The sequence below is a fragment of the Mobula birostris genome, chromosome 3, assembly GCF_030028105.1.
Source record: "Mobula birostris isolate sMobBir1 chromosome 3, sMobBir1.hap1, whole genome shotgun sequence".
Lineage (NCBI taxonomy): Eukaryota > Metazoa > Chordata > Chondrichthyes > Myliobatiformes > Myliobatidae > Mobula > Mobula birostris.
The window spans coordinates 68,594,589-68,882,946 of record NC_092372.1 but is presented as its reverse complement, the minus strand read 5'-3'; the positions used below and the strand labels follow the sequence as shown (position 1 = coordinate 68,882,946).

Here is a 288,358-nt window from a genome sequence, read left to right as displayed (position 1 = left end):
CTTCATACCCATCCCATCCATGTACCTATCCAAATCTCCGTACCGATCGCATCCATTTAATCTCCATACCCATCCCATCCATGTGCCTATCCAAATCTCCGTACCCATCCCATCCATGTACCTATCCAAATCTGTGTACCCATCCCATCCATGTAATCTACGTATCCATCCCATCCATGTACCAATCCAAATCTCCGTACCCATCTCATCCATGTACCCATTCAAAACTCAGTACCCATCCCATCCATGTGCCTATCCAAATCTCCGTACCCATCCCATCCATGCACCTATCCAAATCTCCGTACCCATCCCATCCATGTAATTTCCGTACCCATCCCATCCATGTACCTATCCAGCTCTCCATACCCATCACTTCCACGTACCTATCGAAACCTCCGTACCCATCCCATCCATTTAATATCCGTACCCATCCCATCCATGTGCCTATCCAATTCTCCGTACCCATCCCGTCCATGTACCTATCCAAATCTCCGTACCCATCCCATCCATTTAATCTCCGTACCCATCCCATCCATGTGCCTATCCAAATCTCAGTACCCATCCCTTCCATGTGCCTATCCAAATCCCCGTACCCATCCCATCCATGTACCTATCCGAAACTCCGTACACATCCCATCCATGTAATCTCCGTACCCATTCCATTCATGTACCTATCCAAATCTCCATATCCATCCCATCCATGTACCTATCCAAAACTCCGTACCCATCCCATCCATGTACCTATCCAAAACTCCGTACCCATCCCATCCATGTAATCTCCGCACCCATCCCATCCATGTACCTATCCAAATCTCCGTAAACATCCCATCCATGTACTTATCCAAATCTCCGTACTCATCCCATCCACGTAATCTCCGTACCTATCCCATCAAAGTACCTATCCAAATCTCCGTACCGTTCCCATCCATGTGCCTATCCAAAATTCTGTACCCAACCCATCCATGTACCTATCCAAATATCCGTACCCATCCCATCCATGTGCCAATCCAAATCTCCGTAGCCATCCCATCCATGTAATGTCCTTACCCATCCCATCCATGTGCCTATCCAAATATCTGTACCCGTCCCATCCATGTACTTATCGAAATATCCGTAACCATCCCCTCAATGTAACCTCCGTACCCATCCCATCAAAATAATCTCCGTACACATACCATCCATGTACCTATCCAAATCTCCGTACCCATCCCATCCATTTAATCTCCGTACCTATCCCGTCCATGTACCTATCCAAATCTCCGTACCCATCCCATCCATTTAATCTCCGTACCCATCCCATCCATGTACCTATCCAAATCTCCGTACCGATCCCATCCATGTACCTATCCAAGTCTCCGTACCCATCCCATCCATGTAATCTCCATACCCATCCCATCCATGTACCTATCCAAATCTCGATACCCATCCCATCCATGCAATCTCCGTACCCATCCCATCCATGCAATCTCCGTACCCATTCCACCCATGTACCTATCCAAATCTCCATACCCACCTCATCCATATACCCATCGAAATCTCCGTACCCATCCCATCCATGTACCTATCCAAATCTCGATACCCATCCCATCCATGCAATCTCCGTACCCATCCCATCCATGCAATCTCCGTACCCATTCCACCCATGTACCTATCCAAATCTCCATACCCACCTCATCCATATACCCATCGAAATCTCCGTACCCATACCATCCATGTACCTATCCTAATCTCCGTACCCATCCTATCCATGTACCTATCCACATCTCCGTACCCATCCCATCCATGTAATCTCCGTACCTGTCCCATCAATGTACCTATCCGAATGTCTGTACCCCCTCCCATCCATGTAATCTCCGTACACATCCCATCCACGTACCTATCCAAATCTCCGTACCCATCCCATCCGTATAATCTCCGTACCCATCCCATCCATGTACCTATCCACATCTCCATTCCCATCCCGTCCATTTACTTTTCCAAATCTCTGTACCCATCCCATCCATGTGCCTATCCAAATCTCCGTACCCATCCCATCCATTTACCTATCCAAATCTCCGTACCCATCCCATCCATGTTTCTATCCAAATCTCCGTACCCATCCAATCCATGTAATCTCCGTACCCATCCCATCGATGTGCCTATCCAAATTGCCGTACCCATACCATCCATGTACCCATCCAAATCTCCGTACCCATCCCATCCATGTAATCGCCGTACCGATCCATCCATGTACCAATCCAAGTCTCCGTACACATCTCAATCATGTAACCATTCAAAACTCCGTACCCATCCCTTCCATGTGCCTATCCAAATCTCCGTACCCATCCCATCCATGTACCTATCCAAATCTCCATACCCATCCCATCCATGTATCTATCCAAATCTCCATACCCATTCCATACATGTACCCATCCAAACCTCCGTACCCAACCGATCCATGTACCTATCCAAATCTGCATACCCATCCCATCCATGTACCTATCCAAATCTCCGTACCGATCGCATCCATTTAATCTCCATACCCATCCCATCCATGTGCCTATCCAAATCTCCGTACCCATCCCATCCATGTACCTATCCAAATCTGTGTACCCATCCCATCCATGTAATCTACGTACCCATCCCATCCATGTACCAATCCAAATCTCCGTACCCATCTCATCCATGTACCCATTCAAAACTCAGTACCCATCCCATCCATGTGCCTATCCAAATCTCCGTACCCATCCCATCCATGTACCTATCCAAATCTCCGTACCCATCCCATCCATGTAATCTCCGTCCCCATCCCATCCATGTGCCTATCCAAATCTCAGTACCCATCCCTTCCATGTGCCTAGCCAAATCCCCGTACCCATCCCATCCATGTACCTATCCGAAACTCCGTACACATCCCATCCATGTAATCTCCGTACCCATTCCATTCATGTACCTATCCAAATCTCCATACCCATCCCATCCATGTACCTATCCAAAACTCCGTACCCATCCCATCCATGTACCTATCCAAAACTCCGTACCCATCCCATCCATGTAATCTCCGCACCCATCCCATCCATGTACCTATCCAAATCTCCGTAAACATCCCATCCATGTACTTATCCAAATCTCCGTACTCATCCCATCCACGTAATCTCCGTACCTATCCCATCAATGTACCTATCCAAATCTCCGTACCGTTCCCATCCATGTGCCTATCCAAAATTCTGTACCCAACCCATCCATGTACCTATCCAAATCTCCGTACCCATCCCATCCATGTGCCTATCCAAATATCCGTACCCATCCCATCCAGGTACCTATCCAAATCTCCATACCCATCCTATCCATGTGCCTATCCAAATCTCTGTACCCAACCCATGCATGTACCTATCCAAATCTCCATACCCATCCCATCCATGTACCAATCCAAATCTCCGTAGCCATCCCATCCATGTAATCTCCTTACCCATCCCATCCATGTGCCTATCCAAATCTCTGTACCCGTCCCATCCATGTACTTATCGAAATATCCGTACCCATCCCACCAATGTAACCTCCGTACCCATCCCATCAATGTAATCTCCGTACACATACCATCCATGTACCTATCCAAATCTCCGTACCCATCCCATCCATGTACCTATCCAAATCTCCGTACCCATCCCATCCATGTAATCTCCGTACCCATCCCATCCATGTGCCTATCCAAATCTCCGTACTTGTCCCATCCATGTACCTATCGAAATCTCCGTACCGATTCCATCCATGTAATCTCCGTACCCATCCATTCCATGTACCCATCCAAATCTCCGTACCAATCCCATCCATGTCCCTATCCAAATCTCCATGTCCATCCCATCCATTTACCTATCCAAATCTCCATACCCAGCCCATCGATGTGCCTATCCAAATCTCGGTACCCATCCCATCCATGTACCTATCCAAATCTGCATACCCATCCCGTCCATGTACATATCCAAATCTCCGTACCCATCTGATTCATGTGCCTATCCAAATCTCCGTACCCATCCAATCCATGTACCTATCCAAAACTCCGTACCCATCCCATCCATGTACTCTCCGTACCCATCCCATTCATGTACCTATCCAAATCCCAATACCCATCCCATCCATGTAATCTCCGTACCCATCCCATCCATGTACCTATCCAAATCTCTGTACCCATCCCATCCATGTACCTATCCAAATCTCCGTACCCATCTATCCATGTAATCTCCGTACCTATCCCATCAGTGTACCTATCCAAATCTCCGTACCCTTCCCATCCATGTGCCTATCCAAATCTCTGTACCCAACCCATCCATGTACCTATCCAAATCTCCGTACCCATCCCATCCATGTACATATCCAAATCTCCGTACCCATCCCTTCCATGTAATCTCTGTACCCATCCCATCCATGTACCTATCCAAATCTCCGTATCCGTCCCATCCATGTACCTATCGAAATCTCCGTACCCATCCCATCCATGTAGTCTCCGTACCCATCCCATCCATTTAATCTGCGTACCCATCCCATCCATGTACCTATCCAAATCTCCGTACCCATCCCATCCATGTAATCTGCGTACTCATCCCATCCATGTACCTATCCAAGTCTGCATACCCATCCCGTCCATGTACATATCCAAATCTCCGTACCCATCCCATCCATGTACCTATCCAAAACTCCGTACCCATCCAATCCATGTAATTTCCGTACCCATCCCATTCATGTACCTATCCAAATCCCAATACCCATCCCATCCATTTAATCTCCGTACCCATCCCATTCATGTACCTATCCAAAACTCCGTACCCATCCCATCCATGTAATCTCCGTAACCATCCCATCCATGTACCTATCCAAATCTCTGTACCCATCCCATCCATGTACCTATTCAAATCTCCGTACCCATCTATCCATGTAATCTCCGTACCTATCCCATCAGTGCACCTATCCACATCTCCGTACCCTTCCCATCCATGTGCCTATCCAAATCTCTGTACCCAACCCATCCATGTACCTATCCAAATCTCCGTACCCATCCCATCCATATGCCTATCCAAATCTCCGTACCCGTCCCATCCATGTACCTATCGAAATCTCCGTACCCATCCCATGCATGTACCTATCCAAGTCTCCGTACCCATCCCATCCATGTAATCTCCACACCCATCCTATCCATGTACCTATCCAAATCTCGATACCCATCCCATCCATGTACCTATCCAAAAGTGCATACCCATCCCATCCATGTAATTTCCGTACCAATCCCATCCATGCACCGATCCACATCTCCATTCCCATCCCGTCCATTTACTTTTCCAAATCTCTGTACCCATCCCATCCATGTGCCTATCCAAATCTCCGTACGCATCCAATCCATGTACCTATCCAAAACACCGTACACATCCCATCCATGTAATCTCCGTACCCATCCCATCCATGTACCTATCCAAATCTCCGTACCAATCCCATCCATGTAATCTCTGTACCTATCGCATCAATGTACCTATCCAAATCTCCGTACCCATCCCATCCATGTAATCACCGTATCCAACCCATCCATCTGCCTCTCCAAATCTCCGTACCCATCCCATCCATGTACGCAACCAAATCTCCGTAGCCAACGCATCCATGTACCTATCCAAATCTCCATACCCATCCCATCCATGTAATCTCCGTACCCATCCCATCCATGTACCCATGCAAAACTCCGTACCCATCCCATCCATGTGCCTATCCAAATCTCCGTACCCATCCCATCCATGTACCTATCCAAATCTCCGCACCCATACCATCCATGTAATATCCGTACCCATCCCATCCAAGTACCCATCCAAATCTTTATACCCATTCCATACATGCACCCATACAAATCTCCGTACCCAACCGGTCCATGTACCTATCCAAATCTCCATACCCATCCCATCCATGTACCTATCCAAATCTCCGTACCGATCGCATCCATGTGCCTATCCAAATCTCCGTACCCATCCCATCCATGTACCTATCCAATCTCCGTACCCATCCCATCGATGTAATCTACGTACCCATCCGATCCATGTGCCTATCCAAATCTCCGTACCCATCCCATCCATATACCTATCCAAATCTGTGTACCCATCCCATCCATGTAATCTACGTATCCATCCCATCCATGTACCAATCCAAATCTCCGTACCCATCTCATCCATGTACCCATTCAAAACTCAGTACCCATCCCATCCATGTGCCTATCCAAATCTCCGTACCCATCCCATCCATGTACCTATCCAAAACACCGTACACATCCCATCCATGTAATTTCCGTACCCATCCCATCCATGTACCTATCCAACTCTCCATACCCATCACTTCCATGTACCTATCGAAACCTCCGTACCCATCCCATCCATTTAATCTCCGTACCCATCCCATCCATGTGCCTATCCAAATCTCCGTACCCATCCCATCCATTTAATCTCCGTACCCATCCCATCCATGTGCCTATCCAAATCTCAGTACCCATCCCATCCATGTACCTATCCGAAACTCCGTACCCATCCCATCCATGTAATCTCCGCACCCATCCCATTCATGTACCTAGCCAAATCTCCGTAAACATCCCATCCATGTACCTATCCAAATCTCCGTACTCATCCCATCCACGTAATCTCCGTACCTATCCCATCAATGTACCTATCCAAATCTCCGTACCGTTCCCATCCATGTGCCTATCCAAAATTCTGTACCCAACCCATCCATGCACCTATCCAAATCTCCGTACCCATCCCATCCATGTGCCTATCCAAATATCCGTACCCATCCCATCCAGGTACCTATCCAAATCTCCATACCCATCCTATCCATGTGCCTATCCAAATCTCAGTACCCAACCCATGCATGTACCTAACCAAATCTCCAAACCCATCCCATCCATGTACCAATCCAAATCTCCGTAGCCATCCCATCCATGTAATCTCCTTACCCATCCCATCCATGTGCCTATCCAAATCTCTGTACCCGTCCCATCCATATACTTATCGAAATATCCGTACCCATCCCATCAATGTAACCTCCGTACCCATCCCATCAATGTAATCTCCGTACACATACCATCCATGTACCTATCCAAATCTCCGTACCCATCCCATCCATGTACCTATCCAAGTCTCCGTACCCATCCCATCCATGTAATCTCTGTACCCATCCCATCCATGTACCTATCCAAATCTCTGTACCCATCCCATCCATGTGCCTATCCAAATCTCCGTACCCATCCGAACCATGTACCTATCCAAATCTCCATACCCATCCCATCCATGTGCCTATCCAAATCGCTGTACCCATCCCATCCATGTGCCTATCCAAATCTCGGTACTTGTCCCATCCATGTACCTATCGAAATCTCCGTACCGATTCCATCCATGTAAACTCCGTACCCATCCCATCCATTTACCCATCCAAATCTCCGTACCAATCCCATCCATGTACCTATCCAAATCTCCATATCCATCCCATCCATTTACCTATCCAAATCTCCATACCCAGCCCATCGATGCGCCTATGCAAATCTCCGTACCCATCCCATCCATGAACCTATCCAAATCTCCGAACCCAGCGCATCCATGTAACCTCCGTACCCATCCCCTCCATGTACCTATCCAAATCTCCGTACCCATCTCATCCATGTGCCTATCCAAATCTGCGTACCCTTCCCATCCATGTACCTATCCAAATCTCCGTGCCCATCCCATCCATGTAATCTCCGTACCCATCCCATCCATGTACCTATCCAGCTCTCCGTACCCATCTGATCCATGTACCCAGCCAAAACTTCGTACCCATCCCATCCATGTGCCTATCCAAATCTCCGTATCTATCTCATCCATGTACCTATTGAAATCTCCGTACCCATCCCATCCATGTAATCTGCGTACTCATCCCTTCCATGTACCTATCCAAATCTGCATACCCATCCCGTCCATGTACATATCCAAATCTCCGTACCCATCTGATTCATGTGCCTATCCAAATCTCCGTGCCCATCCAATCCATGCACCTATCCAAAACTCCGTACCCATCCCATCCATGTAATCTCCGTACCCATCCCATTCATGTACCTATCCAACTCCCAATACCAACCCATCCATGTAATCTCCGTACCCATCCCATTCATGTACCTATCCAAAACTCCGTACCCATCCCATCCATGTAATCTCCGCACCCATCCCATCCATGTACCTATCCAAATCTCTGTACCCATCCCATCCATGTACCTATCCAAATCTCCGTACCCATCTATCCATGTAATCTCCGTACCTATCCCATCAGTGTACCTATCCAAATCTCCGTACCCTTCCCATCCATGTGCCTATCCAAATCTCTGTACCCAAACCATCCATGTACCTATCCAAATCTCCGTACCCATCCCATCCATGTACATATCCAAATCTCCGTACCCATCCCTTCCATGTAATCTCTGTACCCATCCCATCCATGTGCCTATCCAAATCTCCGTACCCGTCCCATCCATGTACCTATCGAAATCTCCGTACCCATCCCTTCCATTTAATCTCCGTACCCATCCCATCCATGTACCTATCCAAATCCCAATACCCATCCCATCCATGTAATCTCCGTACCCATCCCATTCATGTACCTATCCAAAACTCCGTACCCATCCCATCCATGTAATCTCCGTAACCATCCCATCCATGTACCTATCCAAATCTCTGTACCCATCCCATCCATGTACCTATTCAAATCTCCGTACCCATTTATCCATGTAATCTCCGTACCTATCCCATCAGTGTACCTATCCACATCTCCGTACCCTTCCCATCCATGTGCCTATCCAAATCTCTGTACCCAACCCATCCATGTACCTATCCAAATCTCCGTACCCATCCCATCCATATGCCTATCCAAATCTCCGTACCCGTCCCATCCATGTACCTATCGAAATCTCCGTACCCATCCCATCCATGTAGTCTCCGTACCCATCCCATCCATTTAATCTCCGTACCCATCCCATCCATGTACCTATCCAAATCTCCGTACTGATCCCATCCATGTACCTATCCAAGTCTCCGTACCCATCCCATCCATGTAATCTCCGTACCCATCCCATCCATGTACCTATCCAAATCTCGATACCCATCCCATCCATGTACCTATCCAAAAGTGCATACCCATCCCATCCATGTAATTTCCGTACCAATCCCATCCATGCACCGATCCACATCTCTACTCCAATCCCGTCCATTTACTTTTCCAAATCTCTGTACCCATCCCATCCATGTGCCTATCCAAATCTCCGTACCCATCCAATCCATGTACCTATCCAAAACACCGTACACATCCCATCCATGTAATCTCCGTACCCATCCCATCCATGTACCTATTGAAATCTCCATACCCATCCCATCCATGTACCTATCCAAATCTCCGTACCCATCCCATCCATGTAATCTCCGTACCCATCCCATCCATGTACCTATTGAAATCTCCATACCCATCCCATCCATGTACCTATCCAAATCTCCGTACCCATCCCATCCATGTAATCTCCGTACCCATCCCATCCATGTACCCATGCAAATCTCCGTACCCATCTCATCCATGCACCCATTCAAAACTCCGTACCCATCCCATCCATGTGCCTATCCAAATCTCCGTACCCATCCCATCCATGTACCTATCCAAATCTCCGCACCCATACCATCCATGTAATATCCGTACCCATCCCATCCAAGTACCCATCCAAATCTCCATACCCATTCCATACATGCACCCATACAAATCTCCGTACCCAACCGGTCCATGTACCTATCCAAATCTCCGTACCGATCGCATCCATTTAATCTCCATACCCATCCCATCCATGTGCCTATCCAAATCTCCGTACACATCCCATCCATGTAATCTCCGTACCCATTCCATTCATGTACCTATCCAAATCTCCATACCCATCCCATCCATGTACCTATCCAAAACTCCGTACCCATCCCATCCATGTACCTATCCAAAACTCCGTACCCATCCCATCCATGTAATCTCCGCGCCCATCCCATCCATGTACCTATCCAAATCTCCGTAAACATCCCATCCATGTACTTATCCAAATCTCCGTACTCATCCCATCCACGTAATCTCCGTACCTATCCCATCAATGTACCTATCCAAATCTCCGTACCGTTCCCATCCATGTGCCTATCCAAAATTCTGTACCCAACCCATCCATGTACCTATCCAAATCTCCGTACCCATCCCATCCATGTGCCTATCCAAATATCCGTACCCATCCCATCCAGGTACCTATCCAAATCTCCATACCCATCCTATCCATGTGCCTATCCAAATCTCTGTACCCAACCCATGCATGTACCTATCCAAATCTCCATACCCATCCCATCCATGTACCAATCCAAATCTCCGTAGCCATCCCATCCATGTAATCTCCTTACCCATCCCATCCATGTGCCTATCCAAATCTCTGTACCCGTCCCATCCATGTACTTATCGAAATATCCGTACCCATCCCACCAATGTAACCTCCGTACCCATCCCATCAATGTAATCTCCGTACACATACCATCCATGTACCTATCCAAATCTCCGTACCCATCCCATCCATGTACCTATCCAAATCTCCGTACCCATCCCATCCATGTAATCTCCGTACCCATCCCATCCATGTGCCTATCCAAATCTCCGTACTTGTCCCATCCATGTCCCTATCCAAATCTCCATGTCCATCCCATCCATTTACCTATCCAAATCTCCATACCCAGCCCATCGATGTGCCTATCCAAATCTCGGTACCCATCCCATCCATGTACCTATCCAAATCTGCATACCCATCCCGTCCATGTACATATCCAAATCTCCGTACCCATCTGATTCATGTGCCTATCCAAATCTCCGTACCCATCCAATCCATGTACCTATCCAAAACTCCGTACCCATCCCATCCATGTACTCTCCGTACCCATCCCATTCATGTACCTATCCAAATCCCAATACCCATCCCATCCATGTAATCTCCGTACCCATCCCATCCATGTACCTATCCAAATCTCTGTACCCATCCCATCCATGTACCTATCCAAATCTCCGTACCCATCTATCCATGTAATCTCCGTACCTATCCCATCAGTGTACCTATCCAAATCTCCGTACCCTTCCCATCCATGTGCCTATCCAAATCTCTGTACCCAACCCATCCATGTACCTATCCAAATCTCCGTACCCATCCCATCCATGTACATATCCAAATCTCCGTACCCATCCCTTCCATGTAATCTCTGTACCCATCCCATCCATGTACCTATCCAAATCTCCGTATCCGTCCCATCCATGTACCTATCGAAATCTCCGTACCCATCCCATCCATGTAGTCTCCGTACCCATCCCATCCATTTAATCTGCGTACCCATCCCATCCATGTACCTATCCAAATCTCCGTACCCATCCCATCCATGTAATCTGCGTACTCATCCCATCCATGTACCTATCCAAGTCTGCATACCCATCCCGTCCATGTACATATCCAAATCTCCGTACCCATCCCATCCATGTACCTATCCAAAACTCCGTACCCATCCAATCCATGTAATTTCCGTACCCATCCCATTCATGTACCTATCCAAATCCCAATACCCATCCCATCCATTTAATCTCCGTACCCATCCCATTCATGTACCTATCCAAAACTCCGTACCCATCCCATCCATGTAATCTCCGTAACCATCCCATCCATGTACCTATCCAAATCTCTGTACCCATCCCATCCATGTACCTATTCAAATCTCCGTACCCATCTATCCATGTAATCTCCGTACCTATCCCATCAGTGCACCTACCCACATCTCCGTACCCTTCCCATCCATGTGCCTATCCAAATCTCTGTACCCAACCCATCCATGTACCTATCCAAATCTCCGTACCCATCCCATCCATATGCCTATCCAAATCTCCGTACCCGTCCCATCCATGTACCTATCGAAATCTCCGTACCCATCCCATGCATGTACCTATCCAAGTCTCCGTACCCATCCCATCCATGTAATCTCCGCACCCATCCTATCCATGTACCTATCCAAATCTCGATACCCATCCCATCCATGTACCTATCCAAAAGTGCATACCCATCCCATCCATGTAATTTCCGTACCAATCCCATCCATGCACCGATCCACATCTCCATTCCCATCCCGTCCATTTACTTTTCCAAATCTCTGTACCCATCCCATCCATGTGCCTATCCAAATCTCCGTACGTATCCAATCCATGTACCTATCCAAAACACCGTACACATCCCATCCATGTAATCTCCGTACCCATCCCATCCATGTACCTATCCAAATCTCCGTACCAATCCCATCCATGTAATCTCTGTACCTATCGCATCAATGTACCTATCCAAATCTCCGTACCCATCCCATCCATGTAATCACCGTATCCAACCCATCCATCTGCCTCTCCAAATCTCCGTACCCATCCCATCCATGTACGCAACCAAATCTCCGTAGCCAACGCATCCATGTACCTATCCAAATCTCCGTACCCATCCCATCCATGTAATCTCCGTACCCATCCCATCCATGTACCCATGCAAAACTCCGTACCCATCCCATACATGTGCCTATCCAAATCTCCGTACCCATCCCATCCATGTACCTATCCAAATCTCCGCACCCATACCATCCATGTAATATCCGTACCCATCCCATCCAAGTACCCATCCAAATCTTTATACCCATTCCATACATGCACCCATACAAATCTCCGTACCCAACCGGTCCATGTACCTATCCAAATCTCCATACCCATCCCATCCATGTACCTATCCAAATCTCCGTACCGATCGCATCCATTTAATCTCCATACCCTTCCCATCCATGTGCCTATCCAAAACTCCGTACCCATCCCATCCATGTAATCTCCGCACCCATCCCATCCATGTACCTATCCAAATCTCCGTAAACATCCCATCCATGTACTTATCCAAATCTCCGTACTCATCCCATCCACGTAATCTCCGTACCTATCCCATCAATGTACCTATCCAAATCTCCGTACCGTTCCCATCCATGTGCCTATCCAAAATTCTGTACCCAACCCATCCATGTACCTATCCAAATCTCCGTACCCATCCCATCCATGTGCCTATCCAAATATCCGTACCCATCCCATCCAGGTACCTATCCAAATCTCCATACCCATCCTATCCATGTGCCTATCCAAATCTCTGTACCCAACCCATGCATGTACCTATCCAAATCTCAATACCCATCCCATCCATGTACCAATCCAAATCTCCGTAGCCATCCCATCCATGTAATCTCCTTACCCATCCCATCCATGTGCCTATCCAAATCTCTGTACCCGTCCCATCCATGTACTTATCGAAATATCCGTACCCATCCCACCAATGTAACCTCCGTACCCATCCCATCAATGTAATCTCCGTACACATACCATCCATGTGCCTATCCAAATCTCCGTACCCATCCCATCCATGTACCTATCCAAATCTCCGTACCCATCCCATCCATGTAATCTCCGTACCCATCCCATCCATGTGCCTATCCAAATCTCCGTACTTGTCCCATCCATGTACCTATCGAAATCTCCGTACCGATTCCATCCATGTAATCTCCGTACCCATCCATTCCATGTACCCATCCAAATCTCCGTACCAATCCCATCCATGTCCCTATCCAAATCTCCATGTCCATCCCATCCATTTACCTATCCAAATCTCCATACCCAGCCCATCGATGTGCCTATCCAAATCTCGGTACCCATCCCATCCATGTACCTATCCAAATCTGCATACCCATCCCGTCCATGTACATATCCAAATCTCCGTACCCATCTGATTCATGTGCCTATCCAAATCTCCGTACCCATCCAATCCATGTACCTATCCAAAACTCCGTACCCATCCCATCCATGTACTCTCCGTACCCATCCCATTCATGTACCTATCCAAATCCCAATACCCATCCCATCCATGTAATCTCCGTACCCATCCCATCCATGTACCTATCCAAATCTCTGTACCCATCCCATCCATGTACCTATCCAAATCTCCGTACCCATCTATCCATGTAATCTCCGTACCTATCCCATCAGTGTACCTATCCAAATCTCCGTACCCTTCCCATCCATGTGCCTATCCAAATCTCTGTACCCAACCCATCCATGTACCTATCCAAATCTCCGTACCCATCCCATCCATGTACATATCCAAATCTCCGTACCCATCCCTTCCATGTAATCTCTGTACCCATCCCATCCATGTACCTATCCAAATCTCCGTATCCGTCCCATCCATGTACCTATCGAAATCTCCGTACCCATCCCATCCATGTAGTCTCCGTACCCATCCCATCCATTTAATCTGCGTACCCATCCCATCCATGTACCTATCCAAATCTCCGTACCCATCCCATCCATGTAATCTGCGTACTCATCCCATCCATGTACCTATCCAAGTCTGCATACCCATCCCGTCCATGTACATATCCAAATCTCCGTACCCATCCCATCCATGTACCTATCCAAAACTCCGTACCCATCCAATCCATGTAATTTCCGTACCCATCCCATTCATGTACCTATCCAAATCCCAATACCCATCCCATCCATTTAATCTCCGTACCCATCCCATTCATGTACCTATCCAAAACTCCGTACCCATCCCATCCATGTAATCTCCGTAACCATCCCATCCATGTACCTATCCAAATCTCTGTACCCATCCCATCCATGTACCTATTCAAATCTCCGTACCCATCTATCCATGTAATCTCCGTACCTATCCCATCAGTGCACCTATCCACATCTCCGTACCCTTCCCATCCATGTGCCTATCCAAATCTCTGTACCCAACCCATCCATGTACCTATCCAAATCTCCGTACCCATCCCATCCATATGCCTATCCAAATCTCCGTACCCGTCCCATCCATGTACCTATCGAAATCTCCGTACCCATCCCATGCATGTACCTATCCAAGTCTCCGTACCCATCCCATCCATGTAATCTCCGCACCCATCCTATCCATGTACCTATCCAAATCTCGATACCCATCCCATCCATGTACCTATCCAAAAGTGCATACCCATCCCATCCATGTAATTTCCGTACCAATCCCATCCATGCACCGATCCACATCTCCATTCCCATCCCGTCCATTTACTTTTCCAAATCTCTGTACCCATCCCATCCATGTGCCTATCCAAATCTCCGTACGCATCCAATCCATGTACCTAACCAAAACACCGTACACATCCCATCCATGTAATCTCCGTACCCATCCCATCCATGTACCTATCCAAATCTCCGTACCAATCCCATCCATGTAATCTCTGTACCTATCGCATCAATGTACCTATCCAAATCTCCGTACCCATCCCATCCATGTAATCACCGTATCCAACCCATCCATCTGCCTCTCCAAATCTCCGTACCCATCCCATCCATGTACGCAACCAAATCTCCGTAGCCAACGCATCCATGTACCTATCCAAATCTCCGTACCCATCCCATCCATGTAATCTCCGTACCCATCCCATCCATGTACCCATGCAAAACTCCGTACCCATCCCATACATGTGCCTATCCAAATCTCCGTACCCATCCCATCCATGTACCTATCCAAATCTCCGCACCCATACCATCCATGTAATATCCGTACCCATCCCATCCAAGTACCCATCCAAATCTTTATACCCATTCCATACATGCACCCATACAAATCTCCGTACCCAACCGGTCCATGTACCTATCCAAATCTCCATACCCATCCCATCCATGTACCTATCCAAATCTCCGTACCGATCGCATCCATTTAATCTCCATACCCATCCCATCCATGTGCCTATCCAAATCTCCGTACCCATCCCATCCATGTAATCTACGTATCCATCCCATCCATGTACCAATCCAAATCTCCGTACCCATCTCATCCATGTACCCATTCAAAACTCAGTACCCATCCCATCCATGTGCCTATCCAAAACACCGTACACATCCCATCCATGTAATTTCCGTACCCATCCCATCCATGTACCTATCCAACTCTCCATACCCATCACTTCCATGTAGCTATCGAAACCTCCGTACCCATCCCATCCATTTAATCTCCGTACCCATCCCATCCATGTGCCTATCCAATTCTCCGGACCCATCCCGTCCATGTACCTATCCAAATCTCCGTACCCATCCCATCCATTTAATCTCCGTACCCATCCCATCGATGTGCCGATCCAAATCTCAGTACCTATCCCTTCCATGTGCCTATCGAAATCCCCGTACCCATCCCATCCATGTACCTATCCGAAACTCCGTACACATCCGATCCATGTAATCTCCGTACCCATTCCATTCATGTACCTATCCAAATCTCCGTAAACATCCCATCCATGTACCTATCCAAAACTCCGTACCCATCCCATCCATGTAATCTCCGCACCCATCCCATTCATGTACCTATCCAAATCTCCATACCCATCCCATCCATGTGCCTATCCAAATCGCTGTACCCATCCCATCCATGTACCTATCCGAAACTCCGTACACATCCCATCCATGTAATCTCCGTACCCATTCCATTCATGTACCTATCCAAATCTCCATACCCATCCCATCCATGTACCTATCCAAAACTCCGTACCCATCCCATCCATGTACCTATCCAAAACTCCGTACCCATCCCATCCATGTAATCTCCGCACCCATCCCATTCATGTACCTAGCCAAATCTCCGTAAACATCCCATCCATGTACCTATCCAAATCTCCGTACTCATCCCATCCACGTAATCTCCGTACCTATCCCATCAATGTACCTATCCAAATCTCCGTACCGTTCCCATCCATGTGCCTATCCAAAATTCTGTACCCAACCCATCCATGCACCTATCCAAATCTCCGTACCCATCCCATCCATGTGCCTATCCAAATATCCGTACCCATCCCATCCAGGTACCTATCCAAATCTCCATACCCATCCTATCCATGTGCCTATCCAAATCTCAGTACCCAACCCATGCATGTACCTAACCAAATCTCCAAACCCATCCCATCCATGTACCAATCCAAATCTCCGTAGCCATCCCATCCATGTAATCTCCTTACCCATCCCATCCATGTGCCTATCCAAATCTCTGTACCCGTCCCATCCATATACTTATCGAAATATCCGTACCCATCCCATCAATGTAACCTCCGTACCCATCCCATCAATGTAATCTCCGTACACATACCATCCATGTACCTATCCAAATCTCCGTACCCATCCCATCCATGTACCTATCCAAGTCTCCGTACCCATCCCATCCATGTAATCTCTGTACCCATCCCATCCATGTACCTATCCAAATCTCTGTACCCATCCCATCCATGTGCCTATCCAAATCTCCGTACCCATCCGAACCATGTACCTATCCAAATCTCCATACCCATCCCATCCATGTGCCTATCCAAATCGCTGTACCCATCCCATCCATGTGCCTATCCAAATCTCGGTACTTGTCCCATCCATGTACCTATCGAAATCTCCGTACCGATTCCATCCATGTAAACTCCGTACCCATCCCATCCATTTACCCATCCAAATCTCCGTACCAATCCCATCCATGTACCTATCCAAATCTCCATATCCATCCCATCCATTTACCTATCCAAATCTCCATACCCAGCCCATCGATGCGCCTATGCAAATCTCCGTACCCATCCCATCCATGAACCTATCCAAATCTCCGAACCCAGCGCATCCATGTAACCTCCGTACCCATCCCCTCCATGTACCTATCCAAATCTCCGTACCCATCTCATCCATGTGCCTATCCAAATCTGCGTACCCTTCCCATCCATGTACCTATCCAAATCTCCGTGCCCATCCCATCCATGTAATCTCCGTACCCATCCCATCCATGTACCTATCCAGCTCTCCGTACCCATCTGATCCATGTACCCAGCCAAAACTTCGTACCCATCCCATCCATGTGCCTATCCAAATCTCCGTATCTATCTCATCCATGTACCTATTGAAATCTCCGTACCCATCCCATCCATGTAATCTGCGTACTCATCCCTTCCATGTACCTATCCAAATCTGCATACCCATCCCGTCCATGTACATATCCAAATCTCCGTACCCATCTGATTCATGTGCCTATCCAAATCTCCGTGCCCATCCAATCCATGCACCTATCCAAAACTCCGTACCCATCCCATCCATGTAATCTCCGTACCCATCCCATTCATGTACCTATCCAACTCCCAATACCAACCCATCCATGTAATCTCCGTACCCATCCCATTCATGTACCTATCCAAAACTCCGTACCCATCCCATCCATGTAATCTCCGCACCCATCCCATCCATGTACCTATCCAAATCTCTGTACCCATCCCATCCATGTACCTATCCAAATCTCCGTACCCATCTATCCATGTAATCTCCGTACCTATCCCATCAGTGTACCTATCCAAATCTCCGTACCCTTCCCATCCATGTGCCTATCCAAATCTCTGTACCCAAACCATCCATGTACCTATCCAAATCTCCGTACCCATCCCATCCATGTACATATCCAAATCTCCGTACCCATCCCTTCCATGTAATCTCTGTACCCATCCCATCCATGTGCCTATCCAAATCTCCGTACCCGTCCCATCCATGTACCTATCGAAATCTCCGTACCCATCCCTTCCATTTAATCTCCGTACCCATCCCATCCATGTACCTATCCAAATCCCAATACCCATCCCATCCATGTAATCTCCGTACCCATCCCATTCATGTACCTATCCAAAACTCCGTACCCATCCCATCCATGTAATCTCCGTAACCATCCCATCCATGTACCTATCCAAATCTCTGTACCCATCCCATCCATGTACCTATTCAAATCTCCGTACCCATTTATCCATGTAATCTCCGTACCTATCCCATCAGTGTACCTATCCACATCTCCGTACCCTTCCCATCCATGTGCCTATCCAAATCTCTGTACCCAACCCATCCATGTACCTATCCAAATCTCCGTACCCATCCCATCCATATGCCTATCCAAATCTCCGTACCCGTCCCATCCATGTACCTATCGAAATCTCCGTACCCATCCCATCCATGTAGTCTCCGTACCCATCCCATCCATTTAATCTCCGTACCCATCCCATCCATGTACCTATCCAAATCTCCGTACTGATCCCATCTATGTACCTATCCAAGTCTCCGTACCCATCCCATCCCTGTAATCTCCGTACCCATCCCATCCATGTACCTATCCAAATCTCGATACCCATCCCATCCATGTACCTATCCAAAAGTGCATACCCATCCCATCCATGTAATTTCCGTACCAATCCCATCCATGCACCGATCCACATCTCCATTCCAATCCCGTCCATTTACTTTTCCAAATCTCTGTACCCATCCCATCCATGTGCCTATCCAAATCTCCGTACCCATCCAATCCATGTACCTATCCAAAACACCGTACACATCCCATCCATGTAATCTCCGTACCCATCCCATTCATGTACCTATCCAAATCTCCGTACCAATCCCATCCATGTAATCTCTGTACCTATCGCATCAATGTACCTATCCAAATCTCCGTACCCATCCCATCCATGTAATCACCGTATCCAACCCATCCATCTGCCTATCCAAATCTCCGTACCCATCCCATCCATGTACGCAACCAAATCTCCATACCCAACGCATCCATGTACCTATCCAAATCTCCGTACCCATCCCATCCATGTAATCTCCGTACCCATCCCATCCATGTACCCATGCAAATCTCCGTACCCATCTCATCCATGCACCCATTCAAAGCTCCGTACCCATCCCATCCATGTGCCTATCCAAATCTCCGTACCCATCCCATCCATGTACCTATCCAAATCTCCGCACCCATACCATCCATGTAATATCCGTACCCATCCCATCCAAGTACCCATCCAAATCTCCATACCCATTCCATACATGCACCCATACAAATCTCCGTACCCAACCGGTCCATGTACCTATCCAAATCTCCGTACCGATCGCATCCATTTAATCTCCATACCCATCCCATCCATGTGCCTATCCAAATCTCCGTACCCATCCCATCCATGTACCTATCGAAACCTCCGTACCCATCCCATCCATTTAATCTCCGTACCCATCCCATCCATGTGCCTATCCAATTCTCCGTACCCATCCCGTCCATGTACCTATCCAAATCTCCGTACCCATCCCATCCATTTAATCTCCGTACCCATCCCATCCATGTACCTATCCGAAACTCCGTACCCATCCCATCCATGTACCTATCCAAAACTCCGTACCCATCCCATCCATGTAATCTCCGCACCCATCCCATCCATGTACCTATCCAAATCTCCGTAAACATCCCATCCATGTACCTATCCAAATCTCCGTACCCATCCCATCCATGTGCCTATCCAAAATTCTGTACCCAACCCATCCATGTAGCTATCCAAATCTCCGTACCCATCCCATCCATGTGCCTATCCAAATATCCGTACCCATCCCATCCAGGTACCTATCCAAATCTCCATACCCATCCTATCCATGTACCTATCCAAATCTCCATACCCATCCCATCCATGTACCAATCCAAATCTCCGTAGCCATCCCATCCATGTAATCTCCTTACCCATCCCATCCATGTGCCTATCCAAATCTCTGTACCCGTCCCATCCATGTACTTATCGAAATATCCGTACCCATCCCATCAATGTAACCTCCGTACCCATCCCATCCATGTAATCTCTGTACACATACCATCCATGTACCTATCCAAATCTCCGTACCCATCCCATCCATGTGCCTATCCAAATCTCCGAACCCATCCGAACCATGTACCTATCCAAATCTCCATACCCATCCCATCCATGTGCCTATCCAAATCGCTGTACCCATCCCATCCATGTGCCTATCCAAATCTCGGTACTTGTCCCATCCATGTACCTATCGAAATCTCCGTTCCGATTCCATCCATGTAATCTCCGTACCCATCCCATCCATGTACCCATCCAAATCTCCGTACCAATCCCATCCATGTACCTATCCAAATCTCCATATCCATCCCATCCATTTACCTATCCAAATCTCCATACCCAGCCCATCGATGCGCCTTTCCAAATCTCCGTACCCATCCCATCCATGAACCTATCCAAATCTCCGAACCCAGCGCATCCATATAATCTCCGTACCCATCCCCTCCATGTACCTATCCAAATCTCCGTACCCATCTCATCCATGTACCCATCCAAAACTCCGTACCCATCCCATCCATGTGCCTATCCAAATCTGCGTACCCTTCCCATCCATGTACCTATCCAAATCTCCGTGCCCATCCCATCCATGTAATCTCCGTACCCATCCCATCCATGTACCTATCCAGTTCTCCGTACCCATCTGATCCATGTACCCAGCCAAAACTTCGTACCCATCCCATCCATGTGCCTATCCAAATCTCCGTATCTATCTCATCCATGTACCTATTGAAATCTCTGTACCCATCCCATCCATGTAATCTGCGTACTCATCCCTTCCATGTACCTATCGAAATCTGCATACCCATCCCGTCCATGTACATATCCACATCTCCGTACCCATCTGATTCATGTGCCTATCCAAATCTCCGTGCCCATCCAATCCATGCACCTATCCAAAATTCCGTACCCATCCCATCCATGTAATCTCCGTACCCATCCCATTCATGTAGCTATCCAAATCCCAATACCCATCCCATCCATGTAATCTCCGTACCCATCCCATTCATGTACCTATCCAAAACTCCGTACCCATCCCATCCATGTAATCTCCGTACCCATCCCATCCATGTACCTATCCAAATCCCAATACCCATCCCATCCATGTAATCTCCGTACCCATCCCATTCATCTACCTATCCAAAACTCCGTACCCATCCCATCCATGTAATCTCCGTACCCATCCCATCCATGTACCTATCCAAATCTCTGTACCCATCCCATCCATGTACCTATCCAGATCTCCATACGCATCTATCCATGTAATCTCCGTACCTATCCCATCCATGTGCCTATCCAAATCTCTGTACCCAAACCATCCATGTACCTATCCAAATCTCCGTACCCATCCCATCCATGTACATATCCAAATCTCCGTACCCATCCCTTCCATGTAATCTCTGTACCCATCCCATCCATGTACCTATCGAAATCTCCGTACCCATCCCATCCATTTAATCTCCATACCCATCCCATCCATGTACCTATCCAAATCTCCGTACCCATCCCATCCATGTAATCTGCGTACTCATCCCATCCATGTACCTATCCAAATCTGCATACCCATCCCGTCCATGTACATATCCAAATCTCCGTACCCATCCCATCCATGTACCTATCCAAAACTCTGTACCCATCCAATCCATGTAATCTCCGTACCCATCCCATTCATGTACCTATCCAAATCCCAATACCCATCCCATCCATTTAATCTCCGTACCCATCCCATTCATGAACCTATCCAAAACTCCGTTCCCATCCCATCCATGTAATCTCCGTACCCAGCCCATACATGTACCTATCCAAATCTCTGTACCCATCCCATCCATGTACCTATCCAAATCTCCGTACCCATCTATCCATGTAATCTCCGTACCTATCCCATCAGTGTACCTATCCAAATCTCCGTACCCTTCCCATCCATGTGCCTATCCAAATCTCTGTACCCAACCCATCCATGTACCTATCCAAATCTCCGTACCCATCCCATCCATATGCCTATCCAAATCTCAGTACCCATCCCTTCCATGTAATCTCTGTACCCATCCCATCCATGTGCCTATCCAAATCTCCGTACCCATCCCATCCATGTACCTATCGAAATCTCTGTACCCATCCCATCCATGTAGTCTCCGTACCCATCCCATCCATTTAATCTCCGTACCCATCCCATCCATGTACCTATCCAAATCTCCGTACCGATCCCATCCATGTACCTATCCAAGTCTCCGTACCCATCCCATCCATGTAATCTCCGTACCCATCCCATCCGTGTACCTATCCAAATCTCCATACCCATCCCATCCATGTGCCTATCCAAATCTCCATACCCATCCCATCCACGTACCTAACCAAATCTCCACACCCATCCCATCCATGTGCCTATCCAAATCTCCGTACCCATTCCATCCATGTACGCAACCTAATCTCCGTACCCAACCCATCCATGTACCTATCCAAATCTCCATACCCATCCCATCCATGTGCCTATCCAAATTTCCGTACCCATCCCATCCACGTACCTATCCAACTCTCCATACCCATCCCATTCATGTGCCTATCCAAAGCTCCGTACCCATCCCATCCATGTACGCATCCAAATCTCCGTACCCAAACCATCCATGTACCCATCCAAATCTCCATACCCATCCCATACATGTACCTATCCAAATCTCTTTACCCATCCCATCCATGTAATCTCCGTACCCATCCCCTCAATGTGCCTATCCAAATCTCCATACCCGTTCCATCAATGTACCTATCCAAATCTCCGTACCAATCCCATACATGTAATCTCCGTACCCATCCTATCCATGTACCTATCCAAATCTCCGTTCCCATCCCATCCATGTACCTATCTAAATCTCCATAGCCTTCCCATCCATGCACCTATCCAAATCTTTGTCCCCATCCAATGCATCTGCCTATCCAAATCTCCATACGCATCCCATCCATGTACCTATTCAAATCTCCATTCCCATCCCATTCATGTGCCTATCCAAATCTCCATACCCATTTCATCCATGTACCCATCCAAATCTCCGTACCACTCCCATCCATGTTCCTATCCAAATCTCCATACCCAACCCATCCATGTACCTATCCAAATCTCCGTACCCATCCCATCCATGTAATCTCCGTACCCATCCCATCCATGTACCCATCCAAATCTCCGTACCCATCTCATCCATGTACCCATTCAAAACTCCGTACCCATCCCATCCATGTGCCTATCCAAATCTGCGTACCCATCCCATCCATGTAATCTGCGTACTCATCCCATCCATGTACCTATCCAAATCTGCATACCCATCCCGTCCATGTACATATCCAAATCTCCGTACCCATCCCATCCATGTACCTATCCAAAACTCCGTACCCATCCAATCCATGTAATCTCCGTACCCATCCCATTCATGTACCTATCCAAATCCCAATACCCATCCCATCCATTTAATCTCCGTACCCATCCCATTCATGAACCTATCCAAAACTCCGTACCCATCCCATCCATGTAATCTCCGTACCCAGCCCATCCATGTACCTATCCAAATCTCTGTACCCATCCCATCCATGTACCTATCCAAATCTCCGTACCCATCTATCCATGTAATCTCCGTACCTATCCCATCAGTGTACCTATCCAAATCTCCGTACCCTTCCCATCCATGTGCCTATCCAAATCTCTGTACCCAACCCATCCATGTACCTATCCAAATCTCCGTACCCATCCCATCCATATGCCTATCCAAATCTCAGTACCCATCCCATCCATGTACCTATCCAAATCTCCGTACCCATCCCTTCCATGTAATCTCTGTACCCATCCCATCCATGTGCCTATCCAAATCTCCGTACCCATCCCATCCATGTACCTATCGAAATCTCTGTACCCATCCCATCCATGTAGTCTCCGTACCCATCCCATCCATTTAATCTCCGTACCCATCCCATCCATGTACCTATCCAAATCTCCGTACCGATCCCATCCATGTACCTATCCAAGTCTCCGTACCCATCCCATCCACGTAATCTCCGTACCCATCCCATCCGTGTACCTATCCAAATCTCCATACCCATCCCATTCATGTAATCTCCGTACCCATCCCATGCATGTACCCATCCAAATCTACATACACATCCCAGCCATGTACCTATCCAGATCTCCGTACCCATCCGATCCATCTACTTATCCAAATCTCCGTATCCCTCCCATCCATGTAATCTCCGTACCTATACCATCCATGTACCTATCCAAATCTCAGTACACATTCATCCATGTGCCTGTCCAAATCTCCATACCCATTCCATCCATGTGCCTATCCAAATCTCCGTACCCATTCAATCCATGTACCCTTCCAAATCTCCGTACCCTTCGCATCCATGTACCTATCGAAATCTCCATACCCATCCCACCCATATACCTATCCAAATCTCTTTACCGATCCCATCCATGTAATCTCCATACCCATCCCATCCATATACCCATCCAAATCTCCGTACCCAACCCATCCATGTACCTATCAAAATCTTCATTCCCTTCCCATCCATGTACCTATCCAAATCTCTGTACCCATCCCATCCATGTAATCTCCGTACCCATCCCATCAATGTGCCTATCCAAATCTCCGTACCCGTTCCATCAATGTACCTATCTAAATCTCCGTACCAATCCCATACATGTAATCTCCGTACCCATCCCATCCATGTACCTATCCAAATCTCCGTACCCATCCCATCCATGTGCCTATCTAAATCTCCATAGCCTTCCCATCCATGTACGTATCCAAATCTCCATACCCATCCCATCCATGTAGCTTTCCAAATCTCCATTCCCATCCCATTCATGTGCCTATCCAAATCTCCATACCAATTTCATCCATGTACCCATCCAAATCTCCGTACCACTCCCATCCATGTTCCTATCCAAATCTCCATACCCATTTCATCCATATACCTATCCAAATCTCAGTACCCATCCCATCCATGTAATATCCGCACCCATCCCATCCATGTACCCATACAAATCTCCATACCCATTCCATACATGTACCCATACAAATCTCCGTACCCAACCAGTCCATGTAGCTATCCAAATCTCCATACCCATCCCATCCATATACCTATCCAAATCTCCGAACCGATCGCATCCATTTAATCTGCGTACCCATGTCATCCATGTGCCTATCCAAATCTCCGTACCCATCCCATCCATGTACCTATCCAAATCTGTGTACCCATCCCATCTATGAAATCTCCGTACCTATCCCATAAATGTACCTATCCAAATCTCTGTACCCTTCCCATCCATGTGCCTATGCAATATTCTGTACCCAACCCATCCATGTACCTATCCAAATCTCCGTACCCATCCCATCCATGTGCCTATCCAAATATCCGTACCCATCCCATCCAGGTACCTATCCAAATCTCCATACCCATCCCATCCATGTACCTATCCAAATCTCCGTAGCCATCCCATCCATGTAATCTCCTTACCCATCCCATCCATGTACCTATCCAAATCTCCATACCCATCCCATCCATGTACCTATCCAAATCTCCATACCCATCCCATCCATGTACCTATCCAAATCTCCGTAACATCCGATTAATATAATCTCCGTACCCAGCCCAACCATGTGCCTATCCAGATCTCCGTACCCATCTCATCCATGTACCTATACAAATCTCCGTACCCAGCGCATCCATGTAATCTCCGTACCCATCCCCTCCATGTCCCTATCCAAATCTCCGTACCCATCTCATCCATGTACCCATCCAAATCTCCATACCCATCCCATCCATGTACCTATCCAAATCTCCGTAACATCCGATTAATATAATCTCCGTACCCAGCCCAACCATGTGCCTATCCAGATCTCCGTACCCATCTCATCCATGTACCTATACAAATCTCCGTACCCAGCGCATCCATGTAATCTCCGTACCCATCCCCTCCATGTCCCTATCCAAATCTCCGTACCCATCTCATCCATGTACCCATCCAAAACTCCGTACCCATCCCATCCATGTGCCTATCCAAATCTACGTACCTTTCCCATCCATGTACCTATCCAAATCTCCGTACCCATCCCATCCATGTAATCTCCATACCCATCCCATTCATGTAATCTCCGTACCCATCCCATGCATGTACCCATCCAAATCTCCAAACACATCCCATCCATGTACCTATCCAGATCTCCGTACCCATCCGATCCATCTACTTATCCAAATCTCCGTATCCCTCCCATCCATGTAATCTCCGTACCTATACCATCCGTGTACCTATCCAAATCTCAGTACCCATTCATCCATGTGCCTGTCCAAATCTCCATACCCATTCCAGCCATGTGCCTATCCAAATCTCCGTACCCATTCAATCCATGTACCCTTCCACATCTCCGTACCCTTCGCATCCATGTACCTATCGAAATCTCCATACCCATCCCATCCATATACCCATCCAAATCTCCGTACCCATCCCATCCATATGCCTATCCAAATCTCAGTACCCATCCCTTCCATGTAATCTCTGTACCCATCCCATCCATGTGCCTATCCAAATCTCCGTACCCATCCCATCCATGTACCTATCGAAATCTCTGTACCCATCCCATCCATGTAGTCTCCGTACCCATCCCATCCATTTAATCTCCGTACCCATCCCATCCATGTACCTATCCAAATCTCCGTACCGATCCCATCCATGTACCTATCCAAGTCTCCGTACCCATCCCATCCATGTAATCTCCGTACCCATCCCATCCGTGTACCTATCCAAATCTCCATACCCATCCCATCCATGTGCCTATCCAAATCTCCATACCCATCCCATCCACGTACCTAACCAAATCTCCACACCCATCCCATCCATGTGCCTATCCAAATCTCCGTACCCATTCCATCCATGTACGCAACCTAATCTCCGTACCCAACCCATCCATGTACCTATCCAAATCTCCATACCCATCCCATCCATGTGCCTATCCAAATTTCCGTACCCATCCCATCCACGTACCTATCCAACTCTCCATACCCATCCCATTCATGTGCCTATCCAAAGCTCCGTACCCATCCCATCCATGTACGCATCCAAATCTCCATACCCATCCCATCCATGTACCTATCCAAATCTCTTTACCCATCCCATCCATGTAATCTCCGTACCCATCCCCTCAATGTGCCTATCCAAATCTCCATACCCGTTCCATCAATGTACCTATCCAAATCTCCGTACCAATCCCATACATGTAATCTCCGTACCCATCCTATCCATGTACCTATCCAAATCTCCGTTCCCATCCCATCCATGTACCTATCTAAATCTCCATAGCCTTCCCATCCATGCACCTATCCAAATCTTTGTCCCCATCCAATGCATCTGCCTATCCAAATCTCCATACGCATCCCATCCATGTACCTATTCAAATCTCCATTCCCATCCCATTCATGTGCCTATCCAAATCTCCATACCCATTTCATCCATGTACCCATCCAAATCTCCGTACCACTCCCATCCATGTTCCTATCCAAATCTCCATACCCAACCCATCCATGTACCTATCCAAATCTCCGTACCCATCCCATCCATGTAATCTCCGTACCCATCCCATCCATGTACCCATCCAAATCTCCGTACCCATCTCATCCATGTACCCATTCAAAACTCCGTACCCATCCCATCCATGTGCCTATCCAAATCTGCGTACTCATCCCATCCATGTACCTATCCAAATCTGCATACCCATCCCGTCCATGTACATATCCAAATCTCCGTACCCATCCCATCCATGTACCTATCCAAAACTCCGTACCCATCCAATCCATGTAATCTCCGTACCCATCCCATTCATGTACCTATCCAAATCCCAATACCCATCCCATCCATTTAATCTCCGTACCCATCCCATTCATGAACCTATCCAAAACTCCGTACCCATCCCATCCATGTAATCTCCGTACCCAGCCCATCCATGTACCTATCCAAATCTCTGTACCCATCCCATCCATGTACCTATCCAAATCTCCGTACCCATCTATCCATGTAATCTCCGTACCTATCCCATCAGTGTACCTATCCAAATCTCCGTACCCTTCCCATCCATGTGCCTATCCAAATCTCTGTACCCAACCCATCCATGTACCTATCCAAATCTCCGTACCCATCCCATCCATATGCCTATCCAAATCTCAGTACCCATCCCATCCATGTACCTATCCAAATCTCCGTACCCATCCCTTCCATGTAATCTCTGTACCCATCCCATCCATGTGCCTATCCAAATCTCCGTACCCATCCCATCCATGTACCTATCGAAATCTCTGTACCCATCCCATCCATGTAGTCTCCGTACCCATCCCATCCATTTAATCTCCGTACCCATCCCATCCATGTACCTATCCAAATCTCCGTACCGATCCCATCCATGTACCTATCCAAGTCTCCGTACCCATCCCATCCACGTAATCTCCGTACCCATCCCATCCGTGTACCTATCCAAATCTCCATACCCATCCCATTCATGTAATCTCCGTACCCATCCCATGCATGTACCCATCCAAATCTACATACACATCCCAGCCATGTACCTATCCAGATCTCCGTACCCATCCGATCCATCTACTTATCCAAATCTCCGTATCCCTCCCATCCATGTAATCTCCGTACCTATACCATCCATGTACCTATCCAAATCTCAGTACACATTCATCCATGTGCCTGTCCAAATCTCCATACCCATTCCATCCATGTGCCTATCCAAATCTCCGTACGCATTCAATCCATGTACCCTTCCAAATCTCCGTACCCTTCGCATCCATGTACCTATCGAAATCTCCATACCCATCCCATCCATATACCCATCCAAATCTCCGTACCCAACCCATCCATGTACCTATCAAAATCTTCATTCCCTTCCCATCCATGTACCTATCCAAATCTCTGTACCCATCCCATCCATGTAATCTCCGTACCCATCCCATCAATGTGCCTATCCAAATCTCCGTACCCGTTCCATCAATGTACCTATCTAAATCTCCGTACCAATCCCATACATGTAATCTCCGTACCCATCCCATCCATGTACCTATCCAAATCTCCGTACCCATCCCATCCATGTGCCTATCTAAATCTCCATAGCCTTCCCATCCATGTACGTATCCAAATCTCCATACCCATCCCATCCATGTAGCTTTCCAAATCTCCATTCCCATCCCATTCATGTGCCTATCCAAATCTCCATACCAATTTCATCCATGTACCCATCCAAATCTCCGTACCACTCCCATCCATGTTCCTATCCAAATCTCCATACCCATTTCATCCATATACCTATCCAAATCTCAGTACCCATCCCATCCATGTAATATCCGCACCCATCCCATCCATGTACCCATACAAATCTCCATACCCATTCCATACATGTACCCATACAAATCTCCGTACCCAACCAGTCCATGTAGCTATCCAAATCTCCATACCCATCCCATCCATATACCTATCCAAATCTCCGAACCGATCGCATCCATTTAATCTGCGTACCCATGTCATCCATGTGCCTATCCAAATCTCCGTACCCATCCCATCCATGTACCTATCCAAATCTCTGTACCCTTCCCATCCATGTGCCTATCCAAATCTCCGTAACCATCCCATCCATGTGCCTATCCAAATATCCGTACCCATCCCATCCAGGTACCTATCCAAATCTCCATACCCATCCCATCCATGTACCTATCCAAATCTCCGTAGCCATCCCATCCATGTAATCTCCTTACCCATCCCATCCATGTACCTATCCAAATCTCCATACCCATCCCATCCATGTACCTATCCAAATCTCCATACCCATCCCATCCATGTACCTATCCAAATCTCCGTAACATCCGATTAATATAATCTCCGTACCCAGCCCAACCATGTGCCTATCCAGATCTCCGTACCCATCTCATCCATGTACCTATACAAATCTCCGTACCCAGCGCATCCATGTAATCTCCGTACCCATCCCCTCCATGTCCCTATCCAAATCTCCGTACCCATCTCATCCATGTACCCATCCAAATCTCCATACCCATCCCATCCATGTACCTATCCAAATCTCCGTAACATCCGATTAATATAATCTCCGTACCCAGCCCAACCATGTGCCTATCCAGATCTCCGTACCCATCTCATCCATGTACCTATACAAATCTCCGTACCCAGCGCATCCATGTAATCTCCGTACCCATCCCCTCCATGTCCCTATCCAAATCTCCGTACCCATCTCATCCATGTACCCATCCAAAACTCCGTACCCATCCCATCCATGTGCCTATCCAAATCTACGTACCTTTCCCATCCATGTACCTATCCAAATCTCCGTACCCATCCCATCCATGTAATCTCCATACCCATCCCATTCATGTAATCTCCGTACCCATCCCATGCATGTACCCATCCAAATCTCCAAACACATCCCATCCATGTACCTATCCAGATCTCCGTACCCATCCGATCCATCTACTTATCCAAATCTCCGTATCCCTCCCATCCATGTAATCTCCGTACCTATACCATCCATGTGCCTATGCAAAATTCTGTACCCAACCCATCCATGTACCTATCCAAATCTCCATACCAATCCCATCCATGTGCCTATCCAAATATCCGTAGCCATCCCATCCAGGTACCTATCCAAATCTCCATACCCATCCTATCCATGTGCCTATCCAAATCTCTGTACCCAACCCATGCATGTCCCTATCCAAATCTCCATACCCATCCCATCCATGTACCTATCCAAGTCTCCGTAGCCATCCCATCCATGTAATCTCCTTACCCATCCCATCCATGTACCTATCCAAATCTCCATACCCATCCCATCCATGTACCTATCCAAATCTCCGTAAGATCCGATTAATATAATCTCCGTACCCAGCCCAACCATGTGCCTATCCAGATCTCCGTACCCATCTCATCCATGTACCTATACAAATCTCCGTACCCAGCGCATCCATGTAATCTCCGTACCCATCCCCTCCATGTCCCTATCCAAATCTCCGTACCCATCTCATCCATGTACCCATCCAAAACTCCGTACCCATCCCATCCATGTGCCTATCCAAATCTACGTACCCTTCCCATCCATGTACCTATCCAAATCTCCGTACCCATCCCATCTATGTAATCTCCATACCCATCCCGTCCATGTACCTATCCAAATCTCCATACCCATCCCGTCCATGTACCTATCCAAATGTCCTTACCCATCCAATCCATGTGCCTATCCAAATCTCCGTACCCATCCCATCCATGTAGCTGTCCAAAACCCCGTACCCATCCCATCCATGTAATCTCTATACCCATCCCATCCATGTGCCTATCCAAATCTCCGTGCCCGTCCCATCCATGTACCTATCCAAATCTCCGTACCCATCCCATCCATGTAATCTCCATACCCATCCCATTCATCTAATCTCCGTACCCATCCCATCCATGTACCCATCCAAATCTCCGTACACATCCCATCCATGTACCTATCCAAATCTCCGTACCCATCCGATCCATGTACTTATCCAAATCTCCGTACCCCTCCCATCCATGTAATCTCCGTACCTATCCCATCCGTGTAGCTATCCAAATCTCAGTACCCATTCATCCATGTGCCTGTCCAAATCTCCATGCCCATTCCATCCATGTGCCTATCCAAATCTCCGTACCCATTCAATCCATGTACCCTTCCAAATCTCCGTACCCTTCCCATCCATGTACCTATCGAAATCTCCATACCCATCCCATCCATATACCTATCCAAATCTCTTTACCGATCCCATCCATGTAATCTCCGTACTCATCCCATCCATGTGCCTATCCAAATCTCCGTACCCGTCTCATCCATGTACCTATCCAAATCTCCGTACCCATCCCATCCATGTATGTATCCAAATCTCCGTACCCATCTCATCCATGTACCCATCCAAAACTCCTTACTTATCCCATCCATGTGGCTATTGAAATCTCCGTACCCATCCCATCCATGTACCTATCCAAATCTCCGCACCCATCCCATCCATGTAATCTCCGTACCCATCGCATCGATGTACCTATCCAAATCTGCATACCCATCCCGTCCATGTGCCTATCCAAATCTCCATACCCATCCCATTCATGTGCCTATCCAAATCTCCGTAACCATTCCATCCATGTACCCATCCAAATCTCCGTACCCATCTGATGTATGTACCTATCCAAATGTCGATACCCATCCCATCCATGTAATCTCGTACCCATCGCGTCCATGTAATCTCCATACCCATCCCATCCATGTACCCATCGAAATCTCCGTACCCATCCCATCCATGTAGCTATCCAAAGCTCCGTACCCATCCCATCCATGTACCTATCTAAATCTCCATAGCCTTCCCATCCATGTACGTATCCAAATCTCCATACCCATCCCATCCATGTGCCTATCAAAATCTCCGTACCCATCCCAGCCATGCACCTATCCAAATCTTTGTACCCATCCAATCCATCTGCCTATCCAAATCTCCATATGCATCCCATCCATGTACCTATCCAAATCTCCATTCCCATCCCATTCATGTGCCTATCCAAATCTCCATACCCATTTCATCCATGTACCCATCCAAATCTCCGTACCACTCCCATCCATGTTCCTATCCAAATCTCCATACCCATCCCATCCATGTACATATCCAAATCTCAGTACCCATCCCATCCATGTAATCTCCGTACCAATCCCATCCATGTACCCATCCAAATCTCCGTACCCATCTCATCCATGTACCCATTCAAAACTCCGTACCCATCCCATCCATGTGCCTATCCAAATCTCCGTACCCATCCCATCCATGTACTTATCCAAATCTCCGTACCCATACCATCCATGTAATATCCGTACCCATCCCATCCATGTACCCATACAAATCTCCATACCCATTCCATACATGTACCCATACAAATCTCCGTACCCAACCGGTCCATGTACCTATCCAAATCTCCATACCCATCCCATCCATATACCTATCCAAATCTCCGTACCGATCGCATCCATTTAATCTCCGTACCCATGTCATCCATGTGCCTATCCAAATCTCCGTACCCATCCCATCCATGTACCTATCCAAATCTGTGTACCCATCCCATCCATGTGCCTATCCAAATCTCCGTACCTATCCCATAAATGTGCCTATCCAAATCTCTGTACCCTTCCCATCCATGTGCCTATGCAATATTCTGTACCCAACCCATCCATGTACCTATCCAAATCTCCGTACCCATCCCATCCATGTGCCTATCCAAATATCCGTACCCATCCCATCCAGGTATCTATCCAACTCTCCATACCCATCCTATCCATGTGCCTATCCAAATCTCTGTACCCAACCCATGCATGTCCCTATCCAAATCTCCATACCCATCCCATCCATGTACCTATCCAAGTCTCCGTAGCCATCCCATCCATGTAATCTCCTTACCCATCCCATCCATGTACCTATCCAAATCTCCATACCCATCCCATCCATGTACCTATCCAAATCTCCGTAAGATCCGATTAATATAATCTCCGTACCCAGCCCAACCATGTGCCTATCCAGATCTCCGTACCCATCTCATCCATGTACCTATACAAATCTCCGTACCCAGCGCATCCATGTAATCTCCGTACCCATCCCCTCCATGTCCCTATCCAAATCTCCGTACCCATCTCATCCATGTACCCATCCAAAACTCCGTACCCATCCCATCCATGTGCCTATCCAAATCTACGTACCCTTCCCATCCATGTACCTATCCAAATCTCCGTACCCATCCCATCCATGTAATCTCCATACCCATCCCGTCCATGTACCTATCCAAATCTCCATACCCATCCCGTCCATGTACCTATCCAAATGTCCTTACCCATCCAATCCATGTGCCTATCCAAATCTCCGTACCCATCCCATCCATGTAGCTGTCCAAAACCCCGTACCCATCCCATCCATGTAATCTCTATACCCATCCCATCCATGTGCCTATCCAAATCTCCGTGCCCGTCCCATCCATGTACCTATCCAAATCTCCGTACCCATCCCATCCATGTAATCTCCATACCCATCCCATTCATCTAATCTCCGTACCCATCCCATCCATGTACCCATCCAAATCTCCGTACACATCCCATCCATGTACCTATCCAAATCTCCGTACCCATCCGATCCATGTACTTATCCAAATCTCCGTACCCCTCCCATCCATGTAATCTCCGTACCTATCCCATCCGTGTAGCTATCCAAATCTCAGTACCCATTCATCCATGTGCCTGTCCAAATCTCCATGCCCATTCCATCCATGTGCCTATCCAAATCTCCGTACCCATTCAATCCATGTACCCTTCCAAATCTCCGTACCCTTCCCATCCATGTACCTATCGAAATCTCCATACCCATCCCACCCATATACCTATCCAAATCTCTTTACCGATCCCATCCATGTAATCTCCGTACTCATCCCATCCATGTGCCTATCCAAATCTCCGTACCCGTCTCATCCATGTACCTATCCAAATCTCCGTACCCATCCCATCCATGTATGTATCCAAATCTCCGTACCCATCTCATCCATGTACCCATCCAAAACTCCTTACTTATCCCATCCATGTGGCTATTGAAATCTCCGTACCCATCCCATCCATGTACCTATCCAAATCTCCGCACCCATCCCATCCATGTAATCTCCGTACCCATCGCATCGATGTACCTATCCAAATCTGCATACCCATCCCGTCCATGTACCTATCCAAATCTCCGTACCCATCCCATCCATGTGCCTATCCAAATCTCCGTACCCATCCCGTCCATGTGCCTATCCAAATCTCCGTAACCATCCCATCCATCTACCTGTCTAAATCTCCATACCCATTCCATCCATGTGCCTATCCAAATCTCCGTACCCATCCCATCCATGTACTTATCCAAATCTCCGTACCCATACCATCCATGTAATATCCGTACCCATCCCATCCATGTACCCATACAAATCTCCATACCCATTCCATACATGTACCCATACAAATCTCCGTACCCAACCGGTCCATGTACATATCCAAATCTCCATACCCATCCCATCCATGTACCTATCCAAATCTCCGTAACATCCGATTAATATAATCTCCGTACCCAGCCCAACCATGTGCCTATCCAGATCTCCGTACCCATCTCATCCATGTACCTATCCAAATCTCCGTACCCAGCGCATCCATGTAATCTCCGTACCCATCCCCTCCATGTCCCTATCCAAATCTCCGTACCCATCCCATCCATGTAATCTCCGTCCCCATCCCATCCATGTAACCATCCAAATCTCCGTACTCATCCCATCCATGTGCCTATCCAAATCTCCGTGCCCGTCCCATCCATGTACCTATCCAAATCTCCGTACCCATCCCATCCATGTAATCTCCATACCCATCCCATTCATGTAATCTCCGTACCCATCCCATGCATGTACCCATCCAAATCTACATACATATACCATCCATGTACCTATCCAAATCTCAGTACACATTCATCCATGTGCCTGTCCAAATCTCCATACCCATTCCATCCATGTGCCTATCCAAATCTCCGTACCCATTCAATCCATGTACCCTTCCAAATCTCCGTACCCTTCGCATCCATGTACCTATCGAAATCTCCATACCCATCCCATCCATATACCCATCCAAATCTCCGTACCCAACCCATCCATGTACCTATCAAAATCTTCATTCCCTTCCCATCCATGTACCTATCCAAATCTCTGTACCCATCCCATCCATGTAATCTCCGTACCCATCCCATCAATGTGCCTATCCAAATCTCCGTACCCGTTCCATCAATGTACCTATCTAAATCTCCGTACCAATCCCATACATGTAATCTCCGTACCCATCCCATCCATGTACCTATCCAAATCTCCGTACCCATCCCATCCATGTACCTATCTACATCTCCATAGCCTTCCCATCCATGTACGTATCCAAATCTCCATACCCATCCCATCCATGTACCTATCCAAATCTCCATTCCCATCCCATTCATGTGCCTATCCAAATCTCCATACCCATTTCATCCATGTACCCATCCAAATCTCCGTACCACTCCCATCCATGTTCCTATCCAAATCTCCATACCCGTTTCATCCATATACCTATCCAAATCTCAGTACCCATCCCATCCATGTAATATCCGCACCCATCCCATCCATGTACCCATACAAATCTCCATACCCATTCCATACATGTACCCATACAAATCTCCGTACCCAACCGGTCCATGTAGCTATCCAAATCTCCATACCCATCCCATCCATATACCTATCCAAATCTCCGAACCGATCGCATCCATTTAATCTCCGTACCCATGTCATCCATGTGCCTATCCAAATCTCCGTACCCATCCCATCCATGTACCTATCCAAATCTCCGTACCCATCCCATCCATGTAATCTCCGTACCTATCCCATAAATGTACCTATCCAAATCTCTGTACCCTTCCCATCCATGTGCCTATGCAAAATTCTGTACCCAACCCATCCATGTACCTATCCAAATCTCCGTACCCATCCCATCCATGTGCCTATCCAAATATCCGTACCCATCCCATCCAGGTACCTATCCAAATCTCCATACCCATCCCATCCATGTACCTATCCAAATCTCCGTAACATCCGATTAATATAATCTCCGTACCCAGCCCAACCATGTGCCTATCCAGATCTCCGTACCCATCTCTTCCATGTACCTATACAAATCTCCGTACCCAGCGCATCCATGTAATCTCCGTACCCATCCCCTCCATGTCCCTATCCAAATCTCCGTACCCATCTCATCCATGTACCCATCCAAATCTCCATACCCATCCCATCCATGTACCTATCCAAATCTCCGTAACATCCGATTAATATAATCTCCGTACCCAGCCCAACCATGTGCCTATCCAGATCTCCGTACCCATCTCATCCATGTACCTATACAAATCTCCGTACCCAGCGCATCCATGTACCCATCCAAAACTCCGTACCCATCCCATCCATGTGCCTATCCAAATCTACGTACCCTTCCCATCCATGTACCTATCCAAATCTCCGTACCCATCCCATCCATGTAATCTCCATACCCATCCCATTCATGTAATCTCCGTACCCATCCCATGCATGTACCCATCCAAATCTCCAAACACATCCCATCCATGTACCTATCCAGATCTCCGTACCCATCCGATCCATCTACTTATCCAAATCTCCGTATCCCTCCCATCCATGTAATCTCCGTACCTATACCATCCGTGTACCTATCCAAATCTCAGTACCCATTCATCCATGTGCCTGTCCAAATCTCCATACCCATTCCAGCCATGTGCCTATCCAAATCTCCGTACCCATTCAATCCATGTACCCTTCCAAATCTCCGTACCCTTCGCATCCATGTACCTATCGAAATCTCCATACCCATCCCATCCATATACCCATCCAAATCTCCGTACCCAACCCATCCATGTACCTATCAAAATCTTCATTCCCTTCCCATCCATGTACCTATCCAAATCTCTGTACCCATCCCATCCATGTAATCTCCGTACCCATCCCATCCATGTACCTATCCAAATCTCCGTACCCATCCCAGCCATGCACCTATCCAAATCGTTGTACCCATCCAATCCATCTGCCTATCCAAATCTCCATACGCATCCCATCCATGTACCTATCCAAATCTCCATTCCCATCCCATTCATGTGCCTATCCAAATCTCCATACCCATTTCATCCATGTACCCATCCAAATCTCCGTACCACTCCCATCCATGTTCCTATCCAAATCTCCATACCCATTTCATCCATATACCTATCCAAATCTCAGTACCCATCCCATCCATGTAATCTCCGTACCCATCCCTTCCATGTACCCATCCAAATCTCCGTACCCATCTCATCCATGTACCCATTCAAAACTCCGTACCCATCCCATCCATGTACTTATCCAAATCTCCGTACCCATACCATCCATGTAATTACCGCACCCATCCCATCCATGTACCCATACAAATCTCCATACCCATTCCATACATGTACCCATACAAATCTCCGTACCCAACCGGTCCATGTACCTATCCAAATCTCCATACCCATCCCATCCATATACCTATCCAAATCTCCGTACCGATCGCATCCATTTAATCTCCGTACCCATGTCATCCATGTGCCTATCCAAATCTCCGTACCCATCCCATCCATGTACTTATCCAAATCTCCGTACCCATACCATCCATGTAATTACCGCACCCATCCCATCCATGTACCCATACAAATCTCCATACCCATTCCATACATGTACCCATACAAATCTCCGTACCCAACCGGTCCATGTACCTATCCAAATCTCCATACCCATCCCATCCATGTACCTATCCAAATCTGTGTACCCATCCCATCCATGAAATCTCCGTACCTATCCCATAAATGTACCTATCCAAATCTCCGTACCGTTCCCATCCATGTGCCTATCCAAATCTCCATACCCATCCCATCCATGTGCCTATCCAAATATCCGTACCCATCCCATCCAGGTACCTATCCAAATCTCCATACCCATCCTATCCATGTGCCTATCCAAATCTCTGTACCCAACCCATGCATGTCCCTATCCAAATCTCCATACCCATCCCATCCATGTACCTATCCAAATCTCCGTAGCCATCCCATCCATGTAATCTCCTTACCCATCCCATCCATGTACCTATCCAAATCTCCATACCCATCCCATCCATGTACCTATCCAAATCTCCGTAAGATCCGATTAATATAATCTCCGTACCCAGCCCAACCATGTGCCTATCCAGATCTCCGTACCCATCTCATCCATGTACCTATACAAATCTCCGTACCCAGCGCATCCATGTAATCTCCGTACCCATCCCCTCCATGTCCCTATCCAAATCTCCGTACCCATCTCATCCATGTACCCATCCAAAACTCCGTACCCATCCCATCCATGTGCCTATCCAAATCTACGTACCCTTCCCATCCATGTACCTATCCAAATCTCCGTACCCATCCCATCCATGTAATCTCCATACCCATCCCGTCCATGTACCTATCCAAATCTCCATACCCATCCCGTCCATGTACCTATCCAAATGTCCTTACCCATCCAATCCATGTGCCTATCCAAATCTCCGTACCCATCCCATCCATGTAGCTGTCCAAAACCCCGTACCCATCCCATCCATGTAATCTCCTTACCCATCCATATCCATGTACCTATCCAAATCTCCGTACCCATCCCATCCATGTACCTATCCAAATCTCCGTACCCATTCCATCCATGTACCTATCCAAATCTCCGTACCCATCCCATCCATGTACCTATAGAAATCTCCTACCCATCCCATGCAAGTAATCTCCGTACCCATCCCAACCATGTACCTACCCAAATCTCCATACACATAACGTCCATGTACCTATCCAAATCTCCGTTATCATCCCATCCATGTGCCTATCCAGATGTCCGTACCCATCCCATCCATGTACCTATCCAAATCTGCGTACCCAGCCCATCCATGTAATCTCCGTACCCATCCCATCCATGTACCTATCCAAATCTCCATACCCATCCCGTCCATGTACCTATCCAAATCTCCTTACCCATCCCATCCATGTAATCTCCATACCCATTCCATTCATGTAATCTCCGTACCCATGCCATCCATGTACCCATCCAAATCTCCGTACACATCCCATCTATGTAGCTATCCAAATCTCCGTACCCATCCGATCCATCTACTTATCCAAATCTCCGTATCCTTCCCATCCATGTAATCTCCGTACCTATCCCATCCGTGTACCTATCCAAATCTCAGTACCCATTCATTCATGTGCCTGTCCAAATCTCCATACCCATTCCATCCATGTGCCTTTCCCATCCAAATACCCATCCCATCCATGTGCCCATCCAAATCTCCGTACCCATTCAATCCATGTACCCTTCCAAATCTCCGTACCCTTCCCATCCATGTACCTATCGAAATCTCCATACCCATCCCATCCATATACCCATCCAAATTTCCGTACCCAACCCATCCATGTACCTATCCAAATCTCCATTCCCATCCCATCCATGTGCCTATCCAATCTCCGTACCCATCCCATCCATGGAATCTCCGTACCCATCCCATCCATGTACCTATCCAAATCTCCGTACTCATCTCATCCATGTACCCATCCAAAACTCTGTACCGATCCCATCCATGTGCTTATCCAAACCTCCATACGCATCCCATCCTGTAATCTCCGTACCCATCCCATCCACGTACCTATCCAAATCTCCATACCCATCCCGTCCATGTACCGATCCAAATCTCCGTACCCATCCCATCCATGTAAACTCCGTACCCATCCCATCCATGTAATCTCCGTACCCATCCCATCCATTTACCTATCCAATTTTCCGTTCCCATCCCATGCATGTACTTATCCAAATCTTCGTACCCATCCCATCCATGTAATCTCCGTACCTATCCCATCCATGTACCTATCCAAATCTCCGTACTCCTCCCATCCATGTACCTATCCAAATCTCCATACCCATCTCATCCGTATACCCATCCAAATTTCCGTACCCATCCCATCCATGTATCTATCCAAATCTCCGTACCCATCCCATCCATGTACCTATCCAAATCTCCGTACACATCTTATCCATGTACCCATCTAAATCTCTGTACCCATCCCATCCATGTGCCTATCCAAATCTCCGTACCTGTCCAATCCATGTACCAATCCAAAACTCCGTGCCAATCCCATCCATGTAACCTCCATACCCATCCCATCCATGTGCCTAACCAAATCTCCGTACCCATTCCATCCATGTACCCATCCAAATCTCCGTACCCATCCCATCCATGTACCTATCCAAATCTCCGTACCCATCCCATCCATGTACCTGTCCAAATCTCCATACCCATCTCATCCGTATACCCATCCAAATTTCCGTACCCATCCCATCCATGTATCTATCCAAATCTCCGTACCCATCCCATCCATGTACCTATCCAAATCTCCGTACACATCTTATCCATGTACCCATCTAAATCTCTGTACCCATCCCATCCATGTGCCTATCCAAATCTCCGTACCTGTCCAATCCATGTACCTTTCCAAAACTCCGTACCCATCCCATCCATGTAATCTCCGTACCCATCCCATCCATGTACCTACCGAAATCTCCATACCCATCCCATCCATGTACCTATCCAAATCTCCGTACCCATCCCATCCATGTAATCTCCGTCCCGATCCCATCCATGTAACCATCCAAATCTCCGTACCCATCCCATCCATCTACCTATCGAAATCTCTATACCCATCCCATCCATGTGCCTATCCAAATCTCCGTGCCCGTCCCATCCATGTACCTATCCAAATCTCCGTACACATCCCATCCATGTAATCTCCATACCCATCCCATTCATGTAATCTCTGTACCCATCCCATCCATGTACCCATCCAAATCTCCGTACACATCCCATCCATGTACCTATCCAAATCTCCGTACCCATCCGATCCATGTACTTATCCAAATCTCCGTACCCCTCCCATCCATGTAATCTCTGTACCTATCCCATCCCTGTAGCTATCCAAATCTCAGTACCCATTCATCCATGTGCCTGTCCAAATCTCCATACCCATTCCATCCATGTGCCTATCCAAATCTCCGTACCCATTCAATCCATGTACCCTTCCAAATCTCCGTACCCTTCCCATCCATGTACCTATCGAAATCTCCATACCCATCCCATCCATATACCTATCCAAATCTCTTTACCGATCCCATCCATGTAATCTCCGTACTCATCCCATCCATGTGCCTATCCAAATCTCCGTACCCGTCTCATCCATGTACCTATCCAAATCTCCGTACCCATCCCATCCATGTACGTATCCAAATCTCCGTACCCATCTCATCCATGTACCCATCCAAAACTCCTTACTTATCCCATCCATTTGGCTATTGAAATCTCCGTACCCATCCCATCCATGTACCTATCCAAATCTCCGCACCCATCCCATCCATGTAATCTCCGTACCCATCGCATCGATGTACCTATCCAAATCTGCATACCCATCCCGTCCATGTACCTATCCAATTCTCCGTACCCATCCCATCCATGTGCCTATCCAAATCTCCGTACCCATCCCGTCCATGTGCCTATCCAAATCTCCGTAACCGTCCCATCCATGTACCTGTCTAAATCTCCATACCCATTCCATCCATGTGCCTATCCAAATCTCCGTACCCATTCAATCCATGTACCCTTCCAAATCTCCGTACCCTTCCCATCCATGTACCTATCGAAATCTCCATACCCATCCCATCCATATACCTATCCAAATCTCCGTACCGATCCCATCCATGTAATCTCCGTACTGATCCCATCCATGTGCCTATCCAAATCTCCGTACCCGTCTCATCCATGTACCTATCCAAATCTCCGTACCCATCCCATCCATGTACCTATCCAAATCTCCATACCCATTCCTTCCATGTGCCTATGCAAATCTCCGTACCCATCCCCTCCATGTACCTATCCAAATCTCCATACCCATCCCATCTATGTGCCTATGGAAATCTCCGTACCCATCCCATCCATGTACCCATCCAAATCTCTGTACCCATCCCATCCATGTGCCTATCCAAATGTCCGTACCCTTCCCATCCATGTACCTATCCAAAACTCCGTACCCGTCCCGTCCATGTAATCTCCGTACCCATCCCATCCATGTACCTATCCAAATCTCCATACCCATCCCATCCATGTGCCTATCCAAATTTCTCTTAAATGTTGAAATGGAACCTGTATGCACCACTCCTGTTGGCAGTTCATTCCACACTCTCACCACCCTCTGAGTGAAGTAGTTTTCCCCCCCCATGTTCTCTTAAGCATTCAATCTTTCACTCTTAACCCTCGACTTTTAGTTCTCGTCTCACCCAATCTCAGTGGAAGAAGCCTGCCTGCAGTTACCCTATCTATAGCATTCATAATCTCCCCACATTCTTCGTCGCTCTAGGGAATCATGCTTTCCTTATAGCTCAGGTGTTCATGTCCTGGAAACATCCTTCTAAATTTTATCTGCACTTTTCAATCTTATTGACATCTTTCCTATAGTTAAGTGACCAAACTGCACATAATACTCCAAATTAGACTTCACCAACATCTTACACAGCTGCAACATAACAACCCAACTCCAGTGCTTTGATTTATGAAGGCCATTGTGCCAGAAGTTTTCTTTATGACCTTATCTATCTGTGGTGCCACTTTCAAGGAATTATGGATCTGTATTCCCAGATCCCCTGTTCTACTGCACTCCTCAGTGCCCTACCTCTCACCATGTAAGCCCCACTCTCATTTGTCCTCCCAAAGTGCACCATCTCACACTTGTTTGCATTAAATTCCAACTGCCAAATTTTAGCCCATTTTACCAGCTGGTCCAGATCCTGCTTCAAGCTATAATAGTCTTCCTCACTGTCCATTATATTACCAATCTCCAAGTCCTCTACAAATTTGCACATCCGTTTACCACATTATCATCCAGGTCGTTGACCTAGATGACAAACAACAATGAACCCAGCACTGATCCCTGGGGCACACCACTAATCACAGGCCTCCTGTCAGAGAGGCAACCATCTACTCCCATGAAGCCAATGTCTGGTCCAATTTGCTACCTGATCTTGAATGCCAAGTGACTAACCCTTCTTGACCAACCTCCCATGCAGGACCTTGTTAAAGACCTCACTAAAGTCAACGTAGACAATATCCACTGTCTTGCCTTCATCACCTTTCCTGGTAACTTCCTTACACAAAGCATGTTGACCATCCTTAATCAGTCCCTGCCTGTCCAAAAATGTATATATCCTTAGAGTACCTTCCAATCACGCACCCACTTCTACTGTTAGGATCACCAGCCTACAACTTCCAGCTCATTCTTCGAGCCCTTCTTAAACAACATAACATTAGCTATCCCAGCGTCCTCCAGCACCTCACCCATTTTTTAATTATCCCTGCTGAGGCCCCTGCAATTTCTGCACTAGCCTCCCACAAGTTCTTAGGGAACACCTTGTCACCTCTGGGGATTTATCCATCCACCCTAATTTGCCTCAAGGCAGCAAACACCTAAACATATTGCGCCATGGCAGGACTAGTACAGAGAATGGTAGGGTCCTGGGGAATGCTGTAGAACAGAATGACCCAGGAATACAGGTGCATAATTTGTTGAAAGTGGCACCTCAGGTAGATAGAGCAGTGAAGAAGGTTTTCAGCATCGGTCAGAGCATTGAGTAGAGGAGTTGGGAAATTTTGTTGCAATTCTATAAGGCATTGGTGAGGCTATGCTTGAAATATTGTGTACAGTTTTAGTCACCCTGCTATAGGGAAGATGTTGTTAGACTGGAAAGAGTGCAGAGAAGGATGCGGCCTGGGCTTCGGGGCCTGCGTTGCAAGGAGAGGTTGTATAGACTAGGACCTCATTCCCTGGCATGTACAAAATGGAGGGGGTGCCCTAATGGAGGTATAAACAGTAAGATCATGAATGGCATAGACAGGACGAAAGCACAGTGTTTTTTCCCCCCAGGGAGAGATGGTTAAAAACGAAAGGTCATGGGCTTAAGATCAGAGGTGAGAGATTCAAAGGGGACATTTGGGCCAGCTTCTTTATGCAACTGGTACTGCGTATTTAGAATGATTGGCTAGAAATAGTGGCTCTTGTGGACACATTAACTACATTTAAAAGCTATCCAGGTAAGTACATTGAAAGGCGAGGTTTAGATAGACATGGTCCAAATGTTGGCAGATGGGATTAGTTTACTGGGCATCACAATCAGCATGGGTGAGTTGGGATGAGGACCTGTTTCTATGCTGCATGACTATGACTCGAAATAGTAACTGCTTACATAAAGTATGACATTGCATCAGGTCTGATTCACTGAGTAGCATTTCACCATAACCAATGGGTTATGAATAAGGAAAGGGTTATGGGTTCAGATGAATTATGAATTAGGAAAGAGGCTGAAGAGGAGAACTTCCAGGGTAGTAATCTCTGAATATTGTTAGTGTCACGCACTAGACAGGGCAAGAATAGAATGCTAGTACAAGTGAATGACTGGCTGAGAAACCGGTACAGTGGGCAAGGTTTCAGGTTCTTGGATTATTGGAGTCTCTTCTGGGGCATGGATGACCTTTTTAACCTGGTGCTCTGGTTCCCAACCCTACCAAACTTGTTTTAATCTTCCTGAGTAGCTCTAGCGAACCTCCTGGACAGGATATTGGCTCTCCTGCAGTTTTTGCAGTCTGTCCCTCATGTGGGACTTCAACTTCCCTAATGTAAACTGTGACCTTCTTAATGCAAGAGGTTTAGGTGGAGCAGAATTTGTTAGGTGCATTCATGAGGTTTCTTAAATCAATATGTAGATAGTCTTACAAGAGGAAGGGCTGTACTGGACCTAGTGTTGGGTAACTAGCCTGGCCAGGTGAATTTCAGGGGGTGAGCAGTTAGGGAACAGTGACCACAGCTTCTTATGATTTAAAATAGCTATAGTTAAGGATAAGTACTGACCTTGTGAGAGAGTATTAAATTGGAGCAGGAGCATTAGGCAGAATTTGGGAAGAGTTAATTGGGAACAGCTGTTTTTGGGAGAGTCTACAGCTGATGTGCAGAGGGTGTTTAAAGACAAATGGCACAGAGTACAGGACAGGGATGTTCCAGTCAGAAGGAAGGACAAGGTTGACAAGGTAAAAGAACCTTGGATGTTGAGAGAGGTGATGAATTTAATCAAGAAGAAAAAGAACTTGAATCTTAGGAAGCTAGAATCATTCAGAGCCCTTGAGGGTTATAAAGAAATCAGAAAAGAATTCAAGAGGGGAATTAGGAAAGCTGTGAGGAGCTATGAAAAGTTCTTGGCAAGTGGAGTTAAAGAGAATCCCAAGGTATCCTATACATACATCAGGAGCAAAGTGATAACTAGGGAGAGGGTAATCAAGGATAAAGGGATGAACATTTGCTTGGATGCAGAAGATATGGGTGAGGCCCTTAATACTTTACGTAAGTATTGACTAAGAAGAAGGACGTGGAAGTAAAAGGGATTGGTGCTGAGTGTATTAATATCCTAGGGTATTTCAAGGTAAAGGAGGAAGTAGTGTCAGTCTCTTAAAGAACATAAAGATGGATAGATCCCTAGAGCTTGATGGGATATACCCTAGGCTACTGAGAGAGGCAAGAAATTGCTAGAGCCTCGATCAATATCATCATGTCCTCTCTAGCCACAGGTGACTAGCGAAGAGCTAATGTTGTCCCATTATTCAAGAAGGAAACCAAGTATAATATATATAAGAGCCTGAAGCTCCTTAACAATATAAGAACCCATGGTATTACAGGAAATATACTAGCATGGACAGAAGATTGGCTGACTGCCATAATGGGAATAAAGGAGACATCTTCAGGTTGGCTACAGGCGACTAGTGGTGTTCCGCAGGGGTCAGTAACAGGACCACTTATATGTCAATGATTTAGATGAAAGAACTGATAGCTTTGTGGCCAAGTTTGCAGATGATACAAGGATAGGTGGAGGGTCGGGTAGTGTTGAAGAAGCAGGGGGCTTGCAGGAGGGCTTGGATAGATCGGGAAAATGGGTAAAGAAGTGGCAGATGGAATATAGTGTAGGGAAGTGTATGACAATACATTTTGGTAGAAGAAATAAAGGCATGGACTATTTTCTAAATTAGCAAGAAAATCAGTTTTTTAAAAAAAAAAGCAGAGGTGCAAAAGGACTTGGGAGTCCTTGTGCAGAATTCCATAAAGGTTAACTTGCAGGTCGAGTCATTGGTAAGGAAGGCAAATGCAATGCCAACATTCATTTCAAGATGACTAGGATACAAGAATAAGGACGTGATGCTGGGGCTTTACAAGGCATTGGCCAGACTCCATTTGGAGCATAGTTAGCAGTTTCTGGCCTCTTAGCTAAGAAAAGATGTGGTAGCATTGGAGAGGGTGCAGAGCAGGTTCAGGAGAATAATTTTGGGAATGAAAGGGTTAACGTATGAGGAGTGTTTGATGGGTCCGGGCTGATGCTTGCTGGAGTTTCTCATTGAAACCTATCAAATATTGAGAGGCCTAGATGGAGTGGATGTTTCCTGTAGTGGGTGAGTCAAGAACCAGAGGTCACAGCATCAGAATAGAGGGGACACCCATTTAGAACGGGGATGATAATAAATGTCTTTAGCCAGAGAATGGTGAGTCTGTGGAATTCATTGCCATGGATAGCTGTGGAGGCCAAGTCGTTGAGTATATTTAAAGCAGTGGTTGATAGGTCCTTGGTTAGTCAGGGCATCAAATATTATGGGGAGGAGGCAGGAGGATGGGGTAGAGGGGGATAATAGATCAGCCATGTTGGAATGGCAGAACAGAATCGATAGGCTGAGTGGCTTAATGTTGCTTCTTTATTTTATGGCAGTCCATAAAACTGATAATATTGATTATGGATCATAATCAATAAATCTATAGAATAATAATCATAGCTGAATGAATCAGTCAAGCAATCAATAACAATCAATTATCAAATAAGTGAATTCATGTTTCTTCAGATTTTTAATTTATTTTTAATTTTTTCTTTCTGTCTGTGGACATCTGGATGGTGAAGATGCATACATCAGGATGCTCTTCATTAACTACAGCTCTGTATTCAATACTATCATCCCCTCAAAACTAATCAATAAGCTCCAAGACCTAGGCTGCAATACCTACTTGTGCAACTGGATCCTCAATTTCCTCACTTGTAGACCCCAGTCAGCTTGGATTGGCAACCTCTCCTTCACGATCTCCATCAGCACAGGTGCACTGCAAGGCTGTGTGCTTAGTCCCCTGCTCTACTTGGTTTATACTTATAACTCTGAGGCTAAGCACAGCTCCAGTGCGAGATTTAAGTTTGCCAATGACACCACTGTTGCTGGTCAAATCATGGGTGGTGACTGAAAATCTGGCTGAATGGTGCCTCATCAACAACTTCTTACCCAATGTCAGTGAAACCAAAGAGTTGATTATCGACTGCGGGAGGAGGAAATCAGAGGTCCATGGACCAGTCCTCATTGGGGCATCCAAGGTGGAGAGGATCAGCAACTTTAACTTCCTCGGCATTATCATTTCAGAGGATCTGCCCTGAGTCCAGCATATAATTGCCATTACAAAGAAAGCACCACAGTGCCTTTCTTTCTTAGAAGCTTGCAAAAAATTGGCATGTCATGTAAAACTTTGACAAATTTCTATAGGTGTGCAGTGAAGAGTTGCATCATGGCCTGGAATGGGAAACGCCAATGCCCTTAAATGGAAAAGCCTACAAAAAGTAATGGATACAGCCCAGTCCATCACAGGTAAAGCTCTTTCCACCACTGAGCACATCTACAAGGAATACTGTCGCAGGAAAGTAGCATCCATCATCAAGGACCTCCACCATCTCAGACGCGGTCTCTTCTCGCTATTGCCATCAAGCAAGAGGTACAGGACTCTCAGGACCCACACCACCAGGTTCAGGAACAGTTTTTACCTCTCAACTATCAGTTTCTTAACCCAGAGGGGATAAACTTCATTTGCCCCCACCACTGAACTGTTCTCACGACCGATGGACTCACTTTCAAGGACTCTTCATCTCATGTTCTCGGATATTTGTTTATTTAATTATTTATATGTTATTCTGTTGCAAATAAAAAAAAACATTTCTTGTCTTTTGCACATTGGTTGCTAGTCCATCTTTGTTGAATGCGGCTTTTCACTGATTTTATTGTATTTCTTTCTATTTACTGTGAATGCCCACAAGAAAATAAATTTCAGGGTAGTATTTGGTGACATATACAGCATGTACTTTGATAAATTTAATTTGAACTTTGATCCCCTCAATTTATTCTTTCTTCCCTTCTTTCTCTCTTTATTACACCTTTTTCTTTATCAGATTTGATACTGAACTCTTCCACTCTTAACTTGCACTTCCTTGTTTTTTAAATCTTTAATTTCAGAATTCTTCAATCTGATTGGTTAGGGAGGTACTATTTCTTGACCTGTTCACACAGATCCCAGCTGCCCAGCAGAGGACACTACCCAATTTTCATATTGCACTTCCCAGCAACATCAGGAGGAATTTTATTGCCAACATTAAGTAGCCATGGACAAGTCTAACTAAAAGTAGTATCCTTTGTTGCTATGTTACAAGCATTTTTTGGGGCATTCTGTTCATATTAAATTTCAAGAACAACAACAATGTAATTTAAGAGTACAAATAGTATGAATGGCATTTATGTCAGTACAAAATGTGTTGGAGCTGGGTTTTAGTAATTTGGATACAATGACCAGGTCGATTTGTTGTTGGCAGTGGTGCTGTAAAGTAAACAAACTATATATGACTGAAACTGCACAGAAACTCAATAATGGCAAAGAACCAAACGTGGAAGTTGTTCTGTTTCAAGGAAATACTTGAGAAAAGAAGATTACTTTGGCATGAAGCTTTGTAGTCATAACAACCTCTGACTTCAGCTATTTCTTAACCAATCCAGATTCAGCAAGGTCATCTAGACAACAGTTTTGTTTCAATTGCACTATTCATGCTAACAGTTGCAGAATGACTAAGGCATATTTGAAACCATGTGACAAGTTAATCATTAATAAAGCCATTTTTAACCTCTGAACCCTATAACCGAGAGGGGGGAGAAACAACTTGGTGTACAAAGGGGATGTAGATTTTGTAAAAGAAAGACGTGTTGCTTTTTTTTATTGATTTGTTACATTGTTTATTAGCTATCTATCATGTTAAGAATGAGAGAAAATGATTAGATTTTATTGCATATGCTGATTAGAACTAGAATAACTATTAGATGATCAGCAGTAACTGTACCATGTAGTGATGGTACCTCAGCTATACCTCCATTACCATGCATGAGGATATTCTACCACTGGGGGGCCTAACTTGTTTTGTGCCAAAAAGACAGCTTTTGACCACTTCTTGTAAGAAACTTAACTTTCCTTGGTGGCTAATTAAACTGAGGTGCTTTACACACAGTTGTGCCTTCATAAATCAAAGTATTGAATACAGAAGTTGGGATGTTATGTTGAAGCTGTTGGTGAGGCCTAATTTGGAGGACCTGAGTTGTAGGTAAAGGTTGAGTAGATTAGGACTTTACTCTCTAGAGTACAGAAGAATGAAGGGATATTTAGAGGTATACAAAATTATGAGTATAGATAGGGCAAATGTAAGCGGGCTTTTTCCTCTGAGGCTCAGTGAGACTAGAACTACAAGTCATGGGTTAAGGGTGAAAGGTGAAAATTTTAAGAGGAACACGAGGAGGAACAATCCAAGCACTGACTATATTGGGCTAAAGTTTAACTATTTCCTTTTGACACCCAGAAGTATTGTTACTCCACCTGCAAAATCCTGCTTAGAGGGTGGGTTGGTTAACTCATGATCAAAAACCTAACTGGATCAGTCACTGACATAATGATGCAGCTAGAAGAATTGCTGCCTCAGTCACTGTGACACAGGTTCATTTTTGACCTTCTGTATTGCCCGTGTGGAGCTGGCACATGCTTCCCAAGATGCCACGTGTTGACTCCAGATATTCTGGTTTCCAACCACATGCCAAAGATGCAGGGGTTGGCAGGTTAAATGGTTACTGTAATTTGCCCTGATTGTGTAGGTAAGCAGTAGAATCTGGAAGGTTGAAAGGAGAACAAGAGAGGATGAGTACAAATAGGTAAGATCATAAGACATGGGGGCAGGATTAGGCCATATGGCTCATCAGGTTTACTCTACCATTCCATCATGGCGGATTTATTATTCCTCGCCCCCCCCCCCCATCCCATTCTCCTGCCTCCTCTATGACCTTTGACACCCTTACTAATTAAGTACTCATCAACCTCTGGTTTAAATATACCTGATAACTTGGCCTCTATTGACATGTGTGGCAATGAATTCCTCAACTAACCCCCTCTGGCTAAAGAAATTCCTCTTCACTCTGTTCTAAAGGAATGTCCTTCTGTCCTAAGGCTATGCCCTCTGGTCCTAGACTATAGGAAACATCCCTTGAAAGGCGTTGATAGTGGATGTGCAATGTTCAATAGGTTACACTGAGGTCCCCCATCGTTTTTCTAAACTCCAGTGTGTAAAGGCCCACAGCCATCACATGTTCCTCATACGTTAACCTTTTCATTCCTGGGACCATTCTTACTCACCTCCCCTTTCTCAGATAACAGGCCTAAAACTACTCACAATACTGCAAATGTGGTCTGACCAATGGCTTAAAGCCTTAGCATTACATCCCAGTTTTTGTATTCTAGTCTTCTCGAAATTGATGCTAACATTGCATTTGCCTTCCCTACCACCAACTCTACTTATAAGTTAATCTCTAAGGAATCCTGCACAAGGACTCCAAAGTCCCTTTGTACCTCTAATTTCTGAATGTTCTCCCCATTTGGAAAATAGTTTATGCCTTTATTCTTTCTACCAAAGTGCATGACCATACACTTCCCTGCACTATATTCCACCTGCCACTTTGCCCAAACTCCCAATCCATCCAGGCCCTTCTGCAAACTTCCTGCTTCCCCAACACTACCTGTCCCTCCACCTGTCTTTAGATTGCCTGCAAACCTGGCCACAAAGCCATCAACTCCATCATCCAAATCACTGACATATAATGTAAAAAGCAGTCTCAACACAGACCCCTGCAGAACACCACTGGTGATTGGCAGCCAAAGAGAAAAGGTTCTCTTTATTCCCACTCTTTGCCTCCTGCCAGTCAACCAGTCTTCTATCCATGCTCGTAAATTTCCTGAAACTGTATGTGCTCATATCTTGTTTAGCAGCCTCATGTGGGACACCTTGTCAAAGGCCTTCTGAAAATCCAAGTAAACAACATCCACTGACTCTTCCTTTGTCTATCCTGCCTGTTATTTCCTAGAATTCCAATATTTATTAGGCAAGAATTTCCTTTAATGCTGGATGCTTGGCACAGACTAGATCAGCTTTTGCACTGTGTGACACTGCATTCTATGGTATGACTCAGTGGTTGACCAACTGACCCTCCAGTGCCTTACCAGTCACAAGGTGGGAGTTTAAATAAAACCCTCTATCCAAGACATAGTTCAGAAAGGTCGACGCATTCCTCCATTACTTAACCCCTTTACTCTCTCCACCATAGCTGAAAGTGACTGCAGTGTTTACTGTCTACAAGATGCCTTGCATCAACTTTAAGGCTTCCTAAATCCATGAGTGCTATAACCGAACAGAATGGGAAGTAGGCACGGTGGAATATTTTGAAATTCCCCATGCGTTCTTGAGTTGATTATGTATACTTCATTTCCTTGTCACTGTTTGAACCATAGACATTGAGCTAACAGCAACTTCAACACATCCATCGCAACAGCAGGATAAAGAAACGCAGCAGTTTTTTCCCCAAAGGCAAATGAGGATGTTAAACAAATACTTGCTTTTATGGTGACACCTACATATCATGTAAAAATAGTTTTAAAAGTTGATATAGTTAAAATCTGAAAAGTGGTTTTGAGATTTGCTACTTTTCCCCAGTGAACTTTGTTTTTATTATATTTTCTGAACAGGCTACAAATACAAATTCAATCATCACTTAAGAATGATTTGCAATTTACTATTTAAACAGTGAAACCACTGTCTTTTAATTTTTCATAAACATTACCTCCCTTATGTAGAAACTAATTTAAGCAACTGACTAATACTGCTAGAAAATTTAGCATATTTCAACATCTGAACAGATCAGTTTAATAAAGCCAATGACCATTGTGTAGATTGGAAGAAACTTTGCAGTTCATTGTGAATGGTTAGATATCTGGATAGTAGAAGAAATCTGGTTGTCAAAATACCTTGTACTCATTAAAGAAAGGAATATGAATCTCTAAAAAGCTTTAATAAATATTATTCTTGTGGCCTTTTTTGTCATTTCAACACAAAGAATTCTTGCCTACTTGAAGGATTTTACTACCAGAGACACCGTGTGAATGATTGGATGGACATCCTGGATTTAACTCACTCTTGCTTCATCAGGAGGTAGAAGTTCATTGCCACAGTAAGGTATGCAAAGGCAGTGATACAACTAATGTATTCCCAAACTAGAGTGCCTATGATTAGGCCTCACTGATGAACACCAGCAACTGCATCACCTGTCAGTTCTCCACACGCAGCTTGCCTTTTCCTGGTTTCAATCTTGCACCATTTGCTTCGCTGACAGCAGTTCTCCAGCAAGCATCAAGAAGGTGGAGAACTGAAAGGAAGGAGTGACCCTGTCAAAAACATTTCTTTAGCAAAAAAAGATATTTGTCCACAAATGGAACTAGACAACTTTTTATGGATATACCAGAGACATTTCTGGATGCAAATTGAGAACTACATTGTCCATATTATAATGATTCAAAGATGACTAGAGTTAAAATCCATTAAAGGCTAGTTCGTATCCTGGAATGTTGTGATAAGTGAAAACTGAATGCTTGTTTCCTGTCTACAAACTAACGCCTGCAAGTTTTTGGACATGTTGGTAGGCACCATCTCATCCAAGATTTTTGTCCCCAAATAAATCCCAGACAGGGACCAGGGCTACTAATTTTGCTGTTTCCACATAACCACTCACTTGAAGCTTGCTACCGTTGTGCCCATTGGCATGCCTACTGAAAGCTGGCAGGCAAGCTTAAGCAATGATGATTGAGGGAATCATCTTGAAAGTCAGTTAAGTGCTCATACATTCATCAGCAAACAAATCCAGTGTCTTCCAGTCAGCCAGAAGTCCCAGAACACGAATCCCATAAGTGGAGGAGATACTGTGCAGGCATGTCTTAAGGTAACTTCATCCATGGATCACATATTTAGTGGTACTGGATTTGGCTCAAACTTCATTATGAAAAATCAATCTATATGCCAAACTTTCAATCGTTTATTTTCTAAGAATAAGAGTACATGAAAACTTAACTAATTCTAATGATTTTTATGATCTTCATAATTAAAACAAATTACTGCCAAATTCTGATTTTACAAAAGGAATGTTTGTGGTAACAGCTCAAACATTTTAATCTCATCTTTTCCCATCGTATTCCACCTCTCCTTCTAGGGGCAACAAATGTCTAAGAGAATTCTGAAATCAATAGAGAATCTATTTAATTGCCGAAATCTATATTACAAAAGAACCAAGCCAAACCAAAACAGGGTTCATAATGCTTTATTGACTACTGCTTTAGAATATAAATGCAACAGACTAAGCTTAAGCTTTTAAAACACAAGGTAAATAGAAAACAGTTTAAACACCTAATGGTAATGCTTTTGTTTGCTAATAAGGCACATTAGTTTTAAAAGACTTGTCTATATATACCTTGTTCTTTTATATGCACCAGACCAACATTTTGAACTAAGAAATGCTGTTTGAATAAAATGGCTGCAAGAAAGTGGCATGTCTGGATCCCAACTTAGCCTTTTACAGGGCCCCTGCCAAAAGCTGTCACTCAATTCTTTGGCCTTGTAAGATCACTGTTGGGTCCTTGTTTGTGCAGACCAAAAACAAAAGAGCAAATAAAAAATACATTTAAGCTTTTACTACTTGACACAGTTACTTGAAACCCTTTGTTTTTCTTCCAAAGTACTCTCCCACTTCTAATTGGGTCTTGAATGCATCTTGAAAGTTAAATATTCCTTTTAAATACATCTACATTCTTTTCACTGGGCTATTAGGAACTATTCAGTCAAATAAAAGTATTTTGGAATAAAACAAATCACAAGATCTGACCACAGCCCCCTCTTTTTTAAGTTAATATACATTTTCAAAACAGAACAACTTTCTTTGTACTTTGATTAGTGGTCTTACCCAATATTTCTTCTAAGAACAAGGCACTTCAACTAAAAGAGGCATTTTCTAGCAGCAGTATCTATTTTGTTGGCAACATTATTAAATCTTGATTTTAAACACTATACCTAAAAGCCTGCAGAAAATGTGACTGAAGAATTTGACATATTAAATCCATGATGGTAAGTTGGGCAGCAGTAAGAATATATTAGCCTGGTAAAAGTTTTCTTGATACTTGGGTAATATTTTAATAAGCAATAATTTATAATTTTAATTTGGGGCACGAGGCTACATGAAAAAGAAAATGTTGCTCAGATCTTAAAAATTCCCTTGACATTCAACAGCATCATTGAAGATAGCCACTAAGAAAGGGAGTGTTTGCTTACTGTTGGAGTGTTGAAGGGAAGCTTCCTCACCCTGCGTATTTGAAATTGTTCAACTTTAATCTTATGTTTCAAGTCTAACCAAAAGGGGACATTTTTTGCCTCTTTAATCGTCCTATTAGTGCAGATGAAAATAGACTCTTCCAAGTTGATGCCTTGCTTAGTTCTTACCAGATCTAACATGCTAAAGTGAATATCATAGACACAACATTAGGAATTAGAATTACAGAAGTAGTGAACTGGACTCCACTTTAAAAAGTTATGCCAAGGAACAACAATGCTGTGGCATAGGGGTGCATATTCCAGTGTATAATAATTCATGAATTATAAAAAGTGGCATTTCTGGTGAGACTAAGAATGGCAAGAACAGTGACTTGTACTAAGAAATGGAAAATTAAACGTGACCTCCGAATATTGAGATTTTGCTTTATAAAAAATAAAGATACCTCATTTGGTTTTAAGCGAGAGGCACAAGATTGCTTAATTAGCTTTTGGGTTTAAACCATTGAGGCAGTGTTGACAAATGCAACAGCTGCCTTTCTTATCTCAATTTACTTAAGGTACTCTGAGTGAGAAGGTAATGCGGAATGTGAAGCATTAAAACCGAACAGTCTATAATGTGGCTCTCAATAGTAATTAGTGTTTCTGGGAGATTATCAATATGTACTTACGGTGCATGACAGCTTTTATTCTAGAAGCAGTTGAAAGTGTGAAGAGGCAAATCTGTTGTTGTTTTTAAAAAAAAACCCATAATAATCTACATAATTTTAACCAAATAACTTTTCCCCAGGTCAAAAAACAATGAACGTAGCTCAACTGCATATTATTAATCATCAACAGTTTCCTTTGGTCGGCCCAAAGAGTATGGTCACATTATGCAGGTTTTAGTGAATATCACAACATGTTTTAATATGACTTTTTTTTATATAAAAGTCTCTTTTACAGGCCACTGAAACACTGCAAAAAATACATTTAGTTCCTACCATAATAATAAAAGATTTCTTTTGCTTCTTCAACAGCATTGAAAGAAATTGGTAAAACTCTGTGGCAAACCACATACCATGTGTTGCTGCACCATAAAAGACTTCTGCTCATAAACTTATATTAAAACATAATATGTACACACTCACACATATATCTAATTTGTTACATAACCAAAATACATTAGTACCCATAACTACTTTATCACCACAGATCAGCTATAAATTTTCTTTAACATGATAAGAAGTTATTATAATAGAACTTCATGCTGACAAGGCTTATTTCATTCCTTGTCCTAACAAAAACTCAGCATTTCGGCTGAGCTTAGAGCAAAAACAAAAAGACCATTGCAAAAGATACTTAAGCCTTGCTTCCACTAGGTTGAGCATTCATCTGAACGGTTATCTTCTACTTACTGTCCTGTGTACGTACTTAAATGACTATCCAGCATCAAAAAGTCTTATCCTACTATTGTGGATATTTATTTCCCTTGCTTTTCTTCCTCCTTTAAAATAATGCACACCTTGCCTCAAGAGACAAACATAATTCTAGATACTTTCCTCCTCAGCCGTCCCATCTAAATCTGAATACCTAATCCCGTGATGGTCAGCACTGCAAATACTCAGTGAAGCTGGTGAAATTCAGTCCCTGAAAGAGCCCAAATTATGAAAGCAAATGAAAGCAACATTCTGGCTTTGTGCTCAACAATCCAAATTTTTTAATATTGTAGTTCCTAGATCAATTGTACCCAATGTACTAAGAAAAGAAAATGGTGCTGCTCACTAAAGGAACAACTCAAGTCTTTTTTAAATAGCACTGTGCACAATTCTTGGCCACAACAGGCCTCTGCTAGGATATATATCGTGTATGTTGATTACTACATTTATAAAGATCTACAGATATGTGATTCAATTAAGGCTGAGTTTTTCTTGAAGGCACCAACAGGATAAATAACTGGAGTGAACAAATCACACAAAACCTCATAGTATAGTGTGTAAAAACCCATACCTACATGTATTAACCTTTAGTTTCTAATTATCCACACTCAAAGAGTTCAAACCTTATGGACGGAAGATTTTATATTTACTTAAGACAAGACAATTTCAAATAAAGTGTTTTCATAGGATGCATAGAATGGTTTCTACTGAAAGGTTCTTAACCCTCAAAAAACATTTAAAACACTTTCAAAATTTAGTAACAAATAAGATTTAAAAAAAACGTTTCGGTCTTTCACATAGTTTTTGGTACGAAGTTTAAGTCTCAAATTAGAATCTTTCACAATGAACCATGTTGGCTTTTTTCTTCATAAATACCAGTGTATTCCTTCACTATTATAAAGTCTTTGTTTATAAAATCCTAATAGGTTTGGTAGAAATCGTGTAAAGGAACTTGAAAGGTGGCTGCAGGGAATGCCTGTGGTACATAAGTCGCATATCCTCCATAAGCTGCTACTGCTGCAGCAGTGGCTGCGTTCTTTTGCAGTGTTGCCATGGTAGCAGCAGAAGCAGGAGCTGCAATTGGAACGTAACTTGCCCCATAGAAACCAGTGGCGGGAATTCGTTGAATGTTGGAAGCCATTGCATACACCGGAGTTATCGGGCGAGTCTGCAAAGAAAGAAAACATTAAGGCATTGCAACAATTAAATCAGTCACAATTTAAAATTGTGGATAACAAATTGTGGCTAGACCAAACTCAGTATTTCTGGAGTAGTTAGATTCTAATATAAAAAGATAAAATACTGAAGTTCTAAATCCGAAACAAAAAAAAGGAAAATGCTAGCCAGTTAGGCAATATTTGGGGCAGACAGAGGCTGCCCAGCCTACTCAGTATTCCAGCTTTTTAAATAATTTATTTTTAATTCTAAAATTATCTGTGCTTCAACATGTAAATTATTGCTTTATGCAATAATATTTTTCCCAATCTGATTTTCTCCTGTCCTAATTTATCTCGTAGTACTGTTCCCAGAAAGCTGACCAACTTTGACTTCTTATCCAAACAATCAGCATCAGTGGGCCAGATCAAGATAGTCATGGCCAGTCCAGCCTTGTTATTTGTCTAAAGTAAGGGCCACTGACACCAATCAGAAGTAGGAATCCTGTAGTGATAGTTCCCATTCTTAGCCCACCAATCATTCTAGGGTGACTATTTATGGCTAATCAAATCATATCCAATTACTAAAAAGGAGAACATAACTGCAATTATTGCAGAGAAAATAAAGATTAACATTTCACTCTTACAAGGAAAAATAACTTTTTTTTAAACCTGAAAAGGTGGAGGAGTGGAAACTGATGGAATGATGGGTGCTCCATTCGGATCAGTCTGGACAGCAATAGGATTAAGAACGTGCTCCACTGGGTGCATTTTGTTTTCTTCCATTAACTTGGTGCCTGGAGCTGCCTGAAACACTGGATATTGGGTTCCAATGGAAGGAATGGCCACTGAAATCAGATAAAATACCAATTTTAATTAAAATTACTGGTTATAATATTACTATAACACATGAAAAGATTAAATACAACTTCATGGCATACAATTCAGAAAACTGATTTTTAAAAGAATACAGTGAAATTTTAATAGCATACAGAATATTCAAAAACTTAAAAAGTTGGATGGAAATAAAATTCATTTCAAATTTGGGCAGCAATAGATAGTTTTCCCTTCATTTACATCACAATTCACCACCACGTCATAATTGATCATTGTTTACAATAGAATCACAAGGTATTATTGGGAAACTTTCAATTGTTTAATTTCTTCTGGCTGCAGTTACTCACATGTATGGGTCCAGGGAGATGTTTCCCAAGATTAGTGGGGGGATAAAAAGTGGTCATGCAAGAAGTAGCAGAGATGTTGCAGGCATAATGGAAAATGATTCAACATGTACAATAGCTGAAAAGAGGGAATGGTCAAGTTTGAAATGATCAAAGTTAATCCCACAGAAGCCTAGTGGTGTGGCAGGAAGAGATAAAATGGTCAAGATGATTTTGCACCATCAACCGCAGTGCTTTACAACAGCTTACAATTTTATAGCCACTTTTTAGTAGCGATAAGGAGATTTTCTAGAAGGACGTGGGATCAGACTCCCATAGCTATTATGACTCAAATGCACTTTTAGCACATGGTTTACCTACCCTCCAGGTAGATTAATGAACCATTTTGGATACTGTTCTGCTTCTCAGGGGAACACAACAAGAGCAAAATCTGTGCACCATGGGTGGCTCAGCTGAACAGAAGAGGAAGAAAGAATGGGAGAGCTATAATGATTGGGGATTCAAATGTTAAGGGGGACAAATAGTATTTCTGCAACCACAAAATATGACTCCAAGATGTACCTTGCCTTGTTATTACAAGAAATAAAGACATCACAAAGTGGCTGTAGGAAATTCCAGAAGTTTAATAGGGATAGAGTAGGGAAGGAGAAGAGCTAACAGTCATTGTACATATCAGTACAATATCTGGGTAAAAAGATCAAAATCCTGCAAACAGACTCTAGGGAGATGAAAATTAAATGGATGACCTCAAAAAGTAGTAATCCCAGAATGATGGTGGAAAAAGCTGAAAGAGAAGGATAGAAAAGGCCAAGTGGCACAAGGGATGGTATAAGGAGCTGGAAGTTGGATTCCCAAGGCATTGGGGCTGGTGCTGTGGAAGGATCCATACAAGCTGGTTAGACCCAGCTGAGGCCAGGACTGATATCCTTGTGGGGGAATGCTGGGGAGAAATTAGAGTGGTCTGGTAGGGGGATGGGTATCCAAGCGGGTAGTGGAGAAGATGGGGGGGGGGGGAATAGAAATGATACAGAAAAGTAGAAAGAAAAAGCAGGGATTGAGGAGGAAATAGAATGAAAGTAAGGTAATGCAAGGAAAAGCGGTTAAAAGAGCTCCATAAATAAATGCATTGAACAAAGATCAGTGAAGTAAAAGCACAATGGAAAAGAACAGGTTGGATTTAACAGCCATTATGGAGACATGGCTACAAAGATATCAAGCTGGGAAAAATATTCATGGGAATTTGACTTTTAAGAGTATGTGTGAAGGCAAAAATGATGGGACCCTCTGCTAATAGATGAGTCGATACAGTAGTAAGACGTAGATTTCAATTGGACAAAGGCAAAACAAACAGCAAGAGAAAGGTGTACAGGCTCCCACACTGTTATTGAAAGGGATATTGATCTAGGGACTGAGAAAAAAGAATGGCAATGTTTTATTTGAAATGAAGTGATGAAACATTGGGACCAATTCTCTTTAGTATATGTAATCCGTTAGAGTTAACAATATAAAACTTGTTATATAAATATAGGGAATATTGGTAGATGTGATGTTGACTAAAAGACTCCAGAAAACATCATGAAACATAATACAGGGGGATACATTTTAGGATGAAAATTAAGAGTCAGCAAACTCTATATGGAAAGTAATAAAACTAAAAAGGACCAGAAAAGGAAAAAAAACTTACAAGTTTGTAGATTTTTTAAAGAGTAGAGTACAAAGACAAGCTAACTGAACAAGAAAGAGGGAAGAACATTCCCTGTGCTGATAATAAGGTCACAGAATGCTCTCACATGAGGAAAGGGTACTTTGTAAGACTTAAAGTTTCTATTAATAGGCATGGCTTTGACTTTGCCCATTATTGCTGAAAGTTTCCATAATTTCCCCAATATGCAGAATTTCCCCAACATTCCCAGTGTACTGAAATAGACTAAGAGCCCATTGGGTCTAAATAGGATAAAGTAGTTAAGATTACGAGATCCACTGAGGTGCATTCAAAAATATGATGTATTTTAAGGAGATAAATGGGGAACAATGAAATGACTTCATGGGTCAACAAGCTTGGTAATTAGAGGATGCATTCCAGAAAGACTTGAGCAGACTGCACACTGGAGTTTTAGTAGATTTTTCTTTTCCACCCGGGGGCTAATAAAACAAGCGTTGCTCTACCAGAAGCAGTTGTTGAAACAAAATACAGAATCACATTTAAAAGAAAAGTGAATGCTTAAAAAAAAGGATTAAGCAGCTTGGAGTACCTAATTTTTTTTTTAAAAAAAAGCTAAAACAGTGAATACTTTAAGTCTAGTAGCATAGCTAGCACGCCAGATCACTTTGATCTGGGTTATAAAGATCTGTCATGCTAAGAAGTCACTATTTCTTCCATGTTTACGGACATCATGTTATCATTTTAAGTTATTTGCTTTGGTGCAGTTATGGAACATTATCAATCCAATCTACAACTACAATCTATGGTAATGTTAAAACTTCAGTAGCATTACCAGTTTGTAACCCAAATCTCTGGTAAGTATATAAAACAATTCATGGTAAGCTATTCATAACCTCATGTAATGCATATCATTGGTGGCCATGAGATTCCTTGATAAAATAAATGACTTGAAATCCATGGGACTTCAATAGTGACATAAAAATTGCTAGCTTTTCACTGTTAATTGGGATTATACATTATCCTAGAGCAGCAGTTCCCAACCTTTCATATGCCATGGACCCCCATCATTAACCAAAGGGCCCCATGGACCACAGCTTGGGAACACCTGCCCTAGAGGAATATCTTAAAATCCTAAAATATCGGCTATTTATTTCCACTTTTGTCTCTCCAACTGTTAAGGTAAATGTTTAGCAAAACATTTCCTTTACTAACCTGCACCAGGTTTCATAGCGACTGGACTGACTGTGGCCAGATCTAAGCTGGGTATCAGTTCATACGCTTTGTCCTGTTGCTTGGCCTTCCCTTCATGATATCTGCTGTAAATACCTCTGCCTGCAGAATATCCGCCCAGGTACGATCCCCGAGGTCCCGCTGCTCTGTTGCCAGCTGCCCCTCTACCTCTTCCACGCACAGCGCCTGCTTTAAAAAAAAAGAACCAATTTTAAAAGATACATTCAAAGACAGCATTTCATCGGCAGATTCCAGAAGGTATGTGCACAGGCGATTATTTGCAAGTGTGTCATAATTGGTGTTTTTGATTTAAAACAACATAGTAACAGATTACGGACATATTTTGAACACAAGTATTCTCCATCTGTATAGCAACAACATAGCAAAATATCCCAAGATACTTTGCAAAAGATTAGCAAATGAAATTTGATGCTGATTCATGACAGACATTCAGGGAGACACCCAGAAGCTTGGTTAAAAGGAGAAAAGATATAGAGGCAATATGGTTTCAGAACATAATTCCGAAGTTGAGGGATTGAAAAACTGAAGGCAAAGTTACATAGAAACATAGAAACATAGAAAATAGGTGCAGGAGTAGGCCATTCGGCCCTTCGAGCCTGCAACGCCATTTATAATGATCGTGGCTGATCATCCAACTCAGAACCCCGCCCCAGCATTCCCTCCATACCCCCTGACCCCCGTAGCTACAAGGGCCATATCTAACTCAATGAGAGATTACTGGTGGTGGAAACTGATACAATAGGTTCTTTTAAGAGCCTCTTAGATAGATACATGGAGCTTAGAAAAATAGAAGGCTTACCAATGAGAGATTACCGGTGGTGGAAACTGATACGATAGGGTCTTTTAAGAGCCTCTTAGATAGATACATGGAGCTTAGAAAGATAGAGGGCTCTGTGCTAAGGAAATTCTAGGCAGCTTCTAGAGTAGGTTACATGGTTGGCACAACATTGTGGGCTGAAGGGCCTGTAATGTGCTGTAGATTTCCAAGTTCCATGTTCTATTAAGTCGGTGGATAAGGACCCAGATCTTAAATACAGTTTTATAGGAGCAATACAGGACTGGAAGATATTACACAGCCATAGGGAAAGATTTTTTTAAAAAGTGAGGAATTTTCAAATAATTGTTTTAATAGTAAGCCAGCCAGTCAGACGAGTACTGAACTGTCAAAGCAAAAGGCTAACTGAAGTAGATAATGGTTCCACCACCCATTTGAGGCAGCAATGAAGTCTGCATCTGTTATGGAAGTGGAAATAGCCAGTCTTAATGAGACCTTGGATATACAATTCAAAGCTTATCCTGAACCCAACTATGGCACCAGGATTACCAGCACTCTTATTCAGTTTTGATGGGAGAAAGTTGGTCTGTGGCTAAGAAATGGAATTTGTAATTTTAAATGCAAACAAAACCTCAACCGGGGTAGATTGAGAACTTCTGATCTACTCAATTAAGTTGTAAAAGTTCCTATTTTAATCATAGTAAGTGTTCGATAAGCAGTCTGACAATTTAGAGAGTGTGATAGCACAACAGACGTAACTGCAATTCACAGCTGGGTGTTACTAGCTCACATCTGAGAATTGACATTTATGTTGATATTACGATGCAGCAAGTACAATTGATAAACAATAAGTAGGGACTGGGGAAGCACCAGATACAAATAGGGAAATTAGTTTGAGTTCTTGTACTAAAACTGAATGAATTAAAACAAATAGAAGTGGACTAGTCCCAGGCAACAGCGTTGCACAACCTTGGGCAAAGACCTAGCAGCTGAAAATTTACCATTTGTAATGATGAGTTAGGACCATTTCATGCTCCTGGTTTAAAATTAATATTTATGCTAAAATACCACAGACTATATTAAACTAAGTTGTTTTCAATGAAGTACCTCAAATTAGTTTGAAAGTTACTGTCACTTGTAATAACTCAGCAGGCCAGACAGCATCTATGGAAAAAAGTACAGTCGACGTTTCAGGCTGAAACCCTTTGGCAGGACGGGAGAAAAAAAGGCTGAGCAGTAGATTTGAAAGATGTCAGGAGGGGAGGGAGAAATGCCAGGCGATTGGTGAAACTTGGAGTGGGAGGGATGAAGCAAAGTGCTAGGAAGTTGATTGGTGAAAGAGACAGAAGGCCATGGAAGAAAAAAGAAAGTGGAGGGTAGGGGGAGCACCAGGTGGAGGTGATGAGCGGGCAAGAAGATAACATGAGGGGGCAGGGAGATGAAAAATGGTGAGGGGGAGTGGGGTGGAGGCGTTACTGTAAGTTTGAGAAATCAATGCTCATCCCATCAGGTTGGAGGCTACCAAAACGGAATACAAGGTGTTGTTCCCCCAACCTAAGTGTGGCCTGATCCCGACAGCAGAGGAGGCCATGGATGAACATATCGGAATGGGAATGGGAAGTGGAATTAAAATGGGTGGCCACTGGGAGATCCTGCTTGTTCTGGCGGACAAAGCGTAGATGTTTGGTGAAGTGGTCTCACTGATATACAAGAGGCTACATTGGGAGCACCGAACACAGTATATGATGCCAACAGACACATGGGTGAAGTGCTGCCTCACCTGGAAGGACAGTTTGGGGCCCTGAATGGTAGTGAGGGAGGTGGCATAGGGGCGGGTGAAGCACGTGTTCCACTTGCAAGGATAAGTGCCAGGAGGGAGATCAGTGGGGAGGGATGAATGGACAAGGGAGTCACATAGGGAACGACCCCTGCGGAAAGCAGAAAGTGGGGAGGGAAAGATGTGTCCAGGAGGGAGATCAGTGGGGAAGGACGAATGGCATCTACAAGTGACAAACGAGAAAATCTGCAGATGCTGGAAATCCGAGCAACACACACAAAATGCTGGAGGAGCTCAGCAGGCCAGGCAGCATCTTTGGAAAAAAGTACAGCCGACATTTCAGGCCGAAACTCTTCAGCATGAAAGTAACTAGAGGAGCTGAAATAGAATTTAACAACTGAGACATTTACTCTACCTGCAGTAGAATGCATTTAAAAACATGCTTCCTTACCTGCCAAGTTCCTACAGTATTTTGTGTGTGATGCTTAAAATACTGCAATTTAATATTCAATAAGATAAACAGGGCAAATTTTTCACCATCACACATGTCCTTGGCAATGACAAGATTGTGGCTTTGGTTAATGTTCCCATTGAAAATGGGACTTACAAATGTTTATTGCCATTTTGTAGGTTTTTTTTTATAAAAGAGGCGAAATTTTGATGGTAAAAAAAACATATTGATGTTGCATTAGTTATATATTGTCCTTTAATGCACATCCTTAAATAAGGACATCCTTCAATGAATGTCCTTAAATCAACCACGGAAATTCGTCTCAAAGCACATTTTAGTATGTCAGTGATAACTGCACGGGCATGGCTTTGTTCTCTCTGATTGACCTTAATGTCTGACATTGTAAAACTCAAGTTGTCCTTGCCATAGACACATTTTAAATGTGTAATTTACATTTGGTCCAGAACAGAAGTTTATTTGATGCTTTCTTTGGCTATTTAACTAATAGATTTTTTTGTAACAATGCTTGAGAATCTGGAGCATTATTACAATGTTTCCTTGTTAACTAAGACTTCAAGTATTCACTAATTGTTCAGGGCAATTAGGAATCATTTGTAATTTTCAATCTGATTAAAATGTTGACTTCTTTCCCCCATTTTAATGCTGCAATATTTATCGACACCCAAGAACCTGAATAACAACAGATTTATATACTTATTTTTAAATTATCTAATTAAACTCTGGAAGGTAAAGATAAATTAATTTCTTTTGCTGGTTTAAATACACATTTCAGTAAACTGAGATGAAACGGTTTAAAGTTGCTTAACGCCATCTCCTCCTTGCTGGTTTGTCAAATGCAACTTCTTGTAAAGGTTCCTTGCCCTCTCCCAAAGCTTAGTCTTTATGCTCTTGAATCCATCTTGTAGAATGCATTTGACATTCCTGATCAACTGAAACCTGCACTATACAGCAATCTAAAACCAAAAATCCCTCCCAAGTGTTCAAGTTTGGGAGACTCAACATGGTTTGTAGAAATGTGTCTATGGACAACTGGTCCCTTGATGATAAAGGAAAATCTCACCCATATTAGGCAATTCTTCAGAAACAGGGAAGCATCTATGATGGAGTGGTGAGATAAATAAGTGGATGATGGTGAGAAGAAGAAAGAAAAGGAGAAAATTGAACAGCGCAGGAAATACTGAAAATGAACTTTGAAGAGGTAGTGGAAGGAACTAGCTGTTGTAATCACATCGGGGCCAATGATACAAGAAAGTACCAATACATGAGGAGCAGATAAATAACTAAATTGAGAGAACTTTGAGTGTAACTCTAATTATTAAAACAAGGCACCATGCATATTGGCATTTGAATAATCAGATCAGGAAAGTAAATATGGTTAGATTTGTGTCATAAAGTGATTCCACTTCATGTTTTGTAACTTCAAACATTAAATTATTCAAAGAAAGACACAGGAGTCCAAAAAGAGGGTCTAACTGAGTTTTACTTTAAGCAAGGTGCCCACATATCATGTGGTAGCGTGATGACATATGCATGTAACATATTTTTACAAACAACTTAATTATTTAAACAATGTATATATATATATATATAATATACACACACACGATTACTCAAATATAACTGAAATATTAAATACATAACTCTCCTCCCTGCTTAGTTATAAACTCCAACTTAACAGCAAATGTATCTCAACTATATACACCGTATTATATAATACAACTACTATATATAGACATCCACAGCATTGTGTGTGTATGTATATATATATTTTTTTAAATTGTCCTATTCAGGCCGAAAGATTTAATCACTGGACGATTTCTACTTTTGTGGGTTAATGTCTTTCCTGACTGGGTGGGGGGGGGGGGTAGAAAAAAAAATCACTGTTTGTAGTTGTGAAATAATCTCAGGTTCTGGGACCTCCTTCGTGGTGGTTGTAGGAGTTGAATCAGACTGCAGGAAATGGTTCTGATAGCAATAGCCATCTTCTTCTTCTTCTAGGCTGTGCTTCTTAATCCTGGGAAGATGCATTTAGTTCACTGGAATATTCTCTTTCTATTGCTCCTTTATGATTTGATCTGTCCTCTAGGTTTCTGCATCCACAATATCTGACAAATCCTTTTTCTTCATATCCCCATTGACTCCTCTCTTTTTGGCCTTCCATTTATCTAGCTGGGCACTGGTCTTTGCATCTACTTTTACAAGCAGTTTTTAAAAAAATTTTCCACTTGAAGTCCATGCAATAACCTTAATGCATACAGTAGATTCTGGCCCTTTATACTCAAAGCTGGATGTTTGCAACTTTCCCGAAGCTCCTTGAACAATCTTCCAGCTTAAAACCAAGCCATATTTCGCAAGTAATTGTATGATTAACATATCAGAAGGTGGTTTCTCAGATATGTTGCCTATGAACACAGTTGTAGTTCGACGATTGCTTTAGTCACTCGCACATTTCCTCTGAGCAGTATGGCCCTTGGTCCAATACACTTTCGAAGTAGAGGCAGAGAGGTTGGCACCAACACCTGTTTGTCCTCTGTTGGTCAACAGTTCATGGTGTTTAGCATGGAGACAATCGTGGCATCATCCAGCATCTTTTCTGAATTCACAGGGCTGTGGCATGCAGATTATGGATGGATCTCCAATCAAGTTGTAGTTGTCTCAGTCAGTCACAATCCCACAATGCCAATCCTCCTGTTTCTACCACATACAGGCTCAATGTGACTCGTTTGTTGCCTTTCACTTTCACAGATGTCATTCAATAGGAGTCATCTTTTCTCCAGTACAAGTTCTAGTTGGATATCTCCAGGCTTCAGTTTATTATCTTTGAAATTCCATTCAAACTTATTTTGTGGGATGATTGAAACAGCTGAACCAGTGTCCAATGCCATTTTAATTAATTTGCCGTTCGCTTCTGGTGCAAGCCGTACAGCTGGTCTATCGTTAGTTTTCACATTGTAAATCTCAAGGGTACTCACTCCTGCATCAGTCTCATCATTATTAGATTTTTCACCAACAGTATGCAGATTAATGGTCTTTTTGAAACTTCAACCGACTTTTCAGCTTTTTCTCTTCTCTGTGCAATTTTTACTTTTACCTACCCAACATGCTCTTTGTATGTGTCTTACTCTGTTGCATTTTCTGCAAGTTTCATCTTTAAACCTGCATTTGTTTGGTGAATGTGAACCCCTGACACAACAGTAACAATTTACTCAGCGAGGCCAGTTTCTGTTTAGATGTTGCAATTTTGTTCACACTCACTTTCATTCCTGATTGCAGCTCAATTGTGTCTGTCTTCAGTTTCCCTTGAAACAGCAATTTCAACTGCTCTTTTAAATTGTGCTTCAGTTACAACCAGCTTTTGAAGGTTTTCTTGCAAGATTCCACCAACTAAATGATCTCTTTGTGCATCATTAAGATCATTACCGATCTGAGAATGCTCAATCTTTTCAATTCAGCCGTGTAAGCCGAAATGGACTCTCCTTTTTGATCCGACTTATGAAATCTAAATTGTTCAGCAGTCAGCAATGGTTTTGGTTTTAAATGTTCCTGCATTACTTTGATGATACCCTGAAAGCTCATTTCTGATTGTTTGTTTGGAGCAGTCAAACCTCAAAGCAAACAGTGTACCTTTAAACCCAAACCACTTCACAAAATTGGCAGTTGCTTCTCATGGACTATTTAATTTGCTTCAAAATACTGTTCCAATAGCTCAGTATACACGAGCCAATGTGTAATCAAACCCAATCTTTCCGATGTAACCAGCTTTTTCTGTTTTCTTTAAAATCATCACCCGGTACTCACTCTATCAACTCTGAACTTTTCCGTTTACAGCCTGTATTTTTACTTGACCATCTCCACATGCTGGGCTGCATATTTTACTCACCATTCCTTGCCGCATTTTTTCCCCATTCAAACATCAAAATATAATACATATTTCTCAAGTGATTTCTCAAAATATCACTTAAATATTAGGTGCACAGCACTCTGCATGGGAAATTAGCAGCAAGTGAAAGGAGGGCACAGATTGCATCTCAGCCAGTGAGATCAAAGGCACTGATATGTTAAAGGGTTGTAGAAAGCACCAAGTAAGTGAAAAGCATTGTGCTAATATGACAAAAACCAAAAATGACAAAAATGTTACTGCACTGGGACAAATTACCCAGTTGCCTTTCCACAAGTCAATTCCAAGGAAAGGAAACAAGGATTTAATTTATAAAAACATAACAAACAAAAAATAAAGAGTCAAAAACAACACAAGATAAACTCAAAGTAGAGGAAAGATCCCGGAAGCAGTAAAATAGTAATTGAAACAAACATGTTGAAAAGTACTACAGGTCAAAACTCTCTAATCCAGCACACTTGGGACCTGTCATGTTAGGGTTCCATGAAGTTTCTGTAAGTTGGGATCACTGATGGTGAGAATGCGAAATTTGCACTTGTAGGTTAATTAGTGACTGATTAGTATAGATCTTAGTTAACTTTAGATCTTAGAATTTGTGGATTAGTACAGGTCTACAGTAGATTCTAAACATGCTAGACTGCAGGAATTGCCATACCATAGAATGTCAGGCTAAGAGTTTTAAATATTTCAGTAAAAGTTTGGCAAAAAAAAAACACTACAGTGGAAATTGCATCCATTTCTGAAAACATTTTTCCACTACCTTCATTAAAATTTATTTGCAAATCACTGAGCAGAATCTCCCCTAAACCTGCGCAATTAGGTTTTAAAATTTACCTTTCAAACCAGAACCTTGGAAATAGGTTGCAAGAGCTACATTGTCATGGATCTAGTTTACTATCCCATCACCTTACCCTTCGGCCCCAGTATTTACTTTTGCTGGGTGTGGAAGACCAGACAAGCTGTCCATCACCAATCATGCCTCTCATCTACCTCATCTAGCAATGGCCCAGCGAAGTGGACTGGGCTCCTGAGCAGCAAGTGGATCACAGGTTTATCCTGAAGCTCCACTACCACGATTTTATCTGAGATACTTTAAAAATATTCAAATAAATTAAAAATATTAAAACACTACTTTCACTTTTATTTGCAAAAGTTAAAATCATTGGTTCCAAAGGAAACTGCCAGCCAGTACAATTTGGCTTAACAGATGATGAAAAATGATACAAATTTTAAAGAGTGGTTCAAAGGAGCAGAGTCAACTGTACTTTATTTTATGGGATTTATGAATAGATCTGAATTTACTGCTCAAGAAGGGAGGGCTCCTAAGTGAACCAAAGCCCTTCTGGTAAAATTATTTCTAGTGAAGTGCAATTTACGTTTTTGAAAATAATTTTCTACAATATCCAGAATTATTGTATAGTTGACTTTGAACAGGATAGTTGGCAGCTTGGGAACCATAGAAAGGGTGCAGAGGAGATTTACAAGGATGTTGCCTGGATTGGGGAGCATGCCTTGTGGGAATAGGTTGAGTGAACTCGGCCTTTTCTCCTTGGAGCGACGGAGGATGAGAGGTGACCTGAAAGAGGTGTTCAAGATAATGAGAGGCATTGATCGTGTGGATAGTCAGAGGCTTTTCCCAGGGCTGAAATGGCTAGCACAAGAGGCCATAGTTTTAAGGTTCTTGGAAGTAGGTACAGAGGAGATGTTAGGGGTAAAAATTTTTCTTAATATAAATGCAGAGTGGTGGGTGTGTGGAATGGGCTGCTGGCGGCAGTGGTGGAGGCAGAAACAATAGGATCTTTTAAAAGACTCCTGGATGGCTACATGGAGCTTAGAAAAATAGAGGGCTATGGGTAAAGGCCAGGTAGTTCTAAGGTAGGGACATGTTCGGCACAGCTTTGTGGGCCAAAGAGCTTGTATTGAGCTGTGTGTTTCCTATGTTTCTATATCTCTGACCTTAAAAGTAAAATCAAAGTCTTTGAAAACATTCCTGTTTCCTTTTGCTGAAAAAGTTTCCTCTTAAAAACTTTTAAGGACAATTAGAGATTCCTATTAGTAAAAAGGAAGTCCAAACACTCATCCATGATATTCAACAACAGTACTACAAAGTCCCTACCATCAATATCCTGTGAGTTCTCTCTGACCAGTAACTTAATAGGACCAGTCCTATAAATAAATACTGAAAACCTCCGTAGGGAATTAGACCTGAAATATTATCAGTTTATCATTCCATGGTCATCTTTCCAGCATTTTCCATCTTTGCTTTGGATTTACAGCATCTGTAGGACACACAGACACACCTGAAGCTGAGAAAACCTACTGAGCCATCAATGAAAGTAATCAGCTGGCAGCTCTTCACTTCAGCAATCCACTCACCATCCACCACCATGTCCCATATGGACCATATCTACAAGTACAGCTGCAGCTTTACAAGGTTTCATCAACAGCACTAGCCAAACCAGTGAGGAACAACAGCTCAAAGAAAAATCACTACATCCAACATCCTTTCCAATGTCTAGGATAATATTGAATGAAAATAGCATCTTCAGTCAGGACTCCCTACCTAACTAAATTATGGGAGCACTTTCATCACAACTGCAGCAGTTCAAGAAGACAGTGTGCCACAATATTCAAGGGATATTAGAAATGGATGACTAAGAATCCCACAATATTTTGATTGTGGGTTATTTTAAGCACAGGTATATTTTAAACTGCTGCAGGTGCCGAACTAATGCAGAAATAATTTGCACCGAGCTGAAAATTTCAAATTCTATTTCACAATTTGCTCAGATGTTAGAGGAGATTTCACTTCAACAACTGTGCAACTGAACCCAAAACTCCTGGTATTGAACCATGGGTATAGAAACAGTTTCAGTAACAAAAATGTCTGATACAAGAAATAAGGGGCCAAGAACAGACGGTTATCTCTGTTTTCTGTATGTTAAACCACAAATCATTAGTCATAAAGCAAGTGGCTTGTAGGACAATTTCAGCTTAAAGGGTTACAGAGACTTGATAACAAAAATGTTACTGTGGGATGAGCATTCCAGGGCACGAGATCAAAGAACAGGAAAGCTGAAAGGTGGTAACACAAAATAAAATACAATTACCAGTGTACAAATGAATGGCTTTCAACAAGGGTAACAGACAGTTCCAGTACGAGTGTGATAGAGTACCTCTACTTGCCTGGATGAATGGAGCTCAAGCAGCACAACGTTCTTACAGCAAGTGGCAGTCCACTTGATAGGCATTCTCTCCACAGCCATTCACGTACTCCACCACCGACACAGTGGCAGCAGTTTGTGCGGTCTGTAGGATGCACCGCAACAACTCACCAGGACTCCTTGGACGGCACCTACCAAACCCCCAATCTCCGCAAGCTAGAAGGACGAGGGCAGCCAAAGCACGGGAGCACCAGCAACTGCAAGTTGTCCTCCAAGCCGCACACTAGCCTGACCTGTGGAAATATTTCACCATCACCGGGTCAAATCCCGGAACTCCTCCTAACAGCAGGTATCACCCATATCTCAGAGATTCAGCTCACCACCACTTCATCAAGAACATCCAGGGATGGGAAATTAAACATTGGCTCAGCAAGTGAAGCCCACATCCATTCAATGAAAATACGAAAGAAAATATCAAAGGTATTGTGGTGGATCATAAACACAGGGATCAGAGAAACAAACAGCAAAATGCTTCTAATTATATTATCTTTAAACATAGATTGGAACAGGCAGAACCAATCAAGATGGAAAGACAATTTTTATACAAGTGTTCAAGTCAGTCTTCTGGGATATGTGTTTTAGAATTGATACAATTTAGGGATGCTAATGTTAACAAGAGGTGGTTAACAATCTGCCTGTAAGGAAACATTTTACAAATAGCACCCAGAACAGGTGACTTTTCTTTATTCTCTCAGGCATGGTGAGTTTGAGAGGATAACAGAAGGTCACAAACTAATGTTTTACAATAAAAAGTAATCTTCAGTATAATCACAGACACAAGAGATTCCGCAGATGCTGGGAATCCAGAGTAACGCTATCTCACATGCAAAGTGGCAATTCCGGTCCAAACTTGAATCAGCGAAGGCTGCTCAACAGCTGTGGCAAGGCTTGGATGCCATCACCTCCAACAAAGTGAACTAAGCGACATAGGTGACGACAAGACTTCGCCATAGATGAGCTCAATGTCTTTTACACTTGTTTTGACCATCAAAACATGAGGGAACCTTCACAAACTCCCACACCTCCCGATGACCCGGTGATTTCAGTCTTTGATGTCGACATGACAGCATCCTTTAGGAAGGTAAACCCACCAAAAGCATGCAGCTCAGATGGGGCGCCTGGCCAAGTACCAAAGACCTGTGCTGATCAGTTGGTTGGAGAGTTTACCAACCCTTAACCTTGTGCTTCAGCTGTCTGAGGCTTCAATTATACTGGTGCTCCAGAAGAACATGGTAGCCTGCCTCAGTAACTATTACCTAGTAACACTTACATGCACTTTGAGAAGTTGATGAAACATCAACTCCTGCCTGAGAAGTGACTTAGATCTCCTCCAATCTGCCTACAATCACAACTGGTCAACAGCAGATGCCATTTCAAACCTGGAACATCTAGATAGCAAAGGTGTATACATCAGGATGCTCTTCATTAACTACAGCTTGACATTCAATACTATTGTCTCCTCAAATCTAATCAATAAGTTTGAAGATTTTGGCCTCAATACCTCCTTGTGTAACTGGATCCTCCATTTCCTCACTTGCAGACCCCAGCCAGTTCAGATTAGCAACAACATCTCCACAATCTCCATCAGCACAGGTGTACCATAAGGCTGTGTGCTTAGCTCCTGCTCTACTTGCTTCATATGCTTATGATTGTGAGGCTAAACACAGCTCCAATGCCATTATTTTAAGTTTGCTGATGGCACCACTACTGGTGGCCAAATCAAAGGTGGGGATGGATCAGCGCATAGGAGGGAGACTGAAAATCTGGCTGAGTGGTGCCACAACAACTACCTCTGACAATGTCAGCAAGAACAATGAACTCATTATTGACTTCAGGAGGAAACCTTAGGTCCATGAGCCAGTCTTTACTGGGGCAGTCAGAGGTGGAGAGGATCAGCAACTTTAAATTATCATTTCAGAGGATCCGTCCTGGGTCCAGCATGCAAGTGTCATTACAAAGGAAGCAGGGCAGTGCCTCTACTTTCTCAGAAGCTTGCAAAGATTGGCACGTCATCGAAAACTTTGACAAACTTCTGTAGATGTGTGTTTGCATCACAGCCCGGTATGGAAACACCAATGCCCTTGAGAGGAAAAACCTACAAAAAGTAGTGGATACAGCCCAGTCCAACATGGGTAAAGCCCTCCCACCATTGAGCACATCTACATAGAGTGCAGTCACAGAGAAGCAGCATTCATCATCAATAATCTCCACCATCCAGACCATTCCCTCTTCACACTACTGTCATCAGGAGGGAGATACAGGAGCTTCAGGACCCACACCACCAGGTTCAAGAACAGTTGTTACCCCTCAACTATCAGGCTTTTGAACAAAAGGGGATAATCTCACTCACCCTAACACTGAACTGATCCCACAACCTATGAACTCTCTTTCATGTTCTCAATATTTATTGCTCATTTTATTTTTCTTTTTGTATTTACACAGTTTGATGTCTTTTGCACATTGATAGTATCTCTGTCCTGTTGGGTACAGTCTTTCATTGATTCTATTATATTTCTTGTAATTACTGTGAATGCCAGGTCAGGTGGTATCTATAGAAATGAATAAACAGTCAACGTTTCAGGCTGAGACCCTTCATTAAGATACAAGATTTCATTACACACAATACAAATCAGACAACTTTGTTACCAGAACCAAAAGCAGAAAAAAAAGAGTAAAAATCCAGTATATATCCATTGAAAAAACGAAAATTCCATTGGTGTGGTTTAGTAACCATTGTCAACAAATAAGGCAATAACTAACTTCAAGCCAAAAGGACTAATAAAATTGTAAGGTAAAGATCAGTTCCTGTGGTCTACAAGCACAAATTGATACAAGAACAATATTAAGAGATACAAAATAATAATATGAAAATAACTTCAAAAATGCAACCAAAGCTAATAATAAAAATTTGCAACTGTTAAGAGAACAATGAAGTGGAATGGAAGCAAGTCCATTAAGTACAGAGGCATGGTATGATGTGATAGAAAATAAGGAAATGGTAGACATTAGAAAGAAAACAAAATGTTTGCTCTACTGAAAGATTTATGATAGGAACTTAAAGTGTATTCAAAAAACTCCATTGTAAAGAGAATTTGAGAAAATAATTATGAATGACACTGTCACACAATTCTAATAAGATAGTTTAAAATTAGAAGAGAAAATTAAATACACATTTCCATAACACATTTTAAACATTCAGATCCAAAACAATGCCCTTTAGAAACACCACTGAGATAACAAAATCTACTTGGGAATTCAGAGGTGTATTTTCATTAGTTCAATAGAGCCCAGTTTTCTTGACAACAAAAATATAGTCCTCCATTTTCATTTTTAGTAACTGGGAGAAAAAGAAATCTGCAGTTGCTGCAGAACTGCAATTACAAAACTACTGAGATCACAGGCTGAATATTTTGTGCAAGTGATTCACTTGGTAACTCACTCAAAGCCTGTACTATACACAGAACTCTTCAAGAAAATGAGTACCGAATACTAATCAGGACAAGGCAGCCTGCTTGACTGGCAATGTATTCAGTCACTTGAAATAATTATTCCCTCAGCCATTGGTGCACAGTTCCATCTCCTCCAAGACAGGACACACTGCCGTCCTGGTGCATGACTGATAAGAGTGAACGAATGCCTGAATTTGGGGGGTGGAGTCTGCTAATCAGAAACGGCAATAACTTTACCAGGGATCCTGCCAAACACACAGCTTCTCACACCTTGAAGGACAAGGACAGCAACTCTACCGTCTCCAGGACAGGCATCATGAATTCTTCCCCTTTCCCCAAAGATCACTGCATTCATCACATGTCCACCAATGGCTCAAAAGACAGCTCACCACTACCGAAGCAAGAACAGACACGGATGGGCAATAAATTCTAGTCTTCATAGCAACACCTATGGTTGTGAAGGAAAATAAAACACACATACAGAAGCAACATCCTTTGTAAAATATTGAAATGTCTTCAGATCTTAGCATTTTACTGACCTTTGGCAAAATATTCTCTGTTGGGACCAATCAAAGTGTTGTAGGGATACCCATAGTAAGCTAGTGTGTAGGGATCACAGGAGTATACGATGTTTGCTTGAGGGGATTCTGTTGGTCCACCTTTTGCTGCCTTCTGGTAACGATTATACTGCTCTTTGTCTACAGGCTTGGCGAGGGTCACCTCAATGTGGGAACCTTCAAGTTCAGTTCCATTCAGTTTCTCCATGGCATGAACAGCATCATCCCTTGTGGTAAAATGAACGAAAGCATAATCACGAATTTTCTTCACTCGTTCTACACATCCAGGGTTGAACTGGCTAAACACTTTTTTTATTGTGTCTTCCATGGTTTCAATCATCAGATTTCTCACGTACAGAATTTTTACAGTTTCCATCACATCTTCATCGACGTCAATCTCTGGCTCAGCCCAGTCAACAGCGATCTGATGACCCCACAGCTGGATTCTTCCAGGCATCAGCTTTCTCCGCGCCATGGCAGCAGCTCGGTGGCTTTCATACTCGACAAACGCAAATCCTCTGTTTTTCATCTTGTCAGCTGCACTGGCATAGACAATCACATCTAACACGCCTTCTGTTACTTTAGAAATCTCTTCTAAAATCTCTTCTCTTTTTTTCATTTTCGGAATGCCCCCAATGAAAAGTCTGCAGTTGTCCACACTGCTGCAAACACCAAGCAACCTTCCCGGACGAATCTCGTAATTATTGAGCTCCCTGACTGCTCTTTTGGCCTCGTGCTTGGCTGTGAACATGACAAAGGCATAGCCACGATTTTTGCCATCAAAGTCCATCATCAACCGCATTTCATACATTCGCCCCACCGACTCAAAAATGGGAACCAGCTCATCTTCATAAACATCACGAGGAATTTTCCCAATAAAAACCTCGCAGCCACGTGGAGGAGGATGTCCTTCCCATCCTGGAGGAGGGCCACCGTATTTACGTTGGCCATTCTCTTGGACCATCGTGTAGCCAGTACGTTCGATTAGTGCAAGAAGAGTAGACTCATTAGGGGCGCCGGCAACCCCTTCAATGGCTTTAGTTGAAGACGTGTTACAGGAATCTGTGCTCATCATGGTATTGGAATCTTCAGCTGTCATTCTGTCTAAACCATTCAAATTGTGCTCAGACCTGAAAAGGGAAGAGAGGAAACTTCAGTTGGCTTTGTGACATTGAATAAAAAACCTGCCCTTGTAAAGCAGCTCCAGCAACCTCAAAGTCTCAATGAGGTCACTGCTGAAATGCAGAGGAATGTAGCAACCAATTAGTCAGAATTAAAGTGATATATACAGCAACTTAATGGTGAGAGCAAATACGTAGTGGAATTGGACTAGTTGCTTAGCTCTTCCTACATGGTAACTTGCTTTATTGATTTTAGAAATTACCACACTCTACCTGTTTTTCTTTCAGGCACTGTCAGCACAATGATATTTTTAAAATAGCATGTGCATGTCTCTGTATCAAAATAAAGTGAAGAGAAACATTCTCAGCTAAAGGAGGCGAATGCTGTGTTTGCATTTCACCTTTCTGAAATTTTAAGTGGCCTAATACAACACTGGCCCTCAGCCAATGAGCAACCATAACAGGAAGAGGACATAAATGCTTTGTGCTGTGCTCTGTTAAGGGAACAAGTGCAGTGATGCAAAATGTCTGTGGAACATAATGTGGCATAACTTCTGATTAAATCTGGACAGAGAAGAAATTTTGATTTTGATGTATCAATTAGGCAGAGGAGATCGGCTTCTCATTTTGCAGTGTCTGATTTACATATACACTAACTTCTGTGGATGAAAATAAGAGGCAGCGTTGATCTATGTCACCCTTTATCTATATGGCAATAAAACATGAAAACATACTTCAACACTTTCAAACTGAGCTTTGTGCTACTCCGATGAGCATGCTGATATTCTGACCGAATAGTTATTTCATTGAAAATACAAGAAATTATTGGCATTACTTTATCAATAAGGGATTATGCAATCAGCAATGAAGGTATGGACTTTATTGATCAGTGCAAGTAAAAGGTAACCCAAAAGAATTAGTATGTCCTGTGCATCACTTCCCTCTATCCTAATATGACTTTGAATCTGGTGGAATCTGTGAGATCAGCGGCATCAAGCAGTAAATAAAATGATGCTGACCGGCCCAGCAGACTAATTCTCACAGATCTCAAAGCACATATTATAATTTTAATGTTACTTTAAAAAAATGGAAAAGAGATGAAGACAAAGAATTAATGTGGAAGCTGAAATATCAAATATCAAACACTGGCTGAGATATTTACTGACATGGACCTGTTACCCTCAGCTAAGTCTTCACTGAATTTGCCTCAGCCAAATCCAATAGGTCAACCTTGCCAGTTCAGGGGGTTTTAAAATCAAGCAGCAAGGGACTGGGAGGTAGGAAGGGCCTCAAACATTATAATGGGAAAATGTGGCTGGGCTGGAACACGCAGTGTGTAATACTCAAGGTCTTTGACAGAAAGCAAAATTACTATTTCCACCCGTCAACATTTTTAAATACATCTGTCTCTGACATTACAAAACACTTAAAGACTTAAAAGTGAAATAGTAAAAAGCATAAATTGAAAACAGAAAACTATAATCAACTAAAATACATACATTATTATTAAACAGGGCTCAAGTTAATTAAAAGGAATTTGCTTTGTCTTTCTTTATAGCAATCTTACAATCTTCATTGAAATCAGTGGGGTCCCATGTTTAATGGCAGGTCTAATAAGCCACAGGATCTATGAACACACTCTCTAACATACACAGAAAGTAACTTGCTTGTTCATTGGAGCGCCAAAACATAATGGTGCCCACACTGAGAAATGCCAGCAATTTGGTGTGGAACTACCACCAGTTCTCAGCAAAATGTCAGTTTTTTAATAATCGTGGATTTTTAAGTGTAAAGAAACTGACACAAAGTTGCTCAGCAAGAATTATGATTAATGACACTGTCAAAACCTCAACTACACCTTTTGGTGGTTTTATAACAAGTTGTTAAAACATATCAAATCACTAACTGTGCATAGATGCAGGGCATTAACTACAACTTCTCGATTACTGTATTTAATTGCAAATGTGGGTATGTGAAGCTGAGGCCAGCTTTAATTAGATTCCAACTGCTGATAGATTTGTCACCATTACAGCGCCAATGTCATCTGAGGAGTTTGGCCATTTTAAACCTTGTCTGTAATATGACGCAAACTTGGTTTTAAAAGTGGGAAGTACCAATGCTAAGGAGAGGTGTGCCCTTCTAAAGAAATAAAATCCTTGTGATATTTTGGATGGAAGGTCAAACAAAACACAGAAAATGTGTTAAAGTGATGAGTATTATGTAGTTCAGAAGTAAACACTTGTGTTCTCAGTTACCCAAATCAAATTATTTGTTTAAAGCAAATACTTTATTCTCTATGCATATACAGCCAATATAGTTCCCTATAATTAGTTCAATGCACTGGTGGTTTTAAAGCCTTTATGAATTAAACTATAGCTGAAAGCCACACAATCCATATTGCATTAGCAACACTGGAAACCAACAGGAAACCTTGATAGTTTGTTTTGTATGCTGAGCAATCTGGCTTGAAACTCAGGAGGCTGAATAACACCAAATTTGATATGTCAACTACTTACTACACTGATGTTTAATGCAGTGTCAAAAGATTAAAAGCAAACTTTATCATACAGGCAAATTAAAGGCTCTATGGGCACTGAGTTGCATATACAGTACATTTTTCAGATCTGTATGTTTTCTACTTTACTTAATATAAAGCACATATCTTGTCCTACAGAGTTTGGGGGGTGGGGGGGGAGGGGCGGAAGTGAGATGTGTTGTTGGGATGGAGTAACACTGTGTTCTTGAAGCATACACAATAGCTCACAAAAGAAATTATGGAGAAGAACAGTTTTAATAATTTTTCTGTGCAGTACATGAGCTTTTCAGTCACATGCTTATAGCTAACCAGAGATCAGTAATACAGCTCTGTAAAACAAATGCATACTGCAGTTCATATAGAAAAATAGATGAACTGTAACAAATAATATTGCTGTCAAGAAATCCACTCTGTACTTAACTATACTTGGCCAGCTATTAATGTTTACCCTAGAAACTCTGCATTGGTGAAGACAGTATTGATTTAAGAGTGACAATGATGGGAGAAGTGAGAGAATCTTCTGATTTAAAAAACTTGAAGGTTTTCAGATAATATGAGCACATGACTGCATCTTCCACTGCTCAATATAAATGATTGCTGATTGCCCAGCTGTTTGCTGGACTTCACGGTATTTGGGAATTTTCAAGTCATGTGGCTGACAAGCATTCCAGCAAATGAATCTCAATAATAAGTAGCTCCAATTTTATAAGTAACACACAAGCCTAAGTTTTCACAATATAGATAGTTAAGCTATCTCAGCTATATTAATTACAGTGGAGAAAATCTTGAAAATATGAATAGAATGAAAGAAAACAAATACCATCAGCAGCCAAGATCAGTTGCTTAGATTTATGAGAGGTGATTCATAAAAATCAAATACCTATTAATAGATGAGCATACATCACCATCTCCTTATGCGATGCAGCCTGCCAGTTTAGAACTGGCACCATTACATAGAGGTAGATGGAACCTATCAAAACATGATACGTACTGGGGAGCCTGAATGCCCTTTATGCTGGAAAGGGGTTTCTTATAGTTTTAAAACACATTAAAAAGGTGACATACTATAGATACAACTAATACATATAGGATATTATCATCTAACACCTGGTTCTTTATATACACATACCAATGTATTAACAATGAGTTATTGCAACACTATTGATTATATTAAGTCACAAGTGTTAACACATGTGCAATTTCAATGCAATCAAAAATTTCCTCTCACAAACCTAGCTCCACACTCTGCCAATTGCCCTTTCTAAACCCTTCCAGCCATTCATTGTTCACCTGCTCAAAGTTGGTCTCCCAATTCTCATAACTTTTCACACAGTAACTCCTAGCATAAAGCTGCATCAAAATTTAACCTCAGAGGACTTAACCTCCATTTGGCAATTAGAATCTCATTCACTGATGTCATGTGGTTGGATACCATGTGATTAAATGTCATGTGATGGGAACATCACATGATTAAGCCTTCAAGAATATCTCCAACTTAAGCTGGCAAGGACTAAATGACTATATATCTGTAGGTTCAATTTTGTTTGCATTATATAAAGGGCACCTTTCATACATCACTGTATTCTATCCTTCTGTTTATGAATAAATAGCATAAGGTGTATCAAATAAATTTTTCTTAAATATTACCCTCAAAGTTGGAAAACATACTATTTGTCAATTGCATCCTATTTCCATTTTTACAAAAACTTATGCAGACAAGGGGAATGTTTTAAACCCCCATACTAGGTAATTGGCAGCCAAATGAAGGTTAGGATTGAGTGATCATTTGATTGGGATTGACATAATGGTAAAATAGTCTCCTCTACATTGTACATTTCTTCAAAGTACAAGTCACCCAATGAAACATCTGTCAATACACCAGATGGGCGTGAATAAAGTTCTTTCCCTTATTTGTTCAAAGTCTGAAATAATTTAGGTGAAGTACTTCACACAGTTTTGAAATCCTGTAGATCTTAAAGCTTTTAAGATTCTGACCTAGTGGATTGACTTCTAAATCTGAATTTTTTTCTTGTACAAGAGGTACATTGATCAAGTTATGGAATCCTCTATTTACACAAGGCCAATCAGTGAACGTTGGTGGTTACTTTAATCACTGAAATCTTATGAAATGACAACGTCTGTGTTCCCACATCCGAAATCTCTGATTAGTGATCAGATTTGTGGGTTGAAACTCTTCAGCTCAATTCTGCTCTACTCAATTTGTCGTGTTCTGAGAGGCCTAATAGCAGATAACCCAATGCAAGCTCCTGTTGAATTCTGGGATTTTGAATAGTTTAGATAAACATCTACCAAGGTAGCACAGTTATTAAATTCACAAAACAGCTGATGTGCAAAGTCTTTGGACGAAAAAATTCTGACAGAGACAAAGATTGAAAAATGGGTTTAATTGCCATCTACTGTTGACCCAAGGGCGTCCTACAACACTTTACAATACTTTGGAAGAGTACTCACTATTACAACATACACTTTTACAACTTACCACGGCGATTTTCCTGTCAGAAGCTAAATAACAGCACTTGTGGCTGACATTAAAAAATGTATGCTCAAGAATGGAATGCTCTCTGTGGTATGGGTTTCAAGTTTCTGATGCAGTCTGTTGTCACACCTAGTTTTAAGAGATCAGTAGCAGCAGTATGGCTATCAAGCAAGCTGAGAAACAATGTTGCAATTTCAAGACAGTGAACAAATAAAAAAAACTTATGTAATTTAAAAAAATATTTTTCAAACATAAAATGATAGGAATACACAAATAGGATTAAAATACAAGATAGAAAGTTAAAATGTATGGAATTTTGAAATATGAAATTAAATAATTAAAACTGGAAAAGTTGTTGAGCAAATGTTGTTGACCCATGGTTTAGGCCAAAATTAAAAACTCATGTTTCACTTTTTTTTTTGGTCAACATCTAAAATTCTTAACAGATCACTGATTTTGTCCGATTAGCCTGGAGAAGAAAACAGTACATCTCTGCATATTTTGGATTTCTGTTTCTAATGCTCATGTGCAGACTTCAGAAGTTTCTTTCTGACTTTATGTCATTGGGGTGACAGCAGCCCAGCTTTTACTTCAAACTTCAAATCCTAGTCTACTTGCAAATGAACCATTTATTAAGCACACAGATGATAGTCAAGTTTTCTTATTTGGACATTGATTCACAAATCAGAGTGCATAAAAAAAAATCAACATTTGTGGTAACAGGGGGTAAAAAGGCTTGTCAAAATTCCTAGTCTTTTTCTGATACTTTAGGACATAGAACAGTACAGCACAGTACAGGCCCTTCAGCCCACAATGTTGTGCTGACCCTTAAACCCTGCCTCCCATATAACCCCCCACCTTAAATTCCTCCATATACCTGTCTAGTAGTCTCTTAAATTACACTAGAGTATCTGCCTCCACCACTGACTCAGGCAGTGCATTCCACGCAACAACCACTCTGAGTCAAAGAACCTTCCTCTAATATCTCCTTTGAACTTCCCACCGCTTACCTTAAAGCCATATCCTCTTGTATTGAGCAGTGGTGCCCTGGGGAAGAGGTGCTGGCTGTCCACTCTATCTATTCTTCTTAATATCTTGTATACCTCTATCATGTCTCCTCTCATCCTCCTTCTCTCCAGAGAGTAAAGCCCTAGCTCCCTTAATCTCTGATCATAATGCATACTCTCTAAACCAGGCAGCATCCTGGTAGATCTCCTCTGTACCCTTTCCAATGCTTCCACATCCTTCCTATACTGAGGCGACCAGAACTGGACACAGTACTCCAAGTGTGGCCTAACCAGAGTTTTATAGAGCTGCATCATTACCTCGCGACTCTTAAACTCTATCCCTCGACTTATGAAAGCTAATACGCCATAAGCTTTCTTAACTACCCTATCTACCTGTGAGGCAACTTTCAAGGATCTGTGAACATGTACCCCCAGATCCCTCTGCTCCTCCACACTTCCAAGTATCCTGCCATTTATTTTGTACCCTGCCTTGGAGTTCGTCCTTCCAAAGTGTACCACCTCACATTTCTCCGGGTTGAATTCCATCTGCCACTTCTCAGCCCACTTCTGCATCCTATCAATGTGGCGCTGCAATCTTCAACAATCCTCTACACTATCCACAACACCACCAACCTGTGTGTTGTCTGCAAACTTGCGAACCCACCCTTCTACCCCCCACATCCAGGTCACTAATAAAAATCACGAAAAGTAGAGGTCCCAGAACCGATCCTTGTGGGACACCACTAGTCACAACCCCCCAATCCGAATGTACTCCCTCCACCACGACCCTCTGCCTTCTGCAGGCAAGCCAATTCTGAATCTACCTGGCCAAACTTCCCTGGATCCCATACCTTCTGAATTTCTGAATAAGCCTACTGTGTAGAATCTTGTCAAATGCCTTACTAAAATCCATGTAGATCACATTCACTGCATTACCCTCATCTATATGCCTGGTCACCTCCTCAAAGAACTCTATCAGGCTTGTTAGACATGATCTGCCCTTCACAAAGCCATGCTGACTGTCCCTGATCAGACCATGATTCTCTAAATGCCCATAGCTCCTATCTGTAAGAATCTTTTCCAATAGCTTTCCTACCACAGACGTAAGGCTTACTGGTCTATAATTACCTGAACTATCCCTACTACCTTTTTTGAACAAGGGGACAACATTCACCTCCCTCCAATCCTCAGGTACCATTCCCGAGATCATAAAGATCCTAGGTAGAGGCTCAGCAATCTCTTCCCTCACCTCGTGGAGCAGCCTGGGGAATATTCCGTAAGGCCCCGGGGACTTATCCGTCCTAATGTATTTTAACAACTTCAACACCTCCTCTTCCTTAATGTCAACATGCTCCAGAACATCAACCTCACTCATATTGTCCTCACTGTCATCAAGTTCCCTCTCATTGGTGAATACCGAAGAGAAGTATTCATTGAGGACCTCGTTCACTTCCACAGCCTCCAGGCACATCTTCCGACCTTTATCTCTAATCGGTCCTACCTTCACTCCTGTCATCCTTTTCTTCTTCACATAATTGAAGAATACCTTGGGGTCTTCCTTTACCCTACTGGCCAAGGCCTTCTCATGCCCCCTTCTTGCTCTTCTCAGCCCCTTCTTGAGCTCCTTTCTTGCTACCCTATATTCCTCAATAGACCTATCTGATCCTTGCTTCTTAAACCTCATGTATGCTGCCTACTTCCACCTGACTAGATTTTCCACCTCACTTGTCACCCATTGTTCCTTCACCCTACCATTCCTTATCTTCCTCACCGGGACAAATTTATCCCTAACACCCTGCAAGAGATCCCTAAACATCGACCACATGTCCATAGTACATTTCCCTGCAAAAACATCAACCCAAACCACACCCGCAAGTTCTAGCCTTATAGCCTCATAACTTGCCCTTCCCCAGTTAAAAATTTTCCTGTCCTCTCTGATTCTATCCTTTTCCATGATAATGCTAAAGGCCAGGGAGCAGTGGTCACTGTCCCCCAGATGCTCACCCACTGAGAGATCTGTGACCTGACCCAGTTCATTACCTAATACTAGATCTAGTATGGCATTTCCCCTAGTCGGCCTGTCAACATACTGTGACAGGAATCCGTCCTGGACACACTAACAAACTCTGCCCCATCTAAACCCTTGGAACTAATCAGGTGCCAATCAATATTAGGGAAGTTAAAGTCACCCATGATAACAACCCTCTTATTTTTGCACCTTTCCAAAATCTGCCTCCCAATCTGCTCCTCGGTATCTCTGCTGCTACCAGGGGGCCTATAGAATACCCCCAATAGAGTAACTGCTCCCTTCCTGTTCCTTTATGATACGAAAAAGTATATTAATCAAAACTGATGAATATTATTACATACTGAGTTACATCCAGACCATGATTCTCTAAATGCCCAGAGATCCTATCTCTAAGAATCTTTTCCAACAGCTTTCCCACCACAGACATAAGGCTCACTGGTCTATAATTACCCAGACTATCCCTACTACCTTTTTGAACAATGGGACAACATTCGCTTCGCTCCAGTCCTCCGGTATCATTCCCGTGGACAACGAGGACATAAAGATCCTAGCCAGAGGCTCAGCAATCTCTTCCCTCACCTTGTGGAGTAGCCTGGGGAATATTCCGTCAGACCTGGGGGACCTATCCGTCCAAATGTATTTTAACAACTCCAACGCCTCCTCTCCCTTAATATCAACATGCTCCAGAACATCAACCTCACTCATATTGTCCTCACCATCATCAAGTTCTCTCTCATTGGTGAATACCGAAGAGAAGTATTCATTGAGGACCTCGCTCACTTCCACAGCCTCCAGACACATCTTCCCACATTTATCTCTAATCGGTCCTATCTTCAACCCTGTCATCCTTTTGTTCTTCACATAATTGAAGAATACGTTGGGGTTTTCCTTTACCCTATTCACCAAGGCCTTCTCATGCCCCCTTCTTATCAGTTAAAAGAGTGAAAAATAGGCCTGTGTTAAAAGTGGGTTACTTGTCCATAACATCAGACTCTCAGCAAACTCACATCACTGTCTTGCATTTAGCACATAAAAATCATGTAAGCTTTCACAATTCAAAGGACTAAAACTCTCATGATAAAGTATACCAACATTCCCCACTGTTTTAGTATGTTTGATTCACTCAATCTCTCCTTAATCAGGGAGTGGAGGTTTATTTACATTTACGGTTCCACAATGAATGCCCCTTAATTGACTTAACATTAGTCCTGTCACTTCATTTTACCTGACAGTGATACTTTGGGTTCCTTTCTTTGGAGCAGCAGAGGCTGAGGGGAGATTGGGTTAATGTTTATAAGATTATGAGAGGCATAAATAGGGTGGACAGACAGCATCTTTTTCCCTAATACCAGAGTGCATGTATTTACAGTGACGGGGGGTAATTTCAAAGGAGATGCGAGGGGCAATTTTTTTTTTCTACACAGAGAGTACTGGGTACCTGAAATGTGCTGCCTGGTAGAGGCAGATACATTGGGAATTTTTAAAAGACATTTAGATAGGCACATGAACATGAGGGAAATGAAATGATGTGGACATTACGTACGCAAAAGAGATTAGTTCAGTTGGCCATTTGATTAATAATAGTTTATTTGGTTTGGTACAACATGGTGGACCAAAAGGCCTGTTTTTGTGCTGTACTGTTCTATGTTCTATGTTGTATAATTGAAAGGCACTGATTAGCAGCTATTGGAGTGGTGCTCCTTAACCCAGACTACCTGTAAGCATCACTGTGGAGATCAACTAGAAGATGCAAAAAAAATCTTGCAATTTTTTTTGCAAGATATTACCATTACCTTTTAACCTGTTTAATTATTTCACTATTAAAATGAACATTGGTTATGAAACAAATAAATCTCAAAATCCCATTGAGATTTTCAGTTTCCTGCTGTTAAGTTAGTGGGAGATTAGTGGAGGCTCTGGGATAATATCATGTGTATGCAGTTCTACTGACTCACACCAAAATCACAACACAAAGTTGTGATAAGCCATCTGGGAATTTGGGATCACTCTTTTATCCGTAAAACAGGAATTAAACATTATTATAAAGGTCTCCTTTGGAAGTGAAGCTTTATCAACTTCACATTAAAACAAAGGAAGTTCAAACAACAGTCAGTGTGTACCAGTCACTATTGGTTTTGTTTCCAATAAAAGGGAAAAAAAATATTTTAAATTGTAACTCAGGCAATGCACATGACTCCAAGGGTCAAATACATAATCAGCTTATTAAGGGGGTACAGTATAAAACACCTCACAACCTTACCATTTTCTGCTTGCAGAATTGTGTAAGAAAGGATATTGACAAGAATGATTTGGTCAGGAAATAAGTCATAATTGCACTGAAAATGCTGTTCTCTCTCCATGCAGTATAGTGGTGGGTAGTGTACGTGAGGCTTGGCAGGGGTGATGGCAATCAAGATGAAAAATTATCCAAAATCTGTGCATATAGTGAAGTTTCCTGGTACTTTCACTTGCACTCTTGAATATTAAAGGACACATGCCCTCCAAATTGGGTGTACTTGAGTTAATAGGAAAGAGTGTTTTCCATACAGCAGCCCAATTACCAGAATGATTGTGCAACACATCTATTCCCTGCACATTTCTACCCTTAGTAATTTGCTTTAATAAAAATCTGTGGCATGGATTTTGAATGATCTGTGTATTATTTATTATAATTGGTTCACTTATCTCGATAACCCAGTGAACTCTTAAGGAGCAAAGATTAGGAAGATCCAAAACTCTGATCCATGCGGAATTAACAACAGCAATATAGTATCAACAACATCCTGTGTTTCTACAACAGTAAAATATCCAAAGACGCTTCACAGCATTTGTTACAAACATAATTTCATCCTGAGCCCATTGGAGATAGTAGGCAGGTGACTAAAAAGTTCGGTTTGAAGGAGCATCCCGAGGTGAAGTCGAGAAGTATTGAGGTTGAAGGAGGGAATTCTATAGCTGAGGACCCTGACAACTGAAGGCACAGCCTCCAATGGTGGAGAGATTAAAATCAGGGATGATCAAGTGTTCAGAGCTGGAGGAAAGAGCAGAAAGGGTTCAGGTGTACCATGGACTATTTGGGCCAAATGTCCTATATCTGCTCCAATTATCCTGCGTGACTCAATAGCAGAGTTAAGTAATCTCTTTCTTGGTTGCTCATGGAAATACATTACGGAAATTTGTGTCCAATAGCACAATTTAAGAATAAAATCTGGCCATCATCAAGGCTCATGTGTGAATAATGGCTGTTTTTGTTTAATGAGGAGATAGTGGAGGGTCACACCAGAGAAAGTGCATCTTCAGGTGAAGCAAAGCAAGTAGAATGATAGCAAGCTTTAATAAGACAAATGTAGTTTTTTTAAAAAAATGTATTTAGGTTCTGTAGGAGTTCATTTTAAGGGGAAAACACTGCATGCAAGTGCCCTGGGACACAAATTTTCCATCTACAGTGAGCAGAATTCGCCATCACATTAGTCTTTCTTATTTACAGGAAAATTCAAATAATGTTTTCATTAAGTTTTAAGTGATGAATGGTATCCCTTACATCCATATATAAACTGCACTGTTCCTATTTCTGCAGGAACATTATTAAGTGCCCTTAATGTTACAGTTCAAAGTACAGGAAATGTTGTAGATGTAACACTTTGACAGAACTGCTGAATTAGAAGTGATGATGGATTACTTGAGTAAATGGTATTTGCTGCATTAGAAAATTGAAAAGCACACAATTCATGGTTGATAGTTAAACTTCTGCAAGCTTTAGTCATCAACCACCTTCTAAAAAGCTTGATTTACAACTACTACCAATGTTGGAAAGAATATATATTTCAATATCCTGCTGGGATATTTCAGTTTGTCTTTTATCTGTTATATGTTGATGTTCATGAGGAGAATATTATATTCTTTACCGAAATCTGAGTTTCCAGTCCCTTTCCCAAAGTGATTTACTAACACCTGTTTGTAATTTCATTCAATTAAAAGTTTTAATAAATTAGAAGAGATTAATTACTCCAATTTCCTTAGTGTGTGTGTTATAGAAAGCCAGTATGAAAAGGGAAATAATAAATTTGGTACAGAACTAAAATTAAAGAAAAACATTAATTTGGTATTGTCTTGAATGACATTATATCTTAGAGCCCCTAAACATAGGTCTCTAAAGTAAAAAGCTTAGTGAGGGGAAATGCTGAATGTTAGATATGGCTGAGGTAGTATCCAAAGAGTCTTTGCAATACTGTCAGCTGTACCTCAAAGGAAAATAGATATTCCATAATTATTCAAAAATCTAAAATAGTTGTCTTTAAACTGAACTCTCAGAATAGGTCATTCCTGCCTTACCAGGGATTGTACCACTTGGGGATACAGAAGTCCTTTAAACATTGGTAGGTTATTGAAAGGTTATGCGGCTACAGGCTAGGACATAAAAGGAAGTGAACATGAGAATTATGAAATTGAGCAGGCAACAGGACTGGTCCACAAGATTAAGTCAAATGGGATCCATTGTGAGTTGGTAAACTGGATACAAAATTGGCTTGGTCATAAATGACATATGGTAGTGGTGCAGGGGTGCTTCTCAGTGTTGTTTTGCAAGGATCTGTGCTGAAGTGTCTGTTGTTTGTCATGTCCATAAATGGTCTGATGTATGTATATCTGGTCTGATTAGTAGGTGTGCAGATGACATCAAAACTGGAGTTGTGGATAGTGAGGAAATTTGTTAAAGGATATAACTGGAAATTTGGTGGAGTCATTGCAGATAAAGTTTCAAAAGAAGCACGAGGTGTTGCAATTTGAGAAGTCATATAGATGAGGGAAGCATACAGCAATTGGCAAGACCCGCTGGTATATTGCTCTAGTGATCTTGAGGTACAAGTCCACAGCTCCTTGAAAGGGCCATGTAAGTGGGTAGGGTCATTTTAAAGAAAGGCTTATTGCCTTTGATTGCCTTCCTTGGTTGGGCCATTCAGTATAAAAGTTGGGAAGTCACATTTGGGTTATTGTCACCATATGAGAGAAGAGATATGGAGGCTTTGGAGAAGGTGCAGGAGAGGTTCACTGCAATGTTGCCTGGAATGGAATGTATTAGCTATAGAGAGAGGATGTACAAATTTAAATTATTTTCTCTGGAGTATCAAAGCTGAGGGGCAACCTGATAGAACTATTTACAATCATGTATGTCACAGATAAGGTATATACTGTGTTTGTCCCAGCAAGTCAGGCAGCATCTGTGCAGGAGAATAAACAGTTGACTGAATGGGACTGGACAGGAAGCGGGTAGAAGCTAAACTAAAAAGATGAGGGAAAGAGTACAAGCTGGCAGGTGATAGGTAAGACCAGGTGAGGGGGAAATGGTAGGTGGGTGAGGGAGGAGGGATGAAGTAAGAAGCTGGGCAATGATAATTGGAAGAGGTAAAGGATTGAAGAAGAACCTCATAAGAGAGGATAGTGGACTATGAAATAAAAGGATGGAGGAGAGTAACCAAAGGGAGATAACGGGCAGGTGAGAAGAGAAAGGGTGCGGGTAACCAGAAATGGGGATGGAAAGAGAGAGAAGGAGGACAGGTAATTAACAAAAGTTAGAGAAATTGATGTTCATGCCATCACCTATCTTACCTAATTGTACTCCTTCCCCACCCCCACTTTCTTAATCTGTCTTCTTCCCACTTTCATACCAGTGCTAATGAAAGGTTTTGGCCCAAAACATCAAATGTTTATTCCCCTCCATAGGTGCTACCTGACTTGCAGAGTCCCTCCAGAATTTTGTGCGTGCTTCTCAAGATTTCCAGCATCTGCAGAATCTTGTGTCTTGTCCCAGGGTGGGAGAACTGGAGAGCATCGGTTTAGTGTGAGACGGGAAAATTTTAAATGAGATGAGATATGTGAGGCAAGTCTTTTTTTTAAACATGGAGAATGGTACTTGCCTGAAACGCATGACCAGGGGGAGGAGATGGAAGCAGGTAGGATATCAGAGTTTGGACTGACATATGAATAGACAGGGAGATATAGGGATAATGACAAAGTGCAGGCAGATGGTATTGGTTAGATTAGTTAGACAGGGCTTAACAAATGGAAATTGTACGCTGTGAGAGTCAGGTTGGGCAAGCCATCTGATAACATGGAGACAATGAAGAGTTGAGCCAGGTGCTCAAGAGGGATATTAGTGATACACTATAGAATCCAATGAAATAAATTTTGAAAATTTCACTAAGGAATGGCATGCAGAGGAAGAAATGATCAGGACCAGAAGCGAAGAACAGCACCTCATTTTCTGCCTGGGTAGGATACTGCATTAATACTGAGTTCTCTATTTTCGGCTAATGTACTCCCTTTCTGTCTCTTTCTCTCTCCTTCTGACCTACCTGGGTCCTCCTGCACACACTCTTTGCAACCCCCCCACCCCGCAGTAAACCCAATTAACCCTAACCTAATCACAGGACAAGTTGCAATGATCAATTAACCTACTGCTATGTCTTTGAACTGTGAAAGGAAACTGGAGCACCTGTGAAAACCCCACGCGTTCCACGGGGAGAACATATTTACCAGGGTGGTACCAGATATAAGAAAGACGTACCTTAAAATTGTGAAGAGTCTAGACAAGCTAGAATTATTCCCCTTACAACAGACAAGTTTAAGGTGCAATTTAATAAAAGTATTTAAATGAAAAGCAGCAGAGAGACAGAATTAGAACCAGGCCCAGAGAAACAGTTTCCAATGGAAGGAATGACAGTAAATAATGAACTCAAATTTAATATAAATGTCAAAAAGAGCAAGGTGGAATACAAGGAAATTGCAATGACATGGAGATTGCCACTTGCATAACTATAACCCTAACCCGTACATCTTATATGAGAGGAAACCCATGCTGTCATGGGGAGAACATACAAACTCCTTAAAGACAGTGGTGGGAGTTGAACCCCAAATTACTGGCGATTACTGGTGCTGTTAAATGTTGTATTAACCACTAAATTGCCAGACTAAATATCAGCAGTTATGTATTTCTTGTAGAGGCCATATATCTAATTCTTGCATATGATCAACATTTTTTGGATGTGTTTGGGATACATTCACAATTATGTTTTGGCAATGTTGAACAATTATTAAACTTTTAGTTAGATGTCACACACCTAAAAGAGCTAGTAACTCTTTTCAGTGACAGTTGACCTCAATCTAATAAGTGCCTAGCACCAAGGAAACCTGAGGCAACATCAGGTTACTGATTAACCAGTGGTACCACTGTCTGACTTGCACTAATCAAAGTCTTCTATTGCTGAAAGCCCTAATCTGGAGAAAATGATGCAACAGTTATATCTATAAATACTGTTGTATCTGCACAGTAGAGATACAAATGAAACAACTTGTACCTAACCCCTGATCTTTGGAGCAGCTCTAGCCCTTTGGAACTCTGGAAATAAATGAAAAATTAGGCAATCAGATTTACTACTGGGTAAAAATGCTCATGATGTCTTGGTGAAGTTAATAATTTAAAGGATAAAATGAACAGAATGGTCTCAAGGACCTAACTTTATTAAATAATAATACCACATTAACCGTTTTGTTTTCTTCATCCATAAAATATTAAGAGTGACAAGTTAGCTTCACATTTTTACATGAATTTAGTATTCACCTTGAACTGGAGATTTTGAATAAAGAAACCACTTGATTACAGAAAATATAAAGAATATTATAAATAAAACTCACTGTAAACACTATCGAAACATTTTCTTACACAGTACCTATACTGTATGTGTGGTCTATGTGGTGTGTGTCACTATTGGTTCTGTGTTTTGTGCCTCGGTCCCAGAGAAACACAGTTTCATTTGGCTGTATTCATGTGTATGGTCAAATAACAATTAAACTTGAACTGGAACTTGCACTTGACCTTGAATATTCTCAAACTATGTTTTGAAAAATTACATGTTATAATATACTGAACATCAAGAAGGCTGACATTTGCTCAGCATTAAAACTTAACTCAAAAAGAACAGTGCTTAGTTGCTGCTTGACTTGCTGAGTTGCTCCAGCATTTTGTGCGAGTTGTAATTAGTAATACTAACGTAGTTTCAGTTATCTCCAAAAGTCTAGATCTGTACAATTCAATCCCACCCACATAAAATTAGTGAATCAGCAGATTTATTTAGATTATGGACACCAGACCTTTTGGTCAAACACATTAAAAATCCAAGGAAAAACAAACAAAATAAATGTGGACAAATTTTCCTGCTTATTTTCACTGAAAGTCAGAGAACAGCAACAAACTTCAACTTGCTCAAAATGTTCTTTACATAAAAGACTGAATCATTATTAACCTTGGGAGAATATGACATTGAAGGAAAATGATTACTGTAAATAAACTAACAGCAAAGCTTTCACTTCATTTACCTCAAAAGGTTACATTAGTAAAGAGAAAGTCTGCTGTACCTTTACTTTTCGCGGGGTTAACTGGGTTACCACTAATGTCTCAGCCAAAGAACAGCTCTTCGTCGAGATTACAAGAACTGTTCAACTCTATTGTACTGTTCTTGTGCCTATTTATTGTCCCCAGTTACTTAAATTCCTGAGAAGTCATTCGCTGAGGACAACTGAAAAAAAAAAGTTAGTGGGTGGGGCAGGCTTCAAACTACAGTGAACTACCTGCTGCCTAAATTTATTTGAAAGTTGGTGGTAGCCCAAATTTTTAACTAATGGATATCAGAACACATCAAATCAAACCTTGAGGAATGAGAAAGAGAAATGAAATTTTGACGTTTTCACAACTATATAATTTTTTTAGAATCAATTTAACAAAGGAATTGACCAGGGAGAAACTTAATCATATGCAAACAAACTCTCCCTAATATACACAAAGCAAGCCAACAGTTTGGAAGAATCCAATAGGAAGGAATTTTAAAAGATGTGATTCTTATCATTAATAAATATTATTGGTATCCTCATCTACTTAAAACTTGCTTTTCTACCTTCATTTCTGTATCAGTGCACCCTGCTGTGAAATGAATACATCTTCCTGTGTCGTCCCAAATTGAGAAGCTACAATGCTGCGGCAAAAACCTCTTTTGCAGAATCAATGGGTTCATTTCTGTGTAGCTCCACGAACAAAAGTTAGAAAGAAAACAAATTGTTCCCATTTGTAAACTGAATGCAGTGGTGGGTAGGAATGGCAAAAGAATGATTTATGAGTCAAAGCAGTTTGTACATAGTGACAGTAAACCAGATTGCAGGAGCACTTAGGTAAAGCAAATAACACACCTTTTTAGGGAACCAAGAGCTGAATCAGGTCCAAGATGTCCCTACGTATTGATTGAGATACAGTTCACAATGCCCCTACAGTTCAATGGGTCGCAAAGAACTAAATAAGCTGGAAAACCATTCACTGTTATTGCTTCCAGGCTTAAACAAATACGGTACTTATAAACCAAGTTGGTTACAATTTAGACTGGTTTGGGGAACTCTGCACTGTCATATGGAACAATAATTAATTATCGTGCTGAACCAAGCTTTTATTTATAATCATGTTGTAACTATTAATCTAATAATAGATTAATAGCTCTAACTGGGAATAAAAGGGAGACAGAGTAAGCAAGCTGAGACTACTTGGTAAATTGTTTTGAATGGTTCGCCGAAGTGGTATGTGCCTTATCTGGTCTGGATGCTGAAGGGGTCAGTCTTGCTGGCTCTGATCATTCTGGATTCCTGCAGAATGGTCTGAGTAGTAACTGCCAAATGTCTTGAATCTACAGTTAATGAAAGAAAAGCTGTCTGCCCATATGCCATTGGTATAGGACAACAACCTTCCCATGAAAGCAATACATTTTAGGAGTCTGGACAATGAATCCTTGAGATAGCCACAATTCTTTAAAAGAAGCAACCAGTTTAAGCTGAGATGTAAACCCTCCCTATACACAGTAACTGGGAGGATGGCCTTGAAAGCTGCAGCTGGAGAGCCGAGGTAAAACAAATCTCCCTGCAGTCTGCCAGATGCTCTGCAACAAACCCAATATTGAGCTTCGATGCTTGAACACGGCTGATGTAGATCCAGGTGCTCAAGGTCTTGCCAGCATTGGGCTCACATTCTGGAGCCTATTCAACATTAGGTCCAACAACCAGGTTGCTATGCCCAGAAGAGGAAACACACAGGGTCTAGCACCGGGGAAAGAGTCAATCCTTTATTCTAGGCCCAAGTTTATATTCAGGTCCACATCCACCTGTATACTCTGGTGACTGTTACTACTGAGCAAGGGTCTGTCACACTGGAGTAGCCCTGATGGCTTCAAGTCTCTTGCCTGCCCAAAATGCAATTTCAGAACTCCATAAAGTGTTGTTACAGACACATTGGGCTGTAAGATTCTTTGCGATCTCACCCTTGGGTCCTCCTCTCATTGCTGTTGGACAAAGGTACACAACGGTGAACTTGAGAGGTTCCTAGATTGAGCTGAGTCAGTGAGAGATGTCGGTGAGTGAGTGAGGGAGGAAGTGTTTCTAATTACACACACCCTGGAGATTGCAGTGATTTCACAAAAAATACTAAATTTCAGAGATGAGTCACTGGTAAATCATTTTATATTTTCTGTTTTCCCCTCCAACTTATTTCATTTGGCGTCCATGGTACAGGAGTCAGCACAGCCTGTTGAGCCTCTGCTGCTCTCAGGGTAATCTGTTATACAGTGGAACTCATTGTGGCCCTGCCCACAATAAACTGCAGCCAGAAACCCAGCTCATAAATCGCTCTATCCCAAATCCCACCTGCACACCCTATCCCTTATGGAGTTTCTAACAGCCAATCCCCAAAGATTCCTGAAAGCTTTGACAACTAGCTGAGAAACCCAGTGAACTTTTCAGGTTTTCTCTGATATTCCAAGACACTTAAGACTATTAAAAATTAAGTTAGCAATTAAAATTAATTATCAATACGGAACTTACAAGGTCCCCTTTACTTTCTTAACCATTATCCTAAGTTGCCTATTGAAGACAATGGGATCACAATCCTGATTGAGGTCTAACCAGCCTCAAAATCTGTGTCAGTTTAAATGTTAAAGACTTTTGAGCTATGAGCAAACTGACAAATTCAGTGTTCAATAAATTCAGGATCCTATGTTTAACAACACGTGCATGGAATTTGCTCCTCTTTGAATGAGTAAATGTGGTTCATTATATTCAGCTAGATCCAAGTGATCTTTTCATGAGGTGGAGCCCCTTAGATTAAGAATTCCTTTCAGAATTATTTATACAGTGAGATGGTGGAAAAAAAAGAGTTGGAATCTATGATCCAGATTTTTCACTTTGGAGCCTACATGACACTGGTGTTTGAGAGAATACCGAAAACAAGTTTAGAGCATTGTAATCATGAATTATTTCTGTGGTCACAGAGAACAGTTCTGAGAACATTACATCAAATGCGGAACGCAAAACCTTGGTCAGGTGACTGATCAACAGACTGATTATTTCTGGAAGCTGCTGGTTATTTCTCTAGCAAGCTTATTTCGCATGTTCTTGAAGGTCACACCAGTGTCTCCTTTAGCAATACTGATTAAATTTAACCGAGTGAGGCAGTGTTCTGTAATCTCTTTCAGAATGATCATATTCTCAATGCATTTTTTACTTAACATCAAAGGGACAGATTCTCTGCTTAGAAAACTGGTAAATTCATCTACTATGTTGGGTTAACCTAGTTCATGGACAATGGCCCAAATGAAATTAACTTGAAGAAGTTAACTTGAAATTAACTTGAACTCTGACACTTTTTGTATTGACACATCTGGTTTAAATCAGTCAGCTAAATGCATTTAATTGTGTTTTATTTTTTAACAATTTTTGAAAAGTAATTTTAAAGGTTTTAGAATTTTTGATGCTACCATGGTATTTCCAAACGTTGGCATTCACATATATTTTATTTCATTGGTAGCCATGGCAACCAGTGAGTCTGGAGCCTCACAATCTGCCAAGACCTTTCGAGAAACACAGTCTTAAGTTGCTCTGGACCACGTGTCAAGCTGGAGTCCAGCCTCCCAACTGAAATCTGTTCCCTGGGACCATGTTGAGAGAAAAAGTGTTGCCCAAGGAAGGAAAGTCAGTCCTATTATTTTACCATTGCCATCTCTTAGCAAATATTTAATTATAGTTTAGTACACTGGTGGTACGCACAGTCTTGGCCTAACTCTCAAATGCCTTAGGTCAATGGTAAGGAAATTATTGAAGAAAGTTGAGGAAAATCAGGCTATTCAGACCAGTTAGCCTCTGTCAGCATTTATGTTCCACTTAATTCTTTTGTATTTCAGTGGACTGATTCAGATTCAATCATTTATTATAGGGACATTGAAACACACAGCAAAATGTGTCGATTGTGTCAACAACCAGCACAACCCCAAGTATGTGCTGGGAGCAGCACACAAGTGTTGCCACACATTCCAGTGCCAACATAGCATGCCCACAATGCTCGGCAGAAAAACACAGAAACCATGACAGCAGAACAAGCCCTTTCCTCCCTCCCACCCACTACACTGACATTCCTCCAACCTCAGGACAGGCATGAGGCGACACGTCACCTGTGAGTCAGCTGGGGTGATATACTGTGTCTGGTGCTCCCGATGCGGCCTTCTATATATTGGCGAGATCCGATGCAGACTGGGAGATCATTTCGCTGAACACCTACACTCTGTCTGCCAGAGAAAGCAGGATCTCCCAGTGGCCACACATTTTAATTCCATGTCCCATTCCCATTCTGATATGTCTATCCACGGCCTCCTCTACTGTCAAGATGAAGCCACACTCAGGTTGGAGGAACAACACCTTATATTCCGTCTGGGTAGCCTCCAACCTGATGGCATGAACATTGACTTCTCAAAATTCTGCTAATGCCCCACCTCCCCCTCGTACCCCATCCATTATTTATTTATATACACACATTCTTTTTCTCTCTCTCTCCTTTTTCTCCCTCTGTCCCTCTGACTATACCCCTTGCCCATCCTCTGGGCTTCCCCCCTCCCCCTTTTCTTTCTCCCTAGGCCTCCTGTCCCATGATCCTCTCATATCCCTTTTGTCAATCAACTGTCCAGCTCTTGGCTCCATCCTTCCCCCTCCTGACTTCTCCTATCATTTTGGATCTCCCCCTCCTCCTCCCACTTTCAAGTCTCTTACTAGCTCTTCTTTCAGTTAGTCCTGACGAAGGGTCTGGGCCCAAAACATCGACTGTACCTCTTTCTAGAGATGTTGCCTGGCCTGCTGCGTTCACCAGCAACTTTTATGTGTGTTACAGGCATGAGTAACTGTTTATTCCTTTCTCTCACATACTCTTGTTTAGCATTCTTATATACACCTGTGAAGTATTCAGTTCAACCTCTCCCTGTGGTAATGTGTTCCACATTTTCAACACTCTCTTTGGTGAGAGGAAAAAAAACTCATCCTGAATTTCACTTTGGATTTTGTGTGCCTGTTTTATACTGTTACCTTCTCATTATGATTTTCTACATGTAAAAAAAGTCTGTCAAAACCATTCAAAATTCTAACATCACACACAAAAAGCTGGAAGAACTCAGCAGTTCAGGCAGCATCTATGGAAATGAATCGACAGTCGATGTTTCGGGCTGAGACCCTTAATCAGGACTGCAAAGGAAGGGGGAAGATGTCAGAGTTAGAAGGTTGGGGTACAAGGGGGTAAGGGGGATAAGCTAGAAGGTGATAGGTGAAGCCAGCTGGATGTGAGGGAGAATGAGGAAGAAGCTGGGAGGTGATAGGTGGAAAATACAAAGGGCTGGAGAAGAAGGAATCTGATTGGACAGGAGAATGGACCATGGGAGAAAGGGAAGGAGGAGGGACACTGGGGAGGTGATAGGCCGGTGAGAAAAAGAGGTAAGAGGCCAGAGTGGGGAATAGAGTAAGAAGGAAGAGAGAAGGGAAAAAAATATCAGAAATTTATTTTTATGCCATCAGGCTAGAGGTTACCTAGCTGGAATATGAGATGTTGCTCCTCCAACTTGAGAGTGGTCTTATTGTGGCAGAAGGGGAGGCCATGGACCAGCATGTTGGAACAGGAATGGGGATGGAAAGTAAAATGTTTGGCCATTGGGAAATCCTGCATATTTTGGATGGAGCGAAGGTCACCCAATTTACATTGGGTTTTACCAATGTAGAGGAGGCCGAATTGCAAACACTGGATACAGTAGATGATGCCAAGAGATTCATTGGTGAAGTCCTGCTTCACCTGGAAGGACTGTTTGGGGCCCTAAGTGGAGGTGAGGGGAGGAGGTGAATGGGCAGGTGTAGAATTTCTATCTCTTGAAGAGATAAATGCCAGGAGGAAGATTAGTGGGGAGGAACGAATGGACAAAGGAATCATGGAGAGAGCAATCCCTGCTGAAAGCAGAGAGAGGAGAGGAGGTAAAGATATGGTTGGTGGTAGGATATATTTATTTCTTTCCAGTCCTAATTAAGGGTCTCAGCCCGAAATGTCAACTGTTGATTCATTTCCATAGATGCTGCCTGACCTGCTGAATTCCTGCAGCATTTTGTGTACATTGCTCTGGATTTCCAGCATCTACAGAACCCCTTGTGCTCATAATTCTAACATTTTCTTATTTGTCTAAACTAAAGCTGTAAAGCACTGTGGCTTGAGGAGGATGAATCAAACAAGAACAATTGTTAAAAGCATCTGAGACGATGAGAATAACATACCCAGTGATAACTGTTAATAGAAATTATTTAGAAAGGTAAATTATACACAAAATATGATAAACAACTTAGTCTCCATGTAACCTTTTCCAACCTGCTTGTTCTTTGTCAATGGTAATGATTCACAACATTCATCGTTAACAGAAGCCTTAAAGGTATAATCTGATTCTAGCTGAGCCTATCATATGAATGGAGCTTGTTGCTCTTGTGCTAAAGTTAGAGGGCTATTACATTTGCAGGCGGAAGTCTGAGAGTGTGCTTCTTGAAGGGAAGTCTAGAGATCAACTCTTGCTGCATGTTGGCTGATACCATTGCTATGCAAGTACCACTGGCCACAACACTATTCCAGGAACTAAGATTCAGCTTTTAAGAAGACTTCAGCAAACAAATGATATCACACTATTAGGAGTGAATATAAATGTATGCATACACAAATGAAATTCAAGTCTAGAGACCAAGAATGTTACAGCTCAACTATTTTAAGTGTTAGAGAGCTGAGGCCTTCTTTGTGAATAAATCCTACTCTTGTGAAGATCACCGCACAACCCAAGTGTAGCCTTCAGTGTCAATTTGGTTCAATGGATTGTGCAATTATTGTCAAGCATTCAGACACGCATTTTAATTTATTCCTATCAAAATGACAATGGCTTCATGAAAATATGTTGTGAGAAATAATCTTTATTGCACTCCTATAGTACATTGAAGCATAAATGATAAAGATAGATATCTGTTTATCCTATTGATTTTAAACATGGATTAAGTCTATATTTAGTGGCTCTTCCTTTTCAGCAGTTGCCCAAACCTTATAACAAACTCGTCCTTCATTATTTCAAGTTTAGATTCAATTTTATTTAATATTCCCTGTTAAAAAGATGAGCCATTTGTAGCATTTATCATTTTGTATATTATCGCAATGAATTTCTCCAAGGATGGGTGATGATGGGAAATCATTGTAAAAAAGGTCTAGCACACACACAACATTTAGAATGTAAAATACGAGGGAAGTTGCTGGGAGAGTTATAAGGGAAATAGAGGGAGAGTTGCCTGTGTCTCTCATATTTGTTAGTTTCTCTCTTCCTCAAGGGTACCAATTAAAAGTGATACTTTTCATTCCTGTGATTTTGGTCAGCAGTACATCATGTCCAGACCCCCACTGTGTGATTTCTAATAATAGATACATCAGTTCTACTATTAGAAGTGAGGACACCCAGTGGACCCAGGTAAATGTCATTAACCTGAAAAATGGGAGCAGGTCATTCCATAATTCCAAACTACTCTTTAACAATATCTTTTAGGGAAATTTACCACTTAGATCTCCAGAATGCACAGAGCCGCATTCCGCATGTCACCTTTAACTGAAGGTGCAAAATAATTTTATATGGTTAGATTCATTGACAATATATTAAAAAAAACAAGAAGCGCATTTCAAATGGTAATGGCAACTAATCTGAGCCCATATTTATTTAACAACAAATAGAATTTCTCACTTTGATGTACACTGACCATTTCAATGTTTGGGCTTATGTTTGATTCTTATCAGAGAAACAAGTGTCAATTGTTCTACTGACTAAACCTTATAAAATTTACAATGTAAATAGTCCATTGCAAAATAGCTGAGCTGCTGCACTGTTAGATTATAAACTTCCGTAGGAGTATAATACAATGTAAATTACATGACCTAGCCTTATTACCTTTGTGCATAAAACTTTGTCTTTCTGAATTTAGTCTCCAGAAAGCATTACAAAGGACAAACATCTCTAAACTGCTAAACATTCTGTTCATTTTCATATTTTTATTTGTTCACAGCACGTGGGCATCGCAGGTAATGCCAGAATTTAACGCCAATCCCTAAACATGCCTGAACAGTGAAGACCATTAAAAAGGGCCCCAGCATCACATATAGCATAGATAAAACATGGGCAGAAGACTTCCACCATTGAAGGAAATTAGTGAACCAGACAGGTTTTTGCAACATTCTTTTCCTGGTTACTGTTATTGCTTTATATTTGATTTCAGATTTATTTAATTGCTTGCATTTTAGTTGCAATGGTGAAGTTTGAACTCATATCTTTGTATCTAGTTACTTTGAACTTTGAACCTAACCACTACTCCGCTGTATACTAATTAAGCAATCGTTGTAACCTTTATGACTATATCTTAAACTCTACACTCAAATTGGTTTAATAGTAAAACTGTACAGAACTAGAGAGAGATTATCATGTGGTGAATAACAGTAGGAACCAGGACAGGAGGACAGAAATGCACTAGTACCCGGTCAGAGAATTTGAGATTGAATCTTAATCCTGCTACAAAGAGATTTGTTAAAACACCATGAAATACTAATCACACAAGTGATCTGGTCAGCAAGCGTCATGGGCTTAGAGCATGGAGACATTCAGATTTAACTCATATCAAAGACTATTCTTCAAAATGGAGCATTGACAGCCACCACAGACACAGCAGTAAGGCCTGTGACAATGCCTTCTCTGGCATAAAGCTCTTTTAGTTTCCATGTCAGCTTGTATGCTACCATTGAATCTTTGGCAGTTGTCAACTTGACTCTGTGAACCGGTAGTAAAAATAGATCCTCAGAGCATTGCATTGCTTTAGTACTCAGCCTTCATAAAGTGCGCTGAGACACTCCTTTAGCAAAGTAATTTTCAGCGCCATACTGCTGGCAGGGTCAGACTGGCTGGGCCCGGCTGAGATTCTACTGTCAGTAGACAATCTCTCAGTTTTCCATCTTCCATAGGAAGCAATTTCACAGCAGCACCAGCACGAGCAATTGAGCAGATTGAACAGCAGCCACCAAATGGTTTGCTCAAGGATATTTCTTCTATAGCAAAATGGTGTGCAAATATGAATGGAATTATTCAAATAAATTTCTTGACTGTCTTTAGTCTTTGTAACTGTAGTCAAACTTACATTGTTACATGAGGCTTCAGATGTTGATGGTAAAGACAATAGACAATAGGTGCAGAAGTAGACCATTCGGCCCTTCGAGCCTGCACTGCCATTCTGAGATCATGGCTGATCATCTACTATCAATACCCGGTTCCTGCCTTGTCCCCATAACCCTTGATTCCCCTATCCATAAGATACCTATCTAGCTCCTTCTTGAAAGCATCCAGAGAATTGGCCTCCACTGCCTTCTGAGGCAGAGCGTTCTACACCTCCACAACTCTCTGGGAGAAGTTGTTCCTCCTCAACTCTGTCCTAAATGACCTACCCCTTATTCTTAAACCATGCCCTTTGGTACTGGACTCTCCCAGCATCTGGAACGTATTTCCTGCCTCTATCTTGTCCAATTCCTTAATAATTTTATATGTCTCAATCAGATCCCCCCTCAATCTTCTTAATTCCAGCGTGTACAAGCCCAGTCTCTCTAACCTCTCTGCATAAGACAGTCCGGACATCCCAGGAATTAACCTAGTGAACCTATGCTGCACCTCCTCCACAGCCAGGATGTCCTTCCTTAACCCTGGAGACCAAAACTGCACACAATACTCCAGGTGTGGTCTCACCAGGGCCCTGTACAAATGCAAAAGGATTTCCTTGCTCTTGTACTCAATTCCCTTTGTAATAAAGGCCAACATTCCATTAGCCTTCTTCACTGCCTGCTGCACTTGCTCATTCACCTTCAGAGACTGATGAACAAGTACTCCTAGATCTCTTTGTATTTCTCCCTTATTTAACCCCACACCGTTAAGATAATAATCTGCCTTCCTGTTCTTGCTCTCAAAGTGAATAACCTCACACTTATTCACATTAAACGCCATCTGCCAAGTTTCTGCCCACTCACCCAGCCTATCCAAGTCACCTTGAATTCTCCTAACATCCTCATCACATCTCACACTGCCACCCAGCTTAGTATCATCAGCAAACTTGCTGATGTTATTCACAATGCCTTCCTCTAAATCATTGACGTAAATCGTAAACAGCTGTTGTCCCAATACCGAGCCCTGTGGCACCCCGCTAGTCACCACCTGCCATTCTGAGAAACACCCATTCACTGCTACCCTTTGCTGTCTATCTGCCAACCAGTTTTCTATCCATGTCAACAGATACAAAGATGTCAGGACAACTTTTTTGGGAAGGAAGAGAAGGAGTTGCTTATATGGAATCCATTTACATTAAAGTTGTTTTCTGAAAGCTATGGCCCTAAGGCGGACTAGTGATCAATTCCCCTCTTGCTCTTCTTCTTTATGCTCCCCTTCTTCCACAACATCCGCCTCAAATGGCAAGAAGCTTGTCCTTTGCATAAAAAGACTTGCAGCATGTAATGCAAAATGACAAATGTGTAGGCATTCGAGACAGTGAATTGTAGAGCTCATTTGAAAAAGTCCAGAAAGTGGAACAATTATTCTAGAAATGCGAGATGGTACCAGACTGCAGCAACTCATTGCAAGCTGCTCGCTGCAAATTTATTCATTTCTTTTGTTATATTCATTCCACACTTTTAAATTCTGACATGCTAATTACTAATTTCTTTTCTTGCACTGCACTTTCTCTGCAACTGTAACGCTATATTCTGCATTCTGTAATTGCTTTCCCCTTGTACTGATATACTGATGAGGTGAAATGATCTGTGTGCATGGCAAAACAAAAGTTTTTCATTATACCTTGGCACATGTGACAATAATGAAGCGATTTAATAATTTGACGATTTAGTTGGCCAATGGTGAATTATCCGGCAGCATGACCACTTTGTAAACTGTGGGAAAAAAATCAAGTACAAAGGAAGCCTAAGGTCTCTCCAATGCTCCATGTTTAGGATAGAGAGAATGTTGGTCCTTTTTCAGTATTGGTGAACCACTAACTATGAAACACCATCAATATTACTAGTCGCATCCTGGAATAACCTTGTGACATAATTGCCTTCACCAATCTCCAACATTAGCAATTGGCCTAATAAGATAATCAGGTGCTTTCCTCATCAATTCATAAGTTTAAAATCATACATTTACAGCCCGACGTTAGCCAGAAAAAAAATGTTCATTTTTCTCTAATACACATTATTACATCAAGCCTTAGTCAGGAGCTCCGGTAGTTTACAGAACGCCAATAAGCATTTCCTGGTGAAAAAAGAGAAATCACTCAGATTTGCTCATGTGATAATGGATTTGATTATGTATCCCATTTTCTCTTCTAATGAAATATGTAAGTTTAGGCAGATTGGTGAACATTTTTATCCAGATGCAAAATATTGTTCTTCATTTTGTGATGAGTTTTTCTATTATTTTTGAAGATGCTTTCCCTTCCTTCTCTTTCCATTAGCTGATTGTTATGGCAATGTGGCATGAGCCAATTTCCCTTCTCTCTCTTGGAAAGCAATAACTCCATTGGATATAGCAACTTTTCTGAGTGACATTGTTGCTCTGGGAAACCCAGCATATTATAGCACAGTATCAGAGAAGTAGCAAGTTATCACTACTGATTTATTATAGATTAATACCCTTCAAGAATTACAATAATATAAATAACTCCTAATATATTCATCTATTGATCCTTTCCAAAGTGAATACTGGTGCATATTTCTCTCCCTACCTGAGTAGTAGAAGACACTTGCACAAAGGATTTCTGAAATCTGAATGGTAAAATTTTCAGAATGCAATTTGGACAATACAGTAGTCAAAGCAAAATATAGCTTGCTCAGAATGTGAAACTAGAAAACATACCACAAAATATTAGATGGTAAATCAATGATAAACATAAAAATGACAAAGTTCCAAGTTAATTTGCTCTCTGCTGTCATTTGGCACTTCAAGTATTAGTCAAACCCCTTAAAGCTTCTCTTTCGATGCTTATATGCCCACAACTAATGTAACTGAAATGAACTGCTTGCAGCTTTAAAGACAACACATTATAGAAAATAGTGTTACCATTCCTTGAAACGAGTACAAACCAACTTCATCAACTTTGCTCCAGTCTGCAGACTTTTTAAATATTGATACATTGTATTTGTAAATCAACATGACAAAATAGCAGAAGATGCTTCTTTTTTACTTATTCAATAACATTGTCACATGTTTAGACTCCCACAGAAGGCCTGGCTACTCTGTTGTGGACAACGTGATCAGATCTGACTCAATATGCTGAACTTTGAAGTAATGTATAACCATGACTGCTGATTCAACAATTCTGTTCTCCACTGGGTTGTGTCATGTGAAGTGGATGAATTGTGGGGAACCTTGGGCAAGATTTCCTACCTATTCCTTCAATGGTAGGAACATTCACTGGCTGTGCAGCCCAGACCCTCACTGTTGCCCTTCCAATGGGTGTTGCTGCCTGCTTGAATTATGGAAGCACATTAAATCTCTCGGCTAAGATCTGAAGAAAAATATTAAGAGCAATTGTCTCCATCAAGAGTATCTAAACAGCATCTCAATAAGAGAAAAAAATTGTGGAAATATTCAGGAAACAATGGTAGTGAGAGGCTGCTTCTTATCCTGGAAAGGACCATAGAGTGATGTTTCCCAAATTCCAGTATTAGGACCTTTACATTCATTTATATACCACTTCATAATCTTTGGATCTTATTAAAATTGGAGACATGGAAAACCACGGGGAAAGTAATGACTTAAAGGAGTTATAGACGTGGTAATGGAATAGGCAGGCACATGGCAAGTAAATTTCACATTGAGAAATACATAGTTTCAGACTTTACATGAATAAGAGGCAATGTAATCTAGAAGGCCTAATTACGAAAGAGAAATCTAGGAAATCTAGGATATGTGCATAATTCATTGAAGGTGTCTTGATAGAATGAGAAATTAGTTAAAAAAAGCAAGGGAGCTAAACTTAAGAAGCCCTGTGGATGAGAGAACTACATGAGAAAGGCTTCACAAATGGTGGCATTCTCAGCTGAGAAGCAGGTATTGAAATAGACGGTAGCTAATGTGCCCTCATAGGTGAATAGGTTGCCATTCTCTTTGAACAATCTGACACCATGTACTTGTATGTTCCATTCATTTTGTGTTTTTCTTAAGGCTGATTTATACTTGTGCATGCCAGCTTGCGCCGCAGCCTACGCAAGTGGGCTACGCTGTTGTGAGCATTTATACTTGTGTGTTGGTGTGTCTGCATCGCTGTGCAATTAACCACCAAAACGCTAGTTGGTGATGGGGTTTCTATGCTTCGCGTTGAAACTCAAACTTCAAACAATGGCGACTGAAACTGAAGGAGGGTGAATTTTCTGTGCTTGTCTGGCCACTGAGAGACATGGACAGGGAAATGCATTTCAAATATTTTCGGATGTTAGCAGGTAGATTTGATGATTTAGTTCATTGTCTCCAACCATTTATTTTGCATCAGTGTACGCACAGTATACTCAGAGACTGGCAATCACCATTCGAGCTTTAGCTTCAGGTGGAAGTCAACAGGCTGTAGCAGCTAGCTACAAACTGGCGTCAAGCACAGGGTCCTCCATAATTTCGGAGGTCTGCAAAGCTTCATGTAAAGCATTGCAACCAGCGTTCCTTCCCTGCCCTTCAGTTGCCCAATGGGAAGCCATTGCAGCGTAGGAGGAAATACGATGCCACCAAGCGGACCAATCACAGTTGTTCGGTCTGCGTTGCTGCGACACATAGTTACATTTTGGGAGAGGTGCGCATTACGCTATGGCATAGGGTTGGTGTAGAGTACAGCGTAGGGTACGTGGCTACGCCGTACCTGCAGCGTACATTTGACGCACAAGTATAAATCAGCCTTTACCGATGAATCAGACGGTGCCTCGGTCCATATGCCAGTGGATTGAATGTGAAAATGTACGAGTCAAACTACAATCTTAAGCTTGGACATTGCAAAGGGAATAAGATGCAGAGACAGAAAAATAGAGATATTGACCTGGATTCTCCGATCTATAACAAATGATTGTGTTTACCACTAACACTGAAGAAGTTTGTATGAAAACATTAAGTGTGCTCCAAGTCACGTACTTTCCACCAGGCACAGTGAGGCTCAGAAATGGTGGTGTTCCTTTGTTTTGAGGCTGCCTGCGGGAAGTAAAATCTCAGGGTTGTATACTGCATACATACTTTGATAATAAATGTACTTTGAAATTTATAGATTAGATTAGATTAGATTCAACTTTATTGTCATTGTGCCGAGTACAGATACAAAGCCAATGAAATGCAGTTAGCATCTGACCAGAAATGCAAAGAATAGTGTTATTTACAAAATAACTGTGAATAAAAAGTGCTACAGCACACAAATATAAAAGTACTGAGACAGTACAATACGGATGCAATACTGCTTAGCGCTGTGATGTGAGGTTCAGCAGGGTCACAGTCTCAGGGAAGAAGCTCTCCCTATGCCTGCTGGTGCAGGAGTGGAGGCTCCTATAGCGCCTACCGGACGGGAGGAGAGTAAAAAGTCCATGGTTAGGGTGAGACGCATCCTTGATAATGCTTTTCGCCCTGCCCAGGCAGCATTTATGGTAGATGTTCTCAATGGTGGGCAATTGGGTGCCGATAATCCGCTGGGAAGTTTTCACTCACGCTGGAGTGCTTTGTGAAAAGTAATTGCAAGTTAGAATTGAAAGAAGCAATCTCAGATGCCAATAAGAACCACAGTGGAAAAGAGTCTCAGTACCTTTAAGCTAACAGAAGAATAGAGACCTACAGTGAACAAAATACTTGGGAAGACTTTAGAGGGAATTACTTTTAGAACTTTGTTGGTAATGCACTGACAAATTTTTAAAATTGTTGAATTATGTAAATCATGTGATACTTCATGTTCAGTCAGCTTTTTCTAATGTTCCTTCAATGTACTCAATCCCACAAAGAAACTTGTTCCATTGCAGTTCTTCTTTGCATGTAAAAGTTATGCATTTTTTGTTTGACAGTCATTCGAGTTGACGACACAGATACAATGGAGTAAGGCACACTGTTGCACTTCGTTTGAAAGCAATATTTAAAAATGAACTATGCGGGCACTGTAGATCATGTTATTAAAATGGGATCCTTATTTGAAGAAGATGCTTTAAGTAACCTATCCTTTAATAAAGTAATAAAGGCCATTCCACTTTGGAAGAGCAACATTTGCTTAAATAAAGGAAAGGATTGTAGGAACAACATTCAAAAAATTCAGAACATTCTGGAATCTTGCTGGACCTGTCAGTTTGTTTGTCTTTCTGGTTTAGTGGGTATGTGTATAGATAACACCTGGCTTTTTGTTCTACTCATTTTGCTAAACTTTGTTCAGCCCAAGCATTATATACCAATTGTTTGGAATACCAAATTATGCATCACATCTAAGCTGGTCATTAAAGACTTCTATAGACCTCAAGCATCCGTAAAGCCATATTATCAAAAATACTTAACTATTTGCTCCCAGGACTGAGGATGGTATATTCCTCCTCTAGTTTCATGGTTCTTAGTTGGCTGATGGGGCCGGTGTGGTATCTGCAGACTCTAATAGAGCAGGCGCTATGCGACAGGGTGGATGGATTCTTTGTGATCTGGCGTGCTCTTTTCACCATAGTCACTTGCTTTGCTGAAGTGACTTCAGGTATTTAGTGCTTTCCTGGATTCTCCTCTGTTTCCAGAAATTCCCATGAACTAATGAGGCTGTTGCACTATTTTAAAAAGAGGTTTGCAAAACATCATTGAAGTGTTTTCTCTGTCCTCCAAGTAATCCAATGCCATGAGCTCAGAATAGAGTGTATGCTTCAGAAGTATGGCGTCAGGAATGCATGGATTTAGATAATTTAGCAGAGAGAGCACTGATGCTACTTCTCCAATGCTTTGAACTGTTAGTCCAAGTCATTTAACTACAATACCAGTGTCCAAAATGGTAACCTGCCTTAGTGACTACTGACCACTGGCACTGACATCAATAATAATGAAATGCTTTGAGCAGCTGGTCGTGAACTGCACTAAATCCTGCCTTCCCACTATTTTGGGCACCTACCAGTTTGCATATCTCCTGAATCGGTCCACCGATGACGCAATAGCCTCTGCCCTCTACTCAGCTCTGTCTCACGTGGAGAATGGTGCCTCCCAAGTCAGAATGCTGTTCATTGACTTCATTTTGGCGCTGAATATGATCATTCCTTGGAAAATGGTTAGTAAACTGTCCTTGTTGGGTTTTAACACCTCTCTCTGTAACAGGATATTGGACTTAGACCATAAGACACAGGAGCAGAATTAGGCCATTCAGCCCATTGAGTCTGCTGTCCCATTCCATCATGGCTGATCCTGGATCCACTCAACCCCATACACCTGACCTCTCGTCATAACCCTTGATACCCTGACCAAGCACATAAACTATAAATTTTTGCTTTAAATATACCACAGTCTTGGCCTCCACCACACTATGTGGCAGAGCATTCCATAGATTCACTACTCTCTGCCTAAAAAAATTCCTCCTTACCTCTGTTTTAAAGGGTCACCCCTCAATTCTGAGGCTGTGCCCCCTCTAGTTAAGGATACCCTCACCATAGGAAACATCCTCTCCACAATCACCCTAGCTAGTCTTTTCAACATTCGGTAGGTTTCAGTGAAATCCCGCCGCATTCTTCTAAATTCAGTGAGTACTGGCCCAAAACTGCCAGCGCTCATTATATGTTAACCCCTTCATTCTCCGAATCATTCTTGAGAACCTCCTCTGGACTCTATCCAATGCCAACACATCCTTTCTGAGATATAGGGCCCAAAACTGTTGACAATAGTCCAAGTACAGCCTGAATGGCGTCTTATAAAGCCTCTGCATTATCTCCTTATTTTTATATTCTTTTCCTCTTGACATGAATGCCAACATTGCATTTGCCTTCTTTACTATAGACTCAACCTGTAGGATTCTTGCATGAGGACTTCCAAGTCACTTTGCACCTCTGATGTTTGAATTTTCTCCCCATTAAGGTAATAGACTGAACTTTTGTTCCTTTTACCAAAACGCATTATCATTATATATTCCATCTGCCACTTTTTTGTCCATTCTTCCAATTTCTCTAAGTCCTTCTGCAATCGCATTGCTTTCTCAGCACTACCTACCCCTCCACCTATCTTTGTATCATCTGCAAACTTTGCCACAAATCTATCAATTCCATTATCCAAATCATTGACAAACAATGTGAAAAGTAGTGGTCCCAATACTGACCCCTGAGGAACAGCACTAGTCACTGGAAGCCAAGTAGAAAGGGCCCTCTTTTATTCCCCCTCATTGCCTCCTGCCTGACAGCCATTTCTCTATCCATGCCAGTATCTTTTCTGAAATGTCATGGGATTTTATCTTGTTAAGCAGCCCCATGTGTGGCACCTTATCAATGTCTTCTGAAAAACCAAGTAAATGACATCCACTGACTTTCCTTTGTCCACCCTGCTTGTTACTTCTTCAAAAAAATCTAATAGATTTGTCTGGCAGAATTTCCCTTTATAGGAACAATGCTAATTTTGGCTTGTTTTGTCATTAGTCTCCCAGTACCCTGAAACCTCACCTTTAATAATGGAGTCCAACACTTTTCCAACCACAGAGGTTAGGCTAAATGGTCTATAATTTCCTTTCTTTTGTCTTCCTCCCTTCTTAAAGGGTGGAGTAACATTTGCAATTTTCCAGTCCTCTGGGACCATGCCAGAATGAAGTGATTCTTGAAAGATCATAACCAATGCATCTGCTATCTCTTCAGCAACCTTCTTCAGAACTTTGGGATGTAGTCATCTGGTCCAGGTGACTTATCCACATGAAGGCCTTTGAGTTTGCCTAGCACTGTTTCCTTTGTAATAGCAATGGCACTCACTCCTGCTCCCGGATACTCACAGACCTCTGGCACACTGCTAGTGTCTTCCACAGTGAAGACTGACACAAAGTACTTATTAAGTTCATCCATCATTTCTTTGTTCCCCATTATTATGGCAGGAGCATCATTTTCCAGTGGTCCAATGTCAACTCTCACCTCCCTTTTATTCTTTACATAACTGAAAACATTTTTAGTATCCTGCTGAATATTATTGGCTAGTTTGTCCTCATATTTCATCTTTTCCCTTCTTATGGGTTTTTTTAAAGTTGCCTTTTGTTGGATTTTTAAAACTTTCTGTTCATCCAACTTCCTACTCACTTTTGTTACATTATATATCCTTTCCTTGGCTTTTATGCAGTCCTTAACTTCTCTTGTCAGCCATGGTTGCCTACCCCATCATTTTAGAACTTCTTTTTATGTGGGACATACCTATCCTGTGCTTTGTGAACTATTCCCTGAAACTTCAGCCACCTCTGCTCTGCCGTCATACCTGCCAGTATCCTCCTCCAATCCCCCTGGGCAAGCTCCTCTCTCATGCCTCTGTAATTCCCTGTATTCTATTGCAAAACTAATACATTTGACTTGTGCTTCTCCCTCTCAGATTGCAGTACGAATTCCAATCATATTATGATCACAGCCTCGTAAGGGCCCCTTTACCTTAAGCTCCTGGATAAAATCTGGGTTATTACACTACACCCAATCTATTAGCCTTTCCCTGAGTAAGGTCACCACAAGCTGCTCTAAAAAGCCATCTCATAGGCATTCAACAAATTCCCTCCCTTGGAGGCTTTCTAACACTTCTTGACAGAGAGGCCTCAGAAAATCCTTGCTGGCAGCAACATCTCCAGCTCCATCACGCTGAGCAGCAGCAGCCCCCAGAGTTGCGTGCTTAGCTCACGGCTGTTCGCTCTGCTGACACACGACCGTACTGCTAGATCCAACTACAATCACATCATTACATTTGCTGATGACACAACAGTGATTGTCCTCGTCAGCAACAATGATGAGTCAGCATACAGAGAGGAGGTGGAGTATCTTATGGGCTGGTGTGAACAAAAACAACTTGAATCTCAACATGAATAAGACTGAAGAGATGATTTTGAACTCAAGAAGGTACAAGCTGACCACCCCTACTGAACATCAATGGCTCCTCTGTGGAGAGTGTCAGGATGCACATCACAGATGATCTCACCTGGTCCCTCAACACCATGTCTTTAGTCAAGAAGGCACAGTAATGCCTCTACTACCTGAGAAGACAGAGGCAAACGAGGTTCCACATCCCCATTCTCACCACATTGAGAGTTTCCTGACCAGCTGTATCACCGTCTGGTACAGGAACTGAAAAGCATCTGACCACAAGACCCTGGAATGGATTGTGAGGACAGCTGAAAGAATCATTGGGGTCTTTCTCCACCAACCACCCCCCCCCCACCCATCCAGGGCATACACCAGAAGCTCTGCGTTCGCAGAGCCCTCAGCATTGTCAAGGGCCCCTCTCATTTATCCCACAAGCCCTTTCACCTCCTAATTGCCAGGCAGAAGGTCCCGCAGTATAAGAACAAGGACAGATAGCTTATACTATCCCCCCAAATGCTGTGAGACTTCTGAACACCCTGCTACCACCCACCACACATTATTTATGACAAAGCCAGTAAGAGTATTGCCGTTGTATATTTAACCTTGCAACATACATGCACTTTATGTCACCTTGTACATCTACAGATTACTTTATCTGTCAATATTACTTTATGTGCTGTATGTGATACATGTACTGTGTAAAGGACCTTGGCTTCTGAAGAACATTGGTACATTTAGCTATATACATGTGCACAGTTGTTTGACAATAAACTTGAACTTGAACAACAAATAACTATTATGTTTTGAAGGGAGAGGGATTTGGTAGGCAGGATTCAAGAGGTTCTTTACTTTAAGGGTAAACGTGTGACTAGGAAGAGACCAAGTCCTCTTAGAAGCCATCAGGGCCACCTATGTGTGCAGCTGCAGGAGAAGGGCGAGATTTTTAATGTCTTTTTCTCCTTGGTGTTTATTAAGATAAGGTTAATAAGTAGTAAGGTCTTGAACATATGCATACTGTGAGGAAGAAGGCGTTTGCAGCCTTGGAGTACATTAAGGTAGGGAAATCCCCAAGGCCTGACCAAGTGCATCCCTGGACATTAGGGAATAAATCATGGAGATATCTCCTTCATCGTTATCTACTGGTGACGTTCAAGAAGACTGGAGGATGGCTAATGTTATTCCATTGTTCAAGAAGGACAGTAAGGAGAAGCCAGGGAAGTATAGGCTGGTGAGTCCAACTTCATTTGTAGGGAAGTTACTGGAGGGAATTCTAAGAGACAAGATCTACCATCACTTGGATAATCGAGTCTAAGCAGCATGGATTTATATGTGGGAGGCCATATCTGATGAATATTTTGGAGTTTTTCAAAGAAATAACTAAGGGGATTGATGAGAGTAGGGCAGTGGATGCTCTTTATATGGACTCTAGTAAGGCCATTGACAAGGTCTCACTGATCTGGAAGATTAGGTCACATGGGATTCAGGGGGAGCTAGAAGTGGATTCAGAATTGGTTGAAGGTTATGGTTGAAGTTCACTTCTTTGACTGAAGGCCTGTGACTAATTGGAAGCCCTAAGGGTCAATGCTGGGACCTCTATTTATAATAAATAACATAAATAATTTAATGCCTTGGATATGAATGTACATGGTGAAATTATACTAGACTAGGGGGTTTTGTTGATAATGAAGCAGGTTACAATGAATTGATCTGTTTTGGAGAAGGGCTGAGGAATGACCAATGGATTACAAGTTAGATAAGATTGAGGTGATGCATTTTGAACAGTAAACCATGGTAGACAAGTGTCAAGTGTTGTGGAACAGAGGGATCTGACAGTATAAATGCACAGATTGGATGAAAGCAGCCACGCAAGGAGACAGGTGGTGAAGAAGGTGTTAAGCATGCTAGTGTTTATCATTTAGGGCACTGAGTTTAGGAGTATGGGGGTTACATTGCAGTTATACAAGTTGTTGGTGAAATTGCACCTGGTGCATTGTGTACAGTTTTGGTCACCCTGTTACAGGAAAGGCATTGGCAAGCTGAGGAGATTTATCAGGATGCTGCCTGGACTATAGGGACTCAATTGTAGAAAGTAGTTGGCCACACTGGATCTTTACTTCTGGGAATCAAATAGGATACGGGGTGACCTCATAAGAGCTTATAAAATCATGAGGGGTATGGATAAGGTGCATAGTTAAAGTCTTTCCCCCAGTATTGGGCAGTATCAAAATTAAAAGACACTAATAAGAGGGCATGTAATTAAATGACTCCTGAGAGGTAACATCAGAGAGAATAGAGTACCTGGTATGACCTGCCGGAGCAAGTGGCTGAGGCTGGTACAATGCAGCATTTAAGAGGTAGCTGAACGGGTACATGGAGGGGAGGGGCCTGGAGGTTTATGGGCCGAATGGGAGCAGCAGGGAGGATGCTGTGCTTGGCGTGGATCAGTTGGACCAATCCGTGCGGTATTACTCTACGTCTATGTCTGTACAGATTTGTTTTATAAACATCAATGTAATTAGGGAAGGAGGAGAGGTAATTTTAATGTTTAGGAATGATACCAGGAGGAAGATAGGAGGGAATAAATTTAATCATGAAGTAGAAATGCAATTAATGGTGTTACGGAATAGGTAAAATCATATTGGAACTGCTTCCTAATATGGATCAGGTAGAATAATAGGCACACAGTACAACTCGGTCGTACTATATAGTGTTGACTGAATTTGGAGATCTGTTTCTAGGCAGTGGTCAAGTGACAGGGTGCAGGGGAAAGTGTGTGCGTGAGGGGTGGTAACAAAGAAGGTGATATTCATTCTGTAGACATACTATGCTCGATAGTGCAGAAGATTCAAATGGCTAATTTGTAAACTGAATCTAGACTATATTGAGCATGTAATGTTTATATAATCCAAATATTTTTGACAAGTAATTTGATGAAACGTGTAAAAAACAGATCTAACGAAATAGACTGAAATCTCCCTGCTGTGCAATGGGCAGATCAAAAGACAGCATCTTTCATCTGCACATAGTACTCTTTGGTAGAAATAAAATAGGAAGTTCGTATGCAAATTAGACATTATTCACTATTGCAAACCAATAATCAGCACCTCAGTACCAGGGACGTTTGCCGAGGAGAGTACCATAAGACCATAAGACATAGGAGTAGAAATAGGCCATTCAGCCCATCGAGTCTGCTCTGCCACTTGATCATGGCTGATTGCATATCCCACTCAACCCCATACACCTGCCTTCTCCCCATATCCTTTGATGCCCTGACCGATCAGGAAATGATCAACTTCCACCTTAAATATACACATGTTCTTGGCCTCCACTACAGCCTGTGGCGGAGCATTCCACAGATTTTCTACTCTCTGGCTAAAATTCCTCCTTACCTCTGTCATCCCTCAATTTGAGGCTATGTGCCCTCTAGTTCTGGATACCCTTCACCATAGGAAACATCTTCTCCACATTCACCCTATCTAGTCCTTTCAACATTCGGTAGGTTTCAATGAGATTCCCCACCCCCCCCCCACCCCCCACATTCTTCTAAATTCCAGTGAGTACAGTTGCCAAACGCTCCTCATATGTCAACCCTCATGAACCTCCTCTGAACTCTCTCCAATGACAACACATCCTTTCTGAGATATGGGGCCCAAAACTGTTGATGGTACTCCAAGTGCAGCTTAACTACTGCTCAGCATTATCTCCTTGCTTTTATATCCTATATCCTATTCCCCTTGAAATACACACAGACACACACACACACTTACTTTCCTGCCATCTTGGAACTTTCAACATTAATTACAATTATATGGCACAGATATCAAAGTTTTTAGGCCGTAATACATACTCTGGAGATAACGGAAGGAATACAAAACTAATATGGGGAGAGAGAGCACTGTATCCCTTTTAAACTTTTTCTGCTGACTTATAATTGCTCAAAATATTTTCATCATATCCTGTGAGTTATCTTGCCCATGGCAGTCCTATGGACATCCATTAATGTTCCTTTGGGAATCCTTCACACATAGTATAATATGCTTGGAAAAGGAGGAAGTCATGTTCTGAGATGCCAGACTTTACAATGAGTACTTAGTTCTCATCACCTAGTTGGTTCAGACTTGCATCTACCAATGGAAATGAACAGCGCTTAGATAGTGGAGAAAGAAACTTCTCTTCTATGAAGCAGCTGAGCACCTCTTGGACCTGTGAATGGCCGATTAATCTTAATTTTGGAAGTTTCTTCGGAAGCATTCCGATTATAGCAATTTATATTTCGTGCAGAGCCTTTAAAGCACTTTACAAAAGCATGAAATATGATAAGCAGGTGACAGTTTAAAGGAGAAAAATGAGTAAGTGAGTATTAAAAGTGGACTGAGAGCAGAGAAGCTTTGGGTGGAAGTTCAAAAGTCTTGTAGCTGAAGGCATTTTGACAATGGTGGAGTTGAACAGGGAAGTAATACATACCAACAACAATCACTGGACAGATATTTGCAGACCCTGAAACATAGATACCATACTGTTTGAGGCAACATAGTGAACCATATGCAGTTTTGTGGTTTTTGATACCAGAAAACCTAGGGCTCTAAGGCAGGGGGAAGATAACTTTTATCTGTGGTTTTAAACATGGCTCCATCTCCTGGCTCAAACATTATACTGCTGAGATTTGCAGCAGGTACCATTGAGATAGAAACCACCACTTGCAGAACCAGTTCAAATCACCATTAAGTATGGAGTCAGGTAATCAATTGCACTGTCACCTGCTGCTAACTCCTGACTATGTTTTTCCTGCTACTCTCATGGCTACTTACTCTCAGACCTGGTAAAACCTGAGAATACAAAGAGTTGATGTCTTAGGCATTGAAAAGGCTTCCAGAATTCTCAATATTCTATTGCAACATCAACTTATTATTATTACTTCCTTTAAATATAATTTGCACACACTTTTCTGTTTCACTTCCCTGATAAGATATCACTGAAAAAGGACTAATACAACCACAACTTGTTGTTTTGGTGCATCTCGGGACTATTATCAAAAAGGAAATTTACACAAACCCATTCAGGCAGATGACCAAGTCAAGCTGAAGAGGGAAACTTGATGGAGGAAAGAGAGACTGAGATGTTAAGTAAAGAATTTCATCTTTGTCTGAAAGTGACAGAGCCACCATGGGAGCATAAGTAACAGTTGTGATAATCAGGAGGACTGAGCTAAACATGCACAAGTTTCTGAAGGGTTCTCGAGCTGCCAGGGTTTAGAATGATGGGATAGCTGAATGATGAAGAGATTTCATAATGAGGGTGAGAATTTTAATAAAGTGTTGCAGGAGAAGTATGAAGAGAACAGGGCCAATGGCTATGGGTTGGCAAGTTATTGGCTTTAGTAATCTCAGTTTGAGTTGGAAGAGATTTCTACTCCACAGCATAAGAAATTATGTTCTGACTAGTTCATTAAAATACAAGGGTTGAGAGAGCTGCAACTACTTAGTGGAAATAGGGTTGATAGCTTAGGACATTAAAGCAACACACACAAAATCCTGGAGTAACTCAGTAGGTGAAGCAGCACCTATAGAATGATTAAACAGTTAACTTTTTAGGCCAAGACGCTTCATCAGGACCTGTGTGTTGCTTGGATTTCCAGCATGTGCAGATTTTCTTCTGTTTGTGAACTTAGGACAATATTTGCCTGGAAATGTGAGTTGAGAGATAGGATGAAAAGTGACAGGATAAGAATTAAAGAACATTTAGGTTTGGATATAGAGTTGTAAAATACTTCAATAATCTGGCCTAGTGGAATTGAGAAAGAAGGAAAAGCCAGCTGACTGAAAGACTTCAATCTTTGTGACAAAGGTATTTTGAGTTTCTTGCCTTTGCTGCTGATGAGGTTGGAAGAGATAGGGAGATAGTTAGGAGTGGAGAATAAAAGTCAAGCATACCTTGGAAGTAAAATAGGAATGTTGCTGGGCAACAGCCTAGATGAGGGAGTCTCTTAGTTTTCTAGGTTCCAGAGCAATAGCTGAACAGACTGGAAGCTGCAGAACTGTTATTTCAAGATTCAATATTTAAGATTCAAGATTGTTTAATGTCATTTCCAGTACACAAGTGTAAAGGAGAATAAAATAATTGTTATTTCAGATCCAATGCAGCTCAAAAAACACAATAAGATAAAGAACATAAACACAATAAATATGAATACATAAGATATCTTATACAAATAGATTGAGTGTCTTGTACATAAGGTCACTGAAGGAAATGATGAAATAGTGGTGGTGGGGATGTCGAGGGGTAAATTAGTAGGTGGAGGTGTTGAGCAGCCTATTGATTGGGGAAATAAACTATTTTTGAGTCTCAAACAGGAATACTGCAGATGCTGGAAATTCAAGCAACACACATCAAAGTTGCTAGTGAACGCAGCAGGCCAGGCAGCATCTGTGACTGCACCTCTTCCTACAGATGCTGCCTGGCCTGCTGAGCTCACCAGCAACTTTGATGGGTGTTGCTTATTTTTGAGTGGATGCTACGTAATTTCTGCCATGATTAGAGTGAGACAAACAGTCCATGCGCATGGTGGGTGGGATCCTTCATGATTATCCAGCACCTTTCTGTATATATGACCTTGATGTTGGATGGGAAAGGGCTGGTGATACACTGGGCAGTTTTCACTACCCATCGTAGAGCCTTCCTATCCACCACAGTGCAGTTTCCGTACCAAGCACTGGTGCAGCATGTTATGATGCTGTCTACAGCACATCTGTGGAAGGTCAGGAATATAGATGTCCATAGCCCAGCTCTTTTCAGCCTCTTCAGAAAGTAGAGGCATTGGTGAGCTTTCATGACTGTGTGGGATGTGTTCTGGGACCATGAGAGGTTGTGTGCGATGTGCACTCCCAGGAGTCTGAAACCACTCGCAGTTTCCACTGCTGTGCCATCGATGTAAAGAGGGATGTGAATGGTGCAAGCTTTCTTGAGCTTTCTGAAGCTTTTTCCAATCCTGTTCAGTAGCCTCTCCATATCAAAAGGTGAGGAAACCAGTTTGAATGCTCTCCATGGTATATCTGTAGAAATTTGTGAGCGTCTTTGGTGACATACTAAATCTCCTCAAACTCTATAGCCACTGTCATGCCTTCTTTGTAATTGCACCAATATGTTAGGCCCAGGATAGATCCTCAGAGTTGGCACCCAGAAATGTGACACTTTCACCATGTCCACTTCTGATCCCTCGATGAGGATTAGTGCATGTTCCCTTCCTAAAGTCCACAATCTATTCCTTGACTTTACCAACCTAGAGTGCAAGGTTGTTGCTGTGGCACTACTTGACCAGCCAACCTATCTTGCTCCTGTCCACCTCCTCATTACCATCTGAAGTTTTGCCAACCATAGGTGTGTCATCAGCAAATTTATAGATGGCAGTTGAATTGTGCCCAGCCACACAATTGTGGGCGTAGAAAGAGTAGAGCAGTAGGCAAAGTACGCATCTCTGAGGTGTGCCAGTGTTGATTGTCAGTGAAGAGAAGATGTTATTTCTGATCCACACAGACTGTGGTCTCCCGGTGAAAGTCAAGGATCCAGTTGCAGAGGGATGTACAGAGACCTAGGGTTTGGAGCTTGTTGATTAGGACTGACGGTATGGTTGTGTTGAACACTGAGCTGTAGTCAGTAAATAGCAGCTTGACACAGGTATTACTATCGCCCAGGTGATCCAAGGCCAGGTGGAGAGCCAGTGAGATTGCATCTGCTGTAGACCTATTGTGACGATAGGCAAATCGCAGCAGATCCAGGTCCTTCCTTAGACAGGAGCTGATTCTAGTAATGACCAACCTCCCAAAGCACTTCATCACAGTAGATATGAGTGTCACAGGGTGATGGTCGTTGAAGCAGCTCACCCTAACAAACTGACTTCTATGTTTGTTGGTTTATAACAACATCTCTGCACAACTGTCCTCATTGTTCCAGATTCCATCTTAGGTTAAGTCAGCAAATGGAAACGTGCGGTCTTCTTGACTGTTCTCTTATTTGGTCCATATCGTCATTGTTCTACAATCTGGACTAACCCTTCAGTCTGTGTTATCCTGCCTTATGCTTCCAATCTTAACTATTCGACCCTAATTCTGCCAGTAGTGGTTTCTCATTTGACCAACACACTCCTAACCTTTGGAGCTCCATCTTACTCAAATAATTCTACTTTCATTCCATGAATAAAATTTTAAAACCTGCTCAGTGCAACAAGCACTCCTGGCTCCTTGAACTAGCACCTTTCTCTACATCTATGTGGGTAGTCATTGTATTTTCTTTGTAGTTCAGATGCCGGAGATATCTTAATGATGTGTGTTACAGGTTCTTATTGTTACTAAAACACCTGACATGTTTCATTTATAAATATTGTTTGCTCCTCCCACATGCTGCCATTTTCCTCTTAAGATGCCTCCTCTGTTCCATAGTTCAGTTGCATGATTGCTAACTATCCTTTATTTGTGTGCTCGTCTGTGGTTTCACTCAGTAAAAGTGGAAATATCAAGAACAAACTTGATCACATTCTTGGACAACATCTGGATATTTCTGCAGAATTGATCAAGTATTGCACTAGGTCTGATTTTTGTTAATACACTTTGAAGCCCTGGAACATCTCTGCTGTTCATACTGAGTCAACACAGACCAGAGATCAAATAGAGGCGTACCTGGTCTTTATGACCTAGCTACACAGGAAGCTGCATGCCATCTGTCCTTGATTAAACTGTTGGTGCTTAAGAAGAAATATTTTGATTAACACAAAGCAGCCATGAATTTAGTTCAGAACAGGAAAAGGCAAGAAGCAGCCAAAATGTGCCATAAATATTGCTCATTTCAACATTGCCAGGCCTGTTAAGTCTATACTCCTGGCTGTCATTGGGATAACTCTTGCCAGAATCCTGTTGAAGCCATTGAGAGGAAAACTCTGATGCTGGAATACAGTGCAGTTTGGGGTGAGAGAAGGAATAATGCCCATCTGGAGGTGAGTTTTGCTCAATAAGGTAGGGAGACCCCAGGGAAATAGAGGGCTAGCTTTCCTTTTGCAGTTCAGGAGGGAAACATCTACTCTTTCCAGCACTTTGGAATGACAGAGGGTGAGAGGCTCTTTGATAATGGGAGGCACAGACTGAGTGGACTGCCAGCACCTTTCCTTCAGGGCAGTAGTGACCAATACCAATGTCAGAGGAAGGTGTTTTTACACAAAAAGTGGTGGATGCCTGGAATCCATTGCCAGGATTAGTGGTGGAGACTAATACAATTGGAACATTTAACTTAGGGATTTAAGAAAAATGGAGGATTATAGGCTTTGTAGGAGGGAAGGGTTAGATTGATTGTTGTATTAGGTCAGCACAACATTGTGGGCTGAAGGGCCTGTGCTGTACTGTTCTATATTCAAGGATTGATAGAAGTATCTCTAAGACTTTTGTCTTTAGATTTCTCTTTCCACTGCATTAACTTGACAGGAAAACAACAACTTTCAACAGCTTTCTTCCTTTAAGCCCCACAGTTAAAATGACAGCTAAGCCCAAACAACAAGAACCAAAGTTCAATCCGTGTAGGACAGAAGGTCAAATGTGACTTTAGTGGAAATGCACTCTGGCTGATATTGATCAACTACTTGTCTATCTTTCAGTTAAAATTGTCAACAGAAGCTCCACTGGCATAAGTTTGCTGAGAAACTTCCAGAAAGTGGATTAATGCCAAGAAACTGATGTACTTACGGTAGTTTTTGAAAGAATACGTGACTAAGTGAAACACGTCAGTGGTTGGGTGGGGCTGTCAATGAATATCAACTCCAGGAGTTTCAGTTCGTTAACCTATTTATTGCTTGCAACCAGTTGAACGTGGAATTAATTCTTTTATTTGAAACAAATTAAGCAAATTGTTCTCAATTTCCTTCCCGGAATTTTGTTATGTGCTCTTCACCTGGTTTGTTCTAACACACGTTCTGAGGCTTAACACTGACTGCAGCTAGCTCGTCACTTAGTTGTAACAGACTGCTGGAGTGTGGCTGAGCCATAATGTTCTCACCAAATACATATATTCTGCCTATAATATGTACGTTATATAGTTCTGAGTTCCAGGGAAGATTCCATACCTGAAACAGTTCTAATCATTTTTTTTTAAAAAAAGAGGCTATAAAATGCAAGCCACTTCGGGGTGAGCAAAATGTGGTGATATAAAGGGATCTGTGGGTTGTAGCACACCATGTTAGTTTGCAGGTACAGATGGAATCAGGATGGCAAATAGGATGTTGGCCTTTATTGCCTGGTTTGGAGTATAAAAGTAGAGGAGTTTAGATGCTGTTCTACAGTGTGCTGGTCAGTCTGCTCCTGCAGTATCGGGTACAGTTTTGCTTTCCTTATTTAAAGACAGGTACACGTGCACTGGAGGCAGTGCAGAGAAGGTTCACCGTTGACTTCTGGAACAAAGGAGTTGATATATGAAGAAAGCTTGAGTCAGTTAGGGTCGCGATCCTTGCAGTTTAGATGTACAAGAGGTGATCTTATTAAAACATGCAAGGGGAATTGACAGGGTGGGTGCTGAGAGGATGTTCCCCTCATGGACACAGAGCGACCACTCTCTGCTGAACATCGATGACTCCTCCGTAGAGATCGTTAAGAGCACCAAATTTCTTAGTGTTCACCTGGCAGAGAATCTCACCTGGTCCCTCAACACCAGCTCCATAGCAAAGAAAGCCCAGCAGCGTCTCTACTTTCTGCGAAGGCTGGGAAAAGTCCATCTCCCCCCCCCGCCCCCATCCTCACCACATTCTACAGAGGTTGTATTGAGAGCATCCTGAGCAGCTGCATCACTGACTGGTTCGGAAATTGCACCGTCTCGGATCGCAAGACCCTGCAGCGGATAGTGAGGTCAGCTGAGAAGATCATCAGGGTCTCTCTTCCCGCCATTAGAGACATTTACCCTACACGCTGCACCCGCAAAGCAAACAGCATTATGAAGGACCCCACACACCCCTCATACAAACTCTTCTCCCTCCTGCCATCTGGCAAAAGGTACCGAAGCATTTGGGCTCTCACGACCAGACTATGTAACAGTTTCTTCCCCCAAGCCATCAGACTCCTCAATTCCCAGAACCTGGACTGACACCCACCTACTGCCCTCTACTGTGCCTATTGTCTTGTTTATTATTTATTGTAATGCCTGCACTGTTTTGTGCACTTTATGCAGTCCCAGATAGGTCTGTAGTCTGGTGTCGTTTTTGTGTTGTTTTATGTAGTTCAGTCTAGTTTTTGTATTGCTTCATGTAGCACCATGGTCCTGAAGAACGTTGTCTCATTTTTACTGTGTACTGTACCAGCAGTTATGGTCGAAATGACAATAAAAAGTGACTTGACTTGATGGAGGCATCTTATGTTTTGAAAAAAAATGCAATAACTTACAGATTTTAAAAAACTTCCCTAAAGGAGACTCTTTTATAAAGTGGGGGATGCACAATGTACAATGTGCTATGAAGGGTAATATGATAGTTAATTGAGTTTTGATGATTTTGAGCACTGAACCTACTATTAAGATTAATATTTAGAGTGGCATTGCAAATGGCCTAGGTGCTTAAACGAAGGAGGTGTAGAATGCATTCAGGGTGGCTATATGGGAGTTTGGACAAAAGAGTTCTCAATACTTTATTGCCCTGCCCTCACTCCTATTACAAGTATCAACAAACTTTTGGCAAGTCTTTCAATTTGATTAAATGTAAGGGTTCATATGTGTACATGGGATCAAGCATGTGTACTTCATATGTGCACAAAACCATGTACAATTGCGTGTGTGTACACACACCAGTTTGAATTGGAACTAGTGAACTTTTCAGTGCTCAGGCTGATAATGACTAACTGCAATGAAGATAAAAATGACTTATCACTAACTAGGTTGCATCACAAGAACTGTTCCATAATTCATGTCAAAGTACACTGCCATATAAGTAGCAGAGATTTTCTCTGTGTGCAAGGCACGGTGAAATGAAAAACACTTGTTTACCAGTGTACTACAACATTAGCATTTTATTGCTCCTTAGATAAAATAGAATATTCCAAGGTACAATAATCAAACAATGCATATGGGATTGAAGATATTAGGTTAAAAAGTACTGTCAATTATGTAGATTTTGAGGAAAAAAAGGGAGATTTAGGAAGGGAACTGCACACTTTAGAGCTAAGCAACTGAAGGTGCGGCTGCCGAGAAACAGGGAGGGGCAAAGATAAGTAACAAGTTTCAAAAGAATGATGAAAATATTAAAATCAAGATGTTGTCAGAGGAGAGCCACACTAGTTCAGTGAGAATAAAGGGTGATGGCTGAACCATGAGGAAGGAGATGGGCAGCAGATGAAACCTTCCAAAGTAATACACCATTATCAGTCCCTAAAAACACAAAGACTAACTCTTCCAGTGAACTTTCCCCAATCTTTCTTACTGTCAGGCATCAGGAGTTACTCCCAAGTTGTAATGGAGCTGTCACAGTGCATGTGACTGCAAAGTCAGTACAAAGTTCAGGGAGCTACTTCCTTGTTGGGCTGTGGTTTATTCCTACCAGCAATGGTAAAAGTGTATTGCTGGCTTGGAACACTGAACTCAGCAGTCTTACCATCGTCTGGGTTATACCCTTTAAATGGGGTGCTTTCCATGTTAAGTTAGCTCCACAGAGCCTTATGTACTTCATTTGAACTAGTATCCGACCAGGATAAAAAGCTCACAGTTTTATCCTGCAGAATACAGAAAATATATTTACACTGTATGTATTACGCTGACGAGAATAAGAAGGCATACTGTCAATAGTTTTGTGGGATCAAATGTAAAAGCAGTGCAAATCTTTCCACAGAAACAGTCCAGCTCACATGATTCATAACTGCCAGGGTGAGTGGTCAGGCAACTACTGGGCTGTCCGATTTTATGATAGCCGAAATATACACAATTCAATTGGCATACGTTATCAAGGCACATATTTGGCTGTCACAATTTAAATTACACCTAGACCTTTAATTTGCTCTCAGTCTTTGTTCTCAGGGCAATTGATGCACTCTATGGTCGAGGTGCCCAGGATTAAGCTGCTCTAATATGATTACATATATGGGTAAGATGGGCATTTTATAGTGAAAGTCAGGGGATTTTAGCTTTAAGCAAAGGAGTGATTGGAAGATGCCGCAACTAACATTTTCCTTCCATTCATTTGCCAATGCACTATAGTTTGATTTCACCCCTACAAATCTAAATCAGGTAAACCATCATGTCAGAAAGGAGGAATTAAAATACAGAAACTGTCTCTGTATACTAAGGCTCAAAAGGAAAAACTGTTGTAGAGTCAGAGAGGATACTCTTTGTGCTCCTTTGCATTACAGGAGAGGTGGGTGCAACTCCAATTTGACTATGGCTGGTTAGTCATTTTGAGGATTTTCCTTGGCTGGAGAATGACAATGACTCAAGATGGAGTGCATGTTTGAAAAAAAAGAGTGCATGTTTAAAAAAAAATGCCAGGTGGAATATGACAATTGAATGCAGAGAGCAAAGGAGTACAACAAACTCCTGAAATTGGAGAGAGGTTATAAAGTATGAAAAAAACTAAGGAAAAAAATGCAGAAACAAAGGTACTTGAATAAAAACCAAAAATGTTGGAAACATCTCAGCAGGATAGGCTATGTTTGTGAAAAAGAGACTTGAAAAGGCCTGAAAAGTTTCTCTTCCTGTAGATGCAGCTGAACCTGCTGATTATTTCCAGCACCTTCTGTTTTTAAATTAATTTCAGCATCTGTAGGCTTTTTGACTTTCAAGGGGTACTTGAATATTACATTCTACAAAGAATATACAGAGGAGGTTTTGCATTTCACTAAATGCAAACTCTTGTGTATTTACAGATTCCCGTTTTGATATGGAGTTTGTAGATTTCAAAAACAAGGTATATTGCTGGCTGGGGATTGCTAGCATTAGAGATCTAAAAAAACTACACAGGAAGGTAAACAGTGATGAGGAAATAATGGCATCGGAAGTATACAGTAGATGTGCCACATATCCAAAATACAGCAGAAACATTATGCACCACTTTTGAATATATAATAAGTTATTCATAAGTCTTAAAAACAGATTTTGCTAACTAATAATGTTCCAATAAATTAAAGTCTTTTTACTACTATGATAAACTTGTAACATAATCACCAGGAGACAATCGGATGTATAAAATAGCAATTTTCATCAAGATCACTAATAGTTTTATGACCGCTTTGACTACATATCTTTTTGTTAAGGTTCCAAGAGTGCCCATGAACTTTCTATTTAACCCAGATTCTTATCTAGGATTCAAGGTCTGGCAGTGGAATAAAGGATCAGAATAAAGCATTAGATCTACCAGCAGCTGTGGGGGTGGTAGATGTCTCAGTGAAATGGTGCTTTTATACCTTTCTCTGGCAAAATTGATACCATGCCTATGAAACCCAGGACATCTACATGCAAATATAAGTAAGATAATTTCCCATATATTAATCAACCCATGTTCAAGTAATAATTAAATTTGGACTCTGCATAAAATATACCAATGTTACATTTCACACCCTTTGTACTTGTTGGAAAGAGAAACTACCAAGTTCAAAATTACTTACAAATGAAACTTCTTTGACTTGAAATCCATGAACTTCATTAGAAATTTACATATGGGAACCATATCAGTAGAAAACAAAAATTCTCATTGTACAGTTCATGCTGGAAGAAATTTTGGGGTATTTCTTTTTTGCTAAACCAACTTTACAAATTAATGTTGTGGTTCATTTAATAGCTGAATCATCTTAACATTTTTGCTTAAAATTGGAATAATGACTGCAGAACTGTTAGTTATAGAAACAGTTTATCAGGTGAAAGGTGAAAGCCTTGAATATACTCCAAATGCATTCATATGCTATCAGTGTGACGCAAATTTTGTTAACTTAAAAGTCACTTCGTATAAAGGTTTTATGTCTCAAGCACTGATTTCTTTGCAAGTAAAATAATTCTTCCCCGTTCTTGTTTGAGAATCAAACAACAAATTTCTTGATGGTAGTGCAGTTCACATCAAAAATAACTGAAAAACATTCCATTTGACACAACTTCAAAAACAGGAACTTCAGGTAATCTTATGAAACATTTTGGTTCAACTTTTAGCAGGAAGCATAAAATTAACAAGCCAAAGCAAAGAACTGGTCAAGGACAAATTATTGATTGGCTGTAGGTTTGCTAGCTAAATCCTTGGAAGGCTAGGAAAATGTTTGTAAAACTTTAAATTGAAAAATTAAATTAAATGGATGGAGTTCCTGGTAGACTATTTGCATGACGGTGAGACAAGCACCATGGTCCATGCAATTTTGTTGATACTAGAACAGGTTTGTAGGTAATCCTATTGCTGTGTGTGAAGGTCACAGAGCAAAATCTTCACTAGCAAAGTTCAAAGAATGTATTGGTTGGGTTCCACTGTGTAACATTGCATTGAAACCGACATTGCTGGTTTCAGCATGGCACTTCCCATAGAGGTGTTGAAAGTTCTTACAGTTTTAGTATGTAGCATGGCTGATGGGATTTTTATAGCAGACTCCCAAAGGGACAAGTCACAATACATGCAATACCTTTGTATCTAATGGAGTTTGTTATGCCTGAATAAATGGATGCTGTAATGATGGTAGGGGACAGGAGGGTGATCCCAGAGTCTCTAGAGATCCTGGATATATTGGTGAAGTGCACTGTGCTCGGGAAGCATGGTTCCTGTCCAGGAGGCTGTGGCAACCTGTTAGGGGTAGAGACAGATGCTCCTGGCAGGAAATTGTGAGCAAGTCTCTGTATGGGCAAGTGCAGTATTGGAGTCCATGCATTTTAGAGCACTTTAGTCACCTAGACATTGGAGGCGATAGGCAAAATGCAGGAAGATGGGGACTAATGCAGGTCCAGAGGTCAGCAGGGGCAGTTTGGTCTGAATGGCCTGTTTTGAGGACTTCATTACTCTAGGATTCCAAGACAGTGGCATCAGCAGTAGCCCGGAATGATCTTAAGCCTAGGAAGCTGAGTATGATACTAATTTCCAAGGCATGCATATGAGCCTGTATTCCAGGTCTCAAGAAATCACAACGAGGACAATGTATGCAGTTTGATATCTGGCACTTAAATAGCACATTTTCACAAAAATAAGGCTAGTGAAAATCTGCCTGTTCTGTGATATTTAGCCAAATGAGGTGGGAAATCTCTCTGACATCATTTGGAGGAGTTTTACACCTGAAGGAGTGCAAGGAATAACGAAAATCCACCCAATTGCTGGGAAGTAAACAACATCAAGAAATGTGTGCAAAAATTACGACTATAATTTGATTTTCAACAGCATAGCTGTGTTTCATTGTAATCGTAAATGAATTTCTAAAGCATGCTCTTCTGCTGCAGTCACTACACATTTGCAGCAAAAGCCAAAAATTTGGATCATGGAAAGTTGCATTGTGGACACTGGTGTGCATTGTCCAGTCTCACACACGAAGATGAATATCTAAGTGAAGTCCTTATAGTATACAGGACACATTATAAAGTGAAATTGAAAGTATTTCCTTTTTCCACCTTCATTCCCTCCTTTAGTAAGATGGAGAATCTGCTGTCGTGTGGTTTCATTGGTACCAAAAGGCCTGTGATACCATATTCAGAAAAGCCTTAAAATAGAAGGAATTTATAAGCAATTTAAGTGTCCAGTCTGCCATAAGAGAAACTTAAATTTTAGTTGCATTGGAGCAGAATTAGGCCATTCAGACCAACAAGTCTATCCCACCATTCCATCATGGTTGATTTATTATACCTCTCAATCTCTTTCTCCTGCCTTCTCCCTGTGACCTTTGACACCTGCACTAACCAAGAACCTATCTTTGCTTTAAATATACCCATTGACTTGGTCTCCACAGCTGTCTGTGGCAATGAATTACACAGATACACCACTCTCTGGCTAAAGAAATTCCTCCTCATCTCTGTTCTAAGTGTGTCCTCTATATACGTATATCATAGATTTACTACCAAACCTAAAAAAATCCTTAAAAGCATCCGTAATAGTATTAATAGTCATCTTTGCACAAGCATCCAGCCACCTTACTTGATGAGTTTTAGTTACAATCATAGTGGTACTCACAAGATTTAGGATTTTTAAAATGTTCTTACCTCCTCACTCTAAAATGCAAAATATTCACCTCAGCTATATTTGTGTGAATTAACCCTTTGCAAATTTTAGTAGACCAAAACGTGGACTTAAGAGGTGACCAGAGTCAAAATGTCAGGTCAACGTAAAAGTAAAATTCTCTGTTTATCGGGGTGATTATTTGGCAGTAATCTCACTGGCAATTTTAGATAATGTTGGGAACAAAGTTCAGGTGGTTTACAATTATTATCTGAACTTTGACCAACATGGTTTGATTATAGATACCATTATATTCCCCTTTGTATTTCTTAAAAACTATTCAGTGTGCATGTTTGGGGTTATTATGATATTTGAAGGCAAAAATTTCCATGGCATTGTGGAGAATGGAACTGACTGAATTTTTCTACAAATCTGATGGCTCCTGCTGTGCTGTAACAGTTCTGTTTTTCTGTTCTGGCATTAAATATCCTAATTTCAGTCATTTTCATCTCCTTATATTTGCTGGTGGAGGTGTGGGAGCAAGGCTCACTGGCTACTGACCGGCGGTGTGGGAGAGAACAAGGCTCACCGGCTATTGTCCGGCTGTGTGGGAGAGAACAAGGCTCACTGGGTATTGACCGGTGGTGTGGGAGGGAGCAAGGCTCACTGGCTATTGACCGGCGGTGTGGGAGAGAACAAGGCTCACCGGCTATTGTCCGGCTGTGTGGGAGAGAACAAGGCTCACTGGGTATTGACCGGCGGTGTGGGAGGGAGCAAGGCTCACTGGCTATTGACCGGCGGTGTGGGAGGGAACAAGGCTCACTGGCTATTGACCGGCGGTGTGGGAGGGAACAAGGCTCACTGGCTATTGACTGGCGGTGTGGGAGAGAGCAAGGCTCACTGGCTATTGACTGGCGGTGTGGGAGAGAGCAAGGCTCACTGGCTATTGACCAGTGGTGTGGGAGGGAACAAGGCTCACTGGGTATTGACTGGCGGTGTGGGAGAGCAAGGCTCACTGGGTATTGACCGGCGGTGTGGGAGAGAGCAAGGCTCACTGGCTACTGACCGGCGGTGTGGGAGGGAACAAGGCTCACTGGCTATTGACTGGCGGTGTGGGAGGGAACAAGGCTCACTGGCTATTGACCGGCGGTGTGGGAGGGAACAAGGCTCACTGGCTATTGACCGGTGGTGTGGGAGAGAGCAAGGCTCACTGGGTATTGACCGGTGGTGTGGGAGGGAGCAAGGCTCACTGGCTATTGACCGGCGGTGTGGGAGAGAACAAGGCTCACCGGCTATTGTCCGGCTGTGTGGGAGAGAACAAGGCTCACTGGGTATTGACCGGCGGTGTGGGAGGGAGCAAGGCTCACTGGCTATTGACCGGCGGTGTGGGAGGGAACAAGGCTCACTGGCTATTGACTGGCAGTGTGGGAGGGAACAAGGCTCACTGGCTATTGACTGGCGGTGTGGGAGAGAGCAAGGCTCACTGGCTATTGACTGGCGGTGTGGGAGAGAGCAAGGCTCACTGGCTATTGACCAGTGGTGTGGGAGGGAACAAGGCTCACTGGGTATTGACCGGCGGTGTGGGAGAGCAAGGCTCACTGGGTATTGACCGGCGGTGTGGGAGAGAGCAAGGCTCACTGGCTACTGACCGGCGGTGTGGGAGGGAACAAGGCTCACTGGCTATTGACTGGCGGTGTGGGAGGGAACAAGGCTCACTGGCTATTGACCGGCGGTGTGGGAGGGAACAAGGCTCACTGGCTATTGACCGGCGGTGTGGGAGGGAACAAGGCTCACTGGCTATTGATCGGCGGTGTGGGAGGGAACAAGGCTCACTGGCTATTGACCGGCAGTGTGGGAGGGAACAAGGCTCACTGGCTATTGACCGGTGACGTGGGAGAGAACAAGGCTCACTGGCTATTGACCGGTGACGTGGGAGAGAGCAAGGCTCACTGGCTATTGACCGGTGACGTGGGAGAGAACAAGGCTCACTGGCTATTGACCGGCGGTGTGGGAGGGAACAAGGCTCACTGGGTATTGACTGGCGGTGTGGGAGAAAGCAAGGCTCACTGGATATTGACCAGTGGTGTGGGAACAAGGCTCACTGGCTATTGACCGGTGGTGTGGGAGAGCAAGGCTCACTGGCTATTGACCGGTGACGTGGGAGAGAGCAAGGCTCACTGGCTATTGACCGGCGGTGTGGGAGAGAACAAGGCTCACTGGCTATTGACCGGCGGTGTGGGAGGGAACAAGGCTCACTGGGTATTGACCAGTGGTGTGGGAACAAGGCTCACTGGCTATTGACCGGTGGTGTGGGAACAAGGCTCACTGGCTATTGACCAGCAGTGTGGGAGGGAACAAGGCTCACTGGCTATTGACTGGTGATGTGGGAGGGAACAAGGCTCACTGGGTATTGACTGGCGGTATGGGAGGGAACAAGGCTCACTGGCTATTGACCGGCGGTGTGGGAGGGAACAAGGCTCACTGGCTATTGACCGGTGATGTGGGAGGGAACAAGGCTCACTTGCTATTGACCGGTGATGTGGGAGGGAACAAGGCTCACTGGCTATTGACCGGTGGTGTGGGAACAAGGCTCACTGGGTATTGACCGGTGATGTGGGAGGGAACAAGGCTCACTGGGTATTGACCGGCGGTGTGGGAGGGAGCAAGGCTCACTGGTTATTGACCGGTGACGTGGGAGAGAGCAAGGCTCACTGGCTATTGACCAGCAGTGTGGGAGGGAACAAGGCTCACTGGGTATTGACTGGCGGTGTGGGAGGGAACAAGGCTCACTGGCTATTGACCGGTGATGTGGGAGGGAACAAGGCTCACTGGCTATTGACCGGTGGTATGGGAGGGAACAAGGCTCACTGGCTATTGACCGGTGATGTGGGAGGGAACAAGGCTCACTGGGTATTGACTGGCGGTATGGGAGGGAACAAGGCTCACTGGGTATTGACTGGCGGTGTGGGAGGGAACAAGGCTCACTGGCTATTGACCGGCGGTGTGGGAGGGAGCAAGGCTCACTGGTTATTGACCGGCGGTGTGGGAGGGAACAAGGCTCACTGGCTATTGACCGGTGGTGTGGGAGGGAACAAGGCTCACTGGATATTGACCAGTGGTGTGGGAGCAAGGCTCACTGGGTATTGGGGTATTGACCGGCGGTGTGGGAGAGAGCAAGGCTCACTGGCTATTGACCGGTGATGTGGGAGGGAACAAGGCTCACTGGCTATTGACCGGCGGTGTGGGAGGGAACAAGGTTCACTGGCTATTGACCGGCGGTGTGGGAGAGCAAGGCTCACTGGTTATTGACCGGCGGTGTGGGAGGGAACAAGGTTCACTGGCTATTGACCGGCGGTATGGGAGGGAACAAGGCTCACTGGTTATTGACCGGCGGTGTGGGAGGGAACAAGGCTCACTGGCTATTGACTGGTGGTGTGGGAGGGAACAAGGCTCACTGGTTATTGACTGGCGGTGTGGGAGGAAACAAGGCTCACTGGCTATTGACCGGCGGTATGGGAGAGAGCAAGGCTCACTGGGTATTGACCGGCGGTGTGGGAACAAGGCTCACTGGGTATTGACCGGTGGTGTGGGAACAAGGCTCACTGGGTATTGACCGGTGATGTGGGAGGGAACAAGGCTCACTGGCTATTGACCGGCGGTGTGGGAGAGAGCAAGGCTCACTGGGTATTGACCGGCAGTGTGGGAGAGAGCAAGGCTCACTGGCTATTGACCGGCAGTGTGGGAGGGAACAAGGCTCACTGGCTATTGACCGGTGACGTGGGAGAGAGCAAGGCTCACTGGCTATTGACCGGCAGTGTGGGAGGGAACAAGGCTCACTGGCTATTGACCGGCGGTGTGGGAACAAGGCTCACTGGCTGTTGACCGGCAGTGTGGGAGGGAACAAGGCTCACTGGCTATTGACCGGCGGTGTGGGAACAAGGCTCACTGGGTATTGACCGGTGGTGTGGGAACAAGGCTCACTGGGTATTGACCGGTGATGTGGGAGGGAACAAGGCTCACTGGCTATTGACCGGCAGTGTGGGAGGGAACAAGGCTCACTGGCTATTGACCGGCGGTGTGGGAACAAGGCTCACTGGGTATTGACCGGTGGTGTGGGAACAAGGCTCACTGGGTATTGACCGGTGATGTGGGAGGGAACAAGGCTCACTGGCTATTGACCGGCGGTGTGGGAACAAGGCTCACTGGCTATTGACCGGCAGTGTGGGAGGGAACAAGGCTCACTGGCTATTGACCGGCGGTGTGGGAACAAGGCTCACTGGGTATTGACCGGTGGTGTGGGAACAAGGCTCACTGGGTATTGACCGGTGATGTGGGAGGGAACAAGGCTCACTGGCTATTGACCGGCAGTGTGGGAGGGAACAAGGCTCACTGGCTATTGACCGGCGGTGTGGGAACAAGGCTCACTGGGTATTGACCGGTGGTGTGGGAACAAGGCTCACTGGCTACTGACCAGCGGTGTGGAAGAGAGCAAGGCTCACTGGGTATTTGATGATGTCTAATATCCACAAGGCGGCAATGAACATGTATTCACTGCAAGTAATTTTCTGGTTTCCTCTGCCTGGCATTAGTCTTTGCTTCTGTAGACAATCTTCCTCATAATATTACCTCTTATTTGTAGTGTCTGTCACTCTACAGTTTAAGAATTATTTAACCAAGAAATCCTGTAGACCAGGAAGTTCTCAGTGCAATCTTCTCCTATGCTAATGTAGCTGTCTGCTCAGCCAGTGAATCAGGTTGTTTTTAGTAAGTACTGTTGAAACAGGAGGAAAGAAAAATAACAAATTCTGCCTTTTGCTGGTGTGTAATTATTTCTCCCTGCTATCAGCTGCAGTACCTCACAGCTAAATGGCCTGCCAACACTCTGCAGAGCCTGAGAACTACTGCATGACTGAGGCACAACTGTGCCACTGCGAATTGTGGAACGTCAGTTGACCATGAATCTGCGCCTTCAACTGAGAGCAGCAAAAATAATGAAAATTAGGAAAATAAGCTGCTTGAGCTGGAAGGAGCCTCAGCTACCAAGACAGTCCGTACAACACAATAGGATTAATTGTAATATAATTTTCATAGTCACCAGAATTATCAACAAAATATAAATGGCCAAACAATACTTCACTGTATCAAACCGGACCGCTAAGTATTCAATTGGAAAATCCAGAATGAGTTACATGGGGAAGAGTTACATTGCCAATGATCACATCATAGAATATAATACATTCAATTACAAATGTTTAAACATGATTAAGTTCCTTTTTGTGATCTTACTACCTCACTTTCTAAAAAGCTAATTTTAAAAATTGACAACCATAAGTAAATGTATATAAAGAAAGCATTTTATATATTGGCAATAAAGTAGAATCTTTACCTTCAGCAAGGTGTATCTTCCTCTCACAACCCAGCACGGCAATGGAATGCCCTTCAGACTCATGGTTGATTGCCTTTAGTTAATATTTCACCATACACAAAACAACTCTCATGTCCCACCCTCAGAGCAAACAGCTTCACAGAGTGCAAGGTGCACAAAGAGGGGAAAGGAAAAAAATGATCATGGCATATGCTGACAGTGCACTGCCAAGCACAGCACTGTTGAAGAGCACTTTGTCAAGTTTTTATGGGAAATCAAAAACCAAAACATCAGTCTAAAAATACCTGCGTAAATATGCTAACTGACATTGATATAGGTAAGATTTTATCATTAAATCTCCTTTACAAGATTAAGGAACATACAAGCTTAGAAAAACAGAAAATTGAAGACCATGGCTAATATATACAGTTAGTCAAGCATATGGTGCCATGACTTAGCTCAAACAAGTATACTTTAGTCTTTACAGTGAAATGTTTGCTAAGTATTTCATAAACAGGACAAACATTGGAGATTTTTACTTTATTAACTAGATCTCTCCAACTTACTGCATAACATACTAAGAATTTGTTTCTGAAAATTATTTACTCCTCAGCGGGTAAGGTATAAAAGCAACAAATGTCTTTCATCATTAAAATCTTACTTGGCTAAAGCAACTGTTGTTTGCAAATTAACCAGAGTAAATGAATCATGATTATTTGACAGGTTTAACAAAGACATGGAAAGGAGTAAAATAAGAGGTGTTTATTAGGTGGTGCAGTTAAAATGGAGGTAAAAATAAAGTGATTTTCTTGCAGATTGTAATTTTTTTTAGTTCTCCAAAACTTGTCAACAAGTTGAATGTTTTAAACCTTGTACCACAAAAAAGCAGAGTTACCATCTATTGCAGAAAGCTTTTTTTTATATAGATAATTAAAAAGTGTTGTTCATTCATTCCAAATCAGTTGAATCTCCCTCCTCAGCATTAAAGCAGAATTTAAATATCATCTCCATAAGATACGAATCCTTTACACTCTTTTTAGATCTTTTTATTGTAAGGAGGAAATAAGAAGAAAGTCAAAGTACCGTTTCTCATATCCGTGGCCTGCAATGCAGTGCACCCCAACAATAAGATTACATTAGGTACGTGAAGCTCTGCGTTGAATTAATCAGATACTGATGATGACCGTGAAAGTACCACCTCAAAATTCAGTAAATGGAAAGGTCATACCTGGGTAGGGAAAACATACACTCTTGGAAATCTGTGCAAGCTGGATCACTCTCTTCAAGACTACACAGTGAAACCTTAATTAGTCAGCACTGGCAACTAAATTTCATTGGTACTAGTCTGTTTACCTAAATGTAAAAAAGGGGAGGTGCTCTCTTATTAGCCTTCGGCCATCAATCACTGATTACAGCCATATGAAGAGACTTTATGATTGAGATGTGGAAAATGATCACATTTAGAAGTTCGTGTATTTATTTAAAAAAAATCCCAAAGAAGCCTGAATCAGCTGTCATGGTTTAACTAAATCAGGCATAGGCTCACTATTTAAATTATGGAGGCTGGGCAGCCCAGGGGAAGGGAGGAGGGAGAGAATACAACAAGAATTAAGTCAGAAATCCACTATCAGGTTATATTAGCATACATCTGAATCATCATGATTAAACCAGGCCCTGGGGTGGGAGTTGTCTAAACTAGCACCAATTCACACAAATTGGGGATGAGTCAAAGGAAACATGAAATAAAGTTTAACACAATACAGCAAATAGGGAAAATGGTTAAGAAAGGAAGGAGTTTCTTAACAGCATCTAAATGTACAAACAGTAATAATGAAGCAAATTACATAAAACTCAGTAAACTACATCAAAGTAAATAAGGAAAGCAGAATCCATCTCAATCAACAAAGAAAGATACAGCTACAATATATTACTTGGAAGAATTTTTTTGCAGAATGGTAAAAATTTTAAATAAATTTCCAGATAGGATGGCAGAAACAAAAGACTCAAAGCAGAGTTGGATCCTGAAGACAATTAAAATGGAAATAGGAAAGAAAAGCAAATATACAGCCCTGCAGGGCAAAAGAAGGGAGGAATTCAATAACTATCGGCAGAGCTATTACTGATGCTAAAACTAAAGTCCTAAAGATGCAGACCAAAACAGGCTTTGGAGGCGGTGCAAAGGAGCACCGGTTTTCCAGGTTGATTCCAGAGATGAGGGGGTTAGACTACGAGAAGAGATTGAGTCACCTGGGACTGTACTTGCTGGAATTCAGAAGACTGAGAGGAGATCTTATAGAAACATATAAAATTATGAAAGGGGTAGATAAGATAGAGGCAGGAAAGTCGATTCTATCGGTAGGTGAGCCTAGCCTCAAGATTCGGGGGAGTAGATTTAGGATGGAGATGAGGAGGAACTGCTTTTCCCAGAGAATGGTGAATCTGTGGAATTCTCTGCCCAATGAAGCAGTGGAGACTACATCAGTAAATATATTTAAGACAAGGTTGGATAGAATTTTGCATAGCAGGGGAATTAAGCATTATGGAGAAAAAGCAGGTAGGTGGAGATGAGTCCATGATCTTATTGAATAGCAGAGCAGACTTGATGGGCCAGATGGCCGACTCCTGCTTCTATTTCTTATGTTCTTATATTCTTATAAAACTTGCTTGTAGAGCATAACCAGTAAATCACCATATCCTTGTTTCCCAAGAAACATCAGGAGGAAATAAGTGGGCCATTGCACAATATTATGAAAGCCATTCAGAAGCAGGGGCTGCAGAACTGGAACCAAACAAGCATGCAATTGAGATAGAAATAGAAAATGTAAATAGAAAAATTCTCGACTGTCAGAGTTCACTTACTGAACTGGGATTACATCTTAAACTATTTGGGAGAAGGATCCTACATTTATAACAGTGTTTGCAATAATCTGCTAGGTAAAATGAAAATGAGAAGGCCAGTAGAGGCTAGAAATAGTACAGCCTGACAGAAAAATGGCGTACACAGTGGACCATTTACCGGGTAGCTACAGGGAGGGATTTATTGCATTCTAAAGTGTGAATTAGGGATCTTCAGTAAAGTGCAAGAAGTGCAAATTTACATGCATGAGTTCCTACCGTTGTAGGATCTCTTAAAACAGGGTGTTTCAATGGAAGACAGTTGCTCAAAGTAATGGGCCTTGAGCAGTGGGCTAAGCGAGGATTGGGAGGACAGAGAATGGAGTGAGCTCCCTCTGTTTCTGATGGAACACCAGGAATCATGTTGGTGGAAGTGGACATGCTGCACCAGTGCTGACCATTAGGGCACTTCCCTCAAAGTAAGAAGACTTCATTACATGGAACGGTCGGCAGCTTTCTCCCACGGACATCTCCATGTGCTGGTAGATCATCAAGTTTCGGGCCAACCAAAGAGCATCTTTCACCGAGTTGATAATCTGCCAGCAGCACCAGATGCTGGTCTCCATGTGTGTCCCCGGGAACAGCCTGTAGATCAGAGAGTCTTCTGTTACGCAGCTGCTGGGGATGAAACGTGACACTAGCCCGTCCATCCTCCTCCACACCTCCTCTGCGAACTCGCAGTGTGCAAAGAGGTGGGTCACAGACTCCTCCTCACTCCTCAGGAGGGACGCGCTGAAACTTGGTGCAGCCACCACAAGGGCCCGGTGGGGAAGGGCCACAGTTTAGGTTTCTTCTCCCGCGGGAGTGGGAGGGGTCGGGTGGCGGGGAGTATACCCCTCAACATTGGTGTGGAAAGGTGAACCAACGGAGTGCCATGTGGGTGGCCAAAAGTATGGACATGTATAGACCATAATGGAAACATCTTTGAAGGATTGACAGACATTGAATGGTTTATTGTACATAATTTTATTTTTGAATAAAGTATATTTTGGTAAAAAAATCATTAAATGGAAGATGCCTGACCTGAAATTATCTGGTCCACTGGAGAAGCTTTATAGTCATCCTCCCCAGCAACAGCTCAGGTAAAGACTAGACTTTTAATAACACTTGAGCAGGCCTGATTCCTTCTGTTCAAGCCTCCTGGCATAGCTGAGTACCACACTGTGATCTATTGCTATGACAACAATATCAGCCGGCACACACAACAAGCTGGGAGAGATCAGCAGGCCAGGTAGTATCTACAGAAAAGAGTACAATCAACGTTTCAGGCTGAGTGGACTGGACTGCCTTCAGCCTTCCATTCTATTCAGGTTGGTGTCACTGCCATTTCTGCACTGTTCTCTATACAAAGGCACGTCATGCACACAGAGCATGATGTATGTCAGCTTCATATTCGGCACTTTCTGGACTTATTGATTACATTTTGTGATCAATATTTGTACTTGCATTCAGTTGTTTTGTGCATAAAAACATTACATGGTGTGGAGTGAATGTCTAGGTCTTGGTGTTTCGGAATGTAGTTTGTGAATAAAATGGATCGAACTGTTTCTATTGTATCCACCTCTTCCCAAAAATTGCCTGGCGTTTTGTTTTGAGTTGAGAGCTGAGCCCAAATGTTCCAATTGTACATTGATTATGAGGTATTGCCCCTATTTCAGTGCATTTTATAGAATCATTGCATGTTACTGGCCATTTTTATTTTGTATTTCTTAATCATACAGGAGGCCATACTGCAGGTTCAGTTTATGGAGATTTACAGTGCAATCTGATCTCTGCCTATTCCCCAACAGTCCTGCCAAAGGGTCTCGGCCTGAAATGTCGACTGTACTTTTTTCCACAGATGCTGTCTGGCCTGCTGAGTTCCTCCAGCATTTTGTGCGTGTTGCTCGGATTTCCAGCATCTGCAGATTTTCTCTTGACTGCCAATTCCCCACGTATTTCCCTGTAATCTATTCTCCTTCACATTCCTGTTAACCCTCTGGCCTTCAGTTCCCCCATTAGCCATCTGCACTAGGGTTAATATACAGAAGCCTTTCAAACGCAGGAGGAAAACAAAGCACCCAGAGGAAACCCAAGTGAACACCAAGAGAACAAGTAAACTTCACATCGGCAGGACCAGATATCAGAATCACACTGACTTGGTAGCTCTGAGACAGCTACATTTGCAGTACCACTGCAGCAATATCTGAAACAGGTTTACAGTCAATAAGATATCTTACTCCTGACATGGACTGAAACACTTACCTCTAATGCTAATCAAATTTGGGAGATCTGATCTATATTATTTCTGTAATATGATATACCCTATCAACCACTAACTCCCTAACTCCGTCAACCCCATGTACAATTCATTGGCCAATTACTTTTACTGCAATCAACAAAGTTCCATGATATTATACATCAATTATCACATGGTGAACCTTTATTTACATTTCAAACGAATCTAATAAACACACCAACCCAAACTCTTGAGCATCTCCCAGTTTACAATGGAAGCTGATAAAAACTCATGATTAGATCTCATCCCAAAAGAGCCTTGTTAAGTTCAGTGCCAGACTTGCCCCAAACGTTCACAAGAGTCCTTGAGGCCTAAAAGTTAGCAACCCATTGTCAATTTCTCTTACTGCACAAGGCAATGCAAAAAGATGACTCAGCTGCAGCACCCCACACTGGCAGTCAGCCAGGCTGTGAAAAATTCTCTTGCAAGGGAACAGAAAGTAAAAGAAGATGAAAAACTAGGGAATGTAGAAGATAAAAGTAAAATGAAAAAGATTGAAAAAAGCGGTGTAAGGGAGTGCACAAGGTTAAGAAAGAAAACGTAGGAATTAAATTAGAAATACAAGAGATTTTGCCAATGTTAGAAATCAGGAGTAACACACACAAAATGCCAGAGGAACACAGCAGATCAGGCAGCAGGACTGATGAAGGGCCTCAGCCCAAAACCTTGCCTCCTTATTCCTCTCCGTAGGTGCTTCCTAGAGTTTCTCCAGCATCTTTTGGAAGTAAACTAGAATAGTGTGCACATGTTTTATCCCTTTTTCCTTTGTTCTCTTTTACAAAGTGTAAATGAATACATTACAGCTCTCAAAGTGTCCATAACAAAAACTTTAGCTTGCCAGTCCTGTCCACAAAACACTGCCTGGCCTCGTAGATTTATCCAGCAGTGCCCGCTTTATTTTGGATTTCCAACATCTGCAGTGGATGATTTCTCGAATCATTAGCTGAACACTACAGCACTAAATACCCAGAGATAACTTTAATTTCATAAAAATATAACGCTTAGCAGAGACTTATAGCAAAACATTTCAGCAAATGCCCAGCCTTTTCAAAGTGAGAATGGATTCCAAATTCTAACATGGTTGGCAGTGCATCTTTACTATGGCAAACATACGGATACAATAGGGTCTTTTAAGAGACTCTTAGATAGGTACATGGAGCATAGAAAAATAGAGGGCTATGCAGTAGGTAAATTCTAGGCAGCTTCTAGAGTAGGTTACCTGGTCGGCACAACATTGTGGGCCGAAGGGCCTGTAATGTTCTGTAGATTTTCTATGTTCTATGTACCAAAATCAAGATAATGGTAAGTAGATCCAAGTGGTGTCATGTCCATTTACAGTCTGCTGCAGACTCCAGGCATCCCACCCTGCAAAAACTCATTTCAGAGAGGTAGCATCATCAATTTGCAGGAGACTTTCGGGAGAGGTGGGATGTCTGCAATAGAGTAGCCCTTAGCAGCCAGCCAGCTAGTTTAAATAATGTTAGCTATGCTAATGAATGAATGACACCTGTTAAACTCACCTCAATACGTCTTTTACAGTCTTAACCCACCATGGGCAATAGAACAGTCACTGTTGCAAACAGTGCAGTGAGCAACACTGTCGTTATTTTTGACCCCTATTAGGCAGGGGTACACTTTAGTGTAGCCTGGGGTGACATACGTTTTATATATTTTTTTGGAACACTCTGCCACTCTGACTTTTTTTGGAACTCTCTCGCTCTTGCTCTTGCTCTCTCTCTATCGCGCGCGCTCTCTCTCTCGTAGTCGCTCTCTTGCGCTTGCTTTTGCTCTCGCTCTCTCTTGTGCGTTCTCGCACTCTCTCTCTCGTGGTCACTCTTACTCGCGCTCACTCTCGCGCGCTTGCTTTCTTGCTCTTGCTCTTGCTCGCTCTTGCGCTCTCTCTCGGGGTTGCTCTCACTCGCGCTTGCTCTCTCGCGCTTGCTTTCTTGCTCTCTCTCTTGCGCTTGCTTTCTCGCTGTCTCTCTTGCGCTCTCTCGCTCTCTCGCGCTTGCTTTCTTGCTGTTGCGCTCGCTCTCTCACTCTCTCTCGCGGGTTCTCTCACGCTCGCTCTCAAAAAAATCAATTTCCGGGACATTGTATATAATTTGCGGGCATCAGGGAGCCGCTATTAATTTGCAGGAGACTCCCGGAACTTCCGGGAGAGGTGGGATGTCTGAGACTCCATAAACCACATTTATGCTTTGAATTCAAATCCAGGCCCACGTCTCCTTTCTAATTTTGAATAGGCATATTGCTGCAGTTACCAAATGACATAATTATTTTCAAGAAACACTAGATTCTGGCATGATTCTGGAGGACTGGAGAACTACAAACATCACTCCACTCTTCAAGAAGAGAGGGAGGCCAAAGAAAGGAAATTATAGCCTGACTCTAGTGATTGGGAAGGTGTTGCAGTTGATTGCAAAGGATGAGGTCTCAGAGGACTTGGAGACACATGACAAAATGAGAACAGTCGGCATAGTTTCCTTAAGGAAAAATTTTGCCTGACAAATCTGTTGGAATTTGTTGAGGAAATAATAAGCAGGATAGAAAAGGAGAATCGGTGGATGTTGGATATTTAGATTTTCAGAAGGCCTTTGACAAGGAGCCATACACGAGGCTGCCAATCAGCCAATCCTCCGTCCATGCTAGTATCTTTCCTGCAATACCATGGGTTCTTAAGATACTAGCATGGATAGAGGATTGGCTGATTGGCAGGAGGCAAAGACTGGGAAGCCTTTTTTGGTTAGCTGCCAATGACTAGTGGTGTTCCACAGGAGTTGGTGTTGGGACCACTTCTTTTTACGTTATATGGCAATGATTTGGATGACAAAGTTGAAGGATTTGTGGCCCAGTTTGCAGACAATAAGAAGAATGGCAGGTAGTATTGTGTAAGCAGGGAGGCTATAGAAGGACTTAGACAGATTGGGAGAACGGGCAAAGAAGTGGCAGATGGAATATGGTGTAGGGAAGTGTGTAGTTATGTAGTTTGGTAGAGGAAATAAAAGCATAGTCTATTTTCTAAACAGGCAGAAAGTTCAAAAAGGGTGCAAAGGGACTTGGGGGTTCTTGTGCAGGATTCCCTACAGGTTAACTTGCAAGTTGAGTCAGTGGTGAGGAAGGCGTTAGCTTTCATTCCATGAGGACTAGAATATAAAAGCAAAGATGTAATGCTTAAGATTTGGTAAGGCCTCAGTCAGAGTATTGTGAGCAGTTTTGGGCTCCTTTTCTAAGAAAGGATATGCTGACGTTAGAGAGAGTTCAAAGGAGGTTCGTGATAATAATCCTGAGATTGAAAGTGTTATTGTACGAGGAGTGTTTGATGGCCCTGGGCCGGTACTTGCTGGAATTTAGAAGAATGCTGAAAGGCCTAGATAGAGTGGATGTGGGGAGGATGTTTCCTATAGTAGGGGAGTCTAGGATCAGAGGGCACAGCCTCATAATAGAGCGATGTCCATTTAGAACAGAGATGAGGAAGTATTTCTTTAGCCAGTGGGTGGTAAATCTGTGGAATTCTTTGCCACAGATGGCTGTGGAGGTCAGGTCATTGAGTGTATTTCAGGTGGAGGTAGGTAGGTTCTTGATCAGTCAGGACATGAAAGGTTACAGGGAGAAGGCAGAAGAATGGGGTTGAGAAAGAAAATGAATCAGCCATGATGAAGTGGTGGAGCAGACTCGATGGGCCAAATGGCCGAATTCTGCTCCTATATCTTGTGGATTTATCCCTAGAATGAACTTAAGAAAATCCAGGATTCATAATAGCTATATGAGTTATATGACATTTGGGTACCCTGTTTGTTCATTTAACACACACAGCTCCAATACAATATATGTTCCCGTATTTGACTTGAGGAGTTTCAGTTAACTGCAGTGGGTGACTTGCAATTGCAAGAGCTAACACATAGGATTTGCTCATACATCTCAGGCATGGTCCTTTGGGTGCATTTATGATAGGCTGAACATGCATTTACATTCCACTCTGTAACTCCAAAGAACAACCATAAGCAGCACCATTTTGTTGTATGCAAACAAATCCTGCATCAATAATTCCCTGAGAAATCGTAAATGCTTCTGCTGTGAGGCTATAGATCATGAAGTTACACACATTAAGACAGATAAGAACTGATAAAGTAGTTTGATGAGATGAACAAAACATGGTACAGGAAGAGGCCAGATTGAAATTTTAGTATGATAAGCCACTTCTACTTTGCTACTCAAAATTCTACCTGATTGCAAAGTTATCTGTAAAGACTGCAGTCATCAGTCTTCTCGAAGCTATGGGTAGATCAGCTATGATTTTATTAATTGGCAGAATAAGCATGAATACTCTTGCTCCTAATTCATATATTACAAAGTCCAGATGGAAGCTTCAGAATGTATACTAAAAGTTGAAATATATTAATATTTTATGATATCCATTTTTTTTACAACAACCTGGATCTTGGTGGCCTTTGCTGGCAATTCCTAAGATAACCACCAGTGTTCACCTGCTTTCACAGTAATAGGTTCTGGAAGTCCAACACTTGTGTCAAATGTAGGAGTCAAGGACTTGCTGAATTTGGAATGCTCCACTACTTGCCTGACATGTAATCCAACGGCACAGCCCAGTCTTGCTGGGAATCCCAATCATGATATTGGTGATTGATTCCCAACTCCCGCACCAGCTCAGAATTCTCAGGATCTGAGGTCCCATTGATACCGATTAAAATTGCTAGGCTTTAGATTAGGAGGCAACCTGGAGGATAAGTTATTTTAAATTTATTTTGCCTTAGTTTAATGTTTTAATTGCAAATTTAAAGTGCTTTTAGTTAATATTACTACTTATTTAAAAATACATTTGTTTTACTTCACTTCAATCATTTGAGAATGCCTCTGAAGTTATTAAAAATTAAGAAGTAAAGGCAAGCAGGAAACCTAAAGGGAGGATGTGGTTGGCATGTTTTAGAGACGGATCCTTTTGCCTTGTTGCTGGACACTGCGGGGTACCTCAGCCCAACAAGATCTGCTGTTTGCAACTAGATTAAGTAGACATAAACATGGAAAACCATGAGTGGTAATTTTGGATGGGGTCCTTGGTCCATTAATACCTGGTATTTCTCAAACTTGTTCACATTAGCCCCCTCCTAATTATTAGTTCAATTTTTCAATCAATATTTTTGTCTTCCTCATCTCCTCACTTGATTTTTTTTTTGCAGCGTCAGATATGAACAATTTTGAGCAATGATGGCTAGTTACTGAGCTTGCACAGATAGGACTAATCTGGTCTTCACATGATGCTCTCATCATGTGGTTTGACGCCTGGTTAAAGATAAGGAAGCAGAACACCCTGGGCTGCTGAGGCAATGTTAAGCACGCTATTGCAGTTTGGTCTAAGATCACTAACCAGGGATAGAATCTACAATTTCCCTTGTCTAAATATCAAAACAACCTAGAAGTGCAGGAAATCTGAAATAAAAAGAGAAAATACTGGTCAGGCAGATCTAAGAAAAGAGAAACTGAAATAATGGTTCTGAAGACTAGGAAATTTCTCTTCTTCAGAACTTGTCTTGTCTTCATGTTTCAGTCGCCACTAATTAATGAGTGCATATCCACTCATTTTCAAAACAGTTAATCAATTCTACATTATATATTTCCAGTGGGAATTTAACATGGATACTTACTTCTCAATGTGAAATGAAATGAACCCACAGCTGGTCTAGTGTTGCTCTGGTGCCTTATGGTTTTATCAGCACAATAGAACAATTTTTGCTCTTACATTATCTCTCCTTTTCATAACTTAAAGTAACTGAATCAATAATACTTAAAAATATTGTTTCCTCAAAGAAAACAAACCCAGATTTGTCAATAATTCTTTCTAATATAGTCTGAAATTCCAGAATTAGCGTTTTGATCTTCTCCTGCCCACTTCCGATTGTTCAATCTCAATTTTAAGGTGTATTTCTCAAGATATACATGCACTAATATTATGGTCTTGCAAACAAGTTCAGGTAGGGTTAAAATCATCTGGTTTATAATTTTTTGATTTATGATCAGACGTCCTTGAGATATGCCCTAGTAGCTGAATTGCTCTGTTGACAAGAGTCTGAAAAAGTATACAGAGCTTAAAGATATCAGAGGAATTACTTTATAACTATGAATAACTTGGCAAGAAATACATTGCAGCCACTTTTGTAATTTCTTTAAGCTTCTAATATAGAACATAGCAGACATACAGTACCAATAATCAGAACTTCATGAATACCCATTCGCTGTCAATCTTGTTTAACTGAATTTATACAAGATTTTAAGTTCTCGTCTTGAACGAGTGGCAACTAAGAGTACAACCTGGCTAAACTTTTCTATACCCTTATGGCTGCTGACAAGATATCTTCTGCATCAGAAGGGCAAAGGTAAGACTGACAACTGTATGGTTCATTTTCTTTGACAATGGCAGAACATCTTGTTTTGGGTAAAGACGAAGCAGAAATCCTAAACTGGAAAATGTGTGATATGATTATGTTCTCTCTGTAACAAAAAAGTAACAGATCGGAAAGAGAAAAGAAGTTTCCTTTTCATCGCTATCCATAACGGTCTTGTATATAGCCCCAAAATATAGGAAAAGATTTCAAGGCTTTTCAAAGTAATTGGCCAAAATTGACAGTAATCACCAAAAATTTAGTCAAAGTAATAAATTTTAAGGAGTCCTTCTAAGGAGGACAAGGAATTCCAGAGGTTATCTCAGTAATGTTAAGACGGCAAGTGAATTTAGGGACTAGAGAATAAAACATACACAGGGAGAGGTGAATGGATAATGTAAATTAGGTTGCAGCTTTTTTGGTTATGAATAGCGGAATAGGGAGACCAGTCGATTAGAAAACAAGTCCCTAGGGCAGGAATGGTGAACCTTTTTGAGAGCATGTGTATGAACTGAAGATAATCTTTCAAAAAAAATCTCTCATGTAACTTGGAGCCCAGATTATCACCGATTATTGAATTAGTAACAACAATTATGACCTTTTATTTAAGGAAATAGGATAAGTCTTGTGTAATCACCTGTATGCCCTGTTTTACTATTAGTAAAAGTATAATAGAGATAGATTGAAATAAATGAAGCATTTTAGCAAACCTGTTCAAAAGTTATTAATATTAATCTTTTAAAAAGACAATTGAAAATGAATATCAGTTCCAAATAGTGTTGTAATTGTACCTGTTACTATCCAAATAACTGATGTGTACACCAGGTCTATGAGGAAGGACATCAAAACGTATCATTCAAAATCATGTGTTCTCCCAACCTTCTAGCTGGTGTAAGATATTTCTTGCTCTTGGGTTGTAAAAAGTCATTTGCTGCTTCATTTGGCAGTAAAGATAATCATAATTTTTTTTATTATTATGGATGGGGGTTAGAGAGTCGAGGGGCAGCACTGCCTGCCAAGAACCAACAAAATTTTTGTGCTGCACTCTTGAGCATTATGCCATAGATTCTCCGCTCCTGTCTGGAGCTTTAATAGTATTTAAGAAGGTTTTAAATGAAAGTAATGAAAGTGAGCTGAGGTGGGAATTAAGGCAGGCAATGTTAAATAAGGAGGTTTCTGTGACAGATGTCATATGAAGATGGAAGCCTGGTTGAACAGTGTGGTAAGTCTATGAAATTGTTTGCTTGAGGACTCTGCTTCATTCCTGCAATAGCAGCTCAACCAGTCCACATTTGTCAGAATCTCATTCTGCCTTCATCCATTTATCTCCCACTTGAAATAACTTTTTCTCTAACTCCATCCACAGACTTCTTCCAGCTGAAAGATTTCATTATGGAATCCATATTGGTTCTAATTAAGCTGCTGCTTCAGCCCTTTATCTTTTCCACCTTGCCCCTCACTTGGTTTCATCTATTGCTTGTCAACGTGTACTGCTTCACTTCTCCCCACCTTTTTATTCTGGCTCCCCCCCCCCCACCTTTCCAGTCCTGCTAAACGGTCTTGACTGATGGTTGTACTCCTCTCCATCGCTGCTGCCTGACTTGCTGAGTTCCTCCAGCACTTTATGTGTGTTGCTTCATCTTTTGTTGGGTACATTGATTCTTATTATAGCCACCTAGAACTACACCTTCTTGCCACTTGTTCTCTTGTAAGGACGCCACCCCTTTCTTTTGGTTTCTTTGTCTGTTCCTCATTTGCACCAAGATGCCTGACTTTTTCAGAAAATGTGACTTCCCTACCAATGCCCCCCCACCATCTCTGCGCTTGATGGAGCCCTCAGCTACACTTGCCCATTTCCCTCACTTCAGCTTTCACCCTGCCTCTATCCATCTGCCCCCCTACCCCCGCCACCTCCCACTTACAGAACAAAATTCCCTTGGTCATTACCTCTCACCCAACTAGCTTATGTACGTGGCACATCGTTCTTTCTGCCAGCTACAATGTGATCACAGCACCGGCCACATGTTCCCCTTCTCATCACTTTCTGCAGGAAATACTCTCTATAGGACTTCCTGGTTCACTCATCCCTCCCCACCCATCTCTCCCCTTCGCCAGGCATCCATAGAAGTATAGCACCTCTCCCTAGACTTCCTCTCTCATGTCCGTCCAGGGACCTAAATAGACCTTGCAAGTGAGAGATTCACATGCACCTCCCCTATTGTATATTACATGTGATGCACTTGATATGGCCTCTTGTATATTGCTAAGAGCAAGTTTTATCTAGCTAAATGATTTGCCAAGCACCTGCACTCGGTCTGCCATGACCATCTGGAGCTCTCGACAGTGAACTATTTTAATTCCCCTTCCACACCAACCCATCTGACCACAGTCTCCTCCACTTCCAAGATGAGGCCAAACTCAAACTAGAAGAAAAGCACCTGGTAGTCTGCAAACTGACAGCATGAACAACGAATTCTCCAGTTCCAAGCAACCCACTCCCCCTCTGTCCCCTTCTCTTTCCATCTGGTTTACCCAGGCCCTCTCTTACACACCCTTCTTTCCAAGCTGCTGCCACCTCCAGCCCTCCTTCTCCCAGTTTCTTTCCCCTCCACCCACGTATTCCATCTGTCCATCAGCCACACACAGCTCCTCTACACTGTTCCCATCTGCTCCCCAAACCTTCTTCATTTGCTTCCTCTTCACCTTCCTTTCTCATGAGGTTCCATCATCTGCAGGACGTTGTTGCCTTTACCTATCACCTCTCAGGCTCTGTCACCATCTCCGCACTTCCTCCTGCCATCTGTCTCCATCTGCTCCTCACCTGGACCCACCCACACTTGCCAGCTCATGCCCCACCCCTCCCTCTCACCTCTTTATGCCGGCTACCTCCTGTTTATATTTCAATCCAGATGAAGGGTTTCAATCCAAAATGTCAACACTCATTTCCCTCTACAGATGTTGCCTGACTTGCTGATTTCCTTCTGCAGCTTTCTTTTGCACCCAATTCCAGACTCTGTAGCCTCATGTGCTTCAGTGCTTTCTCTGGGCATACTCGGGTTTCTTCCCTGACCTATTTTTTCAAAGCATCATTTACTTTGTTTGTGGAGATGTGATTAATCTTGCTTCAGATTCCTACCCTTTCTTTACCTTTATGCAATCAAATTCCAAGTTTTTATGTTTTACTTTCTTTGCCTCTGGACATAGACTTTCAATTATACATCCTATAAGCCCCCCCCACCCCCCAGCTCAGGAACACCTAGATTATTATTTTTTCCACCTTGCTTCCTGCAAGAATTGCTGCCATTTCATCTGTCTCCATTACATCTGCTTTGATAATGCTGAATGCTTCTGAAATGTTCTTTTCCTTCTTCCTCTGCCATTCACCTCCAGTACAGAATGATGGATCTGTCTAATTACTGATGCTATTGTCACATCTACAATTAACTATCCACTATTTTCAACTTGAGGACATCATGGGTCATTCTATTCCAATGGTGCACAGAGTGTGTTGTTTTTTAAAAGTCAGGAAGGTCAAAATGATAATCTGAAGCATTGTATACGATCACTCACATGAACACTAAAGCCCCAAACTTTCTGAGTAACCATGGTTACTGTCATATACATTGTGCTCCGAAACTGGATTTTTTGTTTAATTTTTAAATTAAGCCTGACATTCATAAATACAAAAACAGTCCATAGCATTTTTTATATTCACAGTGTCATTCAGACTACACATTTGTAGTGTTATCAGTTCTATACGTTTGCAGTGTTAGCACATTGGTGAGTACAGAGCACCATTGCTGCTAATGTGCCCTTCTTGGGAGACACAAGAGACTGCAGATGCTGGTATCTGGAGTAACACACAAAACAGAGGAGCTGAGCAGGTCAGGCAGCATCTATGGAGAGAAGGGGGTCAGGATCGAAACTGATGAAGGGCTGCATGCGAAATATCAATTGTTCATTTCTTTCCACGGATGCTGCCTAACCTGTGGAGTTTCTCCAGTATTTTATGTGAATACCAGACAAACATTTGAAAGACTTCTACACAGGACTGAACCCCTCATTATCTAGTCACAGAGGACCTTAAATTCAGTCCCTCCCACACTGGTTTCACCAAGCTTCACTGCATGTATTCCTGTGGCCCAGGTGTGCAGGTTGGTAGCATTCTCCTTCCCAACATCCCATTGTATTGGAAGACCAACAAGTTTCTGGCAGAACAAAGAGTATCTTTCACCAATATTCCAGCATCATTCGATGTTTGTTTTGGTGCAGAGAGTTTTCTGTTATGCACCTGCCTTGGTTGAACCATATAAAGGACCCTTGCATCCTGGTCTAGATCTTCTTTGCAACTTCACTTTCCACAAATAGGCAGGTGATCGTCTCATCCTCATCACTGCTGTCCTGAAGACAGCATGCATTAGAAGTGAGAATCTGATGCTGCAGGGAAGATCTGACAGGAAGAGCCCCTCTCACTGCTGGCCAAGCAAGGCCTCATGGGACTCGTCATGGAGACCAGCGCTGAAGCACCATCTTCCTGCAGTTTTCATGGCAGTTATCTGCAGAACTTGACATTACAATGGATGTGAAACAGCTCTGAGAGAGATTTAAGAGGCCTAGATGATCTACATTCCTCAAGTTAATTGAGCTAACTTAAAAGTACTTAATAGATTTCAAGTATTTCCTCATATTTTAATAGCATTTTAAAATGTTGTTTAAAAATTTTTTAGCAATGTCTTAATTAATTGATTGTACTAGTTTTCAACAGATTTTTACATTTTTGAGTGTTTGTGAATGGCAGGCATTCACAGTGTTTCCAAATTGCTGACATTTTCAATAGCTGTCAGTTCCCACCTCAGTTTGAAGGCAGGGCTTAATAATTTTGCATCTCAGAAGTCAGCATTTAGGACCAACCCAATACTGCAAATATCCCGGTGAGGGGAAGTATCGAATCCCTTATGATCAACCTCTGACTCACAAGAGAAACACCTGTTAGCAAAACCACATACTAATGAAATAACAATGATAGGATCAGGCTTCAGAACAGAAGGATATACATGAACGAACTGGTCACTTCTGAAAGTTTGGTCCAAATCTATCAGAGGTGACTGTCTCGTTCCTGTGCTTGCTGGACGGCCCCGGTTAACACAGATGTTGGGAAGTTTGTCAAGAAATGTAGAGGAGGCTTCACCCAAATGCAGAGCAGCAGATACGATTTAGCAGTGAGGGGTAACTTTAATGATAAACTACAAAATTACAAGCCAGGATGAGCCACAAAACAAGAGAGAACAGACACTTAACCCGACAAGGTAAATTAAGTCTAGGAGCAACTGGTTGAGACTGGCTGGTTCGATGGGTGAACGTGGTCTGTGGATGAGAGCTGGGTTTAAATAGACTGCAGGCGATGCACTGGAGACAAGTGGTGAGTGATTCCTGTTGGATGGGTGGTGACTGGGAGGTGCCTGTCTGTGCAGGCCTGACAAGGTTTAATCTTCCTCACCTTTGCAAACCCACCAACAACTGAGAAACAAGAAAAAAAATTGTCCTTTACCACTCTTCTCTTTCAATTTGCAATCTGAATTTTGCCATGTGCAGGTTGGGGAGCAGCAAAAAAAGTATGACATGTGTTCTCCTCTTCAATCCTCTCTGGTTTGCCAATTTTGGTTTCCTTTCAAATTCCCAGCATTTTTTCTACATTTTGCTTAAATTGTTCTTGACTTTGGGGTGCATACCCCAAGATTCTTATTTGAAATGGCACAGATGGATAAGGGGGTTAAGAAGGCATGTGGGATACTTACCTCCATCAGCTGAAGCTGAATATAAAAGAAGGGAATTCTTGTAAGATCTATATAAAATTACTGGAGTACTGTTCTAGTCATTCACCGCAGAAGGGATGTGATGGTATTAGAAAAGGTACACAGGAGGTAACACAAAAACGTGCAGTGCAGGATATTTACAGCTATTAGGGACCCTCGCTAAGCTGAGACTTTTCTCTTGGCACATTGAAAATGGCAGGGAGACTTAACTGAGGTGAGGTAAAATAATGAAATGTTGAAAGAGGGCAAATAGAAAGGACACAGTTTCCTGGCAAAGTGGTTAATAACCAGAAGGCAGAGACATAAGTTAATTGCTAGCATGATTACTTATACAGGAGAGAGCTGACAACTGTTTCTTCACATAAAGACTAGTCTGAAACGGGGGCTGCGGGTAAGGTAGGCAGAACATTCATCACATTTAAGAAGTAGCTGGAAGTGCTATTACTTGCAGGCAAATGGACTGTGTGCTTGGTGTTGGGAGTAACCTAAAATGATCCTCTTTCACTAGTATTCACAGGAAGGGTTAAGTACTTGTCTTCTGTGGCATAATTTTAGGGTTGCCTTCATAACAGGAAAAGGGGAAGAGAAAACATTGTGACATGGAATGAAATAGTCACAACACAAGATACTGGAATCTCGAGTAAGACACACAAAATGCTGCAGAAACTCTGCAGTTCAGGAAATATCTATTAAAAGGAATAAACAGTCGGTGCTTCAGGCCGAGGGTCTTGGCCCAAACCACCGTCTTTATTCCTTTTCATGGGTGTGGCTTGACCTGCTGAGATCCTCCACTATTTGTATGAAATAATCATTGGTAGAAGATTAAAGTATAGGAAAGTACTTATTACCAGTGTTGGAGTAGATTATAAATGGGGCATTTTTCCAGAGTAAATTCTCTGCTAATTTTTGACTAAAGCTGGGAGGAAGTCTGCTCCACTTTGAAAGTTACACAATTTGCATAATATCAGGAGATGAAGATTCAGTATCTTTAGGGTGTGTAACTGCTGGGGATTTCTGTCTCTCTGTTACGTGTGGTTCTGCCATTATTTCTAATCAGCTGATCTTCAACAAGAATGGGTGGCTCCTTAGCATTCTTTTTGAGGTTAATTGAAATAGTGGTGGCAGGACTGGGGCAAAGATCATTCCCCACCTGCTTCTCGTGCTGGGTAAACTTACTCCCTAACGAATTCAGCTTAATGTTTATCACCTTTGCTGAGAACATTTCCAGCCATTCTGGTTAAACAAAATAACAACCTGACATTTCAAAAACAGAAAACACAGGCTGTTAAAGGTCAAGGGAATCGTCGGCGGAGGAAAAAGGGGACAAAACATTTTGAGAAATTCTGGTGTAGAAACTTTTTTTCTCATTACAGCAGGACGTTTGGTATTTTAAAAAAACTTAAAGAACTATTAGTAGAGTGAACCATTGAGCACAGCGAGTAAGCTCTCCCTTTGACCAGGTTTATGGGTGATTCTCTACAACACCATTATTTTCCTGCCCCATCCCTTATCCAGGACACATAGCCAAACTTGCTTAGTTTGAGAAGATGGCCCTAACCTACCTTCTTAAGCTGCTCCCTTCCTTATTATGAAGGTGTTGCACATGGAACTTCCAGGTTTGGTCCCAGTGACATGAAGGAGTGGTGATATACCTGCCATAGGTCCTTCAGTGACTGCACCTTGAAAGTGAATTTGGAGACTGTGGTGCTCCCTTCTGGACATAGCTCTTGTTTTAGCAGGTGGCAGAACTCCGAGTAGCACTGGAAGAGCACCCATTCAAGCCAATGGAGAGTGTTGCAAAGTACCCCTAACCTGTGGCTCGTAGATGGTGAGTAAGCTTCAGGGTTTCGAGTGAAAGGTAATTTGCCTCAGACACTCAGTCTCTGGGCTTCTTTCATGCACAGCATTATACATGTGGCAACTTTAGTCATATTTCTGGTCAAAAGGGATATGACCAGACTCTTGTTGTGGATGGATTGCCTTGCATTTGTATGAAATACATTTTACTTGCTATTTATTAACTTGTGCTTGAATGTTGACTTTGTTTCCTGATATGAACTGTTTTATTATCTGGGGAATTGCTACAAGTGGAATTGAACACTGTGCAGTCATCAGTAAACAACTGCCTTCTGACCTTATGATGGAGGCAGGGCTGCACTAGAGCAGCTGAAAGAAAATGAGCCTGGGAAATTCGCTTATGGAACAAGTACAAAATGCCGTGGAGTGTTTTTTCAACAGGTTATTGGCAAAGGAAACAGGAACAACCCGAGGAAAAGCTAATAATGCATTTTGTGGTGCAAGTCTAAAAGGGTAAATGAAACTGATTCAATTATACATTAAAATGTTAATTGATGAACATTTAATGGAATTAGGGACATGGAGTGCAACTATTAAAAGTTCCTTTTATGAACCAGGGCAGGCACAATGGGCCAAATGACCTCCTTCTCTACGGTATCATTCCGTGACTGTGTGATATGGAAACAGTTTAACATAACACATCAAAATATTAAACAAAAACATACAACACTTCTAAGTACTCAGCAGATAAAGCACAATCTATGGAGGAAACAAATACATTTTAAGTTTTCATGTCCAGACCATGCTGGTTCTATTGAAGATTTTGTAACTTAAGTATTAACAAAACCTTTTCCCTCCTCAGCTTTGACTTACTGTATGTTTCTTTGTTTTTGCTTCAGGTCTCTAACATCAAGTTCAAGAGAAACAGCATTCCTCCGGACCAAAGTGCACAACACAGTAAATACAACTCACACACAACACAAAAGTAACACTACCACAAATAGTAACATGTATTCCAGAAGACTGACATTTAGCATAAGATTCATTTTCGACTCAAGTTAAGAAGTATAACACTACCGGCACTTCACACCTGGGTGGTGGCAGAGAGTTCAGTAGTTTCACCGCTTGGGGGATGAAGCTGTTTCCCCTCCTAACAGTCCTTGTTCTAATGCTACAGTACCTCCTGCCATGGTAGGGGGGTCAAAGAGAATGTGGGACAAGTGGGAGGAATCCTTGATAATGCTAAACGCCCTGCATATGCAGTACTCCTGATGGGTGCAACAGGGACCCCAATGATACCCTCAGCAGTCCACAGAATCTTCTGTAGGGTCTTGTGGTCTGATGCCTTGCAATCCCCATACCAGGCAGTGATTCATCTTGTCAGGGTACTCTCAATGGTGTTCCTGTAAAAATTGATTAGAGTGTGTGGGGGGTGAGGAGTATGTGCAGTTGTGAGCCCTACTCACCCAAATCTCCTCAGAAATGGAGATACCACTCTGCTTTCTTGGCTAAAGAGTTGGTGTTGAGGGTCCCGTTGAGATCCTCACAGAAGCTAGGTGCTTCTAACTCTCTGTGGAGAAGCAGTTTCGGTGCAGTAAGCAGTGGTCAGCCTGCACCTCCAAAAAGCCGACAATCATCTCTAGATTTGGCCATGTTGATAACCAATTTGTTACGCTCACACTATCCGCTCTACCTCATCATTGTTGATGATGCCAGCCACTGTTCATTCATCATCAAACTTGATTTGGTTTGAGCTGGATCTAGCTGTATAGTCATTTGTCAGCAGCGAGAACGGCTGTGGGCTGAGCACGCATCCTTGGTGGGTTGCCAGAGCAGTTTTCATAATTATTTTAGTGAAGTCCTGCTTCTGTGTGAGTGACCCATGCTACTTGCATCTACATCTGTCATTTACATCTTTGGACATCACTGCACGTGTTCAGAAACTTCCATGTCACGCACACAGAGGACCAAGGTGCAGATCACCAACTATGGAAGATTTACAATGATAAAACTCCTTTGCATTGAGCTATCTGACAGATCTACTAGACAACTGGTTCTACCATGATGATATTTGAGATGTTACCAAAGACAACTAGCTTCTGTGGAACTGTACCTCAGCGCAGGACACTGTGAAATACAGAAAATTGATTAAAGACAATTCCAATGGAAAAAAGAAGTCCAGTTTTGAACATTGTTGTCCCTTTTTACTAAGTATATTTAACCCTGGCTTTGTCTGATACATCGGTATAGCTCCAAATAAAAGAGTAATTGTACTTGGTGTACTTAACTGGTTGGAACAAACAAATCAGCTTAAGTCTCACCTGTATAAAATTTGCTCAGTTTTTTAGTGAACACATCAAACACAGGAATATCCAAATGTTACCTTGCATGAATTTTTCATTGATAATGAAATTCACCTGTTTGACAACCTTTACATTCAAGTCCTTGCAATTACATAACAAGATGTCACTTCAATGTTTTGGGTAAAATTATTGACAAATTTTATCTTCCCTCATTTCTTTTTGACCTGAATGTAGTTTGAATGGTCACCTCTATTCCCAAACAGCCTAAAATCTCTTAAAAGTATTACTTTGCTTACAGCCTCCTTTATTCTGTTAATGCTGCCACTGTGTATAGCAAAGAAAATGATTACCTCTGCACATGGCCCTTTGCGGATGTAGGTAAAATATGAGAAATGACATTTAAGGCATGAAGTTTAATCCTTTCACAGTCACTTGTTAAGCAGCAGTCCCACCATTAAATCCAGCAGCTGGTAAATCAAGCAATTGCTGGCAGTGCAGAATTCCAGCTAGTCTTCCTGTCAGCTCTCTTTCTTACAGATGTGCCTCCTGCCCTGCTTTGCTCGGCTTCAACCATTCTCCTGTTTGCTTTGCTTCCTTTTCCATCTCTCAGCTTTTGATATTTCCCTTTCTAAACATGTCTGGTGATCAGTTTGCTGTCTGACCAATTCAGGAAGCAGTTCCACAATAACAACCACAAATTCCATTTTTTTTTTGTAGCAACTGCACTGCTTATATCGCAGGGAAATTTCTGCAGTCCGTTCTGTTTTGAAACAGTAAGTTTTCACATGCCCAGTTGTTTTAAGGTCATGGTTTGTGACAATGTAACTGTTGATTGTGTCTTCCACAGAGTGTACATTTCGGCAAAGGGAAGACTGCTAAACTTCACATTCATCTGGCTGTCGAGTAAAACACATTGGCTTCCACTACGAGGGGAAGCACCCTCAATAAAGTATGTATATGCCCATCAATGGGTTAATGACAGGAAAACAATCATTAATGCTGAGCAAAATAAAAATATATTAGGGACAATTACAAGCACTTGATGGAACAAGTAGGTTTTGAGGAATGAGAAACCAAGCGACCGAACTCCATCGTTTAGAATCTTGCCAGCCGAATGAAACACTATTGAAAGAGGTTTGGCTGTCTAGGTGAGAATATCTGCAGAGATTGGGAGGAGTGAGTTTGTGGACAGATACTCTTTAAAAAAAATCTCTCCGCATAGCTCAACATTAATTTTGTTTACTGTTACCTTGGTAAAGTACAGTAGCTTCAGATGTTTTGCTACATTAAACTGTGTGTATTATCTGAAAGATACTGCCAGTAAGGATAGTCTCTGAATGATCCTTTTTGTTCTAATAATTTTCAGCTTAAATTCATGCCATTTGGTTATCAATTTGCCCACAGTGATATCAATTTTCCCCAACTAGCCTTATCAAAACTCCTCCCTAATTTGGAGAGTTTTAGCAGACTTCTTATTCCTTTCTGTTTTTCTTAGAACTAAAGGGTTTCAGTCCTCATACCAGCTCAGTGAATCATCCCCTAAAGTCAAATGTTTCAAAGCTCCTGGTCTACGCACTTTTGATATGAAGAGAAAAAGATTTACAAACACGAGAGAATCTGCAGATGCTGGAAATCTAAAGCAACGTGCACAAAATGCTGGAGGAACTCAACAGGCCAGGCAGCATCTATGTAAGAGTCAATGAAAATTTAAACTTCTTCAGGGTAGTCTTCCCTCGAGGAGACTTTGCAAAGACCTGACTTCTCTTCCTTTCCAGTCCTGATGAAGGGTCTCAGCCTGAAATATTGACTTTTTACTCTTTTCTGTTGAAGCTCAGCCTGGCCTGCTAAGTTTCTCCAGCATTTTTTGTGTGTTGCTGAAGGTAAGGCTCAAACAGGGGTAATCCATTTATCCCTTGCAATTGCTCTGCTACACACTCATGCCTAACCTGTTCCAACAGTTCTGTTTAACTTGCCTTGGTACCCCAAATCTCTTCTTAACATTGCCAAGAAAAATCCTTTAATCATAGTCTTGAAATATTTGTTTGACCCAGTATCTAAATTCATATCAGGTAAAAGATGTAATTTTTTATTGTGCAGTATATGACAAGGTTCTTCCTTATTTCTTCAAGATTATAAGATGATTATGATTATAAAATACATTCATGTTTTGTACTAAGTAATTTGTTTTCAACTAATTGGAGAGAAATGTACAGCTACTGGAAATCTGTAAGAAAAATGAAAAATGATGGAAGTACTCATCTGGTCAGGCAACTTCCAGTGAGACAGAAGCAAAATCAATGTTTCAGGTCAAGAGCTCCTCATGAATATTGGAGAAAAATGCATGTGATTTAGATTGGAGTAAAAAGGGGAATATCTGCGACCGGATGTAAAACATAAATGTCAAAGTAACAATAATACTGAGAGCAGAAAATCTGCCAAAGTTGTCATTGCCCTATTAGATTCCATGTGGAATCATGGGACTGGCACTCTGCTGATTTAGGAATAATTCAACTCCCTGCCAGCAGATCTGGGTGAATCTTGGTATAAGGTTTACCCTAATAGGTCAGTGCCTAATTTTGCCTGATTATGTTCCTGCTAACTGTTTGGGACATCTTAGCAGCATGACATGCACATAAGTACAATTGCTGAGGTGGTTATTGTTAATGGTGAAGGCTATATCTTTCAAGATTGCCTTAGAAACTTACACTGTTCAGTAACAAATGTATTCAATTCCCTGCTGTGCTCATTGCTGTTGTGGCTTAAAGCCATGTTCTCCAGAAAACTTTCAGATGATTAATCCAAAGAAATTCCCTCTTGCTATATTTTAATGATAGATGTGAAATGTGCACTGATTCTAAAACTTCTAAATTCACCATTATATCCATTTTTGACAGATGTATATACACTGGGTCCACAAATGCTGGAAGTTAATAACATATAGTTAAATACAAGAAGATTCACAGAACATAATGTACTGTGCCCGGAATAGCATAGTTTGAACCCAGAACTCTTTTAATGCCACTCAACATGAGCTAACCATTTCAAAAGTTGTAATGGTTTTAATATTTGAATTGTCATGACTTTATAACAAAACCAATAATGAAAATGTGTTTTTAAAACATAAATAATACACTGTAGATGTTATTTGGTTAAAACTACATTGAGGAAGGTATGTTAAGTAGATGATAATTAAGGAAGTGAATTGTAGATTTAGTCCCTTGCCCAAGTAGAAAGAACATGATTTGAAATGGCTGAGGCAATTAGTCTAAATGCAGTTGAAACATGATGCAGGCAGAACAAAAGTATGCAAATATCTTTGTAAGCTAGAGATTTCCAGTACAAAATGTACACACTGTGCACCTGCCATAGCATTCAGTAAGATGAAGGTCTGAGCCAGTCAACTATATTAAAATTGATGGGTTTTTTTTATCATAAACCATTCCACTTCAAGAGTCCTGCCAGCACAGACACCAAGATATTCACTTTTCTTATCAATATCACAGCAGAAATGCAGACATCATCTTCCTGGAGTCAAATGAAAGCAAAATAATTGGTGGAACGTATTTTGCTTATAACTTCTCTTAAAGAAAAGTACTTTTGAGAAACAAAGACTAACTGAACTTAAATCTATTACGCATTACGTTCAAGCAACAACTGAATGTCTTTCTTCCGTTGCTCTGTACCTAATTTAAACTCTATCAAATTCATTCCCGCCACCGTCTATCAGGAGTTTGTACATTCTTCGCGTGGGTTTCCTCTGGGTGTTCCAGTTTCCTCCAACAGCCCAAAGACGTACAGGTTGGTAGGTTAATTGGTCATTGCAATTAGCTTAACGTTAAGTTGGAGGTTGCTGAGCAGCACAGCTCAGAAAGGGCCGGAAGGGCCTATTCTTGCTGTATATAAATAAATAATTTTAAATAGATTTTGTATTAAAATATTTAAACTATTACATAGAGCAAGGGAAACTTTACCTAGTAATTGATTGGAAGTTTGATTTAACTGGTAAATTTACATTAATATTTGCCTCTTCTTACCTTACTTCCAAAAATAGTTGGTCAGGAACAGTAGAATACTTCAGCATGACACGTTTTGTACCCAAAATCATTCTAAAGTGAATAAACTCCAGCATGATTTGAACATAAGTTAATAATTTTTTTAATCAGTCATTGTTCAACATCTTACAACAGATCATCTTTGCCAATTCTCAGGGAAAAAATCTCAAATTCTAAAGGCAAACATCATTTGTGATACTGATATATATAAAAAAATCATTGAAATTTTGTGTTTTCTTGCCATGATCAGAATTGAGAATGTGCAAAGCTTGCTATAACTTTGACAGAGATTTAAAAAAATTTTTTACAGCTGCAGATTAAGGTTTCAGATGACAAAAGGACAGCAAATGTGGGGGCAGCAAGGACAAGCCAGGTAATTAGAGGCCTGTGGGTCTAATGTAAGTGGAATAGAAGTTATTGGAAAAAATCTGAAGAACAGGATTAACTTGCATTTGGGCAAGCAGGTTTATCAAAGATAGCACAATTTTGATAAGGGAAGACCCGGTCTGAACGACTTGATTGAAATTTCAGAAGAAACAATCATTTGATAAGAATGCTATGGTTGATGTGGATTTTATGTGGGTGTTTGGATTTTAGTAAGGGTTTTAACAAAATTGCATCTGGAAGGCTGATTCAAAAGGTTAGGGCCCACAAAATCTACAGCAAGTTGAAAAATTAAAACCAAAAACTGAGTTGATAATGAGAGGCTGTGCGAGATGGTGGAGGCCACACACACAAAATGCTGGAGGAACTCAACTGGCCAGGCAACATCTCTGGAACAAAGTACAGTTGATGTTGATTGGTGAAAGAGATACAGTGCTGGAGAAGGGGGAGTCTGATAGGACAGGACAGAAGGCCATGGAAGAATCAGCTTCCTAGCTCTTTACTTCATCCATCACCCTCCTAGTTTGACCTACCATCTTGTGTTTCTTTCTCCCTTCCCAACACCTTTTAAATCTATTCATCTTTTTTGTCCAGTACTGCTGAAGGATCTCAGCCTGAAATGTCAACTGTACTCTTTTCCATGGATGCTGCCTGGCTTGCTGAGTTCCTCCAGCATTTCGTGTGTGTTACTCGGATTTCCAGCATCTGCAGATTTTCTCGTTTGTGATTGGAGATGGTGGAGGGTTGTTTTCATGATTAGAAGTCTGTGACCATTGATGTAACATAGAGGTCAATATTGGTTAAACACATTGATGATCTGGACATCAATGTAGCAGGGACATTTAATAACTTTGCAGATAACATGAACATTGTAGATGTAGCTACAACATATAAAACTGGACGAACATCAATCTTTCATAGGCTACATGCTGATGTTGGATCAGATGGTAAGACAGAGCAACAACAGATGGAATTTTGGCAGAAGTGAAGGTGGTTGCTGCAGTCTGGAGCAAAAACCAACAAATTGTTGGAGGAACTCAATGGGCCAAAACAAAGATTATGGAAGCAAAGGTGACAGCTGATGTATTGGGTCAAGATCGTACAAAACAGGGGAGATAGTTAGTAAAAAGAGGTGAAAGGGAGTGGCAAGGCAGAGTCTGCCAGGCAATTGATAGAACTATACCAGGAGGGAGATGATGGGCTGATAGAGCTCTGTGGGAAATGGAGAGGGTAGAGTCAGGAGACAGTAGTTGATAGATAGAGATCGATAAGGAAAGAGCGAACAAAGTGAGGTAGATGGAGCCAGGTGGGGGAAAGAAGGGCAGAGATAGAGATAGAGGCTAGCAGGTGACGTGGAAACAAGAGGATGCAGATGCTGGAATCTGATAAGTAAGGAAGGTGATAAGTGGAACCACATAAGAAAGGAATGACGGGGCTTACTGAGATTTCATTATTGAAGAACAGAGTGACTTCTTGTACAAATGCAAGAATCTTTAAAGGTAGTGGCATAGGAAAATTAAAATGATGACAATGGCATGTGGGAAAGTTGCTTTTTTTAACAAGAGCACAGAGTAAACCAGTGGCATTTATAAACATTGACAACAAACAGAAGTGCCTCTCGTTGTATCCCACTATTGTGCCAATATTCCAATTTCATCCTTTTTCTTTAAAGTGTCCCACTAAATGGTCAGTATACATGTTCCTTGTCACCCAAGCTGTCTTAACCTATTTCCGTCTGGAATTTTGTTATATGCTTCACTTCTCAGGTAGGAGATGAAGCATATCATCTCCTACCTGAGAAGTGATTTGGATCCATTCCTAGAGCAGATGCCATTACATTGGTTCTTCACTCAACCCTGGAATATCTGAACAGTGAAGATGCATACATCAAGATGTTCTTCATTGACTACAGCTCAGCATTCAATACTATCATCCACTCAAAACTAATCAATAAGTTTAAAGATCTTGCCTCAATACCACCTAGTGCAATGGATCCTCAATTTCCTTGTAGACCCCAGTCAGTTCAGAATGGCAACATCTCCTCCACAATCTCCATCAGCACAGGTGCACCACAAAGCAGTGTGCTTAGCCCCTTGATCTACTCGCTTTATACTTATGACTGTGAGGCTAAGCACAGCTCTAATGCCATATTTAAGTTCATTGATGACACCACTGTCATTGACCATATCAAAGGTGGTGGCAAATCAGCACATAGGAGGGAGATTGAAAATCTGGCTGAGAGGTGCCACAACAACAACCTCCCACTCAAGGTCAGCAAGACCAAGGAGATGATTATTGATCTCAGGAGGTGGAAACTGGAGGTCCATGAGTCAGTACTCATTGAGGCATCAGAGGTGGAGAGAGTCAGCAAATTTAAATTCCATGATGTTATCATTTCAGAGGATTTGTCTTAAGACCTTAACATAAGTGCCATTTTGAAGAAAGTATGGCATTGCCTCTACTTTCTTAGACATTTGTGAAGATTCAGCACGTCATCTAAAACGTTGACAAATTTTTATAGATGTATGGTGGAGAGTATATTTACGGGCTACATCATGACCTGATATGGAAATATTAATGCCCTTGATTGGAAAAGCCTAAAAATGTAGTGGACTAATCACAAACAAGAGAAAATCTGCAGATGCTGGAGTGACTTCGGATTCGAGTCGCTTTCCTCAGAAAGGCTGCTGAGTTTGAGTCACTTCCTTCAGAGGGTTATTGGATCCCAGTCGCTCCCCTCAGTAAGGCTGTTGGGTTCGAACATTGCTATCCCTGCTGCTCTCAGAGATATTATCAAAATTCTGAGACCGTAGTTCAAACTAACTATAGTTCATATTAGCCTCTTTCCATTCTATGTTTTGTTTTGTGTTTTCACCCGTAATTTCTTGTTGCCAGTTGGTGGGCAGGGAGTTTGGGATTTGATGTTCTTGTTGCTGTTTCTCCGTGTGAGCAATCTGTTATGAAGGAGGGTTTGGGGGGTTTTGGGTTAGTGAGCTTTTGTTTCTTTTTTCTTTTTATGTGTGTGTGGGGGGTGGGATTGGAAATGATGTCTTTTCTTTTAACTACTTCTAAGATTTTTCTCTATTTTATGGCCATCTGGAGAAGACAAATCTCAGAGTTGCATTCTGCAATACATACTTTGATAATAATATGAACCTTTGAACCTTTTGAGCCTGGATGAGTGCAGTGTTGAGGATGTCTGTGAAGACATCAGTGAGCTCGTGTGCACACTCCCTGTGTCATGAGCCCTGCAGCCTCTGCGGCCTGTCATAGAACATTGAGCTTCTAGGGTCCTTGAGCACCTCTGTTTACTAATCGCCATTTTAACTAGAGTCGTTAAGCCCTCATGCTTTCAGTTTAATCAGGTCAATCCTGGGTCGAGCTACGAGTCTGCTGTCCGCAGTTCCTGGTGCCGGCGACCTCTGTGACAGAGAAAGCCTGCCATTCCTCCATAGCTGGGTCTGGTCCTCTAAGAGCATAATGTGACAGAATAACTCCGCTAACTATGGACCCTGTGGAGGTTCCGAGTTTCTCCAGTCTATTTTCAAGATTTTTTCCAAGGACCTCTGGGTCAACAAGGTTCATAAGTCTCTCATTTTATGCTTTGTTTCTGAGTTACTTGCTATGCTCCTGAGTCCAGATGCTACCTTGAGTATCAGGTCTGTTACGCATTTTTCAGACCTGCCCTTGAGAGCACCAGATCTGTTCCATATTTTTCAGCCCTGCCCCCAGTCCAGGTCTGCCTAGTGTTGTTCAGATCTGCCTCGGGAGCATCGCGAGTGTTCTGGATTTTCCTGTGTTGCCTTGAGCTCCAGGTCTACCTTGTGTTTTTCAGACCTGCCTCGAGAGCTCCCTGGGCCATCAGGTGTCAGCCTGAGGGGGAGAGGTACTGTCATGACCTTTGCGGCCTGCCGTAGAGTGTTGAGCTGCCAGGGTTCTTGAGCACCTGTTTTTACTAATAGTTATCTTAACTAGAGCCGTTAAGTCCTTGTGCTTTCGGTTTAATCTGGTCAAGTTAATTGTGACTGGCATGTGTTTCCCACATTCAATGATTATTTAAAGGTGTGATTAGGCTAGAGAGAATGATTTGTTTTGTAGTGTTGTTTTAGCACTCTATGTAGTTGTTCTTCTGAGGCTCTGTTGCTATTCTCATGTCTAATCTCTGTTACTTCATAGTGAGTCTGTCATCACTTTCAGACTCCACTCCTGGGTTGGGATGTGAGTCTGGAATGTATGAATGATTAATGTAGCTGGATGGTTGGCATAGACTCAGCTGGCTGGTGGTGTAGTAGCATCTGCACTGGGCTTTGAGGTGAGTGGTTGTAGGTTCAAATCTGGCTGGTGGCTTGCATGCTTTCCCTCTGTACTGGGTTGAGGGTTGAGCTAGTAACTCAGCCTTGTAAACTAACAAAGATTCTAAAGAAACAGTAAGGTTGTTGTCTGATGTGCCCCAGAGCATAGAAAGGAACAACAACAATGGACTCAGTGGCCAGAGGGCCCTGTTCTCTTTCTGACTCTGAAACTATTCCATCTTAGATAAAGACATGGTTAGATGTGACTGTATTCAGGTTTCAAGTCTAACTGATGTTTAGTAGCTAGGATTGCAAATGAGGAATTGTACAAACATGTAAAGGTATTTGGTACTTGCATTCCTTCTAGTTATCAGGAGTTGATACTTTCAGGTGATAAGGTCTAAAGTATAATTGACATAAAGAATGACCAGAAAGGTAAAGTATTAGATGAATGTTTTTCTCCCACTTCTCCACCCTGATGGTGGTGAATTGAATAGATGCTCAGGTGTTCATAGTATGGGTCTTAATGTCTATCTGTAGAGAGTAATACCTGTGTTCTATAAAAATACTTGCATCTAAATAAATGCACGTTGGCTTCATAGCAGTTCCACATGCTGAGCTGAAATGATGTCACTCAGTGCATGTGAATGAAATACTAAGTTGTGGCAGACCAATGTTACATAAATTTGCTGATGTTCTTTGCATTAAAATTGCTTTTTAAAATCCTGCTTCACTAACAACATTTTTGGTGGTGAAGATATTGATTACATCAAAATAAGTGTTTGTAATTTATAGCTGTTATTTCTTCAGAATTAAACCTTGTTACTTTATTCAAAGTGAGGTTTCAGGGTACTTGGAGGCACATAATAAAATAGACCAAAATCAGCATGATTTACTTAAGTGGCTATTTCCCTGAAGAAACAACAGGTAGGATAGACAAAGTTAGTGGATATTGTTTACTTGGATTTTCAGAAGTCCATTGACAAGGTGCTGCACATGAGACTGCTTAACAAGTTAAGAGCCCATGGCATTACAGGAAAGATACTAGCATAGAGAGAATATTGGCTGATTGGCAGGAGACAGTGGGAATAAAAGGAGCCGCTTCTGGTGTTCCACAAGTGCCTGCATTTGGAGCACTTTAAGTTATATAACAGCAATATGGATGATAGAATTGATGACCTTGTGCCCAAACTTGCAGATGAAGATAAGTGGAGGGGCAGGTAGTGTTGAGGAAGCAAGGAGTCTGTAGAAGAATTTAAACAAGTTGGGAGAATGGGGAAAGAAATGGCAGACAGTGTTGGGAAGTGTATGGTCAAGCACTTTTGGTAGAAGGAATAAAGGAGTAGACTTTTAAATGGGGAGAACAATTCAAAGAGCAAAGGGACTTGGGAGTCCTCATGCAGGATTCCATGAAGGTTAACTTGCAGGTTGAGTCTGTGATAAGGAAGACATACAATGTTAAGATTCCTTTTGGGAGGACTAGAATACAAAAGCATGGATGTAATTCTGAGGCTTTATAAGGCATTGGTAAGGTTGAGTAGTTTTGGGCTCCTTTATCTAAGAAAAGTACTGGCATTGGAAAGGGTCCAGAGGAGGTTCTCAACAATGATCCTGGGAATAAGTGTTAATATGAGGAGCATTTGATGGCTCTGGGCCTATACTCACTGGACTTTAGAGGAATGATGGGGGATCTCATTGAAACCTATTGAATATTGGAAGGCTGAGATAGTGATATGAAGATGCTGTTTCCTATAGTAGGTGAGTCTGGTACCAGAGGACAGCCTCAGTAGTGGGTTGTCCATTTAGAATAGAATGAGGAGGAATTTCTTTAGCCAGTGTGGTGAATCTGTGGCACTCATTGCCATGGATGGCTGTGAAGGCTAAATCATTGAGTATATTTAAAGTGGAGGTTGATAGGCTCTTGATTAGTCAGTGTCAAAGGTTACTAGGAGAAGGCAGGAGGCTGGAGTTGAGAGGGATAATAAATTAGCCATGATGGAATGGGGAGCAGACTCAGTGGTCTTTGGGGAATAAAGGATTTGGGGGGGGGGGGGGTGGAAGCCTTGCATCTGCTGGGATTCTTAATTTTTTGATCTGCAAGGTGATTACAAATGGATCAATTAGTGATTCAGTTTATTATTTATCATCTATATACTACTGAAATGCAGCACCAGTTTCTGAATGCTCACTGACAACACCAAACACCATCTTGTAACCAGCTTCCTTGGCACTGCCACACTGCCTATCAGGATGACCAAAAATTTCTCCCAACTAAATATCTGAAAGACTGAGGACTTATTGGCTTGGTTCCATTAACAAACTCCATTTCCAGCCATTGATTCTATTCCCTTCCCTGACAATATTTCAGCCTGATTGGCAATCTTTCTTCTTCTTTTGACCATTGGGTAAACTTCAGAGCACATTATCCATTAAGATTGCCAATTTCTACTCCATAACATCACTTAACTCTTCACCATCCTTATGTAGCCACACCCTCATCCATTTTTTTCAGGATTTGACTCTTGCCAACCTTTCATTCCCTCAGCCATATAAACTAAGTTATCCAATACTCTGCTTATTTCAATCCATCCATCATTCCTGTGCTAGCTGATCCACATTAGCTCCCAATAAATTAGCAAACATGAGAAAATCTGCAGATGCTGGAAATCCAAATCAACATACAAATCAGCAGGCCAGGCAGTATCTATGGATGGATGGGTGGGTGGTGGGAGTAAACAGTTGATGTTTTGGGTTGAGATTCTTAAAAGGGTCTTGGTCCAAAACATTGACTGTCTACTCTTTCCCAATGAATTGGCACTTTGATTTTAAAGTTCTTGCCTTCAGTTCTTTCTCTCCAAAGACTATGGCCCTTGTCTCTAATATCATTCAGCACTGCAGTTCTCTCTATCATAGACTGGGTCAGACTTTCTGAAATGTTCTTACAAAACACTTCGTGATGCTTTGAGTCTTTCAAGTGCTCTACAAAACCACAGACTGTTGCTGGATGTGTAAGTGTGTAAATCTCAAATTATTGTCAGAAATTCTAAAATAGTATTAAAATTTCAAATCATTTAGTTACTACCTTAATGGCTGAGTGAGAGAAAGCAACAATGTCAGATCTTTCAAACTTTAGAATTAAAGCTATTCTAGTAAAATTCAATACATAATGGAGTGTAAATTATAGTTTAATAGTCCATGTATTTGCTGCCACATACATGGCAGCATGAGAGACTCTTAATCACTGAAGGTCTGGTCAAACTGTTACAGATCTGTTGTAAAGCAACTTCACATTTTCTCACTTTAACAATATTCTGCAAGGAACAGAACGTCATTCCCTTAACACACAATTAGTGACATTTAGAAAAACATTGCTCATTTGGGAGTCTAAACATGCACCAGTGTATGAGCATTCCTAATATGCTTTTAAAATCTATGCACAAAGGAGATTTTGTTCATTTGAGGTTGTGTCTGGTGGGTGGGCAGACTACTGCCCAGTAGTAAGTCTTACTGCCCAGGAGAAAGTCTTATCAATTTTGATTAGTGAGGTTCACGTAAACAAATTCCACAGGGTACCAATGATAAACAAACCCTGAGGGTAACAGGCAGAGAGAATGATGTGAGAGAGACTGGGAGGGCTTGTGGAGAGAAGTCAGGTATTACAGACGTGATGATTATGTGGACTATTCCGATTCTGCCTTCTGGGGTACTGACCAGGACTTCTATGAAATCAAAATTCTCTCCAGCCCTAAGTGCATTTCAATTGTGATTCACATTCTGCCTGTGTCCAGCTGAATATCAATTGGCCTAAAAAATGAATCTTATGAAACAGGCAGGCTTCAGCCTTCAGAATATCATTGTTGTTCCCTACATTTTTTTTTACTTTGCAACAGAGTTCCAAATTGTCTACTAATTTCAGTTTGTAATTTCATTTTCTAAAATGATAATACCATTGGGTTGTGATTGCCACACTTTAAGAACTAATCTGTGGAATGTAGGACTATTTGAAATCAGTAAATACAACATCAATGATGAATCAAGAACTTTATTTACATCCAGTAAATTAAAATAAAAGACACAATCATTACAGGATTTAAAATAATTATTTTAACATAATACTGTATGATTTAAATCTCAAATTTCAATTTCCTTCTAACAGTAATTATTGCCTCCTGATTTAAAAAAAATGCAAATAACTACATAATGTGCAAAATGAGGCTTAGTTTGATCTTTATCCACTGTACCTATGTTCAAGGTTCCAAAGTAATAAAATCTTGAGATCTAATGCTGAAACTGCGAATCGAAAAAGGTCTGGGAACCACTCCCAGTAATTTGTTAAGACTTTGTTCCTTCTAAGTTCCATAACATATTTAAAAGTGGACAAAGTCAATTAATAAATACATAATCTAATCATTCCAAGTTTGGATTTAATAACAGCAAAGGTTGTATTTTAAATGCACATAATTCTCCATAACTTTCACCATCTCCAATGGGGTCCCACCACCAAGCACATCTTTCCCTCCCTCCTTTTTCCACTTTCTGCAGGGATGCCTCCCTATGTGACTCCCTTGTCCATTCAACCCTCCCCACTGATCTCCCTCCTGGTACTTATCCTTGCAAGTGGAGCAAGTACCACCCCTGGCCCCTATACCTTCCTCACTACCATTCAGAGCCCCAGACAGTCCTCCTGGGTGAGGTGACACTTCACCTGTGAGTCTGTTGGGGTCATATACAATGTCTGGTGCTCAAGATGTGTCCTAGTATATTAATGAGACCCAACACAGATTGCGAAACCCCTTCGTTGAGCACCTTATGGTCCGTCTGCCAGAAAAAGTGGGATCTCCTGCTAGCCACCCATTTCAATTCCACTTCCACTTCCCATTCCCATTCTGACATGTTAGTCCATGGCCGCCTCTACTGCCGCGATGAGGCCACACTCAGGTTGGAGGAGCAACACCTTACATTCTGTCTGGGTAGCCTCCAACCTGATGGCATAAACATTGATTTCTCAAGCTTCTGGTAATTGCCCCCCCCCCTTCACCACTCTCTGTTCCCTTCCCTTTCTTCTGTGTTCTTCTATCTTGTCCTCCAGCCCTGTATCTCTTTCACCAATGAACTTCCCAGCTCTTTACTTCACCCCCTCCCTGTCCCCACTTTCATCTGTCACCTTGTGCTTCTTTCTCATCTCCACCCACACCCTCATCTTCTTGCTTTGGTTTCTCATCTTTTTTCCCCCCAGTTCTGATGAAGGATTTCAGCCCAAAACGTCAATGGTTTGTTTATTTCGATAGATGCTACCTGACCTGCTGAGTTCCTCCAGCCTTGTGTGTGTTTTGCTTTGGATTTCCAACATCTGCAGGTTTTCTCATGTTTGCATTTTAGATGGGATGCCCAGTGTAAAGGGAAGGATATGTTTAGAGGTTTAAAATGTGCTGTTTCATTCTCAAAACAAGTTCTCACACGGCACCAAACTCTGCAACCTTTCAGCTCGATTCTGTGACACAATTCAGCTTCTGTTGACTTTCACTTGCTTATTTAGCGTAAGTACAAAGTCACACAAGGGGGAACATGAGATAAGTCTCACTGAAGTCAACTTGATTAACTTTGCAGTGATAGTCTAAGGTCCATAGTAAATCCACTTTTAATGAAATACTACTTTTCCAAATGTTACATTTGCTTGCTACAGCAGATTCTCTTTTGTGCTATTATGGATACTTCCAGGATTCCCCAAGGATCTCTCCTTGGATTCCTACTGTTTCCCATCTACACGCCGTCCCTTAGCAAAACTTTCCAAACACACTGACAGTTTAACTACAAAAATGATGATACCCAACTCTTTCAAAGTTCAAAGTAAATTTATTGTCAAAGAACATACATATAGATCACCATAACAACCTTGAGATTCATTTCCTTGCAGGCATTCACAGTAAATAGAAAGAAACTCAGAATCAGTGGAAAGCCATACACAGTAAATGGCCAATTTGCTAAAGACAACAAGCTGTGCAAATACAAAAAGAACAAAAACAAATATGATAATAAATAAATATAAATAATCGAGAACATGAAATGAAACATCTTTGAAAGTGATTCCATGGGTCTGGGAACAGTTCAGTATTGGGTTGAGTGAAGTTTGTTTCAATAGCCTGATGATTAAGGGGTAATAACTGTTCCTCAGCCTAAGGCTCCTGTGCTTCCTTCCTGATGGCAGCAGTGAGAAGAGAGTTTGGCCTGGATGGTGGGGTCCTTGATAATAGATGCTGCTTTCCTGCGACAACGATCCTTATAGGTGTGCTCAATGGTGGGAAGGACTTTACCCGTGATGGAATAAGCTGCATTCACTACTTTTTGTAAGCTTTTCAAAGGTTCATTTATTATCAAAGTATACAACTGAGATTATTCTCCAGGTAACCATGAAACCAAGAAAAAAAGGACACAACCCCGGTAATCAAACCCCAACTCCCCCCCACCATCCCTCGCATGGAATGCAACGAGAAAAATCGGCCTCCAAATCCCCTTTTTCCTGCACAAAATGCCACAAGAACATCGACCCCAAACCCCCTCCCCTGCACAAAAAACCACAAGAATATTGGCCTCCTATTCACCCTCACCCACACAAAAAAACTAGAAAGACGTTGTGAAAACACAGAATATAAAAAACTATATGATTGAAAAATGTCCATAGACCAAATCCATATCCATAAACGCAGATAACCTTGGTAACATCCTTCAAGCACAGCAACAGGCCCTCTTCAGTAGCAGAGTGATCCCACCAGCAGTCAGTGCTCACCCTCCACATTTGCCTTGCTGTTTCAATCTCCCTTGTCGCTTTAATCGGCAAACAATGGAAGCTTTAATCTGCGAAAAGGAGTCAAACATTGGCTCACGCCCTGTCCTGCAATCTCCTTGCCTTGAGGCTCATGTATGCCTCCTCCCAGAATCCTCACAGAGACAGTAAAACTCTGGATCATCCACACGCTCTCCAAACTGCAAATCACAGGCTCTGACAGTTCCAGAAGCACATTCAGGATGAAAAAAAAAGTAAAAGAAGTGAAGTAAATAGTTTTGTGGCCTATTCACAAGATGTCGACGACAGGCTTTTCCATTCAAGGGCATTGGAGTTTCCACACTAGGTCGTGTTGCAACCAGTCAGTATACTCTCCACTGCACATTATAGAAGTTTGTCAAAGCATTAAATGTCACGCCAAATTTTCGCAAACTTCTAAGAAAGTAGTGTTATCATTTAAGAGGATCTGTTCTGGGTTGGCATGTAATTGCCCTGCTTTCTTTGTAATGGCAGTTACATGCCAACCCAGAACAGATCCTCTTAAATGATAACGCTGGGGAATTTAATGTTGCTGACCCTCTCGAACTCTGATTTCCTGATGAGGACTGGCTCATTGACATCTGGTTTACTTCTCCTGAAGTTAATAGTCAACTCTTTCGTCTTGCTGACATTGAGTGAGAGGTTGTTGTGGCACTACTCAGCTGGATTTTCAATCTGCCTCCTATATGCTGATTTGTCACCACCTTTGATTTGGCCAACAACAGAAAACTTAAGTGTGACAATGGAGCTGTGCTTAGCCTCACGGGCATAGGTATAAAGCAAGCAGAGCAGGGAGCAAAGCACACTGCCTTGTGTACCTGTGCTGATACTGATTGTGAAGGAGATGTTGTGGTAAATTCGAACTGACTGGGGTCCACAAGTAAGGATATCAAGGAACCAACTGCACAAGGAGGTATTGAGACCAAGTTCTGGGAGCTTATTGATTAGCTTTGAATGGATGATAGTACTGAAAGCCGAGCTGTAGTGAATGAAGAGCATCGTCATGTATGCATCTTCACTGTCCAGATGTTCCAGGGTTGAGTGAAGAGCCAGTGAAATGGCATCTGCTGTTGTGACATTAGGCAAATTGGAACAGGAGTTGATGTGTTTCATCATCAACCTCTCAAAGCACTTACTCACAGTGGATGTAGGTGTGATTGGAAAATAGTCATTGAGGTAGGTTACCTTTTCTTCTTGGGCACCAGTATAACTGAAGCCTGCTGGAAGCGGGTGGGTACCTCAGACTGCCGAAGTGAGTGGTTAAAGATCTCAGTGAACACTCTAGCCAGCTGACCAGCCCGGGTCTTCAGTACTCAGCCAGGTTCCCTGTCTGGGCCAGATGCTTTCCAAAGGTTCACCCTCCTGAAGGATGCTCTCACGTCAGCCTCAGATACTGATTTTGCAGGGTCAACACGGGCTGTGGGAGTTTGTGAAGGTGTCTCCACATTCTGTTGGTCAAAGGCATTGAGCTCATCTGGGAACAAAACCTTGTTTCACATATCTAAAAGTTGCTGGTGAACGCAGCAGGCCAGGCAGCATCTCTAGGAAGAGGTACAGTCGACATTTCGGGCCGAGACCCTTCGTTAGGACTAACTGAAAGAAGAGTCCTGACGAAGGGTCTTGGCCTGAAACGTCGACTGTACCTCTTCCTAGAGCTGCTGCCTGGCCTGCTGCGTTCACCAGCAACTTTGATGTGTGTCACTTGAAATTCCAGCATCTGCAGATTTCCTCGTGTTTGCGTTCTTCTTTCACATATGTCGGTTTTACTTTGTAGAAGGTGATAGCATCAGGCTGTGCCGCAGCTGTCAAGCACCCTTCTGTGATTCCAGTTTGGTCCAGAATTGCCACTTTGCATGTGAGGTGGCTTTCTGAAGGTCATACCTAGACCTCTCATTTCCAGACCGGAACACCACTGAGCAGTGAGGCCCTCAGCAGGTTGCACATCACTTTAAAACCACAATCTTTTATTCTTGCAGCAAATTCTGCTCCACATCTATTGACTTATTCACTTTCTATACTTGTCTGAAGATAGTTTTTATCACTACAACTGCTTGTTTTCATTTCTCAGTTGCTTCTCTGCCTCATATCATCTCCATGTTCTTTTACCTGTAAGCAACATCCCCCAGCTACCCTTTCTTGTTTTGCTCTCTGATCAATAAAATGAGAGACTTATCTGAGCTAATTTAGTCTTTAATGTCAGATTATTAACAGAGAGAGAAACTAGAGATGAAGAAATGTTATTACCAGAAAATCTTACATCCTAGGCTAAAGTTGTAATACAATCAACATAGCATCAATGGTAAACAGCATTTAATATAGCAAAACTAATGTTGATTATTTTATATCAGTAGGACTGTTTGAGATATCTGATGGAATCACTTTGTTTTTATTTAGTCCTATAAAATATAGTACATCATATCTAACCTGCCCAGACTAAGAGGTAGTGTAAAAGTTTAGCTGAACATTTCACACATTACTTTGCTTCTGTTAAAATGTCAGTGCCAATTCGTATCGATGCTGTATCTGAAAGATACTACAAAATTATAAGACCATAAGGCAAAGGAGCAGAAGTAGGCCATTCGGCCCATCTAGTCTGCTCCGCCATTTTATCATGAGCTGATTCATTTTATCCTATTTAGTCCCACTGCCCCGCCTTCTCACCATAACCTTTGATGCCCTGGCTACTCAGATACCTATCAATCTCTGCCTTAAATACACCTAATGACTTGGCCTCCACTACTGCCCGTGGCAACAAATTCCATAGATTCACCACCCTCTGACTAAAAAAATATCTTCGCATTTCTGTTCTGAAAGGGCGCCCTTCAATCCATAAGTCATGCCCTCTCGTACTAGACTCCCCCATCATGGGAAACAACTTTGCCACATCCACTCTGTCCATGCCTTTTAACATTCGAAATGTTTCTATGAGGTCTCCCCTCATTCTTCTAAACTCCAAGGAATACAGTCCAAGAGCGGACAAACGTTCCTCATATGTTAACCCTCTCATTCCCGGAATCATACTAGTGAATCTTCTCTGTACCCTCTCCAAAGTCAGCACATCTTTTCTTAAATAAGGAGACCAAAACTGCCCACAGTACTCCAAGTGAGGTCTCACCAGCGCCTTATAGAGCCTCAACATCACATCCCTGCTCCTATACTCTATTCCTCTAGAAATGAATGCCAACATTGCATTTGCCTTCTTCACTACTGACTCAACCTGGAGGTTAACTTTAAGGGAATTCTGTACGAGGACTCCCAAGTCCCGTTGCATCTCAGAACTTTGAATTCTTTCCCCATTTAAATAATAGTCTGCCCGTTTATTTTTTCTGCCAAAGTGCATAACCATACACTTTATAACATTGTACTTCATTTACCACTTCTCTGCCCATTCTTCCAATCTGTCCAAGTCTCTCCGCAGACTCTCCGTTTCCTCAGCACTACCGGCCCCTCCACCTATCTTCGTATCATCAGCAAACTTAGCCACAAAGCCATCTATTCCATAATCCAAATCTTTGATGTACAATGTAAAAAGAAGCGGCCCCAACTCTGATCCCTGTGGAACACCACTGGTAACCGGCAGCCAACCAGAATAGGATCCCTTTATTCCCACTCTCTGTTTCCTGCCAATCAGCCAATGCTCTATCCATGTATGTAACTTTCCTGTAATTCCATGGGCTCTTATCTTGTTAAGTAGCCTCATGTGTGGCACCTTGTCAAAGGCCTTCTGAAAATCCAAATATACAACATCTACTGCATCTCCCTTGTCTAGCCTACTTGTAATTTCCTCAAAAAATTGTAAGAGGTTTGTAATTTGCAAATGTTATCTGCAAGATTGCTTGTTAACTGCCTCACGAGTGTGAGAGTGAGGGCAGTGGATGGTCAATAGGAATTTACAAAATTTCTGCACTTGGTAGTCCTGAGATGGATCAAACATTATCTGCATTAGTTATCACAAATACATGTACTGTATGTAACTCCCTCTGCTGCTGAATGCATTAAATCTTCCAGCACTACAAATGTACAATCAACCATAGGACATACAGGATCAAATTACTTAGGAATACAACTGAAGATTTAATAATAATCTTGTCGCAAACTCAGTGCAGTAAGTATAAAAGTGAACTGTGTTAATGAGCAGAAATGTTAACAACAACAGTATTCAGACCTGGAGTTTTCAGTTTGGTATAAAGATATCCTCATTTTAGAATTTTATAAGATTAACTGAACTTTTTAAGTTCCTCCTTTGGCTAGTATGGATGCAAAATTGAATTTATTGGTATAAATGCTAAAAAAAAACCTGTAAGGTTTTGGTGTTGCATCTTCATGAAAATTGCCATGGTAAGTTTAATTCTGGAGAGAGTACAGCAATTTGTTCACAGTGGTGTCCCGTGCAAATCACATGATGGCACATTTCAACATATTTATGTCATCACAGTGTGTGTTTGCCAACAAACAAAAAATGGTTTGCCAAATATTTTTTTCATGTAGGTAGTGCCCTTTTAGAAAGATTTTTTAAGAGTAACATCATGGATGGCAAGAGTAGAATTTGGTACAAAGAGGAGTTGCACTGTCAGAAGAAGTATCTGTATTCATAATGTTAACACTGGCAATGTACTTGTTTAAAACGAGAGCAAAGCATGAATTTTTCAGAAGGGGAAACCATTCTTTACTCCTTTGCCTTCCAGTATAGTGTCTTCATTTCTAAGCTAAATAATTTCCATAAACAATCAGGAATATGTCATCGTGAAGAGTCACAATATTACTTAAACTTGTTTATATCTAACATGCTTTCACGGTGCTTTCTTTTATTTGTGGGCATACAATATTTTGGAACAGTTTCCTGTGAGTGTGTGTCACTTTCAAGCCTTGGATGCTAAATTACCACCATGTTATGATGTTGAGCAAGTTTACCCAGATTAATCAGAGAATGCAACCATATTTCAAGGTCTGATGTGGTGGTTGGAATTTACAATCAGTTATTGTGTGTTGGAGGAAACTCTGCTGATGTTTGATAATTCTATTAAATAGATGTAAGCCAAGCCATATCAGTAAAAGTCAGCAACCTAAAAACCACTTTTTTTGCATTGCTGCAATTTAATTGTAGGTCCCCAGATTGAAAACTTTGACTGAAGTATTATTTTTAGCTACTGTTGGAAAATAACAAACAATGCCAACAAATCGACATTGCCAAATAAACAGATCTTCATTAATAAGTATCTGGAGTATGTTGTTCATTTTATTGATCTTGATTAATCCATATGTTGCTATTTCAGTTCAGTATAAAAACTGTGCCTGTAAGATACTGGAAGCTGAAATTCTCAATGTTTTTCAATGTACTTGAATGGGCACTTGAAGAACCATAACCCACATTGCAATGGACCAAATACTGGGAGCAAGAAACAACCTAAATGGCAGCATGGATACAAAGGACCAAATTTTCTCCATTCATGCCATTAATTTCTAAAAGAAGTTAGACTAAAGAAGAGTTGACCTTTAAGGATTAATGTTCCAAAGAAGTTACTGAGTGTTGAATTAAATGTAAGCAGAATATTTTGGAGAGATCATTGTTATCAATGTATAAAGAGCATTGTGGACCTTTGTGTAATCCACAAATTGGCCATTCTCAGTAGTCCAATGGAAGAAAGGGGCTTTCTACTTTAGATTTAGCAACCTTGAATTAGGAGCCAAATATTAAAAGCATGCATATAGATATTAAAACAGTGCAAAATCAGTGTGTGACACTCACTAAGCTGAATAGTTTAATGCCACTTACTGTCCAGGACAATGAATGCCCACTCGGGTGAAGTCTCACTACCTACTGAGAGCGAAGTGAAGAAAGCCAGTATGGTACACAAGGATGGACCCGGCATAATTCTTAACAAACAGAATACTAACAGTGATTGAATGATTAAATAAACTACTTGGTATAAATGAGTTCCTGCTGTCAATTCTCTCTTCTACCCACCAGGACCTTCAGCATCACTGAATGGATGGCAAAGTAAGCAAATGTTTGTTCTAAATATAGTAAGGGTTGAATCCAAATTAAAATACATGAGTGCAGCAGGAGGTCTGAAAGCACAATGAAAGCAGTTTTCACTTTGCATTTCATCAATAAAGTTGCACAATAGTGAAACTGGTTTACACATCCTACCAAGTACAGAAAGAGATGACTTAAAGCTCATGATCTCACATTACAATACCATATCACTGTTTCCATGAAGTAACCATCTGCAGGACCTTCAGTGAACTGCAATCCTATGCAAAACAAGAAGAAATTGAGCTAGGTTCCCTTTTAACATAAAGCTGCAAAGGACTAAAACAAAAAAAACATTAAGTTGCAGTTCTAAGCTGCTTTGTTGAATTGAGTAGCTTATATACTTGCATTAATCTAGAATTATGCTCACAATAGCATACCTTGCAGAAGTGCTCATCACAGGACTGATGAGGTGCAGTTTCCCATCTCAAGGAATTAGTTAACTAGCCTGACAGGAAATGCCAGTTAAAAGAGCTCATGTCAGTTTTGAAATCGATTGTCACACTTTTTGCTGAAGAGATTAATTGAAGGTTCATACGTATTCTCCAAAGTCTAACTTCTGAGATGCAAAGGAGCTAACTGCATATCACATGTGCATGTTTCAGTCCCCTGCTGTATTGCATGCGCAAGATAAATTATGATATATGGAGCTGGCCAAATTTATATTATCAATTCTGATTGACACCTTGGAAAACAGTACAACTTTCATTACCTTGGCAACTACTTCTTAATGATGACAAAATCTACACTTTCTCATTGTTTGTCGTACTTTCTTGTTGCTTTATTGTGCAGGGGGAGGGGATCTGGGGGCTGATGTTCATGTTGCATTTCATGCAGGGAGAGGGCTGGGTGCCGATGTTCTTGTTACATTTTGTGAGGGGATTTGGGGGTCAATGTTCTTGCTGTCTTTATGTTAGTTGTTTGTGCAGGGTTGCAGGGTTGGAGGGTTTAGGTGCTGATGTGTTTTGAGCAGGGGGAGGGGGCTTTGAGAGATTGATGTTCGTGTTGCCATTCTCTTTTTGTGCAGAGGGTGGGTTTGCTATTTCTCTTTGAAATGGCTTCCATGATTTTTTTCGTTTCGTGGCTGCCTAGGGAAGAAGAATCTCAGAGTTGTATATTATATACATATTTTGTTAATAAATTAACTTCTGAACCTTTGAATTCTTGCCAATGTTTTTGGTCAATTGAGAAAAAATATATTTACAAATCAGGATCTCAGATGTAGAATTAAAAAGTTCTTGGTCTACCAAGCCACAGTGTAACCAGTGCTCTGAGCTTCTGGGACCTGTACAACACAAGACACAGGAAATATATCAACACTGACTCCATAAAATCCTTAGATTCACAGGAAGAACAAGTGAAACGGTATCCTCTTGCAGGCCAATATCCCCACCACAGAGGCCCTACTTGCACTCAGTCAGCTGTGTTAGCAGGCCACTTTGTTCACATACCCAACAACAGACTCCCGAAACAGACACCCTGTTTCAAGCTCTCATGAGAAGAGAGTACCAAGCATTCAGGGAAGGAGACACAAGAGTGTGCTCAAACTTTCAATAAATGCAACATCCCCACTGATGTTACTGAGGAGCTTAACGTCCAAGGACAGGCAGGTAGGCCGAAAGGTTGGATGGCTCTGTTGGTAAAAAATTAAATCAAATCATGAGAAAGAAGTGACATAGGATCAGAATGTGTAGCGTCATTGTGGGTAGAGCTAAGGAACTACAAGGGTAAAAAGACACATGGGAGTTATATACAGACCCCCAAAACAGAAGAAAATATGTGGTCTACAAATTACAACGAGAGATAGAAAAAGCATGGCAAAAGGGCAATAGCATGGGTGATTTCAACATGTAGGTAGATTGGGAAAATTAGGTTGGTGCTGGATCCCAATAGGGGAAATTTTTTGAATGGCTATGAGATGGCTTTTTAGAGCAGTTCATGGTTGAACTCACAAGGGGATCATCTATTCTGGATTGTGTGTTGTGCAATGAACTAGAATTGATTAGTGAGCTTAAGGAAAAGGAATCCTCAGGGGTCAGTGACCATAATACGATAGAATTTGCCCTGCAATTTGGGAACGAGAAGTCAAATGTATCAGCATTACAGAGGAGGAAAGGGAATTATAGAAGAGAGAGGAGCTGACCAAAATTGAATGGAAGGGAATACTAGCAAGGATGATGGCAGAACAGAAAGGGCTGGAATTCCTGGGAGCAATTCAGAAGGCTCAGGGTAGATATATCCCTAATGAGTATTCTAAAGACAGGATGACACAACCGTGGCTGACAAGAGAAGTCAAAGCCAACATAAAAGCCAAAGGGAGAGCATATAATACAGCAAAAATTAATGGGAAGATAGAAGATTGGTAAGTTTTTCAAAACCAACAGAAGGCAACTAAAAATGTCATAAAGGAGGTAAAGATGGAATACAAGGATAAGCTGGCAAATAATATTATTAATATAATAATATTAAAGAAGGCACCAAAGTTTCTTCAGATATACAAGATGTAAAAGAGAGGAGAGAGTAGATATAGGATCATTGGAAAATGATACTGGAGAGGGATTAATGGGGGACAAGGAAACAGTGGATGCATTTTGCATCAGTTTTCACTGTGCAAGACACTAGCAGTATGCTGGAATTTCAAAAGTGTCAAGGGGCAGAAGTGAATGAAGTTGCCATTCCTAGGGAGAAGGTTTTGGGAAACTGGAAGGTCTGAAGATAAATAAGTCACCTGGACCAGATGGTCTACACCCCAGGATTCTGAAAGAGGTGGCTGAAGAAATTGTGGAGGCATTAGTAATGATCTTTCAAGAATCACTAGATTCTGGCATGATTCTGGAGGACTGGAAAATTGCAAATGACACTCCACTCTTCAAGAAGGGAGAGAGGCAGAAGAAAGGAAATTACAGGCCGGTTAGTCTGACCTCAGTGGTTGGGAAGATGTTGGAGTCAATTGGTAAGGATGTGGTTTGGGGGTAATTGAAGGCACATGATAAAATAGGCTATAATCAGCATGGTTTCCTCAAGGGAAAATCTTGCCTGACAAATCTGTTGGAATTCTTTGAAGAAATAGCAAGCAGGACAGATAAAGGAGAATCATTGAATGTTGTGTACTTGGATTTACAGAAGGCCTTTGACTAGGTGCAACACATAAGGATGCTCATCATGTTGTGCTCATGGTATTACAGTAAAGATACCTGCATGGATAGAGCATTGGCTGATTGGCTGGAGGAAAAGCGTGGGAATAAAGGGAGCCTTTTATGGTTGGCTGCCATTGACAAATGGTGTTCCATGGGAGTCTCTGTTGGGAGTGCTTCTGTTTACATTATATGTCAATGATTTTGATGACAGAATTGATGGGTTTGTTGCTAAGTTTGCGGATTATATGAAGATATGTGGAGGGGGTCAGTAGTTTTGAGGAAGCAGAGAGGCTACAGAGGGACTTAGATAGGTTAGGGGAATGGGTAAAGAAGTGCCAGATGGAATATAGTGTATGGTCACATACTTTGGTAGAAGAAATTCAATCATAGACTATTTTCTAAATGGGGAGAAAAATTCAAAGAACAGAGGTGCAAAGGGACTTGGAAGTCCTCATACAGGATTCCCTAAAGGTTAATTTGCAGGTTGAATTGATGCTGAGGAAGGAAAATTTGATGTTGGCATTAATTTTGAGAGGACTAGAACATAAAAGCAAGGATGTAATATCAAGGCTTTATAATGTACCGCTGAAGCCTCACTTGGAGTATTGTGAGCAGTTTTGTGCCTCTTATCTAAGCAAGGATGAGCTGACATTAGACAGAGTTCAAAGGAGGTTCATGAAAATAATTCTGGGATTGAAAGCCTTGTCATATGAAGAGTGTTTGATGACTCTGGGCCTCTACTCATGGGAATTCAGAAGAATGTGTGTGTGTGGTGGTGGGGGCGGGGGGGGGAGGAACCTTATTGAAAGCTATCAAATGTTGAAAGATCTCGATAGAGTAGATATGGAGAGGATGTTGCCTATGGTAGGGCAGCCTAAGACTAGAGGACACAGCCTCAGAATAGAGGGAAGACCATTCAGAACAGAGCTGAGAAGGGATTTCGTTAAACAGAGAGTGGTGAATCTGTGGGATTCATTGCCACAGGCAGCTGTGGAGGCCAAGCCACTGAGTATATTTAAGCGCAAACAACAGGAATTCTGCAGATGCTGGAAATTCAAGCAACACACATCAAAGTTGCTGGTGAACGCAGCAGGCCAGGCAGCATCTGTAGGAAGAGGTGCAGTCAACGTTTCAGGCCGAGACCCTTCGTCCTGACGAAGGGCGAAGGGTCTCGGCCTGAAACGTCGACTGCACCTCTTCCTACAGATGCTGCCTGGCCTGCTGCGTTCCCCAGCAACTTTGATGTGTGTTATGTGAGTATATTTAAGCCAGAGGTTGATAGATTATTGGATAGTCAGGGCATGAAGGGATATAGGGAGAATGCAATGGCTGAAAGGGAAATGGATCAGCCATGATGAAATTGACCAAATGGCCTAATCCTGCTCCTATATCTTATGGTCTTATGAATCCTGAGAACATCCGCTCAGAACAGCTGAAAGTAAAGAATCTTTCATAATGGCATTGAGAAACTCACTGACGTCACAGAAGCCCTGTGTCAATGGCAGGAGGAGCCTACCATAACTATTCATCCTCCCATTCTGTCTGATCTTGTAAATTCTGAGAGAGATTTATCCATGAGCTGTTTAATATACGATATTAACGGTGTGACTTGTTAAATTTGCAACATATGGCATAATGCAGAAAACAACATGATGAGTAGTAACTCCCACAAACTTTTGTAATCTTTTTCCACATATTGTGTGTGTGTGTGTGTGTGTGTGTGTGTGTGTGTGTGTGTGTGTGTGTGTGTGAAGAAGTGGTCATTCCTGCCGTGGTCAGTTCTTAGAGCACTTTTAGCTTTTTGAACATTATTAAGTGACTGGAAAACTCCATGACTCCATGATATTCTGATTTTTAAAAAATGAGTAGTGTCTGTAATTTTTGAAGAAACGCTGTTCCAGATTGGTTTACAAGATAGGACATTAACTGAGGCTTTTCTTTCAGACTGTAGGCATTATCCTAAAATCAGAATGACATAGCTCAGAAAGAGACCAGTTGGTCCATTTTCACTATGCTAGCACACACACACACACACACATATATATATATATATAGTGTGTGTGTGTGTATATATTGTTACAGTGTGTCAAGAAACCAACCTCTCCCTCAATGTCACAAAAACAGAGAAACAAAGGAGCTGGTTGTGGACTACAGGAGGAATGGAGACAGGCTAACCCCTATTGACATCAATGGATCTGGGGTGGTGAAAAAGGCACAACTGCGCCTCTTTCACCTCAGACGGTTGAAGAAGTTTGGTGTGGCACCCCAAATTCTAAGAACTTTCTATGGGGGCATGACTGAGAGCATCCTGACTGGCTGCATCACTGCCTGGTATGGAAACTGTACCTCCCTCAACCACAGGACTCTGCAGAGAGTGGTGCGGACAGCCCAACGCATCTGTAGATGTGAACATCCCACTATTCAGGACATTTACAGAGACAGGTGTATAAAAGTTGCCCAAAGGATCATTGGGGACGCGAGTCACCCTAACCACAAACTGTTCCAGCTGCTACCATCCAGGAAACTTTACCGCAGCATAAAAGCCAGGACCAACAAGCTCCGGGACAGCTTCTTCCACCAGGCCATCAGACTGTTTAATTCATGCCGACGCTACTGTATTTCTATGTTATATTGACTATCCTGTTGTACGTACTATTCATTATAAATTACTATAATTGCACATTGCACATTTGAACGGAGACATAATGTAAAGATTTTTACTCCTCATGTATTTGAAGCATGTAAGTAATAAAGTCAATTCAATTACATATAATGCTCTCAGATCATAAGAGGAGAACAAAATAAATCAAGATATGCTTTTACTAAATAAATCTGCCAGAATTTCTGAAAACATAAGACAAATGGAAAAATAGAAAAAAGGAGAATTTATACATCAGTGTCATGGAGCACCGTTTCATTAACTACTATTACAGTATAGTCCCATTCAATTCAATTGAACTCCCAGGGCAGTTGCTTTAAACTAAAGATTGGTTGATATTTTTCAAACTGACTCTGTTCCGTTTTTAAGGCGATTTTTTTTTTTGTTAAGATAACTCTGCAATTTTACCCATTCAGTATCCTATAATTTAAAGCAGGAGAAAGAAATGACTGGAGTATCTCACGTGGGTCAAAATCAAAGCTCAGTTTATTGCCATGTATGCACAGGTGTAATGAAAAACACACTTGCAGCAGCTGCATTGATGCATAGCTTCAGAAACACAACATTTGCAAGAAAAAAAATTAATTAAACATAGATAATGCAACATTATACAAAAAAGAACACAATTAAAAGAAAAACATTGCAAGATTGAGTAGCATTGGGGGTGGGTGAGATAGCATTGCTAACATTTCAGATTGAGACTTTGCACCAGGAGATGGAAGATAGCCAGTATAAAGAGGAGAGGAGAAGGATGAGACAGGTCCCAGTGGGTGACAGGTTTGTTGAGGAGTGGTGAAAGATGACAGACAGATGGAATCAGATGTGGAGGGGTTGGATGAAGGGGAGGGATTGAGTCGGGAGATAGAGTTGGGGGGTATGGGTTGATAAGTGGAACTGAAATCAGACAGGACAAAAAGAAAACTCAGATAGAGCATTGTGGATGAAAGGGAGGGTGTAGGTGGAGACAAAGGCTAGAGAATGATAAGCAGGAACTCGTAAGTTTCCAGTAATAGAATCAAATGAATAAGGAAAGAGATAAAGGGAACCATTAGGCAACAGATAAAGAGCAGATGGAACCCAAAGAGCAAAGTGGGGGGGGGTCCACAGGACATGGGTAATAAGAAGATGAAACCGAGATGGGAATGGAGACATAAATGGCAATGGGGATTGGGGTCTATGGAAAGAGAATGAAGATAGGAGGACCCAAAGTCAATAAAAGGAGATAAAGGGGAGGAAACACAGGAGGTAATGGTGATCTGAAATTAAAGCTTTGTTTATGTTGATTTTCAAGTTCTTTCACATTCAACAGGTTTAAGGAATAATCTATTATAATTCATTTCACGAACTCCACAGTAAGTGAATAACTACCGTCTCTGCAGAGATATAATACTTTTAATGCCTAATGTCTGTATTTCAAATATATTTAACAAGATCGATTAAATTTCATTCTATTTTCCTGCCATAACTTGTTTAAATGAATAATAAAAATGTTAAGAAAATCATGCAGAGTAGTTTATCAATGCCTCTCCGCTCTGAACTCAATACTCTTCCCCTACCCTATCCTAGGACCCCTACCTTACTCCTTCTCGAATAATCCTCTTCATGACCTATAATGGCCTCTGTAGATGCCGCTGCATCCAAGTGTGCTGCCATCTTAAGTCTTTTATTTGCCTTAAAAATAGTTATACTTCTAAACAAATTGCTGGGAGGACAATAGAATGGTATTTTATCTTAAACTCACTATATTGCCTGTTGATAAAGATGACAAGTCATTTGAATATGACGAACAATAATGTTTTGGAATTACCACCTAAAGAAGAGCCAACTTAGCAAGAAAACCAAAGAGCACGAAAGTCAGCTCAAACCACATGTTTAGATACACAGATGGGCAAATAGCAGGTGCTGTGCAATGACAGGAATCTCTGTTAACATTACTTAAATCAGCCTTACATAGAGATTTACGTAACCACAGTTCACAATCCAACCACAGTACAAGTTCTCAGTCTGAAAGAAATTCCACGCTGTATTACTGCATAGTTCTATGGTGTGACAGGGATCAAAAGATTAGCTAAAATTTCACTAAATTCCACCTTTGCAATGCATTATAAGTGGGACAACATTTACTTGTTCAGTTTTGGCAGCGATTAAAAGTTAATACCCTTACTGAAAATGCCATTCCCGCTGAATTAAAGTGGAGCACAATTTGCTTTTGCTGCAATTATAAAATATAAAGTGTTATCTTTTCATGACTATTTCAAATTCCAACATTGTCTTGCACTTTAACCTCTGCTTAGAAACTCAATTTATTTTATTGAAAGACACTAAAGTATAGAATGGACCTTAAAAATACGAATCTATAAACATCTACTTCCTGACAATTGTCAAAACTAACTATTTTACTGATTATAAATGCAGAAAGGTTACCTTGTTAAACATGTTGTTGCGTGGCAACATAATGTTTGCTATAATGTTTAACTAATTTGAATATGAAGCGGATGGCTGTTCTAAGACAAACTATAAGTGGCCGGAGTCCTCACACCTTGAGCTATGTACGGCAGTACCTCTATATTCTTAACACTGTTGTTTGCTAGGGCTTGCAAAATTCCAGAAAAACTGGCTGGCATGAAGATTTGCTTGTACTTGTGCCATTTAGCAGTAGTAGCAAGGAGGAGCTTGAAATAACAAAACTGAGAAAATAGGAGAGCTTTGGTAGTTTCAAAAATCACACTAAAGACTCAATAAGTGAAATGATGAGTATAGATTTTTGATCAAGAGATATCAAAGGGGATTATCTTTCATTATAAAGTGTTGATTATGCCTTTAGGGTTTGAGTTTTGTTTTGGGCTCTGAATTGACACTACTTGAGAAGTATGAACCATTTTGGTGGCTGAACATCATTATCATATAATGAGAAGCTGTGACGTTTCATCACGTTAATGGATAGCATACCAATAAGGGGAAGATGGAACATCAAACAGGTAATCTCTTAAAGTGAAAGAAAGCAGGCTGGAGTTTTTGCACCATGAGATCACTTTCAACATCAGAAAAGTTCTGTGGAAAATCATTACAAATTCTGAATTCAGTGTCAGCTTTACTCTGAGGGAATTGTTTCACTACCAAACTACAGAAATATTGACTGCGTTGCTTGAGGAACCGAACCTCACATATCTCTAGTGGTCTCTTCTTAACTGGACACCAGCAACGCTGAAAACACAGCAGCACAATAACAAAACAGCACTGAAGCTTGGAGTATTATCTATTTCAGTAACATACTAACTTAATAAAAATCAATCCTTCAATTACTGCACAGAGTCTTGTCATCTTCAGAGGTTTTCGGATGACCCTGCCATAGTTGGATGCATCAGCAAGGGAGATGAGGCTGAGTACCGGGCTACGGTAGGAAACTTTGTCACATGGTGTGAGCAGAATTATCTGCAGCTTAACGTGAAAAAGACTAAGGAGCTGGTGGTAGACCTGAGGAGAGCTAAGGTACCGGTGACCCCTGTTTCCATCCAGGGGGTCAGTGCGGACATGGTGGAGGATTACAAATACCTGGGGATACAAATTGACAATAAACTGGACTGGTCAAAAAACACTGAGGCTGTCTACAAGAAGGGTCAGAGCTGTCTCTATTTCCTGAAGAGACTGAGGTCCTTTAACATCTGCCGGACGATGCTGAGGATGTTCTACGAGTCTGTGGTGGCCAGTGCAATCATGTTTGCTGTTGTGTGCTGGGGCAGCAGGCTGAGGGTAGCAGACACTAACAGAATCAACAAACTCATTCATAAGGCCAGTGATGTTGTGGGGATGGAACTGGACTGTCTGACGGTGGTTTCTGAAAAGAGGATGCTGTCCAAGTTGCATGCCATCTTGGACAATGTCTCCCATCCACTACATAATGTAATGGTTGGGCACAGGAGTACATTCAGCCAGGGACTCATTCCACCGAGATGCAACACAGAGCGTCATAGGAAGTCATTCCTGCCTGTGGCCATCAAACTTTACAACTCCTCCCTTGGAGGGTCAGACACCCTGAGCCAATAGGCTGGTCCTGGACTTATTTCCTGGCATAATTTACATATTACTATTTAACTATTTATGGTTTTATTACTATTTAATTATTTATGGTGCAACTGTAACAAAAACCAATTTCCCCCGGGATCAACAAAGTATGACTATGACTATAACTATTTATAACTAGCATTTTGTACATGATTCATCAAAGATGGCTGTTCTTTTAAAATATATAGCTGTAGATCTCATGAAATTGGTTGACTTTAAGAATATATAGATAAGGGGAGAGTGTTATTTTGGTGTTTCAATTTCATTGAAATAGCTTAATGACTGCCTTCTCTCAGGTCCCTCACACTACACACTCACTTCGTGTTCCTCTCCTTCCATCTTCTCCTCATTGGAATGTCTTTCCACTGCTCTTTGTCTAGGATCTGTACACACTCAACAGTGAATTAAAACGGTATAATTCAGGCATCTCGACACATAACCATGAGAGCAGTAGGCATTTCAGAGTGTGACCTGATCAATGCAACTAAATGAAATAAAATTTAATATTCTTCTTCTGCTACTCTTTGATGGATGGTCCGGCATGATTGTTTCATGACTACAGTTGCAGCACAGTTGAACAGGTAGCCTTTGCAACTGTAGAGGGGTGTGGATACCAGAGAGAGAGCTTTGTGGGTAGCCTGCAGTCCTTGATGCCAAACAGTTATCGGGGTCTACACTGTGGTCTGTCGCAGGGTGGCGACATCTTTCCATCCTCCCAGGTAACATTTGCACATGAATGGTTTTCAGAGTATGGCCTGGGCATTTATTACAAGGATGACCTTCCCATTGAGGAAGGCTGCAGGATATCATAGGAATGTGCCCTGTTGATGGTATGTGCTGTTAATTATTCCTCGCCTGGAGGGGTAACACGCAGTTTACACCTCGGACTTCAACTACTGCACAGAGTCTTGTCATCTTCAGAAGTTTTCGGATGACTCTGCCATAGTTGGATGCATCAGCAAGGGAGATGAGGTTGAGTACAGGGCTACGGTAGGAAACTTTGTCACATGGTGTGAGCAGAGTTATCTGCAGCTTAATGTGGAAAAGACTAAGGAGCTGGTCGTAGACCTGAGGAGGGCTAAGGCACCGGTGACCCCTGTTTCCATCCGGGGGTCAGTGTGGACATGGTGAAGGATGACAAACACCTGGGGATACGAATTGACAATAAACTGGACTGGTCAAAGAACACTGAGGCTGTCTACAAGAAGGGTCAGAGCCATCTCTATTTCCTGAGGAGACTGAGGTCCTTTACCATCTGCCAGACGATGCTGAGGATGTTCTACAAGTCTGTGGTGGCCAGTGCTATCATGTTTGCTGTTGTGTGCTGGGGCAGCAGGCTGAGGGTAGCAGACACCAACAGAATCAACAAACTCATTCGTAAGGCCAGTGATGTTGTGAGGATGGAACTGGACTCTCTCACGGTGGTGTCTGAAAAGAGGATGCTGTCTAAGTTGCATGCCATCTTGGTCAATGTCTCCCATCCACTACATAATGTACTGGGTGGGCACAGGAGTACATTCAGCCAGAGACTCATTCCTCCGAGATGCAGCACAGAGCGTCATAGGAAGTCATTCCTGCCTGTGGCCATCAAACTTTACAACTCCTCCCTTGGAGGGTCAGACACCCTGAGCCAATAGGCTGGTCCTGGATTTATTTCATAATTTACTGGCGTAATTTACATATTACTATTTAACTATTTATGGTTCTATTACTATTTATTATTTATGGTGCAACTGTAATGAAAACCAATTTCCCCTGGGATCAATAAAGTATGACTATGACTATGACTATATGCAAAGATTTAAGTGACAAGTACATGGATAGGATAATAGGCTAAATGCAGACAAATGGGACCAGCTCAGTTTGGCAACTTAGTCAGCATGGAATTGTTGGACTGAAGGGACTGTGTTCTGTGCTGTATAATTCTGACTCTGACTCTGTTCACTTTTCATGGCTCACCTTTCCAAAGAGAGCATCCAATCTGCTTGACGAAATTCACTGATGGGTTGATCAAAAAGGCACGCTTTTCTATGGGATCTACCATACCCTGAGTTTATCACAAAGTGATTTATGAACAATTTAAATGTAGCGATGCTTGTAATATGCATTTCATGTCACCTATAGCTTGAAACAGAACAAATTGGAGGTGATATCTGGATACACCTTAGTGTTGGCACAGATACTGGTTGCTGACAGTAAAACAGGATCATTCCACCATTACAAGATTACCAAAGCTGAGAAAGTCATTATTCCGAACTAAGTAGAAGTATACATTGTGATTCTGTCTCCCTTGTTGCATGGATATTGGTGTCATTCTGTTCACAGTTTGCCCTTCTCTGTCGCTCATCTTTTTATTTCTTCTCCGTCATACCTAGAAATTGTCAGACTTACACTCTTCATGCAGACTGTTGTTTTAAACTACTGAAAAATACTATAAAATTATCTTATTATCTTTCTAGACCTTTTATGAATGTCTTTTATGCACACTTTGAAAGAGAGGATGTAACTATAGCTGCGTGAATCCCTGAAGCATCTTCTGACCCAGTAATATGCGTCTCAGAGGCTGACATCACAACACGTTTTAAAAGGGTGAACTCCTGCAAGGCGTCAAGGCCCAATGGTGTAAATGGCAGGGCACTGAAAAACTGTGCCAACCAACATCCGACTGGCTGGAGTGCTCAAGGCAACCTTCAATCTCTCACTGCCGCAGTCACCTGCTTCAAAGCGGTATCAGTCATACCGGTGCCCAAGAAGACCAGGGTAAGTTGCCTCAATGACTATTGTCCAGTAGCTCTCGCATATACTGTGATGAGGTGCTTTGAAATGGTTAGTCGTGGATAGAATTAACTCCTGCCTAAGCAAAACCTGGACCCACTGCTATTTGCTTCCTGCTACAATAGGTCTACAGTGGATGCAGTCTCACAGGCTCTCCAATCAGCCTTGGACAACAGCAATATCTTTGTCAGGCTCCTGTTCAACATTCAGCACCACCATCCCTCAGTAGTGATCAACAAGATTCAAAATCTGGGTCTCTGCATTGGATGATTACCTCCTTGGTGGGAGACCACAGTCTGTGCGGATTAGAAATAACATCTCCTTCTCGCTGACAATCAACACCAGTGCACCTCAAGGATGCGTGTTTAGCCCACTGCTCTTCTCTCTCGACACCATGACTGTGTGGCTGCGCAAAGCTCAAATGTCACCAATAAATTTGCCAGTGACACAACTGCAATCCCAGCATCCTCTGTAAGGAGTTTCTGTACGTCCTCCCCATGGAAAGCGTGGATTTTCTCCGCTCCATTTTCCTTCCACACCGTCCAAAGACAAACCAGGGAGGTTAATTGGTCATTGTAAATTGCCTGTGATTAGGTTAGGGTTAATTGAGGATTTTATGTGAATGCAGAGGCATGGCTCAAAGGGCTTGAATGGCTTGTTCCACATTGTATCTCTAAATAAATAAACAATAAATGAACTGTTGTCAGCAGAATCTCAAACGTTATTAAGGAGGTGTACAGGAGTTGTGTTGCAACAACAAGCTTGCACTCAATGTCAGTTGAACAAAGGAATTGATTGTGGCCTTCAGCACGGGGAAGTTGGGAAAACACTCAGCAGTCTTCATTAAAGAGTCAGCAGTGGAAAGGGTAACCAGTTTCAAGCTTCTGGGTATCCACATCTCTGAAGATCTATCCCGGGTCCAATATATTGGTGCAATTACAAAAAAGGCATGGCAGCAGCTATATTTCATAAGGAGTCTGAGGAGATTTGACATGTCATTAGATACTCTACAAAGTTTCTACAGATCTCTGGCAGCATTCTGACTGGTTACATCATTGCCTGTTCTGGAGGCGCCAATGCAGGATCGAAAAAAAACTGCAGACTGTTGTAAACCCAGCCAGCCCCATCATCAAGGAAATATTTGAAAGATAGTGCCTCAAAAAGGCAGCATTTATTATTAAGGACCCCTGCCACCTAGGACACGCCCTCCTCTCATTGCTACCATCAAGAACCTGAAAACACGCGCTTAAAGTTTTAGGAACAGCTTCTTCCCTTCTACCATCCGATTTTAAACGGTCCATGAACACATGAACACTACCTCACTGTATTGCTTTCTTTTTCACTATCTATTTCTTACTGTAACTTTTAATAATTTTTGTGTATTGCACTGTACTGCTGCTATAAAACAAAAAAATTCACAACGTATGTCAGTGATAATAAACCTGATTCTGATTCCTAAACATGCTTACTTACACAGGTTTGAATAACACAACAATTAAATATCTCCACTTCACTTCCTCCACTTCCCATATCCCTGTGTGGGTCTAGTTATTTTGCATACCTGACCATTTTGTATGTGAGGTCTTTATACTCTTAGATTAGTTGAGCCCTCACTTGATATTCCTACATGTTTATTTACAACAAAGCTCTGTAACAAAAAGAACTAGTAATTATAAAAAGCTTTCGACAACTCAGATTTCCAGATAAGCTGTAAAGTTAAAAGAGTACTTTTGAAGTAAAGTCACTGTTGCGATGTGTAAATGTGGTTGCCAATTTGCCTACAAAGTTGCATAATTGAGGTGGTAGAGTGGCACAATGGTATGGTTACTATTTCACTTTAGATTCAATCCTGACTTCTGGTGCTGTCTATTTGGAGTTTGCATATTCTCTCTTTAACCTCATGGGTTTTCTCCAAGTACTCTAGTATCCTTCTATATCCCAAAAATGTGTGGGTTGATATGTTAATTGGTCAATGTAAATTGCTCCTAGTGTATAGAGGAGTGGTAGAATCTGTGGGGAAATTGACAAAAATGTGGGGAGAATAAAATGAGTTAGGACAGAATTAGTGGAAGAGGTTGCTCGTTGGTCAGTGTGAACTCAGCGGGATGACGTGTTGTATTCTATATGACTCGAATCAGCAATGAATTAGGCAAGCAAAATATCTGTTTCAGTGATGGTGGTGGAAGAACTAACCAGAGTACTGAGGACAAATCTCTGACCGTTTTACAACATACTGCCATAGCATTAGGTAGGACTTTGAGTTTAACATATTATCGTAGCGACTCCACCAACAGCACGTAATCCTGCTCAAATGACTCTGCAGAATCTCTCCAATCTATGGAGTTGGACTAAAACCAATAGAAGTAGGAGTGATGCTCCTGATCAAAACTGACAGTCATTTCGAGTTGAAATTACTATTCTTTATCTCCTACCCAAAAGTGGTAAAATAATTGTAAAATCTTCGAGACAATTCACCTGAGATGATCAAACTCTGATGACCAAAAATACTTTTGATTCCTGTAGAGTAGTACTATATTGATCAGTACATTTTCAAATTAACTATCAGGATTTAAAAATATCCATATTTATATTCTTACTTGCTTTCTGCCTCATAAAATTACATGAACGTTATATGTTTGTGAGATCTTTGTACAATTTTGGCTTTTACATACTGTATGCCAATGGTTTTGAAAATGGATTAATGGTGATCAGCGATGCAGACCTTTTTATCTAGGTATTGTGTTCACGGTTATAAGCTGAATAGCACATTTCCTGCTAAACAGGGTACTGGTGACATCATCAGAATACAACCTGCTGGACTCACTGAAATGCTCCCACTCCCAAAACAACAAAAACAACTTCAATAAATTAACAAAAGCTGCCAACTCAAAAGGACACTAACTTGCTCTTTAAATGAACCTTTCATTAGCACTGTCAAAACATGTTTTTAAAAATCCCGACTGATAACTGAGAGCTGTGCAATTTTAAAAATTATTCAAAAATTTTAATGTTTTAAAAAAATGGATAAACGCCTTAAAAAATGTTCACCTAGCATGTTATCCTTGGTCAGGGGTGCTAAGTGGATCATGCTGTATAGATATACTGTAAATGTGAATAATGTGTTTAATTTATGTTTTTCTTGTGATGCTGCTGCAACTAAGTTTTTCATTTCACCTGTGCATATAGGTACCAAAGCAATGGCAATAAGTTTGATTTTGACTTTGAAAACTATTCTTTCGAAGTCAATGGACTGGGTTTGAGTGCAACGTTTTTATGAGACTATACAATTCTAGATTCTTTGGAACTTCTAGACACTTGTTTTTGGATCATATATACATATATATCATAGCCCCATGTGAAAGTGTGATTCGATTAAAAATAATTTTGTTGCCTAAACACAAGGCAAACAAACATAAATAGTTTTGACTTCAAAATAATTGGTAGATATTTGGAGCTTAGGACAATGGAGTCTAACAGCAACTCCTTTGCTTGCATCTTCAGAAACAGCTCTATTTCCATCTTTGATATCTCTTTTATTTCCTTTTCAGGGTTCTTTGGAAGACCCGGACCTGGAGTTACACGCTGACTTCGGTTCTTTACAGAAATGGGACCTGCTCTCAGGGGCTCATGACCAATTGCTTTTCAATATGCCAGGGACGCAGCCTGGAAGACTAGCGCTCCCTCAGGGTGCTGGATTTTCATGGCTCTGGAGGCGGGCGGACTTGAGGTCAGTATTGCCGTCTGATGTGTTGTGGGAGATGGAAGATTGAAAGCAGCGAGCTGGCTGCTGGCTGCATGCCAGAGACCTGAGTTCTTGGGGCACAGAGCTCGGAAAAAGTGACGCAACAGATCTTTAACACATCTTTAATTAGCGAGTTGTTTTGTTATGTTTCCCCTCTCACTGTGAAACAGAGACATCTCTTTTTCCCTTATTAGGGAGATAGAGCATCTGTGGTATGTCGAATTATCGGGTGAACGAGTAGTCTTCGGAGTACTGCAAGTCTGTGTCTTTATTAATCCCTTGCTGCACGCTTGAGTGCTCAGTGGGGGGGGGTGCCGATGTTTTTTGCTGGTGGGGGAGGGGTGGTCGTTGCTTTGCGGCTGCTTATGCATGGGAGGGGGGAGTTGGGAGGGGTTTGGGGTTCTAACATTTAACTGTCATTCATTCTTTGGGGCACTCCTCTGTTTTTGTGGGTGTTTGTATACCTTTGACATTAAATGGACTAATTGAAACCAGTTTGGTAACCATTGACTCCACAGCCCACAACTTGAGGCAACGTTAAAGGAAGACAGCAGAGAGAAGGTTATGAAAATAGACATGTGGGTGGGAGACAGTGGATTTGATCTTGTTATTCCTGCTCTTTTGTATCAGGCAGATAATTGGAGAATGTGACAATGGCTTGTGAATAACGAAAGAAACAGAATGGTAGTGGTACTGTACTTGGTATGATTGTTCCATGTTTCTGCTTGTTACTTTCAGAAGGTAGTATATTGACAGTTCAGGTGACTGACCCTAACCCTAATCCTGAATTCATCGTACAATTAGAGATCAAGTCATCTCAAGCAATTTAAGCAGTCTTTGCAAGAGGTTGATGCAGCATCAGGACCAGAAGAGAGCAGCATCAAAGAAATGAAATGGAGTACAGTTGAAGGGAATGAAGTATCTAACGGGAGGGAGAGCAGAAAAAAATGATAAAGGCATTTGTAGTGCAAGATGCCATTATTATCTTCAGCATTGAAATCTCAGGAAATGGATGGAACAGTAGACATTGGTCCTCATAATTCAAAGAAAAAGTGGATAAAACAATAGTTGGAAAGAATATTGGATAGTGATAGCGTGTTGAATGGGAAGTTTTTTTTTACAAGCGAGAAGATCTTTCACTGGCAAGGTCAGCATTTGTTGCTCATCCCCAACTACCATTGAGAATTTGGTGATGAATTGTCTTCCTGAATTACTACAGTCCATCTGGTAAAGACACTACAGAATTCCAGGATTTAGATGTAGTTGACATAAAGGATATTTCTATCTTGTTGGTAACAGTTTCCATAACCCATTGACACTAAAGATACACTAATTGTCCTTAGCCCACCATCTTCACAAATCCAAATTAGGGATGACTATATCCTGTAAAACGTAGTAAATACACATTTTCCTGGTATCAAACAGGTTGACACCAATATCACTGAAGATGAATGAGAATAATTATTTGTGATGGGTGGATAGGTATCACTGTAAAGGGTTTGGCCTTAAATAATCCTTGGTTACTTTCCTATTGAAGTAGACCTGTATGTTGTTTATTTAAACACCACAATTATCCTATAATGCTGTTATGCTGTTAAAACCACCAACTACAAACGTTTGTAACTTAGGAATGCTTTACAGTTGTAACCTAATATTTATCTTTCGTTCAGCACCACGGACCACTCCCATTCACAACTCTCACTCTTTACAAATCAAACTGCTAGATTAGATGCTAAAGATCTGATAATATAGCCCTGCTGGGACTGAAAATAATACTCCTACTATTCTGTAATTCAAAAAAAGTATTTTCTTCATTTCCAGTAAGCATACTATGGGAAATGTTTTTGGATTACAGAATAAGTATGAAGTCATACAATGTGATTTAGGTTATTAATGTGGCAATTTAATTTACTTAAAGTAAAAAATAAACACTTTCTGAAGATCGATATAGCAGATTCCACTGGATCTCATTACTTAACAGCTCTTCAGATTTTGACATGGAAAAGATTTGCAGGGGTGGAGTTGTAGAGGAAGGAAATTAAAGCCATCTTTGGTTCCTAGCTTCAAGGCTTGCAAGACTATAAGGTACCAGCACTATTCACCTCCAGACCCCTGATTAAACTGATGGTAACCAATTCAAAGATCAAGGCTGGAGTTGGTGAAGGTTGGTGTTGGCACTGCAATAGATCACATTTTGGGGTCTGTTAGGGTAGCATGAAGCTGTTAGAATTGATGCCAAATCAGGACCAGGGATGGTGTTTTGTTTGGCTGACCAGTGATTGGTGCCCTGTTCTGGTGAAGTTACAGATGTGGACATCCACTGCGGAGTTCAGGGTATCAGGAAGGAGTATTGGCAGGGTCAATGATCAGAGAATAGCAGTGCCTATAAACTCAGGGCGTTCAGGAAATCAGTGATTAGGAGTTCAGAGCATTGTGTGAGTAGGGAAGTTTAGGGATCAGTGGTTGAGGAGTTGGGCATTTGGTAATGATGAGCTACAGCTAGAGGGTGGAGTCAGAGGGTGATACAGGGTAGGAGGGGTGGGGGTGATTGATTATTTGTGGGTTAGAAATGATCCCAATCACCTGATGCATTGGCATAGCTGTTCTGGACATGACAAACAACAGTCACTGTCTAAAATAATGTGGACCAATTTCCCTGACAATGCTTACTGAACCTGTAATAACATCATCTGATTTGGGCCAGGTTCTAAAATCATGGAGACATGTAAGTGAAACTTATACTGCGAAGAGCTGATCAAATTTCTGGAGTGAACGAGGAACTGCTTATTAACTTCAGGAGGAGCAAACCAGAGGTCCATCAGCCAGCCCTCACCAAGGGATCAGAAGTGGAGAGGAGAAGCAACTTTAAATTCCTCAGAGGATCAGTCCTGGGCCCAGCACATAATTGCAATTACAAAGAAAGCACCGCAGCACCTCTACTTCCTTAGAAGTTTGTGGACATTCAGCATGACATCTAAAACTTCAAAGTTCAAAGTAATTTAATTATGAAAGTACATATGTATCACCATATACAACCCTGAGATTCATTTTCTTGCAGGCATACTCCGTAAATCCAGGAACAATAACAGAATCAATGAAAGATGGTACCTAACAGGATGGACAACCAACCAATGTACAAAAAAAAAGCAATGAAGTGTGTAAATACAAAAGAGAGAAGAAAATAAATAAATAAGCAATAAATATCAAGAACATGAGATGAAAAGTCCTTGAAAGTGAGCCCATTGGTTATGGGAACAGTTCAGTAATGGGGCAAGTGAAGTTCAATGAAGTAATCTGCACTAATTCAAGAGCCTGATGGTTGAGGGTTAATAACTTTGACAAACATTAGAGATGTGTGGTGGAGAGTATATTGATTTGTTGTATCATAGCCTGGTGTAGAAACATCAATGTCCTTGAATGGAAAATCCTACAAAAAGTACTGGATACGGCCCTACCCATTATGGGTAAAGCCCTCCCTACCATTGCGCATATCTACATGGAGCGCTGTTGCAGGAAAGTAGCATCCATCATCAGGGACCCCACACCACCCGGATCACAATCTCTTCTCACTGTTGCCATTTGGAACAAGGTACAAGAGTGTCAAGACTCATACCACCCGGCTGACGAACAGTTTTTACCTGTCAACCATCAGGCTCTTTGAATCATTGGAGATAACTTCACTCAACTTCACTTGTCCTGTAACTGGACTGTTCTCACAAACAATGGACTTACTGTCAAGGACTCTTCACCTCATGTTCTCCATACTTATTGTTTATTTATTTATTTATATTATTTCCTTTTTCTTTCATATTTGCACAGTTTGTTGCTTTTTGCACATTGGTTGTTTTTCTGCCCTATTGGATGTGATCTCTCATTGATTCAATATGGTTCTTAGATTTACTGAATATGCCTACTAGAAAATGAATCTCAGGGTGGTATATGGTGACATAAGTGTGTTTTGATCATAAATTTACTTTGAACCTTGAATATTTCAAAAATTTTTGTTATCAAGTTTCATTTTGGATAAAGTGCTTTCACATTGAAATAATCAGCACTACAGGATCCAGTTTCTAGGCTGATAAACTTGCCCAGCAAATTGTTAAGATTGAGATTCAGTCACTCTACCACTGGTTTGCTGCCTCCACATTGGATTACGCAGGTGGGAGGGAGAGGAACAAGGGGACTCAGGAGCACCAAACACTGCAAGTTTTTGATACAGATTTGTAAAACATAAAACAAGAAAACCAAAGTCTAGAGCTTATTTCCAAAAGGACATTATTGAAAAGTGGTGCAGTGATGTTGAACCCGAATCAGAATTTGGTTGCATTACACTAAAAGTACAGCATACATTTCTGTTCACCATATTATAACATGGATATAGAAGCAGTGGATGGAGACATGGAAAATTAATAATGATGATACAATCAGGAAAAAAAATATAAACACACTGGACAACTTTACCTATGACAAAAGAAGATTGACTAATATAGATTTTTAAATAATGAAAAGCTTTGATAGAGAATATGAACAGATCATTTAGTAATGAAATTTTCTACTTGTGGAGAATATCATTACTGTACTAGAGATCATGGATATGAGAACTTGATTGCCCATACTGTGGTTGAAGCAAATAGTGCCAAAACATTTAAGGGAAGTCTTGAACTAAAGTTTATATTGATAGATTGGAAAAGGTTCAAATGCTCCATTAATGCTGGAAATAGACTGAATGGGATAAATGGAATGTTTCTGAATGTAATAAACGATTCAGTTTTATTAAGTCATCTGATGTTCAGTTGTTCATGAAACATGTTGGTACTGGATTTCTGTAGGCATTCCTCTGCCTTTATACATGTGACTGTTCTACCTTTGTCAAATAACTGAGCAATTGTTCACCCCTGGTATTCAATTTTAACATGAAGTATTTTTGCTCTGTTAGCTTGATTCAAATACAGGACCAAAGAAAATTGGTAAACAGCCTTTTAAAGTGAAATTCTTAACTTTAACTGAATCCTGCTTCTATTGAACACCTTTGCTGTGACTGTACCATAACAATGAAAAGTCTCCTTGCCTAACATCAGTCAATGCCCTTGAATGAATTTTATTCCACTAATGATAACTAACTTCTGCTGCATTTAAAACAGTGTGATGATGTGGATTCATTACCTCTGCAAGCTGAAAACTGGTGAAATATTCATTTGGTCAAGTAGAACCCACAAAAAGAGAAACAGAGTTAACATTTCAAGTCCATGATCTTTAATAAGTTTTGATGAAAGATCATGCCTTGAAGCATTAAGAGATTATTGTCCTGAAACAGTCCCTCTTTCTATCTATCCACTGAGTATTTCTCTCATTTTGTAATTTTATTTCAGATTCACATATACACGGTCTGGGTCCACGGATAGTGATCAGAAGCTTGCTTCTCCTTTCTTAGTCCCAAAGATAAGGCCCTTCTCATTTGAAACTGTGCCCACAGAACAGAGAAAGTAGCAATAAGCTTATTGTGCCTGGAGTCATCTAGTGACCTCCCTTTGGAATGGACCTATCTGGTGACAGTTGAGGTTTAGTCATTTAAAATACCCAAATCAGAAAGTGTTGGTGATTACTGGTTTCCTTATGTGAAAAATGGCCAGTTGATAAAGATGTCAGGGGTTGCCCTTTGAAGCTACACTTCAGAATGCGACAGAAAATATATAGGATGAAAAGAGGAATGAATGACAGTGGAGGATATTTTAGTTGGATCACATACTTATTTTGAAGCAAATTCATCTAACCCAAAAAATTAACCAACATTTTAATTTTAACCAAGATCAGGATCCCACAGCCAAATATATTTCACTAAATAAACAATAGGATTTGTCCCTTTTTGAAGTAGTAGGTTATTGTTGTTCTACTGTTTGAACTTTTCAAATATGAAAATAAGACAGCACAGTTTTCGTGAAAGTGATAATCTAAAGTATTGAGGTCACTGACAAACGAAAACTAAGAGGTCAAGACTGTTTTCAACAGATAAAAAGCCAAAGCTTTAGGGTGTCTTGTGAGCACCTGTTAGGAGAAGATTTTGCACCTTCAACTTCCTTGTGCTTTCTAAATCTCTCATTTGTCGGACTTACAAAGGCCATGTTATTTTCGTGAGCCCAACAGAAGACGTGCCTCATTTTGACAGGGTTCAGGTACACCAAGAAATGTTTTTGTTCATAAAGAAATTTACGGTTGCATAGAAACTTGAGAAGTTAATTATAATTTTACTTCCTTGTCTCTCCCTTCTCTTCTATGAATTAGTTATTCAACTGACAAAATGAAATATGAATACTGACTTAACTGAGTGGGAAGGAATTACTATGTGGAAGGAGTTGCACTTCAGATTTGTTAAAAGGGCACCATCTGTCTGAAGAGATATTTTGTAATCATAGTAACATTTCTACTATTTTGCAGTAGAATATGAACTCATAAATGGCTATAACACGACTGTCGCCAGATAGAAGTTTGAGTGTGGGATTCAACATGGTATTGTTTAAATATCGGTTCACTCACAGAAGCGAGGCATGGAAGGGCAATAAAGCCTCTGAACGATCCATTATTACTAAGACCATAGGAGGACATGAAACAGTGTAAATTACCAAAAGCCTACTAAAATTTCAATGTTTGTCTCACTGACCAATCACAAAGCAATCATTGCTGAGAGGAAAATTGCAACAAAGAATTTGCTTTAATTTGCTCTGTCAAAGTTAGACCTCTTGAGAAGAAAATCAAAACTTAAGCACGAATGCTACTATCTCCCTGACGGAATGTCAAGATTCTATTCCGTTACTCCGGCTCTCCCACAATGCCAGCCAGAATGAAAAAACTAATTAGTCTCTTTTATTAAAAACCTCATTCACATTGATCTCCAGTTAAAGTGCTATTTTCATACCAGCATCCTATTGTCTTATTTATGCAAAATAGTCAAATTGTCCCTACCAGAATTGTATGAAATGACAGTTCTTGAATAAATGCAGGCAAGCCGTCATGCAAGTTGCTCACCTAAGACTGGTCTGAAACATAAAAGAAATCTAACTTGCATCCGCTCATTATGATTGACTGATTCTGGGTGGCACACTATACAAAAACACATGCAATTACCCTATTAGTTCACTGGGCTCGCATTGGCTGGTCTTGCAACAAAGCTCCAAATAATTTAATCGTTGTTCCAATCTGTACAATCTGGCCAATGGCATAAATTAGAACTGGAAATGATCTCCCTTCCCACACCTCATGGTTTGATTTCATTGCTTGCTTTTGCTCTCCAATATCTCAGCAATCAAACTCAATAGCATCAACAGATTATTCATTTCTAGACAAGATCTACCATGCACTGTATGCTCCATGTGTCCAATTAATGCGACCCATTAAACAGACATTTCCTTCCCGTTTTTCTCCCCAGGTAGCAGCTTGCAATCAATAGTAGTTAGAATTTGCTAATAACTTGGTACTATTACCTCATATAACTGCAAAGATTCTGCTGAAAGGTGGCTGAATTTCTTTTCCTTTTCATTCATAATAAGGAAACAATTTCCAAAAAAAGATATTCTTAAATGGTCATTTCTATATGTTAATTTCTACTTTTTTGATAACTCCTTCCACATTTTAGTGTCACATGTATTAGATAGTGGAAGCTTGCTGTGGATGAGAGAGGCAACAGTATACACCTTTCTTTTAAGAAGTAAAAGGGAATATTTCCAAATAGGAATTTTCAAAAATCACTTCTTTCAACATGCCACTTTAGTTCCCCATTGTCAATATTTCTTAGGAATATATTTTGGTTTTAAATTATGCATTTGTATCTGTAAAAGTAAACATGATGATGAATATAAGAAGGCACTGATGAATATTTAGTACATCAAAATAATTTCTTTGTATTTATTTTGAAGTATTCTTGAGGTGGCAGGTGAAGTCTCCCGATTTAGGGCCTAAATACAAATTGATGTATTTTAGCTAACCACCACTGTTGCTTTACAATGCTCAGAATAAATTTGTTGAAGTCACAGATTAATGAGTCAGAAAGTATACCCTTAGTGTCCTGTGGGTGTTTTAGAATTTTCGTTGCTACTGGCTTCCGTTTTGCTTTGCAACATCATTCCACTTTTTAATTGCGGCAGATATTTGAGTTTTATATCATTGACAAAACAGGTTATTCATGGCATAAGGAAATTAAAGAATAATTAGCCTCACTCTTCCCCCGAAGAGAGATTTCAAAAGATATTAAGGGAAGTTAAAGTATTAAATACGTGGAATACTCTCCCAATATGCTCACAAGCAATCCGTCTTTTTATAGCTGTGCATGTTGAGGCTCCTGTGTTGTCACATTGGGTGAGCCAGGACACTGAACTCAGAAATTTAAATACAACTGGGAGTTCAACTTCAATTCAATGCTACGACAGGAGTTTCCTAGCAATTGTGAAATCTGGTGGTGAAAAGAGGTGCCAGCTCCACAATATTCAACAGTGTCCTCGTGGGCCAGGAATTGGCCTTTAAGGAAGTATTTGGCCTCCCTTCTTCCAAACTTGCATCACTACTTTATTGTGCTCTGATGTAAAATCTAATTATAATCAAAAACAAAATGTTATTCTAGAGAATTGAATGGTTTTAGTTAATGGGTTCCTTCAGTTCCATTAACAGCAATTATTTTCAGCAACATTGTAAGCATCTATCCAATTTTTCAGAACATGCCTCAGGGAATCACCGGAGTAAAGTTTTGCCAAAGCTGTCCACATTTAAGTTGCACTCCAATGTCCCAGCTGAGCTTTGATGAAATGCCTTATTCCCATCTTTAGTGAAGGTGGCGAAAGGTAATTTAAAATGATATGTAAAAATCAGACTGCATCTTTACAGCAAAAGGGCCAAGAAACATGATGGAAGTTCAGTTTTAGTTTCTGTAGAGAATAATTATTTTATGACAGTTCTGAGAATTGTCCCATCTGAAATGTTAACATTCTTGATGAGACCCCAGTGTAAATGGATCTTATTTTCAGCCTTCTCTGTTCAGATTAAATTTTCTGACATTATTTGATCTCTCACTAAATGATGCTATTCAGATAAAGTAAGAATGAATTGAGGGGTTCAGGCTGAGGCAATTGTTTGTCAAATAGACTATTTGTGCTATTACTTACTCAGTGTACACTGTTACTTTGTTGTTATAAGGTGCAAAGAAATCTGGTGCTCTAGCATGGTCTATCCAGATTGCTGTGGCAAACAGCCTCTGGTCCTGAAATACCTTTCAAGTTCTTCGAACAAACCTCATAATACTAAGGTTATCCTTTAAGGCCTTTTAAAGTAATTTTTCTTATTTATTTGTTAATTCCTTTTTTTTAAAAGCTTTGTTATCATTAGATTATTTATACCTAGGTATTTGATTCTGGATTGTACACTGTTATCTATGGTTAAATACAGGATCATGATTACTATCACTAAAACCTCTAAGATTCCCAACTGTAGAGCTGTTCACTTTTTTCTCCCATCAGCCTTGATGTGATCTAATCTTTACCTTGCTTACTCAGTAACTGCACCATATGGGCTTGTTTACCGATACTGTATATAAAAACTGTGAAACACAGCAGTTGCTCATTAATTCCCATGTAGACAACAAAACTAATATTTTTAAGTCAAAAAGTTATTTTTAAAATAGTTTTCCATTTCTACAAAGCCTCTGGTGTAGGAGGTGGTGCTTTAATTTAGAGTGAGTTTTAAACCTCTACGAGTGTATTTGTGTAAAAAAATGACCATGGCATTGATTATTGAAAACAAAACATAAAGAAGAGAAATAATAAGCAAGAATCTTGACCTACCTCCTTTTAGATTTAAGGCCTCAGATGGTAATTGCTTGTTTCTTCATCGTGCTTAGTGGGAAGTGCAAAGGGTCTGGCAGCATACTCACATTTTCATGATCTATCTCAGCAAGGAGTGGCCAGAAACTCCTTCTAGTGCTATTTATTACGGTTAATTTTTTTCTATCTTCCTTCTTCGTATGTGTAAACTTTTTCAAAACGACACTGAGACCATCAAAAATGTAACCAAGCTTTGGGAAACTCACAATTAGACTCAGTTAATCTAAAATACCTGACTCTCACTGACCTAAGCTGCACATTCCATAGGAGCTAAATAGAGCTCAGAAACTCCAGCACTCTGAGGAAAAAATCCTAGCTAGTCTTAGAGTATGAGGCATTATTCCCTTAAAGCTTGTTTTCAGCCCACTTATGGCTGTTCAGCAAAAAGCTGACAGCTTTTTTTTGGTAGCCCAAACTAAGATTGTGAGTTTAAACTCGCAATTTGTTTAGTTTCACCCTTTTGCTCTTCTGGTTTCCTTTCTTCTCAAACAAGTTTTTGTCTTGTAATGCCCTTCCCCTAAAGTCACCAAACCAGAATTTTGCTGCAACACTGGCAACTTCCCGTAAACCTAAAATGAAATTTTATCCTGTTCACTAAGCCCTTATTGGCTTAAAGCCAGCCTAACATTCCATTTGAGGTAGGAGCACAGATATCTACCTTTTCTCATGCTTATAAAGACTTAAAAAAGATCAATTGTACAAGAAACTCTGGGCATTAGGAGTTTATTAATCATGGTAGGCCAGAATTGCAAAGGCAACCTGTTACTCTGAGAAAACTCCGGAGTTACAATGGTGTGCTGTAGGCGGAGAATACACACAGACTTAACCACAATGCAAAGAAAAAAAAATGCAGATTTAAGAATGCACCTGTTAGCACTAACATACTGAAAATTCTTGAAGAAATCGTTTAGTTCCAGCCAATAATTTAATAACTAACTAACTTAACTATATATAAAAAACGTAGGGACATCTTACCTGGAATACTGTCGGAACTCAGTTTAGCTGAATTTTTAAAAGAGAAAGGTGACGTGTTATGTTAACTTGACTGACAAGAATTTTCAGCAGAGAATTGCTGAGCTCACTTACCTGGGGCAAAATGCTGAAAGTAGCAAGGTACATCGCTAGGAGAGACCCATGACCTTTCTGATGTATTCATAACAACACACCGGTTGTGAACAGGTGGCAGAACAGGTGACAAGAATTCTTACCCCTTTTTTCAGTCAAGTGCCGAGAAATTACTGAGATGAGAAAATTGAACTAGCAAAAGGAAAAGTAATGTGTTCCCAGTATCTTCCTTGTTTTGACCTGTCTACGTAAGCAAATTAAAAAACCTAGGAACAGATTGTTCCCGCCTTCTGTTTCACAGAAGCTACCTCAGGAAGGGCTAAAGCATTATGTCAAATTGAATTGAAGTTTATAGTAAACTGCACTATCCAATCAGAATCTACTTTGTTGCTTCCGATCAAACCGTTTGGAACAGAAATTTGATAATCCAATAAAAAAAGAGGCATATTTTAAAATCCCTATTTACTTTGTGATACATAAGCAGGCTTAGATTTCAAGTAGTTTTGGGACCATAACAAATAGGAGAGGAAGGAAACAATGCCTCTGAATAGAATATTCTTATTGGTTATGTAAGCTCAGTACCAGTCACGCCACCAAATAAATCGCATACAGGGCTTGCCCAGAATTCAGCTCTGTATCCAACTTAACATTGCTTCTGTATCTCCATAACATTCTGATTTAGAATTTTTTGATCCCCAAAGTTTCTTCCTTTGTCCCTTGTATCATCGCTCTGGGTTTTTTTGTGGGCTTACACTTTCTATTCTTCTGATTACCTGGATCAATAGTTACAAAGCTTTCAGTAATTGAACAAAAATCAATTTTCATTACAAATTGCTTTTCAAAACCACTGCACTGCCCAAAGCACTTTACAGTCAAAGAAGTACATGGGAAATGTAGGCCCTCTTGCCACAGGGCAAAGTGCTGTCATCATTTATACTCAATATGATCCTACAAACGTCTTTGGGGTAAACTGACAAATGGTGGATTAGAGATTTGTCACAAAAAATTGAAGCAGGAATGAGGTATTTGGCCCCTCAATTGTGTCGCAGGATTCTGTATTATTACGAGAGATTATTTTACATACTTCATGCCACTTTATCGCACCAATCAAATACAGTCTGATTCCCCCAATTATATAGAAACATGGATTGAATGTACTCAGTGACTGAGATTCTAAAGCCCTCTAGGGTAGAGAATTCTGAAGAATATTACTTCCTCAGTGAAGAAATTTCATTTCAGTCTTGTACAGTGAGCCCAGGTTCTAAGCATCACAGACAAGGGAAACATCAGCTCTACATCTATAATGTATCGCTGGTAATAGGTCTGCACATTTCCAAGAGATCTCATCCCACTCTATTAAAATTCATTAATGAGCAATGTCAATTCTGTGCTAACTTTTTGAACGTGAACCTTCCAGTTTACCAAGCAGGAAACCCATGCTCATTCTAAGCTGCAAAAGCATCACTGTCATACTGGCAAAAAGTCATTGGATCCAGGACTATGCCTGAAAATCTTATTACCCTCAGCATATGCAGTTAAGGGAGCAAACACACAGCAAGAGTGGTTTGCTCAAAGGCGGAACCTTGTCTAAATGCCCATAAAGGGATTGTTGCAACAAGGTTAGGTTTCAATTTACTGTATGTTTCCTATAATATAAAACCATATAACTATTGATTCTCTATATGAAAATAAGCTGTATTCAAAATAAAAAAATATTTACAAGAATAAATCATAATGCCTTTTCATAATTACATTCATAGACAAGGTGTTAAGTAGTGTTCAATTACATTTCTTAAAATCGATAGCATTGTGGCTCCCTGCGGTGGTACACCACTTCAATAACTGAGGGGCTTCCTCACCCAACACGGACCCTTCTCTCCGGTAGTAGAAGAAGCCTATACTGTGGTCCTTCCGCAGAGAACCCTTGCGGAAGCTTCACCTTGCTTCAGTGCATGGAATGTGCCAGTCAGCAGTATTCCTCTACCGATGTTTTGAAGTGCTGGTAGGCCAAAGCGTCTCTTTCACTGAGATGATTATCTTCCAGCAGCACTTGACGTCTGTCCCTGGGAACAGCTTTCTGCCCGGGGAGCTCTCTGTCACGCAGCTGCTCGGGATGAACCATGACACAGTCCCTTACATCCTTCTCCACACCCTCTTCGCAAAGCGACAGTCCACAAAGAGGTGAGAGACCATCTCATCGTCACTACCAACTTCTCGAGGGGGGAGCAGTGCACAGTGGGAGTGACATTCCATGCCAGCCAAGCAAGTTCATGGAGCCTTCTGGTAAGATCTGGTGATGAGGCATTCTGCCAGATGGTCAGGACAGTATGCTATGTAACTACTGATGCACACCACACAAATGCCACCTGTGACATCACCCACCACAGGTATTCATTCTTCACGTTAAAGTTCAAGTTCACATTTATTACCATTCAGTCATAAGTATATATACGGCTAAATGAAACGACATTCCTCGGGATCCAAGGTGCAATACACGGTATATAAATCACTTACAGAACATAAAATGATATTAACACAATAATATTAATAGTTAAAAAAGTATTCTGCAGGTGTACAAGTTGACATAAAGTGCATACAAAGTACTATAGTATTACTGTTAGTGGAATCATAAATAATGGTAGCAGGCTTTTCAGAAGTCTCACAGCCTGGGAGAAGAAGCTGTTACCTCGCCTAACAGTCCTTGTTCTTATACCTTCTACCTGATGGTAGGAGGTCAAGAGGTTGTGGGATCGATGGGAGGAGTCCTTGACAAAGCTGAGGGCTCTGCGAATGCAGGGCTCCTAGTGTATGTCCTGTATAAGGGGGAGAGACAGAGACCCTGATGATTCTCTCAGCAGTCCTCACAATCCATTGCAGATGTGAGGGAAACACCTCTGCTTCACAAGTCCCATGTAGTCCGAGGCAACCCGGATGTACAACTGCCACTTTACCAAGATCTGTTCATTATTATTCCTGGGCATTCCTTTGACTCTGTTGTCCTTTAAGGACATCCTTGAAAAGCAGCGTCAGATTCCAAATGTATATTGAGAAAAATTTCCTGTGAATTATCATAGCCTCTTTTAACCCCTCCACTATGCCTTATAGCCACTTTATGTGCCCAATATGCAATAATTGAGGAGAAGAAATTTACTCAAGTATTGAAGTATCATTTTTCTTTGGTCACACTTACAAACTCTGCTCCAAGCCAAGATTCTATCTCTCTGTCATATAAATGTCTGAAACAATGTCATGAATAAGACCAGAACACACTTCCATAATATCACCCAACTATGCTGCTCCCTCAACTCACCTGATTACTAAAAACTCTTATTCATGTCTTTGTTGCCTCTGGACATAGGTACTTCAACAACACCTCATTCTACATAAGGAAAAAAAAAACTGATGTTATAATTATGAAAGAGAAACAGAAAGCGCCAGATATACTCTATTAATAAGAGAGGAGAGTGGACTATGGGAGAAAGAGAAGGAGGAGGGGCATCACAGGGAGGTGGTAAGCAATTGAGAAGAGGTAAGAGGCCAGAGTGGGAAATAGAAGAAGGCAGGGGGGAGGAAAACAATACCGGAAGGAGAAATTTACGTTCATGCCATCAAGTTGGAGGTTGGAGGCAGAATATGAGATGTTGCTCCTCCACCCTGAGAGTGGCAGAAGAGGACGTCGTGGACTGACATGTCAGAACGGAGATGGGGATAGGAATTTAAATGGTTGTCCGCCGGGAAATTCCACTTGATATGGATGGAGCAGAGATGCTTGACAAAGCAATTTAAAACACAGCTGCCTATGTCCTAACTCGCACTTCCAAATTCATCCACAACTCTATTCCTATTACAAAACAAGACAGAGCAGGTGACAGAAGTGTGGGTAACGGTACACTCTATACTGTATCTAGTGATCATAATTCCATTAGTTTCAAGATAATTATGGAGAAGTATAGGACTGATCCGCAGGTCGAGATTCTAAATTGGAAAAAGGAAAATCTTGATGGCATCAGAAAGGTTCTGCCAGTTGTGGAATGGGCAGGCAAGAGAAAATCTGCAGATGCTGGAAATCCAAGCAACACACACAAAATGCTGGAAGAACTCAGCAGGCCAGGCAGCGTCTATGGAAAAAAGTACAAGTCAACACTTCAGGCCGAGACCCTTCAGCAGGACTGGAGAAAAGAAGATGAGGAGTGGACTTAAAAGGTGGGGGAAGGGGAGAGGGAAACACAAAGGGATAAGTGAAACTGAAAGGGGGATGGATGAAGTAAAGAGCTGGGAAGTTGATTGGTGAAAGAGATACAGGGCTGGAGAAGGGGGAATCTGATAGGAGAGGACAGAAGGCCATGGAAGAAAGAAGAGGGGGGAGGAGCACCAGAGGGAAGCGATGGGCAGGGAAGGAGATAAGGTGAGAGATGGAAAAGGGGAGGGAATGGTGAAGAAGGTGGGGGTGGGGTGGGGGGTATTACCGGAAGTTTGAGAAATCGATGTTCAAGCCATCAGGTTGGAGGCTACCCAGACAGAATATAAGGTGTTTTTCTCCAACATGAGTATGGTCTCATCATGACAGTAGAGAAGGCAATGGATAGATATATCGGAATGGGGGTGGTAAGTGGAATTAAAGTGGGTGGCCACGGGCAGATGGAGCATAGGTGAATTAAAATGGGTTGACTGTACCTTTTTCCATAGATGCTGCCTGGCCTGCTGAGTTCTTCCAGCACTTTGTGGGGATTGGGACAGGTTGTTTTCTAGCAAAGGCATGCTTGGTAGGTGGGAGGTCTTTCAAAATTAAGTATTGAGATTAAAGACTTTGTATGTTGCTGTTAGAATAAAAGGCAATGATAACAAGTCTAGGAAATCTTTATTTTTAGGAGTAATAAGGCCTTGGTTAAGATGAGGAAGGAAGTGCAAAGCAACAGGCAGCAAGGAGCAAATGAGGCGCTTGAGGAGTATGAGAAATGTAAAAAAACACTTAAGAAGGAAATCAGGAGGGCTAAAAGAAGGCAAGAGATTGCTCTGGTAGACAAGGTGAAGGAGAATCACAAGTGGTTTCACTGATATAATAAGAGTAAAACAATAGCAAGGGACAAAATTGGTCCACTTGAAGATCGGCAAGGTTCTCTATGCATGGAGCTGAAAGAGGGTGAGGACATTTTAAATGGATGTTTTGCATCTGTATTTATTCAGCAGATGGGCACAGAGTCTATAAAACTAGAGCAAAACAGTAGTGAGAATATGGACCTTGTCTGGATTTCAGAAAATAGAACGTAGAATAGTACAGCATAGTACAGGCCCTTCGGCCCACAATGTTATACCGGCCTTTAAACCCTGCTTCCCATATAACCCCCCACCTTAAATTCCTCCATATACCTGTCTAGTAGTCTCAAGAGGAGGTACTTGCTGCCTTGAGGCAAGTTAGGTTGGGTAAGTCCCTAGGACCTGACAAGGTGTCCCCTCAGACCTTGTGAGAGGCCAGCGAAGAAATTGCAGTGGCTCTGGCAGAGGTATTTAGAACGTCCTTAACCATGGTCGAGGTGCTAGAGGACTGGAGTATAACTAATGTTGTTTCCTTGTTCAGGAATGACTCTAAGAATAAGCCGGGAAATTTTAGGCCAGTGAACTTGACATCAGCAATGTATAAATTATTGGAAGGTATTTTAACAGACAGGATATATAGTGAGTATATGGATGGACAGGGCCTGACTAGAAATAGTTAGCATGGTTTTGTGCGTGGTAGGTTATGCTTAATCAATTGTATGGAGTTTTTCAAGGAGGTTGCCAAGAAAGTTGATGAATGAAGGCAGTAAATGACATTTACATGGACTTTAGCAAGGCCTTTGACAAAGTCCCACATAGGAAGCAGGTCCAGACAGTCCAGTTGCTTGGCATTCAGGATGAAGATGTAAAGTGGATTCAACATTGACTCAGTGGGAGGAGCCAGAAAGTGACAGTAGATGGTTGTCTCTTTGACTAGAGGACTAGAGTGATGTGCCACAGGGGTCGGTGCTGGGTCCATTGTTGTTTGTCATCTATATTCATGATTTGGATGATGATGTGATAAACAGGATTAGTAAATATGTGGATGACACCAAGGTGTGGGGCATAATAGACAGCCAGCAAGGCTATCAAAGCTTGCAGTGGGATCTGGACCAGTTGGAAAATGGACTGAAAATTGGAAGATGGAATTTAATGCAAACAAGTGCGAGGTATTGCACTTTGAGAGGACAGACCAGAATAGGATACATATGTGACTGCTAGGGCAATGAGTTGTGTGGTAGAATAAAGAGTTTTGGGAATACAGATCCTCTAATTCCTTGACAGTAGTGTCAGAGGTGGATAGGGTCATGACACAATGGCATTCATAAATCAGATTACTGAGTACAGGAGTTGAGATGTTATGTTGAATTTGTATAAGATGTTGATGTGTCGAAATTTGGAGTACTGTGTGCAGATCCGGTCACCTACCTACAGGAACGATATCAAAAAGATTGAAACAGAACAAAGAAAATTTACAAGACTTTTTTCCCCTGGTGTGCAGGAGAGGAGGGGTGATTTGATAGAGATATATTATATGAGGAGGGATATAGATAGAGTAAATGCAAGCAAGCTTTTTTCCACTGAAATTGGGTGAAGCTAGAAGTAGATACCATGGGTTAAGAGTGAAATGTGAAATATATAAGGGGAATCTGAGGTGGTGCGAGTGTGGGACATGCATCCAGTAGAAGTGGTGGAGTTGGGTTTGATTGCAACTTTTAAGAGAAGTTTGGATAAGTACATGGATGGGAGGATTAGAGGGTTATAGTCCAGGTTCAGGTTGATGGCACTAGGCAGAAAAACAGCTTGGCATGGACTAGATGAGGTGAAGGGCCTCTTTCTGTGCTCTAGTATTCTATGACACTATGACTCCAGTGCTGTATTGGTTTCTGATTATGGAACAATTCATTTGAAAAATATTTGCTTTCAAATCCCTCCATAGTCTAGTCCCTCCAAACAGCTACAATCTCTCCGAACTTTACAAAGATTCAGATTTCTGCAGTTCTCCTATTCTGGGTTCTTCATCATCTCCAAGTATTTAATACCTCTGGTTATAGCAGTCATGTTTTCAGCTGCCAACATCATAAGCTCTTGAGCTCCTTCCTCATACCTCTTTTTCCTACAAAATAGTCTATGTCTTTGACCTATCTTTTCACCATTGGCTAATTTTGCTTCAAAATGCACATGATGTGCCTTGAGATAATTTACAATGTTGAAAACATTACGTACCTAGCAGCCCATGAGCCTCTGCAGCCAGCACATCATTCTCTAGAACTACCGCAATAGGAATCCTATCACAAAGCACATCTTTACCTACATCCCTCCCACATCTCCTCTTTCTGCAGGGATCGCGCCCCCTGCGATTCCCTTGTCCATTTGTTCCTCCCCACTAATCTCCCTCCTGACACTTATCCCTACAAGCACACAAAGTGCTACCCCTATTCATTCACCTCCTCTCTCACCTCCACCCAGGGTCCCAAACAGTCCTTAGGTGAGGCAACACTTCACCTGCAAATCTGCTGGAGTCACCTATTGTAGCTGGTGCTCCCAATGTGCCTTCCTCTGCACTGATGAAACGCATTGTAAATTGGGAGACTGCTTCATCAAGCACCCCCGCTCCACCTGCGAAAAGTGGACCTTCCTGGTGGCCAACATTTTAATTCCCATTCTGACACATTGGTCCAGGGCCTCCTCTTGTGCCAAGATGAGGCCACCCTCAGGGTGGAGAAGCAACATCTTATATTCCATCTGTGTAACCTCCAACCTGATTGCATGAATATCGATTTCTTCTTCCACTAAAATTTTCCCCTCCCCCTCCCCTCTTCTTCTATTCACCACTTTGGCCTGTTACCTCCTCTCACCTGCCTGTCACCTTGCCCTGCTCCTCCCCTTTCTCCTATGCTCCACTCTCCTCTCCTGTCAGATTCCTTCATCTCCAGTCCCTTTAACTCTTCTACTCACCTGCCTTCACCTATCACCTTGTTGCTATCCTTCTGCCCCTTCTCCACCTCTATTCTGGTGTCTCACCCCTTCCTTTCCAGTCCTGAAGGAGGGTCTCGACATGAAATGTTGACTGTTTGTTCATTTCCATAGATGCTGCCTGACCTGCTGAATTCCTCCAGCATCTTGGGTATGTTGCTTTGGATTTCCAGCATCTGCAGAATTTCTTGTGTTTAGTACGTAAATGCTTGTTGTTGAGTCTACTGCCAAGACTTTCTAAAACCCCACAATGTGTCAGCACATGATGATACTTGGTGCTATTACAAATTATCAAAGTGAAAAAATTAATGAAAATAGTTTTATAAAGCTATAGTGCCCATGGTATAAGAATAGTATAATAAATATATAATATTTCTTATGTTAAAAACTTAAGATTCCTACAGTAGGTAATAGATATAAATCTAAAATTATATAAGTCTCAAATATCACAGGCACAATAACTGATGCACAGCAAAATGGCTGATCTTTGATGGGCCAATAGTGGAGATGTTACAAATGGCTTCAGTGCCACAGGACGGAGTTGAAATATTAATCAATATTCTGTTTCCTGGATGATATTCATTGCAAACACCAAGTGTGTGGAAATTGAGTCTGTCTTTTTGTTTCTTGCAGCTAGCATGCTGTAGTCCCAATGTAAATCATATCACAGCAAGTTAGGATAATAGTGTCACCAACATTGTTGCTTGCAAAGTCATACCATGGAGAGATGTCCCATGCACTGGCATGATGCACCCATCAAAGTTTGTGGAACAGTGGTACTGTGTCAGGATGGAGAAGTCTAGGGAATGAGCAATGTTGACAACGTTGAGGTCTCAGGATATCAGGTCAAACATGGGCAGGGGAAACCTATATTGATTACCAGCCTCTCAAGAGTGAGCACCCCTGTATGTATGCAAATGACATTCATTCCTATGCCTTCTCTAGAGAAAGTGTCCTTGCATTTCTTACAAAAGATTTTTTTTCACAGAACAGCCTTATGAGCTGCATGGAATTTAATCTTGCAAGTCCTCAAAAGCCTTTTCAGATAAATGTCTATCACTTTCATGACATTGCCAGGAACTACACAGCAACTTTTGCAATATAGGTCAGCCATTAAAGAAACACTTGGTCTGCAGGTGTGGGTTATTTAAAAGAAAATGGAGACATGTAACAGGCCTTTTTGAATGGGAATATGTCAGTTTCATGTCCTTCTTTCCACAGAAATGCTGAACCTTAACTGTATTGTACTCTTCGGAAACGTCTATGACCATAACCAGTACAGATTAAACTAAGTAAACAAAATATATTAAAATCTTTTAAATTATAATTGTTTCATCCACAAAACACAACAAATGTTTACATTGCTCAGTCTGTTTATACCCATGAAGATTTTAATGTGAAAATATGAACTAATTTCTGGATGTTATTCTATTGTGAAATTATATAACCCGATTTACAAAAGGATTGCATAATTGAAGCATTTCAGTCAGCAAAAGTTTGAAAGTGGAAGTGTCTTCCGCAGGGATCGTTCCCTCCATCGTTCACTTGTCCATTCATCCCACCCCACCAAACTCCCTCCTGGCTCTTCTCCCTGCAAGCCACCCAAGTGCCACACCTGTCCATTCATCTCCTCCCTCACCTCCATTCAAGGCCTCAAACAGTCCTTCGAGATAAGGCAACACTTCACCTGCGGATCTGCTGGGGTGTCTATTGTGTCCAGTGCTCCCAATGCAGCCTCCTCTACATTGGTGAGATCCATCATAAATTAGGTGACTGCTTTGTTGAGTACCTCTGCTCCATCCGTCAAAAGTGGAATTTCCTGGTGGTAAGATATTTTAGTTCCCATTCCCATTCCAACATGTTGGTCCATGCCCTTCTCTTAAGCCAAGATGAGGCAACCATCAGGGTGTGAAAGCAACACCTATATTCCGTCTGGGTAGTTTCCAACCTGATGGCATGAATATTGAATGCTGCTTCCGGTAAGTTTTGCCCTCTCCCCCTCCCCTCTTCTATTCCCCACTCTGGCCTTTTATCTCTCCTACCTGCCTATCATCTTTCCCCAGGTCCCCTCTTCCTTCACTTTCTTCTATGGTCCACTCTCCTCTACTACCAGATTCCTTCTTCACCAGCCCTTTACCTTTCCCACCCACCTGGTTTCACCTATCACCTTCTAGCTCGTTCCTTCCCCTCCCCCCACCTTTGTATTCTGGTGTCTTCCCCCTTCCTTTTCAGTCCTGAAGAAGGGTCTCGGCCCGAAAGGTCAACTGTTTATTCATTTCCATAAATGCTGCCTGACCTGCTCAGTTCCTCCAACATTTTGTGTGTGTTGCTATGGTATCTTATAATGTATTGCAATGAGTAGAGTTGACTACTACTCTTTATAGTGAGAAAAGAGGAACCTAAAATAAACAGATGTTTCTCAAAGTGTCATTGGTGTTATGGTGAAAATTTGTAAATTGAAGAATACAAATAATGCTAGAGGCTGGTCATCTGTTTATTGGGTTTAATAAGATAACTTTGTAATCACGCTCTTGTATAGAACAGAGGGAAGCCATTTGTGTTTGTGGCAGTCATATTTAATTGTTGTTGTTGAGTGCCATTGAGTCATTGTCAACTCATGGCGACCCTATGGATAGCATAATTCTCCATAGGTTTTTGTGGCAAGGTACAGAAGTAGGTTGCCAGGCCTTTTTTCTGCACAGGTACTATTGCTGCCCAGGTTGGGACCCAGCCGGATTCGAACACATGACCATTCCCCTTGAAGTCCATTGCTGATGCCACTATACCACCAGCTGGCCCAGATATAATTAGGCCTTTACTATTTCTTCTTTTAAAGGGCAATCTCCATATTTTATGCAAATATAGGTTAAAAATATATATACTTAATAACAAATTATAAACCTTGGGAACATGGAAAAATCATAAGGATGCCATGAAAAACACTATAAGACCATAAGAAGTAAGAGCAGAATTAGCCCATTCAGCCCATCGAGTCTGCTCTGCCATTCCATCATGGCCGATCCTGGATCCCACTTAACCTCATACACCTGCCTTCTCGTCATATCTTCTAATGCCTTGACCGATCAGGAACATATCAACTTCTGCCTTAAATATACCCACGGACTTGGACTCCACCGCAGTCTGTGGCAGAGCATTACACAGATTCACTATTCTCTGGCTAAAAATTCCTCCTTACCTCTGTTCTAAAAGGTCACCCTTCAGTTTTGAGGCTGTGCACACTGGTTTCGGTTACTACCACCAGCGGAAACATTCTCTCCACATCCACTCTATCTAGTCCCTTCATCGTTTGGTAGTTATCAATGAGATGCCCACACATTCTTCTAAGTTCCAGTGAGGACAGGTCCAAAGCTGCAAGCTGTCCTCATATGTTAACCCCTTCATTCCCAGAATCATCCTTGTGAACCTCCTGGAAACATAGAAAATAGGTGCAGGAGTAGGGCATTCGGCCCTTCGAGCCTGCACTGCCATTCAGTATGATCATGGCTAATCATCCAACTCAGAACCCTGCACCAGCCTTCCCTCCATACCCCCTGATCCCTTTAGTCACAAGGGCCATATCTAACTCCCTCTTAAATATAGTCAATGAACTGGCCTCAACTGTTTCCTGTGGCAGAGAATTCCACAGATTCAGCACTCTCCGTGTGAAGAAGTTTTTCCTCATCTCCCCTTTATCCTTAAACTGTGACCCCTCGTTTTGGACTTCCCCTGCATCTAGCCTGTCCAATCCCTTTAGGATTTTATACGTTTCAATAAGATCCCCCCTCAATCTTCTAAATTCCATAGAGTATAAGCCTAGTCGATCCAGTCTTTCATCATATGAAAGTCCTGCCATCCCAGGAATCAATCTGGTGAACCTTCTCTGTACTCCCTCTATGGCAAGAATGTCTTTCCTCGGATTAGGGGACCAAAACTGCACACAATACTCCAGGTGTGGTCTCACCAAGGCCTTATACAACTTCAGTAGTACCTCCCTGCTCCTGTACTTGAATCCTCTTGCTAGGAATGCCAGCATACCATTCGCCTTTTTCACTGCCTGCTGTACCTGCATGCCCACTTTCAATGACTAGTGTATAATGACACCCAGGTCTCGTTGCACCTCCCCTTTTTCTAATCGGTCACCATTCAGATAATAATCTGTTTTCCTGTTTTTGCCACCAAAGTGGATAACCTCACATTTATCCACATTAAATTGCATCTGCCATGAATTTGCCCACTTCCACATTAAATCCTCTGGACTCTCTCCAATAACAACACATTCTTTCTGAAATATGTGGCCAAAAACTGTTGATAATACTCCAAGTGCGGCCTGATGAGTGTTTTATAAAGCCATAGCATTATCTTCTTGCTTTTATATTCTATTCCTTTTGAAATAAATGCCAACATTGCATTTGCCTTCTTTACCACAGACACAACCTGTAAATTAACCTTCTGGGAGTCTTGCATGAGGACGCCTAAGTCTATCTGCACCTCTGATGTTTGAACCTTCTCCCCACTTAGATAATGGTCCGCACTATTGTTCCTTTTAACAAAATGCATTATCATACATTTCGCAACACTATATTCCATCTGCCACCTTTTAGCCCATTCTTCCAATTTGTCTAAGTCCTACTGCAATCGCATTGCTTCCTCAACACTATCTATCCCTCCAACTATCTTCTTATCATCCACAAACTTTGCCACAAAGCCATCAATTCCATTATCCAGGTCTCTGACAATGTGAAAAGTAACAGTCCCAATACTGACCCCTGAGGAACACCACTAGTCAATGGCAGCCAGCCAGAAGAGGCCCCTTTTATTCTCACTTGCTGCCTCCTGCCTGTCAACCATTCCTCTAGCCATGCCAGTATCTTTCCTGTAACACCATAGGATTTTATCTTGCTAAGCAATCTCATGTGTGGCACTTTATCAAATGCCTTCTGAAAATCCAATTAAATGACATCCACTGCCTCTCTCTTGTCCACCCTGCTTGTTACATCCTCGAAGAACTCTAACAAATTTGTCAGGCAAGATTCCCCTTTACAGAAATTACGTTGACTTTGACTTATTTTAACATTAGACCCCCAAGGACCCCAAAACCTCATCCTTAATAACAGACTCCAACATTTTCCCAAACACTAAGGTTAGGCTAACTGGCCTATAATTTCCTTTCTTTTGCCTTCCTTCCTTCTTAAAGAGTGGTGTGACATTTGCAATCTTCCAGTCCTCCGAGACCATGCCAGAATCAAGTGATTCTTGAAAGATCATACTTATACTTCTCCCTCTCAAACTGCAGTATGGAAGGGGAGAAAGAAAAGAAAATACTGGGCTGTAACTGCACCAAATATGAAATAAATTTGAAAATTCAAGTTCCATCAATTATGATAAAAAAAATTACCACAGATTCATACCAAGTGCTCAAATCAGATCGTCGACTCTCTGCACTGATAAAGAGCCTGTGACTCATTCACAATCTGTTCTCAGTTAAATCACAACTAATCTGAAGAAAACAGAAGGAATAGTTGAGGTCTGAAATTAAATAACATCAGCATTTACGTCCGAAAGGCTCAGCAGAAAAACAAGGTACTAAGGTCCGACAAACAGGTTATCTCAAAAACTGACAGAGATTACAATATGCAATTACTTTTCCTGAATTAATTCTGACTGAGGCAGAGCACCAAAGTCATCTGCTAGTTTAGGCTGTTGCTTTCTCCAGTAGGCAATAGGCATGCTGTTGATTTGCTTATCTTCTCTTCAAGGGATGTATTTCATAGATGACCTGCACCAGTTTAAACCACTTTGCACAAATTAAAGCTAACCTGCCCCTCTTAAAAGTCAGGCCTGCTATGGCTAGAGCCAGTGCTGACAGGTATTCTATGTACATCTGAAGGTGACCTGACAGGAATTTACTGATACAACAAACATGAGAGAGCTGGCTCCTTGGTTTTCCAATATTTCACTAGAAGACCTTGGTTTAAAAAGTGGAGAAGTAAAGACACAAAGATCTTCCAAAAGCCAGGAGACACTGCAGATACATTTCTCAAATGTAGCAGAAGAAGATGGTCATAGAAGCAAATGCTAGGGTTCAAACACTGAAGACCTGATTGCAGTTCCACACAAAGAATAGTGATCTGACATACAATCAAAATTAGTGATTTCAGTTAAGCATAACTTCCCACCAATTGAACCCCAACTCTCAAGCATTGCTGAATGAATTCAATGACTTACAGTTTCATCTGGACTTATACAAAACATCCTTCTTCTTAAGCACTCACTTGGGTTGTGGATGATTTTGCAGATTTTCAGGTGGTCAATGAGGGCAATGAGGGAAATGCTAAAACTCCAGCAAAACCTCATACACTTAACAATGCGGTAGACATCAAATTGACAATTCAAATCTTGCACACACCACCAGCTAGTAAATATGACAGCTAACAAAAACATGTTGATGGCATTCATGATTAAATATATTTCTCTTTCTCTGATGGCAAATAATTGCGGGCACAAACAATAAAGTGAGGTGAAGATGCAACATCCTGCCTTCGTTAGGCGCTGGTTCTTACTATTATTGAAGTGGGAGTGACTAGTGTTTGAGTTAGAACAATGGAAAATGATAATATTCTTGTGTAATATTCAGTCTCACATCCTACTTCTCCCTGAGCTTTGATCCTCTTCTAACTTAGGCTGCAGATGTTGTAAGCATCCACTTCTTCCATTCCCCCCACCCTCCTCAACAAAACTGCACTCTTGTGCTTTCTTCTTTGGGATAGCAAAGAAATGCAATCCGGTGGCGATATGAACTTTAAGAGAAGAGTGCAGGCAAGAGCACATTGATTTCACCTCCATAATCACTTGGTCAGAGAGAACTTTTGATTTGTCTATGAAGTCATGCTGGAATTAAGGAGATTGAGGGGGGATCTGATTGAGACATATAAGATTATTAAGGGATTGGACAAGATAGAGGCAGGAAATATGTTACAGATGCTGGGAGAGTCCAGTACCAGAGGGCATGGTTTAAGAATAAGGGGTAGGTCATTTAGGACAGAGTTGAGGAGGAACTTCTTCTCCCAGAGAGTTGTGGAGGTGTGGAACATGCTGCCTGAGAAGGCAGTGGAGGCCAATTCTCTGGATGCTTTCAAGAAGGAGCTAGATAGGTATCTTATGGATAGGGGAATCAAGGGTTATGGGGACAAGGCAGGAACTGGGTATTGATAGTAGATGATCAGCCATGATCTCAGAATGGCGGTGCAGGCTCGAAGGGCCGAATGGTCTACTTCTGCACCTATTGTCTATTGTCTATTGTCTATTTTCTATGATAAGGAGAAAGAATAAGAAAGTAGAACCAAGGATGTCTTTGATTGTAAGACCTCCCTTTCTGGAGAAAGATGGCATGACAGGGCTGGAAACAGCTCTTTCAGAGTCCAAAGTATGGAATAGAAAGTGATTCTATGATAAAGAAACCTCACAAATTCTTGCGCTTGATAGGCATGGAGGCAAAATGGTCAAGGACATTTTGCAGAGGAGGAGGTTGTCATTACAGGCTTGGGCCTAAAGGATATAGCTTTGACTTGCATATCTTGGTGCAGGTAGAGTCCAGATAGAAAGTCTAGACCTGAAATATCAACTATCTACTTCCCTCTGCAGATGTTGCCAGACCTGCTGAGATCCTCAAGTAGTTAACTTTTTGTTCCACATTTCAGCAGCTGCAGTCTCTGGTGCCTCCATGTAGGTGAAGTAGACTTAATTAGCTGGCAATGGTAGGGCACAAATGACATAGTATTAGTGGGATTACAATTAGAGTCATTGTCAATAGGTTGCTGCTTCCAGCAGCCACTGCCACTCTTAAGCCCAATTTATACTTCTGTGTCAAATGTACGCCGTAGGTACTATGTACCCTATGCCATACCATACGTCGTAGGGTGACGTGCACCTCCCCAGAAATGTAACTCACGTGTCGCGGCGACACAGACCGCAACAACTGTGATTGGTCCGTTTGGTAGCATCGCATTTCCTCTTACACATTTCCAGTTGCTTTTCTCCGCCATGTCTGTATACTGATGCGAAATAAATGGTTGGAGGCGATGAACCAAATCATCAAATCTACCTGCCGACACCCGAAAATATTTGAAATGCATTTCCTCGTCCATGTCTTTCACGAAGAAACTCAACACAGTGGCATAGAAACCCCATTGCCAACTAGTGTTTTGGCGGTGAATTGCAGGGCGACGCAGACACAACTATGCATGCTTGCTACGGCGTAGGGCTATGCAAAGGTATAAATCAGGCTTGCAGCGTAGCCCATGTGCACAAGTATAAATTGGCCTTTAGACATAGCATCTCAATATGCACAGGAGGACAGGATTCTGGGCTGCACTCAGCGTTCAGTTACATTGATGGATGGCTAAAGCCGATGAGCTACATCTCAGCTGGGTAATGATTTCGCTCTGGCAATCACATTTGGGTTTGTAATTTGAACCAGAATTCCTGTTCCTGATCATTCTGGAGTAAACTCTGCTGGGAGTGTGTGCACGTGAATGTTACAGTATACGCTTTTCCTTGATGTTTCCAGAGGTCAAATAACTTGATTGAGATCATGATCCACGTTAATGTTTTACTAATGGTACCTTGAGCAAAGTTCAAAGTTCAAAGTAAATTTATTATCAAAGTACATACATGTCACCACATACAACCCTGAGATTCATCTTCTTGCGGGCATACTCAATAAATCCAAATACCATAATAGAATCATAATAGAATTCATAATAGAATCAATGAAAGACCGTACCAACAGGGTGGACAACCAGTGTGCAAAAGACAACAAACTGTGCAAACACAAAAAAAAGAAATAATAGGCAAATAAATAAATGGACAAATGAATAGGTAGGTAGGTAGATAGATAGATAAATAAATAAATAAATAAATAAGCAAGCAAGCAGGCAATAAATATTGAGAACGTGAGATGAAGAATTCTTGAAAATGAGTTCATAGATTGTAGAAACAGTTCAGTTTTGGGGCAAGTGAAATTGAGTGAAGTTATCGCCTCTAGTTCAACAGCCTGATGGTTAGGGGCTAATAACTGTTCCTGAACCTGGTGGTGTGAGTCCTGAGGCTCCTGTACCTTCCTCCTGATCGCAGCAATGGGAAGAGAGCGTGACTAGGATGGTGGGGATCCCTGATGATGGATGCTGCTTTCCTGTGACAATGCTCCACGTGGGTGTGCTGAATGGTGAGAAGGGTGATGGATTGGTCCGTATCCACTATGCCTTGTAGGATTTTCCATTCATGAGCATTGGTGTTTCCATGTCAGGCTGTAATGCAGCCAGTCAATATACTCTCCACCACACATCTATAGAAGTTGGTTAAAATTTTAGATGTCATAAGGAATTTGCACAAACTCCTTGGGAAGTAGAGGCGCTGCCATGCTTTCTTCATGTTTACACTTCTGAGCTGGGCTTAGGACAGTCCTCTGAAATGATAACACTGAGGAAATGACAGAGTTATGATGGCACCAGACAGCCACATTTTTGAGCTTATCTGTTTAATTTCTACTTTTAATGTCTCTCTTTTTCCTTTTCAAGGTGGATGGGGTTCTGTCGAAGACCCTGACCTAAAGCTACACTCAAACTTTGGTTCTTTGCAGTGATGGGGCCGACTCCCAGGGCTCACCGAGCAGCCGTTTCCTGACACCCCAAAACGCAACCTAGAAGTAAGGCGCACCTTTGGGGTTGCAAAGCTTGGCAGTCCTGGAGATTCTATGTCGGTGCTGCCGACTGAAGCATTTGAAACGTAGGAGAAAATGGAATATCATGAACAGCGGATCCTCTCTCTCTCTCTCTCTCTCTCTCACATTGGTGGGGGTGAAATTGTTGCTGATTCTCGAGTTGCAGAACTTGGAAAAAAGAAGCGATGCAGCAGGTTCTAACACAGTAAAACAGCAAGTCATTTTGTTTATGTCTCCCGTCTTGCTGAGTGACACTTCTCTGTCCCTTTATTAGGGAGAGAGAAAGCCTGTGGTATGTCGAATTGGTTGGGTGGATTAGATTTTCTGTACTGCTGATCATGGCCTTGGGAGCTTTACTATTTTTTGCTTGGAGGGTGGAGATAGCTGATTCTTTTTTTGCCGAAATAAGTGGGGGGAGGGGGTTGGTCATTGCTTTGCTACTGCTTGTGGGGGGAGTAGGGGGGGCTTTGGGTTTCTAACGTTTTCACTGTCACTCATTATTTTGGGCACTCTTCTGTTTTTGTGGATGTCTGCAAAGAACAAGAATTTTAGGCTGGATATTGTATACATTTTCTGATATTAAATGCAACTATTGAATTTAAAATTGCTAACCCTCTCCACCTCTGATTCCCTGATAAGGACTGGCTCATAGTCCTCCAATTTCCTCCTCCTGAAGTCAATAATCAACTGCCTGGTCTTGCTGACATTCAGTAAGAGGTTGTTGTTGTGGCACCACTCAGCCAGGTTTTCAATCTCCTTCCTATATGCTGACGCATCACCACCTTTGATTCAGCCTACAACAGTGGTGACATCTGCAAACTTAAATATGGCATTGGAGCTGTGCTTAGCCGCACAGTCATAAGCGTAAAGCGAGTGGAGCAGTGGCCAAGCACACAGCCTTGCTGATGGAGATTGTGAAGGAGATGTTGTTGCCAATCCGACCTGAATGGTGTCTGAAGTGAGGAAATCGAGGATCCAATTACACAAGGAAGTATTGAGGTTAAGGTGCTGAAGCTTACTGATTAGTTTTGAAGGGATGATAGTATTGAATACCAAGCTGTATTCAATAAAGAGCATCCTGATGTATGCACCTTTGCTGACGTGAAGTTCCAGGGTTGAGTGAAGAGCCAATGCAATGGCATCTGCTGTTGCCCTGTTGTGCCAGTAGGCAAACTGGAGTGTATCCAAGTCACTTCTCAGCCAGCAGTTGATATGTTTCATCATCAAACTCAACCAAGCTAAGAATCCACAAAGAGAAAGTGAAAGGAAGTTTTATCTTTAAGAAAAAAATACAAGGCTATCAATGAGTGATCATTAAGCACTACTGTGCTTCAATTTCCATTTAATGTGCAGTACAAGAACCCAAGAGGCATTGAGTGTGCTGTAAGCTCAAGTTAGATGCAACTTTTACCAGAAATCTGTATTTTAAGACATCCAGCAGAATTATTCTTCAATAAGAAAATGAAATCACAAAAGATGAGATAAACTTAAAACCTAGAATTGATGAAGAAATAATCCTATGGGCATACATTTACAGCATTCTTCTTTCTGTCATGAAATAGTAATCAATATGAAACTGTATATGGTGAGCAAGTAAAATCACACATAGAATCAAGGAACAAAAAAATTATAGGAGGCCATCCAGCCTGTGCCACTTGCTTGTATTGGCACAACCAAATGAATCAGTATTCAGAACTTGGTTAAATTTTCAAAACGTAATTTTCTAGCTTCCAGAAACAGATGATTCACGAGCACACATTATTTCTGACGCAGGCAGCATGCCAATATTGTGCCGTCTACAGCCAATGCCATTGTCATGAGGTTGGGTGATGCAGAATTCATCAGAGGGCCAGTAATGCAAGTGGCTCCAATTTAAAGCTAGGTCGCACTGCATCTCTTAAAGGGATGTGCAATTTGGCTTCAACAGATGCTTGGCATCATTATGACATTTATTCTGGTGTGAAGAATAAATTTAACATCAGACTGAGAGAGCTTTAACATCAGACTGAGAGAGCTTTAAATGCTCCATTGGAAGCAGAGTGATAGGCAATACAAGGGGAATGAATATACCTTTAAGTGCCTATCATTGCTAGTCTACACAACTGCATTTTACATGATATATCCATCTCTCACTTGCCACAGTTTCAATCAATTAGGTCTCAAATCTGACATTCATCGATGTTCCTCACCAACACAAGTCTCATAACAACATCTCAGAATGTGCATGTAGCAACTTAATCGATCCTAAAAACCAGATCATGCAGATCCATTACACAATTTCCCCCTCTTGCCGAATATAATGGACACACTTGTGGACCAACCGTAATGCAGTATCTGATGGCTGATGCTTCAGTTGCCTTTGCAACACAAGCAGAAGGCAGTCTATTGAAACATGCCATGTAACTGCAAACTGCTGCCAAGAAATTAGGAACACATGCATTCAAAGGGGTTTGCAGAGTGGCTCCTTTAGAAAATCTGATTCCAGGTGTCTCAGTCACCCAGTAACCTTTATCCAGTAGATTGCTAACAGTGTTGAGGCATTATCCCACAGTGTGGCTTTGGCTTCTCAAAACCTGTTGATCTTTCTGTCAGAATGACGACGTTTGTATTGACAGAAGAACACCACAGCTATTTGGTCTTTCATATTACCTATCCCGCAAAGAGTGCTGCAGCCTTAACCAAGATGTGTCATTCAAAACCATTGGCCCTAGGCCCAAACTTACACAAGGATATCATCCAGGTTTATCTGCAGAATACATCTTCATTAGTCATGCTGCTGCCATTTTTATAGCAACACTCAGATGAGCAAAAACATGGAAAATTGACACTAAGGTACTACAGAAGTGTTGTGATTGACTGACATTTTCGAGTCGAATCACTTTTTATTGTCATTTCGACCATAACTGCTGGTACAGTACACAGTAAAAACGAGACAATGTTTTTCAAGACCATGGTGCTACATGAACAATACAAAAACTACACTGAACTATGTAAAACAACACAAAAACTACACTAGATTACAGACCTACCCAGGACTGCATAAAGTGCACAAAACAGTGCAGGCATTACAATAAATAATAAATAAGACAATAGGCACAGTAGAGGGCAGTAGGTGGGTGTCAGTCCAGGCTCTGGGTATTGAGGAGTCTGATGGCCTGGGGGAAGAAACTGTTACGTAGTCTGGTTGTGAGAGCCCGAATGCTTCGGTGCCTTTTGCCAGATGGCAGGAGGGAGAAGAGTTTGTATGAGGGGTGCGTGGGGTCATTCATAATGCTGTTTGCTTTACGGATGCAACGTGTGGTGTAAATGTCTGTAATGACAGGAAGAGAGACCCCGATGATCTTCTCAGTTTTATGTAATTTGCCATTTACAAATTTTGTGTTGTATATTTTGGAAGGATATCAAAGTTCAAATTTCAAAGTAAATTTATTATCAATGTACATACATGTGACCACATACTACCACGCGATTAATTTTCTTGTGGGCATTCACAGTAACAATAGAATCACAAAGAAACACAATAGAATCAATGAGAAACTACACAGAAAGATGGACAAACAACCAAAGTGCAAAAGCCGACAAATGTTGCAACTATAAAAAGAAAAGCAAATGATAATAATTATTTTATTTTTTATTTTTATTTTTATTGATATACAGCATGGAATAGGCTCTTCCAGCCCTTCGAGCCACGACAGCCAGTAATCCCTGACTTAACCCTAGCCTAATTATGGGACAATTTATAATGACCAATTAACATAGCAACTAGTACGTCTTTGGACTGTGGGAGGAAACCAGAGAACCTGGAAACCCACACAGTCATGGGGAGAACATACAATCTCATTATAGGCAGCTGCGGGAATTGAACCAGGTTTGTTAGAACTGTAAAGCATTGTGCTAACCACCACCTACTGTGCCGCCTGATGAACAAATAATATTGCGATCATGAGCTATAGAGACCTTGAAAGTAAGTCCCTAGGCTGTGGAATCAGTTCAGGGTTGGAGTGAGTGAAGTTATCCACTGTGGTTCAGGATAGTTGAAGGCTAATAACTGTTCCTGCACCCTGAGGCATGGGACCTAAGGGTACCTCCTTCCCAATTAAGCCAGTCAAAGCTGTGGTACAGTTGCTGAATGGGAAATTAAGTTTATTTCTACTGACAAACAGATTGTTGATCAGCAACTTGCCATAGAGGGGTATTCTCCCTCCTCCTCCAAGCAGTCAACGACAAGGTGCGTGTTCTAACAAAGGTAAGATTCTCCAGCACACAACACATTATGTGGGACTGTATGGGTTTTTGTAAATACATGCTGCTCACACGTGCATCAATTCCATATCAGAGTTATAGCCCTGCTAGCAGCAGGTAGTTTTTTGTCATCTAGTAGACACCCTCAAATATAAAATGGCACAACAGGGTGCTATAAAATTACTCTGACCAAGCCATTCTGCAGAATTCTCCATTTCACAGTACACAACCACTGGACATTAATGGATTGGAATTTGTTTAATTCTGGTATATCTTAGACATGCGGCATCCAGAAATCCAGACATATGCAGCCAATGACAAGCCTGCAGTCATCACAAACCTGCAAGCAGTGAAACTCTGATAATTCACTATTAACTAGAACCCATCTGACTCAATGGGACTCCATTTCACTCACCAGGTTCCTGTGTTTCAGCTTTGGTCACTGGGGCCCTAATACCCACACTCTCTTTCTACTAACCTGGATTTGTTCACTGCACTGCCTTGGAACTTAATCTAGGTGTAAACTTTCCAGGGCCTCATTTGACCTTTTAAACTTGCCAAGTTTGTGACATTGTGTCATGATAACATCCTTTCCCTCACAATGTCAGCAAATGAAAGAGTTGGTCATTGACTTCAAGAAGGAGAGAGGTGCATATGTTCCTGTCTACTTCAACAGTGTTGACATTGAGAGGGTAGATAGCTTCAACTTCCTCGGTGTGAACATCATCAACGGCCTGTTCTGGTCTAACCACATTAATGACAAGGCCAAGAAATCTCACCTATGCCTCTATTTCTTCAGAAGGATGAAGAAATTTGACATGTCCCCATCAACCCTTACCAATCATAAATATGAGAGATTCTGCAGAATTTCTGCTGAATCCCTTACCAATTTTTATCAATGCACCATGGGAAGTATTCTATGTGGATGCATTATGGTTTAGTATCACAACTGCTCTACATGTGACCACAGAGAGTTACAGACACAGGTCAGAACAGGACAGAAACCCCATCCAACAGGCAGAAGATACAAAAGCAGGAAAGCTTATACCACCAGGCTCAAGGACAGCTTCTATCCAGCTGTTATTAGACTCTGAAATGGATTGCTTGCATGATAAGATAGACTTTTAACCTCACAGTCTACCTCATTATGATCTTGCACATTATTGTTTACCTGTACTGCACTTCCTCTGTAGCTTTTACACTTCATTCTGCATAGTTACTCATTTTACCTGCTCTACCTCAATGTACTGTGTAATGACTTTATCTGTATGAACAGTATGGAAAACAAGCTTTCAACTGCATCTTGGTACATGTGGTAATGATACACCAATAAACAATAGTAAAGTTCACCTGAAAAATAATTATTCCACTGTGTGACATCAAAAAATTGCGAACATCTGGTAGCATGGAAAATCTGCTACTCTACACCACCAACGTCATGAGCCGTCTGGATTAATGGAGTTTTACTGTACTTATATTTCCTGCTGCAGTCTAACAAGCAAGAATCTTCCTCTTTGGGGAAAAGGGCGTTTGAGGAACTAATATGTAGCACAAAGCTCATGGTATGCTAAGTTTCTGAGGCTTTCCTCCTGTGTGCTTCTGAAGCAACAGGCAATGGCTAGCTTTTAAACAAACAAAACAAGACTGACAACAACCATGCATTTCTTCAAGGCACAAGCATACAAGAGTGGTCCAAACATAGATGACAAGAGAAATTAAAGCAAATATCTAAAAAATAATTGCTTGAAAAAAAGCAAAAAAAAACCTGCAGGTTGGGAATGGTTTATTATTCAGCAAAGGATTTCGAAGTTCTAAGTGCAACATACATTTATTATCAATGTATACATTATACATTCTTGAGCTTTGCTTCCTTACAGACAGTCACAAAACAAAGAAACCTCAAAAGGACCCATTAAAAAAGGGAATTCAAAGAACTGAATAAGAAATGGAAAATAGTGTAGGAGAATAAGCTAGAGAGATGCTCTGAAAAGGAGAAGTGGGACTTAATATAGGTCCCTAGTAGATAAAAATGTAGGATAGATTTTATGGGAAATAAGGAAATGGAAGAGGAATTAACACATGTTCTGTGCCTGTCTTTAAATAAGACAAAAAAAATCCCAGAAATACTGGAGAACCAAGGGTTCAATGCAAATGAGGAAGTTACATAAATTAGTATAATCTAAAAAAAGACTACCACAGAAATTAACGAGCCTGAAAACTGATAAATCCACAAGACTTAATTAGTCATATCTCAGTGTTTTGAAAGAGGTGGCTATGAAGATGGTAGAAGCCCTAGGTATCATTTTCCAAAATGTTACAGATTCTGAAATATAGATTGGAGGGTAGCAAATGTAATCCAACTATTTAACGAAAGGAGAGAGAAAATAGGGAACTATCTAATCTGATAATCAACTATCTAATTTACATAGTTGGGAAAATGCTGGAACCTATAATAAAGAACATTACATCAAGGTACTCAGAAAATAAAAACATGATTGGGCAGAGTCAATATAGATTCATAAAAGGGAAGATATGTTTGACTAGCCTATTGAAGTTCTTTGAGGATGTATCAAGTAGAATGAATGAAGAGCAAGCAAGAATATTGGACATTTGGATTTATGACAAATAAACTCTTCTCGGGCTTCCAGCCAGGCACATATATTGCTTATAACTGACATTTTGTTGACTACTTCTGCCATCTACTTCAGGGAAGATGCCCGGGCATATCTAGACCAGTTGTATTTATGCCCCTGTAGTCTGTCCTTCCTGATTGGTTAGTCCTCATCCAATGAAGTTTACACTCTCCCACCATGTTTACAATTTGGCTAAGGGCACCAAATATAACATTTTCAAATTTACTGTTGACATGAACATGAAAATCTGAATAATGACACATTCAACAGTATACAGACAAAGTAAGTGAGCAACAAAATAACAGGTGAAGTACAATGTGCAAAATACAAGGTTGTCTACTGACTGAAAAAACAGAAATGTTGAGGGACTGGTAAATGTTAATACACAAAGTGTCCTGAAAGCTAACAAAGATGCAGATGGTAATCAGGATGTTTGGGGGTCTTTACAAGAGTGAAACAGCCTTACTGCAATATAGATGCCTTAGGCGGAGGTTACGTGTCCAAAATAGAAGGCATCGGGGGGGGGGGGTTCAAGTTTCTTTGCGGGGTGGACGCTGAGCAGCACCCTAACTTGAGGGACAAGACCTGACCGACCAGTAGTAGAGCAGGCACTTCCAAAAAATAAGGATAAGGCACTGGAACTCAGGAAGAACCATAGCTCTGCAGACAGTAAGCACCCGTCGTCACAACGCATCTGAAACTCAGCAATCTCATCCAACCTTAACAACCAAATAGGCATTACTGGGGATGCATAAATTAGCAACCAGGGTGCCCAACAGTTCCCCTTGATTTGCGGCACAAAGTTTAACAGTTGCAAAGTCAAGTACACCCTCTCAACTTTCTCTACAGATCTATGGAAAAAAGGTTGCACAACGATACAGCGCTGGCCAGCACCAAACGATGAAATAGCGCCAATCAGTGAACCTGCCAACCCCAAGGATACCTCTCGAGGTGTTCAAAGTGACCATGGCTTCCTACGTGTGATCAAGAACCAACTTTGGCCATTGAGAGACCTTATGCGATTCATCATTAGTATAAAGGTAGCTTGCTGAGCACCAGCTCTATCCCGACTAACATTCAGATTTCAATCTGAATCCTTGTCAACATAATTTTCACCGTTGTGATCATCTTCATCTTCGCCTTGTCATTCTTTTGCATGCCACTACCATCTTTGCATCCCTGTCAATTCACTGCCATCATCACCATACAATAGGTATTCCCACTTGGTGCTAATCTTTTATTTTAATTCATACCCATTAATTGGATAAATTCATACAGCATGATCTCTGAGTTTGAAGGCAGTGAAGCCTTGAATTCTAATTCTGCTAAGAAACAGAAACTACAGAAAGAGCATTAATACAATGTTACATACCTGGAATGTGGTTTTATTCCATTCCTGTCAGATCAGCAATGCCCCATATATCTTAGTTGTAATTCTATACTATCTAATGAAGCCACATAACCATCAAGATTGCAGGAACACTTCCATAAAAGACACCCTGAAAAGGCTTCTTATGGTATTACTCATTTCCAGAAGTTGAAAGAAGCATTTGAGAAGCATTGCACACTCAAGTCATTTGCCAATAAAGCTAAACATGACCTTGATAGTGGTCCCATTACTTCTTATAACATTTCCAAAATGGCAACAAAGTATGGAAAATCTCATACAACTGTTGAAAGATTAATAATGCCCGCTGTGTCAGAAGTGCACACCACTGTCTTAAAATGGATACCAGTGTCTTGAAATTAATTCTTCTGAGTAATTACTCTGTAGCTCATTGTATTGATGAAAGGAGTGAAGACATTGTAGCTCTATGCATAGTCGATATTCAAAAATAAAAAATTTGGGATACAACTGGATGAATCAACTGTGCAAGACAGCAAGGTGTTGCTAATGGCATATGTATGGTTTATCAGAAACAGAAAAATTTATGAAGACCATAAGACCATAAGACATAGGAGCAGAATTAGGCCCATTGAGTCTGCTCTGCCATTCAATCATGGCTGATCCTTTTTTTCTGTCTCCTCCTCAACCCCAGTTCGTGACTTTCTCCCGATAACCTTTGATGCCATGTCCAATCAAGAACCTAGCAATCTTAGCCTTAAATACACCCAAGGACTTGGCCTCCACAACTTCATGTGGTAATAAAATTCCACAAATTCACCACTCTTTGGCTAAAGAATTTCTCTGCATCTCTGTTTTGAAATGGCACCCCTCTGTCCTGAGGCTATGCCCTCTTGTCCTAGACTCTCCCACCAAGGAAAACATCCTTTCCACATCTACTCTGTCTAGGCCTTTCAACATTCGAAAGGTTTCAAAGAGATCCCCCCTCATCCTTCTGAATTCCAGCGAGTACAGACCCAGAGCCATCAAACGTTCCTCATATGATAACCCTTTCATTCCTGGAATCATCCTTGTGAACTTCCTGTGGACCCTCTACAATGCCAGCACATTTTTTTCTAAGATGAGGGTCCCAAAACTGTTCACAATACTCAAGGTGAGGCCTCACCAGTGCCTTATAAAGCCTCAGTATCACATCCTTGCTCTTGTATTCTAGACCTCTTGAGATGAATGCTAACATTACATTTGCCTTCCTGCAAGTTTATGAAGGGATTCTCTTTTGTAAAAAGTTAAAAACAAATATCAACGGAGAATCAATCTACGATGAGCTCAAAATGTATATTGAGGATAAAAGTATTCCAGTTAGGAACATGATTTCTTATGCAATAGACGGACCACCATAGGCCGCCATGCTGGATTAGTGGCATTTATGAAAAAAGAAATTCCAAGTCTGTTTGCAATCCATCATCAACATCTCACAGCCAAAAACCTCAGCCAGCAACTTTTTTCAAGCATGACTCTTGTAATATCTGCTATCAACAAAATTAAAGCTCGTCCATTAAATGGCAGAATATTTTGCCAGTTATGCCAAGATAACGATGAAGAGTTCAAACACTTGCTCCTCACACTGAAGTGCATTGGCTGTCAAAAGGCTGCTGCTTAAAACATCTCTTTGATTTTTTTTTGACACTGTGGTTGAATTTTTGTTCAAAGTCAACAAGAACTTGGGAAACAAGATTAAACATCTACATGGAGATGTGGCATACCTAGCTGATCAAGATGATAAAATGAACATTTTAAATATGAAACTGCAGGGGGAGAATTTCAAATGAATCCAGGCAAAAAGGGCAGTGTCCACTTTTATCAGAAAATTGGAAATATATAAGCAAAACATCGGGAAAAGAATGTTCTCACAGTTGCCTTGCATGGAAAATATGGCACTCTGTTTCACAAATGGTAATTTACAAGAGTACTGCTTACACCTGCAGTCACTGAAGAAAGATTTTCAGAATCAATTCAAGGACTTGAATGATCTGGAAATTCCACTCTGGGTAATTAAACCATTTCTTTGACAGGTGGAAGAATATGACAAGAACTTTCAAGAAGAAATGATCAAGATTCAGAATGAGGAAGAAGGAAAAAGTGCTCTTCAAAAATGTCAGCTTTTGTGGTATGTTGCTACAGTGCCATACAAAGTTTCCTGACCTTTGGAGAAGAGCCAAACTGCTCTTCATTGCAATTCCATCCCCTTACCTTTCTGAAAGAGGCTTCAGTACAGTGAAACACGTACTCAGAAAAATCAGAATGCACTTAGACATGTTACGCATAGGGACTTAAGGCTTTTGCTGTCACAACTTGAACCAGATATTTCAACTCTTGCTAAAAACCATCAAACTCAAGGACCACATAAGCTGCTGTACAGTGCACAGGTACTGTGTAAGCTAGATTTAAAGACAAATAAAAATTTAAAACTGAATCATTTTTCTCATGTTAGCATATGGTAGACATGTTTTTACACTGTGGGGGTGCCAGAAAGTATATTGTGCCTAAGAGGGGTGTTGGCAATTATGAAGGAGCTTTAGCGGGGTGTTGGCAAGTATGAAGGTACTTTAGGGGGGTGTTAGCAAGTATGAAAGTGCTTTAGTGGGGTATTGAACTATAAAGGCTGGGAAACACTACCTTAGAGCATACCCAGAGTATTGTGTACAACTCTAGTCTTCTTGTGTTTAAAAGGATATATTTGCTTTAGAGAGAAGCTGGTGTAGAATTCCTAGATACTCTAGTTCTGCAGGGGAAGTTCTAGCCTATTTATGGGATATTATGTTGACCAGGTCTCTTTTCTCTAGAGATGAAGGAATTGAGATAATTTCATTTCAAAATACAAAAATCTTAGAGGACTTCACAAGATAGACAAAGATAGAATGCTTTTCTTAGCTAAGGAGTCTCAATCTGGATTGAAGTGTCAGAGAGGCAGGTCATTTAAAACTGAAAAAAGAAGTTGCTTTACTCAGAAATGCTCTGATGTGAGGGCCATATCATTCTCAAGCTCGAAACCCAGACATCCCACCTCTCCTGGAAGTTCTGGGAGTCTCCCAATTATTAATAGTGGCTCCCTGATGCCCGCAAATTATATACAGTATCCCGGAAATCAATTTTTTTGAGAGCAAGAAAGCGAGAGCGAGAGCGATGACGAGGAGAGAGAGTGAGAGAGTGAGAGCGCACACCATGGCAGTGTTCCAAACAAAGAAAATATAAAACGTACGTCACCCCAGACTACACTAAAGTGTACCCCTGCCTAATAGGGGTCAAAAATAATGACAGTGTTGCTCGCTGCACTGTTTGCAACAGTGACTTTTCTGAGTTAAGACTGTAAAAGACATGTTTAGGTGAGTTTAACAGGTGTCATTCATTCATTAGCATAGCTAACATTATTTAAACTAGCTGGTTAGCTGCTAAGGAGCTACTCTATGATGGTCCCCACCCCCAGTCTCCAACATTGCAAGGAATGAAGTCTTCAAAGAAGTTTTACAAAGTCACGCCTCCTCTCCTTTGTTTCAAATAACACATATCCCACCTCTCCCGGAAGTTCCAGGAGTCTCCCGCAAATTGATGGTGCTACCATCCTGAAACGAGTTTTTGTAGGGTGGGATGTCTGGAAACTAGATTTCTGATTCCAGAAAAGGCACTCTGTTTTGGATGAGGTTATGGATTAGGGATGTGAAGAAGTTAGAAATCAGGCCAGAATCTAGACCATCAAGCACCAGCAAAGTGGGTGTGAGATGAAGGGGACATTCATGATTGGATGTCAGCTGGCCAACCAGGGAGGATGAGGGCTAGTGCACCACCCAGGTCAGCAAGTCGTCAGTTGCTTCTGGGATCTCATGTGCCAGGAGGTACAAGAGCCAGTATGCGAATTGGCAAGACCAAAGTTCAAGGCCTAGTCTTCGGGGTCCTGTCATCAGCATGCCCCGAGTTTGAGGCCTAGAGTTCAGGGTCCTCACCCATTGTCATCCTTGGAATTGACATCAAAGATTGAAGCCCATAGGGCAATCGGAAGTCCAGAAGTCGAGGCCCAATGGCCTTGAGTCTACAAATAGTTGTGAGTCCGCTGAGGAAGTTGAAGGCCCAATGTCTGTGAATCAGCAGGCCCACTGGAAGCTGAAGTCCACTGGGGTTAGAGACTGTGTTTGTGCATGGGAGGGCTAGTTAGTAGGAAAGAGGAAAATGGGACTTCTTGTGCCGTTGTTGCTTCGCTGCTTGTACGGGTCTGATTTATTGTGTTCTGCTGGAAATTGGTGAGCTTCTGATTCAATCCCAGTGTAATATCTTCTGCTGACATTGCTTGCAGTGCATTCTTTAGACTCTGAACAAATGTGGGCATCTATGTTGGGGCTGGAATGTATGGCAATATTTGTGGGCTGCCCCCAGCACATCCTTGGGTGTGTTGGTTATTAATGCAAATGACACATTTCACTGTATGTTATGGTGTGCATGTGATGAATAAATCTGAATCTGAAGCTCGAACACAGCAAAAGATTTCCAGAAAAACATAAACAATGATATTCATAAAGCTTCTTAAAAATAATGTAGCATCTCTGCTGACTGTGCCTACTTGAAATGATGACAAAGCATGTGGGATAGCACTGTGAACCACAAGTCTCCACATCTGAGTATAAGGAAGCCCAACAAATGTAAAAAAACAGCAGAAGATGTCCAGAGCCTCCCAAACTACCCACAGCTGTCTCGTTCGTGGGACGTTTATCGACTTGGTCAGACTCCCAAGAGCTTGCAAAACCTTACTGGAAGCAAGTCCAAGGGATTGTCTAGAAACAGGATGTTAATCTGGCTAAAATTGCTCCATTATATAAAACAATGATTGATTATTTGCATTCCGAAGTTGGGCTTTCAATCAGTGCAAATGCAAACCCTTTATTACCCTGCATATGTGAGTGTACACAGCAACAAGCAGAAACATATAGAGAGACCAAGGCATTGTTCTTTTAAACAACTCTCAGTAGATCATGCAATATCGAAATGTAGTGAAGAAACGAGAGACTGCAGGTGCTGGGATCTGGAGCAACACACAAAGCACTGGAGGAACAGCAATGTCAGGCAGCATTAGGCAGAAGTACGCAATGCAGTTCCTCCAGTACTTTGTGTGTTGTTCCAAATGGGATGATAATGATTTGCATTAAAACAAAATCACACATACCTTGAATACACAAACTCAAAGCGGAGTGAAAAGATCCAATTTTCATATGAATATAACAGAGAGCTCTCAGTGCTAATTCCAGGTCACCGATCTCAGTTTGTCATTGCACGTACCATTAGCTTAGTTCCTCAACATGTGATATTTAGAAATTTATGGAATGACTATGGGAGGAAGTGAGAGTAGGCACATAGCAAAAAACATGCTTAAAAACTACTTCCTTCATTAAAACTGTTTCCTTCTCTAAGGGTGTGCTTAACATTATGAGTGAAGTGCAATCACCCTTTATTGCTCCTCCTTGTTTTGATTCAGCCTAGTTTGCAGACAAACAATTTAAGCCTAAAGAAGTGAACAAAAATCAGTTTTAGCTCCGCACATTGAAAAATGCCACCAAGGATGAATGCCCTATCTAATATCGACAAAATAAAACAAGAAAATTATCCATCTCCTCACATCCTAGTAGTCTCATCATAACAACAATGACATTTAACATAACAATGAATTCATTTTATAAGTACAGAAAAACATGCTGCAGGTCAGGCTGCATCTGTGGGAACAGGAACAGAGTTAACATTTCAGGCCAAAGATCTCTCTTCAGATCTGGGATGGAGAGAAACGAAGTTCTTGGGCTACTGGGTGGGGGTGGGGGGGTAGTCAGGAAGGATGAGATGACTCCATGGGGATAAACTGTAAAAAACGTCATCTGGTCTATGACTAAGTGGCATCAGCTGGGGGTGAGGACATAACTAAAGGAATGAAACGCTTAGCAGGTCAAACAGGGCATATCCTTTCTTCCACAGAAAAAACAGAGAAAAAAAAACTGAGCCAATGACAGATGCAGACAAAGAAATTAAGTTACTTGAAGTTGTAAAATTCTGTACTGAATCCTGAAATCTACAAGGTGCTTAGGTGGAAGATGAGGTACTCTTCTTCAAGTTCCCATTGAACTTCAGTGTGACACTGCAGGAGACTACAGGCGAATAGGCCAGACTGGGACTGGAGCAGAGAATTAAAGTAGTAAGCAAACAAGAAATCAGGGTTGACTCTACAGACTGAACATGGGTGCTTCTCAGAGCAGTTACCTAATCTGTACTTGGCTTCTGCAGGGTAGTGGACCCCATGCTGCGAACACTGGAAGAGGTTTGAGTGAATCGCGGTTTCAGCTGGAAAGATCCAGAATGGTGGGAAGGTAGGATGTGGAAGGATAGATGTTGCTTTGCTTTTCTTTGCAAAGGAAAGTGCTGTAAAGAAGAGTAGTCAGTGGGAATGGAAGAGTGGACCAGGGGATCACAAAGAGAATAGACCCTGTGAAATGCTGAAAGGGGAGAAGAGGGAAGATGTGTCTGGTGGTGGAATCTCTTTGAAGGTGGCAGAACTTGCTGAGAGTAAATTTTTTTGGGTTATCCTTGTTAATTAACTGTTTCTCAGATCCAGTAATACACACAAAAAAAAATTCAAAGGAACTTTGAGAAGCATGAATGTAACTTCAACAGTCAGGGCAGGCTGGAGATGAAGTAGGGAAATTTAATATTAACAAAATATGAAGCCTGACTCTGATCCACTTTGAACATGATCTTGTGAGCTGGCACATGCTGCCAAATCTCTTCAAACTCCTAATAAAGTATACCCGCCGTCTTGCCTCTTTATAACTACATTGATATGTTGGGACCAGGTTAGATCCTCAGAGATCTTGACACCCAGGAACTTAAAGCTGCTCACTCACTCCACTTCCGATCCCTCTATTAGGATTGGTATGTGGTCCTTTGTCTTAACCTTCCTGAAGTCCACAATCAGCTCTTTCATCTTACGGGCGTTGAGTGCCAGGTTGTTGCTGCGGCACCATTCTACCAGTTGGCATATCTCACTCCTGTACGCCCTCTCATCACCATCTGAGATTCTACCAACAATGGTTGTATCGTCAGCAAATTTATAGATGGTATTTGAGCTATGCCTAGCCACACAGTCATGTGTATAAAGAGAGTAGAGCAGTGGGCTAAGCACACGCTCTTGAGTGCGCTAGTGTTGATCGTCAGCGAGGAGGAGATATTATCACCAATCCACACAGACTGTGATCTTCTGGTTAGGAAGTCGAGGATCCAATTGCAGAGGGAGGTACAGAGGGCCAGGTTCTGCAACTTCTCAACCAAAATGCTTGAGATGCCAAATCTCCTTTGACATATTCATTGAAGCATAAGGGAAAATGGGCCATATTCTTATATCCACTAAACACAGGTCCTTTACCAACGTTGTGGCCATACAACATTGAACTTTGACAATAAAAGTGCAGGAAAATGTGAACCACTTCCATATGCTGGGATTCATATCTTAACAAAGGCGCATACTGATGATGAAATCCTTCAGTGCGCTAGCATAGCCTTTGCTTGGCTGATGACAAGAGTATTACGATCAAAACCTTAAACTATCATAAAATTTATGGTCTACTGATAGAATATCTCCTGGTCTTCTATATGCTTTGGAAACATGGACTATCCACAGGAGTCACCTATCCCAAATCCACTAAATGAATCACTGTTCAATTTCAGGCTGACATCTCCAGTGTTCAGGATCAGTCAGTTCCAATGGGCAGGTTGCATCACTCACACATCTAAACCAAGGCTCTCAAAACAAACTATATGGAGCTCTATCATTGGAAGAAGTTACCAAATGGACAGGGAACGTTCTCAAGTACATTCAGAAACTCCCCTTGACAAACTGCAATGACCAATTGATCGCTCATAATGAAGAAGGAATATTTGGCTTGTCATATAGAACTTCAAGTTAATCTTTTGCGAGCCATCAGAAATCCAGCTCACCTCCCAAACTACCTAAGCACCAACTTCTGGTTTAGACTACCAGCTTCCCCCTTGCAGTCATCAATATCCTCCTTCCCCAAACATGATATGCAGTCGTTAAAAAAATTTTTTAAATGCGTTTCTACAATATAGTGACAGAAAAACCCCAACAACAAAATGGAGATTTATACAGTGCAAAACAAACATGTCCAATATATCTCATTGGCTACCCATCCCACAGGATGATGGTAGTTCCTTTCAAGGAACAGTGCATGCGTGAATGGATTTTAGGTGCGTAGGGGGTTGCACAGGTCCAGACCCACTCTCTCGACACCCCCTCCTGGATCCAGCGGCATTGTGGGGTCCAAGACGGCTGGGGGAAGTTCTGTTGCAGTAAATGGCCAGACCAAGCTTCGACGCGAGGGATGCCCTCTCCGCGCTTCAGGGCATGTGTTCACTAGATGGTCGGTGACCCTACGAGAGGGTTCATCCGCCCTTTGATCCACCCATTCATCAGGTCACTCGTCTGAGTGCTACTGGTATCATGTAACCCAGTACTACCTGTCGCATGGTTGGGTGGTCGGCGACTAAACTGGCTCCCCCACCAGGCTTGCCTGGTGAGAAGGGTGGCTAGGCACCCTGCAGGACGAAAAACAAGACCTGTCACGGGGCGGATGTCCAATATATAATTCATAACAATACGGAAAAAACACCCAAAATAAAATCATATAAGATTAATGACCTCACCATCCTCCCACTATAAAACCCCAGGCCAACCTTTTCTATGTATAAAAGAGAAATTAATCGGAGCATTCAACCCCACAGAGCTGTAAATATATATGAAAAAAGAAAATATAATGCTGACTACCAAAATTATAATGTAATTCACAACAAAAAACCGTAAAACTTACAGGAAAAAAAGCTGAAAGTAAGGGATTGTAGTACAAAAAAAAGGATAAACTTAATCTAAAGAGGAGTTATGAAAGTACTCAAGAAAAGGTCCCCACACCTTATGAAATTTTATGTCCAAATTAAGAAGTGAATAATGAATCTTTTCAAGGTCTAAGCAGGACATAATATCACTAAGCCATTGAGCTTGAGTGGGTGGGGCATAGTAGTCTGTCTTACATATAACATCTAGATATTTGCCAGCCCCTGACTCTAGCCTGTCTCACTGAGCCCTGATCTTAGTCATGCCCCTTTCCCCCAAGTCTATCGGTTTTCCCTAGACTCAGTCTCTAGCCTTCTCCCCAACCTTTTCAATCTTGAGGCACTAACTCACACCTTGCCCAGTCCGTACAATGGGCATCTGTTTTCCCAGTTCGATGGTGGCTTCCTATTTTTTGTGTTCCCACCTAATGCAGTTAATTATTTTCTGAGTAACTTGACTATAAAACAATAGACTGTTTGCCATAAGCCCTAGCTCCAATTAATAGAATGTTCTCAATAAATACATGTATTTTTCCATAAATATCCTTTCAACATAAAATCATATCCATCTGTTCTAATGTTAACATGGTGAACCAGCCTATCATGATCTCGTGCATTTAAACAACATTCACATCATAGTTCAACTGTGCTTTTTTCTTTTTAAAAAAACACTTAATTAAGACTATTATGTAAATTGGTCAAGTGGCTGTGGTTCGTAACTCCAAAGGTGACTGATGACATATTGTCCCTCCCAAAAAAGTAGGTGCTTGACCACCAGAAACATTTGTAAACTATTATGAAGCCTTGACAACTTTGACAAGCTCTTGCCCCACCCTCAACCTAGCAACCTGCAACAAACTGCTAACATGTTCGCTTGACCCTATACTCATGAGAACCATAAGACTTTGAGGAACATTGACAGGTTGTGTCCTGAGAGTATCTAGAACTGGGGAACGCAGACTCCAAATAAAAGGATGCTCATTTAAGACAGACATAAGAAGGAAATTTTTCACTAAGACTATCATGAATCTCAACTAAATTGCTGTGGAGCAGAGCAAAGTAGAACTGACAGATATTCAAAGTCCGTGGTATGGGCTGAGAGTGAGAAAATAGTTGAATACTAGAAAGTAATCATAGAGTCATGAGTTATACAGCATGGAAACAAGACCCTTGGTCTAACTCATCCATGCCACCCAAGTTACATTTGCCTGCATTTGGCCATGTCCCTCTAAACCTTTCTTGTCCATGTACCTGTCCAAATGTCTTTGAACCATTGTAATTTTATCCACCTCTACGGCTTCCTCTGGCAGCTGATTCCATAATCCACCACTTACTGCATAAAAATAGGTTGTTCCTCAGGTGCTTTTTAAAACATATCCAATTGTACCCAAAGGTTGTTCCGTGGGTGCCAATCATCGTTAGCGGAATGGAGTTGCATTAACATCTCAGAGGATCGGACATAGGGCCAGTACATGCAGTGTCATCAGGAAGTAGTTTATGTAGATCTCATCTAGCTGCACAGTAGAGAGTATCCGAACTGTTTGCACAACAGCCTGGTAAGGAATTACCAATTCTCAGGAATGGAAAGAGCTACAGAAAGTGGTGGATACAGGCCAGTCCATCACAAGCAAAGCCCATCCCACACTGAGTCCATTTCATACAAGTGCTGCAACAGAAAGCAGCATCCATCATCAAAGGCCCCCACCACCCTCTTCTCACTACAACCACTGGGTAGGGGGAATCGAAGTCTTAGGCCCACACCCTGATTTCAGGAGGAGTTATTATCCTGCAAACATCGGGCTTCTGAACTCACATGGATAACTTCATTCACCACTATTCTGAACTAATTCCTACAGACTCACTTTCAAGCACTCTTTACAGATCATGTTTTCAGTTTTATTTTTATTTAAACGGTTTGTCTTCTTTCATACATTGGTTGCTTATCAATCTTTATGTATAGTGCTTTTTTGTAAAATTCTATTGTATTTCTTTTTTCTTGTAAATGCCTGCAAGAAAATGACTCTCAAGGTAGTATATGGTAACATATTTCGGTAATAAATTTACATTGAACTTTGAAATTTTACAGAATGGTCTCCTTCCCCATAATATCCTTTTATTATCTGCCAAAATCAAGAAAACATCTATGAAGTTATCAACTTCATGTAAGCCAGTTGACAAGTTGAGAGAAATGGATGCAGAGGAAAGAGTGGGGAAAAAAACTCAAAGGGGTAGTGTGTAATCAATGATCTCCAGCCTAAGAACTGGAAACCCACACCTAGAATATCTTTTCAAATTCCTTTCTCATTTCTTCTTTTCACTTAGCCTCTTGCCTTTCCCCGTGGGACACTCCCAACAGAAACTTCTTGCCAGATTACTGTAAATGTCATGATGCTATTGGCCACTGATTCCTATTCAAAGAAACTCAACAATGACTCATGAATTATTTACTCTTACCACATCTGGGTCATATCAAGGTCTCTATTCAAAGCAACAGACCTCTCCATGTCAGTTTAGTGATATAGATTTACACCAATAATAAAGGTTGCACTTTTTGCGGATCCTGGGCCAGAAATTACGCAAACCAGAAATGTACCCTCTCTATTGACAGCTAATTTTGGTGATAAATTGCCTTTGTTTTGGATTTCTTGAATTATTATTGAGGAATGAAGGGACCATACTATTTTGATTAAATCAACAGTTCAGAGATATACTGTGTCAGCCTTTGGACACTGGGTCTCGTATATTTCATCACTGCTAACTATTTTCCTTCTTGACAGCTGGTAAACAAGAAGCAGGGTGAAGTGAATTTGGGTAAACTTCATCAACACAAACAGGTGGAGGCTTTGCTGGGAAATAATGTCAATAATGTTACAACAATATTACCTCTTGCTGGAGCCCATTGCAAAGACAGATCAAAAATCACAATTAGTGTGTTCAAAGATTTCTAATTTGTCATTGTAAACTAGGCAAGGAAGGATCTCAGCTTAAAAATACCCATCATATTACAATGGAAATTAGTTGAATAATTTGAAGGTGTTGATGGAAAAGATAAGTATGCATTTGTCACACATTGATAACTTTAGCTGAATAATAGTAATCAGAAGAAACCAACTCAGAGAAACTACTTAACTGGAAAAATGTCAAACTCTAACATCATGCATCACAGTAGAATATGTAAAACAACATCCAGTACTATCTGAGGGAGGCATTCGAGCTATATATGCTAGGGATGTGTTACAAAAAGATAATTACAAACTGAAAAGCAGACTATTATATAAGAAACTTGCTTTTTAAAACTGCATTCAAAGAACTATGGAAATTACTGATCTTCAGTAACCCAAGATATACTGAACAATTCCTTAAAAGTGTAGAGAGACTACACTTCTAAATCATTTTAAAGTAGCTCATAATGAACTTCTGTTGTGTTAATTTTAGAACTGTATCCTATCCCCTACTTTTCATTAGTTTAAATGTGTTGAGTGAAAAATCCATTATTATGGATGCAAATAATGTAACATCATTGGCATGTGAACAAAACCATGGACTTTCTATAAAATTTGGTGATGCAGTTTTATTCAAGACAAAAAAACCGATGTTAGCTAAGCTATAGGGTACTGAGGGAGATCTCCTGGTACTATTCTAGGAAGAATTAGGAATATCTCACCATAGCTTGACCACCTTATATCACTTGCACAGCAGCACCAATCTTTTTTGTAGTAAAATATTACCTGCATACTTACCTCATTACAATCTGCAGGGGAGGAGGTAATAACACTGTGTATAATCTATCTGATGTACCTGCATAACAACATGTATTGAGGATGTGGAAAGTGCTAAATAAAAGGAGGTTCTTCTTTTTTAATACAGGCAGGTGTAAGACTAAAGTAACCCTTCAATGTTTAACACTAGCTTCCTTTGAGTGCAGGTAAGTTGAGAAATAATTAATAAATCAAACTGAACCTGAAATGTATTTTCCGCAAAAGAGTACACTGATTCACAGAGAGAAATGTTGTGTTTTGGAACTCCAAAACGTAAAATTAATTAAAAGGAGTCCATAATGTGTAAGCTAAGCAAGGAAAAATTTCACTTTTACATGGCGCACACATATGACGCACACATTTGACATTCATGCACCATATATGTATAAAACCATAATTAATTATTTAATTGAACAAGAATCCTTGATCAAACAATAGATTTACAATATTACTCAAATATTACTGATATATTAAATATACATCACTCCTTCCTGCTTAGCTATAGACTAACTCAATAGAGAATGCATCTCATCTCAACTAGAGTATATATAGTACATACGTAAACTATATATACAGTACACTATATAATGCAACTACTATATAGACATCCACAGCATAGTAAATTTTAAACTGTCCCATTGGGTGTTAAGGATTTAATTCCGGTGGATGATTTCTTAATCTTGTGGGATAACATCTTTCCTGATAAGAGTGGTCATCCTGCTTGGTAGGTGGGACTTGTGGTTGTGAAAACACTCTCAGGTTTGGGGGCCTCCTCCATGGTGATTGTAGGAGTGGGGTTCTCAGAGTCTCAGAATTCTGAGACTGCAGGAAGTGGTTCTGACAGCTCTAGACTCCTTTCTTCTCCTTTTATCGGTTTTTCTCTGGATCTACTTGGATCCTTGCTTCTTTCCCAGTCCTGGCTTCTTTCTCTCTTTGTCCCACACTTGATCCCTTTCCTTACCCTTGGTTCTTTCATGGTCCCTATCATGGTCTCGCTCACAGACCCGATCCTGCTCACATTCTGTTCCTAGACTTTTTCTTTCTCATGTTCCTTCTCTCTTTCATGCTTTTCTCTTTCTCGTTTATGTTCTTTCTATCTCTTCACTCCTTTTCAACTTGTCTTTCTTTTACTGTCCTTCATTTTTCTTCTTCTAGTTTCCTGTGAATATCCCTGAATTCGTTACTTTCTCAAGAAATTGGATCCCTTTTATCCTCTTCCATTTCCTACCACTTATGTTATCTTCCTCTTTCTATTGCTTTTTCTTCTTTCTAGGATGTACATCTTGATCATGAGAAGGGCCATTTAGTTCACGAGAGTATTGACAATATCATCTGATGAATCCTCTGTTTTCGTATCTCTATTGACTCCTTTCTTTTTTGGTCTGGTGTATGTGAGCCCTGCCACAATGGTAACACAATTTGTTCGGCCAGGCTGGTTTCAGTTTAGATGTTGCAATTTTGTTCACGCTAACTTTCATTCCCGACTGCAACACAATTGCATCTCTGTCTGAGGTTTCTATTGAAACAGCTACTTCAAATGATCTTTTAAATTTAAGTTGTGCCTCAGTTGGCAGCTGTTTCTGAATGTTTTCTTATAAGATTGCACAACTAAACGATCTCTCAGTGCATCATTAAGTCCATTACCGAACTGACAATACTCACACAATCTCTTCAATTCAGCCACATACGCTGAAATGGAATCCCCTTCCTTTTGATTTCGCTTATGAAACCTAAATCATTCTGGAATCAACAATGATTTTGGTTCTAAATGTTTCTGCATTACTTTCATGATATCAGCAAAACTCATTCTTGCTGGTTTGGTTGGAGCAGTCTAAGCAAACTTTATGGCTTTAAATCCAATGCAAAATTAATATTTATTTCTCATTGACTATTTCATTTGCTTTAAAATACTGCTCAATACATTCAATATACAAAATCCAGTTATTTCTTGTGCGATCAAATTCACCTATCTTCTCAATGTAGCTAGCTATTTCTGCTTTTTTAATTTATGATTATTATCACCTGGTACTCTGTTTATGAACCCATGAATTTGACTGTTTCCTGCCTTTTATTAAACTCAACCATCTTCTCTTCCCCAAGAAGCATGTGTTGTGCTGTTCTTTTTTACTCGACAGTTTCTCACTGCAATTTTAACTCAAACATTTTGCTGCATTTCAACAGGTAGGTCATCTTGCACTTGTTTAAAACTTCCTGATCATCACTGTTATGCTTTGTAAGTCCAAAACATAAAACACAGTAAGTCTCTCACTTCATTTTTACTTTAAGCGAGGCACGCACATATGATGCGGCGGAGCAATGATGTATGCCAGTCAGGAGCGTCATACATATAACCATAATGAATTATTTAAATGAACAAGAATACTCAATCAAACAATATATTTACAATATTACTCAAACATTATTGATATATTAAATACACAAGAACAACACACAGTCTCTCAGTGAATGATAAAATGTGACGTGCAACAATAGATCTCCACAATCTTTTTGTATTAAATGATTATTTGCACAAATTATCAGCTTATTAGCACTATAACCATTTTGCACTGCATTCTAGTGGGCAGTTTTTATTCTGTTCCATCGTGTTCTTTCTTGAAAAAATTGTCTCTGCTTTATCTTTAATTTGTGTTTATTGTGTGAATATTGTGTATCTGATGTAATGCATCTGTGATGCTGCTGCAGCTATGTATTTTTTATTTCACCTGTACTTGCACGTACTTGAGCATAGGACAATAAACTCAACTTTGACTGTGTCATGTTAAATCACATATAAACTTGACTTTTGATAGCATCCCCAGGGAGAGCATCTGACAAATTCTCAGGTCATACATGATTCCTTCCAAAATTGTCCAGTTTATCCAAAGTGAGCTCCAATTTGAGCTTTGAAGTCAAGACCGCGATCAGGCAAGGCTGCTTGATGTCAGTGACTTTGTTTAACCTGTGATTGACTCAGTTTACAGGCAAACAATGAAAGATAAGCAGATGAGCATTAGGTAGACTCTATTCTCTACTTTCGATGACTTTGTGGATGACCTTGTATTACAGTAACATACATACCAGCACATGCAAGAGAAAACTTAGCACCGATGTCCTTTGGTGGACAGGTTGGACTCAGAGTCAGCCAGATAAAGACTGAAACCATGACCCTCATGTAGTGCTTTCCTCCAGCGTCGACCTACCCAGCACCGGCAGATTCACCTACCTGGAAAACATCATTTGACACCCAGTCCAGATGCAACAAAGTGGGAAAAGTCTTCAGGTCAATGAGCAACATATGGGGCTTAACCACTTACAGCATCCACACCAAGGTGAAGCTGTACCAGAGCTGTGTTGTGTCCACACTCTTGTACGGGTCAGGATGCTGATACGTGACAGAGAGCGACCTTGCCATGCTGTTGTCATTCCACACCATAAGCCTCCGGAAGATCCTCCATATTTTCTGGCCAAGAAAGATCTCCAAACACACTCTACTCCTTCAGCGTCATCAAGAGGCCATGGCCACAATTATCATGAGGAAACAATGGAGATGGATTGGGCACATAATGAGAAGAGAGTCCGTCATCAAGGCAGCAACTCATTGGACCCCCGAGCGCAGAGAAAATGTGGGAGATCAAAGACAGCCTGGCACTGTACCATGGTGGCAGAAATGAGGACCCTGCACCACACCTGGGGCACATAGAGAAGATGGACAAGGACAGAGAGAGATAGAGGACCTTCACTGCTGCCCTAAATACCAGCGGGGTAATAGGCAGTAAGCAAATAACTAAACTTCAGTCTTAATGAATGTGATGCCAGGTTTCTATATTCATTAAGAATTTTTTCATTAAAAGAACAAAATAACTTAGGAGATTGACTTCAATATAATAATAATATTTAAGCAGCACCTCTATTATATTGAGAAACTGGGGTTTATTAATGAACAAAATGAGCATTTAGGACAATGCAGAACATGGCAGATCAATGATCAGTAACTTTAAACACAATTGTGTTTTAATATGACCTAATATGACAGTTGATGGGATAAATGCGGACAAACTAGATTGCCTTTATGTACTTATTGTCTTTTACACGAGCAAGAAAGATCAAGGAAGATCTGAACATCTGAAATATCACTGAAACAATATTACGAAATGATATTATTTGTCATTACAAACACGAGGAATTCTGCAGATGCTGGAAATTCAAGCAATGCCTGGCCTGCTGCGTTCACCAGCAACTTTGATGTGTGTTATTTGTCATGATCTCATTTGTTGGTATTGGGTAGAAATTGATCACTTTCCAAAGGCTCCACAGCTGGCTGTGAAATCTTTTGCAATGTTTTGAAATTAAGAAACATTATATTTTTCACATTAACCTACAAGGACCAGGCAAAAGATTTCTGATCACATTTTTAAAACTTATGCTACTGACTACATTCAAAACCGCTGCTTAGCAATTGACTTTTTAATTTTATAACTGTTGAAAAAAAACATTATTGATCTTATAATGTTGCATCTGATTGGGTCTGTTGCTGCTTGTTATGTGTCTAAAAGAAATGAAGGATCATAGATCAATGAAAATGCTAATATGGAGTCACATTACATGGAACAACTTGGACTTACAATATCCTCAATCAATAAAATCCTTCCTCAAGGTCTGGATCTACTTCAGGCCTCTGAAAGATATGCTCGTCTGTATTCAGTGTTCCATGCTGCTCCCCAATAAATGATACAGCAATAAGGACACAAGTAGCTGCCAAGTGTTTATGTGAGATGGGTATTCGATTTGTTTTATGTATAAACTTCCAAAATTAGCATGCTACTGCTACTACTACTACTACGTCGACTCAGGCCTAGGGGGCCGTCGTCCGGCACGATGACGGACTCACCACTTCTCCCTCTCCCTCATCAGTGTGTTCAGTTCATCTACGTTAGCCGCACCGCTGTCTTCTAGGAGCGTGTTGACCACAGTCTTGGGAGGGCGCCCAGGGTTCATCCTCCCACGTTTGGGCTCCCATATGATGACTAGGCTGGCAGGTAGCTCAGAGTGGCGTAGACAGTGCCCCGCTAGTTGCAGTCTTCTCACCTCGATTTTAGTGGTGAGCTTCAGTAGGTCATCATAGAGCTAAATGTTCGTCATGTGCTGTTGCCAACTCATGTCAAGAGCCATCCGGAGCATTTGTGTATAGCAACCATCTAGAGACTTTCACATAGTCTTGGTGAGTGTCCACGTTTCACATCCGTATGTGAGAATGGACCCTATGACTGCTATGAAGATCCTCTTTTTAAGCCCTCTGGTCAGGTTTGACTCCCAGATTTCCTTCATGTCATTCATAGCCCTCCATGCCAGCACCTTCCGTATCTTTATGTCCTTCTCCAAACTCATCATTCTTGACCCGAGGTAGTTGTAGTCAAAGACCTTCTTAATGGTATCATTCTTTATGGTCTTGAGAGTACCTTCGTCGCAGTTAGACGCCATGTACCCTGTCTTTTTAGCGTGCATTCCTCAGAAACGTACCCATTTTAACTAGTTTTGTGCACATTTCTAGTCTCAGTCCCAGTCCCGCCCACCAGAAAAGTAGACTGGGCATTTTTGATCTCGTTAGTCCTGACGAAGGGTCTCGGCCCGAAACGTCGACTGTACCTCTTCCTAGAGATGCTGCCTGGCCTGCTGCGTTCACCAGCAACTTTTATGTGTGTTGTTTGATCTTGATTTACCTGAATATAGATTTCATTTCCCTGTTGTCTTCTCAGAATGTGATAATTATTTAATGACAGAAAGTGGATCAAAGGTTGCAGCTTACGAATTTGGCAGTAATTAACAATACAATGAAAATATATAATGCTGAAAGTAGTGACCTATGTGTGAATTAGTTATATAACCATGCATCCCACCCCCCCAAACCCCAGAGGTTTTCTTTTCTATTGACACCTGTTGTCACCACTTCCTCAGAGTGCTATCTAAATGTCAATAAATACCACTGAAAGTGATAATGGCTTTCCAAATTAGTTAACACTTTCTGTATTCCTCTGACTCAAAATGCTTAATGTTTCATAAATAAGAATACTCAAAAATGTACAAGGTGATTAATTTCTGAAATTATGCCACATTGTTCTCCTTTGTTTCCTCTGTTACCTTCATATAGAATTTTATATACATACATATATATACACACACACACATATATAAATTTTTTCACACACACATACTTTTTTATCCAAGCACTATCATGAAACCAGCCACAATTATGTTTGGAAGCCAGTTAGCCATTCAAATACCATATCTTTACTCACTGTCCAGGACACAGTGTTCTTTAACAAAATAGTTCACTTTGTAAATATTGAAGTAGCTTGTGACTTAAAAACAAAGTATCAGAGCTAATGAGAAGGCATGCAAATCTGAACTTTTGATTTATTCTTATTGTAATTCCACATCCTTTTGAACACTTTTTTTTTAGAATTGTTGTGAACAGGTCACAAATTCGATATGTTATAACTGACAGCAAAATTGCCTGCACCATTTAAAAAATTATATCAAATCTACTTCTTTTAACAAAGTATACCTGTTGATGAAGAAATATGAAGTGTCTCCAAGGGCGCCACAGTAGCAGAATGGTTAGCGTGACACTTACACAGCTCGGGGCGTCGGAGTTCGGGGTTCAATTCCGGCACAATCTATAAGGAGTCTATGCGTCCTCCCTGTGGAATGCTCGGGTGTTCTGGCTTCCACCCACAGTCCAAAATCATACTCGGTAGGTTGTGCGATACTAACCAATAATGAACTGAAATATTCTGTGGAAAGTGAAACTAATCAATTTGAAAACCATTATTTGGAATGTTCATTTGCCACCCATCAAATTTCTCCTTCCCTTGTAACATTCCAATGAAATTGTTCCTTCTGGGACACATTGGTTTACTTCTCCATCTCCACCAATATTCACTCCTGTTGATGGTACTAACAGGTTAATGGTTTGGCACAGGCTAGATGGGCCAAAGGGCCTGTTTCTATGCTGAAGTGTTCTATCACTCCAACAGAGTTGCGAAAATGCAACCTTATACTTCTATCTCATCCCTTGTAACTATTCAGGATTCCAAATATTCCTCTCAAATGAAACAGCAATTTACTTGTTTTTCTTGAAATATACTGGATTCATTAATGATAATTATCTAGACAGGGTAGATGTCTGGTGAAGTAGTTCGGTTTAGGATAACCTTTCCCTATCCCGTCACTTTTATTTTACATCTCACTCTCACTCTAACCTCTATGTCTTTAGCCTCTAACACAGTGCTAATGAGCTGAATATAATCTGTTGGAACAGCATCTCATCTTCCAACTGGCCACGTTATAGCCTTTCAGACAATTCATTTCAATGATTTCAGAAATTGAAATATATGAGTTTGAGCCTTTTTGCTTTTATTTCAGATTTTCAATATCTTCTTTTGGCAAATTCAAACAATGATTCTGCTTCTTCAACTTATCTCTCCTTTAGAGTTATATTTCTTTACTTTTCTCAATTGCCACCCTCTATCTCTTTGTATTCTCAGTCCATTTAAATCATCATCTGTCCCCTCTATCACAGACTTTCCCTTTTCCTCTCTCCTACCCTTATCACCTTTTCCAACTGTTCACAGTACTGTTGCAAAAGCATTCACCTGAAATTAAATGAAAATTTTATTCTCTCTCCATTAAAACCCCCTAACCTGCTAAGAGCTTGCAGAAATTGCCATTTGTACTTCAGTTTTCCATTCCTAATTACCTCTTGTACGGTAGATTTTTTGAGATCTTAGCTGGCTGAAGACTGTCACTAACCTTTTCCTCAGGGAAATAGCAGAGAAACCATCTTTTTATATATAGACAATTCCTTGGAAGTGCAAATGACTTGGCTCATTTCCAACGTTATGGGTTCCTTGGTGACTGATAAGGCCAATATAGGAGCCACAGACTCTTTCACAGATGATGCAGGATGCGTCAGACAGGTCAGGCATATGGTACAAATGAGTTAGTACACATCTGTTGTTTTTCTCAGTCCTTATGCATACATCCAATGCATAGAGTGGAGATTATAAATATCATTCTGAATGTTCTTTCTCCATTTGCAGCAGTCATAGTTCAGAAAATTCAAGGTTGTTGAAGAGAAAGTATCAGCAATAATGAGGCAGTTGTGAAATGTTTTACCAAGTCTGTCATGTTGCAATTGGATAAAGGATTGCACAACTGTTTTAAATATTTACTGAATGAAGTGTAGAAATAAATGTCACAATCATGCATCATCCCATTTCCTTTTCCATTATTAATCTAAAATGGCTTTCTTCTAGACTTGCTTAGTAGCATTTAGGTGACAAATCTAAAGTGTTCATAGTTTCAGATTGCTTTGTTTATAAATATCTAAAAAAAATGCCAACTTTAAAATTAATCCTTTTCTCAGAAATTACTTAAAGTCATTGTCAACACAATAGGCTGTGGTAAATCTGTTCAGGCCTTAATGGCAACACAGTAGTGCAGTGGTTAGTGTAAAGCTATTACAATGCCAGTGACACAGGTTCATTTAACTGCTGTCAGTCAGGATCTTGTATGTTCTCCTTGTGACTGCATGGGTTTCTTCCAGGTGCTCCAATTCCATTCCAAAGAGATATGGGTTCATAGGTTAATTGGACACATAGGTGTGATTGGGCAGCACAGGCTGCGCTGAATCTCTAAGTAAAATAAATAAATCTCTGCAAATGGAAAAACTCACCTTATCTACAGTATTCATTAATCATACACCATACCTGGTGTCTGACCACCCAGGTGGGGCACTGCAATTATCACTAGTGCTACTTTTATTGTTAATTACCCTCATTTCATCCCAGTCAAAGCAAGGCTGTACATTTCAGCTTCATGGTTAGAAGCGTTAACAGTCTACATTTTGTTGTTTTATTTGCTTGCAGTATATGGAGGTAAATTCTCATCCACTTAACAAAATGGACTCATGAAGCGATGAAGCCACTCCAGTGCCTTCATGGACCATGTCCCGGAGTAACTTTTTTCTTATGATTGCAACATTTTACATTTCAGTTTGAAAATTCTTAGCATTCAACATAGATGATATTCAATATACAATAATGATTTTTACAGTTAATTGTTTCATGCTCCAGTTCCACAGTTTGAAATCATCCCAAACCTTTGATTATTAGATACTAGTGAACAGAGCTCATCATCATCCCACCATTTTGTGGTGTAATTTAAAATTCAAAGTCTAGAAACTTGTCATTTTCTTAATGTGCTAAGTAGGTGTTGCATGTGATTGATGCCCAATGGATTTCCCTGCAAAAATTGTGAAATTGATTACAAACACAACAAAAATATTGCAATGGCAGTTTGCACACCAAATCATGCAGTTTCCATTGTATGTGGACCTCACAACTGCTGTACCATCACCACATGATCATCGAGAAATGCATCAGATATTGAGCAACATTTCTTATAACAGCCACAGATTAATTGTATAAAAGGCTACAATGATGGACAGAGAAAATACTGTGAAGCACACGATGATCATCTGTCTCGATACCCAATTGAATTGGATGCATTAGTGGTGTAATGTCAAGGCATAATATAGGGTGATGAAGAGATGTATAATCACCAAGTTGCAGCTCAGTTGTGGTTAGTACAGAAAGGTAACCAAAGTGATGTAAGTTCTGCTGATGAAGTCTCCTGTATTCTATTCATTGAAAACTGACACCGCCAGATGCGGTATGCAGGGCATCAATACAACACACCCTTCCATTGATGCTTTATTATAAATTCCTCAGTGATGTGCTTCAAATTGTTCTGTGCAATGTTCATCAAAAGTCAGAGGTTGCACTCAAAAGCACCAAATTACACCGGTCAGGGTAGATGTGTATGCTGGTCATCTGCAACGTCATTAGGTGCATGACTGACTGCTGATGGATTATCAACCATTCTTAGAAAAATCATACACAGAAGGGTCAATGTAATTTTATGAAAGAGAATCTATATTTGGCAGATTGAATTGAAACTGTCACTGGCATGGTAACAGTGCTATACTAACTGCTACGTTACCATGCTACCCTGGACTGCTCCTCTCCTACTTATCATATGCCTATCCCCCCCCTCTACTTCTTTCCCTGTTGTACTGTAATTTTTAAAAATTCTGTCTCAGACACCCATTAAATTCTCCTGCTAATAACTTGTATTCAGGGGTTATTTGCAGTAGCCAATTAACCTACTAACATCTATATGGGATGTGGGAGGAAAGTGGTTAAAAACACACGTGGTCACAGAAGAACATGTGAACTCTACAAAGACAACACACAAGGTCAGGATGAAACCTTGGTCACTGGTGACAGCCCAACACTGTGCCACCCACTAACGTAGAACCAGGGGCATTGTTTCAAAATGGAGATGAGGGGTTTTTTTCTCTCTCAAGAATCTTTAGAATTCTCTATTTGTGTGAGGTGGAAGTTATTGAATAAATTCTAAGCAGAGGGTAATAACAATTTGAATTAAAAATGAGTCAAAGGGCAAGGAGAATAGAGCAGTAAAGTGGTGTTGAGATCAAGACTGGATAAGCCATTATCTTAAAGGAACGGTGGAACATGGTCTGATGATCGACTACTCTTGTTTTTTATGTGCTCAGATCGTGTCTCAGTAGTCATAATATCACTCAAAAACAATCACCAAAACAGACTCCACCTTGAGTGAAACATCTTCCACGTATGATTTGCGTTTTAAAATCATGGCACATTAATCCAGCTTCCATCCTACTTTATATTGTCCTCTGTCCAGTATCATATTATCAGTAACATTATGCAATTAATTGATCAAAAGCATTTGCCGTTCAGTCCTTGGGGTCTTTGGACTCCCAATTTAATTGTACACCATTTCCACCCCCTCTCACAATAGGTCTCTAACCTGAAAAGTTAATTCTGTCTCTTTCCAAAAATGCTGTCTGACCTGCACTTCCAATGATTTTCAATCCCATTCCCCTAGCTATTTTCCATTCTCTTGCACAAACCTATGATTTCACCCTTGAACGATTTGCGTTATGTATTAGAGTGTGAGACCATAAGACAGGGGAGCAGAATTAGGCCATTTGGCCAATTGACACTGCTCCGTCATTCATTCATGGCTGATTTATTATCCCCCTCAACCCCATTCTCTCCGTAATCTTTGACATCCTTATACACCCAATGACTTGGCTGTCAGCACTCGGTGGCAATGAATTCCACAGATTCACCATCCAACGACTAAAGAAATTCCTTGTATTCTGAGGGTGTGCCCTCTAGTCCTCGTCTCTCCGACTACAGGAAACATCCTCTCCATGTCTGTTCTACCCAGCCCTTGCAATATAAGTAATGTTTCAATAAGATCCCTTATCATTCTTCTAAACTCCAGCGAGTGCAGGCTTAGAAGCATCAAATGCTTCTTCTACACTAATCCTTCCATTCCTGGGATCATTCTCGTAAACCTCCTCTGCACCCTCTCCAATGCCAGCACATTAGCAGCACGGTAACGTAGTGGTTAGCACATGCTTTACAGTGCCAGTGACCTGGGTTCATTTCATGCCGCAGCCTGTAAGGAGTTTGGACCTTCTGTCCGTGACAGTGTGGGTTTCCTCTGGGTGCTCCAGTTTCCTCCCACAGTCCAAAAATATACCAGTTAGTCAAATAATTCGTCATTGTAAATCGTCCAGTGATTGGGCCAGGGTTAAATCGGGGGTTGCTGGGCGGAATAAGTTGAAGGACTGTTCCACGCTGTATCTCGATAGATGAAATCCTTTCCTAGAGAAGTGCCCACAACTGCTAACCATATTCCAAGTACGGTCTGACCAATGTCTTATAACACCTCTGTGCTACTTCTAGCGTCTTCGCTTTATTCCAGGTAAAAATAATAATACTTAAAAAACACTGTACTCATGAGAAGTTTACGATCTATTAACTATGCTATAATGATAAATGTGTCATCAATACCCATCAATTACCAACCTTCATTTTTAATTTATTTGGACGGCAATACAAAAAGCGGAAAATCTTCAGCAATGTTATGATTCGCTTGACACCTTCATTACGTACTCGATAATAGTGACTTATATAAAAAAGAAAATCACTTGTGACAAACAAGATAAGTTCACAAGTTTCTGTTTGCTATAGAGTACAAACTGATTGCGAAATGATGTTCGACTCCGACACTAATATTTACACGTATTTCATCACTCTCCAAACAAAAACCAAATTTAGTTCTGAGAAAAATCTCTCGATGTGATCAATATTAGTTCTAAACTTAACAAACCTGTTTAATTCTCGAGTTTGGTACTGGAACTATTTTAACATAAGTGGTTTAAAATAAGGTTTAAGATCTGTACCTGCGACCGAACTCACTGGTGGTAGATACCTGCCGCTGCCTCGATGACAGTGTTTCTCCAGAGACAAATCACCAATTTGTCACCAATTTACATCTATATTATGTAAAAGAACTAAAACCGAAAACCTATCCCGGGAAGGAGGAAGTGATTCGGAATCTCAGTGAATCAGGAAGCGCCAGTGATATTAATGCGGCCTTGAAATGAATTAACAGCGTTGTTTTAAAGTTCAAATCACTATTCCTATTTGTGTAAAAACTGTTCACCCCACCTCTATTCTAAGAAACTATAGATAAGTTTTGAATTTGGATATTAAAGCGGGTCGTTCGAGCAACTAAATGAATATGAATTATTAAGTTAGTGTAAGGAAAATCATTGAGAACAGGGCACATTTCAGTAGTTTTTATTTTTAATTTAAAACGCGCTGTTAGCCACGGGCTCCAGGAATGTGCAGGATAAAATACTGCACTTCTCTAAAAGTGCGGCTTTTTTGAAGTTGAACATCCTTCTCCTATTTGTCAAGAACGTTATACGCCAAAAGAAGGTAACATTTAAAGATTGCAATTTATAAACAAAGTCTCGGCAGCTAAGAAGAGAAGCTTATTTAAACAGCTCGAACAAGATGAAACAGGCCCCTGCCGCTTGGACAGCTCCCACAACGATGCAGCACAGACTCTTATCAGGAAATAAATCGCTCGCAAATTCTCGGGTTGCTAAGCACAGCAGTCCCGCCCACACGATCTGAGAGTTTCGATTCTGGCTGTCATCATATACGTGCGCATTTTTTAAACTGGAAGGACAAGGTTCTGTGGTTTAAAATGCATTCTACATCGGTGCCTTCATTGAAAAGGCAAGAATTATAGGATCCTTATAAAAACTGACAATTAATCGCTGTAATTAAACGTTTTACGGAAATAGCCATGGGTGAAGTTATAAACTGCGACCCTCACTTTACGGTGTGTGTTCTTAAAACACTCGTGCGTATCGGGATATTCTGCAACGCGACCCCCATTGTGGTAGGTTAACTGATGATTGTAGATTGTCCGTGATTAGGCTAGGATTAGAATTGGGTTTACTGGGCCGGAAGGGCCTATTCCGTGCTGTATGTCAATAAAATTTAAAAATAGTCCCAAATTTGGCGCGTTCCTACGAGATGTTTATCTTTTACATTAAAGTGAGCCGCTGCCATTACTTAATAGCTAAGGTCAACTTTAAACTCGGAGACTAGACTCGTGCATGGAAGCAACAGATTTTGTCAATTTTTATTTATTATTTTAATTTTCGGTCCGCCGGAACTAAAATTATAAAGAAATTCAGTTCGCAGTCGGTGCGCTGTCATTGTGTTTGCGTTGGCAATCACAGGCGAGTTCCTCCTTCGCCGCGCCCTCTTCAGTCCGAGGACGTGTGCACAGACATTTCAGGGCGCCGCGTAGCGGAGGTTATCGTCTGTGAGTCGTTCTGTGGGGAACTGTTATCAAGGAAAGGGATAGGATTGGAGGATCGGGGTTCATGGCAAAAAGGTAGTAACAGAAGGAGTTCAAGGGGTAATAGGTTAGCGCACGGTGACCTCGAGCCAGTGTAATGAAATCTTGAGCAACACACACAAAATGCTGGAGGGACTCACAGCATCGATGGAGGGAAATAAACAATCGACTTTTCCAACCGAGACCTTCAGGACTGGAGAAGAAGAGGGCAGAACCCAGAATCCCCTTCACCTATCTCCTGATAGCTCGCACTCATTCCCCCCCCCCACCTCCCCCACCTCCCCCACCTTCTTATTCTGGCGTCTGTCCACTTCCTGATGAAGGGGTTCAGTCTGAATGTTGGCTATTTATTTACCTCAATAAATACTCCCAGACCTGCCGACTTCCTCCAGCATTTTGTGTGTATTGACATCCAAATGTTAATGCTCAATCATATTGAGAGACCAGAAAGAAAATAAAATGCTGTCAGTTGTTTCTTTTTGCATTTTGTGTTTAAGTTTTCCCCCAAGTAAAATCCCTATGACCAACTTTCATTATGTATCTCTAATTTTGGGCCAGGATTGGAGAATTCTGTAAGGATGATGGGTTCCTTGACAGCTTACAAGGTGGGGATGACCAGCACTATGAGCATCTTGTTTTTAAATAGATTTGCCAAATAAAATGTTTGGGATTATTTTCCTGTTGATATTAACCTTCATACTGTATTTCTACAATATTATTGTAACACAATTTACTTTTATACTTTATTGTCACCAAACAATTGGTACTAGAACGTACAATCATCACAGCGATATTTGATTCTGCGCTTCCCGCTCCCTGGATTACAAATATTAAAAATAGTTAAAATTAGTAAATATTACAAATTTAAATTATAAATCATAAATAGAAAATAGAGAAATGGGAAGTAAGGTAGTGCAAAGGAAACCGAGAGGCAGGTCCGGATACTTGGAGGGTATGGCCCAGATCCGGGTCAGGATCCGTTCAGCAGTCTTATCACAGTTGGAAAGAAGTTGTTCCCAAATCTGGCTGTACAAGTCTTCAAGCTCCTGAACCTTCTGGAGGGAAGAGGGACGAAAAGTCTGTTGGCTGGGTGGGTCGTGTCCTTGATTATCCTGGCAGCACTGCTCCGACACCGTGCGGTGTAAAGTGAGTCCACGGACGGAAGATTGGTTTGTGTGATGTGCTGCCCCCTCCAACTTTCAAATCCCTTACTCACTCTTCCTTCAGTTAGTCCTGACGAAGGGTCTTGGCCTGAAATGTCGACTGCACCTCTTCCTACAGATGCTGCCTGGCCTGCTGCGTTCACCAGCAACTTTTATATGTGTTGCTTGAATTTCCAGCATCTGCAGAACTCCTGTTGTTTGCATTTTTAATGGCTGTTACTTTTTTTAAAATTTCATGCTAGGAGTATCAAATCCAAGGCAGCATGTACTTAAGTTGTGAATAAGGAGATTTTAAAGAGATTTGAGAGACAAGGATGTTTTACACATTGACAGAGAAGGTAGTGAAGTCAAATACAGTCAATTGTTTGAGACATTTGTATACTGTAGGCACTTGGATAGACAAGGCACATAAGGATGCAAACCTGATGCAGGTAAATGGGATTAGTGTGGAGGGCTAGGCCAGCATGGACTGTTTGGTCTGAAGATCCATTTCTGTACTGTACAGCTCTATCACTCAATCATTCCATAGGCTTCAATTTTGCTAACAAGTCCTTCAAGTGGGGCTTCACCAAATATGTGAAAATCCACGTTGATGATATCAACTGCAGTCCATACATTATATAATAATTATATACTGTATAAGAAAATAAAACCACAAGATGCAGGAGTAGGCCATCTGACCCATGGAATCTGTTTCACCATTCAATAAGATCATGGTTGATTAACAAGTCCACCCTTCCATTTGCCTTCTTGATAATCTGTTCACCCATAAACCAAACTTTTGCAATTTATGCACAAGGGCTCCCATGCCCCTCTGCTTCACAGCATGCTACAATCTTTCATCATTTAAATGATAACCTAAGCTTCTACTTTCCTTAGAAAGTGGGTAACCTCACATTACCATCTGCCAGATGCTTAATCCATCTCCCTACAGACTCTCCACATATACTGCATATGCTAGTAGTTTGCATAAATGGTGTTGGGTAAATTTCATTCCACGATAATTTCAGAGATGTTTATTTTAATATCTTGCAAAGTGAATGGAATGCTAATTGGTGCAGATAATTGTTGTTAAACCACCATTTAGACATGAGTAAGGGATTAAAGTTAGTTACTTAATACATGCAAAGACAAGCAACAAGTAAAGACGAAATTGAACAATACAACAAAAGTATTGCTAAATTAAGCAACACACACAAAATGCTGGAGGAACTTTGCAGGCCAGGCAGCATCTATGGAAAAGAGTACAGACGATGCTTCGGGCCGAAACCCTTCGGCAGGACTGGAGAAAAAAAAGCTAAAAGTAGATTTAAAAGGTGGGGGGGGCGGGGAGAGAGAAACACCAGGTGATAGGTGAAACCTGGAGGGGGAGGGATGAAGTAAAGAGCTGGGAAGTTGATTGGAGAAAGAGGCAGAAGGCCATGGAAGAAAGAAAAAGGGGGGAGGAGCACCAGAGGAAGGTGATGGTTGGGCAAAGAGTTAAGGTGAGAGAGGGAAACAGGGATGGGAAATGGTGAAGGGGTGGGGTCATTACCAGAAGTTTGAGAAATCAATGTTCATGCCATCAGGTTGGAGGCTACCCAAATGGGATATAAGGTGTCCTCACCTCTTGGCCTTTTGTGAGGACCTTTGTCCACACCTACCACCCCACCAGCCTCCACATCTGGTACATAATTCTCCAAAACTTCTGCCAACTCCAACGGGATCCCACCACCAAGCACATCTTTACCTCCCCCCACCCCTACTTTCTGCTTTCTGCAGGGATCACTCCCTACGCGACTCCCTTGTCCATTCTTCCCTCCCCACTGATCTCCCTCCTGGCACTTATCCTTGCAAGCGGAACGAGTGCTACACCTGCCCCTACTCCTCCTCTCTCACTACCATTCCAAGCCCCAAACAGTCCTTCCAGGTGAGGCGACACTTTACCTGTGCGTCTGTTGGGGTCATATACTGTGCCTGGTGCTCCCGGTGTGGCCTCCTGTATATCGGTGAGACCTGATGTAGTTTGGGAGACTGCTTCACTGAGCATCTGTGCTCCATCCACCAGAACAAGTGGGATCTCTCAATGGCCACCCATTTTAATTCCACTTCGCATTCCCATTCCAATATGTCTATCCATGGCCTCCTCCACTATCGTGATGAGGCCACATTCAGGTTGGAGGAGCAACACCTTACACCTTATATTCCGTTTGGGTAGCCTCCAACCTGGTAGCATGAATGTTGATTTCTCAAACTTCCAGTAATGCCCCCCGCACCCCCTTCCCTATTTCCCATTCCCTTTTTCCTCCCTAATCTTATTTCCGCCCATCGCCTTCCTCTGATGCTCCTCCCCCTTTTTTTTTTCCTTCCTTCCATGGCCTTCTATCTGTTTCACCAATCAATTTACCAGCTCTCTACTTCATTCCTTCCTCTCCAGGTTTCACCTATCAAAGGAGTTTCCCTTGCTCTTCCCCCCACCTTTTAAATCTACTCCTCAGCATTTTTTTCTCCAGTCCTGCCAAAAGGTTTCGGCCCAAAATGTTGACTGTACTTTTTTCCATAGATGCTGCGTGGCCTGCTGAGTTCCTCCAGCATTTTGTGTGTATTACTCGGATTTCCAGCATTTATAGGTTTTCTCTTGTATGTGATTGCTAAATTAAGAATTACTTCAATACAGCTTGATACAATTTTGAGTAAATCCTAAAACCAATTGCTAATATCATTTGCTCATTTTGGTAAAATATTCTTTTCTACAAACATTATTTTTTAGCGTCAAACTCATTGGTTTAAAGATTAAAATTATTCATTAGTGAGGCTCTTAATCATGTTGATCTGAAATAAAAATAGACATCGTTCACTCAAAGAAGAACCAGTTATTCCTAGCAGTATAAGGCTCAGAAATAATGTTGTTTAAAAATCAATCACAGTAAAGTTTCACAATCAAACTGCTGCAGATCACTACATACATCTTACTATACACACTGAACACTTAGCCTTCCCTATATCTTAAACTACTTTATTGCTCAGAAAAAGTTAATCATTTAGAATTCTTAATCATTTGGAGTTCTTTGTGTTTTTTTTTTCTGAAGTAACTAGCTCTTTTTAATGGTCTCCTGGTGCTTTCTGTTAAAACTTGCTAAGTTTATTTTGAAAGACTAGGGAAATCTGTGTTACTTGTATTATTTAAGTGGACGCCCGATTAGCAGTAATGGCGGGGTCTTAGTTTTGAGGATGTTACATCTCACGTTGTTGCATGGCCAAGCCACAGATGTTCTGCTGGAATTCTCGTGAATAAACTCGGGTCACCATCTTTACATTGGAGTCTGTCTTTGCTCTGCACTTGGGTTCTGATATTGCCAGTGCACATCGTGACAGAAAGGTTTAAAATAATTTGGCAGCGGGTTGGTCACCTGAGTGATAGGGGTGAGCATGGGGCAGTTGGTATACATGTAAATGCAGTGTTTGGTTAGACTACTGTAATGCTGAATAAGGCTTGTGGGTCTGGCAAGTAAGACAGAAAACACACTCCGTGAATAGGTATATTAATCATTTATTTACCAAGTAGTAAAAAATTTGACCAATCATTCATGTTCCCCAAGTTACAGAAACTACAAAGCTGAATATTCAACAAACATACTTAGTTAGTAGCATGTGCAGAGCACACTTCCTGTTACCTTCCTAATGGTTATGTGCTCTGCTTGCCTTAAACAAAAGAAGAGAGAGAGAGAACCTCCCACACTTACTCTCTATGTACCCAGGATATCTGAAAACTGGATGCCAGGTGGCTAACCAATGGGAAAAGCTGCTGCAGTTTCTAAACTAACCAATCACGACAAAGGGACTTTTGACAATTAGAATGGGGCTGCGAGGAAGACAGATAATTTGCAGAATTGCAGTCGGATGATTTGAAGTGTAACATGGGAGCAAATGGAAAAGGGTGATAAAAACAGGATCGAAGGTGTTATATTTGAATGCATGGAGTATACGGATGATGTAGAATCCATGTGGGTAGGGTCAAGAAACTCCAAGGATAAAAAGATCTTGATGAGAGGTTTATACAAACAGTAATGGATACAGCCCAATCTATCACAGGTAAAGCCCTCCCCACTGTTGAGCACATCTACACAAAGCATTATTGCAGGAAAGCTGCATCCATCACCAGCGATCCCCACCACCCAGGTCATTCTCTCTTCTCACTGTTGCCATCAGGAAGAAGATACAGAAGACTCACACCACCAGGTTCATCCATCAGGGTCTTGAACTAAGGGGGATAACTTCCCTCAACTTCATTTGCCCCGTTACTGAAATGTTCCCACAACCTATGGCCGCACTTTCAAGGTCTCATCATCTCATGTTCTCGATATTTATTGCCTATTTATTATTAGTTGAACACCCAAGTTGCTGCAGTCTTTAATTGATTCTATTTTGGTTCTTGTTCTTTCCTTTTTCAGTATTTTTATTAATTACTTGCATAGATGAATACGAAATACATTATATTATGGAAACAGAAACAAGGTTGAAATGTCCCATATCTATGTATAGTAAATTAACCATAATATTGAAAAGATATATTCTAATCTAAAGCGAAATCAAAACCCCATAACAAAAAAAGAAAGAAAAAAAAGCTTAGTTAAAAGAAAAGAAAAAAACTTAGACATATAGTCGTAAATTCAAACATATAATAGCCATCATCATTGCTGAACAAGTCGAAGATTGTGAAAGTAGTTCCAAAAAGGTCTCCATAATGTGAAAAAATCTTGTCTAGGTATAGAAATAGAACAGCTAATCTTCTCTAGATTTAAACATGATATAACATCAATCAACCAGTGGGCATGAGTAGGCAGAGTGGCATCTTTCCATTTAAGCAACAAAACTCTTCTGGCTAAAGGAGAAATAAAAGCCAAAATATGCAAATCATTTGACTTAAAAGTAAAATCATTTCCTCCAACAATGCCAAACAAGGCAGTCAGAGGGTTGGGTTTAAAGTTTACTTTAAAAAGCTCTGAAAAAGTTTGAAATACTTCTTTCCAAAATTTATCAAGCCGCGGGCAAGGCAAAAACATGTGAATTAGAGAGGCCTCTTCGACATTACACCTATTATGGTATGGAGAAAAATCTGAGTACAAATGAGAGAGCTTATCTTTAGTCATATAGGCTCTATGAACCACTTGAAATTGTAAAAGAGAGTGATGTGCACATAACAAAGAGGTGTGAACAAGTTTAAAAATTTCATTCCAAGTATCCTCATCCATTGAAATCTGTTGGTCTTGTTTTAATTTTTTAATTGGTTATTGTTCTATTATTGAGTTATTGGGTATGCCCACAGGAAAGTGAATCTCAGGATTGAAGATGGTTACATATATGTACTTTGATAATAAATTTACTTTGAACTTTGAACTTTTAGCAGCTATTTGAGCCCACTGGGGGGAAGGCAATTCTGGATTGGGTGTAGATTTGATTAGAGAGATTAAGATAAAGGAACCCAAAGGAGACAGTGAACATATTACAATAGAATTCTCCCTGTAGTTTTGAGAAGCAGAAGCTAAAATTAGATTTGTTAGCATTACAGTGGAGTAGAAAGAATTGCAGAGGCATGAGAGAGGAGCTAGCCAAAGTTGATAGCAAGGGGGCACTAGCAGGGATGACAGCAGAACAGCAACCTTATCTGGTTGGCTGCAGTGGCTAGTGGTGTTTGCAGGGATCGGTGTTGGGACCACTTCTTTTCATGATATACGTCAATAATTTGGATGATGGAATTGATGGATTTGTGACCAAGTTTGAGGATGATACATAGATACGTGGGGGGACAGGTCATGTTGAGGAATTACAGTGTCTAAATTTGTGTATGTTTACAAAATACAATTAAGTTGGTCAGTAAAACTATTGAAAATCTTTTCTTTGTACTTTTGTCAGTTAAATAAAGGTTCACGTGAATTAACATATCACAGATTTTTGTTTTTATTGCATTTTGGAAAATATCCCAACTTTTCTGGAAATGGGGTTTGTACATTGATGTTTATAAACCCATTGACAATTCATCTACTGTGTTACTTAATTTGCTGAGATGCATAAATGATGCTAAAGGTGTGTGCTTACAATTTACAAATGAAATTGGAAGCAAATAGACAACTAAAGCACCAAATTATATACAATGCAACACAATTTCAAAACACTAGATGTTTTACTCAGAATTTCTAAATATGTAACAATTTGCTTCTCTATCAAAGATTAAACTTAGACACTGGTAGGCTACATGTTTCTTTTTTGCAGTCTCAATAATCATAGTACATAATGATCCTACTGTCAAGCTGTGGAGGTTTTCAAATTTGCTCCCAGTTAACTATTGCCCTGATCTTAACATTTTCGCCATTATTTTCAAATCCCTCAATGACTCTGCTCTTCCCAGGGTCTGTAATTTTCTCCAAATTTATAACCTACTGAGATACCCACACTTGTCCAATTCTAGCTTACTGATCACCTTGTTTTATTTATTCTACTTTTTGTGTTTATTCATTTCCTAGGATCAAGGCATCATGAGCAAGATTGACATTTATTCCCTACCCCTTCTTGCAAGGGAGAAGTCAGTTATGGCTTGCTGCCTTGTGTCACTGCAGTCTTTTTGATGAAGGTTTCATGGGTTCAGTGGTTCTCTTGAATATCAGAGAATGTATACAGTATACAGTGCAACCTGAAATTCTTACCCTTCCCAGACATCCACGAAACAGAAGAAAAACCCCAAAGAAAGAATGACAGGAAAAAGTTAGAACTCCAAGGCCCATCACCCCCACCTGCCTCAGTAAAAGCATTAAAGCCCCCACCACCACCCACCATGCAAGCAATAGCAAAGCCCCCAAAGAGACCATGATCTAGGGTTCAGCAAAAAAGCACTGTTCATCCCAACTCTTTGACATCCATAGGCTCTTTCTCATGAAAGAGGGATAGAGAGAGATATTGCTCCTGCTAACAACTCGCTGTTTCAGTGGTGCAGTCTGCAGTGCCACTTATTTCGACAGCAGTGTGCACTGCTCTCTCGATGCTCCGATCTCCTGCAACGCTTCAGTTGACCACACTGGCGAGGAATCGGATATTCCACAAGGCCGCACCCCAAAGACGCACATCTTCCAGGCCACTCGGCAAGCTCAGACTGTGGGAACCCATAACCGAATTTCCATAAGGGTTTTGAGGGAAGGAGTTCTGGAATATAGACACAGTGATATGAAGAAATCATAACACTCTTCAAAGATAGAATGCTGTGCAGCCTAGACGAAAAATGGATCTGTGGCCTCATGAGGCCTCAGATTTGGGAGGTACTCACAGAGAGGCCTGGGTAAGCAACTGAAGAGCACTCTATAGATTGTGCACTCTACAATCACCATGACCCATGGTTGAGGGAATAAATGTTTCAGGGTAACTAATAGGATGCCAATTGAGTAGCCAACTTCGTCTTGGATGGTGTTGAGTTTTTCACTTGATAGCTGCTGATGTTACACGTTCAGGCTAGTGGTGAGGATTCCATCATGTTCCTGAATTGTGCCTAATAAATGGCAAAAAAAGGCGTTGAGGTATCAGGAACCTAGACACCTACATCAGGGTACCTAGCCTTTGACCTGTTCTTGTAACTATGGCATTGATGCAACTGATTCAGTTGAGTTTCTGGTGTGGTCTAGAACTTGCTGCATGAAGCCCTGTCTATTTGATTTGCTGACAAGTTGTGAATGGAATTGAAGACTGCACAGTCATCATTGCTGAGGAGTTGTGAATGGAATTGAAGATTGCACACTCATCATTGAGTATTCATATTTCTGATGTTATAATTAAGTGAAGGTTGTTGATGAAACAGCTGAGATAACTGGGTGCAAGATGCTGTTCAGAGGAATTCCTACAATAATATCTTGGGGCTAAGATGATTGATGTCTAACAATCGCAAATGTCCTCATTCGTACAAGTTGTAACTTCAACCACTGAGAATTTTCCTTTTGATGCCCATTGACTTCAGTTTTACATAGTCCATGTCCAGTCAAATGCTGCCTAACGTCAAGGGCAGTCATTGTCACTTTGCCTCTAGAATTCGTCTCTCTGCTCTGCATTTGGGCCAGGATTGTGGTGAGGTCTGGAGCTGACTAATCCTGGTGATACCCAAACTGGGCATTAATGAGTAAGGATCTGATGAGTAGCAGCCATCAATTTTCTGAGGGTTGGGTAAAATGACTGGATTATAATTAGCTGGATTAGATTTGACCTGCTTTTCATGAACAGGAGATATCTGGGTAATTTTCCACATTGTTGGGTAGATATTACAGTTGTAACTGTACTGAAAATGCTTAGCTAGAGGTATAGTTAGCTGCTGAACACACTTTTAGTACTATAGTTGGAATAATGTCTGTTGCCATTGTCTTTGCCATATCTAGAGCTTTCAGCTGTTTCTTGACATCATGAGGAATGAATCAAATTGGCTGGAAACTGACTTTTATTCTGGCTAGGATTACAAGAAGAAACTGAGGTAGGCGAATAAACTCTTCTTGTCAAGGACTCTCGTCAATCTGATGTTAAAAAAAACAATAAGCAGGGGAAAAGGAAAATTGCACTAGCTCAGCAGTAAAATTGATAGGAAGTGCACAGGTACATCCCCTCTCAAAACAATTAGACCAATTAATTTGGCACAGCTCCCTTGAAGTCATCAGATAGAAACACTCTTAGAAAAACACAAGGAAGTCCTGAAGAAGGGTCTTGGCCCAAACCATGGAGATTTTATTCATTTCCATAGATGCTGCCTGAGCTGCTGAATTCCTCCAGCATTTTGTGTGTGTGCTGTGGATTTCCAGCATCTGCAGACTTTCTCATGTTTGGGAAGTTATGATGCAGATTTGATCTAAGCTGTCTACTCAATAAATTGTGTGTGTGTGTGTATTTCCATATTGTAATTTTTTGTTTTCTTATTATTATGTATTTCAATGTACTGTTACCGCCAAGCAACATATTTCACGACATAAGCCAGTGATATTAAACCTGATTCTGATTTTGAAGCCATGGATCAAAAGTCATTGAGGTATTTTAGATTATTTTAGTTGCATTTGGGTGGAACAAAACATTGCCACATGACTTCAGAGACCTCGTTATTGTATCACTGTCTGAAAATAAAGAGAGCCAAGCTGACTGTAAAAATTAAGGAGGCATTCTTCTCCTTTGTATATATGGAAAACTTGAGCTAATATTCTAAGAAGTAGATTTCAAATAGCTGGGGAGAATATTGGAAAGACTCAGTGTCACTTTACACCGGGCTGTTACCCCATGTACATTGATCTTTTTTTGGAAGGGATGTTCCAGAAGAATTGTTAAAGCAGAGTATGGACCTGCTTTAACCTGCCTTGACTAAAGTCTTTGAAACATTCCACAAGTCACAGTTTGAGGATAAAGGGGAAGCCTTTGAGGACCGAGATTAGGAAAAACTTCTTCACACAGAGAGTGGTGAATCTGTGAAATTCTCTGCCACAGGAAACAGTTGAGACCAGTTCATTGGCTGTATTTAAGAGGGAGTTAGATATGGCCCTTGTGGCTACGGGGATCAGAGGGTATGGAGGGAAGGCTGGGGCAGGGTTCTGAGTTGGATGATCAGCCATGATCATAATAAATGGCGATGCAGGCTCGAAGGGCCAAATGGCCTACTCCTGCACCTATTTTCTATGTTTCTAAAAAGTCTTCAGGTTATTTTACACAAATTAGTCTGGCCAACAAATTTTATGCAAATTATCCATTTGTTGCATGAACACATATATAAGCTATGACTCTCTGAAGCATTCAAAATTACAAACTGAGCAAAGTAGGCTTGCATATTGCCCCAGATCAACTTGTTATTTTTCTGTGTCCTTAATCATGCCAAAAGGCATTTGGATCTGGAGAGTTAGGCCACTCATCTTTGAAATGTCAAGTATAAGATCAAGCTACTGGGAAACTGGTTAGACTTCTTTTGAGTCACTCTTAATAGGTGATTGCATGCTAATGACTTTTGGACATAAAGGAGTCAGTGGATGTTGTTTACTTGGATTTTCAGAAGACCTTTGAGAAGGTGCCACGTATGATGCTGCTAAACATGATAGAAGTCCATGGTATTACAACAAAAATACTAACATAGACAGGAGATTTTTGATTGGCAGAAGTCAAAGAATGTAAATAAGGAGAGGTTTTTCTGGTTGGCTGCTGGAGACAAGTGCTGTTCTGTAGGGTCAGGGTTCTGTCCGCTACCGAGGGAAGATGGTGTTGTGGAAGTAACAAGTCTACAAAAGGACTTGAACAGATTAGGAAAATGGGCAAAGAAGTGGCAGGTGGAATACTGTGTTGGGAAGTGTATGGTAATATTCTAGAAGGAATAAGGGCATATACTATTTTTTTAAACAGGACGTGGATTCAGAAATTGAAGGTGCAAAGGGATTGGGACTGTTGGTGCAGGATTCCCTAAATTTTAACTTGAAGGTTGGGTCACTAATAAGGAAAACAAATTGGAATGTTAGCATTCATTTTGTGAGGACTAGAATATAAAAGCAAGGATGTAATGCTGAGGCTTTATAAGCCATTGGTCAGTTCATATTTGGAGTACTGTGAGCAATTTTGCATTCCATATCTAAGAAAGGATGTGTCTGTATTAGAAAGGGTCCAGAGGAGGTTTACAAAAATGATACCAGGAATAAAAGAGTTAAAGAGGACCAGTTGATGACTCTGGGCCTGTATTCACTGGAGTTTAGAAGAAACCTACGAAATATTGAAAAGTCTGGCAGAGTGGACATGAAGAGGACATTTTCAATATTAGGAGAGTCTAAGACCAGAAGGCACAGCCTCAGAATAGAAGGGTGTTCCTCTAGAACAGAGAGGAGGAGGAATTTATTTAGCTAGAGTGCAGTAAATTTGTGAATTCATCACCACAGATGGTTGTGGAGGCCAAGCCATTGAATATATTTAAAGCAGAGGTTGATAAATTCTTGATTAGTAAGGGCATCAAGGGTTATGGGAAGAAAGCAGGAGATTGAGTTTGAGAGGGAAAATTAATCAGCCATGATCAAATATCAAAGCAGAATCAATGGGCCAAATGGCCTAATTCTGCTCCTATTTCTTATGGTCTTATAGACAGGTTTTCTGAAGCATCACAACACTTAACACTGAATTCTTGGTTAAACCTGCAATGTTCTTGTCACAGCCGTCACTTCTTGGAAAATGTTAGAAAAATGTAGATGAATTGAAGTGTCTTCAAAGCACAATCGGTAAAGATGGTTGCCTAAGCAAGGATGTTGCCTGTAGAATCAGTAAAGGAAGAAAGGCCCTTGTCTACTTCCAAGTAAAGGCTTAACACAACATTTGTCTCCTATTAATATGCAGTTCTACAACGCAGTGGTCCTAACATTTCTCCTTTATTTCTGATTCTTGGATCCTTTATAGACAATATATTAAAATGTTTGAGCAATGTCCCATGTGCTCTGCACGATAACCAATATTTGTAGGAGGAAAGGGTATGGAATTTTGTGTTCTTTAAAGCTGGGAAAATAATGTTTATTGAAAAAGTTCTTGCTGAAAACAAGACTTGGGTGCATTGAAGAAGTTTGTCTCCCAAAACTAATTTGTATAAGGATTAAAAGCAAGGAAGAAGAATTGAATTGACTTTATTTCTTACATCCTTCATATACATGAGGAGTAAAAATCTTTACATTACGTCTCCGTCCAAATGTGCAATTTATAGTAATTTATAATAAATAGTATGTACAACAGGACAGTCACTATAACATAGAAATACAATTGTATCAGCATGAAGAAATCAGTCTGATGGCCTGGTGGAAGAAACTGTCCCAGAGCCTGTTGGTCTTGGCTTTTATGCTGTGGTACTGTTTCCCAGATGATTGCAGCTGGAACTGCTTGTGGTTGGGGTGACTTGGGTCCCCAATGATCTTTCGGGCCCTTCTTACACACCTGTCTTTGTAAGTGTCCTGAAGAGTGGGAAGTTCACACCTACAGATGTGCTGGGCTGTCTGCACTCTCTCTGAAGAGTCCTGTGATTGAAGGAGGTACAGTTTCCATACCAGACAATGATGCAGCCAGTCAGGATGCTCTCAATTGTGCCCCTGTGGAAAGTTCTTAGGATTTGCGGGCCCATACCAAACTTCTTCAACCATCTGAGGTGAAAGAGGTGCTGTTTTGCCTTTTTCACCACATAGCCGGTCTGTACAGACCAGGTGAGATCCTCGGTGATGTGCATGCCGAGGAACTTAAAGCTGTTCACCCTCTCAACAGATCCATTGATGTCAATACGAGTTAGCCTGTCTCCATTCCTCCTGTAGTCCACAACCAGCTCCTTTGTTTTTGTGACATTGAGGTTGTTTTCTTGACATCACTGTGTCAGGGTGAAGAGTTCTTCTCTGTAGGCTGCCTCATTATTATTTGAGATTAGGCCAATCGATGTAGTGTTGTCAGCCAATTGGAGCTATGGGTGGTGACACAGTCATGAGTATACAGAGAGTAAATGAGGGGGCTTAGGACACAGCCCTGAGGGACACCTGTGTTGAGGGTCAGAGGGGCAGAGGTGAGGGAGCCCACTCTTACCACCTGCAGGTGATCTGACAGGAAGTCCAGGATCCAGCTACACAAGGTAGGGTGAAGGCTAAGGTCTGTGAGTTTCTTGTTAAGCCTGGAGGGAATGATGGGAATGAAGAAAGCAGAACATAGAACAGTACAGAGCAGGAGCAGACCCTTCATCCTGCAGTGTCTGTGCTTGTCATGACACAGATTTAAACTGCACAATGTCTGTGCTGGTCGTGACACAAATTTAAATTGCACATCCTTCAATTCCCTGCCTGTTTCTGTTTCTGTGCCTGTATAAATGCTCCTTAATCAGAGCTATTGTATCTGCTACAATTAATTTCCCAGCAGTGCTTTCCAGGCACCCAGCAACCTCTGTGTAAAATACCCGTCTTGTAAAGTTCTTTTAAACTTTTTCCTCTCACCTTAACGTTAAGCCCCCTCGTATTTGACACTTCTACCCAGCCTTTCATAGCTTTATATATCTTGATGAGTTTGCCCCTTAGCCTCAGGTGCTCCAGAGAAAACATTCATTCATCCAACCTCTCCTTGTAGCTAAAACTCACTATCCCAGTGAATCTCTTTTGCATCCTCTCCAAAGCCTTCACGTCTTCCATGTAGTGCAGTGATCAGAATTGTACACAGTACGGTACACTAAATGTGGCCTGGCCAAATTTTGTATTGCTGCATCTTGACTTCCCAATACCTCAACTGATTACCTATGCCATGCACCTACTTTACCATTATAGCATCAATGTCTTGCCACTTTCAGCGAGCCACGGACTTGCACCCCAAGATCCCTCTGCACGTCAGTGCTGCTAAGGATCCTGCTGTTTACTATATACTTATTCTTAAGTACAAAGTACAACACTTCTTACTTGTCTGAATTAAACTCCATCATTATTTATTTACATTTCAGGTGGTTTAGTCAACCCTTTCACATTTCTGTCCAAGAAGTCCCAGCACAGATTCTTACAGAACACTGCTGGCCACAGACTTTCAGTCAGAATAATGACACCACCCCCCTCCCCACCGATTGTGTTTGTTATTGAGGGATAGTGCAGAGCATTCCAGGACACCATGCAGAATACTCAACTGAGCTTTATTGTTAATCCTTCTTGTACAATATGTGAACTCCTCCCATGTGGGAGTTTCTAACTGAGTAGCATAGGAGTAACACTACATCTCCCCTTCTTGAAAAATAAAAAAAACTTGGTATGTACTTCTTGTCTTTAGAACTGTAGTGAAATTACAGTCACTGAAATTGTGTGATTCAGTTCACTTACCTATAACACCTAACTTATGCTCCTTGTTGAAAATAAAAAGAATTGACATTATAACTGTTTTCCTCTTTGTTTTTAAAGGTCTCGCTCTTTTTCCCCTCCTTTTTTCACCAGAGTCTAACTTTGTGAAATGTTTTCAACAATAGAACTCTTTTTTAAAAAATACACTAAATCTAATGGAGGTCAGGGTAGACAACCTGAAAACTCTGGCAAAGTGAGAGGAATATTCTGCCTCTTTAGTCACTTGCCCCAAGCTATGAGACTATCGAGTATATTTTTGCAGTGGGACAGATAAACAACCTGATCTAGTATAGGTTTCAGGAAGTGTTGTAGTGGATGGAGATCCTTAAACAGGTGCGTCCACCTCAAGTGGTCCTTGTCACAAAGATCAGGCCACTCTATTTCTTTCTCTACCTTTCATCGACCTTGAAGGTGCATGAGAACATGCCTGTCCTGCCTGATTTCACTTGTGATGTTCTGATCACAAACAATCATGGTCCATGCTGCTGGATTATTGTTCCTTTGGTGAATTGGTCTGAAACCCAAGTATCTTTTCCACCCCTCAGCAGCAAAGAAGACTTGCCTCTGTGTCTTGAGATCATGCATACCCTTCACTTTCTCACGCTGTGTTGTCTCAAACTTTCTCGCTTTGTCTAAGTCCAGTAAGTGTGGTTGGAGAAGCGAAGGAAGAACGGGCAGGCTTGTTCTCAGTCTCCAGCCCATTCACAGCTCTGATGGATTGTAGTCATTCATGAGAGGCGTCGAGCCATAAGCTAGCAGTGTTTTGTAGGGGTAATTTGCCTTCAGTCGGAAACTCTTAACAGTTTGCACTGCTCTTTCAGCTTCTCCATTTGCCAGCGGATACTGTGGACTGATTGTCTGGTGTTTGAATCCGTTGTCCCTTGCAAAGGCTTTGAATTCTGAGTAGCAGAACAGTGTACCATTGTCTAATACAAGTGTCTCTGTTATTCCACGGCGAGAAAAATACAGCTTTCAGATGCTGTATAACTGCTGCTGAGAATGTAGGGGACAGCTTGGACACCTCAACACTTCATGAGTTGTAACCCGCAGCTCTCTTTTCAGCTCGAAAATATTTGTGCCTGCAATTTGCCATGGAAAGTGGGAATTCTGTGGGACAGAGAAGTTCAGCCTAATCTTTGGGCAGTATTCTGCATGCTTCACATAATCTCCCAGCTGTGTGCTCAGACCAGGACACTACATGGATTGCCTCGCTGTTAGGTGACATTTTTCGATGCCTTGATATCTTTGGTGGATTTAACTGACAGACTCATAGAAGCAGGAAAGACGAGTCTGGAACTCTTTTGCGGCAAACCATCAAGAATGGTGAGAGCATCTCTTTCAAGCCAGGAAGGCCTGAGTCCGTGAGCTCTTTTTGGAACAGCTGGCCATCCATACTCACAGTATTGCATGACCTTGCTGCAGATACTGGTCCTTTTTTCAACTCAGCGTGAATTTCATCCAGTTAAGGAGGCACTACTGAACACATGCGATAGTTCACTGGTAGTGCAGAAGGCAAGAAATCCAACTAAAAACACCACTAATAATACTTTATTTGAAATTACCACTACAAACAGTGTAGTGGAGAGTGAAGGTGAAGCCTCTTGGCATACCGTGCTGCTAAGTTGTAGAATCGACGCAGATGTAGTGAGCCATTTGGAGATGAGAAGTCGAGGCAGAGGAGCTCCGATCCCTGTACAACTGATACCGGTGCGCGGATGGATCGCTCTGGGCACCAAGCCGATTTGGAGAAATCAAGAGCGGCTTCAGACTGGGCAGTGAAACCTGGGCCTGGAACGAGTCGTTGGGTGGCATGGTCAAGACCTGATGGGTTTCACTGCAGTGTATAAGGTACTATACGCTGTTTGGACAATTTAAAAGCAGACCCAGATATACTGGAGAGACAGGGTGTTGGGATTTCGCTCACTCTCCCTGATGTTCACTCTTCTCCCCATGGTGCTGAGGCTATGAAGACCGCCCCAGCTGTTATGCTCCATACCTGCCAATATGATGAGCTGATACTGAGGCTTTGGGCCTACCTCTGAGGTTTAGATCTAAGGACTCAATTTGGTTTGGAGTGGTTGCTTGCTTCTAGTGTTTGCATGATTTGTTGCTTATTTTCCCCTTTCTCTTACTCATCAGGTGTTGATCTTTATTTGTTATTAATTTTTTTAAATTGGTTTCTTTTGGGTTTCTTGCTTTATGGCTACCTGTAAGCAAACAACTCTCAAGGTTGTATAATTTATACATTGTCTGATAATAAATCTACTTTGAAACTTTGATGCAGGAAAGGGTTCATGTATCTGATGTTGGTATCTTCCATGAGAGCGGAGTCAACTTCCATCCATTAACTTTTGCATGGCATCCTTGACAGAATGTCTGGTGTTGTGAAAGATTTGCCGGTTCAATGTTCAATGTCATATCAGTATTGGCTAACCCTCATTCTGAATCTTTGCAGATGTGGAGGTAAGTTATCGAAGTGTTTTGAGCTGACGTGGCTTGTGGTCTGTTTCAAGTAGAAATTTAGTGCCTATCAAGTAGCAGCTGAAGCATTTACAAGCCCACACGAGAGCCAGCGTCTCCTTTTGGATTTGGGCGTAATGCTGTTTAGTAGGAGTCAGTGCCCTTGATGTACCTGCCATCAGTTTCCATATACCTCTGCAGTTTTGCATAAGCACTCTCCCCAGGGCCAAAGGAAGAGGTGTCTGAGAGCTTTGATGCTTTGTTTTGATCAAAGAACACTAATGTTGGCGGGGAGATACACTCTGCTTTAAGTGATGAGATGACTTCTCCTGTGGTGCATCCCAGGTCCAAATGTTTCTCTAAGAGAGTAGGTCATGTAGCGGCTTTGTTTTCTCTGCCAAGTCTAAAATGAACTTCGCCAGCTGGTTTACTATGCCAAGGAAACTGCAGATCTCTGCTCCGTTTGTATGTGCTCCATGTTCCAAACTCCTGCCAGTTGTCTGAATATGGTTGCATTCCCTCTGAGGACAGTTGATGGCCTAAGAACTTCGCCTCCAACTTTGCAAATTCACATTTCCTTTTGTTCAGGGTGATTGCAGCCTGTTTCAGTTTCTCCAAGGCAGCTTCCACTCTTTTGTCACGTTACTCATTTGAGCCTCTGAAGATGAGTAAATCGTCCATGTGGCAGAATATTCCTTCCAGTCCTCCAAAATTTGGTTCATCCTCATCTAAAAGAGTTCAGGGGCTGATGAGATGCCAAAAGGGAGTCTTTTGAAGGCATAGCGTCCATGTGGCCTGATAAAGGTTGTGAGCTTCTGTGAGTCAGAAGCTAAATAGATCTGTCAGTACCTTGAGTTTGCATCCAGTTTAGTGAAGAACTTTGCCCCACCCAGCGTACTCAATGTATGCTCAACCAAGGTCAGAATAAATTTCTTCTGCCTCACTGCATTATTCAATTTTGTTAAATCAACACAGAACCTCACTGTGCATCTGGCTTGGGTACAGGAACAATGCCTGCTCACCACTCAGTAGGTCTATTTACTCCAGTTATGATGTCAAGTGCCTCCATTCTCTCAAGTTCAGCTTTGACTCTGTTCGTCAATGGTAGGGCATTATTCCTGGCCTCAGTTGGTTAAGGTACTCTTCTTTTAGTACCCCAGGCCTGTGAACAACTCCAGGTACTTCTCCTGCCACTGAACATTGTTTAGCGAATCCAACCTTGCAATAAGGTTCATCTTCTTGATGGCATATTGTCCCAGTAGTGGTGAGAAGAGATTCTGAACGAACATAAACATCTTCTTTTAACTGATTCTCATTTTTACAGATGGAAGTGTTAAACATTACTTTCAGACTGAGCTTATGCTTCCATGACCCCATGAGTACTTTCTTTGTTGAGTTTAGCATAATACCTGTATTCTTTGAAAGTTTTGTGAACAGACATTTGGGGATGGCTGTGACATCTGCCCAGTGTCCATTTTGAATGTCACTGCCTCATGTTGTAATTGAGCCATAGTACACCAGCCTCGTCTATCTGAATCTAGAGCCCCAAGGAAAGCGCTCTCTCAGTCTGAATTATGGTCTTCTCAGAGCTTCTGAAGAACTATTTCTGAGTGACACTGGCTATCTTTGAGTGACAATGGCCAACTATTGCACTGGTGGCATTTCACTCCTTTTCTTGGCAGAGCTCATTGTCATGGAAAGAAGAATTGCCGCATCTCCTGCAGTTGGATATTTTACCTGTTCTTTGTTTCACTTGTCTGTTTTATTTAAGCTGAACTGTACTGTCACCTCTTTCTGTAGTCCTTCTGACTGTTCGTACCCTTCTTTTTGTACTGCTTCTAGCTTTACCTCAGCATCATTTTCATGCTTGAGTTCTGCCTGTTGCTGATGAACGTTCTCATAAAGATATAGGACCGCTAGAAAATGAGGCTGGAAAAATAATAATATGGGACAAGGAGAAAGCAGATGAACTAAATAAGTATTTTGCATTAGTCTTCATGGTGGAAGACACTAGCAGTGTGCCAGACGTTGAAGAGTGTGAGGGAAGAGAAGTCAGTGCAGTTACTATTACTATTAGAAGGGAGAAGGTGCTCAAAAAGCTGAAAGACCTAAGGGTACATACGTCACCAGAACCAGAACCAGCTGAGCTACACCCTAGGGTTCTGAAAAAGGTAGTGATAGAGACTATGGAGGCATTAGTAATGATCTTTCAAAAATCATTGGACTCTGGCATGGTCCCAGAGGACTGGAAATTTGTGAATGTCACTCCAATCTTTAAGAAAGAAGGAAGGCAGCAGAAAGAAAATTATAAACAAGTTAGCCTCTCCTCAGTGGTTGGGAAGATGTTGGAGTCAATTGTTGAGGATGAGGATATGGAGTATTTGACGACACAGGATAAGATAGGACAAAGTCAGCATAGTTTCCTTAAGGGAAAATCTTGCCTGATGAACCTGTTAGAATTCTTTGAGGAGATTACAAGTAGGATAGATAAAGGGGATATAGTGGATGTTGTATATTTGGATTTTCAGCAGGCCTTTGACAAGGTGCCACCAATGTGGCTGCTTACCAAGTTAAGAACCTGTGGTATTACAGGAAAGTTACTAAGATGGCTAGGGCATTGGACGATTGGTTGGAGGCAGTGAGTGGGAATAAAAGGATCCTTGTCTAGTTGGCAGCCAGTGACTAGTAGTGTTCCACAGAGGTTGATGTTGGGACCGCTTCTTTTTAAGCTGTATATCAATGATTTAGATGATGGAATAGGTGGATTTGTTGCCATGTTGTCAGATGATACAAAGATTGGTGGAGGGGCAGGTAGTGTTGTGGAAACAGGTAGGCTGCAGAAGGACTTAGACAGATTTGGAGAATGGGCAGGAAAGTGGCAAATGAAATGCAATGTTGGAAAATGCATGGCCATGCACTTTGGTAGAAGAAATAAATGTGCAGATAATTTCTAATCGGGGAGAAAATCCAAAAATCTGAGGTGCAAAGGGATTTGGGAGTTCTTGTGCAGAACACCCTAAAGGTTAACTTGCAGGTTGTGTTGGTGGTGAAGAAGGCAAATGCAATGTTAGCATTCATTTCAAGAGGTCTGGAATACAAGAGCAGGGATGTGATGCTGAGGCTTTATAGGGCACTGGTGAGACCTCACCGTGAGTATTGTGACAGTTCTGGGCTCCTCATCTAAGAAAAGATGTGCAAGCATTGGAGAGGATTCAGAGGAAGTTCACAAGGATGATTCCAGGAATGAAAGGATTATCATATGAGGAATGTGTCATAGCTCTGGATCTGTACTCACGGGAATTTAAAAGGATGAGGGGGGATCTCATTGAAACCTTTCGAATGCTGGAAGGCCTAGACTGAATAGATGTGGAAAGGGTTTTTTCCCATGGTGGGGGAGTCTAGGACAAGAGAGCACAGCCTCAGGATAGAGGGGTGTCTATTTAAAACGGAGATGTGGAGATATTTCTTTAGCCAAAGGGTGGTGAATTTGTGGAATTTATTACCACAGGCAGCTGTGGAGGTCAGGTCATTGGGGGTATTTAAGGCAGAGTTTGATAGGTTCTTGATTGGACATGGCATCAAAGGTTATGGGGAGAAGGCTGGGGAGTGGAGCACAGGAGGGAAAAAAACGAATCCGACATGATTAAATGGCGGAGCAGACTTAATGAGCCAAATGGTCTAATTCTACTCCTATGTCTTAGGTCTTATGGTCCTGAGAGTTTGACTGACATCTCTGCTGTGTCTGTGTCTCTGTGCACTTCCCTAGGCTAGTGGTCTATAGATTATTGCAATGTATCCACTTTTGAGTGTAGCTTGAAGGAATTACCTAGCAACCCTGACCCTTTCTCAGCTCATGCCTCATGGTGCATACAGTTAACAAACTACCATAGGCAGTTTAGGTTGATACGTCTCTGGACTTTTTTTATAGATATATGTGAAGAAGAGCAACCTTACTGTAATTTCTTTCTTGTTGGGTGTCTCACTTGGTCTGTAGTTCCAATTCATCAATGATCAGCCACTTCTTACACCATGTTGTGTTCAGTATTGAGGGAGAGTGCAGAGCACACCAAGACACCAGCATGCAGGACACTCAACTGAACTTTATTGATAACCCTGCTTGTACTGTATGTGAACTACCATGTGGGAGTGGCTAACTAGGTGACATAGGGATAAGACTATTAACTACCACTGCACCACCCACCACCACAACTACCATCACTAATCTCTACCTCTCATGGCCAAGCCAATCTTGAACCCATTCTGCCAAGTCACCATGGATCCAATATGCCTTACTCTTCTGGATCAGCTTACCATAAGGGACTTTTTCACAGGCTTTGCTGAAGTCCATGTATACATTATCCACTGCCCAACTCTCATCAATCAAATAAGGATCAACATCATCTTAAAAGCTAATATTATCTCTAGTGTACCATGGGCTGACACTCATCTCAAGCATCTTACACAATTGCCTCACTTCAGATCCCACCAGCAGTATTCGACAGGTTGAGCATGCAGATTTTTGAATAAGCATGACGACACCAGCTCCTGGCAGGATGCCGAAAGAACCTCCATTGTTGCCATGACTTCAAGACATCATGATTGTAGCTCTCTCATGCAAACAGTGCAACTGACTGTGGATCAAGATTTGTAGTGCTGAGTCATTTCCACAGTCACATTTGCAAAATGCAACAACATTGTCATCAGCAGCAGCAAAGTACTATATAATTTTTTTTTACCATTTCTCGGTGACACAGGGATGTAATTATAAGAGTTAAATATTTCTTTCCATTACTGTACAGGATAATGTACTAAGCAATTAAACTTCAGAAGTTAATATGTAGCAAATTATTGCATAACAAAAGATCACAAAATTTACTTACACTGCATTATTTTTATTGTTTAACTCAGTGGTTTAACTTTAGTTGAATTGTATAACACTCATTTAGAGAGGGGCAAAGGTCAAGCAGTTCTGACCATGTTGGCATTCTGTTGCAGATTAACCATTGCAAACAGAAGCCACTGGAATGTATGAAATGAATTGTAATGAGCTCTGAGGGTATTGTATCTAAACATAAAATATTTTTCCTATACGATACTTCTTTTTATAGTACAATACAGCATAGCACCTACAGTATAGTATCTACACATTTTTATGCCAATGAATTCAGAAAAATTACACAATGCAAACAATGCAGAAGGTGGTTACTAACTCTATTACTTGACCTACACTGGGTATCCATGAGAACAATATACTAGTTCCAACCCCTGCACCTTTTCTGTGGCCTAGCAAATTTTTCCTCATCACATAACTTGTCTCTGGATTGCTTCTGTTGACATGTGCTAATGAATATAGGAATAGAAATCAGATGTATGAAGTGTGTGCAGTTTTGTGTTCCTGGATCATTGGAACCACTTCTGGGAAAGTTGGGACCTGTGCATATACAGACATCCCACCTCTCCCGGAACTTCTGGGAGTCTCCTGCGTATTAATAGTGGCTCCCTGGTGCCTGCAAGTTATATACAATATCATGGAAATCAATTTTTTTGAGAGCAAGCGAGAGAAAAGCTAGTGCGAGAGTGACCACGAGAGAGAGCCAGCGAGAAAGCAAGCGAGAGCGCACGAGTGAGAGCGAAAGCAAGCGAGAGAGGGAGAGCGAGCGAGAGAGAAAGCAAGCGAGAGCGCTTGAGAGCGCGCGAGCGACCACGAGAGAGAGAGAGAGAGCATGCGAGCAAGAGCACGCCATTGCAGAGTGTTCCAAAAAAAAATAAAACGTACGTCACTCCAGACTACACTAAAGTGTACCCCTGCCTAATAGGGATCAAAAATAATGACAGTGTTGCTCGCTGCACTGTTTGCAACAGAGACTTTTCTATTGCCCATGGTGGGTTAAGACTGTAAAAGACATGTTGAGGTGAGTTTAACAGGTGTCGTTCGTTCATTAGCATAGCTAACATTTTAAACTAGCTGGCCAGCTGCTAAGGAGCTACTCTATTGCAGACATCCCACCTCTCCCAGAAGTCTCCCGCAAATTGATGGTGCTACTTCCCCGAAATGAGTTTTTGCAGGTTGGGATGTCTGGCATATGGGAATAGCTGCTGCTTAACTGCAATAGGACCTGAATCCTTGCAAAGAAATCTACTAGGCCTGTTGCCCAATGCTTAAACTAAGTTGTCAGGGGAATGGGATGCTATATGTTCAGAGGGGAATGAGTAGCCACTTAGAAGAGAAAAGGTAATTGCAGAAATAGGCAGAGCAGACTGACAAATGCACGTCAGGGAAAACAAAGCTGAATTGCATTAATTTTGATGAAAGGTGTCTAACTAAGCTTTAATTAACATGTAAGGCTATGAGATTGTTGCCATCAATGAGACATGTTTGAAAGATAGGCAGGACTGGCAACTCAGTATCCAGGAGCAGAGAAATTTCCGGCATGTCGGAGGGGGTTGTAAAGACGAGGTGGCATTGCACTGTTAATCAACCAGTGGTTTACTTCCTTGCTGGATGACTCCTTAAACAAGGCCATGGTGGATCTATGATGTTGTGACCATAACAAAGACTTGGTTGAGAGAAGCACAGAAATGGATGCTTAATGTTCCAAAGAGCATTACTGCATCTTATCTTGGGGAAGGTAGCCAATTAAGTGGAGGGAATGTCTGTGGGCAAGCTTTTTGAAGATGGTGGCCATAATTCCATATACTGTATTTTAAAGTGGTTATGGAAAACAATACGGATGGACCAGAAATAAAGGTCTTAAACTAGGAAAGGCAAATTTCATTAAACTAAGACAGGGACTATCGAACATAGACTGGGAGCATTCACTTGCAGCTAAGTATTGCCATCTGCAGAGTAGGCATTATTCATATAGCAAGAATCCAAGGGCAGTATCAAGGGTAACAAGAACAGGGAACCTTGGATGTTGAAGGATATCAAGGATTGGATAAAAAGAAAAAAAGTAAGCATATGGCATGTATAGAGGCCTAACATGGGAAGCACATGATGGGTATAACATGGGTAGGGTAGGGTGGGACATAGAAATGAAATTAGGAAGGCAAAGAGGGGTCATGATGTATCACAAGCACTCAAAATCAAGGTAAAAATGAAGGCATTTTATACAGTATTCTATAAAGTATATTAAGGGCAAAAGAGTAATCGGTAGAGTAGGGGCAATTGGGGACACAGGGGCAATCTGTCTGTGGAGTCAGAAGGTATAGGTGAGGTCCTAATGAAGTGTTTTCATCCGTATCCACAAAGGAAATGGGCTTTGTAGCTGAAATGAAAGAGAATGTGAAATCCTAGTGCAGATCTCCATAAATAAAGAGAAACACCTGACACTTAGTGGGCTTAAAGGTGGATAAATCCCCAAGTCCAGATGAAGTTTATTGCAGGCTGCCAAGAGAAGCAAAAGAAGAGACTTCTAGGGTTCTGTCTGAGATTTTTAAATTGTTGCTGGCCATAAGTGAGCTTCAAATGATGGGAGGGTAGCCAATGGATACCTTCTTTCAGGAAGGACACAGGGAAAAGCCTGAAAATTATCGACCTTTGAGCCCAACATTAAAGAAGTTAATAGAAAAAAATCTGAGGGAGCGGACTAATGCTCATTAGAAATGCAAAGTCAGAAATAGCCAGCATGGCTTTGTCAAGAATAAATCTTATCTGTCCATTTAGACTTATTTTTTTAAAGAGCATACAAAGTGTATTGAAAAGGGCAATGCAGTAGAAGTGGCTTATGTTTGACAAGGTCCTGCATGGGAGATGTTTCAAAAGTTAGGGCCCACAAGAACGAGGACAAGTTTGGAAACTGTATCTAAAACCGTCTTTGCAATTGGGGATGGAAGATGATAGCAGAGGGTTGTTTTTGTTATTGGATCCCATATAACCATATAACAATTACAGCACGGAAACAGGCCATCTTGGCCCTTCTAGTCCGTGCCAAACTCCTACTCTCACCTAGTCCCACTGACCAGCACTCAGCCCATAACCCTCCATTCCTTTCCTGTCCATATAGCTATCAAATCAATGTCCTCTGGGGAGCCTGTTAACGTGCAGGACCTCTCTGGAAGACCTCCACTATCAGGTGCAATCTGTATTTTGCAGCCAGATTCTATCTGTACTCGTGATATCTGTTCTCCTCCCCTGCCAATTATGAATCCAACCATTTTATCGGGCACTTTATATTCTTCTGACATTATAATCCTTTGATGTACCATTCCAAGCTGGTTCACTACCCCATCGTCCAGTGTCCGTTTCTGAGTCCCATACCCATAGACGGCAGGATCTAACACAGGACTAGAATTGTTCAGATGTGACCCAGCATCTATTTTTGCAGCAATCTGCCTTGCCCTCTGCAGCGCGTTGTCCCCTCGTTAGTGATTTTCTTCAGAGAAGAATACTGGGGTGCCAGCTAGTTGTAATATACATGAATGGCTTGTATCAGGATATGGGAGGATTGATCAGTAAGTCTGCAGATTACATGAAGACTGGTAACATTGCTAATAATGTTGATAGTAGTCTTAGTCTACAATAATATTGATGTTTTGGAGAAAGGAGAGGAGAAATGGTGGTTAAGAGTTTAATGCAGATAAGTATGAGGTGATGCATTCTGGGAGTACCAATGACACCGGAATATACACCACAAATGATGTTGATAGGAGTATTGGGGAATAGAGGAACCTTTGTGTACATGTCCAAATATCTTTGAAGGTAGCAATGCAGATAGATAACATCATTAAGAAGGGATATAGGATGCTGACCTTTGTCAGTTAAGCATGGAGTACTTTGGTCATACCTCTTCTGGATATTGTATGCAGTTCTGATCACCGAACTTTAGGAAAGATGTCATATCATTGAAGGTGGGATGAGGAGATTCTCCTGCTTGTGCCTGGGGTGGAGTGTTTCAGTTATGAGTCGAGACTGGAGAGTCTAGGTCGGTTTTCCCTGGAGTGGAGAAGGTTTGAGAGGGGATATAATAGAGCTATATAAAATTGTGATGGGTATAGATAGGAGACTGCAGAAAGTTTCTTCATATCAGAGACAGATAAAACTGTAAGAAATAGATTTAGGGTAAGCAAAAAAGATTCAGAGGATCTGAAGAGCACCTTTTTCACTTAGAGGGTGGTGAGTAGCTGGAGAGAGAATGGTGGAAGCAGAGTCACTGACAACATTTAAGAAGTGTCTAGGTAGGGTTAATATGGATGAGTTCCACTGGTCAGTTTTACGTGGAATGCTGAATGACCTATGGCCCTAGTGTACAGCTTTATAAACTTTATAAACTTATCCAATTACTTCCTAAAGTTCACAATATCGCCCAGTAGCACTTACATCCACAGTGATGAAACGTTTTGAGATGCTGGTGATGAAACATATGAGTTCCTGCCTGAGAAGCAACTTAGATCTACTTCAGTTTGCTGGCCAGAGCAACAGGTTCAAGGCAGATGTCATCTCCTTGGCTCTTCACCCAACCCTGGAACATCTGAACAGCAAAGGTGCATACATCAGAATACTCTTTATTTACTACAGCTCAGCATTCAATATCATCATCATCATCCCTTCAAAACTGATCAATAAGCTCCAAGATCTTGGCCTTAATACCTCCTTGTGCAATTGGATCCAGGATTTTCTCACTTGTTCAGACTGGCAACAACATCTCCTCCATGATCTCCATCAGCACAGGTACACCAGAAGGCTTTGAGCTTAGTCCCCTGCTCTCCTCACTTTACGCAAACTGTGTGGCTAAACACAGCTCAATGCCAAATTCAAGTTTACTGATGATATCACTGTCGTAGGCTGAATCAAAGGTGGTGATTAATCAGCATAGATGAGGGAGTTTCAAAATCTGGCTGAGTGGTGTCATAGCAACAACCTCTTACTCAATGTCAGCAAGACCTAATTATAGACTTCAGGAGGAGGAAACTAGAGGTCCATGAGCCAGTCCTCATTGGAGGATCAGAGGGGAGAGAGTCAGCAGCTTTCAATTTCTAGTTGTTATTATTTCAGAAGACTCGTCCTGGGCCCAGTAAGTGAAATTATGGAGAAAGTACGGCAGCACCTCACTCACTGCATCACAGCCTGGTATGGGAACACCAATGCCCTTGAATGGAAAATCCTACAAAAAGTAGTGGATACAGCCCAGTCCATCATGGGTAGAGCCCTCCAACCATTGAGCACATCTACATGAAATGCTTTCGCAGGAAAGCAGCATCCATCATCAGGGACCCCGACCACCCAGGACATTCTCTTTTCTTGCAGCTGCCATCAGGAACAGTACAAGAGCCTCAGGACTCACACCATCAGGTTCAGGAACCTCTGAACCATCAGGCTCTTGAACCAGAGTGGATAACTTCACTCAAATTTACTTGCCTTATCATTGAAATGTTCCCACAACCAATGGACTAACTTTCAAGGACTCTTCATCTCCCGTTCTTGGTATTTGTTGCTTATTTATTATTACTGTTCTTTCTATTTTTAGTTGCACAGTTTGTTGTCTTCTGCACTCTAGTTTAGTGCTGTAGTTGGGCAGTCTTCCATTGATTCTGTTATGGTTATTATTTTATAGATTTATTGAGTATGCCCACAAGAAAATGAATCTCGGTATTGTATATGGCGACATACTTTGATAATGAAATTTGCTTTTGTGAATTGCATTCCTTGTGAACTCCAGTACTACTCATCCAATTCACCGAAGTACTGGACAATATCTATCCTGTTTAGATGCCTTATCATTTTATGGACTTCTATTAAATCTCTCTTAGCTTTCTCTTCTTCAAAGAAAATAGTCTGAGGCTGTCAAATACATTCTCGTAATGTTATTTGCGTATCCTATTCTTGTAATTATTTTTTGAATCCTCCCTGATGCCTTCGCATTCTTCCTATGAGGACTGACCAGAAATGAAAACAATATGTGCGGGCATGCACAGTAAATCCAAGAAACACATTATAATCAATGAAAGACACTATCCAATAGGACAACCAAGCAACCGATGTAGAAAAAACAACAAGCTGTACAAATACAAATTAATTAGATAGATAGATAAGCAATGAATATCGAGAACATAAGATGACAAGTCCTTGAAAGTGAGTCCATTGGTGGTGAGAACAGTTCAATGATGGGGTGAGTGAAGTTATCCCTCTGGTTCAAGAGCCTGATGGTTGAGGGGTAATAACTGTTCCTGAACCCGGTGGTGTGGGTCCTGGGGCTCCTGTACTTGCTTCCTTATGGCAGCAGTGAGAAGCATGGCTTCACTGTTGGGGGTCATTGATAATGGATGCTGCTTTCCTGAGACAGCGCTCCATGTAGGTGTTCTCAATGGTGAGGAGGGCTTTACCTGTGATGGACTAGGCAGTATCCAAATTTTTTTGTAGAATTTTCATTTCAAGGGCATTAGTGATACCAGGCCATGATGCAACCAGTCAATATACTTTGCATCATACAGCTATATAAATTTGTCAAAGTTTTGGATGTCATGCCAAATCTTCGCAAACTTCGCAGGAAGTAGGTGCACTCACGGGCTTACTTCATAATGGCAATTACATGCTGGGCCCAGGACATTGGCACTGGAACCAATGACTGAAAGGTAAGATTGTTAATATATAGCTGTATGAAAGAGGGGAGGAGTAATGGGGATGGACCAGGTGAGGAAGGTATGATGGGCAGGTGGGGACCAGGTGAGGAAGGGATGATGGGTGGGGATGAGGTGAGGAAGGGATAATGGGCACTGGAACCTGGGGAATGTCACTAATTTCTTTCTTCCAGTCTCAAAAACACCCATTCATCACAACCCTCTTTTGCCTATTACATAATCATTGATACAGTCAATGTTCCTTTTAAATCAGTAGCTTCAACTTTACTGAAAATCCTGTGAAATCGCATCTTTTAAAAATTTTCTGGAGATCCATGCATATTACATTGACAGTATTGGTTTGGTTTACCCATAAAAATTATATCAAATTGTTTAGGCATTATTTGCCCTTAACAAATTTCAATTGGCTTCCCTTATTCAATCCATTTCCTCCAGGTGCCTATAAATTC

The 288,358-nt window shown here is 41.6% G+C and overlaps 1 protein-coding gene across 10 annotated transcripts; it reads right to left on the bottom strand.

Annotated features, from left to right (window-relative positions):
• Positions 1-55,065: 55,065 nt before the first annotated feature.
• On the bottom strand, positions 55,066-257,471 carry rbm47 (RNA binding motif protein 47). Of its 10 annotated transcripts, none has more exons than XM_072252825.1 (5): positions 257,391-257,471; positions 76,884-78,031; positions 62,711-62,917; positions 59,327-59,502; positions 55,066-58,668 (listed from the first exon to the last, which is right to left on the bottom strand). In XM_072252825.1, the coding sequence occupies exons 2-5, from the start codon at positions 77,998-78,000 to the stop codon at positions 58,420-58,422; spliced, it is 1,749 nt and encodes a 582-aa protein (XP_072108926.1). In that variant the 5' UTR covers positions 78,001-78,031; positions 257,391-257,471; the 3' UTR covers positions 55,066-58,419. The 10 variants fall into 10 exon arrangements, with proteins under 10 accessions (XP_072108926.1, XP_072108928.1, XP_072108925.1 ...); XM_072252827.1 differs by lacking the exon at positions 257,391-257,471 and adding an exon at positions 237,550-237,571; XM_072252824.1 differs by lacking the exon at positions 257,391-257,471 and adding an exon at positions 206,414-206,597.
• Between the last annotated feature and the right edge of the window lie 30,887 nt (positions 257,472-288,358).

Coding starts and splice junctions, on each gene's coding strand:
- rbm47 (XM_072252818.1), bottom strand. Junction 59,503..62,710: donor CGCTATGAAACCTGGTGCAG/GTTAGTAAAGGA, acceptor ATCTGATTTCAG/TGGCCATTCCTTCCATTGGA. Junction 58,669..59,326: donor CCACTCCTCCACCTTTTCAG/GTTTAAAAAAAA, acceptor CTTTCTTTGCAG/ACTCGCCCGATAACTCCGGT.